The 248,723-nt window shown below is 43.5% G+C and overlaps 14 protein-coding genes and 1 non-coding gene across 26 annotated transcripts in view; 5 read left to right on the forward strand and 10 right to left on the reverse strand.

Annotated features, from left to right (window-relative positions):
• The window catches only part of LOC134065920 (POU domain class 2-associating factor 1), a 16,446-nt gene extending 11,366 nt beyond the window's left edge, over positions 1-5,080 (reverse strand). The window contains exon 1 of one of the 2 annotated variants that reach the window (XM_062521041.1): positions 4,970-5,080. In XM_062521041.1, the coding sequence (XP_062377025.1) occupies positions 4,970-4,985 (16 nt within the window). In that variant the 5' untranslated portion in view covers positions 4,986-5,080. The remainder of the gene's footprint in view (positions 1-4,969) is intronic. The other variant, XM_062521042.1, reaches the window with a different exon arrangement.
• Positions 5,081-47,329: 42,249 nt separating this feature from the next.
• On the forward strand, positions 47,330-56,232 carry zgc:113279 (uncharacterized protein LOC553749 homolog). 2 transcript variants are annotated; one of them, XM_062521773.1, is made up of 10 exons: positions 47,330-47,616; positions 47,727-47,848; positions 47,971-47,995; positions 48,085-48,131; positions 48,235-48,866; positions 49,498-49,603; positions 49,710-49,856; positions 50,111-50,171; positions 51,247-51,413; positions 53,213-56,232. In XM_062521773.1, exons 1-10 carry the CDS (start codon positions 47,544-47,546, stop codon positions 53,228-53,230), a joined length of 1,398 nt encoding a protein of 465 aa, XP_062377757.1. In that variant the 5' UTR covers positions 47,330-47,543; the 3' UTR covers positions 53,231-56,232. The 2 variants fall into 2 exon arrangements, with proteins under 2 accessions (XP_062377757.1, XP_062377758.1); XM_062521774.1 differs by having other exon boundaries at positions 47,330-47,580.
• A 5,961-nt stretch (positions 56,233-62,193) lies between these two features.
• atf5b (activating transcription factor 5b) lies at positions 62,194-65,606 on the reverse strand. Its single transcript, XM_062521948.1, has 4 exons — positions 65,535-65,606; positions 65,197-65,341; positions 63,505-64,669; positions 62,194-63,252 (listed from the first exon to the last, which is right to left on the reverse strand). Exons 1-4 carry the CDS (start codon positions 65,604-65,606, stop codon positions 63,066-63,068), a joined length of 1,569 nt encoding a protein of 522 aa, XP_062377932.1. The 3' UTR covers positions 62,194-63,065.
• A 3,715-nt stretch (positions 65,607-69,321) lies between these two features.
• On the reverse strand, positions 69,322-124,785 carry phldb1b (pleckstrin homology-like domain, family B, member 1b). 2 transcript variants are annotated; one of them, XM_062521265.1, is made up of 22 exons: positions 124,302-124,785; positions 120,652-120,753; positions 120,005-120,128; positions 113,286-113,456; positions 106,728-106,838; positions 101,948-103,572; positions 92,105-92,290; positions 90,750-90,893; positions 90,218-90,355; positions 86,632-86,760; positions 84,971-85,126; positions 82,938-83,048; positions 82,258-82,347; positions 80,973-81,155; positions 79,899-80,015; positions 78,846-78,948; positions 76,419-76,698; positions 75,535-75,625; positions 74,144-74,290; positions 73,042-73,261; positions 72,259-72,344; positions 69,322-71,747 (listed from the first exon to the last, which is right to left on the reverse strand). In XM_062521265.1, the coding sequence occupies exons 2-22, from the start codon at positions 120,742-120,744 to the stop codon at positions 71,607-71,609; spliced, it is 4,446 nt and encodes a 1,481-aa protein (XP_062377249.1). In that variant the 5' UTR covers positions 120,745-120,753; positions 124,302-124,785; the 3' UTR covers positions 69,322-71,606. The 2 variants fall into 2 exon arrangements, with proteins under 2 accessions (XP_062377249.1, XP_062377250.1); XM_062521266.1 differs by lacking the exon at positions 80,973-81,155.
• trnai-uau (transfer RNA isoleucine (anticodon UAU)) lies at positions 114,353-114,445 on the forward strand. The gene is given in 2 exon segments: positions 114,353-114,390; positions 114,410-114,445. It is a non-coding gene; the product is annotated as a tRNA-Ile (tRNA).
• Positions 124,786-128,390: 3,605 nt separating the features above from the next.
• Positions 128,391-136,373, reverse strand: arcn1b (archain 1b). The gene is made up of 10 exons (XM_062520851.1): positions 136,170-136,373; positions 134,845-135,108; positions 134,299-134,478; positions 133,487-133,683; positions 132,852-133,016; positions 131,595-131,760; positions 131,065-131,212; positions 130,844-130,952; positions 129,804-130,008; positions 128,391-129,539 (listed from the first exon to the last, which is right to left on the reverse strand). Exons 1-10 carry the CDS (start codon positions 136,170-136,172, stop codon positions 129,450-129,452), a joined length of 1,527 nt encoding a protein of 508 aa, XP_062376835.1. The 5' UTR covers positions 136,173-136,373; the 3' UTR covers positions 128,391-129,449.
• Positions 136,374-136,766: 393 nt separating this feature from the next.
• Positions 136,767-140,198, forward strand: rnf26 (ring finger protein 26). Of its 2 annotated transcripts, none has more exons than XM_062520853.1 (2): positions 136,767-136,896; positions 137,384-140,198. In XM_062520853.1, exon 2 carries the CDS (start codon positions 137,469-137,471, stop codon positions 138,816-138,818), a length of 1,350 nt encoding a protein of 449 aa, XP_062376837.1. In that variant the 5' UTR covers positions 136,767-136,896; positions 137,384-137,468; the 3' UTR covers positions 138,819-140,198. The 2 variants fall into 2 exon arrangements, with proteins under 2 accessions (XP_062376837.1, XP_062376836.1); XM_062520852.1 differs by having other exon boundaries at positions 136,814-137,028.
• A 2,038-nt stretch (positions 140,199-142,236) lies between these two features.
• On the reverse strand, positions 142,237-148,973 carry c1qtnf5 (C1q and TNF related 5). The gene is made up of 3 exons (XM_062520857.1): positions 148,964-148,973; positions 147,224-147,481; positions 142,237-143,829 (listed from the first exon to the last, which is right to left on the reverse strand). Exons 2-3 carry the CDS (start codon positions 147,447-147,449, stop codon positions 143,309-143,311), a joined length of 747 nt encoding a protein of 248 aa, XP_062376841.1. The 5' UTR covers positions 147,450-147,481; positions 148,964-148,973; the 3' UTR covers positions 142,237-143,308.
• A 1,751-nt stretch (positions 148,974-150,724) lies between these two features.
• kmt2a (lysine (K)-specific methyltransferase 2A) lies at positions 150,725-188,747 on the reverse strand. Of its 3 annotated transcripts, none has more exons than XM_062520855.1 (35): positions 188,502-188,747; positions 179,844-179,916; positions 176,114-179,688; positions 175,208-175,379; positions 174,685-174,910; positions 174,069-174,133; positions 173,382-173,951; positions 173,207-173,280; positions 172,815-173,063; positions 171,517-171,663; positions 170,930-171,025; positions 170,440-170,560; positions 169,938-170,051; positions 169,325-169,503; positions 168,893-169,066; positions 167,959-168,069; positions 167,788-167,858; positions 166,600-166,793; positions 166,099-166,199; positions 165,663-165,800; positions 165,040-165,198; positions 164,660-164,777; positions 164,441-164,519; positions 164,188-164,348; positions 163,841-163,990; positions 158,711-163,256; positions 158,551-158,619; positions 158,315-158,397; positions 157,893-158,066; positions 157,647-157,721; positions 157,319-157,493; positions 156,540-156,647; positions 156,357-156,440; positions 155,871-156,000; positions 150,725-155,756 (listed from the first exon to the last, which is right to left on the reverse strand). In XM_062520855.1, exons 1-35 carry the CDS (start codon positions 188,745-188,747, stop codon positions 155,481-155,483), a joined length of 13,083 nt encoding a protein of 4,360 aa, XP_062376839.1. In that variant the 3' UTR covers positions 150,725-155,480. The 3 variants fall into 3 exon arrangements, with proteins under 3 accessions (XP_062376839.1, XP_062376840.1, XP_062376838.1); XM_062520856.1 differs by having other exon boundaries at positions 170,930-171,022; positions 172,815-173,066; XM_062520854.1 differs by having other exon boundaries at positions 172,815-173,066.
• A 7,728-nt stretch (positions 188,748-196,475) lies between these two features.
• ube4a (ubiquitination factor E4A (UFD2 homolog, yeast)) lies at positions 196,476-216,476 on the reverse strand. The gene is made up of 20 exons (XM_062520877.1): positions 216,364-216,476; positions 215,492-215,651; positions 214,253-214,429; positions 213,502-213,614; positions 213,269-213,421; positions 212,922-213,081; positions 212,281-212,483; positions 211,639-211,830; positions 210,959-211,292; positions 209,800-209,926; positions 208,631-208,938; positions 208,067-208,199; positions 207,461-207,651; positions 206,966-207,066; positions 206,722-206,835; positions 205,707-205,881; positions 204,640-204,820; positions 198,990-199,137; positions 198,735-198,892; positions 196,476-198,088 (listed from the first exon to the last, which is right to left on the reverse strand). Exons 2-20 carry the CDS (start codon positions 215,613-215,615, stop codon positions 197,953-197,955), a joined length of 3,228 nt encoding a protein of 1,075 aa, XP_062376861.1. The 5' UTR covers positions 215,616-215,651; positions 216,364-216,476; the 3' UTR covers positions 196,476-197,952.
• Positions 216,477-216,520: 44 nt separating this feature from the next.
• Positions 216,521-220,107, forward strand: cog4 (component of oligomeric golgi complex 4). Its single transcript, XM_062520878.1, has one exon. The coding sequence runs from the start codon at positions 216,666-216,668 to the stop codon at positions 218,982-218,984; it is 2,319 nt and encodes a 772-aa protein (XP_062376862.1). The 5' UTR covers positions 216,521-216,665; the 3' UTR covers positions 218,985-220,107.
• A 7-nt stretch (positions 220,108-220,114) lies between these two features.
• nherf4a (NHERF family PDZ scaffold protein 4a) lies at positions 220,115-225,827 on the reverse strand. Its single transcript, XM_062520879.1, has 11 exons — positions 225,662-225,827; positions 225,103-225,130; positions 224,878-224,942; positions 224,296-224,501; positions 223,782-223,986; positions 223,451-223,587; positions 223,150-223,354; positions 222,184-222,380; positions 221,859-222,071; positions 221,226-221,447; positions 220,115-221,103 (listed from the first exon to the last, which is right to left on the reverse strand). The coding sequence occupies exons 1-11, from the start codon at positions 225,675-225,677 to the stop codon at positions 221,071-221,073; spliced, it is 1,527 nt and encodes a 508-aa protein (XP_062376863.1). The 5' UTR covers positions 225,678-225,827; the 3' UTR covers positions 220,115-221,070.
• A 238-nt stretch (positions 225,828-226,065) lies between these two features.
• On the reverse strand, positions 226,066-234,292 carry nlrx1 (NLR family member X1). Of its 4 annotated transcripts, none has more exons than XM_062520883.1 (9): positions 234,103-234,292; positions 233,218-233,336; positions 232,985-233,054; positions 232,805-232,893; positions 231,391-232,010; positions 229,860-231,289; positions 228,600-228,686; positions 227,725-227,976; positions 226,066-227,438 (listed from the first exon to the last, which is right to left on the reverse strand). In XM_062520883.1, exons 2-9 carry the CDS (start codon positions 233,312-233,314, stop codon positions 227,090-227,092), a joined length of 2,994 nt encoding a protein of 997 aa, XP_062376867.1. In that variant the 5' UTR covers positions 233,315-233,336; positions 234,103-234,292; the 3' UTR covers positions 226,066-227,089. The 4 variants fall into 4 exon arrangements, with proteins under 4 accessions (XP_062376867.1, XP_062376864.1, XP_062376865.1 ...); XM_062520880.1 differs by having other exon boundaries at positions 232,805-232,896; XM_062520881.1 differs by lacking the exon at positions 234,103-234,292 and adding an exon at positions 233,515-234,051 and having other exon boundaries at positions 232,805-232,896.
• Positions 234,293-235,343: 1,051 nt separating this feature from the next.
• Positions 235,344-242,972, reverse strand: LOC134065799 (cholesterol 24-hydroxylase-like). 3 transcript variants are annotated; one of them, XM_062520887.1, is made up of 15 exons: positions 242,763-242,972; positions 241,893-241,970; positions 241,579-241,663; positions 241,416-241,489; positions 240,512-240,598; positions 239,203-239,341; positions 238,832-238,945; positions 238,590-238,746; positions 238,061-238,123; positions 237,508-237,580; positions 237,329-237,413; positions 236,993-237,103; positions 236,101-236,189; positions 235,912-235,978; positions 235,344-235,732 (listed from the first exon to the last, which is right to left on the reverse strand). In XM_062520887.1, the coding sequence occupies exons 2-15, from the start codon at positions 241,952-241,954 to the stop codon at positions 235,586-235,588; spliced, it is 1,353 nt and encodes a 450-aa protein (XP_062376871.1). In that variant the 5' UTR covers positions 241,955-241,970; positions 242,763-242,972; the 3' UTR covers positions 235,344-235,585. The 3 variants fall into 3 exon arrangements, with proteins under 3 accessions (XP_062376871.1, XP_062376869.1, XP_062376870.1); XM_062520885.1 differs by lacking the exon at positions 242,763-242,972 and adding an exon at positions 242,389-242,612; XM_062520886.1 differs by lacking the exons at positions 241,893-241,970; positions 242,763-242,972 and adding an exon at positions 242,389-242,612.
• A 1,506-nt stretch (positions 242,973-244,478) lies between these two features.
• The window catches only part of LOC134066583 (acetylcholine receptor subunit delta-like), an 8,196-nt gene continuing 3,951 nt past the window's right edge, over positions 244,479-248,723 (forward strand). Inside the window, 7 exon segments of the mRNA XM_062521949.1 lie at positions 244,479-245,048; positions 245,882-246,027; positions 246,634-246,678; positions 247,091-247,200; positions 247,508-247,663; positions 248,210-248,322; positions 248,437-248,637. Coding sequence (XP_062377933.1) covers positions 244,997-245,048; positions 245,882-246,027; positions 246,634-246,678; positions 247,091-247,200; positions 247,508-247,663; positions 248,210-248,322; positions 248,437-248,637 — 823 coding nt within the window. The 5' untranslated portion in view covers positions 244,479-244,996.

The raw sequence follows: 248,723 nt of genomic DNA on the forward strand, positions 1-248,723 counted from the left end.
TTTAGAACAGAAAAGAGGAAGTGTAACAGCTGTGTTAGATTTAGAGGTAAACCAATTGTGCTGCTTTGCATACAAAGATTACAACAAGCAGTCAGGAGTCCAACCTCCAGAGAGACCTTCCTCTTTCCTGTGAGACACACTACATGTGTGGACCTTTATTATTTGGAAGACATTTATTACACTACACTATTTGTCAACAAATTAAGGATTATATACATTAATGAAGAGAGAGAGAAGCTAAATGTTTACATATTTTGGTCGGGACACACCAACATATTCGGCCGTCGGACGTCTTCAGACAGTCGGGGGCGGTCGGGGACTCATGTCTGTTTGGTGTGTCCCGTGCCGTTGTCAGTCGGCGTCCGGGGTTAGTTTTGGCCAACTTGACATGTACAGTCGGCCAGTGGCCGTCGGCCTCAATGACCAATCAGATTGGTGGAGACCTAGCCCTTCGAAACATCTTGGACCATTGCTAGGTAGTATAGGACTTTGTTTAAACTAACCATTAGCCCTAAATTCAGCGATGTAAGTTACAAACCCATTTTGATAATCTATCCCAACATATTTTTGCTAGAACTAGTAGACTAGTTGCTGAACGTGTGTCAATTCAGGTCAGTCAGAGGCACGTTTTTTCTTGATGACCGGGGAGACGAGATTCGACTGATCAGTCCGACTGCTTTTCTGCCGACGGTCCGCCGTCGGGTTGGTGTGTCTTGGCCTTTACACCCTCCTTCTCTAATTCATTTAGAGTTTACATAATACACCCTACTCCTTTAATTAATTTTATATATTTTACCAATACTTCTTCAATTCATCATTAAAAAGAGTATGTTTACATATTACACACTCCTTCAATTCATTAGCAAAAAGAGCATGTCTATTACATCCTATTCCTAAAAAACATCAACTTTGGATGATAACAACAGTTTGCATTGGGTGTATCAAACGGGTAGGGTGTGATGAGATCTCGAGCCACCCGGTCACAATATTTCCCGTCAAGGTAAAAATCTAGTTTATTTTCATGTTTTGTGGTTTAGTAAATGTGACATTTTCTGTGTGACAATCTTTTCCTTTTCCTCGTAGTATACACTTAACTGACTTGATTCAATTCGAAAGATGGTTTACTCAATAAGAATGACTATTTGAACACAATAAGGTTGCGTTTCATTCAAAACTACACTGTTTTAAGCAATTGTAACGTAACATGGTTTGATAAATTGGACAGCCCTGACTTTCCTTCTTTACATCCCATAATTTCCCCACCTTGGGGTCAGGACCCCATGAGCACTGATCTATAAAGAATACCTGGATAGAGCATCTACGTCAAAATTCTGAAGCCTACATGGGGGCGGCCATTATGGGACCACTTGCCATAGGAATGCATAGACAGTAAAAGACAGTAAAAGAATGTTGCCGTTCTGCAACAATGGAATTGGAACACATCGCCGCCATTATGGGACCACTCGGGACAGTTCCATTGGCTTCATTGTTGATGGGTCAGCAACAATGAGATAGTCTATCCAGGTATTCTTTATAGATCAGTGCCCATGAGGTGTCACCTGAAATTCAAATGGGGTCGGCTGGGATACTGGGTATCTTCAAATTAATCAGTACATTACATAAGAATATACAGTACATCAAATAAAACAAATATCAAAAACCTCATCTAATATGGATCCTGCATTACAATATTCATGGGTTTCTTCAGGTCCCTTTCCACAGGTATATTAATCAAGCTCCATGCAGTCTGCATTCATAATCAAGGTGCTTGATTTAATACACCTGTGGAAAAGGACCTGATGAAACCCATGAATAGTTCCGTAAAAATAAACTTCGACAGCCCGCATGAGATCTTTGATTGATGTAATCATGCTTCAAATGTCAAAGTACCGCTTTCAACTGGGTGTTACAGCAAAGATGAGATATGCACTCTGACAGCATGTTGTGAATGATGAGGGTCACCAATGTTTTGGGACAAAAATAGGGTCACCTGACAAAAAAGGTGGGGAACCCCTGCTGTAGCCTGCACTTAAGAGTTGAGGGGAAAGTAAACAAAACAAAACTGTGGGGGGAGTGATCTCAAACGCTTAAAGGAGCCACACTACTTTCACAAGGGTCAACTGACTAGGCAGAGATAACGTGGAGGCAGTGCAAAACAGTCTTGTTGATCATTTGTTGAAATCAAATGAGGTGACAATGAAATGAAATGTGGAGACATTTCAGTTTGAAATAGCCTGCTATTACACATTAGTGATATAGTGATATAGTGTGATATATACTGAATTTATTGTTAGGCTTGTTGGAAAACATGCTCCAATTTACTGTATTACATCTTTATGCCAGCTAGATTTTCAGTCTACAATATCTAGCAATCCAGTAATATATTTCATCGTTGAAGATTTCTTAAAAATATTGTTTTTAAACTGTGTTTTAAATAGCACACTGTCGTGCACTGTTGACATTAAGGGGAGTGTTAATTAATTTTCCTCGTGGGTTATAACTGCGGTTATAGGTTCATAGGTTTTAATTGTGGCCTGAAATGCCTTGTATATATATAAAAAAAACTTCTTCCTGAAGCATATTTTAATTTATTTCCTCAGTATAGGCTACTGGGTTATATTATAGATTGTTATGGCCATTATATGATCAGTGAAAATAATCATAAAAGAGTTTTTGAACTTTAATGTCAGAAATGTTGATTCATCAATGATTCAGTTGAATAGAAATACTTAAAATACTTTCACAGCAAACGTAACATATGTGATTCATTTGAATTAATTAATTACAGAGTATGTAATTAATTAGATTACTTTTTTAATTGATTGACAGCCATAGTTGTAAATAGTGTTTTCTTCAAAATATCGTCTCGTTCTCGTGAACCCAATATTGTGTATCGTCTCATCTCAAGGGCTGAGCGTATCGTCGCACCCCTACAAATGGGTGACATTTTTCTGATAACCTGCATGTATTTGCAAAGCATGCTCAAGCAAGCAAGAAATCCTAAACCACAGCATTGCACCAACACATACCGACTGACACAACAGTACAATCTTGTCTCCATTGTCTCTGACACCCTCAGATTTGAGGGTGAATTCAAGACTGAATGGAATTTTGAAACACTACATGAATCATTTAAAAACAGATACAATTTTATATTCAATATATGCTTACAATATAGCACTCAAGATAATCTAACCAAAGCTAATTTGGTGATAATTAGACTGAATCAATTTGCTAATGTAACACCAAGGATAAAATCTGAGGCACAAACCTTGATGATCCAGCTCAATGCACCCACATGCCACCATTACTACAGTATAGCTCATGCATAACAACGTTGCTTGTTAGTTAACTTTGCACTGTTGTCTGCCATTTCAATTAGGGTCCAGTAATGATAAGCTATTTTTGTGATTACATGTGACCATATAATAACTAGGGAGTTCCTATACAGTAAAGGCAAGATGCCCATGATCTGTGTCTCCTGTATGAAACCCATCACTCTAATTGAGACATTTCTCCTCAGCCTGCGCTCTGTGTGTCTGGGATATCTCAGACCACTCACTCCAGAGCAATAAGCTGAGTGACGGGTCCATAGGAGCGGCTGACAGGAACTCTGGAGCTTCTTCTTCTTCTACGTGCACACAGGGTTTTTTCCCCCTGTGATAAGCGATCTAAACTGCTGTCAGAGCTCAGTGAGAGCGGCCCCTGAGGTCCAGGCCACTGTGCAGCTCGCCCATAAATCACCCCCGCATGGTCAATGTCATCGGTGGGAGAAACGGTATAACTGTTTGCCATAATGTGTCCATTGAGGGTGGGCAGTGATACTCATATTCCTCAGAGCTCTGTGTTGGAATGTGCTATCAAGCCGATTTATTGTTTGACATTTTTTTAGTTCTCTGTAAGTCTACATACATATGAAAGATCAATTCTGGCAGAGGCCCCAGAAATCATCTCAGATGCAATTTTTGGTTGCAACACTACAGTAGATCATCAGATAATACTGAGTGTATTTTTTTGGTAGCTTTCACAGAAACTGTTACAAATTATGGACAATACATCACATCCCCTACACAGAACACTGGTAAAGCAACAAAGTGTCTTCAGTGGGAGATTTCGCCAACTCAATTGTAGTAAGGACAGATATAGAAGGGCTTTCCTACCCACTGCACTAGCACTTTATAATGACTCCCCCATGGGCAGAGAGAGAAGATTAATCTTTTAAGGAAATTGGTTTTTAGTCTTGGTGCAATTGCACTTTAACTTGGGAAGGGTCTTGTTTCTGTTTTCTCTAGGCCATTCTTTTTATCAGACTTGGAGGGTCGTTATGCCTTTGATAACTACTTCTGGCTATGTCTTGTGGGTGAAAATCATGTCTGTTTTGTCTCATATGTGTACTGTATATGATTGTTTATGTGTTTTTTTAAGGCTGCTGAAACAACATAATTTCCCTTTGGCATGATTAGTTATTATTACATATTATATTATTACAAGTATCCTGTATCTATCTATCTATCTATCTATCTATCTATCTAACATAAAAGCAGAAACGGCAGAGGAAATTACAGTTCAGTACTGTACAAACATAACCATCTACAAGCACTTCAGACGGAGCTTTGCAAAGATGCCAGTGCATTACTATATGTACACAATGGTGGAGAGCACTGGCCTAAAATACAGCCTAGCCTCTTGCGTTGCTTCAGAGTCAATGACATCAAGCTCACTCTGGACTCATACAGTGGAGAGCATCATGGCAATTCTATATTTTAGAAACAACTGTAGATGCAATATTCTGCAATTGCAAATATTTGATTACATTGACTATTATGATGTATTCAAATCTCCTTAAAAACGCTGACTTCCTAAAGCACGTGCAACCCACCATAAAAGTCCAGAAAATTAAATAGTCTGACTGATACATCCATAATATATTTGCATGATATGTGTATACAGTATATTCCAATGTACTTACAGTTTCTGAGGAGCATGGTGATGCTGTAAAATGTCTTGCACCCTTAATTTGTTTGTGTTTACAAATATGATGCGCCTTGATCAAATGGCCAGAACAGACAGAATTATGGAGATTAGTAAAGGTTATGAATACTCATGTGGGCTGTACCACTAAGCCCGCTCAAAACTTCAGTGATGTCACTACACTTCAAACCACGAGTTCCTCTGAATCTCAAGTGATGACTCTCTATCTGTCAGTAAATCAATGTATGTTTACACACATCAACATACAAACATGCATACTGTACTTATCAGCATGCATGCATATACATACGTACATACATATAAAGTAGGCTATACTCTGCAGGCATAAGTACATCCATATCAGTCATTAATTAGCCTCTCATAAAATCTTCAAATGGATAGCCATAAAAAAAGAAACTGTTATATGTTGGTTTATTGCTTCTTGAACGTCTGGCTGATCTGAATCATGGTATTTATAATGCGAAGACATTCACACTGAATTATGGCACAATCTGTATTATTAGTTTATGGATAGACTAGACACTAGATAGATACACAGGAGTGTGTAGGTGTGTGTGTGTATGTGGGGGGGGGGGGGGCAACGTGAGTTGTTTATGGAACTGAGAATACTCTTGTGCTCTTGACAACTGTTATAATCATTTCACGTCCAGCTGCTGTCACGCCTCACAGCTCTCCCTGTTCCGTGGGTCTACCAGATTGTGGGAAAACATTGTGTGGCTTTACTGGCCTATTAACTGAGAACACTTCATCAGGAGGGAAGCACTCCAAGTGGATCATCAGTGGATATGAGAGCAATGAAAACACGTTTAGTGCACAGCAATCTGCAAAAGAAAAACAATTACCATCAACTCCCTCTACATGAAAGGGAAATGTATGCAGACATACCTACAGTTGGGTTTTGTCACTGGTTTAAATCGTTGTCTTGTCTGGGTTAATCCAACTGTAACAAATGTCCATAGGCCATGTGAGATGGCCAGGGAATTTCCCTTGATGGCTTTTAAGTCATACAGTATATGAGTAATGTCTGTAGATAGTTTGGCTACACCAAACAAACAGGAATGAAGGGCTTTATGGCGGGAGAAACTTTCAAAAGAATTAGTCAGGATTAACTTATTCTAAAATTCTTGCACTTTCTAACACACTAGCTCAGTTTACATGGACACTTCTATTCCGATTAGAAACGGAACAACAGCTCAATCGGAATAAATATTGTCATATAAACACTTTGATCGGAATGAAAATTCCTGATCCGATCATCATTTTAATCGGAATGGAAGAGGTGGTGTAGTCCGTCCCTATTCCGAATGAACACCATTGTTTACGGTCATTCGAATTGACTGCTATATCTTCCCAATGAAAAGTAGGTGACAACAGCTATTCGACTACTAATAGAATGTGTCGGAATGACAAAAAAACTGTCCATGCAAACGTGGCTAATGATTGAAATAAGTGACATTTAGTATACCAAAATATCCTAAGCTAATTGCTAATCTGTCTGACAACCTTACCACTGATATCATTCAATCTGATTTATTCTTATTGTACTGTATTTAAAATAGACTGCATTTATCTCTTCTTTTGCTTTTTTCTGTATTGGTTCTTTACCACTGTTTTGTTTTCGAAAGCAGATCATTTGAATTTACAAATGATCCAAATGATTTATTCTGTGACGCTAAAGGTGGATTACAGTCTCTCTCTGTGTGTGGGGAGCAGAAGTTTTGGGAGGTTTTCACTGAGATGGAGCCCCCATACCAAGCTGAAGGACTCCAACCCCCTCATGGGCCTGGACTCTGAATCATAGCCTGGGGGACACTGTGGGGCAACTGCATGGCTACAGTGTCCATATCACATTCGTGTCCCAAGTGCCCACGGGGACCCAGGTTCAAGTGCGACTGGGCTGATGATCAAAATGTTCATTCGGGTGGTAGATGGCACAAACCTTGCCTACTCTCCTTTGACCTGTCAAGGACGTATGTAGGAGACAAAGAAATGAAATCTCACATGCTCCCCCATCAACGATTCAGCCTAACTTTCTGTTACCATGTCAGTGCAGACCGTGGCCATTTATGCAGCGCTTGGGGTGGTTCTCGAACAGAGAGGGTCAAAAAGAGAGCTTGTTGCCTCTGCCACTGGGGCATTTCATGGGGCACTTCTCCGTTCTCTTTGACAGTATTGTTGTCTCACAATAGGTAATGCTGTTAATAATGCTAATAACAAATGAGAAATAAGGAAGGAATAATGTGTAGATCGCTGATCATTATCGGAAAATGAGTCCCGACAGGGTTATAGTCTTGCTTTATCCTGAAGGGACTTATTTTCAGATGACTGGCATTCTATACATTATCCATCCATGACCAAAAAAAAAGACTTGACATGATATGACTTTACATTTTGTTACCGTTGCATCGTGGCTTTTGCTGAGATACAAATGATTCACTGCACATGCTTAACTTGAATCAAGCATTCTTTAGTTTAGAACACAACTGATCAACCGTCTGCTTTCACTTCTGAATGAAGTTCCATTGCAAGGAGCGACCGGACTACTTGGGGAGTGATATGAAAGATGTGAATGAGAAGCACAAACCCATTTTTCATGACAGTGGTCTAGTAATGGTGTTATACAAAATTCCAAGATTTCCGAACCTTATGAAGGCCCACTCAAGTGAATGTATTCTGCAGCATTATGAAGAGCCATGCCATAACAAAAAATAACTAAGGCTGTTATATGAATAATGTATTCAATAGTTTTAAACCCAACATCTACAGAATAGAGCAACTCCCTAAAATAGGTTTGTCTGAAACACTGGTTCAAACCTCTGCTATAACTGTACTGCAAGTCTATTAGTTTTGGTTTCCAAAAGGAAACACCTGCAGATGCTATGAGGTCCACTGGCCACCACAGCCCATCCCACTACAACTTGTTCCTTTTCTAGTTAATTGTTTTTCACAGTTAAGGGCTACGGCATCAGCACTGACATATACAGTATATAGCTTTAGTAGCGATTGTTATGGATTAGTTAAACAATGAATATCTTTTTACTTGCACACTGTTAATTGAGGGGAATTGTTTACTTTCTAGGCATCACAGTTGTCTTTCAGTGGTGCCAACATGCCGATTTGCCTTTGAAGATTAAGAATGGCAAGAGAAAAACTACAAAACTACATCCAAAACTAGCAGATGAGCCCTTGATAATCCATCTTACGCCTGGCCCCTCGCCTTGTCTAAACAACAACGTGCAGTGACATAGACTTCTACACTTTACAGTCCTCTTCAGAGAATAAAGGGAGCGTGCAATGGCACATTCAGTTAATAGCATGCTGTGTAAATGTTATAATCACTTGCAGATTGGGTCTTTTAGGCCTAACTGGCTGCATTGTCTATGCATCTTGCCTGAGGTGATGGCTGCAATATATACTTGGGAAAAACCCTGCCGTTCCCGGAGTCTGTCTTGTCAGCAGAAAATGCTGCTTAATGACACATGTTGATGGGATTTAAAACGTGATCTGACAACTGACTTAGACAAAAGGCAATAAAGGATAACGCTATTAACGTTATCAGTTGACAGTCATGACTCTAAACAAATAAATTCATAAAGTAGTATTGCACCTGTACACGTTTAAGGAAGGACAGAATAGCACACAATGTCCAGCAAGCCTACATTTGACGTATACAGTATTTGGGATCACTGTACAGGGGAAGATGTTATCATACTGAAGCTGGAAGTCGAATGTAGGAACTGGTTGCTGGCAAGACACGTGCCAGAGCCTAAGATTGACACTGCTGGGAAAATGGGTTTGTAATTTGAGGACATTGTGGTTGTGAGTTACTCCCAGTACATGACGTGTATGTGTCTCTGTGTGTGTGTGTGTGTGTGTGTGTGGTGTATACATTTCACTGATGAAGTCGAAGTATGCATTACATCAGTGGTGATCTCCAGCCACATTATAAAGATGCTGTGAATATACAGTATAATTTGCTGTTTTGACATCCAACAATCAAACTGCTTTCAAACATCCTATCAGTGCCTCCCTTACCAACCGCCTGCACGTAACCTTTCTTAACATGACTTACAGGCAAGACCATGATCAGAGTGCCTGGGCACCTATGTCCTAACTGGCTGTATGCTCACTGACCACATCCTGTGTTATCTCCTGTCCCAACCGGTGAAGAGAGATAGGGATCGCAATGGAAAAAATGAAGTGGTAACGACAGGGCCTTGGGCAAAGCTCAGACCACAACCATTCAAACCAAGTTCAATCTCATTCCTAAATTATATGAACGATCTACGTGCTGTTGACTAAGCCAAGCCTTCACGGATCTGATTGGTCAAAATACCTGAACAGTGTTCGACTGACATCGCTGAGCGTGTTGATCATGTTCGAAAGTTGAGCCAAGTTCAACACTCAGCTTGTTTGTTGCCGCTCCAACTCTTCGGCTGCTGATCCACAGCGAACAATAGGAAATCTACCACTCCCAGAATGTGACAATCTCACCCAGTATTAAAGTTAAAAAAAGAGTAAAATGGCTGGTATTTGGCAGGCCCTTTAATCCTAAGTGACATGGGTTCGCAATGGTGGATACAGAGATCCAACTTGGGCTCACCAATTGTCATGTGCAATGGTGCTTACGTGAACCGAATCTACTGTAGGTCAACTTGTTGTCAGTCGGTGATATACGGCTCTACTACTGTACTACACGGCATGGAGAGACTCATCTAGTGTGGCTTCTTCTGCCACCCCAAAGTTAAAGATCACTGATGTTCAGCAGACCCTTCTATCCCAACAATCAAAGTTAATCGACCAGTTAGTTGGTGACATTACCTCTGCTCCATCATGCCTGCCAAGACCAATAGCACAGAAAGGCTAACGACAGGCTAACGACATTCTTTTCAACAAGGTAACCTTTAAATGTATAGGCCTACAGGGAGAAAAGAAATAACTTGAAGCTATGTTACTGATCTATAGTTAGATAATTATCATCATGATTAAAGGTCAACTGGCAAAACATAATTGTGTGAATAACCTTTTTTTTTTTTTTTGGCTGCTAAATCAGCCAAAACTTTTTACAGAATTGTAAAGTTTGGTTGGATTTGTTAGACACATTGGATTAACACACAAACACACGCACGCACGCACACACACACACTCACTCACTCACATATACACACACAGAGACTGACACACTCTCTCTCTCTCTCTCTCTCTCACACACATACACACACACACACACACACACACACACACACACAAATACTCACACACCTGCTTCCTGCCTACACCTCATAGCACAACCCTGATCATGCTGTGTGAGAAGTGCCTTGGGCTGGAAGGAGGGAAAACACACACACACACACACACACACACACACACACACACACACACACAGATAAACAAACAAACACACACACACACACAGACACAAACACTTGGGCTGGAGGGAGGAGAAGAAACGCACAAACACACACACACACTTGGGCTGGAGGGAGTGAAAGAAACACACACACACACACACACACACACACACACACACACACACACTTAGGCTGGAGGGAAGAGAGAGCTGAACTGAAGGTTCACGGCCATCACAGTGTGGACAGAAGCACTGAGTTAAAGGATCATTTCTGACCTGTTGCCTCTAGCGCTGCAGGAGGAGAGAAAGTAGATGACAGTAGACAGACACATTCGGGGTCAGTGATAAGGAAAACCACTTGCTCTCTAGCCCCTACAAGTGGAGGTCGGAGTTCACAGAGCAGCACAGTCAGAGCAGCGATGCACAATGGGACACTTCAGGTGACTGAACCTCAAGGGACAAACACAATGAAGCGATTCAGGTTCACTGGAACCAATGACACATTTCAAATGAGGATGGAATGAAGACAGCTGGTGAAACACATGGAGAAATGTTTGAAAAATAAATAAAGTCGTTGAAAAATGATCTGATTCTGACAATCGAAACCACCGTCATCTGTTGAAAGACGAAAACGTGCTGATACAATCATTCCCTATCTACAATCTGGATGTGAGTATACATTTACTCGCACCCTTCATTTGGAAATGTGTAGGACAAACCCTCAGGGGTTGCCTTCTACAGGCCCCAACTTGCTCTATATTCGAGAGAGTCTAAATAATGGAAACAAAAACTCTTGCTGTCCTTATCATCACAGAGGCCCAGCAGGTTGAAGTGTCCTATCTCTGCACAAGTGGATCGGAGGAGGGTCAGGCTGAGATCACAAAGCGCCCTGCCAAACCACTCCTGAGGAGAACCAGACCCCATGGTCAAAGTGCTGGGGGTTCAACAAATAGGCCACTCTGGTTCATGCTCCAGAAATTGAACTGTGGTTCAACAGGTAGGCCCCTTTGGGTTCAGGCTCCAGGGGGCTGAGCTCAGTGGTGACATCGGCCCCTTCTCAACCTCTCTCCTCGATGCTCGGTCCTCCAGGCTCGTTCCCACTGATATACTGTATAAAGAACACTGGATAGAGTATCCCATTGTTTCCGCCCCATCATTCTTTATCTAGATCAGTGGGAACGAAGACCGAGGAAGGAAGGGAGGATGTATAAAAAGACGAATGAGAAGCCCATAGGTAGGTAGCGGGAAGCTATGTCTAGGCGTGCACTCTAAAGTGGGCGACACCTCTCCGGTGAAGTGAAATTGAATAAACCGATCACTTGCAGCAGGGATAAATTCTGATCTACAGTATCTACCTATCTAGCTGTCTATCTTTTATCAATTAACTTTGGCCTGACTCTGCCTGCTTTCGCTCTGGCCTCAGTGTGCATGCATGGTCGGCGAAATATGCTGTCAAACTCACACCCCAGATTTTGGAGCGTTTGGTGTATTTCCACCAAAGATAAATCGGTTAAGAACCTCAAATGGTTGCTCTGAGTTGGAACCGCAAAATTGTAATTTCTTCCTGTGAACCGGCCTGGGCTTGTCATTCTACATTCAACCCTCTCAGTTGATGATGCATCCTTGGTTCAAGGGGTGTGCCTTGAACTCGTGCCTGTCTCCAGTCCTGGACTGCTTGGCATATTCAAGAGCCAGCACCATTCAACTTGAAGGAGAATTCTAATGATTTTTCACATTTTTCCAATACACTCTGGGGTCTTGGTGTTAAAGATGCCACAAAGTGTAGCACTGTAGTTGTCTGGCTGTTCTATCTGTTGGCTGCCGCAACTCAAGCTAGGTGAGTCGGTACGACTTTATGTCGTACCGACAGTACTCAGTGTCCTCGACAAACTGAGATCTAGGTGAAACATCACCGGAATTCTCCTTTAAGCCTACCTTACACTGACAAGATTTGTGAAGGATTTTTGGAAAGATTGTAGTCTTTTAACTTATGCCCCTCATTCAAGCTTTACTCAAAAGACTACAATCTTTCAAGAATATTTCCCAAATCTTGTCAGTGTAGGTAGGCTTTAAGCTAGGAAAGTATTTTTCCTCTACCAAGGAGTGGCAAGCAGTGGCTGTGTTTAGCACATGCACACGTGGTTCTCAGTCTTTCAGGGGAAATAAAATCATAAAAGAAATACCATTTCATTATCAGTATTCAATATTGTATACACTAAATGTTTGCATAACATTTTTGTAAAACATAATTTTAACACTGTTGCCTGTGTTTCTCCCTGTCAGATTGGGGAGGCTCGTCGTCTCCACGTACACTTGACGAGCTGAGAGGGTGCCGAGTGCCGCTGGAGGGAGGGGTCAAAAGGAGTGCAGTGAGAGATCGCTCGGTGGAGTCAGCACCTGCAGCACTTCCCCTCTCCCCTCTAGAGGCTAGAGGCATGAAGAGCTGCAACAGCTCCGATCTACCAACACGGATACAGAGAGAGCCCTTGGGGTGACGCAAACCCCGCGTTGGGTTATCTATTAATTAAACGAAACAGGTTTTTTATGTCAAGGCAGAAATGATGGCAAGACTTTGAGCTTTGTCAGTCAGTAATTTTCCATGTCAGCTGAACAGCATTGTTACAGTAATGTTATGTAATAACTAGGCATATCGGAACATGCCACTCCCTATTCGCTCCCAAAACATTACTAGTACTTCTGAAAGAAACCCTGACAGCACTATAAACAGGTGGTCAAGACATTGCCACAGATACCATAACCTGCCTGCTGTCTTCTTTCCTGTGGTTCCATGAACTCAATTAGTCTTAAGCATAAATTTCTTTCTCATTTCCTGACACTCAGCTGTCAATTAACTGCCTGTGACTTGACAAGAGGAGAGGTGGAAGTTCAGAGCTTGTAGCTGCTAGCCATTTCCAGCTTGTCCTCAGAACATTGGTTACCCAACATTCTTAAATCAATTCCAATGATCAGTCACGCCCAAGCTCAAGGTTTACCTCAGAATTACCATGCAATGAAGCAGCAGTGAGTTGATTTTTTCTCTCCCCTGCTTCTCTGATCTGCCGCTTGTGGCCAAAAGCATTCTAAGGGTTGTTGGGGGTGCCAGGGTGTTCAGGGACCTGTATCCACATGCCAACACTGAATGCAAGGCAACAAGCAGAGGCCTGCTGAACAAACAAACCTGCTCACGAAACTCCATGTCGATACTCAGACAGCAGAACAGTGAAAGACATCAAATACCAACTTTCACTGATTCACTTGATACCTCAGAACAACACACACATGCAAGAAAGCTGTTGAGACAATATGAATACCATGAATAATTTCTATTCAGGTCAGTAGCTATCTTAGAACAAACAGACAAACACATTAATTCATTACTTTGAGAATGAAAAATTTGAAAAATATATATAAAAAAAATGCAGAAAAAAAATGTATGTAACCAAAACCACAAACTGACATGATCTGCATGCAGAGTACCCCTCTTGTCTAACGACAATCTCTTCTCAGGTCATATGAAAGTATTTTGTGAAAATGAGGAGGAGGAGTTTCTCGATAGAAACTTAATAGATAAGGGCCATATAAACATTCCGAAGAAAGGCGACGTAAACTTGATTTATCTTTAGAAAACATGTGAAAGTGATACTCACGCAAGTGGTACTTACTGAGAGTACTTACTGTATCATTTTAAAGGTATTTAGAGTAATTTATTTCCCTATTGTTGACTGGTACATCTTGAGGCATTGAATGATGGAATGTTGAATGTTGAATGTGTGTTGGTCGAGATCCTATGTTTTAGTGAACTATGGGCCCAAAGACTTTTAAGACTTCAATGACCTCTAAATGATAAGAATGTTATGTGAAACCTGAATATGCAGCACCTTGGAATTTAAGTTTTGAAGCTGTATACTTTCAGACTGAATAAATATTAGGATTAATGCATCTCTATCATTTTCATTCACACATCCTATGGCTAGCATAGCACAGCAGTGGCCCAGCATAGTCATATCACAACAAAACGGACAACCTTCCTCATTCACTGTCTAATGCATAAGTGGATTCACTGGCCAATAATATATACAGTATAATCTGCTAACTGATAACTACAGGCAACATGTAAAACAACTGATGGCCCTAATAGATCGTTTAAGAGCAGATCGTCATCTGTGTTGGCCATCACTACATTACATTACAGTCAGAGTAGCCTTCAGCCATGCACTTGCCACATGTCAGGTATTGTAGATTACAAATGGCTGGGCTGATACGGATTTATAAAAGAAATAAATTTGTCTGATAACCGATGCCAGTACTGATATTTGACTTGTTTCTTTACATCATTTTACTTTTCAATTCAACTTCACATTAAGTACATAGTTTGTGTAACTGATTCTGTCAGGCTATAGGCCTAGTGTTTAGAGATTCACATTCCTATTAATCTCAATGGCAATAATTAGCCCAGAGGGAACTTCATGAGGAGATTCTTTTTTTTTTTTTAAGATATTTTTTGGGGCTTTTATGCCTTTAATCAGACAGGACAGTGTAGGGTGACAGGAAATGAGTGGGAGAGAGAGCAGGACGGGATCCGGAAAGGACCACGGGGCGGGAATCGAACCCGGGTCGCCGGCGTGCGGTGCAGGTGCCCCAGCCAGTCGCGCCACGACTGGGGCCTATGAGGAGATTCTATTAAGACTAAAAGTACTTAAAAACTATCTAAACCTAAAAAGTTGACATGATACAGTATGTAGCGCATATCATCACTCTAAGTGACAAAATAAAGCGAGACAGAGAAGAAAAAGGAAAGCCTTGAGGAAATATCCTCTCCTATTCTCTCCAAGGCCAAACAGCTCCTTGCTTTAATGTACCAGCAGTCATGTGTCACCCCATCTGATAAGGAACTCGCTAGAGTGGCTAATTCCATCCACTGCAGGTCATCATCAGTTTAATCATTCAAGTTGGAACACGGTCCTCCTACCACGCCAGTGGTGCGCTCAACAGGCCTGAAAGGATCCGAGGTGTTCAAGGGCAACTAGGGATAAGAGGGAAGGTGTGCGTGTGTGTGTGTGTGTGTGTGTGTGTGTGTGTGTGTGTGTGTGTGCGTAAATATGCACCGCTGCCTTTGAGGAAATCCAACAGTGAAAGAAGACGCCCTTAGGGGGATTCTCTCTTGGTTGGCATTTTTCTACTTCTGTGCAAAGTCCGCTATGATTACAAAGCTTTAATTTTTTAGGTTTCTAATAGGTTTTAGGCTTTGTTGTATTAGGTTTTAAATGAAATCTTACTGTAAACAAAGAATGTCTGTTTCTCTCTCTCTCTCTCTCTCTGTGTGTGTGTGTGTGTGTGTTCTTCTTCGCATATCTCATGAACTGTTCATTCGATCAAATTCACCCTTACATGTAGGCTAGGTGTGGGTGTGATGCAGAGGACCCAAGTGAGTGCAGGTGTCAAGTGTGAAGTTGTTAATAACTATCATTTAAAGCCAGCCAGAGTTTTCTTAAATTAGTTCTTAAGAACGTTTTAGCAGATTCACAAACCTAACAATTGTTTGCTTCATACAGCTTCGTTCTTATCATGCTGAATACCATTTTTCGTAAAGGAACACGCCACCGCTTTTTCATATTAAACTAGGCCTATGTTATTCCCTTAACTAAGACGAGTTGATACATAGGCCTACCTCTCGCGTTTCAATGCGTGCACTCAATGGCTCTGGCATGCGACGCTATTTTGATAGCCTTTAGCTAGCCCAGTTCATTCATTCGGATCCAAACATAGATGAAGTTAGAAGTGACGAAACACCTCCACATTTTCACATTAAATTACAGTTACACGAATAGTTACACGACCAAGTATGGTAAGACAAAATATAATGTGGTGCTTTTCTAAGCGAGTAAGAAAGATAACTATACTGTGTGGCGTATAATAACACTTGAGAGCACTTAATATCATCACTCTTGGATTTTCAGTTTCACTTTCCCTTAACTAACTCGTCTTAGTTAAGTTAAGGGAATAACGTAGTTTAATATGAAAAAACAGTGGCGTGTTCCTTTAAGCTGACAAAGTGTGCCAGTTGTACTAATAGACCTCTGAAGTTTGCCTACAAAAAGGATCCAAAGCTGTCATCTTTGCCTATATTAGGAGATCCGGGTGTTAATTGAGGCTAACTGCCTATGGCAACTTGGCAAGTTGTATTGCAAGTTAGCTCTGAGGTAACAAAGATCAAAGTGTGCCGTCTTCATCTACCGAAGATCACAGTAGCCACTTGAAGACAGAGGACAAAACGTTGTAGAGCAAAACGTCTGCATTTCCAATTTCTTCATCCCCGCGAGAATTTAATGTGCGATAATTTAAACTCACCACGTTATTATCCCATAGAAAAAATCTCAAGATACCGTATAAAAACCTATTTCTGCAATGATATCAGTTATCAAGTTATTCTACACTGATTCTAAACATCAGTTATCAGATATCAAAAACAATACATCTCAGCTGACAATAAACAAACAGCTGACTCAATAATTGACAAACAACAACAACAAACTCAATAATTGACAAACAGCTGACTTATGTTGGGTACATTGGGCCAACCACAGCTGTCTGGCTTAGACTAAGTGGCAGGGCTCTTTTTTCTATTATATTGACACTTATACAGTAAAAGAACGGAGGACTTTGAGGAATGATGTTTTTGGAATCAGAAACAGAAAAAGACAAACATTGTAAGGTCTGGACAAGGAAGAGTAAGAGTAAGAGCAAGGGGCCCAGAGAAGAGCAGGCCCAGAGAGAGATGCAGTGAGAGGTGCAGGAGCAGTGAGAGGAGCAGGTGCAGTGAGAGGAGCAGGGCCAGGGAGAAGAGTAGGCCCAAGGAGAGGGCAAGGTAGAGGTAAGAATATGAAGTGGGGTAATTCCAAGGGCTGCAAGAGCAGTAGTCAGTGATGAAATTTGTGCCACTACCATTGGCCGTGTAATCACCTATGTAGGCCTTTCACTAATAGAGGCTGGTGAGAATAAATAAATATCAGATGCAATGTTGATGAAAACATGTGGCCTAACCCTGAAGATAGCAGAGATTAGATACAGTAATTTTGTGCTTTGTTTTAGTTCCCCCTTTTCATCTGGGCTTTTTGCTGTTGTTTTTTAGTTCATGTTCTTAGCGTTTCATGAACATTTTGTTCACTGTAAGCAATACTGTGAAACTTTTTCGGTTCTGTACCTCCTGTAGTAAACAATAAAGGGGGGGAAATTTGCTCTGTGTTTCTGTTTTACAATTGAAATTAAAATAATTTGCTTTAGTGTCATTAAATATTTGCATTGTCACAAAAATGACTTTAAGAATAAGCTTTTCACAATAAAAGGTTGTGTTCCTCCACAATATGGACCAATGGTGGGATACACAGCTTGCAGGTCTACAATAATATACATTTTTATTAATGTTTCATTTATGTACAAGTTCCTATGATGTGATTGTGATTTACCTTAATGCACTAGAAAGCAGGTTTACAGTTAAACACCATGTATATCACACAAATTGTGAACAGTTTACACAAGTGTGTAGATTCTCTTAGAAACCACCACAAAGGCTGTAACATTCATACAGTACATACAGTATTTTGGATGTATTAAAAAACAGTGTTGGTGTTATCCAATACTCAATGTCACAATAAGTTATTCAGTACAGCACAAGTTACCCAGTAATGTGTCTAATACTAACAAGGAAGATATTGCTGGTTGGCACTGCTTGTTGTTACAGTTGTAACATTGTTAAACAACAGAAAGAGGAAGCACTGTATTTTTTCAGCGTTGCGTTCCGAGACAAGACTTTTTCCAAGACTTTTTCACTGGTAGCTAGTTATTGTGTTACTACAGCACCTGTGTGTGTGTGTGTGTGTGTGTGTGTGTGTGTGTGTGTGTGTGTGAGTGTGTGTGTGTGTGTGTGTGTGTGTATTTAGGGCTGCCATAATGATGCATGCAATTCGGTGATTACAGTTTTTTTCAATCGCTAACAGGTGCTTACCCATACTTCAGATACTTTTTCTAAACTCTTAACACAGACTCACACCTACAAAACTCTCACTCTCATTGAGCTCAATGCAACTCAAACCAGCTAAATAGCTAACAGCTAATAACTGAAATAAAACAATGCCAATCTCTTGGTATGATGAAGGGTGTGTGATGACGTGGGGTTATTTTAATTCCAAAGGCCAATGGGACTTTATCAGGGTGCATAGTGTCCTGGATCCATGAAATAACTGGTCTTTAAAGAGAAACTATGCAGGATTGGCGATTTCATCTCCGGTTTCGGTTTCGTTTTTCATTTAGCTCGTTTTATGCTTGCATATTTCTCTGCAGAGCTTCCCCGACAGGTTTAGCACGTATATTTATACATATATATAGGCTATATATAAATATATAAATTGCAAGTGTGGTTCTTCTTGTTCCTTACGCGTCTTAGACTTCCAGATGTAAACAAGGAGTGATCGCCTCCTGAACAAACTGCAAGGTTGCAATAGCGGATAGGGACACTGGGGGCGGGAGGAAATACTACTGTTTTCGATACAACTGGTTAGTCAAGCAAAACGACGATTTCTAAGCGATTTTATGACTATGAAAAAGTTGCATAGGGTCTCTTTAAAAATAAAAATCTGCCTCCTCTATGGGAATTTAACATAGGCATTCCAATACGTATGACCCCTGTATTTTAAGGAAAACATTTATTCATTTACAATACATTATTCATTCACAAAGAAAATTGATGTCCTTAAAGGTTGAATATTTCCTCATTTTTTTATTTAAGTGTCAATGTAATATCAAAAAATAACCCCTGCCACTAAGTCTAAGCCAGACTGGAATTAGCTGTGGTTGGCCCAATTTACATAAATCAGCCGTGTCATTTATTAAATTGTTTGTTTATTATCAGCTGAGACATATTGTTTTTGAACTGATATTGCAGAAGCAGAGGTTTTTATAGTATCTAAGGTTTGCAATATTGTGTTTGCTATTGTGGGATGTTGTTATTAACATTCGTAAATAATAGAAAAACGATCCATAATTTTGCTGAGAGGTATAGCTTGTCTGTTAAGAATATGTAAGCATTGTGGAAATGTGTTCGCTGACTGCATATTGAGTGAAAACGACATGAAATATCTGAATGGTATGGCCACAAAAGACTGATGCTGTGCTAATAATTAAGAAAGCTTCAATGCTCACTCCCACACATACACTTGTGACTCTCCATTCTGGCCAAACCAATCTACAGTATTTTCTTTTCCACTGAAATCCCTGACCGATATCATAGCACAATGAACTTAATGTTTTTCTTTGGTTTAAGTGTGAGATGTACTTTATCACCTCCTGCCAACAGGAACTCTTTGCTATTGAAGGGAAGTGTTAGTAGCCTGGGTTAGGCCTGCCTGATTCTTTCTTTTTTGAGAGATTGTCTTTGCCTGTTGCTATTTAGCCTACTTTGCGGACCGTCCATTGAGATGCTGAGGTACTCAATATCTGTAAATAAAAAAAACAGTGCCTCTTCTGAGGACGCAAAGAAAATGCTGTCGCTAGAAGCAAGACAGATATCTTCTAAGACCCCGTTTACACATGAAAAGTGCATCTATTTCCATGCAATTTGGCCTTTCATTTATAAGACAACAGAGTTTTTCATCACTGAAAACAATTATTTCTGAAAACTATTTCTGGCCAAAGTGGAATCGGGGAAAACGCTGTTTTTGCATTGTAGCAAAGATCCTTAATTACTGACAAGATAGAGCAACATAATGCATCTCTATGGAAGAAAAATTCAAACAGTTCCTGTCTGCTTAAAGAGGCGTGTCGCAAAGACGTCATAGTGGGATATGGATCTCTGTCAGATTGGCAAGCAGTTCAGTTTGAATGTTAACAGGTCTGCTTAAAGGGGGATTTAGCCCCCCTCCCCTATGCAAAGACAGAACGCGGAAATGATTGAACGTTTGCCACTCAGACATGCCACCACTATGACATGCTTCCATTTAGACATGCCTCTATTTCGACATGCTGCTATTTCGACATGCTGCCAATCCGACACATTTTAGTACCCCCATTCCGACAGTTTACAAATCCTATTTTTTTCCAAGTCAATTTAACGGACCTTATGAGCCCGACGGACGCAAAGTGCATCAAAAAACACACCCATTCTTCTCTGTTACATTGCTCCGCGATTATTAGTCACATCGAGATGAGACCTATATTGCATGAAAAGGCAGAACCGGGGCTTTCCAACGAGACTAGACACGTGTCTGTACGATCAAGTATGAAAATAAAATATAATCATGAATTTAAATCAAAGTATATCATATTTACAGTCTATATTGCTCTGCGTTCACCCACGCAGCCACTGCTCTCGCTTAAATTACTCCGGGACCAGGCATCGTACAGACATGACACGCATATCAAATGAAAGAGGAGAAACAGAGCTTTCCATCGATACCAAACACATCGATCCTTTTGTGTTATACAAACAGACGAAGTGACAAACAAATAAGAATGTCATATAGTTTCGGCTACCGCTACTTTCGTTTGATTTACTCGTGAAACCATGGTCAAAAAGATATGGCTTGCATGTCAGATAAAAGAGGAGAGCTAGAGCTATCCACAGATACCAAATACACCTTCTAGGCCATAAAACAGACGAAGTGACAGCAAAATAATAACTTAATTCAGCTCCACTTAGTCCGCGAATAATGACAACTTGCCATGTACAGAACTGTTTTCACCTCCCCGAGTCGCGCACGCAACAGACACATAACCATATCAAGAAGTCTTCACAATGACATTTTAAATGTGAATGTATATTTTACACAATTGGATATAGTTATGACATTAATAGCCTATTAATGACCTCATGTCGGAATGGCACTGTTGTTTGAAAAAAAAGTTAAATACCGCCACTGCGACCATGAAAAAAAAAAATGTCGGAGTGGTGGGACTTTTTCTCTTAAAGAGACATGCCTCCACTACGACAATTGGACGTCAATGTCGGAGTGCTGGTATGTCGGAATGAACGGCGGATACCCATGTTCCCTCATTTGTTTGTAGTCTCTGATTGACCACCTGTTTGCTTGAGGGGTTTGCAACACCATTCCGCAGCTGTTTGCAGCATCAGAGTGAACAAAATTATTTTTAAAAAACGAAGGAGAGGAAATATCCTTTTTTAAAATAGCATATCCTGCTATGTATACATAAAATGTGGTCTTAGATTTTACACTCACAGCGCAATAACTTAAAAAAAAAAAAAAAAAAAATACCAGAAAACAATGTTAAAGGAATAGTTCGGAATTTTGGACATAGGACCTCATTTCCAACTTTACCGAGGTGATACATGTATAGGTCGGTGGAGACCGTTTTTATCGCGTTTAGCCCCTTCCTTCAGTTGCAGCGTCCCCCTTTGCTAACGCTGGTTTTGAGCTAACACATTTCTACGGTAACATCAGTCTGACATCAACAACAGTCTAACTCACTCCACCGCACACCCGAGACAAGTCAATTAAATCGTCGGACTATCGATATATACATGTCCGTGTTGATAGAATAATTTTAGAAATAAAACTAACCTTGTAACTCAATGATTTATTACATTTTGAGGGACTAGTTTCTCAACATCAACCACTGCCATACAGGGAACAAAGTAGGCTATTGCAATGCGATGCAAGGTTCATGCGAACATGGTTCTATCAACACTAGGCATGTGCATCGATAGTCTGACGTTAAAATGTATTTGTTTGGGGTGTTCTGTGGAGTGTTTTCAGTGGCAGGCTGGATGTTACCGTTGACTTGCGTTATCTTGGCACCAGATTAGCACGAGATGAATGCTGCAACTCATAGGAAGGGCAGAAATTCACTGAAAATGGTCTTCACCGACCTATATCACCCAGACTGAGTTGGAAATAAGGTCCTATGTCCAAAATTCCGAACTATTGCTTTAAGGCATTTTACTTAGAATTGAGTATGGCAACATCAGGCTATGAATTCCCTTTACCCAGGATTAAATTAGATGACTTGAGTGGGGTGAAGGGTTTGGGGTTTAACATGACACCCTTAGCTTGTGTAATGCACTTTCCAGCGGTTGATAAGGCACATTTTTGGACATATACTATAACGACTAACTGGAAAAAACACCATGCCAATCTCAACCTATGGTGAAGGGTATGTGATGATGTGGGGCTATTTTAATTGCAAAGGCCAAGGGAACTTTATCAGGATGCATAGAATCCTGGATCCATGAAATAGTTGGCCTTTATTATTTTGAAAAATTCAGGTTAAAATGTTGAATTTCACATTTTCGCATAATTCGACAGTATACAGTGTACAATTTCATATTGTGAACTCATTTATCGGAAAATAGATGCCTGTCTCTTTGGCTCTGGCTCAGGGTTTGGGGGACGCCACTGACTACTGCGTTGAGAGGGTCGCCACTGCCTGTAATTAGGGCCCGAGCACCGAGGTGCGGCCGCTGTAGCAGCGGCTGCACCATAGGTGCAAGGCCCTATTGTTTTTGCTCAGATTATTATTATTCTTTCATCCTCTTTGCCCGTGCGGCCTTTTTCACCAACTTGGCATGCTCCAAAACTCTTGTAATTTGGCAGCTACATGTGGAATTACAGTTGCTACTCAGAGACAGAGCTCTGGCCTAGGGTGTGGCTCAGGGACTCTATAGCGCAACCTACCGCGCTTTCTGTTGTGGTTGACACATACAGTGCCTATAGAAAGTCATCATACCCTTTTGAAATAGTTACTTTTTTTGTCTTACAGCCTGAAATCAAAACTCATTTTAAAAAAAAAATCTTTTCCAGTTTTATTTACAAATTTAGCTGTACAACATCAAAATAATGAAAAAAAAGTCAACAGTTCTGAAAATTAATAAAAAATTAAAAACTAGAATAACAGGGTTGGAAAAGTCATCATACCCCTGACTTAATACTTTGTAAAGCTTCCTTTTGCTTTCATTACAGCCATCAATCTGTTTGGATATGTCTCTATTATAGCTTTGCACACCTAGATAGGGAATATTTGCCCAATTTTCCGTGCAGAAATGTTCAAATTCAGTCAAATTCTGTAGGGAATGGCGATGGACTGCTCTCTTCAAGTCAATCCACAGATTTTCTATAGGATTTAAGTCAGGGCTCTGACTTTGCCACTCAAGGATATTCACCATCCTATCCTTAAGCCACTGCTTTGTTCTTTTGGCAGTATGTTTAGGATCATTGTCGTGTTGGAAGGCGAATGACCTCCCCATCCTCAGCTGTCTAGGAGAGGGACACAGGTTTTCCTCAAGAATTTGGGTGTGCTTGGCAGCATCCATTTTCCCTTCTATCCTGACCAATTGCCCAGTCCCTGCTGAAGAGAAACATCCCCAAAACATTATGTTGCCCCCACCATGCTTCACAGTAGGTATGGTGTGTTTTGGGTGTGTTTGGGTGTGTATACTGTGTTTGGTTAGCGCCTGGAGCTCAGTCCAAAAACTTCAATCTTAGTCTCCAAAAAGTTCGATCTTAGTCTCATCTGACCATAAAAGCTTTTTCCACATGGTAGCAGAATATTCCAGATGTGTTTTTGCACTGAACTCCAAGTGCAATGTTTGGCGAAAACCAACACAGTACACCACCCAAAACACATCATACCCAGTGTGAAGCATGGTGGGGGCAACATTATGTTGTGGGGATGTTTCTCTTCAGCAGGGACTGGGCAATTGGTCAGGATAGAAGGGAAAATGGATGCTGCCAAGTACACCCACATTCTTAAGGAAAACCTGCGTCCCTCTCCTAGACTACTGAAGATGGGCAGGTCATTCGCCTTCCAAAACGACAATGATCCTAAACATACTGCCAAAAGAACAAAGCAGTGGCTTAAGGATAGGATGGTGAATATCCTTGAGTGGCAAAGTCAGAGCCCTGACTTAAATCCTATAGAAAATCTGTGGATTGACTTGAAGAGAGCAGTCCATCGCCATTCCCTACAGAATTTGACTGAATTTGAACATTTCTGCACAGAAAATTGGGCAAATATTCCCCTATCTAGGTGTGCAAAGCTATAATAGAGACATATCCAAACAGATTGATGGCTGTAATGAAAGCAAAAGGAAGCTTTACAAAGTATTAAGTCAGGGGTATGATGACTTTTCCAACCCTGTTGTTCTAGTTTTTAATTTTTTATTAATTTTCAGAAATGTTGACTTCTTTTTCAGTATGTTGATGTTGTACAGCTAAATTTGTAAATACAACTGGAACAAGATTTTTTTTAAATGGGTTTTGATTTCAGGCTGTAAGACAAAAAAAGTAACCTTTTCAAAAGGGTATGATGACTTTCTATAGGCACTGTACATGCACGAAAATGAACCAAATTTGGTGGGCATGTGTGTTCTATTAATCTGAACAACTTTTACATTGAGACTACATAGTGAATCTTAGACAAATTTGAGTTATGATTATCATTAGGGCCCGAGCACCGAGGTGCGGCCACTGAAAGTGGCTGCACCGTAGGTGCAAGGCCCTATTGTTTTTGCTCAGATTATTATTAGGGCCCGAGCACCGAGGTGCGGCCACTGAAAGTGGCTGCACCGTAGGTGCAAGGCCCTATTGTTTTTGCTCAGATTATTATTATTATTCTTCTTATTATAGTATTTTCCTCTTACCGGACATGTTTTGCCCTTTTTCACCAACTTGGCATGCTCTAAAACTCTTGAAATTTTGCAGCCACCTGTGGAATTGATGCCTCTACTGAGAGACAGACCTCTGGCCTAGGGTGTGGCTCAGGGACTCTATAGCGCCACCTACCGCACTGTCTGTTGTGGTTGACACATACATTCACGGAAATGAACCAAATTTGGTGGACATGTGTGTTGTATGAATCTGAACAAGTTTTACATTTAAACTATATAGTGAATCTTAAAAGAATTTGAGTTATGATTATGATTATGATTTTTGCACATCACGTATTTTGAAACACTTCTCCTAGACGGTTTATCGAAATCATGTCATATAAGCACTAAAATGATCTTGAGGGGTTGCCCGAGAGAAATTGCGACCAGATTTTTGAATATCAAAAGTATATCAAAATGGCGAAGGTTTGAATTATGGCGTTTTATTAAGAAACAGGAAGTTGGTGTTATAGGCAAAAAAAAGGTTATGAATTGGATGTAATTTGGCAGCTACATGTGGAATTGCTTCTGCTAGTCAGAGACAGAGCTCTGGCCTAAGGTGTGGCTTTGGGACTCTATAGCGCCACCTAGCAGCACGTTATCTGTTGTGGTTGACACAAACATTCACGAAAATGAACCAAATTTGGTGGACTTGTGTGTTATTGCTATGGCTAGTCAGAGACAGAGCTTTGGCATAGGGTATGGCATAGGGACTCTAAAGCGCCACCTAGTGCGTTGTCTGTTGTGGTTGACACAAACATTCACGAAAATTAACCAAATTTGGTGGGCTTGTGTGTTATTGCTATCGGTAGTCAGAGAGAGAGCTCTGGCCTACAGTGTGGCTTAGGGACTCTAGAGCGCCACCTAATGCATTGTCTGTTGTGGTTGACACGTACATTCACCAAAATGAACCAAATTTGGTGGGCATGTGTGTTATTGCTAAAGTTATTCAGAGACAGAGCTCTGGCCTCGGGTGTGGCTTAGGGACTCTATAGCGCCACCTAGTGCATTGTCTGTTGTGGTTGACACATACATTCACGAAAATGAACCAAATTTGGTTGGCATATGTGTTATTGCTATAGCTATTCAGAGACAGCGCACTGGCCAAGGGTGTCTTAGGGACTCTATAGCGCCACCTAGCACATTGTCTGTTGTGGGTGACACATACATTGATGAAAATGAACCAAATTTGGTGGGCTTCTGTGTTATTGCTATCGCTAGTCAGAGACAGAGCTCTGGTCTAGGGTGTAGCTTAGGGAATGTATAGCGCCATCTAGTGCATAGTTTGTTGAGGTTGACACATACATTCACGAAAATGAACCAAATTTGGTGGGCTTGTGCGTCATTGCTATCGTTAGTCAGAGACAGAACTGTGGCATACGGTGTGGCTTAGGGACTCTATAGCGCCACGTAGCGTGTTGTCTGATGTGATTGAAATATACATTCACAAAAAATAACCAAATTTAATGGCCATGTGTGTTGCTCATGCACATGCCCACCAACCCACACATGTTGCTTTGTTAGATTCTGAAATGTCACAGGTCCGCACCGCAGGTGCTCGGGCCCGCCATCGCCGCTTGCGGCTATATTTATTATTATTCTTATTATAGTATTTTCCTCTTACCGGACATGTTTTGCCCTTTTTCACCAACTTGGCATGCTCTAAAACTCTTGAAATTTGGCAGCTACCTGTGGAATTGATGCTTCTACTCAAAGACAGAGCTCTGGCCACGGGTGTGGCTCAGGGACTCTATAGCGCCACCTAGCGCGGTTTCTGTTGTGTTTGACACATACATGCACGAAAATGAACCAAATTTGGTGGGCATATGTATTGTATTAATCTGAACAACTGTTACATTGACACTACACAGTGAATCTTAGAAGAATTTGAGTTATGATTATGATTATGATTTTTGCACGTCACGTATTTTGAAATACTTCTCCTAGACGGTTTATCGAAATCATGTCATATAAGCACTAAAATGATCTTGAGGGGTTGCCCGAGAGGAATTGCGACCAGATTTTTGAATTTTTGAAGTATATTGAAATGGCGAAGGTTTGAATTATGGCGTTTTATTAAGAAACAGGAAGTTGGTGTTATAGGCAGAAAAAAGGTTATGAATTGGATGTAATTTGGCAGCTACATGTGGAATTGCTTCTGGTAGTCAGAGACAGAGCTCTGGCCTAAGGTGTGGCTTTGGGACTCTATAGCGCCACCTAGCAGCACGTTATCTGTTGTGGTTGACATAAACATTCACGAAAATGAACCAAATTTGGTGGACTTGTGTGTTATTGCTATGGCTAGTCAGAGACAGAGCTTTGGCCTAGGGTGTGGCGTAGGGACTCTCTAGCGCCACCTAGTGCGTTGTCTGTTGTGGTTGACACATACATTTACGAAAATGAACCAAATTTGGTGGGCTTGTGTGTTATTGCTATCGGTAGTCAAAGACAGAGCTCTGGCCTAGGGTGTGGTTTAGGGACTCTATAGCGCCACCTAGCGCATTGTCTGTTGTGGTTGACACATACATTCACGAAAATTAACCAAATTTGATGGGCTTGTGTGTTATTCCTATTGCTAGTCAGAGACAGAGCTCTGACCTAGGGTGTGGCTTAGGGACTCTATAGCGCCACCTAGCACATTGTCTGTTGTGGTTGACACGTACATTCACGAAATTGAACCAAATTTGGTGGGCATGTGTTTTGCTATAAATATTCAGAGACAGAGCTCTGGCCGAGGGTGTGGCTTAGGGACTCTAATAGCGCCACCTAGTGTGTTACCTGTTGTGGTTGACATACATTCACGAAAATGAATCAAATTTGGTGAGCTTGTGTGTTATTACTGCTGCAAGTCAGAAACAGAGCTCTGGCCTAGGGTGTGGCTTAGGGACTCTATAGCGCCACCTAGCGCATTGTCTGTTGTGGTAGATACATTCACAAAATTAACAAAATTTGGTGGGCACATGTGTTTTTGCCATCGCTATTCAGAGACAGAGCTCTGGCTGAGGGTGTGGCTTAGGGACTCTATAGCGCCACCTAGCGTTCTACCCGTTTTGGGTTGACATTTACATTCACAAAAAAGAATAAAATTGTATGAGCTTGTGTGTTATTACTGCCGCTAGTGAAAAACAGCTCTGGCCTAGGGTGTGGCTTAGGGACTCTTTAGCGCCACCTAGCAGGTTGTCTGTTGTGGTTGGCAAATACATTCAAGAAAATTGACCAAATTTGGTGGCCATGTGTGTTGCTCATGCACATGCCCACCAACACGCCTCATGTTGCTTTGTTAGATTCCGAAATGTCACAGGTGTCCGCACCGCAGGTGCTCGGGCCCGCCATCGCCGCTTGCGGCTATATTTATGAATGTATTTTGAAACACTTCTCCTAGACGGTTTATCAAAATCATGTAATATGGGCAGTAAAATCATCTGGAGGGGTTGCTGAAGAGAAATTGCGAACAGATTTTCGAATTTTTGAAGCATATTGAAATGGCAAAGGTTTGAATTATGGCGACTTATTAAAGAAACAGGAAGTTTGTGTTATAGGCAGAAAAAAGGTAATAATTTGCAGCTACATGTGGAATTGCTACTGCTAGTCAGAGACAGGGCTTTGACCTAAGGTGTGGCTTCGGGACTCTATAGCGCCACCTAGCAGCGAGTTGTCCGTCGTGGTGGACACAAGCATTCACGAAAATTAACCAAATTTGGTGGGCTTGTGTGTTATTGCTATTGCTAGTCAGAGACAGAGCTCTGGCCTATGGTGTGGCTTAGGGACTCTATAGCGCCACCTAGCAGATTGTGTGTTGTGGTTGATGCATACATTCACGAAAATGAACCAAATTTGGTGGTTTTGTGTGTTATTGCTGCCGCTACTGAAAGATAGAGCTCTGGCCTAGGGTGTGGCTTAAGGCGAGACACGGCAGGTGAAAATACTGTTTTTGTGACCTCCGGTCAATTTCGAGATTTTGAGCTAGTTTGCTACTTTAGCATGTATTCTACCACCCTACTACAACAACAAAGTCCGATTTGCCCATTTAAGTGTTTATTTCACGAACTTTTGTCTACTCGCGCCTGTATATTTCTCCTAATTTTACCAAAAGTTCCCATTCTAAAGTGTCATGTACTACCGTGATCGTGATCCAAATCATATCGTGTTTGATACCGTTTGTAAGCCCTGCTTCTCCTACAAGACGCTATGCTATCCAAATATGGGCATTTCCTTTGTATTAGCAACCAATCGCGAAAGTTCAAAGACGAGTCTAAGCTGAGAACGCATTTCATTGGCTGTGTTTCAAGGCTGTTTTCTCAAAACGAGTTTTCCCCCACACGCCATGCAAAGGATCTCCACTTCTGCAGCACCTACATACACCAAACTTTCCAGTCTTATTCCTAACTATATTAGGAAGATATTTACAGAGGGATTTGTTGATATTAGCCTGGGTTTCCCATACTGCCTTGCGCGGTGATTTCTTTCACGCTGCTAAGGCAGCCTGGAAACTAACGCCCCCATTTTCGCCTGATGTTGGTGGCCAATCACAGAACAGGGGAGAAAGCAAGACCGTGATGAGCTATGCAGAGACGCATTTGATTGACATCCGTGGCGCCCAATGAACGGATCTGGGCATTTTTCAAATACGAGAAAATGAATGTCTGGTTGCCAGACCACGTCTCATTTGAGAAGTGGGAGGCGTTAGCCAGGCTATGTTGATATAGCATTCTTGGCATGATTTACATGACTTTTTATGCCTAAAAATAGGGCGAAAATCCACTTTTTAAGCCAATTGGCAGTATTTTCTGATTTACTGGAAAACAAAAGAAGATATTCATAATCCCCTCTGTAAATGTTTTTTTATTTGATATATTAACACAACAAAAAAATAATTTTCAACCTGGCTTTTTCCAATGGTCAGATCCTTCGCATCAAAATATATGCAAATTAGCGCATATTTAATGAGATATAGCCTAATTAGCATATTTAAACATTAAATTAAAGAAAACTTGCAATACATTTTATTCTCCTATTTATGTGAGTATTCAACTGGTAAAGTTTCATGAAGATATCTTTAAGTTTAAAATGTTCCCCTATTCACCTGGGGTGTCTCGCCTTAAAGGACTCTACAGCGCCACCTAGTGTGTTGTCTGTTGTGGTTGACGTGTACATTCACAAAAATGAACCAAATTTAGTGGTCTTCTTTCATATTGCTATCGCTAGTCAGAGACGGAGCTCAGGCCAAGGGTGTGGCTTAGGGACTCTATAGCGCCACCTAGCGTGTTGTCTGTTGTGGCTGACACATACATTCACGAAAATTAACCAAATTTAGTGGGCATGTGTGTTGCTCATGCACATGCACACCAACCCACACATGTTGCTTTGTTAGATTCCGAAATGTCAGGGGTCCGCACCGCAGGTGCTCGGGCCCGCCATTGCCGCTTGCGGCTATATTTAATGGTTGGTCCTACAGTCACAAAACTGGAAGAAAGCCATGCAAATTTGTGGAAGATAAAATCTGAAAAAGAGAAAAGGCTGAGATCTGTGAAAAAATGTTGTGAGAAACTCCAATTTGGCAGCTGTGTAATATAATCTTCCTGGTACTATAACTGTGTAACAAACTTTCCTCCCAACCAAGAGACACTAGCATCCAAGCATTTTAGTCTGTTTGCTAGCACACCCCCTCCCAGTCTGAAGTGCCTCAAGTTTGCAGGTCTTAGCCTGCAGGCTAAAATATCAAATGAAACTGACACAACAATGAATGCACAGAGACTTGATACAAATTCTTCATTGAGTATTGCGTAACACACTGCTGTAGTAGGCTGATGAAACAATGCTTTGAGAAGTCCATCTGATGCATCCTAACCTCAAACACACATTCATTGGACAGCATGTATATAGTACCAGAACTTGCAATACACTTAAATGTATTTAACTGAAGAAATAAGGTTTGCCAGGTGTGGTTCATTTGAAAGTTTGCAGCAAACGTGAAATCCTACGTAACTAGCCATTCCCATTCACTTTCCATTTACTGTGCCAACATTAGTTAGCTAGCTCGGTTAACAGGCTTAATTAAATGATTCATACTGTGTCCGAAAATGTGTTTCATTGGTATCGCACACAAGCAATGACAATAGAGAAAAGTTTATGTTTTGACAGTTATTTAGGAGTCCGTAATGGGGCCATCATCTTGGTAGATTTGCGACGAAATGAGCTGCAACATTTGAAAACCTTGTACTCTCCTGCAACTATTTACACACCGAAGAACAGGAAATATGGGCAAGGTGGAGAGGAAAGGAGAGAGGTGGAGAGGAGAGGAGGGAATGAGTGTGGAGGACAGGAGTGTAGGGGAGGGGGCAGTGATAAAATAAAAATGAGGTTTTGCAAATAGACTTGACCCCAGGCAGTTGAGTTGGCTCCTTGAGCCATGGATCTGCCCAACGTTTCTTCCTGGACAAGGGAGTTTTTCCTTACCCCTGTTGCTCCTGGGTGTCCCTGGGTGTCCCTGGGTGTCCCTGGGTGCCCCCCCCCCCCCCCCCCCCGGAAGCGGATATTCGGTGTGAGTTGGGCATTAGGTTTTTGATGTGCGACTGCTAGCATAGTTCTAATAGGTTGCAATATAATCCTTAACCACTAGATGGGAGAAATTCAAAATGACATTTTGGTCATTTTCTTATGTCTTCATTTCAAGAAATAATCCTCCTCTTATTACAGCCCAAGTTCAATTTAAGTTCAACTTTCAGTAGGTGATTCAAGAACTGTACAGCAATAAATAGGAAAGCTCATGCCCTGGAAACACCACCACACACTCGATGAAAGTTCAACGCAGGCGCAAGTTTAGGCCTGTTCTATTGCTGTCGATGGATAACTCAAAATGTGACTGAACATCAGTTCCTAGATTTATGCGTTGGAACACTTGAACTTTGTCCTGCATTGCCTAGGTTTAAGGTGCAGTGTTTTGATATTTTTATTGATATATGCTAATTATCACGTTAATGTGTGGACCCCCCACATTCAACCCCCCAACCCCCTACACAATACTCATCAAACCAGTTTAACTGTCTGTGTTCCTTTCATGCAGAGGGGACATTTCCTATCAAGATTCCATGATAAGATATGATGATCTGGGGGCAGAGCAACAGAGGAGTTCAAACAGTAAATTTTTCTATTGTATGGGACTGACTTGATATATTCTAGTAGTGCAAAATACTGTACTTCTACCATTTTTATAGTCCGCCCTGTGATAAAGCGTTATTTTTCAAAAGCTTAAATTCCATGGGCTTACCACAGTTGGTGTATTGTGTACTTGATATGTTACAAGTTGTAAGCATAAAAGCATCAAACAAATATGCGTTGCCACATATAATCACATGATATGACCACCGTATGGTGTTGCCACCTGTGGCACGTCCCAACTCTCATCATCCCATACTTCTGCTACCCCTTGTCATCAGTCATGTTTTTTGCAGTGCTCCTCATTCTCTATTCCTGCCACTTTCCCTGCAAATGTGTGTGTGTGTGTGTGTGTGTGTGTGTGTGTGTTTCTGCACGCGCATCTGTTTGTGTGTGTGTGTGTGTGTGTGTGTGTGTGTGTGTGTGTGTGTGAGTGCATCTATGTGTGTATGTTTGCATGCATATCTACATCTTCAATAAAACTAAGCACAGACCAAACAAATTCCAAAAGCACAAGCTGTGATGGAAATGGATTGTTGAGTCACCTTGCATTGTTAGTAGTGTGTCGCAAAAAAGCTAGTTGTCCATGGTCATTTTGAAGCTCAGAGATGTATTTACAAACTGTGTTTCCTGTTTACAAAATGATGGCCACCACTGCTTCAAGATTAGGGCAGGTGCACAATATAGTCCCGGTTATCCTGCCAAAGTGTCTTCCCCTGCTGGCTAGTGCTCACATTGCAATTTAACAATAAACTGTAATACTGCCGTCATAATCTGTAAATCAGGGGTTATTATGACCCCTTAAGTTCTCACTGATGATTCTGATCAGTCATCAATGTTGATACCATAGATATACAGTATAAAGCTTGATATATCTATGGTTGAATATAAAGCTTTATATATCTATGGTTGATCCTTCTTGACTTAATTGCAGCCTTTGACACCATTGATCGTAGTGTACTTCCTGTTTAGAGTTAGCCAAATGGCAGATACTGCACATTCATATTTTACAGATATGTAAAATGTAATCTTGAATGCACCATTCATAGAATAGGCTGGACTTGTGCAGTATATTGCTGGATTCCGTCGGTCACCTACAGCAGTGTTTTTCAACCACTGTGCCGTGGCACACTAGTGTGCCGTGACACATTGTTAGGTGTGCCGTGGGAAATTATCATAAGTTTATCATATTATTATAAGTGGTCTAAAAAAGAGTGAATAGACATCATTTTCTTTGTGTTCATTTGATTCCTATTCAAGACACTTTGACAAGAATGACTTGATATCGTTAATGCGGGCTACAGATTTTTTATTTAATTTCATTTTCCATAAAATTTCATTTTATTTAAAATTTTCGGCTGGTGGTGTGCCTCAGGATTTTTTCAATGACAAAAGTGTGCCTTGGCTCAAAAAAGGTTGAAAAACACTGACCTACAGAGACTTTAGTGAGACTCCTCCCAGCATCTAGCCGGGCTAGCGCCTACCACTTCTCAAATGAGACGTGGTCTGGCAACCAGACGTTCATTTTCTCGTATTTGAAAAAATGCCCAGATCTGTTCATTGGGCGCCACGGATGTCTATCAAATGTGTCTGTGCATAGCTCATCATGGTCTTGCTTTCTCCCCTGTTCTGTGATTGGTCGCCAACATACGGCGAAAATTTGGGTGTTAGTTTCCAGACTGCCTTAGCAGCGTGAATGAAATCACCGCGCAAGGCAGGATGGGAACACCCAGGCTACCCAGCATCTGCAATCTGGTCTGTATATTCTTAATAAAACAAAAGCTTTATTTCCTGTAATTAAGAGAACTCTGCTGGGACATTGAGAACTCAGCATAGGCTCCAACGTTATGCTGATATATTGCAGCATGAAGCCTATCTGTCTGATTTTCTAGGCTTTTGTGAAGGTGCTAATGTTGTGGTCATTCAGCGTCACCTGCTGGACAACATAGTCACTACGCTTTGTAAAATAAATTCACACATTGAAGTAGCCTAAATTGAAACCTACACCACAAAAAAAATCTATCACAATAATATAGTTATTCTACTACTCTGACAATTAACCGAACTGAACTCAATCGATGAAAGTGATTATATACTGTTTATTACATGAGTAATTGCCATAACTCTACATTGGGTAGGTGACAGTAGATTAGTTGATCATTCATCAATTTACCTGTTTGTCAATGTTTAATAAATAGGCAGAAGCTAAATCGTTAATGATTTAATTAACAAATGTATGCATTTAAAAAAAGAGAGCTGTTTTCCTACAGAAGATGAGAGATGATGTAGCAAAAACACAGCATTATCAGTTGAGTTGTTGATCCAAGTTGGCAAAAAGGAAAATATTTAAACGGGTAAGATGGCTCCAATACAGGATAACCTCCCTAACAATGTGAGGGTTATCATTTCTTAATCACAATTTTTGTTTTGTGCGCCGATACACTGATTGCTGCATTCGCGCACTACATTCAGTGCGGATACTGCGTACTGCGGGTGTTTAAGCGCAAGGTGCGCGTCTCATTTTGTAGGGTAGTCCTGGTTAACTCCCCGCACGGACTGTCTGTCTCTCTTGCAATACCACTTTGCACCTCAGCGGCGCTGTATTGAGCGTAATGCCCAGAGCCTTATACAGTGTGTGTCAATGGGAGAGTGCCATTGGTGCAATCGGGACTTAAAAAACTGACATAATTCAACATATCGCTATAGCTGTAGGCCTACATTGCTTAGGACCTTTTAGACCCTCCTCTAATCATTTCAGAGAAATGTGTCACCGCATGATGTCTACATTATTTGTAGGCCTATACTTAGACAGACACACACACACACACACACACACAATACAGTTTATATTAATATATATATGAACTGTTATGCTAGCCAACTCAACATTGCAAATAGTAGGGTAGGCCTACTCCATTCATTATCCATAGTGACCTTCACATTTTGTATCTTAGGTCCAGACAGAAAAATTACTTACTAGCCCACCTCCTACCCGTAGTTACCCTGCTTTGACACAAGATGGCAATGCAGCCTGCTTTCACCTAGTGCCCTATATTGGGCGCTACTTTCACCCATTGACTGAAAATAAACCGTCTTAATTTGTTTGGCTTTAACAAGGAGCAACCTAACATAATATAGTCACTCTCACCCCTTCTCTAGGCTTCATTTTTGCATGTATGACACACTTATGTCTCCTGACTCAAGTCATTACATCTTTAAACATTCGACCACCCAGTGGTTCTTTCTCAGTTTTTCCTCTGAAGCCATCTAAATATCAAAGTACACATAGGGCTACTTTAATATAGTCTGGCTACAGTATTGTAAGCTACTGGATCTTCGATCAATAGACCACCCAGTGGTTCTTTCTCAGTGCACTCACTTTGTGAAGTCATGGCAAGGACATTATCAATTACAGTTTTTGAGTTTACAGTGCCATGCTGTATTTGTTAGTCTGGAGGGCTTTACAGTTCAACAAATGCCTCAAATGAGTCTTTACCCCATTGTCTGGCAGAACTGCTTTGGAATTGCAAGCCTTAATCATTCAGCTAGACCGCAGCTCACTCTTTGAAATTAACCATGCCTGGCTAACCTTAAAGAGGACATAGAATGGATTAATTGAGTATTGCACTGTGTTCTCTAATGTTAAAATAGTATATATTCAACTTTGATTTAAAAAAAATAAACTCAATTGCAGTTTTACAAGACTAATTACTGTAAAACCATATATTTAGGCTGGGTATTTAAATGGTCTGTTTGACAAAATGGCGCCCTCTTTGGCAACCCCAATTGAACCTCAATGGTTTTGCGATGTCTGACATCACAAGCAGGCTCTTTTCTAATTCTCCCAGTTTTTAGTGTCTATTCTAAGTTCAAGATTTGCATATGAAGGAGGGCACAACCATGCCTCATGCTCATGATAGCTCTTTGTTTATGCACAACCTCTCATAATTCATGAAAACCAAGAAAAAAAAAATTCCATTCTATGTCACCTTTACTTTTTCAATTAAATACATTAGTATATCTTATGTTCTTTATCTGGTAATATATAATAGGTAATATACCTGCTGTCCAGTGAATTTGTGATTGGTGTTTGGACACATTAGATGAACTTTTAGTCTCACAGGCTAGCCCAGTAAGTAAAAAGCATTGTTATGTCAGCTCCTCTCATCACCTTTCTTGTGTCAGTGGTGGCATTTTATATTTTAGGTGATTAGTTCCTTAAATAAACACCTGACATTAGGTTACGTCTTGATCTTTGTGTCTTTTTTCAGTGGGCCTGCCCTGCACAGTGACAGTTTATTTTGTTTTGATGATCTATAATAAAAACAAATATTATTGCATTCATTTGCCCAATGAATGCAATGAATTTGGCCTCTGTGCTGTACTGTGGAACTGTGAACTGGTGTTATGTGTTTGTTATTAGCTTAATTTTTAGCCTGCTTTTGTCCAACACCAACACTGTGATATGACTTGGGCTTATTAGTTGAATAGTTGAAGTGTCTTATGTGTTACAATGAAGACTTGACCTATTTACTCACTGAAACAGTTTGCTTTTTGATTATTTGTTTTTTTGTTTGTTTCTATCTATCTATCTATCTATCTATCTATCTATCTATCTATCTGTCTGTCCACTGTATCTATCTATCTACCTACCTACCTATATCTTCATGTCTAAGTTGAAGTGTAGGATAAATCAGGATGGCACATTCACTGAGGAAGACTCAAGATTTAGACTCATTCCCTAAAGCCAAGTCCAAGGATGAGATGCCACTCACATTCTCTTCCATACACCTATGAAGATGGACAATCTGAATCAGTCCCCAAAGTGCATGTGGTGAGGGGAAATCTGGAAATGGAAATAACGCCGGGAGAAGCCCAACTTAAATGACTTGGCTACAGTAAATGTGAAATTTTGAATTTGAGTTTGTATGTTTGTATGTCAATTACATTTAGGAGACCTTAGGTAACACAGTTTTCTACAACAAATACTACTGCAGGATGTGAGAGCAGGAGTTTGCGTACCAGCCAAGTATGACTGATGGCATTTCATAAGGGTGAACAAATCGCAAGTATACGAGTACAAAGAAGAATGCATATTGAGAAAGAAACACCCCAACAGTCAGCCACTTCAATGCTAGCCTATAGAGAGACACCCGAACAACTGTTAGCCACTTCAATCCCTGAATCCTATCGTTCTGTGCCGCTGTAATCAACTGCTAACCTGTGTGTTTCTCAAATGAGGATATACTGCCCCTAGGGGTTTTTTGGAGTCCTGCTGGGGACTTGAGATCCGCTTACATGTTAATAAAAAAATATGCGCTATGAAGCAGCGGTCATATAGGTTCATATATATATGTATATATATAATATATATATATATTATAATTAATTTTTAAATTGAGAAATATAGGTTATAAACACATCAGTACAGTTACATGAGTTTTTTTCTTTTTCTTACACACTAAAACGTGGAAAAACGTGCTTGGAATTGAAGCATGAATACACAAATATGATTTCTGTGAAGGATGGCACGCTTTCAAAACTATAACATGACAACCATCATGGATTACTATATTCAGATGTTTAAAGTGTAGCTTGAATATACTGTAGAGGGGGGCAGTCATTCCTCTGGAGTCAGCCAGGATGTCCACTATACTGTACATCGATAGGGCTTGGAGGTACTAAAGTATGACATTCGTGATCCTCACACTGAGAGGAATTTGTTAGAACCTCTTATTGTGAATTTAATCTTCTGCAGATGTAAAATAATTTAAGTTTGTAGCCAGAAATCTGTCCAAAAGTGTGCATCAGTGCAAGTAAAGAAGCATGGCATCTGCAGAGAGGGATAGCTTATTTTCTACTCCCCATCTGGGAGTACTCCATTATATTGCTATTACAAATAAAAGAGGACTAAGTGGGCAGCCTTGTCTAGTACCTCTAGATAAAGTAAAACTTTGTGAGTGCAGCTGGTTTGTGACCACCGATGCTTGTGGGGAGAAATAAAGAAGTTGGATCCACTGGCTAAACGTTTTGTCAAAACTAAATTGTTTCAAAACAAAAAGATAATCCCATTCCACATGGTCAAGGTTTAGTCAGTTTTGTTTTTCTTTCTGATTTTTCCTGTTTCCTTCCTTCAATACATTTCTGTCAAAGATTCCCGGAACACTGAAAGACCAGGCTGCACAAAAGTTGGTGGGCATGTTGCCCCACAAGGATGACACAGCACTATTGTTTTCAGTCTATTGCCCACCCGTCACACCGGGCCCCCCGAAAGAAGGGAAGACCTGACACAGTTTCTGTGAATATCTCAGGAACCGTACTGCCTACTGTAGGACTGTACTTACCAACTTTTTTTCGTATGTTGGTCTCAAGGGGCCATGTCTGATTCTGGTCGCTGCAACCTTGTGAAGAAAAAGTCAATCACTGAAAGCAGCACAATGCAGGACAATGCAGCACAACGGAGGGGCATGCACAACCCAGGGCCAAAGCTGGATGGGTGCAGGATCCAGCATGAAAGTATCACAAGAGATTGTATTTCAAGATATTGTGTTTCGATTGTGTTTCAGACTGAGGAGGAGCCAAGGGCTCGGAACGTCACACAATATAAAGATTATGAATGGGAGCTAAATGGTGGGAAGATCTCTTTTCCTCTTCTGTAAATCTAGAATGCCATGGACCATTTTTGTCCCAGTCCAGTCATGACTAAGGCAACAAATTGTATGTGTGTCCTCACGATGGAGGAGTCCCCAAGTCCATGCACCACATTTTTCTATGATACTAAAGTGTTGCTGAGATATGACCTTACTTCTTGCTTGCTCGGCTTAAATTGGCTGTGACGGCTGAACGCTTTTGTGACTTTTGTGACGCATGGTCTGAAGATCATGCAGGTCAAGTTTCATGAAAATTGGATCAACTACGGAGTCCGAGAAGGGTCGTGTATTTCTTTAGATAAATAGTTCTGCACATATGCTTAGCCTGGCGATCACCTATAATCTAACAATCTATCAACAATCAACAACAATCTAACAATACCACTAACGTCTATAAAAATGGAATAACACTAGAGTTGGCATTGTTGTTTCATTGTGATGTGAGCACCAGCCGTCAGAGGACACGCACAGCTTATTGCACCTGGACAATATTGTGCACCTGTCCTGATCCTGATGCAGAGGCCACCTCTACAAAATGAAACACAAACATTGCGGAGGAAAGTTCATGTTTTTGCAATAAACTAGTCTACATCGACACAAAGTGTGGTGTGAAACTGAATGGGCCCTACCTCTCTATTTTGCGTCAGTCACTGACAGTATAGAATATATGATCCAAGATGGCGCCGTCCATGGCAGCCGTAGCCTCTCCGTATGTTGTGGTCTGTTTGTTTTCCTTGTTTAGTAACGTCTCTGTGTCCTGTTTGCCGTCTTACACAATGGAGGAATTACTGCACTTTAGGGGTTCAACCCCGCCGGACTTATACCCCGATCTACTCACCCGTTCCACGGATGTTTTGGATATTCTTGTAAGAGGCACCGCGTTCTTCGCCGGTGCTCTCAGGTGGATCAAAAGACGGCGGGGAAAGCGAGCCGGCTCCCTGGTTCGTCTACGCCGGAGGGGAACGAGACCACCTCTTCCGGGAATATTCCTCGCAAATGTGAACTCCATCTGCAATAAAATGGATGAACTCCAGTGCCTTGTTGCACGAAGCAACGACTTTCGCTCATCAGCTGTGTTTGCGTTCGTGGAGACCCATCTGTCACCAGCTACACCTGACGAGGCTGTGGAGTTGGAAGGCTTCTCCTCGTTTCGGGCAGACAGAGACTTTGCGGCAGTGAACAAGTCGAGGGGTGGAGGATTATTGCTCTTCGTCAACAACCGATGGAGTCGTGATGTCACAGTGATCAGCCGGCATTGTTCTACCGAGTTGGAATCCCTCTGTATCCTCTGCCGTCCATTCTATTCCCCCCGTGAGTACAGCTCATTTACTCTCATGTGTGTCTACATTCCACCGTCCGCTGACGTCACTACAGCGGTAGACACACTGGCTGAGCATGTAATGTGTGAAGCATGAGTGTGGAACGCCAGCACCCGGATAGTTTTGTCATAGTTGTGGGCGACTTCAACAAAGCAAATCTCAGCCGGGTGCTCCCAAGGTTCAGGCAACAAGTCACATGCACCACCCGGGGAGACAATATTCTTGACCACTGCTACTGTACTATCCGGCAGGCCTATCACTCTGTCCAGCGTGCTGCACTGGGAAATAGCGACCATGACCTCATCCACCTGATACCCCGCTATAGGCAGAATTTAAAACTCTCGAAACCTGTAGTGAGCCAGTTCAGAGTGTGGTCCGGTGAGGAACAGGAGCATCTCCGCGCCTGCCTTGAGTGGGCAGGCTGCGACCAGGCCTTTGAGTGGGCAGGGCCAGAAGCTAACAACAACCAAGATGAATACACTGACACCGTAGCATCATTCATCGGCTTCTGTGAGGAGGTTTGTGTGCCTCTCCGCTCCAGGAAGACCCACAACAACGACAAGCCCTGGTTCTCCCCCCAGCTCAAGCAGTTAAGGAAGGAGAAGGAGGCGGCCAGGCGTAGTGGGAGCTGTCATCTGTTCAAGCAGGCCAAGTACAGATTCACTAAGGCAGTGAAGGAGGCTAAACACCGGTATGCAGAGAAGCTACAGCAACAGCTGTCTCAAGGCAACCCCTCCTTCGTCTGGAAAGGCCTGAAGAAATTAACAAACTACAGACCCAAGCCTCCACCGACGCCTGACAGCCTCCCCCTTGCCAACGAGCTCAACGAGTTCTACTGCAGGTTCGAGGTAGAGTCCCCCCCCCAGTCCCCCACCACCACTCACAACCCCGCCCCCTTCTCTGTCACCGAGGAGCAGGTGAGACGCCTGTTCAGGAGACAGAACCCCAGAAAAGCCCCGGGCCCGGACTCTGTATCACCATCAGCCCTGAAGCATTGCGCGGACCAGCTAGCCCCGGTGTTCACTCACATCTACAACACCTCCCTGGAGCTGGAGCGCATTCCAGCATGCTTCAAGGCTGCGACCATCATCCCCATCCCCAAGAAGGCCAAAGTATCGGGTCTGAATGACTACAGACCCGTCGCTCTGACCTCAGTGGCCATGAAGGTGATGGAGCGCCTCGTCCTGGCTCACCTGAAGTCCATCACGGATCCTGCACTGGATCCCCTGCAGTTCGCCTACAGAGCCAACAGATCCACAGAGGATGCTGTGAATATGGCTCTGCATTACATCTTACAACACCTGGACACTGCAGCGACCTATGCCAGGATCCTGTTTGTGGACTTCAGCTCGGCTTTTAATACAATCCTGCCTCACATCCTGGAGCGCCAGCTATCCCAGCTGCGGGTTCCGGTCTCCACATGCAAGTGGATAACCGACTTCCTCACCAACAGGACCCAGCGGGTGAAGCTGGGGTCTTACATCTCTGGCTCCAGGTCCACTAGTACGGGCTCTCCTCAGGGCTGTGTCTAGCCTGGCACGCCCTCCCAGTGACGCAACGCCTTCAGGCTTTTGCTGCTGGTCTGGTCAACTGCTCATTGAGAAGGATTTCTGAGTTCCCGAAATCTGCGGAACTGCCCCCTTTGGTCGAGAACCAATCAACTTTGAGCAGCTCCAACGGCTCTGGGTAGAGGCGTGTTCAAGGCAGCGGAAAGAGTGTTGTTATTGGTTTAAACTCGGCAAACAGCTTTCTGACATCTACCAGTAGCAAACCGAGGCACTTAAAGGAGGCGGGTCAACCAGCGCTGGCAAGAAACCGTGTTAGAACAGGCTGTTGGTCAGACTAAAGTCTCGCAGAGCCTTTGAAAGTCGATGGTAATCAGGCTAGGCTGTGTCCTCTCCCCCGCCCTCTTCACCCTCTACACCAACAGCTGCACCTCTCTTGACCCATCAGTCAAGCTCCTGAAATTTGCAGACGACACCACCCTGGTGGGTCTCATATCCAGAGGGGATGAGTCTGCCTACAGGAGGGAGATTGAGCGGCTGCAAAGCTGGTGTAGCCTGAACAATCTGGAGCTGAATGCCCTAAAAACAGTGGAGATGGTGGTGGATTTCAGGAGAAGCGCAGCCCCGCCCCCACCCCTCATGCTGGGGAACACCCCAGTGGCCACTGCAGAACACTGCCGCTTCCTAGGGCTAACCATCTCCCGTGACCTGAAGTGGGGCCTTAACACCTTGGCCCTTCTGAAAAAGGTACATAAGCGGCTGTTCTTCTTGCGACAGCTAAAGAAATTCAGGTTGCCCAAGTCAATACTAACCCAGTTCTACACAACCATCATCGAATCCATCATCACACAGTCCATCATCACATGGTTCCCCGCTGCAGTAGCCAAGGACAAGGCTAAACTGCAGCGTGTGATCCGCACAGCTGAGAGGGTGATTGGCACCACCCTACCCAGCCTGGAGTTACTCCACAACACCAGGGGCCTCATTTATAAAGGTTTGCGTAGATTCCACCCTAAAACATTGCGTACGCACAAACCTTGCAATTTGCGTACGCAAAAAAATATTCTGATTTATAAAACCGTGCGGCGCACAAGTTTACGCAGGCGGCTGTTTATAAATACCAACCTGAGTTGAATTGTGCGTGCGTGCACGAGCACCACACTCCTCCCATTGTCGTCCCACAATATCCCATAAAAGGTCCATGCAAAACAATTCATGAATATTCTTACATTTATACCGATTATTTTATTGGCTATCGTTGACATGATAGAGACGTCACATCAATCTGAAGAAGGAAGTGAAAGTTGGTCGACAGCGATATCACATTTGACAAGTGAAGCCTACCATGAAATAAGGCTACCGAGTGATATAATTCTGTATCAAAATAACTTAATAACCGTATCGTACATTTCACCATTTGGGTTCATCATACTGTGCACCATAGCATAAGGTGCCAAGTATTAATAAACAAATACTCGTATGGCTAATAATAATGTGTGGGACATTATTTTATGTCAGATGAGTTTTTGGTTGTCTCGGAATATCTTGCAGCCTATAATTTGTGGCCCAAATGAAAGAAAAGACGTAAGGTGAGTGTAGATGCTTGAACGGTAGGCGTTAATAGAATACATAAGAGACAATTATGGAAAAGGTTTTATGGCCTCTTATACTATCCACGATATTCCGCAGCCAACAATGGGGGTCGCCATGACACCGAGACGGTTTTCTATTTCCGGCGAAGCTGCATCGTATCTGTTTTAACGTGACGGTTTACGGTGCTTAACATATCATAACGCATATAAAAGTCAACTTTTCTATTTTATATCGGTTATATGTGATGCAGTATATACATGCTGAGGGCAGAATTGTCAACATTTCGAACGAAATCTAAGTTGAGGCATAATCTAGTTTGCTATGGAGAACGCACATGTTAACAGAATGAACGGAAGTTGAAAACAGTATCGTAACCATCGCAACGATACATATTTCCGGGTTAAGGAAAGAGGTGGATAGGCGCTTATATTTGGTTCACGAAAGCAATATCTCCGTACACATCCGTTGGTGTCAATGTCAGCCGAAGTCAACAGAAACCAATTTGCATTCATTCGAATGAATTTCGCGTTAGGGACACTATGAACATGAACTGTTACCTCGGCCAAGGAGGTTATGTTTTCGGTTTGTTATACTTGGCTGTTTGTTGGCAAGATATCGGCGCTCTCGGAGTACTTTTCTAGTCTAGACTAGCAGCGCAAGTAGCCTCGCACTGTCGGGAGAGGCATTTAGGCTATATTACTATTATTAAGGAACATCAATATCAATATTACCAAACGTGACTTACTGAAAACGTGAAAACGTTTGCAGTTTAGTGTTAACTTGGGCCTATTTGTTGGCTGTCTTGGCTACAAACCTCATAGCCTGTGATATGAATGAATGATAGTGATCACGAAGGTAGTAACATAATGAAATATTGAAGTGTTGAGATACTTTTTAATGTCCTCTGAGCTTTATTTTGTGATGTCACCATTAGATGTCACTTATTTTCATGCGTGAAAAACTTTGCGTAAGCTTTACGGACGGTCCAAAGGATGCGTAGAATTGCGCATCTTTTCACGCATAGATTTTCTTTATAAATCCCGACGTTGATGGTGAAAGGTGCGTACGCACATTTCAGCCCCGTTCACGCAACTTTTTTGTGCGTAGCAGTCTTTATAAATGAGGCCCCAGGGCATAGACCTCTGAAGTTCGCCTACAAAAAGGATCCACAGCTGCCATCTTTGCCCATATAAGGAAATCCGGGAGTTAACTGAAGCTAACTGCCTATGGCAAGTTGCATGGTAAGTTAGCTCTGGGGTAGCAAAGATCAAAGTGTGCCGTCTTCACCTACCGAAGATCACAGTATCCACTAGACGGCAGTGGACAAAACTGTGTAGTGAAAAACGTCTGCATTTCCAATGTCATCATCCCCGCGAGAGTTAAACAGGTGCGATGATTGAAAATCCCCATGTTATTTTCCCATAGAAAAAATCTCAAGATACCGGATCTCCTTATTTGGGCAAAGATGGTGGCTTTTTTGTAGGCGAACTTCAGAGGTCTATTGAAGAGGGCAAAAAAGATCATGGAGGACCCTTTACATCCAGGCTCCGCCCTCTTCCAAATGCTCCCCTCTGGGAGAAGGCTACGGCTCCCGAGAGCAGTGAAGTCCAGGCATCGCCTGAGCTTCTTCCCTGCCCTGCCAGGCTTTTCAATCACAGTTCGAACTCTCTCTAGGACTGAATGCACTGACGCACTGTTTTGCACCTTTACTGTTGTCCACTGCACTTTACTTAACTGCTCTCTGCCTGCATATCATCAGCACTTTCAACATTAATACCTCAGCTTCTATTGTCATTATTGTCATGTCTATGTCTATTGTATGTCTGTTGCTGTCAACCATATTCATACGTGAATTGGCTGTAAAACATTCCTATTGTGTATCTTCACTATATGGCAATAAATTTAACCTTGACCTTGACCTTGACCTTGATATATCAGAAATAGCACATAGGGAAAGCACTACACATGCATTATTGCAAACTATTTCAAAACCATGTTTTTTTCACCTCAGAATTTGGCCCTCAATCTGTAAACATTGTTGAGTTGAGATTTTATGGTGCTTAGAATCCCATAAAAATCGATCAAAAAAGAATTACTGTCACAAACGTTAATGGCTCCAAAACATGTCATTGTTCAATTAACATATTGTTTTACTATAGAAATACAAAGAAATAGCAACGATTAGGTGTATTTCAAAGTGTAACATCTGCAAAGTATCAGTGAACAGAAAAAAGGACGTTTGAATGACCCTTTCATGGAGTAGGCTAAACATGTAGGCCTGTAGCCTATTCATGAGTTTCATCAGGTCCCTTTCCACAGGTGTATTAATCAAGCATCGTGCAGTCTGCATTGATAATCAAGGTGCTTGACTTTATACACCTGTGGAAAGGGACCTGGTGAAATCCATGAATATATCACAACTTTTTGGACCAAATAGCCCTTTTCACGGTGATGTCAGACGAAGTGTTGCTGGGTGTCCTCCGGCATGTCCAGCCGCCCAATACTACAGAAGAAGAAGAAGAAGAAGAAGAAGAAGTATTCATGGGTTTCATCAGGTCCCTTTCCACAGGTGTATACAATCAAGCACCATGCAGTCTGCATTGATAATCGAGGTGCTTGATTGTATACACCTGTGGAAAGGGACCTGATGAAACCCATGAATACTTCTTCTTCTTCTTCTGTAGTATTGGGCGGCTGGACATGCCGGAGGACACCCAGCAACGCTTCGTCTGACATCACGTGAAAAGGGCTAATTGCACAGCTTTCAAGTCTATGCCTTTGTGTGAATCAGGTTTGAACTGACAAAGTAGAAAATTGTTACGATTCCCACTGCGCAAAGAGGGGTCTTGAATTTTCGCACCTGTTACACGGACACGAAGAAATCCGAAATGCAGACGTTTAGCTCTACACACTTTTGTCCCCTGCCTTGAAATGAATACTGTAATCAATTCGTACGTGAAGACGGCACCCTCTGATCTATGCTACCCCAGAGCTACTTACAATGCAACTTGACATAGGTAGTTAGCTTCAATTAACACCCGGATCTCCTTGTATGGGCAAAGGCGAAATTGTTGCCAGGTGTAAGTTATTCGGTATGTGTGCGCGTTCTCGTTTCTCCCCCAAATAACTCACGGTTGGAATAAAAAAGACGCGAAAAATAGCGTCTTGCACACAAAGTGAACAACCGCTTTTGATATAGACTAACAACGAGGTAAAGTTGTACTTTTTTGGATGGGAATCATGATTATTTCTGTTACATAGCGGGAGTAGGTGTGGCAGACCAAGTGAATGCAAATGTACGTATGCACCCACGTGTGAGAGCTTCCTTGTCTCGGCACGCAACGTCATTAAGAAAGCGCTTTGCCACCGCAAAGATGCACACAGTATGACTATATATATCTTAATTTGTCGAATTAGTTGAAAACACCTTTGAAAAATGTCCCCTCCACTTCCAATAAACTACTAGGCTATTCATCAAACGTCCGTCAAAAAATAAGCAAACAACGAGTATGTTATTAATTGGCCACCATAATTTAAATAACATCCATATGGTAGGCTATTAGGCAGACATTCTGCTGTGTTTTGCGAGTAAATGCAAGTAGCAAATAATAAATGGAATACAGCTCTTTGAAAAAATCGCATGGAGGTCTGATTTGAATGACAGCTAGCAGAACCAATCAGATAATGTAATTACCATTAGAATTAACTTAGCTTGGCTGTTAGCCTGGTCGGGAGCAGGCTAGCTTCCAAGTATAAATTCCCATGGTAACTTATATGTGATCTCTTCTGTGAAACCAAGTCAAGGCTATGTTCATCCAGGATAACCCAGTAAGCCTGTCTAAATCCCCTATCTTGGTTTTGTGAAATACCCCCCTGAAATGTCTGAAAGTATGTGTTCATAGGCTACGACACGTGCTATTGTTTACTCGAGATTTTCACCTCTAGAGGGGGAACTGTGAAGCTGAAACCTAACACTGCATGATAAACGTGAGAAAGAAAAAAAGGTTTTGCATAACTGAAGAGGTATTGGCTAGTACACGCCCCCAACCGGATCTAGGACAGTTTTCATCTTTCTCAACGTCACTTGTCGTTCATTTGAAGATAGACACCTATACGTGTTGTTGGCGCTTACCTGGAGATGCGCATGTGAAACAACCAAACTATAGGCTAATTTTAAATTTAAACTCACCATAAAGGAATTATGCTTGACCTGTAGGTTAAAACCCAAACGCCGTATCGAAGGAAGATACTTTTGTTGCCAACACATCGTTTTACTTCTACCTGGGAATAACTAGAACCATTGAGTCCACCTGCTACGCTCAAATCATGCGTTCGACAGCCTCATCATTGGAGGTCCGTAACGGTGAGAGTGCCCGACTCTCAGTTCCGCCATTAAATGGTAAACTTATTCTACTTTTATTGCAGTACAATTTGGTGAATCGTTTGGAAAGTGAGACATGAGGTTGACAGTTCTGCCAGCGATTAGTGAACCTACCTTTCTTTACACAGGTTCCAAACGCTCCAGGTGTAAAACTGAGGAAAGTTATCTTGGAGTCAGAGTACGCATGCCTGTCAGGGACTTGTTAAGAAACATACGCATAGCGAAGGGAATGGATCCCAAGGATATCCAGGTAGCCCATGTTGTCATTCTAGAGATCTGTCATTTTTTTCATAATGTTAATCTTGGCTGTGTTGTTGTAGTAGGCTATAATCTGCACATCTCTCTGAAATAATTTGTATTCTTTTATTGTAGAGAATGTCTGGGAAAGCATCAAAAGGTAAATATGACTAAAACGATTGATAAACTAATTTGAAATGTATTTTGCTTTGAGGACACAGTGTGATGTCACTTTTTGTTCCTACTCAGGAGACAAAAAACGAGTCAAGTCTTCAGCAGATCGAAGAAACAGTCAGGTGAATAAAAAAAACGATGATGCCACCAAAAGTTGTGAGCTCATTTTCAAACTATCTTTGGATAAGATTGGGTATATATGTTCTCTGCTTTTTTTACTTCTAGAAAAAACGTAACTCGGTGGCTCAGGAGGAATTGTCCATCATAGTGGAGGTGTTGGAGGAGGACCTCAAAAAGAGCACATCCACACACCAGCCCAATAAATTGCTTGCCTCGGCCAACAGGCCCGAGCACAATCCGCTGCCTGAAGAGTTCTTCCCCCAGACATACTTTTGTGAGCTCAGCCAGAAAACGGAGATGGTCCCATCTCCAGAGCCTCCCTCTCCTCCCGCTCCCTCCTCTCCTGACAGCTTCTTCTCCTTCCCATGTGCAGAATATCGGAAGAGCTATTCCGTCCTTGCTGACAGCTTCAGTGACTACAGTAGTGATGATTCTGAAGACTTCCGAGCAAGTCCACAGCAGTATGTCCCTGATTCCCCCAGCTCAGGGGACTACCAGTTCCCCTCGTATCATGACTCCTGTCAATCCAGCCCAGAATCCGCCTGTGACTTTGGTCTGGACTACGCTGAGGGGTCGGCGACAAGTCAGGGGTTGCACAATTTTTCTCAACAGGGTTCCTATCAGCAGAAGGAGTGGTCCAATGACTTCTTCTTCTGGAACCAACTGGAGAGGGAGGGGAACCTTCTGAAACGGTTCTCTAACAGGGAGCTGCTGGTACCTGACAGAAATGGAAAATTGTAAGTGGGCCAATAAATCATAGCCATCAGTTTTATGGAGCAACAGCTGGTGTTTGGGCTTCAAGGGTTCATTCTGCTGTATTGCAACAGTGCTAGAGCTATGGATGGTGTGTGTCACTTGGCTTATTATTGTTTGAGGGTAATATGTAGCTGACCTGCATGTTTGTGTGTGTGTGTGTGTGTGTGTGTGTGTGTGTGTGTGTTTGTTTGTTCCTCCCTGACACCCTCTTTCATACTCACTCACTCACTTGTCTTTAAAAATGTTGCTTACAGTACCTTAGAACAAAGACATGCACATGAATACATGTATGCACATAATTTACTGACCCCATTTAGAGTGAAAGGCAGGACCACAGGAGACCAATTATACTCATGAATACTACTTGGCCTAGGAGCAGTCTGGTTAGCCAGCATAATCTGACAGTCTGTCGCAAGACATCAGCTAAATGTGTCTGCTAAATGTAATGTTATCTAATATCCCACATATCTAGGAGGTTTTTTTTCTAGAAGTGTGTGTTGCTTTATCATGATATGACATCATATCAGTAGTTCATTATTATTAATTGTTATGATTAATTCATTATTATTATAACAAAAAAATATGGTTGTGCACTTATCTTCACTTCCCCAGGTTGCTTCATCGATTGGTTGAAGAGGGCAAGCGGGCACCTGTGTACATTATTGCCAAAAGAATGGCGGACCTGATGCAACTGAACGCCAAGGATCAGGAGGGGAAGGTAAAACAAGGAATAAGTAGAGAAAAAACCAGGCAAACTGTATGGCATGTAAAAGGACAACATTGACTCATTCCTCTAATGGTGTTGTGTTGTTCTTTCCCCATAGACTGCTCTCCATATGGCTGCAGAGAAAAACCAGCATGTGATGGTGGCTGACCTGATCAGTTTGGGTGCTAACATCAACGAGAGGGACCAGGGTGGAAAAACGTGCCTCCATCTCAGTGCAGAAAACGGCTATGTCAGGGTGCTAGAGGTACGAAACCCTCCTATATCCCTTTAACACCTCTATCAAATGGTCTGTGGTTTCCCATCTTACAAAGGTACACAACTCCATTCTCCTGAGGTGAAGAGTATTAGTGTGTGTGTGTTTTTTTTGTTATTGTTGTTTGTTTTGTTTTAGCCTGTGCTCAGTGAGTACATTCTCCAATGCCAGAACTGTGAAGTCATGCTTCAGTCCATGTGACTTCCTTTGCACCCAACTGACACATTGTATAATTTTCTCAACAGGTGATTAAGTATGCAATGAGAGATGGAGTGCATGTGGATTTGGAGGTTAAAGATATGAATGGTATGTAACAGTATGCTACATCTCTCATTACATCTCTCATTTGCTGGTTGACACACCCTGTGTTATTGAGGTTCTGGCTTGCTTGTGCAACTGTTATGATAAGATGCATATTACTTCCTTTTTAAGGAATTCTCTGCTCAGACTGTGTTCAGTATAGTCTGTAGTCTTATAGAGTCTTAGTAATAGGAGTATAAGTAGTAGCAGATGGTAAATCGTAAGTGGACTGCCTTCATATACTGTAGCGCTTTCCCACTCATGATTTACAATGCCTCACATTCATAAAAAAAGAAAAAAAAAAGGCTTAAATGCTCAACACCTTGATTTATTCACAACTGGTTGCTAAATCCTCCAGAGCATCAAAAACAATGTTAGAAAGGAACTAAAGGATAGCACTCACTGTTATTTTCGAAACTTTGATAATCACCCCGGGGACGTTTCGGGCAAGTCACCCTTCTTCAGCGTGGTATGGAGATCAAATAACCGTGTGCTATGCCTCACATTTACCCATTTACTCACACACTCACACACCAATGGCAGAGGCTGCCGTGCAAGGCACCAACCTGCATATAGTAGTGGTATAGTAGTAGTAGTAGTAGTAGTAGTAGTAGTAGTAGTAGTAGTAGTAATAGTCTTAGTAGTAGTAGTAGGTCTAATAGTAATAGTAGTGGTAGTAGTAGTAATAGTGGTAAAAGTGGAAATAGTCGTAGAAGTAGTAGTAATGGTAGCATAGTAATGGCAGTAGCAGAAGTACTGTAATAGTTGTGGTAATAGTTGTGGTAATAGTAGTGGTAATAGTAGTTGTAGTAGTAGTACTTGTAGTAGTAGTGATAATAGTAATAGCAGTGATGGTATTAGTAGTAGAAGTATAGTAATATAGTGCGAGCAATGATATTAGTAGTAGTAGTAATTAAGTGTTTGTAGTAGTATGTACTTGACCCAATCATTTAGTTTATCCACAGCATATAGGCTGTAAATGGTGTCTCTTGAAGCACGCTCTCTGTGTGTGTGTGTGTGTGTGTGTGTGTTCACTAATGACCTCTGACCTCTGGTGTGTCCGTCTGCTGTTGTGGTGCAGGGCTGAGCATCCTGCAGAGCGCGGTGGTGGCCCTCAGTGGCACGGTGCAGGAGGGCAGCGTTGGCAGGCTCCCGCAAGACCAGGCCCGCCTCAGCGCCCTGCGCAAGGAGCAGATGATGGAGACGCTCGAGTGTCTCCTGCAGATGGAGAGCAACGTGCACAACGTGGTGAGTCCATAGAATATACTGTACTGTACGTCTTTAGCATTGAGTCTGGTTATGGGTCTGTGTCTCGCAATGTGGTGAGTCTATAGAATATACTATACGTCTTTAGCATTCAGTCTGGTTATGGGTCTGTGTCTGAGCGATATGGAGGTGAGTTCTAGAGTAGAGTAGAGTTTGACTTTATTGTCATTGTACTGTACATAGCGTGCAAGGAAACGTGAAAGTGTTTACCAACTTTTACTCTGTGGAAAAGAGAGTTCAGCAAAAGAACTCATGAAAATAGTAAATAATTAATAATTATAAATAATAAACTGAAACTCTAAAAGGGAAAAAAAATGACATACAGTAAAACCACATACACACACACACACACACACACACACACACACAATAGCCTACATTGCACATTCAGTGTAGTTATCACTTCATTATGTAAGATCAGCTTGTGTTTCAGCAGCATTTAGTGTGGTTTACTGTAGCTCGGAGTCTGGCACGATTCCTGTGACGAAGGCCTGGTTCCTCCTAACGTTACCTTCATGGAGTTCTAGCCTTAGACTGAAAGCATAGGTGGAAATCTCCAGTGACAGAAGAATTTACTCATGACTATAGACGCAATCCCTGGACAGGAAACTGGCTAAGCGTGTCATATCAGATATTTAATCATTATCAGATTTATATCTAAGTATCAGGGCAGATTTGTGATTCCGGAAAATGTTGCAAGACCTTTGTAAGAAAGAAACAGTTGAACAATTGAAGATGTAAAGAAATGAGTCAGTTTCTGAAAAAAAAAATGTGAGTCAACAAACTTCCTGTGCAAGAGGTCTGATTGATGGTTTAATGTGAGAAAAAGCCGTGACTTGTACGAGAGATTTCCACTGCCGTTGAAAGACAGAGAGAACAAGTCTGTTCATTCCTGCTGTCACTGATATAGCATCATAGCCTCCAGTGCCACTCTAGCGTGGAGTCCCTCATGTATCATGAGCCGGCTGCACTGAGCACGCACTCGGAGTGTTCAGGCAAACGCTCCGTGAGCTGAACACTTCTGCTGCACACCTGGTGTAGCTTGGCCGTCAGCATGCACTGTATGTAGCTGTCCTCCCAATTAGAGAGAACGTGGTAGGTCTGTCTGTCCTGCAAGCATGACTGTGAACTTCAAAGGCTTCCTCGGAATTCACACACCTCACCTCAAATTTCACTTTTGGCACGCTTTCACCTTTCTGCTTTTCATTTGTTGATTGATACATGGAAACAGAATTCAACTGTCTGTTGATTTTGGAACTAAATCGGCATATATATTAAACATCCGATGTGTGGTTATGAAGTGTCAACATAGCAAACGCATGAAGTTACGTTTGTATAACATTTATTATTCTTGATAGGTTCATTATTGAATTGCCACGCCTCGTAGTACTGTGCCAAAGTCTTCTCAGGTTTTGCAGCAATATTAGAAGGAGCCTTATTTCTCACACTTTCTATTAGAGTACAACTGGTAAAATACAGGAAATGTGTACACAGTAATAAAAACAAGACACACAGGCCATCATTGTAATGGTGGCCTGAGACTTTTGAGCTGCACTGCGTTTACTTGTTTTTCTAGTGCCACGTGCCCTAAAGCATTTTACCTCTTGAGATCTTTGTGAACATTGGCTCCTTGAACCTTTTTGGAGAGCTCCTCAGAAACAGGTGGGGAGCTACAGGTAGCTTGTGAGCTACCTGTTGGAGTGTCCTGCCCTATAGAAAAGCAGTGCTCAGTGGTCCCTGCACCACACCTAGTTGAATTTTGTGTGTTTCTCTTCTTACAGGAGATCTGCATGACCTAGCTGTGGCCTGCCCGCCATCACACACCTTTTAGTTCTTATGAACTTCACATGTGTGTATGTGTGTGTGTATGTGTGAGCATCTGCAGAAAGAATGCAGTCTTGTTAACTGACGGTACATGTTTCTGAGTGAGTACAAGCTTGAACCTGTCTCAGAAGAGAGTTCAGAAGAAGAAGAAGAAGAAAAGCCAACAGTAGTTGGAAGGCCAGTTGTTTAGTTTTGTTTTTTAGAGATAGAGAGAGAGAGAGGAGTATCTTCTTCTGGACTTCATCTGGGCTTAAGGGTCAAAGTTATGTATTATGCAGCCAGAGGGTATTTGCAGAATTCTGCGATTATCACTGAGGCTGCTCATTAGCTGGTTTCTATGGAAACTTTTTCTGTTTGTTACATTTCTGTGGTACATGAAGACACACAGGTCGAGTATACTGTGTGATCTGTCTATGTTTATAAAGTTGTGTATCCCGCGCCTCCCCCCGTGTCACCGCCTTTATTCAGGTAGTGAGGTAATGTGAGGGAGTGCAGCGTGGCATGCTTATGTTTTTTTACATGTTACATTGTATTTTATTATGACTTTGTAAACCATTAATGGTGCAGTCTACAATTCCAATCCCAATATACTTTTCGTCTAAGAGAAAGAAAAGGAAACGATTCCCTAGGTCACTAATTTTTGCCACAGTAAAACTTTGAGTGCTCATTAAAATGGCCTACAGTAGGTCATCAATGGGAAAAAAAGAAAAGAATTAAGGCACTTCTGTCAAAATTGAGGCACTTCTTTATTAGATATTTGTGACACAGCTGCATGTTTCAACTTTTAATCTTCGTCAGGGCATGACTTTTTGTCAAATTGAGAACATTTCTCATCACAGTCTTCTAGTTATTAATTTTGTCTATGCCCAGAGAAGTGACTAGTGACTACATGCCGTCCTTGCTCTGTAAAAGTGACATGGACCAAGCTATAAACTATTTTAGCCAATTAGCACGTCGCTTCGCGAGCATAGAAAGGATATGTGATATGATTTGTATGCTCGTCAGAATTGCAGACTACACCTTTAATGGCGTTATTTATATTTGAATTTGGTGGAGGACCTCTGTAAGAAAGCTTGTTTAATTTTTTGAAGAACTGAGTGATAATCAATTCAGAAAATCTAAAAAAAATAGTTGTGATTTATTTCTAACTTCAGTTTGTTTGGTTTGAAGGTTTCGTGAGGCAAGTTCTAAATCTTAGTGATTTATAAGTTATGCATGTTATGTGCATTGTTTCACCTCTCTGAATACCTATCTGACTGTCTGGAGAGCACAATTTACAATCACTTAAATAGCAGGGATTTAGCACGGCAGCATTAACTTTGGGCAGCTGGTGGGGGAATGAGTAAAATTTCCCCTCTGGCTTTTTAGTTTTTCAAAAAGAAAAACTGCAGTGCTCACTAGTGCTCACGGTAATACGCTAAGCTCCTTACCTCGAGATTTTAACCACTCAACTCTGGTATGATGATGAACCTGAATTAGTTTGGTTTTAGTGGTTGTACTCTTGCATAACTTGCATAAGCAAGTTTGGCGATGAGAACTTCAAATGCAGGTCATTTTTTGTGGTTACATGCAGAACAGAGAGTTCAAGGACACTCATAACTTATATGGCAATACAAATAAAAATATAACCTAAAACAGGTTACCGTTATTTAAATGTTGCCTCTTGTTTTAGTTCATTTGTTTTCTGACTTGGATAGCTTAATACCCATCAGTTCCATAATTTTATACCTCCTGAGCTGATTTATTCCTGTCTTTGTTTATTGAATTATGTTTAAGATAGCATTTTGTACTTGCATGTGTTCCATTTCAGTATGGAGTTATCTTTATTGACTTACAAGCGATCTCACTAACGTTGAATTCCCAGTACAAAATATTATTTGTGTCATCAGAGTCAGATAGGGGAAAAAGAGAAAACGTGTAGTTGAGTTGTAAGGTATAAAATGTTGTGTAATGTAATTGTGTTTTTAAAGCTATGTTTATTAATAATCGTTAATTTTGCATGTCATAGGTCACATTTTGATATTATGATTATTATTATTATGATGATAATGACTGTATTAGTACAGACTATTTTACTTTATTTCTTATAATGTGCATGTAATGCATTTGCAATGTTGTTTAAGTACATTTTGTTTTGTGTAGTAGGTGGTGGGGATTATAGAAAATGTATACATATATGTACTGTACATATTTGACAACTGAGTAGTAGAGGGGATGAAAGTGTACTTCCCATCACACTTAATATGGAAGAAAATAGTGGAGGGAAAAGAGGTGTTCGGTTTCATATCCAATGAATAAGACTGTGAGGTGTTTAATTTTAAACACTTTAAGTTGAGTTGGGTTTAGTTTAAGTTTAAATGGATTTTATTTTTTCACATTATTGTGTCAGGGATATAATCTTATGTACAACATTAAAAGTATGTAACTTTTTGGCACGTGCCAAAAAGTTACATACATTTTTTTTTCCCAAAGAATGGGTTGTATCGCATCTCCTTTTTTATGCAATAATTTGTGACATGTTTATGATTATTTTTGATAATGTATACATAATGTCTTGGGCGTGGTACTGATATGTGATATTTTTGTGAGTGTCTCTCCTGGTCTAACTATTCTAATGGCTGTGGCCAATAGTACACACTAGGTGTGAATGTGCACCTGATCCATTATTGAGAATAGTAACCTATGCGCCCTTTTATGTGCGTATTGCGAGAGTGCACGAGATAACTTGTTTGTTGAAAGCGAAGGACTGGGAGGGGGATTCTGGTGAATTGTGCAGAGCACAAAGGCCTGTGGGACTGAGTCGGGGCAGGAGGGACTCTCTCCGCTCAGGTTGGATTTCACAACCTGCCCTGTGGTGCCTCGACCTCATGCTTGCTGTCAGCACTCTTCACTTATATATTTTGCTCCTACCTTCATCAAAAACTTTCATTATGTTATGCATGTTAAAAAAAAAAAAAATATTACAATAAAATGCATGAAAGAATAATTTCAACTGAGGTGATCATTCTTCTAATACACCAACACAGGCAAAGAAACATAAGCGCTACACGCTCTCATTCATTCAAGTATTCAGCCATCAAAGTGTCAGAGAATGTCAACGGTTTGTTTTAATCCACATTTAATCCAGACAGTGTTGAAATGATCTTATGAAGCGCTAAACGAGATCAGTAAAAGAGGAATGCATTCTGGTCGTCTTTGTGATTACCACACACGTTATGTGTGGGCAATAATTCTCATGGTACCGTGACAGGTGATGATTGTGGCCCTCGGGGCACCACCAACCCCTCTCCTTCTCACGCACAGAAAGAACCCACGGCTTCTCCGTGTCCCAAGAGATCAAAGATTTGTTGATCCCCACAGCTGTTTGCACGCAAATGGTTGTCTGACAGAAAACCGGCTCCGTAAGATTCCTCCAGAATCTTGAAAGCTAAACGCCGGCCTCAGCAGTGTTTTTACAGTCGCCTACTTTTGAGAGTGAGCAAACGATAGCGCGGTAGTAGTCTCTGTGACTAATCATGATATATCAGAAGAGAATGAGTCAGATGACGATTCATCATTTTTTACCATGAGAAAAACAAAGCAAAACAACAAAAAAAACCACTTTGATACCAGTTTCACTCACCACCCTTATCTAAATCTTCATTCTTTTGTCATTAGTGTCTTGAGGGATGAGATCAACTCAAGACTGCAGTTCACGTTCAGCTGGAGCTATTAAGATATACAGTAATTTCCCGCATATAAGCCGCATTGTGTATAAGCCGCAGGACAATGTTTTATGCAAGTTAAAAGAAACAAAACCATATTAACTCCATATTAACTGCCCCCCTGTATTAACCTCATAGCTGAAGACATTTAGCTAAATCAATGTATAAGCCGCGGCTAATAGTCGGGAATTTACGGTAGTTATGTGTTTTGTCTCAATAAACCGTAAAGTTCTGTTCACACACTGACCTTCCCATTGACACAAACACATTTACCAAAGTGATAGTAAATCGTAAAAATATCGTAAATCATAGTAAGTCTGTGAATATTATTTTCTTCTTTTTTTTACATTTTCTATTTCTGAGTTCACAGTACCACACCCAGTACCAGTTCCCAAAGCCATCAATTACCTCGTAACTCTATCACTCCCTATCTGCTTCAAAAACTTGTTTCATAACTTCTTCTTAAATAGTTCAGGCTTAATTATAGCCTCCTGTAGCAAGTAGTTGCCATTGTCAGAAAGCAGGACACTGTGTCTCTCACCCCACTGTCAATGCCCTTGCTGTGATGGCACATCAGCCTTTGGGTGGCATAGACACTACTGTATGCTCTTTTTGGAGGTTTCAATTTTTTCAAACAAGACCCTTTGTCTGTGTCCCATTAAGTCTGTGTTAGTGAGTCTTCACCAAAACAGTCCATTCATCTGACAAATGTGACATATCAAAGGTGGCTGATTAAAACTGATGTCACAAGTTTGGGAGGAGTATGCTATTGGCATGCTGACAGCAGGCTCATCCTCTAGATCAGTTGCCTATGAACTGAACCTAAAGATAAGGCACACTTTTACCACCTCTGTGAACAAATAAACCTGTTCTGTTCATGGAGGTCCTAGATCTTTTACTGAAAATTGGGAGCGAAATGCAACATGTTGCGCAAAAATATTTTTGTTCAGTAGGCTATAGGTATTGCCGATGTTCATATATTTCCTCAAGGCTACAGCCCTTTATACTGTATATATTATCTATATTCTCTATGAAGAAATAAATTGATCGTTTTGTAAGTGAACAGAAAGACAGGCCGATTCTGCACAGAATATTATTTTTACTGTGAAGCCACAGACTCTGATAGTAAGTATGCAATAGGCTACTTTAATACTACTGTGTCTGAATTTACACGTACTTGGACATACTGATATCTCAGCTCTTACTACCCTTTGAGCGCAACTCTGGGAGAGCGTAAGTATAACAGTGACTTTCAGGGAATACTTTACTGTATGATAATGAACATTTACACTATTCCTGTTCTGTAGCCTGAAATTTTGGATTATTGAAGCCATAGCCTAGAGAAACTGCTGTTGGGTTAGACACAAAGTCCTGCTTTTCTCATTGACATTCCATGAACCAGAACATGGACAATGATTGTTGCCCGAATTTCATCGTTTACAGTATTGTAACTCTTGGGACTCTTTGTCTTCCTCTTCATCCTCTTCCTCCTACCTGCCCCCCTCTTCTTGTCCCCTGCATCTCTGTTTTCTGTCCATTGTTGATATGAACATCAAACCAGCCTGTTTCAACTGAACTGACTTACAGTATATTGGTTGTCACATCACTAGACACGTGTTGTCAATTTTGAGTGGTAGTGTTCAAATGGGGACAACTGTGCTTTAATTATGTGCACTTTCTGCCTTGTTTGGTTATCAGTATTATTACACATACATCACAATGGATAATGTGTTAGAGTTGTGCAAAAAGCGTTAATGAGTTTGGTAAAATGCACTTGGGTGAAAGTAGTCTATGGTTTTGTCAAAAAAGAGAGTCATTCAATGTGTTCAGGCATTTGATAATTTGATTCAGAGAATGGGGTTTTGTGTTTTAGCAACTGTGAAAAACTGTAATTTTAAAAAAAATACACTGTACGCAAAATTGATCACACAAATGATGTGACACAATCAATATAAGATACGGTAGTTCAGAGAGTAAACAAGTTGCTGAACAGAGCAGGTCCATATATCATTAATGGACAGAAACCATCAGTGCGGCGTTCAGAGTACAGTACATTGTAGGCTGTAGACATTACTGAAATTCCTGTCTCTCCTTGTATACAGTTTTCCACAATTGCTAAAAATTTTTTTTTAAACTTTCCACCGTTTTCTCTCATCTGCATCACAAACCACCATTCACAATACTTTATGTTTAATTGACCTGGTGTCTGCCCAATAGCCATACCCATCCTGGATTTATAGTAAATGTTAAATCCACAGAGTTACGTTTTTGCTTTGTTTTGTTTTCTCATGCTTTTTAGATCCAAAATGCATTTGCTGTATTGAAATAATGACTATATGAGCCCTGAGCACTGGGCACATATTTTTTATGTAGTTTATAATGACAGTAGTTACTGTTTTCATTTCATTTTGACTGCATGCTTAGTGAGATGATCTGAAGACAATGTTTGGTTTTGAGCACATGGCGCAACTGTTTTGAGGTGATGTGTTGAGGTTTTCAGAGATTTTGTGAATGTAGTTTGCGATTTGGAGTTTGTGTTTACAGTTTTAGAAAAAGGTGGACATTTTCAAAAACTGTTTTTAACAATTGTGAAAAACTGTAATTACTGTTAGACACATTTTCAAATCTCTGTCTATTTTTCAAAACTCTACATTCAAAACCCAAAATTGATCACAGAAAATGCAGAATGCCTCGAATCTCCAACACAATTACACACAACATTAAAAATGTCATAGACAGATCTTTAAAGCAAAACATTCGCCTCACATTATCACACTTGTCATAATGTGACATTTTGGATCATGTAGCCTACAGACTGTTGCTAAAGTTGACCAAAAAGAGAAATAAAAGCATCTTTCGGAAATTGATCTCGCCATTGATATTGACATGGTTTTATTTCAGTTAGCCTAATAGCCTAATTGCATTGAGAAATTATCTTATGGAAAGTACCCCATGCCAATCTCTAGGTATGGTGTGATGATGTGGGGCTATATGCCTGGATCCATTAAATAGCTGGCTTTAAAAAAAAAAAAATCTGCCTACCTCTATGGGAATTTAACATAGGGGTGTGTATACCTATGCCCCGTGTTTTAAGAAAGAACATTTATTTATTTACAATTATTTATTCCCAAAGAAAATTGGTTTCGGGTTTTCTCCTCATTTATTAAATTAAGGCATTAACATTTAATCCTTGTTGTTCCTCTTTTTAGTCAACTTTATTATGGGTTCATAAACTGTGCACAAACTGAGCACAACTGTGTATTTCCATACAAGAGTGAAAGTCATCCATAGAGAGAAGTTGAAATACACAGTAAAAATGCAAGCAATATTCAAGCCAAAAATAGTGTGTTTTTTCTTCTTCAAATAATTGCTGTTGTGAATACAGTATTTTACAGTCAGCAAGGGAAAAAACAAAGCAATATACAGTGACCCCAGATGTACATGGATTTTTGACCGAAATGGCTGTATTTCCAAAGAAAGAAATTACTGACTAGACTACTAGGAGGCACAGAAAAAAAATGATTGATCGAATGGTAACTTGGGGAACACAAAAATACAGTAAAAAAAAAAAAAAAGGTTTTACATAAAGTTGATTTACGTTGAGTTACATTACGCTGAAGTCCGACTCATTTTCATTTCAAAGTGTATGCATTGGCTCTGAACATTTCAACCTGAAATCCTCTAGGAACAGATAGAAATGGTCTATGCCTATAGCCTATAGAGAGTATATCTATAGATAGTACTGTATACTGTATCTATTCGTCGGCCTAGGCAATGATTGAATGGTGTTCAGTAAAGTATGAGTGTTTACACATTTGAGGAGACAGAGAGGGTGAAAAAGGGTGGCATTTTGAATTGTGTTTGAAAAATGAAATCAAGTTACCTCCTGTTAGAATTTTGTGTGATAGTTACAAAATCGTGTGTGGTGTTTTGCAGATGATGTTTTAGGATACTGAAAACTGCAGTGTCAAACACTGAGAATTAATGTATGGTTTTTGCAGATTTTTGGTGTGGGGTTATGGTGTTGGAAAGACATGTCTAGAAAATTGTGTGACAAGCAAATGTTTAGAGTGAACAGTTGACATTAATGATGGACTTAAGGTGAGAGTGGTTTTAGCAAAAAACACACACACAAGTGTTTTTCTTTTCATGTAGGTCGACATGTTGACAATACTGTTTGTGAATCACTGAAGTTGAACTGCATGTTCTTGCCATAAGCTGTAGGGCCATAATTAAAATTCTTGGGTTTGCTCACATGTGCAAACCTGTGAGGCATCTCTCCTGCAGTTCATAACTTGTAGCTTCTTTGTAGGATCTTTCCAGGCTCCACCCTCTGGTCCATTGAGGTACTTCACAAACCACCTTACCAATGTACTTTATATGTACACATTGTCATGGATAAAACATGGCATAAAGAAGTGTCTTGTGCTATGTTTACAGATGCTTTTTTTGTTTGTTTGTAAAATATAAAAAGTTAGGAGGAGGAACATAATGGAAGGTTTTCAATTCTTGTTTAAAACACAAACTACTAAAATCTTTACTCCATGCAGCTTTTTCAATGTATTGTCTTATTCTGTCGCCCTGAGAGGACACATTAAGAACAGCAAATGTTAATTTTGTCTAGCAATCGTGTGAATCTAAAGTTTTCACGTCTGTGCGCTCAATTTCCACAATTTCCTTCACACCTCGTAAATTACTATTGTAATTTCTGGAACAGACTGAGAACCTTTATTTTGAGCACAATATTTTACAGTTGACCTTATATAATAATGATAGTTATTCATCATTGCACTGGAGCACCCTACATAGTGCAATGGAAGGGCTTCTAATGACAGTTGTGGATACAGACTCCAGCTGAAATAAACAGCGCCCTCTATCAATCGCACTTTGTAAATATTGACATCTCTAGTGGCAGTTGTGCACAGGGAGGGAACTGCATAAGTGCACGGGGAGGGAGCTGCATAAACAGGACAGGCTGGTTGTAACAGGTCACTGATATAAAGACACTGTAGATTGCTGATAATTTCTACCTTGTTCGAAGTTGTCTAAGTACCAGCAATTAAGGTAGAAATTCTTAACATTTTAAAGGTGGCTTGCTTGTGAAGAAAGTTAGAGTGAAACACACCTAAATAAATTAAGAGAGAAAATTAAGGTTGTGAAGAACAAATTGGCTTAAGGCTAAATGAACAGAAATAAACTTCTGTTTAAAATGACAAAAGCCAGGCTTGCTGAAGTACCATAAAAATCAACCTCTTTATTCGGCTTTTACATTGTGAACAGATTCTATAGATTATTTCGATTCAATTTTGAAACAGTGCATTAAGATCAAACATGATTGTCCAGTATATTTTAACAGCTGAACTGAAACAAGAGGAAAAGCAATATCATACATTAAACTACGACACCCACACTACTGACAATGCAAATCAAATGGTGGGCATATAATGGTGTGTATTAATTAAAGTAAATAACAAAAATACCAGAGTACAAAAAAGTGTGTCAACTAGCAGAACATGAAATACTCCGCTGCAACCATGGTACATGCTGTGAAATCAAAGCAGACATACAAGTCCGGTCCTACCATGCTCGTCTAGTTTTATCCATGCATTCAATACCTGAGTAAGTGACATTACTCTGAGGATTTAATCCTTGCATTTGCAAATAGGCAAAACATGTCAAAATATCTGTAGTAGTAAAAATAATTGTTTGTAATATTTTGGCACAGTTTTCCATGATGACATCATCTCTTTACTAAAGCACCCCTGCATTGTCCAATGAGCTTCTCTGAGGCATGACCTCGTAAAATTAGCCTCACTCATTCCAACTGATTTCCTTTACTTCCTGTTTCCAATAAGATAAACTGAAGAGTGAATGCATGTGAAAATGCAAAACAATGAAAAACAAGTCACAGTGCACATAATATCAGATCATCAAGATAAATTTCATGTGTTGAGAAGATCATGAGTAATGCACAGCTACATTTATTTTTTTTTGTTTGTTTTGTTTTTTTTAAGCAATGTGACTACATCAATTAAAAAAAAAAGTCATGCAAGTCTCACTTCGTTTTCCACAGTCCCACTGATTACATTGCTGGCTCATGGAGGCTTTAGGCACTGATATCATCTTTAATGCGCTGGCTGCGCGCCTTGTAGACCTCGATGAGAAGATCTTTGACATACTGAATCTCTCGCTCTACCGACTCCGCCTTGTCGCGGAGCGCCCGGTTCTGCCCCTCTAGTCCCTGAAGCTCCGCCTCCAGAGTGTCCAGCTCCGCCCTCTTACGCTGACGATACCTGCCATTTTGAACCATCATATGGTTTTTCAAGTTTACATAACAACTATTGCATCTAAACAGAAGACAAAATGGAAGCATTATATGAAGTATATACTGTATTTAAATATATAATAAACACAAATACCAAAACTCTTTTACTAAGCCGACTAAACACTCTACTGACACTAATCATAATATATCAATAACATATACATTCAAAATATTTTCGATTGTAAAATATCTAACATTTAACATATTGAACTTGAGTTACCTGTGAGCAGCAGTTTTGTTCTGGTCTCGTTTCTTCTGCTTTCGCTCTCCAGGTGGGCCCTCCATGGGGACAGGTTTCAGGTCGCCTTTCAGTGCACAGAGCTTGTCCTTTGGTCTCTGCACTGGCCTGTGCATGGCCGACACCACGCTGTCCCCTCCTAAGACACATTCGAAACCCTCTCCAAGGCATTCGTGGTAGGGCCGGTGGTTCTGCAGCTGGGGCTCCGAGACCACCCCTTTCACCGAGGCGTCCAGGGGGTCCATGAAGCCCGGGCAGGGTTCTGCTGCGCCGACGCCGTGCTGGTAGAAGTACTCCTCAGCGGCCTCTGGCTCCGAGAACTCCAGGTTCCTCCCATTACCGTTGCACTGCAAAAACGGAATATCCATCCTGTCCTGCCAACCAACGTTCTTCATCCCATGCATCAGATGGCTGTCCTTCTTTGAGTGGCCATTCAAGGGTCCACTCACGCAATAGCCCGGGGCCATCTCGACGCTACAAAAAACATCGCCCCGGAAACAATAGTTTTCTTCTTCCTTCAACAATATGGCACATTCTTTGACCTTCTTAACACCTCCTGCGTTCTTCACGAAAGTTCTGTCCACAGAGCTGTGGTCAAGCACCATGCTATCGAAACCTGAGTAGCTCTCTTTGGAAGTCCACGTTTCTTTCTGTAAAGTCCATGTCTGCTTCTGTGAGTCCATGCCTTCCCTGAATGCATTGGGCGCGACCCTTCGGCCGCTGTAGTGTGGGGGAACATTGTTGAATGCCGTGGGTCGCAACATTTTGGGTCTTCCCATTGGACCTCCACAGAAGCCCACTTGATCGAGTTCCCCCAGGCTAACTAGCAGCGGGTTTGTTTCTGATTGGCTTGGGCTGTGGGAAGCATATGGAAATTCGTAGCACAAGGTTGAATCCATTCCTTGTACACCTTTGTGGCTCTTTTGCCATTTCTCCACTTTGGCCGGGCTGAAGTCTGAGAGGAAATAATCCTCAAACTGAGAAAGTTCCTCTTGCAAGAGTGACGTCATGATGTGCAAATCAGAGGGCACCTGAACGTCATGTTCTGGGGGAGAGGCAGGTAGTGAGGAGCCGGTAGACGATTCAGACGAAGGGGAAAATGAGCATAATTCTTCTTTTTCGGTCATCCAGTCTGTGGAATATTCACCTGCGGAAAAGGATAGGTAAAGCACACATCAGAATTGTTTTCGCATGTCTTCGACTTCATCTGACCTAAAATTCGCTCGAAAATTGCATAATAGAAATAGAAATATTGGCCACATACTGTTCTATTTCCCCTAAAGCGGTTTTATTATTATGCAAAGCCTTAAGCGCTGCAGTGTAACGACATCTTTGTCAAAATTGCATCATAACATGGTACCACGCCTCAAAAATCCACACCATTAAATGAAAAAGAAATATTACAATTTATCATAAAAAAAAAAATATTTAAAATTCAATATTAAATTCTCTACGATAACTAGAATTTTTTTTAGAAATTACGTAGACAAAAATATATATCGGCTGCGAAGAACTAGGTCACGGCAACAATCCAGAGCAATACGGTAAAACACATGCCAGCATACAAAACAGATTTAACGTTAGCCTTACTCACTGTACGCCATTTACATGTGTGCTGCAGTGCGGCTCCGACACGGACACTGGAAAAATAGAAATAGTCTAGTACAGACTTACCAATTATTTGTCGTTTCCGCAGTGGCTCCTCCCCTCTCTCCTCCTGTGATTGGCTATCGTTAGCCCGTTGGGGAGGGGGAGTGATGAACCCGACCAAGCAAACGAAGGAAATTCGGAAATTTTCTCGAGAATGACTTCTTCTGGTTCATGTGATGAGCTGCGTTGGAGACGAAGGCGGGCATCATGGAGGACAGTGGTGAAACGTGAGACCTGAGGGATATAAAGAGCCACAGACAAATGGTCAGTTTGACATTCATGGTCATAAAATTTTGTGCATGTGCGCCCCGCCCCCCTTCCTCCCTTCTGCTCCCCACCCATCCGTTTCCACACCCACTCACAGTGGTGAGGCAGTGAAACTGCTTTCCTGGAACTTTTGCCTGTTCAGTCAATGCCTGAAAGTTCTCATACATTTTTGCATGTGGGGTCACCAAGAGAAAGCAGGATTATGGGAACAAACCTCTGTCATTCAAATTATAGTAATTTGCACACACACTTAACAGAGACACATAAAATATATCATAAAATACTTTTTCATACTCCTGCTATACTGATTATCAACTTTAAGAACAACAACTGTTGTTGTCACTGTGCATTTATAATTTATTGTGTGAAGTTATAGATTTCACTGACAATCCACTGATTAAAGCAAAAAAAAGACCATACCAACAATGAATATGACAACAAGAAATGCAGTTTCGAATAGGCTATAACTTGTAGGGTTTGTCCAAGGGACAGTAATAGCAGTTGTTTACTAAATCAATATTCTCATGCCAGTAAAACATAGCCTACTTGAAACAATAGGCTGTACTTAACTCCCACACAAAGAGATACTGTTACAAACCATGCAGAGGAAAGTTTTAGTAGGCTACAAGCAGATTAAATGGAAACTTAAAAATAACTTGACACTTACTCCATTTTTCTGACTTTGCTTGGTATTCTGACTTCGTGGAGAATATTAAAGAACAGCAACGCGGATATAACGTCGACTTCAGATGATCTCAAACATAATTTTGTCAGATCCTGATGAGTCCGATGAGTTTGCAGCTCTTCAATGTATCAAGGAGTTCTGAAAGTTGAAACCGCTGCTGGGATTCTTCATCAGCGACCAGCCGTGTCACACGACACAGTATCCCTCCGCAGATAACGGAATACAGTTGTAGGCTATACTACTAATGGGCCACTAGAGCTGTTCCCGCCGCTCATAATCCCCGTGCCCATGTGTAATGACTATCTTGGCGATACAACTCCATTTAATGCTGAAGTGTCGCTAGCATCTGGCCGAGTTGTACTGGCGCCGATGTGTTTTCTGATAGCGTGACGGCTGTACTTACAAACGAGATGTCTAAAAAAACGTCTCCTTTTACAGTTAAGGACTACTCAATACGCGCGCGTGGAAGGACACAGTTTTCGCTCTGGGCGATGCAACTATTGTTGCAATAGTCTTGCATCAGATTCAGAGGGGTTGTAACTTTCAAACTTTGTAGTTTTTCTATTTGTTACGACATGTCGCCCTCAAACATCATATCGGCCATTTACCAATTGAAATTTCTGTTGATAGTGGAAATAACAGCTTACACATATGCTTACTATAGTGGCCGACGGCAGTACATTTTACGCTTTGTTGCATTATTAATGTGTTATTGCAGTGTTATCAGCAATAGTGGCAATTGCTCTTTGAGCAGCTTTAGCCTATACATCTAATTCTCGGGCTACTAAAACGGTCAGGATCAAGGGCAACGTTTGCATTAGTGGTCAGCCAGTGTCATTATACCTGGTCACATAGATTACACATATTGATGGGTCATCCGTGTTATTGGTCCATTGGGTCCCCGCATCCATGAACGGACTAATAATTCGGAGGTCTCATTAATGCCCAAGTGACACCGCCTCACATCTGGAGGTGTGCCCCACCCCCGCAATCACATCGTCCTGTTGCTATAGTAATAGTGAACACTGCCTGATTCTTAAAATCCTTAGCCTATCTGTTGCCATGGGACATGGCTCTTCTCAACATCCTGATTGCTGGCAGGCTTGGTGAAGGGTTATTCACAATAAATAATTAAATTAATCCCAATTCCCACATTTCAATAAACCTGTGTTGTGTTTATCAACAAAAGAATTCTGGCACAATAACTGGCTGTCTTGGTGGAACCTGTCAGTGGTTGTACAAATAAATGCTCAGTTCAACAAGCCAATTAAATAGACTGTAAATTGATATTACAGCAGCATGGTGAGTCTCAACATGTCAGCCTATGGTGTGAGTTGTAGAATTGTATCTGTGCAGCTTACTGGGAGTGCTGTATGGCACATTAGAAATAGTTACACCATCATTTCATCACCAGCTCTCATCTTCCACTTTTTGCGTGCAATCCAGTGCAACACAAGACAGGGCACATGTGCGATCTGTTCTCCACTCAAATGAAAAGCTATATTTTCTCAAGAATACTGAGCTTTCCACTGCTGGAGTATTTTAATTAATGGATGCAATTAATGATCACAATAGAGGAGTCAACAGGCATGTCAGACAAGTCAATATTTTCTACAAGATATCAATAAACCACTATGCCATGAGCTGGTGTACCTACAAATTGCTATATGCATTTTGCAAATGTGCTCTGACATTTTCGTGTAGAAGGTATTCTGTTTTGTTGACAATTCTGAGGACTGTGACAAGCTACTGGCCTCCTAACAAATCTGAACCCATCCCCATATTTTTTACCAGATGATCACTTAATCTGTTACAAGGTGGGCAATAAGCAATCAATTTTGATGTATAGAATGTTTTTTTAAATCAACATGCACCAAATTATGTACACAAAAATAGTTTAAGTGTGTGTGTGTGAGTGAATGTGTATGCATGCGTGCGAGCATGTGTGCATGCGTGCGTGCGTGTGTGTGTGTGTGTGTGTGTGCGCGTGTGTGTGTGTGTGTGTGTTTTACTGGAAATGCATGTGATAAATGGTGTGTGACTTCCTAAACTCACCTGACACCTCCAAACAGATCAAACCAGATGATCGACATGTTTTTACATTTCAATATGGAAAACAGGTAGCCTATATTCATTAATTTAAATGTTGCATTTATGAATGTATCTGTTTTTACAGTAATATGATTGTCAACATTGTTCACACCACCACTCAAAAGAGCCAAAACAATGTGACATGCTTTCAACACCTTGTTGATTATTGTCCATATGGTGATAGAAGTAGCATGTTCTAGAAATAATATTGTTATTGCATATATGCTCAATCAAACTTTTCTTTTATTCAAAGTCTTAGTGGTTTTGTCCGTCTAAAGGAACACATCTGCGTGGCAATGCAGTATAGACAGAACGTACTATCTTAAGCATGTGTGTTTAAACAGTGTGGTGCCTTACCCTATCTCAACATTTTAGAATTAAACTTTAATGATTTTTCATCAGATATTTATTTTACTGCAAAAATGTGTCTTATTGTTTGATTCAACATGAACATACAATTGATTTTGACCTTGGTTAAGTCAGTGGTTGGACTATTGTCATGTTTTTATATTGCAACTTTAACTTTTGTGGAAAAAAATCTCTAACACTACACTTACAATCAAGGGCTTTACGTTTTGGCTTGACACAATTGGGGAACAGGGTTAAACAAAATAATAATGATGCAATTATCATACATTTACCATATCCACATATCCATCAACACCAACACCACAACACCACAACGCTCTATACAGATTAACCTGGTGTACTCCTAAAACCAAACTGAACTAGTGTCGTGTTTCCAAAGAGACCCATTCCAGTTACACACAACTGAATAGCCCTGGTTGATAAATTAATTTTCTTTCTTTTTAAATCACCCTTTGTGGATGATAATGTACAGCTCCCAACTCTATTTTCTCTGTTTGTAGCACCTGTGTCCAATCACAATCCAAATGTGTCCAATCACAAGTGAAGTCCACAATTCAAGCTTTTGAGCGGTTCTACCTGTTTGATGTAATTTCATAGTTGTATTTGTATTAATCTCAGAGAGAATTATACAATAATTGACTCATGTCATGTCTGTATGTATCTGAGAGCACCGGGGGTTTAATATGGTGCAGAGGGGAAGGTGACGCAAGAATGAGGCATGCAGAGTCTGAGAGTGTGAGAGCACATTTTTAATACAAACCAGTGAATACTTTTGTGTATGTAATATGGCCATTAACATTTTACAACACTTGATTCAACCTTGTGGTGACAATTCATACGGAAATAAAATAATAACAATTAAAAAAAAAACACAAGCAACAAAAGAAAAGGTATAGACAATTAAACAGTTACACAGAGTCAAGATCATGGCGATAGTACAGAACATGGTGGACGTGCATAATATATTTTGATTGGGTGTAAAACAACTCAGAAGCACCTTGGTCTTAACAGTGTTATAATTGATATGTTGGACAAGCTCTTTATAAATACCTAGATTCATCTTTAATTCCCCGCTTTACTCTCTGTTCTGGGATTTTGCGTTTTCTGACTCTTATTATCAAGGATATTCTTTTTTTCATCTTTTATAATCTAAAAAAATGATCAGATATATTAATACACATTTCATGCCTTTGTAAATTCTATAGACTGTACTTCGACATTTCACAGTTTTTTTCCATTTTCTCTTTCAACAATTTTTTTAGGGGGTGGTAAGTCTAACAATAATCCTCACACAGATGTCTTTTTACAACAATTCATTGAAATCAATCCATTAATATTCATCCATCAATTCTCTGGTGTCAGACGGCACAAAGCACTGTTTTAGAAACATTCACTCACTCACTCCCTTTGTATCTGAAAATAACACTATGGCTAGTCCACCACACAGCATACTGTAAAAACAGCTCACAAGAAATCAAAGGTAAGCAGTCATTTTGGTTGGGCCGACCCGCACTACTGGATCTCCTCAGAAAAGACGTCATACGCGTTTCACCTGCCGAGAGAGGTGGCACAGAGCGGACTATTATTTCAGGGTGATTCTTTTTCTGTTTTTGTTTTTGGTGAAACACTCCTTTAAGCTCATACTTTCTCCGTCATGTAATTGTACAGTCCAAAAACAACAGCCATACTCTCTGTCACTCCACACACACTGTGCAAATCTTTGCGATCACATCGATAATTCCACTTTTTTTAAAAACGTAAACATATGACGTACACACAGATCGTAGCTTTTTGTAGTAGCACAGTTTTCAAGAGCTTAACTGTCCCATGTATTCTTTTTTCTTTTGTTTTCTTTTCATGTGTAGTGATAAACGACTATCAAGGCACAAACTGAATTGCATTACTGTTAAAAAAAAAAAAAAAAAAAAAAGAAAGAAAATATCCAGCTCGGTTGTTCCTCCGTTGTCATGGTGCACGACGCAGGCTGGCAGTGATGAACTTAACGGGCTGCCTTCAGAGAGGGTCCAGCCATGGCATCAAGTTATCAGGTCTTGGCAAGTTAACTCTACTTGATATTTCAACGCTCATAATATATAAAATCCATCACTAGTGTTATATTTTACGCACTGTATGTGTGTGTGTGTGTGTGTGTGTGTGTGTGTGTGTGTGTGTGTGAGTGTGTGTGAGCGTGCGTGCGTGGGTTTATGCATGTGTGCATATATATCTATTGTGTGTGTGTATATATGTGTGTGTGTGTGTGTGTGTGTGTGTGTGTGTGTGTGTGTGTGTGTACGTTGCGCCTTAATGATGTATGTACCGGTAACAATACAGACAGATATAATTAGGCCTACTTCAAAAGGAGTCAATGGTGTCAGTGTATCAAACCGCAGCCGATGCCTGAGTACGGATGTGTGCTGCAGCGAACCTCCACCACCACCACCTCCACCCCCTGTGCCACTCAACGTCTATCTCACTCCTCACGCTTCACTGCAGGCATGTCTGTCAGTGTGCCGTCTGTGGACTAAAACATCCCTGCAATCCTCGCCTCGACAATCTCAAATGATATGACAAGCTACTCAGACAAAACAGAAAGAATAAACGTTACAGCACTAGTTTGGCATCGTATGGCAACATGCCATGACAACTGTTTTTCAAAATATAAAGAAGTAAAACTGTCAAAACGTTGATTGAAAAGGTCATCTGTGGCAGACACCAAAGAAGCACCTGACTGCTACACAAAGATCTCTGTTGGCAAAAACAACAACAAACAAAAAAAGGCATTTGAGAGTATGTGTCTTAATGTCTTCAAAATCTCCCTTTTTTAAAATGCAGGCACAAGTAGAAAACAGGTGAATCTAGTGTCTATACAGTGGACTGAATATTCACAATAAACACGGAAAGTTACAAATTAAAAGGCTATTCTCCCCCAACACTGAGAGTTTTGGGACAAGTATGGAGGGGTCATAGGTCTCCTTCTTTGTCCTCAATGGCACAACCTGACCATCGAACTCCGTATACAGGCTCAGTTCAAAAACTGTGTGTATCCTTCGGCCCCTGTTACTATGACGTCCATCCATATCCGCATGGCTTCGGGGGACGGGGCCACCACGTAGTACAGTCTGTCATGAGTCTTCACGCAGAACGTCAACGAATGGTTGGGACTCTACAAAGCAGAGGACAATGTCAGTTAACACAAGGTGTCTTTCATCTTTAGCATCAACCAATGTCAAAACACAGATGTATTTCCTACAGAGTAACTGGTCACTGTGTGACAACTGTAACCTTTTTCTGAACCAAACAAATGCACCATGATTTTGAAAACCTGATAAATGTATGCAGCAAAGACGAGGTTGCGTGCTCGGAAGCTTTAGGCAGTAATACATAAAATATGCTACGCATTTCAGAGGAAGCAATGGAGAGGCAGGCCAAGTGCAAGCATTAGAGATAATAGCAGGGCACCGAGGAGACATTTTTTTCGTCAGTTTGAGAAAATGAAAAATTATAATCTTCTTTTAATAGCCAAAGCAGTGAAACTCCAAATAATTCCATGTGTTTGTCTCTAGACAATTATGCACGTCTTGGAAGGTGCAGCATGCCTTGACAACAGGGACGTGACTGCATTGTACTGTGAAAGCCTTTGATGTTTCTCCTCGCCTGACAAGGTGACACTCTACCTTAGTCGCACTGCGCAAATGGTCATAGTAAACCTCCTCGATCGCCTGGAAGTAGATGATTCCCTTGAGCTTGGACTCGTGTTTATCTGAAAAACAGACCCAACGGTATTCATGAGAGACCAACTCAAAAGTATCACATTTCATCAAAATGCCTTCGCAACGGGAACTGAACTCTCCCATTACAGAACAACAACAAGGCGCCGCTTTCATTTACGGCCATTTTTCAATGAGACATTAATTTACACCAACAATCTCAAATGAATCCAGCAGGAAACAGCAATCCAATGGTAATTGACCACATTAATTGGGCAAAAAGAGAGGGTACGCTCCCATCTCCCTGCCGGCCACTTGAACTGCCCAAGTGCCGTGCGTTCACTACAGAGCGGGAGCCCTTAACGTATGCCCATGAAATTTATTCGGAGCGAGTAGCTTCTTTATGCAGGGGCACAGTCCACACAAGCGTAGCCTGGGTGTGAATTTGTTTGCACTCCTCGATTTTTTTTGCAGCTCCGCTGGTAGTAGGCCTGCTAGCATTGCACCTCATTTCATCATCAGCGGGAAAACACAAGGATGAGCTGCTAGGCAGTTTCCAAAGAGACAGTGAATTGTAAATGAACCTTCGCTCTCCTCTCCCCCCTACAGCCACGACTTCTTTTTTATTTTTTTATTAACGCATTATCTCTCAAAGCTCTGGGGAATCGCCACGAAGCACAACAAGTCACGCAGAAGCCAGCGGTAACACGGTTTCGCTCGGGAGAGAGGGGAGACCTCCGCCATACCTACCTACGTAGTACGAAAACGTCCTTTTCATGCGGTCGAAGACGAACCAGCGTTTCTTCCAGGACTTGATCTTCCCTCCCATCTTGACAAGGTAGCCTTTGCAAATCTTTTCGGTGAGGATAACGTGGTCGCAGGTCTCCACCGTGTGACCCGAGGACTCGATGTGGGAGCGCAGGTCGAACTCTTCTTTGCGGATGGGCAGGTAACGCGTCATGGGCCGAGCCTTTCAAAAAGAGATCAAAAGAGTCTGTCAGAAATGCTCTGTGTTATGTCTGTAACGTAACCCAAAAATAAATTCACTTTTAGTTATACTGAATGACTCGAATGTATTGGATTTTTTTTTGTTGTTGAAACAGATGTAAAATGCAGCTCAATTAAACATTAACAAAAGAAGAAAACAAACTGAAATTATATATGCAGAAATGAATTCCATTTAAATTAAGTGAAATACAATTATAATGAATAGAATCAGAATGAAATGAAATCAAATTAAATTGAGTTTAAATGATTCTGAATTGAAATCTGGGCTTTCAGTAGAGCATCCGTGTGTTTATCTCTGTGCACCTTCCTTCTCACACGCCCACCTGAGAGAAGCTCTTGGTTTTCATCTTGACCTCCTTCAAACACACACACACACATACACACACACTTGAGAAGTTTTTGGCTCTCATCTTGACCTCTTTCACACACACACACACACACACACACACACACACACATACACACACTTTCTATCTCTCTCTTTCTCTCTCTCTCTCTCTCTCTCTCTCTCTCTCTCTCTCACTCACACACTCACACACACACCTGAGAGAAGTTATGAAGTTATTGGCTCTCATCTTGACCTCTTTCACACACACACACACACACACACACACACACACACACACACACACCTGAGAGAGGTTTTTGGCTCTCATCTTGACCTCTTTCACACACATACAAACACACACACTCTCTCTCTCTTTCTCTGACACACACCTAAGAGAAGGGTTTGGCTCTCATCTTGACCTCTTTCTCACACACACACACACACACACACACACACACACACACACACACACACACACACACACACACACACACACACACACACACACACGCCCACCTGAGAGAAGTTCTTGGCCCTTAGCTTGACCTCCTTGTCCACCATGCGCTGCCTGATGGCCGCCTGCTCCTGCAGCTGTCGCTCGGCCGCGGCTCGTCTCTGCCGCTCCTCCTCCAGGAGAAGCTTCCGGGCCTGCTCCTCCCGCTCCTGGACCAGACACACACACACACACACACACACACACACACACACACACACACGACGCTCAGATCAAACGGACGACATGACACAACACAACACACAGTGGTGGGACCGTGAAAGGTGACCAGTGTAGACTGCCAGTAGACTGTGTGTTTGCCTGCACGCTTCTGTGTCACACACAGCACACAGCTCTCAGAGCACACCTTCACAAAATAGAACTGTAGTGACATTGTGATATTTTTACAGTAGTGTAGAATATGTCGGTGGTGTTCTGTAATACCTCTTTAATGTCCTTACCCTAATGTCCTTAGTGTTACTACAGTACAGTCTTACACTATTTCTAATACTAGGCCTATACCAATGAGCTGATTTCATTTCACTTTCAGATTTTTTTTTATTTTTCACCTTTTATTATTGTTCATTTGTTTGTTCCTGTCTTAATGTTTGTGTTTACGGGCACAGTGGTGAATCAAGTCGCTCCGTCCAACGTGTTGTTTCTGTTTATTTAATCTGTCCATTTATTTGTTAATCTGTCTGCTTATGTGTTGATGTGTGTGTGGAGCGCTGTGGATTGAACTCTGTGCATATAAAAACGTGCTATACAAATAAACATACTTTTCCTAATATGTCTTAAAATACTAAAGATTCCTATAACATCTATAGTATCCTATCCCTATTACAATAACATACTCATTTGTCTGAATATACTCATTTGTCTGAAAATACTATACCTATAACTATAATTCTTTTTCATAAGGGACACGGAAAACACAACACATGGAGGTGTGACAGTGCAAACAGACACGTCTACACTGAAACAAATTTTCACTTCCACAGAGCAGACCAGAAGAAACATGCTCGCAAAGAACATAAAAAGTCAGTAAATGTAACTCCTGCTACCAACCAGCACCAGAGTATTGGCAGTGCACAGGAATTTCTGTTAGATACACATTGAGATATTCAATTCTGAGTAAGCTATCAGGTTGTCAGAGCTAACGATAACTACTGAGCTTCTGACTGCTACAAGCTGTGCTTAATGGAGCTACGCTGCTGGAGTAGAAAATTGTTTTACAAGAGGGGAAAAAATGGAAATACTATGGTTTCTAGCAACTTGTATTTTGAACCTATATACGGATTGATAATGAGGTGGATCTTGGTCGTGTGTGAGTAGTGGATAAGTGCGACTGATAATGAGGTGGGTCTTGGTCGTGTGTGAGTTGTGGATACTGTAAGTCTAAGTGTGCACTCACGCGAGACTCGATGAGCCGGGCCCTCTCCAGCTGTGCCTCTCTCAACATGTTCTCCATCTCCGCTATCCTCTGGCTCTCCATCCCACTCGCACTGCAAGAGGGACATACAGTGCACGCGCACACACACACACACACACACACACACACACACACACACACACACACACACACAGACACAGCACAGTCACAAACGCACACACACACACAGACACAGTCACAGACACACACGCACACACATTAGCAAAAAAAAACTGCAAAAGTGCACTGGGGAAAACCCACATAATTTTTAATAAATGCACTAGTAGTATACTTCAAATGTTAATGTTTTTCATGGATCTACTAATAGAAGTAATTTCTACAAATGACATTGGATTTGATGGTAGTCGTAACTCATTAGGATCTTTTCATCAACCACTACCAAATGTAATGTATTTTTCACAATAAAACTGTAAAATGAAATACTGATTAAATATACTAACATTTACTTAAATATTTTAAAAGCCATGCCATGGACTTTTAACTATTGTATTATAACAATCCCTGAGATGCTTTTGCAAAATCTGCGAGTTTTTCTATTGAAAAAAAAAATCGTGTTCTAGCATGCATGAAAACCCTATGGGAAAAGAGGCTGATTTTACAAATTACTTTAATTTGATATTACATTTTACACGCATGATTGGTTTCACTCTGATTGGCTAATGTCTTTAGGCATCTTCCAGGTGTATTGCTAGATTGTTAAAAGGGGAGAGAGCTAAATAAGCTATTTGAAAAGCTTGATACAGTACGTCCCCTCGTCACGTTATTTTCAAAAAACAGAGAAAAAAAATGGTTCCTTACATCATGACCTTTGACATCGGCTAACACGTGACCTGTGTGCGTCTCACCTGGAGATGTTGTCAGGGGAGCAGGCGGAGGAGACGCTGGTGTCCATGCTGTCCGAGCTCTCCAAGCTGAGCGTGTCGTAGGGCTGCTCGCCGGCCGAGGGCGGCTCGTGGTGCAGGATGGAGTGGTGCATGATGGGATGCGCCGGCGCAGCGTAGTGCATCGGGGCGCTCAGGTGCGTCTGCGAGCCGTGCAGCGCCTCCCACTGGCAGTGGGCCTCAGCCTGGGCCTTCTGCTTCAGCTCGGCTAACCGCCGCCGCTGCTCCTCGATCACCATCTGACCTATAGGGGGCAGTAGGAGTGGGGGGAGAGAGAGAGAGAGAGAGACAATGTGTGTGTGTGTGTGTGTGTATGAAAGAGAGAGCGAGGGTGTGTATATTAGAGAGACAGAGAGAGACAGAGTGAGAGAGAGTGTATAAGAGGGAGAGAGAGAGTGTAAAAGTGGTGGAGAGGATAGAGAGAGAGAATGAGAAAGAGAGAGAGAGAGAGAAAGAGACATGAGCACGGGACCATGGAGCTGTTCTCGCTCCTAGGCAGCGGTGTGTGCAGAGACAGTGAGGGCTTTGGTGCTTTGGTGGCCACAGTCTGGGATCAACATAAACATAAGGATGACGAAACAGTGGTAGCGAACAAGTGTGGGGTGGGGTGGGGTGGACACAGACCACTCTTGGGTCACTCAGTCTGTCAGCTGGTGTTCTGGCCACCACCGGTGAAGCAGAACGGCACACATTTTTGACAAAATTGTAATACAAATGCGCAGAGGACCCTCAAAGACAATACAGACAATTCACAGCAAGAATTTTGCATCTACATGTATTGCACAAAAAACATAAATAATTCATTCACTGCTATTCACTAGACTGCTATAGAAATAAGCTGAATATATCCATATATGATACGGATAGATTCTTTATTACTCAGAGGGTATTAGTCTAATTTCTATAGGGTACAGGAACCATCCAGAATCACGTTAATTATTTGTGAGCTTGTACTGTATGCCTCAGTCCGCTTGAACACTCAAATCAAAAAGATATTTGAAGTTCTCTACCACAAAGGGCAGTCTTTGCAGTAAACACAGTGTTTGTAAACAGATTCACCATTTCCATGCACTGACGTTTCCTTCTCTAACAAAAGAGGAGAGAGTGCAAGCGGGCTCCCCATAATAAAAGAAAACCACATGCCGGATCCAATTCTCCCAAGAGCAGCACAACACACACCCACATATGTTCAGGGGACAGACACAAAATAAATATGCTGAAGACTCACATGTGGCAAGAGACAGCTCTGTGAGATCGCAAAGAGGCAAAATGGAATGACAGAGAGAAAGAGCAATTGTTAACTCAGCGGGAGACACTAAAGGTTTGATTATAGGAAGTCTCTTCATTCCTTCTTCCCATTTGTGGATTCTTACATAAGTCAGACTAAATGGCTAAAAACACGGTTTAAACGACACACACATCAGTGATGTAAAGTGCTATCATCAGACCTCTAAGAAAATTAAATGTTCTTTTTATTGGAGAGGCCAAATCACATCACAGGGCCCATAAATAAATTATTTACCATATACAAGCGCAAGTGTGATCTCCTGTTAACGCAACAATTGTATGTTTTTTAATAAAATTGCATCAGTCATTAAACCCTAAAAAGGTGTAATGTTTCTCAGCATTAGGATCCCAGTGCCATAATGGTAACTTTAACAGGTCTGGCAAAAAAAAAAAGAAAAACGGCAGGCAGAGTGAACTGATGTAAAAGCAGGCGAAACGGGCATAACATTTTCAGGAAGTGCACTTGCAGTTCTGTTGCATTTTCTAATGCACCAGTTTCCTCTGGAGTACAACTCAGCCTTAGGTGCCCCACCGACTCACTCACCAGTACCCGCCTTCAGCAAGTCACCTGCTGAGAGGACTGATGCAAAAACTCAGATAATTGGGGGCTTCATTTGAATAGCTTTTTTTTTTTTTTTTTTTTTTTTATCAATGGGCATTATCTCGAAATTGTTTCATAGAAGTCACTGCCTCTTCAGGAATGTTTTCTAGCTAAGACTTTATTAATTTATCTATTATAGATTTATTGTTTGTCTCTACATGAAAAAAAAAAAAAAAAAAAATGTTAATGCAAAAAAAAGATGAAAGATGAAATTGCAATTTTATGTGATCCATGTGGAGCCTAGCAGACTATTCACTTCGGACGGGGATGCTGAATTACTCACTATGGAATTATTTTGACCTAAAAAGGTAATTTATCATCCATAATGCATTAGCCTGGACCAAATAAAAACATGAACTTATCTGCGCTTTCGTTAATAAAAAGCGACGTAGCAAAGGTGGCCAAACTGATTACACCCTGTCTGTAAAAAAAAGGGAAACAGGGAAACTCTGTCCATCCACATGGCTCTTAAACCTGCGGACGGAGTAAGCGGGCAGTTCTACCTTTCTGCTGCAGGGCCAGCTGCCTCTTGGTCTCGATGTCCTGCAGTGTGGCTGCCAGGTTGCGTGGCAGACTGCCAGTTCCCGGGTGGACCATTAGTGGGCTCTGAGAGGAAATTAACAAACACGACCCAGCAGTCAGTGTGTTAGCGCTAACTCAGTTACACACACACACACACACACACACACGCACACAAACGCACACAAACGCACACACTTACCCTGTGGAAAAAAGTGAATACTAGAAGATATTACACTAATAGAAAACGACATTAAGAATTAATTATAAAAAATAATACCTCTCTTAAAGGGCACATTTTGAATAAAATTAAACAGATCTAAGACATTAGCAAACACAGCCCGTCAGTCAGTGTGCTAAGACTAACTCAGTTATACACACATTTACCCTGTGTAAAAGACTAACACTAATTGAATATAATACTAATAGAAAATGCCATTAAGGATTCATTTAAGAATAGCCAACTTTTAGAATAAAATACCCTAAAATCTTTCCCTAACATAGATCTGAAAAATATGTTTGGGTAAAACATATCTCCTGGGCTCTGTAAATGAGTAATCAGCGACTAAAATTTTCAGCATGGTGGAATTCTATCAGCCTATCAGGAGACTTGCAAAAATGTTGCCGTCCTTTCTTGCCAACGTTTTTTGCCGAGGCTACTCACATTGTAGGGAGGGGTTGGATTCCAACAGAGTCAGTATGGCAAAAGCCATCCAGATCCGCACAAAAACGCCTAGGGCAAACTCTACAACCATGCACACTGATAAATATGAAATGAAAACGAAGTGGTAAACTAGCGAAGAGTCCACAAACTGAGCAGGATATTTCTGTCCTTTCCTGACCTTTGCTATCGGTAATCTATGTTTCTGTTTTTCTTTTTTTTCTGGCTCCAAAAAATCATTTGCTTACAGTACAAATCAATCTCTCCCCCATCCACCCCACGGTTGCATCTGCTCATTCCCTTGCATTGCACAATATTTTTGCAACATTGGGGCTTTTTGAAAGTGCAGGCCTGTGTGTTTTTGTGTTTTGGTTACCCTTGATGGTGTGTTGCGACCCAGAGTGGCGGTTCCATATGGAGGTGAAAGCCCAACACTGACTTTAGGCCTCATGACCGTCTGGCCCGCATCACTGTCCAGCTTGGAACGAAACATCTGGACAAAGCCAAGAGGGGAGAGGGGAGAGGGGGAGGTGGGGGGATATTTTAAAAATCGGGCATCATGAGCAATCTTGTTCCTTGACAATGATGTTATTGCTCAGATCTCTTCTCTCTTTGAATGCTGCTTCTTGCTATGCGTAACACATGGAGACATGCACTTTTAGGCACAACTTAGCATTAATGCAGACGTCTTGATACGTGTAGAGATACCATATCAAAGTGATCTACACTCAAGTTTTATGGCAACAAATGATCTTTATAAACCAATTGCCAGTTAAAAACCTGAATTGGTGTCGGAATATTAAACAACCCACTTTTACATAAGAGATGAGCTACAACATTGCAGGGACGCTACCTCATGCTTCTCTATAGTGTGGCAGAAATGCATTCAAACATACAGTATGAATGGAAAAATACTGAGTGGTATGCATATGAGTCTGTAGCGCCCAGCACTTGCTGTATCATCTACTGCACTTGTATGGACCTGCCTGCCTACTGAAACCTATGGGGGAAGTATAGAGGGAGCTGATAAGTGCACTTTTTAAATAACACAGACAAATTTGACATGCGACTGTATTTCATAAGATAATCCCATAATTACATGATTATATACCATGAGAGAACCGCCACCTTATGTAACATCTTCAAAAGAGACACCGACAGCTTTCACATGCACGCTTTTTTTTTAATGGCAGCTGGAATGTCTCACACAACTTTCCACTCGTTGCCTAATGACCAACCAAACGACTGCAGAGCCGCTGCCGAAAAAATATCACTAACTCTTAACTGGCGTCTTTGCAACGTTGCAATAACAGCTGAACACTCAGTTTCCAATCGCGCTTTCCCCCCACTTAGCCAGCGCTCGGAGAGCACTCCCATGCATGTGACGTGAGGACAGTGGGGGAAAAGAGAGGGAGGAAGAAGAAGAAGGAGGTAAAGGAAAGGAACACACCTCAGGAGAGAGAGAGAGGGAGGAACTATACGGAGAGGGGAGACAGGAGAGGAGGATAGAGTCGGCCGCCGCCGCCGCCACGGAGGCAAACGGACTAGCGCGGAGCGGAGAGGTGGGCGAGGACTCCACCTTCGGCATCCCATAGATCTGATTTATCTGGCCGACGGTGACGTACTCTTTCGCCTGAGGAGAGACAGCCAACACGGCACAGAACAGAACAGACAGACAGACAGACAGACAGACAGACAGACAGACAGACAGGCAGAGAGTGAGACAGAGCGGGAATGCAGAGTGAACCAGGAAGTCGGAACAGAGGGGGAAAAAGACAGAGAGAGGAGGCACGGAGAGATTGCGAGACAGGCCTTGAAGGTCTTTGCATAAATCCTTTGTCTCGAAGGACCTCGTATGCATTTGCAATGGAGAGTCTGGCATGTTGGGACCGGTGGGGGGCTGAGGGGGGGGGCACCTCCACAGGGGTAGAGGAATGAGTGTAGGGGAGCAGGGACCAGATGGGAGGAATCAATAATTAAACAGCCCTCTGCACATGGCACTCCACTCTCTCCCACTGTGTGTGTTTAACACTCCCAAAAAAAACCACATCGCGCCAGATGACCTGGGATATAGGAATGCCCTGGGTTACACCCACTGCCAGTACATCAAAGCAGGGGACATCCCTGGTCATACACTTTGGAATCTCTTTAGATTTCAAAGAATCACAACAATGCTTCTCTCTGTCAGAGATTCTGTTAACATCTGAATATTTGCCGGTTAGGATTCACTTCAAATATGCAGATGCTTTTCCTTTTTTCTATATATGTTTGGTTTCTTTTCTCATTCCCTTCCCAGTGCAGCATTATAGCAGGCACTGACCGCTGCTGATGTGCACATACTCCCACTAGAGGGCAGTAATGCACCACGGACAAGGGCACCATTCCTCATAACAGTGAAGTCATTAGTCCGATTTTGTTTTAGCCGTGAAACTCAAAATTAATGGAAACATGTTTTCAAAGATAACGATATCTATCTGTCCAGATATATTAATACTGGGCATACAACCAAATATGTGACCAGCGTTAGTCTGTTCTGAAAGAAAGGGTTTTCTGGGGCCTTACCATTTAAACCTTTACATTCATATAAGTCTATATTCTATATACATTCACATTATTCTATATTTTGTACAAATTCATAGTATTCTATATTCTATACATTCATACTATTCTTACACTGTAGATTAAATGCAAGCTCAGGGAGATAACCTCTTATGTTTGTCCCAGACAAAGCCTACCTCTTTTAAGGTGTTGGAGTTCTTTGGGAAAGTTCGCCCTCCAGTGAGAGTGAGGTACCTCTTCTCCAAACCAGACAGCCTTTCTTTCTCCTTCAAAAATGCAACAACAAAAAAAAATATTTAAAGGTAAACAACCGTAAACTTTATTAGTTCCTGCACTTTAAGAGCAAAACATGGCATTCTTTTAACACCATTTACAACCTTTGGCCTGTTACTTCTCTAGACCAATTATGACTCGGTTTCGACAGAGTGCCTCACTGGTCAGCTGTAACAGGGTCTGTTCTTTGTGAAGAACCAGTCCTTGAACTGTGTACCAGACCACTGCCAAAGGCACACTGTAACCTTTGTTTGTTAAATCATCTGAACCACAGCTGAAGTGGCCTAATATTACACACAAATTATTATTCTTCCTCGTTTGGCAGATAGCTATGTAACAACTGGAAGAACATTTAGCAAATATTTATGCCAATACAAGAGACAAGCAGCTCGAGGGATATACAATTGACCTTTTAACAATATATTGTCTCTAGTGAAGCATCCTCATCATCAAATATGGAATAATATGTTGTAATGTTATTGACAATTACAAGGCTGAACGGCCCAAGAAGGATGTTGATTGGCCTGCAGACCCAATGTGTGTGTGTGTGTGTGTGTGTTCTCAGGTGTGGGGTGGACTGTACCTTCTGCAGGATCTGCAGTGTGTGGAGTCTCTCCTTGGCCAGCCGGTCACACTCCTGACTGGACTGCAGGCCGAGCTGGCTGGCCTGACTCTCCAGCGTGGCCACCTTCTCCTGCAGAGAGGACCACACTCACATTTAGTCCCTTAGCAGACGCTAGCAGACGGTGTGTTTTATTACTGTGATATGTTCTATGTGATATGTGTTATACATTTTATTTGAGGTAATGCCTTAACTGTGTAAAGCACATTGTGTCTACCTGGGGTATGAAATGCACTATATAAATAAATTGCCTTGCCTTGCCTTGCCTTGCCTTCTATCCACAGTATCCAAATGAGCAATGACATTCAAGCTACAAACGCCATTAATAACACCATATCAATCAATAGAACTACCAGAGGATGAGAGAGCAGAAGTTTTCAATACAAGTCAAAGTGTAGTCGAGGGAGAGTGTGGTAGAAGAAGGAGGAGGAGGAGGTAGAGGAGGGAAGATATGATGAAGAAATACATGCTAAGGAAGACATGGGCAGAGGTGAAAAGGTCGAGCTCCAAAAAGTGAAAGCCTGCCGCCACATTTGTGTTCCAACCATTCACTTCATCAGCTGATTCTAATGAGCACAACTCTTAAAGAGACCCTATGCAACTTTCTGCAGGAGACGATCGCTCTTTGTTTACATGTACATCTGGAAGTCTGAGACGAAGAACCACGCTTGCAATTTATATATTTAAATATAGCCTATACATGTATAAATATACACGCTAAAGCTGTCGGGGAAGCTCTGCAGAGAAAATGCAAGCATAAAACGAGCGAAAACGAACAATGAAACCGAAACCAGAGATGAAATCGCCAATCCTGCATAGTTCTTCTTTAAGCCAGGTAGATCAGCTAATTAGTGAAATGGCCTGTGTTAATCACACCGGTAGAACCAATACATGGCATTGACTTTTACATCTCCGGGCATGGGTATCCCTCAGCTCCGAGCACTAGCTTCCAGTGTGATGAATGGGCAATGGATGACTAGCCTTATTGTATCATTCCTGTCAGTCAACAGGCCATGGCTAGGGTCAAGGTGGACTGTTGAATACGTGGAGAGCACAATGTATGCAAACTATTGGACATTTTTCACCTTTCTTCATGAACGTTGGGCCCCCTGCTCAAAAGCTTTAAATAGCTTATAATGGGGGACCCATTCCTACATAGCAAATGAACATTAACTGAACACAAAGCGAACCAAATTGAATCTTTTGACTACAGTGTATGTATGAATAAATAAATAAACTACAAACTAGTACAAACTACAAGCCCATTGTGTAGTCTTAAGTAGCTCTGGATGCACCACAAGCATCTGCTGGTGAGTGGAGGGGCGGGCGGGAGATGTGCTCCAGGGTCTTAGAGCCAGTCAGTCAGTCAGTCAGAGAGAGACACATAAGTTCTGTGTGGACTACAGGTACATGTAAGTGGGCGGGCAGGTGATGTGCTCCAGGGTCATAGTAGAGTCAGTCGGAGGGAGGGAGAGACACGTAGTGTGTTTTCATGCCAGTGTGAAATGTGTGTTTTCACTGTCACCCATCAGTGAGGGAGAGTATTTTTAACCATGCAAGGTGGAGAGGGCAGGCTAGTGCAAATGTATAGGACGGCTACTTCTGTTCATGTTTACTGTGGGCAAAAATGCAGTGTGAATAACAGAGTGCTTAGCCCCTTTGAGAAATCATCAAAAGTGGTCAAATGTGTGTGTGTATGTGTGTGCGTGTTCCTGAGCACACTGTGCTTAGATGTGTGTGTGTGTGTGTGTGTGTGTGTGTGTATAGTGTGTCCTCCTACCTTCCTCCTGAGCACACTGCTGTGGTAGTCCTGGGGCCTGTGTGTGTGTGTGTGTGTGTGTGTGTATAGTGTGTCCTCCTACCTTCCTCCTGAGCACGCTGCTGTGGTAGTCCTGGGGCCTGTGTGTGTGTGTGTGTGTGTGTGTGTGTGTGTGTGTGTGTGTGTGTGTGTGTGTGTGTGTGTGTGTGTGTGTGTGTGTAGTGTGTCCTCCTACCTTCCTCCTGAGCACGCTGCTGTGGTAGTCCTGGCGCTCCTTGAGCAGCTGCTGGCTGATGGTCTCCTTCTCCTCCTCCAGGCTGCTCTCCTTCTCCAGCTGCTGGAACTCCAGGTCCTCGAACTGCTTGGTCTCCGCGTCCAGCGTCTCCGCCTCCTGGGGAGCCCAACGACACACGGGTCACTAGACGCCCGACGCAGTCGCCCCCAGAGCTGACCAGCACCACAGGTCACTGTCATCACCACCAGCCAACTAACATAACCACCAGGCGTATCTCTCAACATACGCGTGCACACACACACACACACACACACACGCACACACGCACACACACACACACACACACACACACACACACACACACACACACACACACACACACACACGCACACACACGCACACACGCACACACACATGCACGCAGACACACACTGTCCAAAAAACAATCACCTTGAAAAAGTTGGACTTCCCCTTGAAAACACCCAATCCACAAGTGAATCCCTGACCCCTGAAACTGTCCCCCTGCTGGACAGCAATCCCTGCAGCCTCTCAGTTCAATGTTTCTGAGGCTGAGACAATGGCAAGGCCTTGGTGCCACATTGGTTTCCCTTACCCCAGAGACTATTGACATTTCAAAACACTCCCACACTACAGCCTCAGGAAGCAGAGAAATAGTAAGCTATCATTTTGTGTTTCCTTGTTGCCTAAACGTACACAACATGAATGAACCCAGCAGAGCCATTTACAAAACGCTCAAACTGTAGAGCACATAACCTTCTGTATATTGAAACGATGAGACAGAGAGAGAGAGAGAAAAAACACCTGTTGCACAGGAAATGTAGTCTACTGTTAGAAGTTGTATTAATAGATTAGTCCTAAGTGTTTAATTGTGAATGAGAGGCAGGTAGATGCAGGCATTACCTACAAAAGCCACATTGTTTGGATGGGGGGGGGGACGGACATGCATGGGATTTTTTTTTTGGAGACCTTGCACATCTGCAGTGCTCTCATGAGGCAAATATCATTTTGTAGCAACTTCTTCTCAAATAACCTCACATTCCCGCTACATTCTCACAGATGCCCCACAGCAATCCGGAATGCCAGCAGAAGAGCATGGGGGGGGGGGGCAGGCAGGGGGAGAGGGGGAGGAATTCCAGCATTCTGTGGCACCAGCCAAAGAATGTAATATTCCACTGGATACATTGTCTCCACTGCCAGCAAACAAGAAAAGCACGCCCTCTTGCAACAGTTGGAAATTATATGCTATGCATCCTCAGAGAGAGGGAGAGAGAGAGAGAGAGAGAGAGAGTGTAAAACGGTATAAGAAAATAACAAACACCGAATTAGATATCTAAAGAAGGTGGTATATTGACTTTCTTTCTGCCGGGATGCTCGTCTGTGTATGTGTGTGTGTGTGTGTGTGTGCGCACGCGTGTGTGTGTGTGTGTGTGTGTGTGCGTGTGTGTGTGTGTGTGTGTGTGTGTGGGTTCATGTGTGTGTGTGTGTGTGTGTGTGTGTGTGTGTGTGTGTGTGTGTGAAGGTCCATGTGTGTGTGTTCATGTGTGTGTGTTCATGTGCGTGTGTGTGCACTTGAGGGTCTCCGAGGTCGTTTGGCACAGGGGCGGCAGCAGCCGCGGCGGCCGGTGGTTGGTGAGACTGACCCTTTTGAGCTGCTCCTGTAGCTGCTCACGCAGCGACTCCGGGCAGTTATGGAGCTGGTTCTGCAGCTCAGTGTAGCCGTCCTGCAGCCTGGCCAGGGCCTCCCGCTCCGCGTCCACGTTGGCTCGCTCCTACAGGAGAGAGAGAGAGAGAAGAGCACGCAGAGGGGGAGTGAGGGGAGGTGAAGAAGAGAGATGAACGAGAGGAAGAGAGAGAGAGAGAGGGAGACTAGGGGTGGCACGGTTCACAAAATCTACGGTTCGGTTCGTATCACGGTTTAGGGTCACGGTTTTCGGTTCGGTGCGGTTCTTGTTGTTATTTGTTCTTTTACTCTTTAACACTCCAGAAACATATTTCAGCACATAGCTTAATCATCCACAATTAGGCTAGAGTATTTAGAGAATAGTTATCATGTAATAATGCACAAACTGAATATGACTTCACATAAAGCACATTATTGTCTGAGGAAACTTTAAGCTTCAGTTGAGATTTTGATCAAGCAAGAGGGAAGACATTGATGATTTCAACAATCTTTTCATTTATTTGGCAAGGATGGTGCACCAGCACAAAATGTAGGTCGTCCACCCATATTTTTCATTGCATCGCCTTTTTATCGCTCTCCTTTCATATAGTGTGAATGATTTTTTAACAAGATGTAAAGCTTGTCTTTATTTGAAACACACACACATTATGTAATTATTTATTCATTCTGACATGTCTGATATTCATAACAGCAAACTTTATGCAGATTATAGCCTATATTCATTATAACTCCACCTCTTAAATTCAGCTGTCTGGCTGAAGCCTCAAAATATTGTAAACAAAGTAGCAGGCTAAACTCATCATACTCTACTGGTTGGACTGTTCAGTTTCCCCACATGTGTTTTAGTTTCAAGGTAAGCTAATACTTTTTCTCCTTGGGACAGGCCCTTTTAAGCATTGGAGTTGAAAACATTGGTATTGAGATGGTCAGTCAACTTGAATGCAAGAGATTTGATCAAATGTCTGATGCTAACCGTTTTAACAGTAATTTAGCTAATCGTCTTCTGTGCGTCATTGCGTTCACGATTGTGAATGTTCTATTTGGATTAATGTGCATGTCGAGGGCGGGTGTCCATTGAGCGCGCACGAGAGCGGGCCAAGGAGAATGAGTTTACTTCTACTGTTTGGTAAAGTTGCACGCATAGTCTACAGTTGCGGAGGAACATGCTTCCACCCGAGCAGGGTCAGGTGCATCAGTTCGACCACGCTAGGGATGATCTCTCGCACTTGCCATTTCTAAATTGCGCGCAGCACTCAAAACTCCATACTACTACTCTCGCACGTAAGGGAAACACGTCGTCACATATGGGAATCAATTGCGCATGCCATAACTAGCCTGAACCGTAGGACCGTACGACGAACACACACTCCGAACCGTGACATTCGAACCGCACGGTTCGGAGCATTTTTCAAAAACCGCGCCACCCCTAAGGGAGACACTGACAAACACACACACCCATACCCATACACACACACACAGGCACACACACACACAGGCACAGGCACAGGCACAGGCACACACACACACACACACACACACACACACACACACACACACACACACACACACACACACACACACACACACACACACACACATTTCTCATCTCATGTCTGCCATGTGTTGGGTCTCTGAAATGACACATCGTGGCCCAGCCTGAGAGCAGCAGCACCAGACCTCCACCTTCACCTCCACCACCACACCTCAAGCACCAGCTCTGCTACTACTCCTGCACAATACCACGCCTGTTCAGCAGAACAGGAGCCGAGTTCTTCACCAGGAAAAGCATGAGTAAAACTAGCAGACAGGAGAAATAAATACCATAAGACTACGGCGACGCACATGCCTACAGCCAAGAATGAATGGAACAGTCAAAATGCATAAATAGTCCCTTTGAGTGAAGGCATATTTTAATTATGCATTACCACCATCATCATCTACCATTAGGGACATAATACTAAATTATTCAGGACCAACAAAGTAGGATTTTACAACGGTATCACCCAGGGGAAGTGCTAATTCTGATATTAAAATATGTGCTTCTTTATAAATAGATGATTTATAAGGCGCAGGCAATAGTGATGGTGAAACACCCGAAAATAACAGTACAGAACACACACACACACACACACACACACACACACACACACGCACACACACACAAACAGGTACGCACACACACCGAACACGAGCCGTAGCCAAGTCCCTGCTGCTTGCTTCAAAAAAAATTGATCCTGTGCCACGTTCATACAGCCTTCACTCTCATGCTCAATTGAGCAATCTCCAGAGAGAAGGGAAACCCAGCTGTGTGTGTGTGTGTGTGTGTGTGTGTGTGTGTGTGTGCTTCAAGGATGGACGGGAGGAGGGGGGTGGGGGGGTGCGTGCAAGGAGAGATGACTGAAGCAATGAGAGGATTAGACGTTAACGAAACATGGTTAGTGGAAACCGAAGGAGATAAGGAGACTCTCTAGTGTTAAAATGGAGGGTGCAGAATAAGAAAGATAATATTCCCCCTCTTAAATAGGTTCCTCGTGAAATCTGAAAAACTGTGCCCTTTTAAAATCCGCAGCGTCTTTCCACAAACCACTCATGCCTGAGAGCAGAGAAGAGGAGACACATATCAACTTGACAAAGAACCTTTCTAGAGAAAAGGGTCGCATCTGAAGAGGTGCAGTCTGTATATACGTCTGTATGTACTGTATGTACTGTATGTAACTTACTGTATGTATGTATGCATGTATGTATGTACTGTCTGCACTGCATTATATATCCTTTCCTGTCTATGCAAATTCCATGTCTTTTTTTGGTATATCACATATTGTACTTTTCTGGGGGTTTTTTTGCACTTCTGGTTAGATGCAAACTGCATTTCATTGTCTTTGTACTTGCACTCTGCACAGTGACAATAAAGTTGAATCTAATCTAAAATGTATGCATGCATCTATGCACCACAACCAAGACTCAAGACGTCAGTCAGGCTTGTTCTGCCCTCAGGAAAGTTGAGCTTTTTCCTTCTGAACATTCCTTCTCACTCTGGAATTGTGTTTCACAGAGCTTAAAGCAAGGAACATGTACTGTATGTACCTGAAGTTCTCACCATCTCACCAAAGCCATTTGATAAAAAGATCTGTTTTCAAAAGTTTAAATGATATGGCCCATGCCTGGATCGCTGCACGGTGCCTTGAGAACTTTAAACCCTGATTGCATGAACATGTTTGTACTGTTTATGAAAATATGTAAAGACACAAGCTTGGAGGGTAAGAAACATCTGTACGAGGCATGACCGTTGTGCTTATGAAAAATACATTTCGCTCTGCTTTGCGTGCAGGAAATGTGAAATTCAAGTGAACAGCAATGCCCCCCTCAGGAGTGTACAAACTGCACCAGTGTCAGTGAGAAGTTAAAAATAATGTCTGTAGGGGGTGTGATCATGTGGGTGTGTGCGAGTGTGTATTAGTGAGAGAGAGAGACAGAGAGAGAGAGAGAGAGAGGGAGAGACAGGGAGAGAGAGAGAGTGTGTGTGTGTGTGTGTGTGTGTGTCCTACCTTGTCCTTCTCCCTTTGGATGGCACTCTCCAGCTGGGTGAGTTTGTGTTGCAGCTGACTGATGATGTCATCCTCTGCTTGGATCTGCTCCAGTTCAGCATCTCGCTCTCCCTGTAGCAAGGCTCTCTCCATCTCAGCCTGCACACACACACACACACACACACACACACACACACACACACACACACACACACACACACACACACACACACACACACACACACACACACACACACACACACACACACACACACACACACACACACACACACACACACACACACACACACAGATTACATACCTGCCAAAAACAACTCACATAGAAGCAAAAGCATACACAGACAACGCATCTGTCTAAACGCCCCTACTCCCCTACCCAACAAAAATAACACACACACACACACACACACACACACACACACACACACACACACACACACACACACACAAGCACACATAAGCGCGCACACCCACACACAAAGAGAATGCACACAGACATGCAAGCCCAGCCGGTCCACTGTCAGTTAGGTACCTCCTGCTTGGACTCCTGCAGCTGTTGCTCCAGCTCTGTGAGTCGGGTCTTGAGCTCGTCGACCCGTTTGAGGGCTCGTACCCGTTCCTCCTCCAGGAAGCCCAGCTCCAGCCCACCGTCCAGGCCCATGCCCGCTGACCCGTTCTGCCCAACAGGAGACACAAGCGCGTCAGCACCGAGCTCAGAAAAGAGCGACGCTCGGCCGTCAGTCGGCCTAAAGCAGCGAGGCAGCTATAGCGCTACAGTCTGGGGGCATGTCTATGAGATCCTACGTATGCTCATGCCCCCAGAGTGAAGCTGCCTGGCTGCTTTAGCTGGAGAAACCAGCAACTTGAGCTAGGTAAAACCGATTGTTTATTTTTTTTTCTACTTTCTTCGTACTGACAGTACTCAGTGACCTTGAGAAATGGAGCTCTATCTGAAAAATCATCTGTCAATCAGAGGATAATCTCTAGAAAAGAACATAGTCCTGAGAGGAGAGCACTGCTCAGCTGTCAGTCTTTAAGAGAGAGTATAGTCTCTAGAAAAGAATAACAGTAATAATTCACTGTTAAAACATATAACAAATTCCACTACAGTGCAATGTCTGCCCCTATTTAACGAGTCTAACGTGTATTTAACATGTCTGGAGTGTTTCTTTTCTTCCATGACCACAAAATGATATGACACAGGCAGTATACTGTACAGTCAGCAATTCGAGCTGAAAGATTAGGACATTTATGGGCAGAAATGCTGGGCTACGTAACTAAGAATGTGCTTAAAAAAAGACAATGTTCCTTCAGCTCTTGCCAAGAGATGGATAGCAGGGGCTAAAAGTCACTTGTTTTCTGTATGCCTGAGGGGGCTGATTTCATAATACTAGTTAGGTAGTGTTTCTACTGTTTATATTGTTATATGGCTGGAAAGGCAAAAAACACTACAATAAGAACACTCCTTACACTCTCAGTGCACTATCTACATTGATTCAATACATCTATCTGCCTAAAATAAGTTTTAAAATGCATCCAAGTGGGCAGAAAAGCAACGATTCACAAGTACCTTAGTTTCCCCTGACCAGCCTAAACTATGACTCAGCATAATTAATGTGATGTGATGGAAAGTACAGTAAGCTACAAGGCTGTGATGGGTTCAAGTGGGGATTGCAGAGCTTAAGTGGGGATTGCAGAGCTTTCCACAATGTAACTAACGCGCTTTTGGGAGCAGCCGATGCATTTGGTTTTGAACACTGCACTCCAGTGGTGCACTCCAATTCCTTGAATTTCCCCTTCGGGATCAATAAAGTATCGATCTATCTATCTATCTATCTATCTATCTATCTATCTATCTATCTATCTATCATCTATCAGTGTGCCTACCTCGTGCTGCGTGACCTCCACGCCGCCCCCGTCCTCCTTGTGGTTCTCGTCCAGGCTGCCCCGGTGCCGGCGGGCCGTGCGGGGGGAGCCCATCCTCAGGGTGTCCATGGAGAGGCCCAGCTCGCCCAGGTCAGGCTTGTTGTACTCCGCACACAGGTTCAGGATGGTCTCCAGCCTCTGCCGCTCCTGTGGACACATGGGACAGAGAAGACCGTCGGAGATTAACAGGAGTCGATACCGCCGCGTGTGATATGGACAACTTTGGCTTCAGAGAGTAAAAAGAACAGGATGAGTATACATTTTAAAGAGACCCTATGCAACTTTCTGCATGAGACGATCGCTCCTTGTTTACATCTGGAAGTCTGAGACGAACCACGCTTGCAATTTATATATTTAAATATAGCCTATACATGTGTATAAATATACACGCTAAAGCTGTCGGGGAAGCTCTGCAGAGAAAATGCAAGCATAAAACGAGCGAAAACAAAAAACGAAACCGAAACCAGAGATGAAATCGCCAATCCTGCATAGTTCCTCTTTAACAGCATGTGCTCCCATAGAATCAACCCCATCTCCTTGGTCTTGTTGGTACCTCACTTTATCCCTTTGCTCCAGCTCTACCCCCTGGTTCAGAATTTCACAAAGTGACCAATGGATAGTTGAGGGAAAACTGTTGAGAGGGGCATTTCCTATCTGTGCCTGTATTTCACATCTCTCAGGATTAGCAGATTTTTTTGTGTCTGGCTATTCTGCTGTTGGGAGCACTATATCGGTGGGGAACCCACCACTTAATATCCATCATAAACTCACTGCAGAGAGGGAGAGAGAGAAAGAGAAAGAGAAAGAGAAAGAGAGAGCGAGAGAGAGAGAGAGAGAAGGCATCATCATTTTTACGTCGCTAAAATGACAATCTGAGCCTGCTCCTGTGTCTGTTAAACAAAAACTTGTGACGTCTGGACAGCTTTATCTGTTTATGTGGGCAGTGTATCTCTATCGCTGAGGCCCGTAACAATGGCAACCGCCGCTGAGCGCTCAAAGCCAGGCCCTGGCAGAGCTGGCGGACCGAGTCTCCCCACTTGCCTTTTGACACCATAAAACCCAAGTGTTCCTGGCAGCCAACAGAACCGTGGCTCGACTCAGCCACTGCATTACCCAAACCTGCAATCTGAAATCCTTACGCTCTTATTCTTGGCTCCAGAAGTTTCCACCACTGTGGAGAAGAGTATGTGTGCAGCGCAAGAAGACCATGGCTCTTCTAGGCTGACAACATCAACTTAATCGTCATCATGTGAACAATTTTCCCCCACTCCAAACTGTTTTTTTTACAGTAGGCTTCCTGTGATCAAGGCAGAGACAGTGGAGCATTTCCACTAATTTGTCGCTGAAAGCATCGTTTGTTCTGAGATAGCACACTGGCCACAAAACAACCCAAGATCAAAACCCATTTTACAGTGATTAACATCAATTGCCCCACTAGGGGCTGAGAGTGCTGCTTGACCGATGTTGACAAATTGAGGTCCATATGTAACGGTAGTCAGCTGTCACATAGCTGTGCAGGATGTACGTTGTATAAACCTCCCTAAAGAAACGTGCAAGCGAGAGAGCTAGCAGTCTGGGCCTTTAGCTCGATTGCTAGCACACTCATCTTCCGATCCGCAGTGCTGCAGTTTGCTGGTTCGGGTCCAGGGTGGAGCTAAAAAAACGAAAAATACTGAAAAACTAAAAATAATGCAGATTACAAATTGGGATCATACACCCAAAAACTGTTCTTTTCAGCTCCACATACAGTACACAACTGGAAAGCCCAAAGTGAGAAGAGTGTCACTTCTTCTTCTCACATTTGTATGCTTGTTTGTTTGTCTGTTTGCTAGCAAGATAACTCAAAAAGTTATGTTATGGATTTCGATGAATGTCCAAAATGACTCAAGGAAGGAACCACTACATTTTGGGAGTGATACGGATCACCGTCTGGATCCAGGAGGTGGTTATGTTTACGCTTGGGGGAGGTCGCTGTGCTCTTGGAGTGCTTTTCTAGTTAGTGATGAATATCCATGACGACCTAATTAGCGATGGCAGTCAGGAACACCAGCGGCGCACACCTCAGCAGATGAGGGAGCCGAAGCTTTGTGACGCTGCTGGCGATCTGCATGGGGCTAATGACCCACCACAGCAGGTAGGAATGGAATATTTTCACACTTGACATGGCAGGTTCTGACACGGTTGCCTGGCACCATAAAACAACACAGATAACACACTTTCTGACCCCCCCCCCCCCCTCCACCCCACCCCCACCCTAAAAAAAAAAGATGAGACAAATTGTTCATTCAGAGGAGAGTCAGGTTTCCATAACCAGCAGGTGACTTCACACACGCTGTCTGCACAAAAGGTGTAATTAGTGTGTTAAGTCGAGGCTTGAAGTGAAAAGTAATGTCTCTTGCCTGCCTCCCTCTTGTTTTCTTTTTTTGGACGAGAGCTGTCTCGAAGAAACACAATGCTTGGCTCAAAAATAGCCAACCATTCATCGTGTCCTCCCCAGGTTGCCAGGGACAGCCAGTGCCTCCATGAAGAGCGATTTGTGCTCTCGTCTCAGATCTGCAACCTGTTCTGACAAACAGCTCTGTGCGCTGCCCTAGGACATGGCCCAGGCTCCGTGCTCTTCCAGATGACATCCATTTGTTCCCTGGGGATAGGAAACTATGGGGCACTATCTCAACGCCTTTCCAAACAAACAGACCTGCAGTGGTCTGTTTTCAACCCTAAATGGTACACAGCGTACCTGTCCAATACCTCTGACATCAGACAACCGTATATTACGTGTAGGAGTGTATAAGTGTAGGACTACCTAATGTAATAATATATCTCACATTCAAAAAAATAGCTATACCATTTAATATAAAGCACTCGCTTCAAGGTGCATTCTAGAGCTTCATCACACACAGTGTCTTGTGTACGTGGTATAAGGCACTTAATGGCTGTGTTCTTAATATACTGTGTTCTACAAGTCTAGCAACCTGTTTATTTTTTAATAAAAATGTAGTGTAGTGTTTACCATACTGAGAAGCAGCACCAGCCCGAGAAGAAGAAAAGAAATATTAAGTAAGTACGTAGCATGAGAGCAGAGAAGAGAGAGGTCACGCACATTTCATCCTGGGAGAGAATGGGACGGCTGCCCTCTGTCAAAAGCTGTCAGGAGACAGATGAACAAACACAAGCTGCCCCTACACACACACATACACACACACACACACACACAAAGAGAAAGAGAAAGAGAGAGAGAGAGAGAGAAACACTACCAGGCTCCATCCAAACTCCTACCCAACTACCTGCGAATTGAGGCTGTTTAGTGAGTCGTGACACTCCCAGCGCTAAGCTCATTCTCTCACTTCCATGTTAATAGCTTACTTAGCACTCGTCAACCATTACTGCAAAACTGGAGATCCCACCCTCTAGTTCACAATGGCCACTTTCATGGTGATTCAGCACAGCTTTGTACAACAGTCTGCCAAATACTACATGATAAAGTAGGCTAAGTAAGTAGGTAAGTCAGTAATTCTGTTGATAAAGCACATTGGAAACATATGAACAGGATTATTCATTATATAATTATTCAGGTTAACAAACATTTCTTGGAAAACATTTCTGGTGCTATTTGCTAGTTTTTCATAGCCGCAGTGCACTATTGTTAGATGCTATTTATTAAAACAGCTGAGTGGCCCTTCCCCTCCACACTACTCCCACCCAGCCACCCAGCCACCACCTTCACACCTCCACCCCCATCATCCACCTACTGCAAGCTGCCGCTGTTGGTCGAGCATAAGGCCCTGGCTACATTGGGTCCGTAATGTTTTTTAACATATTTTTTGAACGTATGTGCATAATCATTGCCTGGTGTTGCCGGTTGCATTGATTATATTGGAAACAAATTGTTGCCGCTGGCGCTCCACGAATGTACCGTTTCAGTTATGCGCCTGATGTAGCATCCCTATAAGGACGACTAGGGAGTCCATTCAGCTAGCGAGTGCTAGTGAACAGCAAACACTGTTTGAGATCGGCCACACGACAGAGCCAAACTGCAGACGGAGCAGACGCGGCTGTTTTCAGGGGTCACTCTGGCAGGGGGCGAGTGTCAGGCCCGGTCCTGCTGCTGTCTGTGTCCAGTGGTGTTGGAGCAGGCTGTGGTTGACGAGGACACAGAGGTAGAGGAGAGGAGAGGAGAGGAGAGGAGAGGAGAGGAGAGGAGGGGAGGGGAGGAGTCCGAGGGAGGGAGGGGGGATGAGAGGGAAGACCAGAGGGCTGCCACAGAGACATTCCTGTGCGCTAATTTTCCCTGAGCTATTGTTTCCAGGCATTCCTTTCCCCCCCTCACACGCACGCTCCACACACCTCCCCCTCACACACACACATGCACTTAGGCGCACACATACACAAATTCACACACAAGCACATATACATGTACACATGCGCAAACCCACACACACACACGTACGCGCACGCAGACGCACACCCACACACTCCCCCCCTCCCATGTCATAAGTCTTTTTTCTTCCTCTCTCTTTTCTCTCTTCTCTCTTCTCCTCTCGTCCCTCCCTCTGTCTCACCTCTGAGCAGAAGCTCGTTTCATCTCCGTCGTAGCTCTAACTACTTCCTGGCTGAAAACTGTTGAGACGCACAACATGACAGTTCGCTGGCGGACGGATGCCGTGCCCAATCATGCGTTCCGTCCTGTCCTCCCCATACTTATTTTTCTGTTAATTATTTCCACAATCTGCTTCACAATCAGTCGAATTTTACTTCAGCTGAAAAGCCCCAGTGAAAGCAGTGCTATCAGGTTGTTTCGTAATTTTAACCACACAAAGGGTTCTTGAAGAACAGCCTGGGGGGAGAGAGAGTCCAATCTCGTCACAACAGAGGCCTATTCATCTTTCTCAATGTTTCACTTCAAAGCCCGAGTTTTTTTCATATTATTATGATCTCTCATCATTACCATATCACAAGGTCCCTCACACACTACATTGGAAGAGCGAAAACAGGATCCCACGAGACACGATTCTCAGTTCAGGAGTTCAGGAGCCCACTTAGAGCCACTGCCATGTTGACTTAGTCGCTCCATTCAAAACCATTATTTACTGCCTTAGCTGAAAATGCAGCGTGGTAATCAGAGTCCTACTATTAGGATTTCCTAATAGTAAAGGGGGCCACCAGGCACTCGGCCAAGAGAACAGATGTGATTAGAGATAGGCTAATGTTTTAAATACCTGATGCCACTTCATTTCCCGAGCAACTGGAGAATCACACGGCGTCGGTGCCAAATGGGAAGTGGGAACAGCTGTGGCCGTGGGTGGCCCGGCACAGACCAGGTAGTTACTGTAAGGGCCATTTTGCTTTTGCTGTAAGCCACAATCACTTTTTTTAACGTCACTTTTTGCTTCCATGTTAATCTCTATCAATCTAGTGGCACACCCTCAAGCAGATTTTTTTTAAAGAGCATCCTATATTATATGTGCAGTTGAGATCATTTAGAGGGAACATTTTCTACCTGGGCAGGTGTTGAATCCGTCAACAATTCAGATGCTGTGTAAACATATTCAACATGTAATAATAACAATTAAAACAAATACACGTGATTGCAAAGCCTCAGTATCAGTTGAGAGAGGAGCCCCATTAACAGAGCCCAGGTCTCCACAGCGAGCCTGACCAAAGATCATGTGATCACTCTGCTTCAGCCCTCTCTGGCCATAACAATTAAAGCACGCTTTGCTTTCGGCTTGGTGCAGCGCAGAACGGATCCAGCCCTGTTACTGAGCAACTGTTGACCACTAATTCCCAGGTCATCGCAGTTCACCTATCCCCGCGGAGACAGACAGCCTTTGGCAGAGTTTTCATGGTCACTTGAATGGAGACACCACTAGGGATACCTACCCGGCTAAATCTGGACTCAGATTTAGGCCAAAATAGAGGGCTTTATTTGGGATAGATTAAAACTCGATTTACATTTCTTGGTATCTATCTGTGGCAAAGGGAATTTATCAAATTGAATCATATCGACTGAATGCTCTATGCGAATAGTACTTATTGCTAGTTTGTTTGCACCAATAAAACACTGCAAGTGAGATCAGTGTGCTCCAGTCTCCTTCCTACTTGATTCTCCTTAAAGTCCTACTGAGAAGCACCTGAAACAGCAGACGATTTTGGATTGATGCGCAGAGTTCTTCATTTTAACAGTACTTATTGCTGCTCTAACACATCCTTGATTATTGTACCTATTATACTGTACCTTGATTATTTCCCTTTTTTGTAAGTCGTTTTGGATAAAACATCAGCTAAACGACTAAATGCAAATGTCAATGCAAACATAGTGCAGCACAAACATCAAAAAAGGTCACAGCTTTTGTTCGTAAAAAACAGGTCACAGCTTTTGTTCTTAAGACAGAGAAAACTGTTTTGAACACTGTAAAACATGGTCCACTCCACTGCCATCTCTCACATATGGTGGTGGGAGCTCTCACAGCCTGAGCGGACACTAGCCTCCACACGCCGGATGACTAACGACCAGGGTCGGAGGGCATCTTAACCATTCAATTCAGCTCAAATAAATTCAATTCAATTCACTTCAATTCCTCTGCTGCTATTAATTGGCCATTACTTCAAAGCGCTTCATAGAAGCCAGGGCCCGTTATTAGGTCCTCTGCACGACGCAGGGATGAGCTGATTAGTTCAATCAGATACTGCTGGCCAGGCTAAGGGCAGAGATCTGACCACATGCAAACGCAGGGGTTCTGTCTGGGTGATTTCTAGGCCTGACCACAGCAGTCTGCCAGGGGGGAGGTAGGATTCTGATGAGCCCAGCTAACCTTGTATGTACTGTTTATTTTGTACTCATTCTAACTAGGTGCTGCCTTGTATGTACTGTTTATTTTGTGCTCATTCTAACTAGGTGCTGCCTTTCTTAGCCAGGACTCACTTGGAAAAGGGACTCAATGTGACTACCCTGGCTAAACAAATGATAAATCAAATCAAATAATAATAATATAAAAAAAACATTACTACCAGGGCAGATCAAAAATGCAAGTTAACAATGTGAGCGTACTGAGATGAGTGTGAGACAGTCAAAGAGTAAATTAAGCACTAAACACAAAAAAAAAAAACCGCTATGTACAAGCACTAGGCTTAAGCTGCTAGATTCCCACAGACATCACAACCAATCAGTGCAAGAATTCAAGAATGTACGGTAGTCGCACCACGTGTAATTCCAAATTCCAAATTCCAAACATAAACATCCATAACATGGATAGGATAAGCAATGTCCATAAGGGTGTGAAGAAAGTAGTAATTTAGTAATCTAAAACATATTCTTCTCTTCAGTCAGAGAAACAGAGTCCACATGGCACATAAGCTGTTTGTAAAAGCAATGGCTAGATTACTGATCTTCCCTTAAAGTTCGGGCAGAACGAGGGATTTGACACTGACCCAGATAATCAGCTGAAGAGGAAAAAAATCTCTCTCTCTCACCAACACACACACACACACACACAACACACACACACACTCTCTCTCTCTCTCTCTCCCTCCCTTTCTTTCTCTCTTTCTCCCATAATAACCTGACCACCAACACAGAAAAACAGATAAGACAGAACCCACCAAAGGCCCACAAATTATCAGCCTTTATCTCTTATCAGCATCAGCTCGAAAGGAGGCTGGAGAAGAGAGGACAGGAGAGGAGGAGAGGAGGGGAGGGGAGGGGAGGGGAGGGGAGGGGAGGGGAGGGGAGGGGAGAGGAGAGGAGAGGAGAGGAGAGGAGAGGAGGGGAGGGGAGAGGAGAGGAGAGGAGAGGAGAGGAGAGGAGGGGAGGGGAGGGGAGGGGAGGGGAGAGGAGAGGAGAGGAGAGGAGAGGAGAGGAGAGGAGAGGAGAGGAGAGGAGAGGAGAGGAGAGCACACAGCTGAAATCAAATTACTCCTAGTCTGTCTGCATGGTTAGAAGACTAAGAGCTAAGCACTGAGGACATGGCAAATACAAAGCCAAGGGGGGGGACACCACGTCAAAGCTGTCTTTCACGTCAACCCCGACGGGGACAACAAAACATTAAAAGAGTGACTAAGACAAAGTAACTAAACTTTGCCAATGACCTCATCTCTGCTCCAAACAGACCTGATTGGCCTGCGCCCGAGCTTTTAGCTGCCTTCGTATTGACTGCGGCAGCAGCAACACGCAGGGGATGGCGCTGGTCTAATGTAATGGAAACATGACTTCACTCCCCGGAGCCCTGCACGGCGAGTTGAGGTCAGCTCCGGGAAGGACTCGCTTTCTACTCGGCATACTGCGAACAGCACTCCAGCGCCAGAGAACATTCATCAGCCCAGTTCTACCCTGAGATATGCACTGAGTGAGCCAGCGTGTGTGTGTGTGTGTGTGTGTCTAAGTGCATGTGTGTGTGTGTGTGTGTGTGTGTGTGTGGTCTGTGAGCGCGCATCTTGTGTGTGTGTGTGTGTGTGTGTGTGTGTGTGTGTGTGTCTAAGTGTATGTTAGTGTGTGTGTGTGTGTGTGTATGTCTAAGTGTGTGTGTATGTGTCCAACCTTGTACCAGGCAGAAGCAGGGTAAACATAAACACAGTACATCAAATCCAGCTCACTGATAAGAACATGTATGTTGGGGCTGTAGGAAGGCATTCATTCCCGCTAGCCACAGACTTTGGTCTGGTAGACTTAGCTAGGGAGCACTTAGAATCCACACTACTTCTGTTCCAGCTTCTCATGGCGCTCTGGCGTTTTTAAGAGCCACCATTTACAGATGAGAATCTACATAGCTAAAGTTAAGCATGTAGTTTATTGAAAGGAATTCTGAGAATGCGCTGCTGTGTTTTGTAAGTATTGCACTGTGACACTGTAATTGACATACAGGCATACAGGAAATTACTTCTTTAAATCATTGAGAATGTCCCTTTTTAAGACACAGTCCCAGGCTCTAAATAGACCCAAGCCAAAATAGAGCTGAATTTGTGGAGACCCTCAATTTCAGAGCTCTACATTTTAAGGATCATATTTGGCAACGGCTGGCATGGATGGTGCTGCAAAATATAGCAGAAAATGACTCTAAGTGTAAAGTCTGTACAGTGAAAGGCAATAAGCTACAGCATAGCAGTCTTTCCCAGTATTGAGAAGCTATATGAGAAACAGTCAGGCACTATCCATGGCCCAAGTCCAGGGAGAGTAATGTTTACACTAGACAAGTCACAGCCTCGCTCTCTGTACACAAAAGGGGGCCCTTCACCTAGGTGCCCCAGGATTTGCCCGACACCTAATTGAGCTCCAAAAGGAGGCTTTTAGAGCCTGCATAAAAAGAAGCACGACACAATGGAATGAATCACCATTCATCGACTTCACCGCAACAAAGCAGCCGCTCGGAGAGAGAATTTTATGGCCGTTCTTCAAGACCTTACGACCCGACCCTTCCCTAAGGTCTAGAATATACCACAGGCGTGAAAGCAGGACAGCCTAACCTCGAGCGAAAAAAAAGGGCTCTGTGTTCTCTCAGTAGCCACACAGCATGGTGCTAGTAAGGCCAAGATCAAGAGGTCATCTCACAAGGTCAGCTCACAGGGGCAAATCAAAAACGCACACCACGCTACATAGGATTCCTTCTCATGTCTTCAGAGTGACAAAAAAATAAGTGCTTCTCCAACAACATAGCTGAGTTTAGATGTTGGTGAGGTTTAGGGGAAGGGCACATAAGACTCTTTCTCAAGTCTTCAAAGTAACAAAATAAATAAGCGCTTCTCCTACAAGTTTGGATTTTGGTGAGATTTAGGGGGAGAGGGGCACAGCGCGGCGAAGGAGGACGAACTCACCAGTCGCTCCATCTCCTGTTCGCGGAGGCGTTCGGTGTGCTGGCGCCGGTGGTACTCCAGCAGCTCGTCCTCGTTGTCGCTGATCTCCGAGATGCTGTTCTTGCGCTGCCTCATGCCCGGGTGCGCCAGCCGCGGGTCGTGCAGCTCGCCGGACATCTTGCGGCGGCTCCGGGGGCTGGCCACGGGCGAGGAGCCCGGCAGCGAGCCCAGGCTGAAGGAGGGCGACAGCGGGTTGGTGGCGAAGCCGGCCTTCCGGCCCCGGCCGCCCTCGCCCGGCCCCCCGAGCAGACCCGAGGTGGGCGAGGGGCTCCGCGCCCGAACCAGCCGCGGGCTGAACTGCTCCTCGGGGGGGGAGAAGGACCCCAGTCCGCCCGCCGGCGCCGCCTTGCGTCCGAGCCGGGGGCTTTCGGGGACCAGCTTGGCCAAGGCACTGTCTGGGGTCCTCAGGGTGGACAGGGCGGGCACCCCTCGGCGGGAGAGGGAGGGGGACAGGGGCGGGAGGTCACGCATGCTACTGGTCAGGCTGCCCAGGCTCCCGCTGTCCATCTCCAGGGTCCGGCGCACCAGCCGGGGACTCTTTGGGGGCTGCAGCGTGGCCGAATGATGATGATGATGCTGCTGCTGCTGCTGCTGCTGCTGTTGCTGCGGCGACTGCTGGATCTGGGCGCTGCCGCCCTGGACGATGTGGACGATGGGGTCCAGGGGCGGCTGGAAGGAGCGGGACGCCGACGACGGGAGCGGGAGCGAGGACATGGAGGTGGGCGAGAAGTCCACCTGGGGCTGCTCGCGGAACAGACACGCCGGGCGCTCCTGAGCAGCGACGCCGGCCCGCTTCATGCGCGGGCTGGAGGGGGAGGAGCCGCCGGGCAGTCTGGGCGAGGACCTGTGGCCGCCGCCGCCGGGCACCCCTATCCGCCCCGCAGACTGGGGGTCGCTGGGGGGCGAGATGGAGACGGTCGGAAACATGTGCACGTGTCTCTGGATGTCCGGATCCTTCCCCGCCGAGCCGTCCTGATTCACGTTGTTGCGGCGGGCCGGCTTGGGGCTCGGGGGCGTCTCCAGCAGGGCCTTCCTCTGGAAGCGGGGGCTCTCCGGAACCCTCTGCCCGCCGGTGAACACGGACAGGGGCGCGAGCGGCTGGGGGACGGGGGGCTGGCTAGTGAAGTTGTAACTGGAGGACCTGAGAGGCACGGGGGGGAGAGGAGAGCCCTGCTCCTGACCGCCTCCACCGCCGCCGTGCAACGGGCTGTTGAAGCTCCCGCTGCTGACCGGCGAGGGAGAGGAGAGCGGGGAGAACGGGGGCGAGGTATTCTCGTAGCTGGAGCCCACCGACATGGCGCCGGGGCTGGTGGGGGGGGACAGGTAGCAGCCTCCTCCGTTCATCACCACCGGGGACAGCTGCTGCTGCTGCGAGCGCGAGGCTGAGGGCTGGCCGTAAGGCTCTTTGGGCTGAGCGGAGGAGGAAGGCTGGGGGTCTTCCATGGCTAACGAGTCCATAATGTCCTGCAGGTCCCTCTCGATGGAGCTGACGATGGCACTGTGCTCGGGATGCACCTTCGTACGGGGGGGCGAGTGCAAGTCCGGTTGACTTGGTGGATAGTTCCCATTGACTAGGCCCTTGGGGTCTGAAAGGAAGAGACACAGTGATGAGACAGGGGATGACCAAATGACCAAATTGACCATCAAAATGACCAAAGACTCCAATTAAATAGCAACACAGTTTGAGTGAGCACCACACCCATCCCCCTTGCACTGGCTATGAATGGAATTAAATATCAACATTCTGAAAAGCACTTACAGAGAACAAGAAATCACTGGGATTGGCAGACCTACCTCACTCTCATAAAGAGCCTGGTTTTATTTATGATTTCATACACACACTTTTACTGCAGCTACCTGCATCCGCTGCTGGACCCTTCTAGAAAAGCCCACCAAGTCATGTGCAACATATGATTGCTTGCAGGAATAGGATCAATTAGCCTGTTAATATTCACTGACTAAATTGAGAAGTACGAGAGGGGAACCCCATATATATATATCCATTACTGGAGGTATGGAAAGCCAAGCAACTCAGTTCAACTCCAAATAATGGATGAAATGCACGAATCAGAAAACTGTAATGACCTGAACATTGCCCAAGCATAACCAGCAGCTATTATATGGGGCGGAATGGGAAATATAAACAGGGATATTTGAAATGGGAATGAAAGGTTTGTCATTGCATCTTTTGCTTGGAGGATTCTACAGGGGTTGAACAGTGTACCCTTATCCACCCCTCCTCCCCATTCTGGTTCTCACGAAAGTCCACACAAATAATGCATAAACACCGTGTGCACTTGAGACAGTTGCATGGCCTTGACTGTTAGACTGAACAGCATGACCCGTCAAAATCTACACACACGACCTTTTTTTTTGTGCTGAGGTTATCTATGTATTTGAATTGCATTCGTGTGTTTGTCAAATAGAAATCAGCCTCGCATGACTGGATACTGGAGTAGGCTATGATCAAACAGCGAACCATCACCGTTCATATGATTTAACACATGAAAAATGTGTTACAAATAAAATCATGAATTCGTTTGTCAGATGTGGTACTGTCAGTCTTGTCGGCGCAACGCAAACGGCATGTTATCAGCCAATCGTTCACACGAATGGGCTTGAAAATGCAAGGCTTCGGTTGCATATGCCTCTGTGTCTTTTCATACGGAGGAAAATTAGCGTCAATAATAATCGATACTTACATATAAGGATAAGCTTACGCCTATGCCATTTTGGGTAGATTATTAGCGGGTTCGACGAAGAAGGGGCGTTTGTTTCAATCTGTTGAAGAAGACTACCCGGTACACGGGGCGCCCGCGGCAAGAAAAGGCAATGCCGACGATTTTCCAGCTGGGCTTCGTATGGTAGACACTGCTGGCCCAGCGTTCGTTTCCCCCTCCCTCCTCTGTCCACGGTGCTGATGTGACGGAGGGAGAGTTTAACGGGGGCGGGAACAATTCCTGCATTCCACTTTTTTATTCTTAAAGAGCCACGGGACATTTTCTTCCCATGACGTAAATGTTACCCAGATTGACAAATGCAATAACGCAAAGCAAGGTGGCGACAAAAGAGAGCGTTGGTGATATCTGAGGTGCGTGAAATTGGTTTCTCATCCTAAATATAACATAATCCATCACTGGAAATAGCTTCTTTGACAAGCAAAAAAGATATTTAGAAATGATAAAGAAATGTACTGTGCATTCAGATTCACTATGAGTGTGACAATGCATGGGTTACTTACAGTCTGCACAGTGCAACAGTTGTCAATGGAAAAGGTATGACATGCAAGACAGAGTTTACATAATGTGTACAGTATGTGTGTGTGTGTGTGTGTGTGTGTGTGTGTGTGCGTGCGCACGCGCTTGTGTGTATACGTGTGCGTTTGGGGGGTTTCACATGTAAAAATAGCGATGGTAAGAGATATCCTTCCTTTAAATAAACTCTGCATGGCCAACAAAGCTGTCTGGACATGGCAGTGTGTGTGCATGACAGGAAGCGCCCTTAGCTGTGAGGGGCGTCTGCCCTGCCGCAAGTGGCAGGCTCCTCTTCCCTAAACAAAAACTCAGAGGAACACAATATGACTTGGAGTCAATGTGCTCACAGCCCCTATTCCTGCTGGTCAGGCCTGCATGCTAAGTCCAAACTAATCTTTTCATTGACTTTGGTGACACCATAGAGTGGTGACAACAGCCTCACCAGCGCCACTGTATTTATTGTAGATAAAAAGTGAAGCACAGGTGAGGCTGACTGGACAGACCGTACGTGTGGACTATTTATAACGCATGCCTTACTGCTTTTGCAATAACACTGCGTCCGATACACAGTATCCACGTGTGGACAATTATAACGCATGTGTTTACTGCTCTGCAATAATGCTGTGCCTATAAATAAAGTGTAGGCGTCGTTCATGGTGAATATTGAATGTTATTTCATCAAAACAAATATACAATTACAATTTTAATCATTTAGATGTTACAACTAAAAACTTTACCTTACCAACAATCATTAATACAATGTGAATACGTTATTTGAAACAATTTGGATAATGCTGTGTTATGCTGTACTATTATTTTTGTATTTCATCTAACTGCTGGCCTAGCTGTCTGGTCTAATCAGAGAATGAGCTGTTTTGCCTGGAGACAGGGGTTTGCCTGGATGGACATCCTGTGCTACCTGTGTGGGGTCAACCTTCAGACCGCCTCTGAGCAGTGTTGCGTTGCATATATGCATTCTTGTGGGTGCCAACGGAAAGAGTCCTGCTTGCCGCTGAACTCGATAACCTCCGCTTCTAAAGCACAGGCTGTGCTGTCCAACCATATGCCTTGACAAAAGAGACCCGGGTGCACAAACAGAATGGGGATAATTAAGGGAAGTGAATTGCGAAAAAAGAGAGTGCTCTCCGTTGAAAAGCGTGCCGTAAACACACGTTTTTTGTCCATTAACAAGCACAACACTGACCAAAAATAGGTCAAAAGTAAAAAGTGGATCTGTGTATGTGTGTATCTTATAAAAGGCCAAACCCACACAAGCAGCTGCTTATGGCATCATGCTAACTGCATGCAAACACCCTAACTGCATGTTAAGACATAAAAGCGCTATTAGCTAGATGTTGCACATACGACATGTGTGGACGCTGTCGTCAGCGTTTCAGTGACTCTCTCTGAGGTGTTATTTAGTGCCCTGTATGTATGTATGTAGATATATGGCCAGTGGTATCTGGTGTTAGTGTATCCGGTGTTACCTGAGTGGAGAGGGGACCGGCTAGCCTCGGGCATCATGCTCTTCATTCCGGAGGCCTCCTCGGGGTGGTTAAAGCGGAAGACGGAGGCCTGGCCCAAACACAGCATGCAGCCTGCGAAGGAGTGGTTGGAGTGAGTTAGTGTTGAAGCCTGCGTAGGGCACATCATGGAGAAGTGTGTCTTCTTGGTCAGTCATACCCAGCACTGTAAAATGAATATCTCTCTGTCTGCCACTGCCTTAATCTCAGTCAACAGAGAAGGGTACATTTGGAGAGGTTAAGGGAGTGACTGAAGCACAGTGACAAGTCATGAATCAAGTAGACTTGTATTGCAAAGACAATCAGGTCTATGGCTATTTTAGCATAACTCTAGGCGTGTCAGATTGATTTAACCTTTCGTTGTAATATTAATTCTCAGAAATCAACTCATGAAAGAATCACAAGGCATCTGAAATCAAGGGTCACCATGTTGTACATGCATATTTGATAAGTAATTACACTGTGGTAATAAGATGTCAGTGAGCATGGGTGTCCAGTCAAGATGCCATATGCTGGCAGGAAGCCCACTGCAGAGGGAGTCTCGGTGGACCAGTGGGGGCACAGACAGGCAATACAGACTTCATGGAAACATTTCAATCCCAGCAGATGTGCAGTGGACAAAGGGTGCCAGATGCTCTTTTGTTCCACACACACATTCACTTGATTACTCGACAGGGCAGGCGCTGACAGGATGTGAGGTAAGCAGAACACTGGGAGCTCAACAGAACTCTATCGCCATGGTAACCGTCACAAGCAAACAGTTTGGCTGTTCCTGATAGTCCGTTCTCTCCTCACTCAACACGCTCTTCTCTGCTAAGCAAACACCTGGGTGCACACAGCAACATTTGACTTTCATCAACCTTTTATACACTTACAAAGTTCTCTATTGTGAGGTGGGATTCTGAAGAGGAAATCCCCTTGAGAATACATCCAAAGACACCATTGTTGCATACGACACACTTTGTTCTTCAATCACGTTTAGCTGTTACTCACTCCTAGCACGCAGAGTGAAAGTGGTCTCATTTAGACCCATGTGAACACAAACTGCTGATATGACAGGGTCGAGACTGTCATTTCTGCACATTCCAACACAGAAGAAGACATGATTGTCAGTGTTGATTGTCACTGCCGCTATCTGTGGAGGATTTTCAATCATGCCTGACAACTAACACACCCCAGTGAAATAACATGCCCAGAGGCAACTGTGACAGTTTCACCGCTTGTTTATTTGCTTGTCAAGACACTACATGTCTGCTCATCTGGCTTGATTGTAACAGAACTTCAATCATTTGCTGTCTTGGGAAACCGCATTTGTCTATACAGAATGGAGTTTATAAAGCACCTTGGCTTGCAATGTTTGCCCCTCGTCCTTGCTCACTGAGACAGAACCATCACGCTGATTGAAAAACAAGGCTCTTAACAGTAATGACCCACACTGTCATCAAGGTCACCATTACCACTAAGGACAGCTTTGCATATTTATCCATTTTGACGCCGCGAGTGCTGCCAGATGACCTGAAGTTCGTCCTTTCTCTGCTTCTGATGTTGGCTGCAGCGCTGCCGCTGTGACTGAGGCTTTGCCAGAGAAGCTCACACAAGGACACGTTCACATCACACAAGGGCACACGCGGCTTCTCCTGCACTCACTGATCCCAGTCCGTGACTACACTTACAAATCCACAAAACATGACGGTGGACTATCTCGCCCTGTCTCAGCTTCAGTTGTTTCCGGCAATACACGCGTCTACTGATAACGTGAAACTCTGCTTTTATGTCATCAAGCTTAAACTTCATTCACCTTGTATTGTATTATGAACTCAAGCATGAATTCCCTTCAGTGCTGCAGAGCTGGGAGCGGCGGGTCCTTTCGAGAAACCTGGCACGCAGCACCTGGATGGGTGCTGAGGCCTTTGTTGTTCCTCAGGCCTGTTATCTCTGCCAGTAATTACAGAGCGTGCAGATCACAGAGCTCCCCTGACCTTTGTTAAAATGAAAACATAGCCACAGGGCACAAGCTTGGCTGGCTCAGTAGCATCTGACTTTCAATGCAGACTCAAGTGGGGTGGGGGGTGGGGGGGTGGGGGGGAGCAGACACACTACTCTGGATATTGTTAAATCTAAGAAAACGGTGCCGGCAAATGCTGACATTTTAAATTGTGCTATTATTTCTCAGAGCACTTGAGGGGGGGGGGGGGGGGGACGACGACAAATAGCCACCTTCCAGTGAGTCTAGTGTAATTAGAATTTGCAAAGTGGTAACTGTACAACAAGAAACCATCCAATCATGAACAACTAAATTATGGTTCTCAAACCTGTGCATGCTTAACAAATAATATGGCTGCATTTATCCAACTCAATACTTAAGTATAACCCAGACAGTTGTCAGATTTCAAACGACTATTTTTTGGGGGGAAAATATCTGTTCATTTGCAAGCTGCAGCGCCAGCATCTTATTAGGTCACTACAGTATCCCGGGGCTTTGCCTGAGGTGCTGCTGCCGATGATGATGCAAGGCCACGAGAGACGCTGCGCCAGTCGGATCGCTTTCCCTCGACAGAAGACTCACACAATCAGCACGCTACCAAGAGCCAATAAGACTCCCTAAGACCATCTGCATTGTGGCCGTGGCTGACGTGTATGCATTAGTATACTCATCTAAGAAGAGCAGTGCCGCATAATCACAGTGTTGATTATTAGTTCATTATTAGTTAATTATTACCAATCAGGTCGGCTAAATAATATCTCAAACATAAACTCTAAGTTGACGTCTGCAGAGATACCGTATGGATGTAAGCTGTGCCTTCCAAGGCAGATAGACTGAAAGACAGACTGCAACAAAATATTTCCGGCTTTGCTTGTAATATGACCAGTCATTCACCTCTGCTCTCTGCCTGACCCTTGAACAAAGACATGCTGGGCAAAAGTCTGACTATGGACATTTTAAGCCAGCCATTTGTCATTCCACATGTACACAACCTCCACTAGGAGCATCCAAAAAGCCGAAACACACACTGTAGGTTAGACTACACACTGCTAGTTAGTCACAGAGAACTTGTAATGTGCAGAGTGCACGTGGCATCCTCTCAAATTAAACCAATGCATGTATGTCAACATACACACAAACACACATACACACACACACACACACACACACGCACGCACACATGCATGCACCCACAGACAAACACACACCCTCACAAAAGACAACAGACATATAAACCATGTTTATTGGCAACATAAATGTAAATGGCAAGAGCTAGGAAATGGCTGAAACTACTAGTGAATAAGCAGAACACTGTCTACTCATTGGACACACATGGGAGTCTCATTGCCCGTTACACTGAATCAGAGCTTTTCTCCATGTGCACTCCATAACAAATGGGGTTACATCACGGCTCCTCTACATAAACGTAATGACTCGCATTTTGGTTTCCATAACAATACATTCCCCCAAAACACAAAGCAAGCACCGCGAATGGGCAGTGGCCAGTCTCCAGAACACTCACACAATGGGATGCCTAAAGATACACAGCACAGTTGCCATGGCATTGTTGTGTTTTACTGCAAGTGGAAAGGGCAAAACTTGCACAGCTCTGCGAATCACTGCCCCCCCCCCCCCCCCCCCACGCAATAGCCACCAGCGGCACAAACAAGCTGCAGACGCCATATCAAGATCCCGCTGTGACTTAAATCTAATAGCTGGCCTCATAAAGAGCCCACAGATTAAAGATACAGAGATTCCTGAGGGGACATAGTGGGGTCGTAACACGAGACCAGCCATTCCCCCCATTGTGTTCGGCCTTTGTTATCCGCTGACCCCGGCCCCTCTATCCCCTATAAGGTGTTGCTGAGACACTTGGCAGCATTCTTTTAAATGAGCTTCCTGAGGATGGCCATACAAACAACTCACAGCAAGCACAGACATGAGGATCTTGGAGTCTCTCTCTCTCTCTCTCTCTCTCTCTCTCTCTCTGTCTCTCTCTCTCTCTCTCTCTCTCTCTCTAGCTGAGGAAGTGATAGGGAGAGGAAGGAAAGGGTAAAGGACGTGGAGTGACAGCAGACCAGCAGGATTAGCCGTGCTCCTGGGTCACATTGGATAAGAATAGAAATGTAACAGTATCCAGAAACGGCGACCCTGCCAACATGAAAAAGGAGTACCATCCTGTGGGGTCTAAACTCAGGCTTGGCTGGGGCTGTATGTTTCGCTTTTCTAAAATGGGGTTTTATGGAATTATCGGCTTAACAATAAAGGATATTTTTATTCACAATGTCAAACTGTCTGGCGTGACATACTGGGTACATTTCACTAGTAAGCTGTGTGAACTTCACTATCTCCTCAGAGGAAGTGATTCAGTGACACCTCATTTCCTTTTCAGATAGAAACATATTAAGTTATATGAACTGACTTCACAGAAAATTCATTGATCCTATTGCAGAAATAAACTTCTGTTTACTATATCATGTAAGTACAAACATTGCAAGTAATAATAAATATAACTACAATATTATACAATAATGTGTAGTCGGTTACAGCACAGCCAACCAACCAACCCATACAAATCTGGGTAGGTGTAGCCAAAACCACATAACATCTCCAAATAACTTATTTTCATAATCAAATGCAGTATTAGAAGTTGTTTTATAGAGTATTATCAATCTCGTATTAGGTCGGAAAAAACACAAACCTGTGGTGAATCTCGCAATAGGTATGAAAAACCTAGGCTACTTCAGGATGCCGGTTTTTCACATTTCTTCCGCTTCCCCGTCTCCGTCAACTTGTAAATAGTGCCTTTAAATGTGACGCCACGTGCTTCCCATACTGTTTCGTTGTTGAGGTACAAGGTATAAATTTCACTCCGATGAGTTTTGGTAGATTTTCTAAATCACTAGCTGGCAGGTCCCTGTCAGCACTCTTTAGAAACAAAATCAAAGCTGGAGGTAAGCCTGATGTATCTTCGGTGCGTTATAAAGTAGCCACTATCAATGGCAAATCCTGATTCGCTGATGCAATAGTGTTGAATAGAAAAGGTAAGCGCAGAGGCAGAGAGCAGACAACACTCTGTCAGACAAGAACTAATTTAAAGCACTTATCCGTGCCGGTCGACTGAGTTACTTTTCCTTGAGTCACCGCTTCCACAAGTAGCCGAGAGAGTGCGCGTCATGGGTGGGGGTCTAAACGCCATCCAATAATTTGCGGACCGTCTACATGCGACTTTGGTCTATTTGAGTGATATAAGTGATATTACAGTGATATTGAAGTGAAAGCACATTTCAGATTGGCATAAAAAAATGTAAGAATATGCTAGAAAATGAGGTAAATAGAAGATATGGTAGGGTTAGGGTCATAATACAGTCACGATTATATCAGCCTTATCTGCTACGCCCGTCCCCCGACTGCAGACACTATGCAAGACAATGGAAACTGATCTTCAGTCGTGACTTTTCAAACAGTGACCTCCCCTCACCGTCATCTGGATTCACTTTTACAAAAGGTGCTATATTTTTAGATAAGAGCAATTGTATTCCCTGTGTTCCAGATTTAATTGTGGGTGGAGGCGTTTGAATTTCTCTAATATGTTAAATGTATAGTGGGTTTTGCTATTTGCTGATACCGTTTTTAATTGGCCTACATTGGGGTAGCTATAGTTTTATTAAGAGCTTTGTAGGAATAAATCCCCCCCCCCTCCCCCCCCCCCCCCCCCCCCCACACACACACACACACATATTAAGTTGATTACAGACCCAGTGGACGTAAAAGATAAGATAGTCGCATCAAAGAATGCTTATTACCTTATTAAAAGAAATTCCCTAAAACATTCAGTAATAGAATGATAATGGCTATTTAGAAGACACTCTTGGTTTGTAATGAAGTGTGAAGTGGTGTGGTCAGCATTGCCATCTCCCTGTGTGCTGGATCATACCCAGCATATGGCTATACCTATTAGTCCAGAAACATCCAGTGCAAGGGGTGAGAAATGCTCTTAAAGCTGGAGTTGGGATTGTGGTTGACAGTCCTCCCACAAATAGAGCCTCTGAGAAGACAAAATGATCTCTGTGTCTCTCGAGGATGCCTGTAATCAGCTCCTAAGATCTCATCCATCAGGGGGAACTGAGGCGAGAAACACCCATGCATGCCAATCATTTTGGGTGTTCACCACACATTTAAGGCTAAGGATAGATTCCACTGTTAGCTAGATGTGGTGGAGGTTGGAAACCAACGCTTACAGTACAACAACAACACATCAAATAATGTGTTGCCAATAGTCTGTTGAGTGTGAACCCAACAGATGGCAACAATAAGAGCAAACACGAAGAACACACATACTATACTTTACAAGTCGACACTGCCTGGTTTGATAGAATATTATTCTGCTAATAACAGTACAGTCTCGAGGATTTATTATTCCGTATCAGGATTCTGTAGCCTAATTTTCACTTGTGATCTTCCTGTGCCCTAAGAACAATAGGGTAACTAATGAATGTCCTCTGTGAAAGATGACATTTGAATCAGAGCAGCCATACCTTGAGAGAGACGAACAGGCTGTGTGACCCGGACACCATCGATGGCACATTCATTCCCACATGGGTAGAGGCTGATGACTCCTGATTTGTTTTCTATGTAGCAATGTAGCTCTGCGATACCTGGACCCTGGATACTGATGTCAACATCTCCATGCCCAAAGCTTGTCCTGCCTGAACAAACAGGGGGAAAAAAACAAGAAATGTTTTAATACCATTGTAATAAAGTTTAAATTACTCACTGCAAGTGGTTTGTGGCCATTTCTCTGTGTTTCTTTTATTCAAACAAACAAATGGCACAAAATAAGTTGCCATTTGGAAATACCACTGAGTTGGGTTTAAAAAAAAAGTGTGAAAAGTGCAAGAAAAAAGTGCATCAATACTGAACACCATTTAGCGCCAAAGCAGTATCCAGTTTGCAAAAAAAGCCTAATTGTATTGCATAGTGATATTAAGTATTCCAGACGCAAAGGCAATGTTGGAGACTTTATTCTCTGTATTGTGTCATCGCATCAAAACTAATTTGAAGCCTTTATCTTAAGGTAAAGTAACTGCATTATGTTGCTTTATTTTACTCTCAGTTGAAACTGTAGCGGTACAATGTTGGCACTGTGTATCATACAACAACTACTTTGACCACTGAAACACTTAGAGTACTTCTCACATTTTGAAGTAGTGTGATACAATGGGTAATAGTAACAATTTCAGGGATCACAAAACCCTGTAGGTATCAGTGCATCATGCCACACTATCTTGGAGTTTAATGGGTGGAACTTCCAGAGGAGAAAGACAGATGGGCTTGTCTAAAAAGGGGCTAATCCACTAATGACCTAAGGTGTCCGACAGATGCAGTGAAGTTTAGCTGAACAGAGAGAGAGAGACTTACGGTACAGCACTGGGCCAAAAGCTCGCTACATTAAAGTTACATTACTGACAGGGAGGTGCTGTAGACAGTATCTGGAGATATGTTGCTTACTCGGAAATGTTGACATACTGCTTAATCAGATTATTTTGCAGTGATAAATGGTGAATGTAGCGTTTTGGTTGTATTGTGATGCAAAGCCAGCAGGGCTCCAGTGGCGCAATCGGTTAGCGCGCGGTACTTATACAGCAGTACAAGCAGAGTGATGCCGAGGTTGTGAGTTCGAGCCTCACATGGAGCAGGTATTCTTTAGGTTGCAACTCCCTCCACCTAATACTGTCCAAATTGTACAGATGTCATAAAAATTGTACTGGAAAAAGTGTGATGTCATCTCAGCGTGGGCCAATAATATGTCATGGTGACAGACTGCGCAAATATATATACACTATAAATTAACTGTATGTACTCTCATATGTCGTTGTCATTGATGAACAGAACGGCTGACTGTTTACTTGAGAATGTTATCTGTTTAATCTGATTTATATTGTACTGGACATTTGTATGCACCAGTAGCACAATTAGTTAATGTACTATATTTACACAGATGTACAAGTACTGTAGAGCAAGTCAGATGAAAGACATAGTTCATAGTTCACAGTTCACATAGTTCTGTCTTATCTTGTACATAAAAAAACATAAATATGTTTTTGTTATTAGTGCCCATCCAAATCATTAATTTCCTTCAAAACCAACAAAGCCACTTCTAACTTAGTTGATGACGGCATCAGTTTTTGTAGAGTTGAAGTAAGTCATTGTAAGACAAAAGCTCAACAGCTGAAATCCCATAGACAGATCACAGATGCGTCTAAGAAGGAAGTGGGGGATGAGCCAATGAAAAGAAGTCAGACAGATGTAGTAATAGTGCTATGGAGCTTATATCAGAATAAGCCCATATCATGTTTATAATGGATTGAGTAGACGATGGGTGTCGCAATTTCTAAATTACAAAAGCATTTGTTTTACCAGTTAATAATGATCATGTAACATCCCAAGACCAACAATGTGTGCTCTAGTGGCGTAGTCAGTTAGTGCTCGGCACCTAGTAAATCAATGTTGAGGTTGTGAGTTCAAGCCTCACTTGGAGCAGGCCTTTTAGATTGGAACTCTTGCAAACCCTCCACCTGATGGTGTCCAGAGCTAGAATTCGAAGAATTATTGGTGCTGTTCACTTCAGAGTGGGTAAATAATGTGTCATACTCATGTGACTGACCTTGGACTGTGCAAATGTTTACTCCATAAACACACACGTCTATATCAGATTGTTTGCATTGTTTATCAACAGAAATGGTTGACTTTAGAATGTTATCTAATTAATCTGATTTCTATTGCACTGGGCATTTGTATGCTCCGGTGGCACAATTGGTTAATGTACTATTGTTACACTACACAGCAGTACAAGCTAGAGCAGCAGTCTCTCCAGTGGCACATTTGGTTAGCATGTTGCACTTGTATGGGAAGGCAGAAAAATGCCAAGGTTGTAAGTTCAAACCTCATCTGGAACATGTCTTTTTCAGGTCAAATCAGTACAGTAGCTTCTGAGATGCCATCAGGAACAATTGTTATACCATTTTGCAGTGGATTTCTACTCCTAGAGTGTTCAGTGAAAAAGATTTTTAACCTAGGACTGGCCTAAAACGAACACAAAGTAGTGCTTTTACCTGAAAACAAAAACTTCAAAAACATTTTCATGCTACACTGACTAGGCTACATTTTCAAAAAAGACACAGATATAAAAACTCCCTAAAACATCTCCGAGGTCATTGTGTTTGCTTTCTAAAGCTGCTCCGACACAGACAGATGGGCTTAAGCAGCCAATGAATGATCCACTATTGAATCGCAGCGTCAGACAGATGTGGCTAGTGTGAGTTGAATAGACTGTCTGTGAGTTCTACATGTATAGAGCATTAAGAACAGCAGAGTGCTCGCAATTCAACTAATCACTCATCAAAAAGCCAAGTGGGGTTGCATTAGACGGTGGAAAATATAATCATATCATAAAAAATAATCATAGCTCGCTATTGTCCCATTTTTCTCTCATATCAACAAGAAATCCCTGACACTGTTACAGCAAATGGTAAAAGCACAGCAACAAAAGCTGAAATGTTTAAAACTAAGCATTGTAAATGATTGTGTGTATGGACCCTCTTGATGTAGTTCAACAAAAAAATGAGTGGCATTAGGTGGGACTTGAACTCATAACCTCCACATTGTGCTGCCCATACAGCATACAAGGACTAGGCACAACCTACGTGTACCACTGGAGCCGACTAACCACCACACACAGTAGTAGTTAGAACACAAAGGGCCCTTCACATTATAAATAAAGAAATAAATGAATGTTTCAGAACTACAAAAGTCTCTGATAATAGTGACCAATTTACAAATATTGTGCTTTCCTGGTCTGGGCCACTTTGAAAGGATATACTTTCATAGATCTTACTCCTACAAGTGCAATGGCACATTATCTCATAGACCTTATTCTTGTACACACAAATACAATGCCACATTATCTTTGAGCATCACATAAAGCCTGCCTGCTCCAGCATACAGTACATTACTGACCCACTCTGTAGTGAGCCACCACACGTCTCAACACTCTGAATTCTACAAGTTCTGGACGGCATCAAGTGAAGGAGGTCACAGTGGTTCCGATCTAAAGAATCAGAGGAGGCTTGAACTCACAGCCTCAGCAACCACAGCATCACTCTGCTTGTGCTGCTCTACCGAGCGCTAACTGTGTGTGCACGATATCTCCTTTGGATTACAAGTGAGAGGCCACATAATAATGGACATCACAAAAATCAATTATTTTGTGTGCCACTGGAGCACAAGAACATCAGAATGTAAATCACCAAAAGCACTAGATTTTATCAGCTGTAACTTATGTTTTACAAAAATCATCAAGTGATGAATAGGCCTCAAGTCTGAAGTCAAACATATCTCCAAGTCTGATTTATGGCGGTGGTCATTCTCCCAAAGCTCTCCTCGTCAAACAGAAGGGCTAAGGAGAACACTGAATAGACCACTTATGAAAGGCCAAAGGTGTGTCCACTACTGAGGCTCTGTATTAAGCCATCTGGGTCAACTTCGTCACTCACACTTTCAACAAGATGGGCATTGATTGGGTAAGGAGACAGGGGCTGTGTCCAAAAGTCAAGGGCGCACGCTGGATGGTACCGTTCTTTCCACAGTAGCGTCTCAGTTAGCTTTCTCCTCAGTATGCGTCCCTGCATTTGGACAGCAGAAACTAGTTGGTGTCACCTGACTCGGGGAGGGGGGTGTGTTGCTTGACGATTTGCATGACGTGTGGAGCTTGACCTGCGCTGCGCAATGCACGCTTTGAAATCTCGCCAAACGAAGTACCCATCTAGTGAGAGCGCTTGACTTTCGGACAGTTTATTCTGACGTAACTTCCGGAAAATGCACACTGCCCAGCGTGTGTACTTATGATTCAGACACAGCCAATGTCTTTGAAGATCTGGATTGCTGAATCATTAATGTTATAGACAGAAGTGCTGCTAAAAGAGACATGAGAAATTTGCCTACCAAGTAAATTCCCAAATCTCCAACTCCCAAGGAATCAAAAGCATCAGAAGCATGAGCACACATTATATGAAAGCAGACGAGGCGAGACAGAGACCCACAGGAAGCGGACAGAGACTCACAGGAAGTAGACACAGACTCACAGGAAGTAGACACAGACTCACAGGAAGCAGACACAGACCCACAGGAAGCATTCACAGACCCACAGGAAGCAGACACAAACCCACAGGAAGTGGACCCTTTATACCCAAGGGAGTTAAGCCATGGAGGTATTATACTGTATAACTGGAGAGCGTGACTAAATCCCGCCCTCCATTCAAATGAATGGCAGAGGCTAGGCTAGTAAATCCGGCCAATTCATAGTCAACGCCATATTGAACACTGGAGCTCCGATCCAGTGCCAGTTGGCTCTGATCATGCGCAAAGTTCCAAAGCTGGAAATGATGCATGGACCTACATTGATTTTTGTTGGACATTCTGTAAAAAGAGAGTCATCCTCCAGTTCAGAGGGTGGCGATAATGCACACACCTTGCTTGCCGCGTAACAACAACAAGAAAAAGTTGCTCGGGAACGCACACCTGAGTCCAGTAGAGTGTCACACTGAGTAATGATTGGCTGTAGGTACTTTCAGTCGCATGTGAAATAAGTGTAGTTTCTGGATAAAGCAGTCTAAAAGGGTACACAGGTAAGCTATTTTGGAAGGGAGGGGAAAGAAACAATTAAGTAATGTTTTGTTGGGTTGACACTACATTGGAACAAATCACCCATCAAAAGCTGCACTTGAACTCGGATCAGTCTACACATTACCAATTTTAGCTCGGCTACCAGACTACAGTACTTACTATGTTTCAGCCTGTTGCTTAACATCACATGTTATTACTCAACTGACACTGAGGATGTGCAGTACAATAAGGCTTCACCTGGAAAAGGGGTTCAAATTCACTTGTCTCTCTCAAAGTCTATGGGGTTGCTGTGTCCATTTATTTTACTGTCGATCTGTATACCCCTTTTTTGACAGCATGCTGATTTAAAAACCCAATCCATGGAATCAATGTCACCTGGTTTCACCAAACACACTGTCAGGACAAATGTAAAACTATATGGCTACAATATTGTGTTTTCTTTCCACACTCTTTTCACACAAGTGTTGTGCGGAGATCCTTTGTAAGTCAGCTGTCAGAAGAGCAGCGTGTGAGAGTGGCCCTGGAGTAGCGTGTTCAAAAATAGGGATTATGACAGGGTCGGGTCATGGCCCTGTCAGCTCCAGCAAAGAGAGAGAGCAGGAGACAATACACACCACTGTCTTTTCTGTTTGCTCACAAGAGAATGTTTGTCGTTGGAGCTTGGAAAAATATGATGGTCGTCGTGAGACATGTCTATAAGGAGGCGTGTTATATTATAAACAGGAACAGACAGAATTGGTGATCCGTTTCTCTATGCACACAAAGTGGACTTCTCCATGACATCTCTTGTTTACAACCATTTTTTTATGAAGAATTCCTGCACCACAAAGAGACGATTTATATAGAAGCAATTAATTTGGCCCTCTGTAACACGTAGAACACAACATCCTTATTTGAGTAATCAAAACAACTCTCAACTCCTCCTCCACCTCAACACTGACTCTACACAAACAATGTCAAGGTTGTGGTATGACTGGATTTTTAATTTCTGTCTAGTTACTGCCCTGAACTATGCTATTTATCTCAGTTTGTGCTAAAGCATCACAAATTAGTGGTGATATTAATTGTGTATATTACATTTTTTTTGTATTACAAAATTGTGCCATTCAATTATGATCTCTCATTCCAGACATTCTAGAACTAAACTAAATCAGAACCGCATAAGGGGGCCGTGGATACATGGGAGTCTGAGGCTATTGTGGTTGTGGTCTGTTTATTTCTATGGCGTCTCTTTTCTTGTTGATGAGATTATTTGCAAAAAAAATAATGTTTGCAGCAGTAGTGTTTAGTCAGCTTTACAGTGTATGTTCCATTAAAGTGTATGTACATTAAAAATGGAACAAAAGAAACAAAATAAGGCTACTGTGTATTTTCTTGAAAAATCAATCAAGCCAAACAGAGAAAGCAGGAGACCAGTGATTGTTTACGGGGAGGGAGGGAGACACACTCATACATAGAGTATGTGCACGCACGCACGCACACGCAAGCAAGCAAGCACACACACACAAACACACACATGCACACACCCTCATTTGTTTTCTTTTGTTATTTTTTTTGCGTTGTCATGTCTTACCCTCTGAAAGTGGCAAAAGAGTGATGGCTGTACTGAAGCGGCCATTTCCTAGGCTGACCAGGTGCGGGCGGTCCGTCTGAAACTTTAGCCCTTTTCCGACCTCAATGAGATCAAGAGGGGTGCTCTGAGGTGAAAAAGAGAGAGGAATTGAGAGACTTTTGGGCAAAAACAAAAATCAGCTCTGTTCACCTCAATTCAGTTCAAAACCATTAGAGATTTTTGTTTTTGTTGTACTATATAATATATAAACAAAAACAGGATTGGTCATTCAGCTAACGTTTCTAAATCATTTAAAGCACCTGACTTCAAAATATAGCCTTAATCTGTCAATTCACATATCGACCAAATACAAACACTGGATCACCAGACAAATCGGCGGAAAAATAACACAACTAAAAATCATTCCTAAACATGCCATGGGATAGAGCATAGCCAAAGGCAAAAAGGTAAAGTGTCATATATTTTATGCACTGCAAGAGGTAATATCTCATGTATTTTATGCACTGCAAAAGGTAATATTTGAAAGTGTTTTCTCTAGCAGTAAAGTTATAAGTCCAAATGAGTGATCATGTGTTTAGGGTGCTAATGAGGCACTGGCTGGGGATAAAACACTTGCCCCTCGGCTACTGCAGCTGACGGAGGCTCACCTGAAACACCTGATGCATGTGTCTGTCTCTCCCTGTCAAGTTCCTGTTGAAAACGTTCATGTCCATGGCGTTACCATTGACATCCCCTGGCATATAAAGATCCTGAAACAGGAGAGGAGAACAGCCTTTAAAATGCATCATCATCAAAATCATCATTATGTGATTAGGCTAGATGTCAAATATATACGTCAATGACTCTATGACCAATTCAGCTCTCCAGAGAGGTTTCTTTAGAGCAAAACAAAAAGGAATGAAAGATATACTTCTAATGTGCTCAAATTACAATTACAACTCCAATATACACACTGCATTAACTCCAGGTAGAAACATATGTACAGGTACAGTAGAAACATTTCAATTTACCATTTTGATATTTCGTTGAGAGAAGCAGAGAGAGCAGAGAAGAGAGACATGCCAGTCTTTGAGAACTGAATGAGTTCAGTCCCCCCTTTCACACACACACACACACACACACACACACACACACACACACACACACACACACACACACACACACACACACACACACACACACACACACACACACACACACACACACACACACACACACACACACACACACACAAAGCCTGGCCCTGTTCGCCACCTCACACACAGAATCCAGGCTGGTGGGGAGGACTCGTCTCTACATGCTGTACGGCAGACAACAAACTAAGCCATGCATTCCTGCCCCAGTAGTCAAAAGCCCCTGAGGACAGATCCTTAACCCAGCCAGGGAGAGAGAGAGAGAGAGAGGGAAGGAGGGAGAGAGGGAGGGAGAGAGAGGGAGAGGAAGAGAAGGGAGAGAAATAGGGAGACAGAATGAAATGGGGAGGAGAGAAAGAAAGAGATGGAGAGAGGGAGCAAGAGAGAGAGAATGAAATAGGGAAAAGAGCATGGTTGTGTGATTGCTACAGGTGCGATTGGAGGCAAACTGAAGCTGAGGCAAGACAGGTTAACGACAGGTACATGTATATTGAGCCCTTAAATCCATACATCCATCAACAATCTAGGTCAATAATTCCCTCTGGCTTGGGCATGTTTGCTCTCTACACCACATTCCTACCCACTCACTTTGGAAAAATGTTGCACTCTGACTGAGATGTTCTCGTACTCATACAATCCATAGTTGGACGTTTTTTTTTGTGATTACTGATCACTTATATTCACTCGGTATTCACACAATATAAAGTGAATTTGTAAGTGATTTGGCCTTGGTCTGGCTATGGTGGAGATTCTGAGTGCAGTTTGGAGCCTTAGAGAGAGAATTTTTACTCTCCACATATCTCTCAGGCCTAACGCCTAACATCCTCCTAGCTCCCCCTGTGAGGAGGTACTGTATGCATAATTCACAGCTAAGCAAGAACTCCACTTCAGGCTTCAAGCATTCACAATGTCTTCGGCAGTGCCATAAAGATGTGCTTTGTGCAAGAGTTGTACCGTGTGTGGGTGTGGATGTGTGTGTGTGTGTGTGTGTGTGTGTGGGGGGAACATTTTAATGACTGCTTCAGAGAAGAGATACAGTACATAAGCTGTCTGTATAAGTTTCAGAACGTCTAAGTATAAGAGAGAGAGGGCCTAATCTCTGACTTATGTGTCCGTCTGTGATTGAAGGTCAAGGCAAAACAAATTATTCTTGTGTCTTTGCACAGGAATTAATGTCACAGTTTAACCACCTGATATCACACCCGCACACACGCCCATACACACACACACACACACACACACACACACACACACGCATCCAGGCACACACACACACACACACACACACACACACACACACACACACACACACACACACACACACACACACACACACACACACACACACACACACACACACACACACAGAGTTAGAGTTATATGTACTCATGTTAATAACATTTTGCCTGTGGTCATCAATACAGCAAAGCAATGATCATCATTAGTGCATTACAAATCTTGAGGTTTGCTTCTGTGTCTTCACCAGAGGCCTGATGATGCTTCGTCTAATGCGTGCCCAGAAGAGCCAACCACAGCGCGGTGACCACAGCCAGCCCAGAGACCAAGGGACCAGGGAGGGAGTGAGACCAAGATCCCACCGCTTGGAAATGACTCATCACTTCTACACTCACATGATATTCCACTCCAGCTCTCGCATCAAATGTTCCATTGCCTTTGACGGTTTGCCTCCCAAAGACACGGCGCTCAACAAGAATTCCAATGGTGTCGGCACAAAGGGGTCTTTTGTGTGTCGATAATCCCAGCGGAGTACTGGGGAAGGGGCTGGACGCCCCAAACCCAATGCTTAGAGACCTGCTGACCACATGGCCCTGGTGCTCTCTGCATGCACAGGGGAAAGCCCCGTGACATCCCCAAAACATCTGGGACAGACAGACTAAGGCAGGGACACGGAGTCAAATAAACCTGGGTCCTTTCATGTCTTTGGATGAAGGCTTAAGGTCAGTGAATGGCAAATATGTCCCAATAGGAAGCGGCTCAGTGAAAAACAAACCAGACTTGCTCAGTGTTTCCCTGTGAGTGGGCCTAAAGGGCATCGGAACACATTTCCTATTGTTCTCCAGTGCCACCTAGTGGACACTTTATGACTGTCAGTCGATTTTCCGGGTAACTTAAAACTCCCGTCGTCATGACAACATGTCGATTGAACAGTCTAATCGCGTGTATGCATGTGGCAGATCCATCCCAATCTGCAATGCATGACCCCTTGATTTTGCTCTAGTATGCACCAAATATGATCATACCCCATGTTTTGTGTTTAGGCAGGTCTTCACTTGTACCTACCTATAAGGTAAACAATTGGCATCAAGTGCAGCCCAGTTTATTCCATTCCCAATTCACCCTAACAATACAGCTGATTTGATCACCTCCTTTGACAGCTAAGTGGGCTAGATCATAAGTAAGGGTGGAGGGTCCAACTCAACCAGGAGCACATGCAATCTTATTGTCCAGACTGAGAGAACACCATTGAATCACCAATATGACACCAACCAGGGCATAGATCCAGAAAGGACCAGAACCATTTTTTATCAGGCTTGTCCATTTCCCCTAACAGCGGAAAACTCTGCCAACCCTTTGGGCTGGCGTAGCCTACAATCTCAGGCAGGCCACATAACATTGTGTTGATTCAAAGCCCAGCTCCAGACACTGTGCAGCTAGTGCCAGGCTACATCTGTTGTTGTGACTGCTCTGAAGATAAGACACCGACTCCCCAGTGGAGGAGAGAAGCCTACAAACAAATGCTTGGCACTACATTGTGGACTGTTGACAAGAGTAAGAACTAACTTTTAACAGCGACCAACACTCTGGGTTGCATTTGACTACATCATTTTGTTGGCAGCATCCCATTTTTCCTGGATAATTACAAACAGCCCCTCTGCCAGTAACAGCAAAGTATGACGATTGATATAGGCACATTTTATTGCAATGCTTTACAGAAGTAGACTACAACAGCATAGCAACATGTTTTGCCTCAAACTGAAGACATCCCAGATGCAGCACTAATTATCCATTGCACATTACTAAAGAATATTTCAGAAAATGCCAAAAGATTCTAATTAAGTGGTTTATTCCTATTTATAAATTGTGACTTGATTCAGAATGTTTACAATACTGAATACAGAAAAAACACAGGAAATGTACCTTACCTGCTAGTGATTCCCTGTGGCATAGGAAATAAACTGCTGAAATGGGCAACTGTCTGGCCTTCTAGACGAGAGCCTCCTCAAAAAATTCCACACAGACAACTGGAAGGAAATGCCAAGAGATGCGGCAGGTGGTTCTCCAGGCTCTGTGGCTCTTGCACTGTCCGGCCCACAGGAGGACGAGCCGTCATGCCGTCAGAGGGGACCGAGACGATGAGGCGACGCGCTCTACGCCTCCGGGAGAGCGACACACACACACACACACACACACTCCATGGTCGTCTGTGACTCTCGCTCCTTCCCTCTCTCGCTCTCGCAGTGGCTTTTTCCTGCGCTGGAGACCCCTCCTATGCGGGACACAAAGCAGGCATTATTCGGACTCAAGAACTCCTCGCTTGTTCAGAGGAGCCCGCGTGGACCTGTGCTGCTGGGCCGGGACGCGCTTTGGCAGCCGAGTGAGCGTTTAGAGAAGTGAAAAAGAAAGAGGTCCAAAAATGGAAGACGGTGAAAAACACGGAGAATTTTCTGTCCGAAGTTCACCTTAAAAGGGGCCTCTGGGCGCCTGGCTCCTGGAGGCTTTGCTTCTAGCAAGTCCAGATGGACGTCTGTTGCCAAAATCTAGCTCGTGCCACCTCAGTCAGACACATAGCTTTCTTTAACACACATTTTGATTTACATCCAGAGAAAGGGGTTGGGGGGTTGGAAAGAACCTTTAATCTACCATTTTCCAAACATGGTGACAGTGAGCACTGTGCTGACTGTGTGTGGAACATTGTGCTTTCCCCATTAAATCTTGCTTTGTATCCATGACAATAAAGCATTTGCTTTGATTTCCCATATATATTTCATGCATTCATTCAAACATCTAAAATATGCTAATTTACCCCCAAGGCTTAGAACAGAAAGGGCTACACTATTCCCTCAGAAACAGCTAAGAACATTGCAGACAATTCAAATGCATAATCTGAGAAACTCTCCTGACAATAGATAAGTCAAATCAACAGCTGCAAAACCACAGGAATGGATGTATGAATTATGACAGCCGACAGCCGGCAGTCAACAGCCCATAATAAGCCCACCAGAACATGTGAAAGTGAGAAAGAGAAAACAGTGTCGCCGAGAATGTGGGGAATTTTGTTTGTTTGAACTTTTGATATGTCACTCAGCCATGGGACCGTGCAGTACCGAGTTCCAGAGAGGAACGCGAAGACTACAGTCTGTCATTAACGCTGCACACAGGCTCATGTTTCGCTGGGCCTTAAACCACACATTAAAGTTTAATTACCATCCCTCCACAGTGGCTACCAGAGGAGTCCACTGGCCTCACCCACAGTGGGAGGGGAGGAAGTGGATGGCCCCAACACTGGGTGTAGTGTGTGCGCAACGGTGAGGCCCATAGCTTGCTGAATGAATAATTGAAATACTGTTCAACTTAAAACCTCTCCTAGACATGTGCGCACACGCACACACACACACACACTCTCTCTCTCTCTCTCTCTCCCTCCCTCACACACACACACACACACACACACACACACACACACACACACACACACATGCACGCACACATGCACACACGCACACAGACAGTTGTAAAAAGTGTTTAAGATGACCCCCCTAAGGGTTTTATGATTAAGAAATGTTCATACCAGAAAGTGCTAATTGGCATGGCCAAGGATGTTAAATTGGATGGCATTTATGTCAACAAGTTAAGTTTAACTTTTCCAACTGCCATTTAGGCCTACTTTCCTTTTATCTGTTAAAAGAGAGTTGCATATAATCATAAAGCAAGCAAATAAGTGGGTCAATCATATGCAAATAGGGTCTGTTCATCTGTTAGAAATAAACAGTTAAACTTAGTACTGACACCTTATAAGGCTAAATATACTGTTTATACATAAATATACATTTTTACTGCAAACTGTGGGCATGCTGATTAAATCTAATTACCAGGACACTTTCAATTATGCTCAATTTGCTCAAGTATTTTTATATCTGCAAGGTTAAACCTGCAAAAGTGCAATTAAAACTCACCTTTTATATCAAAGTGTGGGCTGATACTGGGCTGGTTTTAGTCCTGTGGTCTAGCTGTGACTGTGCTGGTTTGGTTTGTAAGTGCTAGTATGAACCCTCAGTGGTCACTGCACGCCTGATGACTGTTACGCCTCTGGTCATGGTCTGTTGGCACCAGTGAAGGCCTACCCCATAGTTGCCACCCCTCTGTTGTACTGATGTTTATAAACCAACAAATTTCCATCATTACAAACAGGATGCCCCTCCTATGTGCTATCTCAGTTCTATCGCCGAAAACACTTCAATGTCCTTGCAACTAATATGTTTCTACACTAACAAACTCAGCTGAAGAATTTGGGCTGGCAGGAGAGTTCAGTTTATCTCACTTTTCCTCAGACTTCATATTTGTGAAGATTGTAGATATTGCTTGAGACTATGCTCTAGTGCCCCCTTATGGTTCTCAATGGAATTAATGTGATAGCTCTGCCAAAATGATTCACTGAAACAAATATTCTGAGGTATTTCAAACATGTTTAAGGATCAATGAGCCGAGATATTATATTACCATAGGAATGTATTAAAACATCATTGTGAGAATCTGTCCATTGGAAAACAAAGAGGTGTTTTTTTTTAAGTTATTCTTTCCTCTAAAGGATTTCTTGTTACATACTTAGTTTACTCCAACATCAGTGAACGATTTAAATGCTTGCGCAGTTCCAAAACCTTTGCCTTTATGTTGTAGCAAAGTGAAAAAGCCCACCCATTTCATCAACACATTTTAGTAACTGATCTAGTCACCTCTAGGCTTCCAAAGTCATAATGGCAAGATATGGAGCTTACCTTTTCAGCGAGTCCTGTAGTAGTCGTGGAAGCAGAGATCACTCTGCTGTGTTACCTTCCTAAGCCTCAGACGATGGTGAACTGGACTGTCTTTGGGCTGCAACCCAAATATGGTTTGGTGTGTGGCACTCCCTCTCTTTACTTGCCATGGTACGGTGGAGACTTGTGTCCACCCTCCTGACGATGAGGGCCCTCAGTGTCTTACTAGGTTCTCTTAATTCTGCATGTTCTGGAAAAGTTTCAATAGGAAGTCTCTGAAAACAAATTTTCTTCACATTATATTTGACCTTGAAGAGTCGAAGGAAGAGTCAAACAAATAAAAAATGGTTATTCCAAGCTACAATGAATGTTATTTACAAGGCCAAATCTAAGACTGTAGAAGTGTCAAGGTTGGGCCAAGAATTTCACTCTGCCTGTCTGCAGTATACTGTAGAAAGAGAACTGAGAGGAGGTTATGCTACTTTACGGGTAATGTATAAAGATCTGGTTCAAGGGTACATCTTTTCTAACTAATCTACATAAAAGAATCAGAATCGCGCTTGCCCAACTCAAAGTGTATTCACCCTCAGACAAAAACTACATTTCTATAACGCTTCCCCAAATCTAACAAGGTAATGCCAAGAAAACCCTTTAAAAGGTCTGTTTGTACTTTTGTGTGTTGTATTGTTTGTCCGGTCACGCAAAAGGACATTCCTCATATTCCCTCAGAATGCGTGCAATTTCCTGCCTCTCAGTCTGTCACAGCCTTTAAAGACGCGCAGCAAAACAAATGCTGATTTCACTTTGAACTGTTTCATGCCAAGTGGAGCTTTTATTACTTTTTTGTCTGTCTATATTCATAAGATGCTGATTCTTTGATGGCAACTACTTTATGCATGAGCAATCTCAAATCCATAGGATTACCTTGCTTTTTCAAGGTGCTGGGAGTGGGAAGGTTGAGAAGATGCCAAATTCAGATGAAATCACTGAAAACAGTGCGGGAGATAAGATGCTTCATTAAGTATTTTAAAAAATAAATTCTATTTACAGTTGAGCTTCTGTCTTCTGCACTGTATCCAAGCAAATTGTAAAGTTAAAACCAGGATCCATGTACAGGCTCCAGACCACAAATGAAACTGCACTATAATGCTCTGCCATGCAAGCAGTTGCAATTATGCTCTACATTTTGAGTAACACCATATTAAAACAAGGCAAATTATTATAAGCAAATTAAAACAAGGTACACACGTTCAAAATAAATCAGTTAACAATTGCTTTTATTAAAGTTTATATTATATGAATTTGCCGACTGGAATGTCATAACTCCAACATTTGATAATAAAGTTCCATGATTTTACATGTACAGGTACAAAAAAGATACTCTTGTAGCAGAAATGTGAGGCTACATAGTTCACAAATACCATTAACAAAGACAATTCAAGAACTACAGGAACTGAAGCATTGTTATAAATTACCTACATGTCCCTTGGCTGTTATGATCTTAAGTAACAAAAAAAGTGCATTCAGTAAAAAAGAAGGCATTTGTTGAGCTGTTCTCTACAAACGCATGTTCTCATCCTTACTAGGAATATACTGTACACACACACAAAACAAAAGGAAGCACTTTCCTTCAGCTAAAACCACAAGCGTGAGGGAACCTGGACATATATCGATAGTCCACAGAAACCAGAACTGACTTGAAACTGAGTAAATAGTTAATATGGAATAAAGTAAAGCCAAGCACTTAAAACGGCTACAATGTCAGCATTAAATAACATATACCAGCACATATCAATCTATGCGCCTTAAAAAAAAAAAAAATGAAATCAACAGGGAATTTACTGTATGTGCCGTTCATAGCCATTTCCCCAATATATATATATATAGGCAGCTGATATGGAGCTGATACTTCCTCTAACTCTATAGGAGTTCAGTAATGTCGACGCTCTGGGAAAAGTACTGATACACAAAAAGAAGATGGCGTCTAAGCACAACCGTGTCTGAATAATCACAACAGAAAGGGCATGAGGGGATGAGGAAATGTCAAGCCTTTTGGACAGACCTGCGGAGTCCATTTTTAAGAGCACTGTGGGTGATGTCAACCACTCAGGCTGAATCCTTGGCAATCTGGTGCTGTACGTCAATATTTGGTTTATTTTAACTTTTAATACTTTAAACGTATATTTCTTCTTCTTCTCGGTCAACTGTATTATATACACATCAATACCGTCACAAAATAAATTCTATTCTGAAGGGAAAATCCAATTGATGGGTTCAGAACCCGTAAAAATATAAACGATTTCAGTATCACTTTTTTTGTTACAATATTTCATATTTGTCTACCACAAATGATGTTTCAGTGGAGAATTTCACTTGGCTATCTCCATCGACAGCGGTGACTTTGAGAACCTAGAAGGAGAAAAAAAATAAACATCATAAAATTGTAAGGCCAACAAAAGGCTAATGTCTTAAAACAGAGATCTGTATGTTAAAGACTGTTATAGTTATAGATAGATAGATAGATAGATAGATAGATAGATAGGTAGCTAGATAGATAGATACTTTATTGATCCCCAAGGGAAAATTAAAGTATTTTGTAGACGCGTTTGTCCAAAGCAAACCATGTACAGTATGTATCATGTCAACAGTGTGCTGACGTTGGGAAAAACTTGCCTGTATATCACAGAAGTTGTTTGTAGAGACGAAAGATACACTGATTGGGAAGAAGTCGCTGGTTTGGCCAGCAATGCTGAACTCCATGCTGCCGGTCTTGTTATCGGTATCAATGACTGGGAGAGACCACTCCAGATTGTTCCGTCTGCTGTCATGGCGATAGTCACCGTCAACATCTCCAATCACAGGGGCTCCAACGCCCGACCTAAACCAAGGAAAACCCATCAGAACACAGACACTCAACGAGCAACAGCAGCACATCCATATGTATACGTACAGTATGCTATACTATATGTTTAATGTAATGTTGGAACCTGTACCAAGAGCTGTGCTGAAAACAAATTCCACCAGCCTAGTTGTGTGGTCATTAAATCAAATCAAAATCAATCAATCAATCAATCAATCAATGCATGAAAAAAGCAGCCAACTCCCATCCTGCCTGTTCTGGGGTGCTTTTCCCAAAAGCATACAGTAGTTGCTAACTACAATGCATCTTCTGTGGAAGTGTCACAGTATTTGAGTCTCATGTTAGAGATACGTTAACGATAAATGTGCTCTTATTTTTTAATTTTCCAAAATGAAAAACGTGATATGTGATAATATGAAGTGTTTGAGCACGCGTAACTCAGATCTACAGGCTCACAATTGGCAGTGACACTACCAAGGTAAGTGCTATCGTAGTTAGCAACTACACTTTTGGGAAACAAGACCCCTGGTAATTTCTGCGTGCGCCCAGATTATCACTGGCAGTCTCAGTGATCATCAAGTAGGAGGCAGCGGGTATTGTAATTGAACTGGTTTGTCAGAATTTACTTTCCTATTCATAACTGACCAAATATAGGGGCTCGTTAATTAAGCTACACAAAGTTTCTTTACCCAATTAAATTACTCAGTCCAAGGACACACTTCTTATAACACCTCGTTACAGCAATCTATTGTCACACAATAATTGATTCTAAATAAAGCTTTTAAATAAAGTTTGGCTTAAGGGCCAAAACATTGGCGCTTGAAATGGCATTTCATAAACCCAGTGGACTCACGGCAGGGGAATCGTTATGACAACGTCTTTGAGTTCCAGGCCCTCCTCGAGCAGTTCGTACTCAATGTTGACATCACACCCAGTGGAGCTCTCTGAGGGCCAGCAGTTTACTAGCAGACAAGAAGAATACAAGAGTACAAAGCAGAGAGTAGAGGGTTACCAGGAGCACTGCGCAACAGCAAGGAAAGTGAACAGCAGAAGTAGGAAATCAATCAAACGTACTTGTGAGAGGAATGAGGGCCTCGTCAGTAGTTTGGAGTCTCCATTTCAGAACCCCTACGTCATTGTTTATCGGGAAAGACTTCTCTGCATTCTTCAGTGCAATCACACACTCGGAGGAGAAGAGCTTCTTGTCCACGTTGGGGTGAGTCTGACACAGAGAGGTGAACGGCTTCACATTAGAATCAGCAGCAGCACAATCTATTCATACAGTTTCTCTGACTAACAAGCTAATCACAGCTGGCATTTTCATGGATTTCTTAGCCACCGCTCATGATCAGATAGCAGCTGCCCAAATTCACCTTATTCACATGGCAGTCATTGTGAACCAAAACAAGGCTATGGGGTACACGGACTATATCACACTGTACGTCTTCTCCCCACTACTGACAAATGCATAGAACACAACAATCTTCTGGAATGTGTACCTCACAGCCTCGTTTTGGTTTACAATGGTCACCATGTGAATAAGGTGGATGGGGAAGGAAAACAGTCCTTTCTGCAAGCTCTGCGTGACAAGGTTATCTTCCTACCTGTAGCTGAGCTCCTTTTTTGTCATTGTTGGCGAGGTGCAGACGAATGCGGCTGTTCTTGTCGTCGCTGATTCGGAGCGTGACGATGCCAGTGACCTCCATGTTCTGCAAACCCCCGTCGCGGCCGCAGGCAAGGGACACCTTCTCTTCAACCCTCAGATGAACACTGTGAAGGAAGGGAGAACTTCAGCGGGACGATTCTTCGATGCAACTTGTAAGTGTAAGTGTCCGCACTGACTTAAACGGACACTTTGTTTGTATACCCTAAAACTCCAAACAATAGCCCGGGCTTTTATTTTGCCAAATCGCCAAAATGCACCGGCGTGTATTTGAGACAGGCGTCTATATGAGACAGGCGTTGTTAGTTGAGTGTAGGTTTATTGTAGGATTAGAAATAACTACCCACATTATATTACGGTAGGCTACTTTATCTAGCCTATAATTAGCCCTTTTCACGTGATGTCAGACGAAGCGTTGCTGGGTATCCTCCGGCATGTCCAGCCGCCAAATACTACAGAAGAAGAAGAAGAAGTATTCATGGGTTTCATCAGGTCCCTTTGCACAGGTGTATTAATTAAGCTCCATGCAGTCTGCATTGATAATCAAGGTGCTTGATTGTATACACCTGTGGAAAGGGACCTGATGAAACCCATGAATACTTCTTCTTCTTCTTCTGTAGTATTTGGCGGCTGGACATGCCGGAGGATACCCAGCAACGCTTCGTCTGACATCACGTGAAAAGGGCTAATTCGAATGTGTTTCACAAACGCGGAGAAACGAGAGAAAGTGAAACTAAACAAAGAAAGTTTGTGATAAAATATGTTGTCTAGTGCGCAAATTTAACAAAATGGCATTAATTAAATAATGCAGGACATAGGCCAATGTCGAAAAAAGTTAAGAATTTGGAACTCTGGCTTTCACCTCCGCAGTCATGCAATTATAAATTTAGTGTGCGCAATCTGCACCATGCTGGCTTAAACAGACAATCTGACGGGTATAAGAAGAATAAATACAACCCAAAACTAAAAAAACAGACCAGGCTTCTGTTGGAGACCAGCCTTTAACCCAAATCTGTAGCCACACCGGGGGTTTAAAAGAGACATGCGTCTATTTGGGACTCGGCTATTGTTTGAAGTTTTACGGTACATATCCACTAGTACTAACACATAAATATATCAATTTCCCATAGTGACATTTTTTTCCTGCGGACTTGCGTTCCAGGTGTGTATGAGACACTTGAGGAAGGATGTGCAGTACCTCTCGGTGTTGATTGGTGGAGGTAAGGCTTTGCTGGCGTCTGATTGCTTCCTTCCTGTAACAGGCATGATGATGCTCTCCCCTTCAGACTTCAGTTTATCCACAAAGTTCTCCACCTCCTTCCCCCGCGAGCCCAGCTTCAGGGCCTTGTTTGGACCACTCGCTCTGTAGGGGCACACGACACATACAACAAAATAAATCCACCTGATTTCAGTGTCATACCACTGCGTTCTTCCTTACTGTTCCTCTTACTTTAAGTTCAAGTTTAAGTTTATTGGCATTTCAATAACGCAGTTGACAAAAAAGCACCTCGGGTGTGCTCACAATACAGTACAACACAATACAACACATAATACATGAACAGTTGTAACTGTTGCAAAATATTTTAAAAAATTGAAGTGCATTTCCTTACGGTTGAATAAAGTCACGCAATTCTGTCCAACAAGTGAGCTCATGTTCATAAGCAACTTTAGACCTGGCCGTATCATAGTACTTTAAGCCATAAATCCAATTAATACATTTAAAAAATACTGATAGAAGACAAAAGCTGTCTGCTAAATACTATAACAATAAAAAAATAACAGACGAACTACACCAAACTAAATAAATAAAGCACAGAGCAGATTTTGTGATACCTGGCGGGTGCTGGAGTCATCCTGGGCTTCTCCGGTTCAAACGTGTCTTTGATGATGCCTGCTGAGGGGGCTGTGCTGGCCCCACCAAAGCCTCCGTAGGATGGAGCCTTCCTGCCGCTGCGCTCGGCGTCCCTCCGGACCTGCTGCAGCTCTTTGGCCTTCCTCCTCATCTCTGCCTTGGCCTCCCGCTCCTGGGTCTGTGGTCACGGGACAACGCACACAGGGGTTTAATATACTAGAGCAGACTGACAGCCCAGAGTTAAGCAATTGGTAGTAGCAACAGGTATGTCAGAAACACACATTCTTAGCAGATTAGATATACTGTAGGGCAAAAACATAAAACGAGTACTTCTTTTACTTTTGTTTGTGCCAGCCCAAACCTATGTCTATATTTGGGCTGCAACTAACAATTATATAGTCAATTAATCTGTGGGTCATTTTCTCAATAGTTGTTTGATCAATGAAATGTCATAAAGTTTTGTAATGTTATCAGTGTTTCATTATGCCTTCAAATGCCTTGCTTTCAGAAGCAAATTTAAGGTGATTATAGAATTTAAAGGTATTTTCCAAAAATACAAATAGCTGAACTCATTACCAAAACAGTTCCCGATTAATGTAATAATCGACAACTTATCTACAGTATAACATGTTGCAGTCCAAATTTGCATGAACTTGACATTCAAAAAAAGCAGACACTCTATCAGAAAGAAAAATATTCTATTACACCGGTACAATGTTAAATGTACCATCATTTCCTAAAGAAAAAAATATTGCTTTTAGCAGTGTTGAGTCTCACACAAAGCAAAACTGACCTCTCTGACAGCGCGGAACACCCTCTCCTCATGGGAGTCCATCTCAGTGAAGGTGCGGATCTGGGTGAGGTTGACACTCTCTCGGTAGCCCAGGGCCACGATCTCATCAAAGGCAAACAGGAGCTCAAAGCAGTGGTCCGAGATCTCCCCCTCATCCATTGTGCGACAGTACTCCGGGATCTAACAGGAGAGGTGAGATTGAAAAGTCAACAAACCTGCGGTACGTACACTAACTCAAAGGTCCTCAACCGTTTGGGGTCTAAGACACACCAGAAGTCAAACCAAAATGCCAAGGCACACGGACATATGGTTACAGATTATGATGCATGTCACAAATTCTTATGCCCACAAATGTTCTTTACAGTGTTCATGAGCTGACACTATAGACAGGCGTATGCTGACTGGGATGAATAATAAATCGCCTATTAGGCTGCTTTATAACAACTACCTCATGACTACAAGCCTGTATAAAATATGCAGCACACCTCACAGCACACTAACTCACAATGATCCAGCACCACCACACACACACACTCTCTGACATACCACACGTGAGAAGAGCCGCAAGGTCTCCAAGTCCTCTAAGATGTTGCTGTTCTTGGTGGTGAGGAGGACCATGTACAACCTCTCCAGGGGCTGGTAGACATAGCGAACACTGTCTGTCTCCACAAATGTGTGCTGCTTGCCCACGTTCATCAGCTTTGGGAAGGCAGCCAGGAGGCACTCGATACGTGTCCTTGTCATCTCCACAAACTGTCGGGACAAAAGGGGCTTCCCTGACTTGGTACACACTGCAGCCGCTAAAAGCACCTAGAAACAAAAGGGGAGCACTCAGTCTGAATAAGCACAACTACTGTACAGTGTAGAGTAGACACTCACTGGCCTAACTGATCATTACAAGTATAGCGTTTTAGTTTCTTCATCCAAAGTGCCTCTAGGGTAGGCTGGGTGAACCAGTGCGTATTATGTTGATTTCTGAAGACTTTTAAGCTGAATTGATAATATGTCTTATCTTGATTTTATCTTGTTTTATCTTGATGACTACTTTTAAGCTGATTTGATAAGATGATTCATCAGATTACAGTACAGTTAGTAAGACATGTATGGATAAAGATGTGCAGTTATTTCAGAACATCCAAAACAAAGCTTTCCACAGTACACTTTTTCCATATAACTAGATGAGTGCTGGCTGAAAGATTTCAAAAGCAATGCATTGTATTGTATTATTACAGTTGTCAGTTGTGCATGATCTCACAGTGTAAATATCATATTATTACACCACCACATTTAAGACAAGCACGTTGTAAAACATCATAAGCTCACAGCAAAAAAGCTAACGTAACGTCAGACGGACAGGAACACCAAATAGGACCTTTCATTCGATATGCTACTGTCGAGACCGCTAGCGTAAAGTTAGCTTATCCTATTTTAACAGAGAAATGGACTATTAGTAAACTCTACAACTTATAATATGTATCTATCTAGTGGCCTACTATGTACTGAACTATGGCCACGTTGACCACTATAATCACATACAAACAACTCCCAAACATCACTCAATATTAGACTAGTCAAAACACAACTTGGATCAAACTCTTGTCTGAATGGAATGACAGCGGCTAACTTATCGTTAGCTTACATGGGGATTGGGATATCAAGAATCGTTACAAACAATTACCAAAAACAGCTAGCGATATCGCTTGGTGGTTAACGTGATAAATTGTTTCATTGTTCAAAATCTAGCAAGTCAATTATTGCAGGCTGGCCAACTCACTCAAAACTATTTTCTGTCTTAGAAGAGGCTCGCTAGCTAGTTAAACAAGCTACAAGCTGCTAACGTTACGGCTAGCTACCTTGGCCTTATCACTTACCATTTTGAGTTTCCTGTGATATTTCCTGGTATAATCTCTGACCGCGACTGTCCTATCTTTTCCACGTTTGTCAAGAAGTTACTTTGAATGCTGTCGCCGTTGATGTGCTCATCTGTCAAGGCTAGCTAGAGTTGAGATAACTTGGCAATATGGCAGAAGGACATAGCCACGTCTCCGGTGGTGACTGAAGTGGTGACGAATGAATCTTGGCTAATGCGGCTGAGTCAGTGCCAGCTACAACTTTCTCTGACCATCACACAACCAGTCAGTCTGGGTCCAACCCCTCAACTTTGTATTGGCTATCAAAAATGAAGCATTCATTCTTCGAACACTTCAATAAATATCGACCATGTGTTCCAAATGCAAACGACATTTTTGCGCATTTTTTTGGAGACAGGGTATTATTTTGATTGTACTGTGTATGACTGCTAATGATGATACAATAGGGCCTGCGTCTTTTGGCTTCAGAAAAAAGTCTACTGTAACCAATAATCATTTAAAACACTCTGCAATCTCTCTGCTGCAACGTTATTTTAGCTAATGGTAACGCTAGATCTGAGGAAGAAGAAAAGAGAGACAAGAAGCAGGCATCCCTCTACTGCAGTTCGTCTTCCAGTCCAGGTGGAGGCTGCCATGATGACATGCCACTGGTACGGCTGATTACGTTGTTAGCTGTCAGTGAGGAAGAGTGTGCAACAACCGAGCATAAACAACGCGGTGATGGCAGGTATCTGTCCGGGCATGTTGCTAGTTGTTCACATTGGCAATTAATAATAGATCACATAACACAACAACTGTATACTAGTTGGAATTGTATCGCCGTTGAGCAGGAATGTGGATTTTATCGTTCGCTAGATTGGTAAGCAAGCTGTCGTAGCTGGCTAGCGTTAGTGAGCTAGCAGCTAACTTTTTGAATGCAAACATCCGCCCAGACTGGGCTATTGCTAACATCTTATCATGATTTCTTTTGACCAGTTATGCATGTGTCACTATGCTGTGAAACTTTATAGTTGAAGTTGTAGTGCTAGCCACTTTTTGTGTAAGTTAAAGGTGGCATATGATATCTTCGTGGACTTTTGGACGCTGCCTGTGATATTAGGCAATACAACATTTCTAGACAGATGGCTAGCTGTACAGTCGACCTCGACTTTCAATAGATACCGTGGCTTGCCTGTTATGACTTGTAAGTGTATCTTCATTCTCTTTTTTTCCAGATCCGTGGTCTTAAACGCCTCCACTCTCCAGTCCCATGGGTGTCTGAATTCAGTTGACCATTGAGGTGGACAGGATAAAACAGGCATGGGCGTCGTTAACTTCTTATTTTGTACCATTGGAAAATGTTTCGAAATAGCCTGCTTCCTGCTGGATTTAAATTTTGTCATTGTGCATTCCCTGATCCGGCTTTTGGTTGGCTTCATTTCCTTCATACATCACCTACCAATGGTGCTCACAAACTCTGTGATAGAATGCTGGAACCTCACCCTGGTCTGCCTGTTCACCATGTCGGAAGGGGTGTCAGTATTGACTCACAACCTGGCTGGGGGTGGACAGCAGCTCATAGGAGGGGTGGTGGAAAGTTGTAAGATGGTAGGCTACCTTGCCTCCCATGTACTCCTGCGAACCAGGGACCTTCTACACCGTGGGCTGCTTTCTGGACACAGCGTGTTGAAGCATGTATGGGAGGGCTGTGGCATTGCCCTTAGCCTGGTAGTCTATTTGGCCAACACTATTGTGAACTTGCTGCTGATCAGTACGCAGAATCTCTACACTGTGCTCGTCAGCCTGTGGGAGACAGTCCTCTGTCCCTTACAGAACATCTTGGAACTGACCTTGGCGGTGTTCAGCTTCGTCTATAGCACTCTGGTCGGGGCCTCGGCCTTCCTGTGGACGCCATGCCTGTCGGCTGTGGAGTTTCTGGCCTCCCTCGGCCACATCTTTGTCAGCATTTTCCTGTTGAATTTCTACGGACTGTTGTTCACTGTGGGCGTTGTGGCGAGCACCACGATATACCTGAACCCTGAGCTGTCGAGACGGCAAGCCAACCGCCTCACCCACTACATCAGCACAGTGCCCTCCCTTCGCCATCTGCAGGTGCCTCTCCATCGCGTGTATGTGCTAGAGAGGAACCTGCGGCAGAGGATGGCCGCGTGGCACGGCAGCCGGCACCAAGTTGGCCGACGTGCAGTGCGGACAGATGGGGACGGGGATGCAGGGCAGCCGGAGATATTACCGGAGCAGAGGGTGCCCGCAGGGAACGCCGCCGGTGGTGACGGACAGCCCGCGCGGGACCTCGCACGCCAACCTCTCGCACGCCAGCCACCGCCGGCGCCGGCCGGGCACTCCTCCGAGCGCCTCCTGCCGAGCTCCAGCACGAGCAGGCCACTGCAGACGGCAGACGAGGGCAGCGGCCTCAAGCCGAGTCTGTCTCCAGAGGTCGACTCCGGCCTCCTCAACCTGCTGCAGGAGCAGGAGGAGCGCAAGAAGTGCGTCATCTGCCAGGACAGCTTCAAGACGGTGGTGCTGCTGCCCTGCCGCCACCTCTGCCTGTGTCGCAGCTGTACGGACATTTTGCTCGCCCAGCCGGTGTACCACCGCAACTGCCCGCTCTGCCGACACATGATCTTCCAGACCATGGACGTGTATCTCTGATGGACCAGTGGCCTCGGCCAGCTTTGCTTTGCGTCTTAATGCCAAGCGAGATATCGCTGTTGTTGAGAGCTTTCTAGGGTGTGGAGTAGCAATCTCAGGCTAATAGCTGATAGTGCAGGGGCTTGATGAAGATGGATCACACACTGTGGATTGTTGGCCTGCCATTCTTGGCCTTTCAGCACTGTCAGTATGAACACTTTCTTATTTGAAACCAAACCGTAAACAAACAAGCAAAAGAAAACCTATGGCCAACTTTGTAAGATGTGAATCTAGCCTACATATTTTGTACCCATAGTAATGCTTGCAATAGTTTTATACTCCTTGTGTGGTGGAGGACTGCATGAATGAGGGTCAGTATGAGTGAGAACTAATTCGGTGCATATGCACTTCCAAACACATATGCACCGATGATTTATTTCTTAATTTGTGCTTCTTTCTTACAATGGTATCATTTATTTTTGATATTATGATGTGTTAAGGTATTCCACTGTTATGTATTTGTTTTTCTCAACAATCAGATTTTTGTGTCTCATGAACAGGTTGACACCATGTTGGAAGGGGTTCTGTACCTTTGATCAGTGTTGTGTTTTTGTTTCATATTCACACACTAGGGAACACGGTGACTGTAGATCATGAAATGCTTTGTTTTTCATGTAATTTCTCTCAGTGCTTAATAGTATCCCTACATTATTTGAAAAAATAATCAGAAATGTGAAAAACAGAATATGAAACGGATTGTTGATATATGAACGTGAGCGTGAACAATTTTCATTTGCCTTAAGAAGCATATGCTACTTGACGAGTAGACAAAACAAAACATGCCACCATGGCCTAGCAGTAGTCTTTGGTAGTTTTCACTGCTTTGGTCAATTTCAGAAATGTAAGTTTATGGTTCTGACTCAAACATCACTGGTAATTCAGAGTGGGCAGCCCTCGTTTACATTCCGTTGCAAGAGGAGAGGAAGAAGATGCATTTTTATTTGACTTGTTTACCTATCCTGTGTACTATAGAAAAAAAGATGGACATATTTTTAAGTTGATCAAAACATTTTAAAGTGAGAGAAATCCATGCTTCCAAACACTTGTGTAAACACTATCTATACTATAATCTCTCCTTGAGGTATGGTTTTGTATAGTTAAAACATGTTGTTAATTTCTTGCACAGTGCCTTGACATTGTCAAATATTTGAGGGATCATAATGTTATCTGGTGATGATAACAAGGACGGATTCAACAAAAGCAAACTTCAGAAGTTTATCTGGGATCAGGGACCTTAAATACAGCTTTGAGCCGTTTATGTATTACTTTGTATTCAGAAGGTGTGAAGGTGATGAGAATGTACGTGATGTGAAAACACTCAATAAAAGATATCTAGATTTACTGTTTGTTATGGTTATGGTAATTTTAAAGTTGGTAATACTACACTAAGGATAATAGAATGTCATGGTCAATAGTACAGACAGAAAAGGTATTCTAATAGAGGGAGTCACATGCTTACTTGACGAGTACTTTCTTTAAAACCTTTGACAAGATGGGAAGAAGGGAGACAGGTCTGTAGTTCTCCACATCTGTTGGATTAAGTGTACTTTTCTACATTTGCTCTCCCAGGGCTCCCTTGAAGAAGAGATTAAAATCTCAGCGGAACACTGGTAAAATGAGAGTTGAGAGTTGAGGGTGTTGAGAGTCCTCGACAACATTCCAAAGAAAACATTAATATTAACAGTTATGAATGCTAACATATGTGTTAAAAGCACATGTACTGTACAAGAGCTGACTACGCAGCCCGAACAGGGAGGCCCATCCAAAAGAGATTGAGAAAAAGCAGTGGCAATAAGGAATCCTGAAAGCACTGAAGAAAACCAAAAGTAGTTGTACGGAGCAAATTACGCTGTAAGCATTTTCTTACGAGTGATTGCACGAAAGAAACAGGCAGAAGTCGGTGGATGAGGGTCGGCCAAATCAGCTCATACTTTGTATGTGTGATGTATGTGGAACTATGAACTAGAGATGCACCGATCGACCGGCCGCCGATTGGAATCGGCCGATTTTCACGTGATCGGCCACGACCGGCGACCGGCCGGTCAGTCTGAGACATGCCGATTTTATGCCGGTCAAATGCACTCGCACGTACTTGTAACAACATCACACTCACACAGCTGAGTTTGCAAAGTTTGATGAAGCTAGGCCAACAGTCAGGGCTGGATAAAGCGCTAATACTGAGTTTTTCTATGCAGCGAACGCTGTGCTTTGCCATATTGCGTGGAATTTACTATACTAAGCTGTCACTTCAGGTTACAGCGCTCATCAAAGCCCGTCCTTGCCGCTAATTGCATGCCCACAGCTGAACCACAAGCGCTATCAATAAGCAGCGACATAGCCTTTACTCAACTTAAGGCGAGACACGGCAGGAATAGTTTTGCTTCGGTTTGCCAACTTATCATGTATTCTTTCACACTACTACAACAACAACTAAGTCCGATTTGCACATTTAGAGGTTTATTTCATTACCTTTTGTCTGATCACGCCTGTATATTTCTTCTAAATTCGCCAAAAGTTAGCATTCTAACGTGTCATAAACTAGCCTACCGCGACCGTGATACAAAACATATCATGCGTGGTGTCGTTGGAAAGCTGTGTTTCGATCTCCTGCATGACGTTATGCCATCCAAATATGGACACTTCCTTAGTATCCGCAAGCAATCGCGAAAGTTCAAAGAAGAGTGTGGACTGAGAATGTATGTCATTTGCTGTGTTCATTTCAAGGCTTCTCAAAATTAGGTTTTTTTTGTTGTCATTTTCCAACATCTCAGCCTATGTAGCACTAACTTCAGTTATCAGTAGGCTATTCTGAAGATATTTACAGTTGGATATTGCATATGGATGTGAGAAGAAAGAAAGTGTTCCTAGTGCATTTCTACATGTGTGAAATGAATGTCCCACACTGGGATTAGGCCTACTGCAGCTGAAGAAGACTTGAAGAAGAATCTGTCTATTCACATTTTTCTACCAGCCATTGATAAGTTGATTACATTTCTAACATGTTGTATTAAAGAAAATATAGGCTAGAAAATAACTCTTTGTTTGTGCTGTAAAGTGGTTAGAAGAAATTAAATCGGAATCGGCTAAAATCGGTATCGGCCGGTCAAACTCGATGAAAAATCGGAAATCGGAATCGGCCAAAAAATTGCAATCGGTGCATCTCTACTATGAACAGCCATATAATTAAAACCCTCCAGCTTATTTTGTTATGGAGTTCTGGGACCCCCCCTCAGACCCTCAAAAATCAAACAATTCATGGCTGAAGATAACTGAAATTGCAATGGCATTTCACTATCTAACACATGTAGTGTAATGATGGATCTAGTGAGCAGGCCTAGGAAAGGGAATATCTGGGTAAATGCATAGACATTACATGATGTCATAACATAAAAGTTTTAATCTGATGTATATTACAGTGGAATACAGCTGCTTAACAAGTTAGACACAATAACTTGTCCAATCATTGCACCATTGAGAGTGCCCCCTAAACACTCATCTTTTCCATGTACCATTTTCTAACAGTATCACAATAAATGGGTAATAATGGTAAAACAGACCACAATAGTCCAACAAAGTCTAAAGAACATTGTCTAATGGTATTTCTAGAATACACTGTGTTGCAGCATCTTCTCAATTACTGTAGATCAAAACATCTTCTCATTAAAGTAATATGGGACTGTTGAAGGCAATGATGCTGCACTTCAATAGTTCTTATGACAAGTCATTTGTAAACAGTTTGTAAAAACTGTATCTTACTAAGTGAATTCATAAACAAGATCAGGCAACAGGCTAGAATATGGTTTGACAGAAGAACACAATTTTCAGGTTGAATGAGAGAGAGAAGCCCGAGTCAGGATGGTGCATTTGGTACTGATGTGTCTTTGCCAAGTATTTGAATTACAGACATTGTTAAGGTTTTACTGCTGGCAATTATATATCCTCCTTCGTTTGCTTTATTGGATCGATTTCAAGAGTGCAGCCAAACAGAGCAGTATTTCAATGTCTCTTCTTGCATAATAACTGTTAGCGGGATGGAACCGAGCCATCTTCAGCTTGCATGTCTAACTGACCACCAGCGACCCTCTCAAGATGTCTTTCTGCATGATCATAACAGGAAGTGAGTGAATAAAACTATTCAAACATGACCTTGGGCCCTGCACTGAACTGTATGTTTTGGCCTTGATGTAAACAAAAAAGCTGTACAGTACAAAGATAATGAGGCAATCGAAGCATTTCATGGATTAAATTGAAGAGCTGTTGAGTGTTTAAATCACTCAAGAGTTATCTCAAGATAATGTTTATTCTGACCTGACTTTGCTTTCTGCAGTCTCATGGTTTGTGCCTTTCAAGTATCTTTGAAACAGAACCCAAAGAAGTATGATCACACTCAGTGCCACAGTATAGGCTATTACATAAATGGACACAAAAATGCATAATTCTCAGCTAAGAAGCTATGCAAACACAGCCGAGTTTTTCCAGTCTGAGTACACCAAGAATCCTGTGAATGTGCTGTCTGTTTTGGGACTGGAATAGAAGCCGTTGTATTCTCCCAGGGCCATCTGAACCCAGACTTTATCGCCAGGAATCAGGTGCGTCAGCGTTCCCCCCGACAGTGAGGCCGGCTTGGACCAGTTCCCAAAGAACTGAAAATAGGAGGCCAGCGCGAAGCCGTTCTTCATCAGGTCAAACTGCAGGCTGGCGCGGTACACCGTGGCGTGGACGCTGAAGTAGTACACGCCCGGCACTCGGCAGGTGAACACGCCCGTCTCGGCGTTGTAGTCACCCTGCTCGTTTAGCACGATCCGATCGAATCGGATGGCGTCGCTCCCTGCGACCGGCACCGCCCTGGCTTCTGACAGCTTGGCGCTGAAGGCGGACTTAGGGGCCACAGCGCACTCCCCATCTTTTCCCTGTTCACCTTTGGGCCCCGGGTCGCCATGGTCCCCAGTGAGGCCCCTGGAACCAGTCTGGCCTGGAGGACAAAGGAGACAGTACAGTCTCAAACGAGTTGGCATGAGAGTACCTGTAATAGCCTACTGTCAAGCACAGATACTAGAAGATACACCTGCAGTCTGTTACGACCCCCTGTGCCCCTTCAGGCCTGGAGTGGCCAGTGCATGGGAAATGCTGGCCTAGCTGGCCTAATTAGCCAATCATGCACACCTGGTGAAGGTGTGGGTATTTAAGGTATTTAATCTCTCTCCCACTGGCACCTTCTCTTTCTAACTTTTGAACATCATACTGACTTATTGGCATACATGCACCCACATGAACACTTGCATACATACCTTTAGTTTCCCCTAGACATCTTTTGGTAATGGTTATGCTTTTGGTTCATTTTAATAAATGCTTGCTCTGGTGTGGTGAAAAATACCAACCCCTGAAGGCCAACTCTGGAGCTTCTTATGCACACCTTCAGGTGTACACAATTAGGCTGATTTGCCCATTCACCACCCAAAGGCTGCTGCACTGTCACTGCAGGGCCAGTGGGGGTGCAGAGGGGCGTAACAAGTCATAATGAGAAGGTTTATGAGTACACAAAAGACTACTGTCAATCACAGATACTACAGACCTGCAGTCATTATGGGATGGCACGAGAGTAACCTATAATAGCCTATACTATCAATCACAAATACTAGAAAACAGACCTGCAGTCATTATGGGATGGCACAAGAGTAACACAAAGACTACTTAGCACAGATACTAGATACACCTGCAGTCATAATGGGAAGGTTTGAGAGTAACACACAAATAGACTGTCAGTCGATACTAGAAAACAGACCTGCAGTCATTAAGGGAAGATTTGAGAGTAGCACACAAATAGACTGTCAGTCGATACTAGAAAACAGACCTGCAGTCATTATGGGATGGCACGAGAGTAATAGACCAGGAGCCCAGAGGGGTCAGCCTAGTTGGGAAGGTTACCAATTTTTATTGATACTACGATGTCTGGCATGGTCCCCAGATAGAGGAACGGCACGTCTGCCGGGTTCCCTCTGGTGGGTGTGGCCAGGGGGGGTGTAAAACTAGCACCCCAAAAATGGGCTAGATTAGTTGGTGAGGTTACCACTTGAAACCTGTTGCAAATTGTTTGCCATGGTCCCCTGATTGAGGAATGGCCACTGCCAGATGTTTTTAGTGGTGGGCGGGGCTTGCCAGACATCATTAAGTGAGGGGTGGAAAATGGGCTAGATCAGTTGGTGAGGTTACCACTTGAAACCTGTTACAAATTGTTCATCATAGTCCCCTGATAGAGAAATGACCATTGCCAGACATTTTTAGTGGTGGGTTACCCCCGGCAGACGCCCCCGAATGATGACACCCCCAAAAATGGGCTAGATCAGTTGGTGAGGTTACCACTTGAAACCTGTTGTAAATTGTTCATCATAGTCCCCTGATAGAGAAATGACCATTGTCAGACATTTTTTGTGGTGGGTTACCCCCGGCAGACACCCCCATATGATGACACCCCCAAAAATGGGCTGGATCAGTTGGTGAGGTTACCTATTCAAACCTGTTTAAAAAAATGTCAATATGGTCCTCTGACAGAAAAATTACCACAGCCAGACATTTTTGTTGGTGGGTTACACCAGCAGATGCCCCTATGATGGCACCTCAAAAATGGACTAGATCAGCTGGTGAGGCTGAAATGCACTATACAAATAAAATTGCCTTGCCTTGCCTTCCACACCATCACGATGGTAGACAGGCGGCAGCGGCGCGGGAGCTGCTCTGCATTTGGAAAATAGAGCTTGAGCAGAATTTTGACGGCAGTGGCAGGTAGTGTCCTGTTGAAATGAATGGCAAAGTAGCAAACTAGCATTGTATATGGGGAGATTTTGAACAGGACTGGCTGTTCATACATACATAAATGTAGAGCTCAACAATAAGGGGCAAAGAAAGATAGGACTATATAATGATATAAAATTATATTAAATGATAATAGAAAATGTTTGAACCAACCTTCAGCAGTCTTCAGCTCGATCCAAATGACAGTCCAATCCCATCAATTGACCACTTTAGATTTGAAAAAAAAAAATCTGGAGTGGTGATCTGAGGCCTTCAGATGATGGGATATTACTGTACATGTGGCAAGGATCAGCTCCTTTATCCCGTACAGTGTGTTAGAAAAAAAGTGACATGGATCTTTTTGATTGAAATTATTATTTTTTGCTGGCCACTCAGAAAGGTATTTTGTGTAAATGCTTTACCTTTTGAAAGAGTGGACAGATTTGCACCAAATTTTGTGTGCTAATGGTCTATAATTGGTACATAAAAATATTTGATTTCGGAGGCCAAGGCTTCTACAATGACCGACTTTTAATACAGGCGACTTTATGTTTTGCTCATTAAATTTAAAGAAGTGCTCGAATTTTCACCAGTCCTTGAGACCTTCACTGTCTAGATGGTCAACCTTTTTTGCAATAAATCTTGTGAGTTTGTACTCTATAATACATGAAGTCGCTTTGTGTGGCAAGCCAAAGTTTTTGGGCAAGCTTTGTGGCCCGTTTTTGGGATATAGGGCCAGATACACACAAGAGCGTGGCGTGTCAGCAGCGAGAAGACAGCCGGGTATCAGGCGGTGTGTTCTACTCGGCCTTTCGCACCGACAGTGTTGGCGAGTTGGTGGGTTGTCATCATTCGGGGGCGTCTGCCGGGGGTAACCCACCACTAAAAATGTCTGGCAATGGTCATTTCTCTATCAGGGGACTATGATGAACAATTTGTAACAGGTTTCAAGTGGTAACCTCACCAACTGATCTAGCCCATTTTCCACCCCTCACTTAATGATGTCTGGCAAGCCCCGCCCACCACTAAAAACATCTGGCAGTGGCCATTCCTCAATCAGGGCACCATGGCAAACAATTTGCAACAGGTTTCAAGTGGTAACCTCACCAACTAATCTAGCCCATTTTTGGGGTGCTAGTTTTACACCCCCCCTGGCCACACCCACCAGAGGGAACCCGGCAGACGTGCCGTTCCTCTATCTGGGGACCATGCCAGACATCGTAGTATCAATAAAAATTGGTAACCTTCCCAACTAGGCTGACCCCTCTGGGCTCCTGGTCTATAACCTTTAATAGCCGACTATCAATCACAGACACTAGAAAACAGACCAGCAGTAGTGAACGTTCACTACTGCCATTCGCAGATGCAAGAGGAGGTCACACCTGCAGTTATGTGTGAGCCTGAGATGCTGTGTGCTTCTGCCATTACAGTGATATATTTATGCTTGACATCTGTGTCACAGTGCCAATTTCTCCTCAGTACACACAGGCTTTTGCTTTTAAATGACTTTGCCATCTGTCTTGCTTGGATGCTGCAGTATTATGTGTTATTATGTTGGCAATGCAGCGGCACTTCACCTGTTTCCCCCCGGTCTCCTTTCTCCCCTGGTGCCCCGGCTTGGGCGTCGCGCCCGTCTCTGCCATCCCTCCCTGGCGCCCCGGGGCTGCCGTGCATCCCGGGGGATCCTGGGATACCTGGACTACCAGAGCACAGGCTGGGGATCTTGTTGTCATCGAGCTCGTGCGAAACACTTGCGAGCAGCAAGATGAGCAGAGAGAGTGACCATTTCTCGGAGGGTGACATCACTTGTGAGCTCCAGGCGTTGTCTGTATAGACTCTGAAGGAGAAGAGACAAAGAGCGTGCGGAGAGAACGGAGAGAAACACATGAATCATATGCAGCTGTTTTAACGTGTGTGTAAGGAGCCTGATGAGTTCAGTGTTCATGAGTGCGCTTGGGTTGAACCGAAACAGACTTCAGTCAGTCTGGGAGTTAATTCTCGTGCAAAGCAGTGGTATGCAGTCAGCTGATGATGGGGAAAGCACTCAGGATGTTGCATAAGCTCATATCTATCCTATTAGTAAGACCAAACCACAGGGGAATTCAACAGCCAATAACAACAATCAAATATATAAACTGTGAGAGCTGTGGCAACGATCCCTCTCTTTTCATGATCATTCCGTCTTGATTAACTTTGCAGAAGGAGATTATTAACTCTGCCACACACACACTCAGCCTGGAAGAGGCACTGGAGGAGAAAGGGCCTGGACCGTCCACATGTAAAAGTAAACACATCTGTCCTGAATGATTTTTAGATGAGAGAGAGAGAGCGCGCGCGCACACCTTTGGCCTGAGGCAACGCATTTCTCTGAAGTTTATGCCTCCAGGAAAATCAGCGTTCCTTTTAAGCTACATTTATACTTTGAAAAACAGCTGTCTCATCCCCCCAAAGCTCCTCTAACCGTCCGACCAAAACCACTTCACTCCCCTCACAAGGAAGGACCGGGATTTGGTGCCCTTGTTTACTGCAATAGCTTTAACATGATGCTGTCACCTGGCTCCAGAAGCACTAGACTCCTTCAGCGTCTGCATCTCCGCCTGAAAATGTCTGACTGGGGAATTAACGGAACCGCTCCCGTGGGGAATGTGTGCAGCACGCAGACTAAATACCAGTCCAGCACAGGGCCATCTGTCTGCTGCCGGTCTGCCTGCAGACTAGTCAGTAATGCCTCATCATATCTCACTCAGCTCTTCTCCTGTCTACACTTACATGTAACCCTCACATTACCATCCTCACCTTTGTCACTTGAAGGAATTGCTGTCTGTCTTTTCTGATGACAGTAACCTTTTTCTATACTGTAAAGGGCTACAAAGAAATACATCCAAGGTTATGACACACTCAAAATGACAGAAATTCATCTTCAAGAAGTCGCAAACTAACTCAGTTTCGGTGTTCTTTTAGTCTCTAGTGTAGTCTCTTTGTAGTGAGCCCCATCAGTCTTATTAAGAACATAGGGGGCAGTAAACATAAACATGGAGTCTAGTCTTTGTTCTTATTTGCACTGTTCACCCAATCAACTATTTCAGACATTTTCTTCTTACTGATAATGATTGAGCCATGCACTGAACAATAGACAGATAGATTCTGAGCGCAATAAACATAGTAAAATCAGACAGTAAAACTAGAAACAGTAAACTAGATGTGAAAAAGTAAGCTAGACATGTGGGTTTTAAAACCCCATTGTTTCCATCACTGCCACTTATGCTTGAAAGCAGCTGGAGAGGTTAGATTTAGCAAAGCTGGAATGTAAAACCTACCAGTAGCAGTTCTGAGCTTCACTGAGGAAACAGCTCGGGTCCGTCCAGGGCAGAAAATAAGTGTAATGCTGAACTTTTCTCGCTTGTTCAGAGAGTCTGGGAAAAAGTGATACTCCCCGTTTGGAAGGAAATGGCAATGAAAGCCAATTAGGGAGCAAGAGAGGGGGAGAGAAAGGAGGGAGGAGAGGAGGGGCTGAGGAGAGAGAGAAAGAAGGGAGGAGAGGAGGGGCAGAGCAGAGATGGAGAGAAAGGAGGGAGGAAAAGAGGGAGAGAAAGGAGGGAGGACAGGAGGGGGCAGTGGAGGGAAGGAGAGATGGGGAGGCAATAGAGACGGAGGACCAGGAATATTTGATGCTTGTCCAAAGAGGACAAAAGGTGAAAGACGAGCCTGAGAACAAATAACAAGCGATACTGGTGGAAAAGGAACAAATAGGAGAGCTTCAGTAGTACAAATATGTGGGGACTGGAGTGGTGGCGCTCGGGGAGCAAACAGCTGCTGAAGCAGACGAGGAAGCTCCTGACAGGGAGGGCTGGACGACAACTCCTGCTGTGAGGGAGGGGGCACAACAACTGCGGTCAGTGCCGGTCCCAAACTCACAACCCAACATCAAGGAGAAGCAGCTCTGTGCAACCATAGCCTTAGCTTCAAAGCCAACTGATACAAACCATTCGAGTACAATAAACACTGTCTTTTGGACAAGACCATTTAATTGCCCTCTTTCTCTTGTGGGGGAAAGAAAAGCCTTAGTCATCAATATTGCTGCTCGGGTGGATATTCTTTTGAATAGTGCCACTGAAATAGATCCAGCTCGGTTTTTCACACAGTCCCACATACAGTATTGCTCAATTTACTTTAATGGCTCTACAGTAGATGTCCTTAGGCTGCAAAGTAGTTGTACCACTAACTATGGACAGCTGGGGTTTCAAACAAGAGACGTCTTTCGGAGATGTGGACTACAGCATCTGCATTAAATGAAATAATAATAATAATAAAAGAACAATTGATTGCAAACTGTTAATAGTAATTTGCACAAAATGCACATTCACAACTTGAAAACGTTCAGAAAACGTAAGCTTTGCTTTCACTTTGTGGTTTTAAAGAGCGCTATTTGTCTGGTGGGGGGTCCATAACCCCACTATAAAATTCCCTCATCTCTACTTTTACTTCTCATTACTGGGCTGCCAAGCGGCCTATTAGCACACCACCAAAGGAGAGCTGTGGGCCTCCTGCCGACTTTCAAACCCTAGAGGGCCACTGAACATGTGGACACATCCCTGGCAAATATTAACACATTGTATCCTGTTCACTGTAATTCAGGGCAATCAGGCCAGCCACTTGTGCAGGCAACAGCTCTACTCGTCTGAGATTCAAGATTGATGTAAAAGCTCTTTAAAAATCGAATGCCTCAGCTCAACCCAGTTAAGTGTAAATATATTAGGACAAACACTGAAACAGTGACAGAACAATGTGACGGAGGGAAATGGAATGGGTGGGGAGGATGGAAGGAAATTGGGCCTTTCTGTTGAACTTTAAAATACAGATTGTAAGTATAGCTACTGTAATCCACTGGAGTCCACCATACACACACACACACACACACACACACACACACACACACACACACACACACACACACACACACACACACACACACACACACACACACACACACACACACACACACACACACACACACACACACACACACACACACACACACACACACACACACACACACAAATGATGCACCTGAGTCACTGTGAGGAGTAAAGGAGACATGTTTATTACTTAAACTATCACTTAAATAAAAAAGGTGCATAGAAAATAAACATGATTAGAAACTTTCCTTTTTACACTTATGTACAATTGTATTTTTTTTCTCATTATACATTCATCCTTAGTAGTTTGTGGTTTGCGATTGTAATTTAACTTTTTGTTTTCCTTCATTTCTGTGATATTGGTGAATACTGGTGGGCAACTCAGACCGGAGAAAAAAGAAAAAAGAAAATAGACTTTCTTTTTTCTTTTTATCGTCAGTATTAAAATGGTCATTACTGTCTGTGGCTGTTTCGGTTAAGTGCAGTACACGTGTCTGTGTCCATATCCTCCCAGCATCATCATCTACAAGTCAGTGGAGCTCACGCCAGGCTCCTCCTATAACAAATACACTCCCTTGAAAAAGGGAAAAAAGGCTTCCAAATGCTGAAGAGGCATTATTCCCACCATCTTGACTTGCGCTAGAGAGGATGAGGATGTGGACATGCAGATAATTATTTTTTACGGATATGCCAAAGTTACATACAAAATAAATAAATAAAAAGGATTAAAAAATCACTATCACTTATTAAAAAAAAAAAAAAAAAAAAAGTCAGAACAAGAACAACTCAAGCTTCAAAATGTTAGAGAGAACAGTACAGGACACTTGGGTGGGTGAAGAATAAGAGCATTACTCTTTTCCTGGCCTTGACAAACCTACTTATACCACATCAGTCCAAATCCTGCTTCAGAATGTACAGAGCAAAAACAAAACACTTTCACTACAACGATAAAAACACAGGAAAATAAAACATTTGACCTCAAGAAGTTTACAACTACAGAATACATTTACATTTCGCATGATTATTAATATTGTTCCTTTCTAGAGAAGAACAAAAAAGAAAAGAAAAAGAAAAAACGGCAATGCACGGGCACAAATTAACAGATACTGGATGCACATTTACAAAATGAAGGTTAGTTACTCTGAAAGGATTCTGAAACTCAAAAGTTATTATTGAGTACATCAAACATGATTATTAACCATTAAGAATCTGTTGCTGCTATTGTAACTAAGTTTGTCTGTCCATTCCATATAGTGAAGATATTGACTTACAAAATGTACTATTTATACATTATGCTCCTGTATGCATGTACGCGTGTATGTATATATTGGATACTGTAATTACATGTAGAGTTGTAATACCACTGAGAAATGATGTCACGGTACGAAGTCCAAGGAACAACTGAATTGGTCTGCCTCTTTTGAGTTTTGACCAACTAACTAACTGACTGACTGACTGACTGACTGACTGCATTCACCTGTTTCGGAAGCGTCTCAATCTAAGCTGACGTGAAAAATGGGAAAAAGCTGCAAAGCCCTTGGGATCGTTATTCCTCATGTCCTTGTTTCGATCTCTGCGTCAACGTTCCAACATATTCTTTTTCCGTGACAAGACTTTCCCTAAACAACTCATCCCAGCCTTTCTTAAAATACTAAAATGAACATTAAACAAATGCGATAAGAGTCAATACAATTCATATTCATATATATATATATATGAATACATTCAATAAGGGCCAAACTGTGGCGGAACTCCGGGAGTCGGCCCAAACGTAATCTATCCCTGAATTAGACTAGAAGCCTTGACGAACGCTTGACAGGGCACGGCGATGTGTGTTCTGCAGCCGACCCCCACCTGAGTTCTGTCCGTACTGACCGCTATCTGTGTGGGGGGGAAGGGTCAGAGGGCACAGTAGAACTCTACAACCTAGAGCTAGAACTCTTGGATGAAAGAGGAAAGAAATAAGTGAGATGTGTGCTCAAGGTGCCTGTGCTGACCTTTGCTGGCAAGCAGGTTCCTTCCGAAGGATAAACTGTTCTAGTCTTCCTCCCCACTACCCTAAGAATGTGTTGGTAAAGTTATTGTTTTCACTGACCAGCCAATGGATGGGGGGCCAGGGCTCAACTGCATACTGTTAGACAGCGAAATAAACAAACAAACAAAGAAACAAACAAAAAACTCAACATACAAAACGTACAGAATATGAATTAAAAAGTACTGGCCAAAGCGGTCTGTCTCTGCAAAGAGTAAATTCAAGCCAGAATTGCATACAGCAGCAATCTAGAGTTTTTTGTTCAGAAAGATATGCATAGTACCCATGTCTCTTACAAATCATCCAATTGCTCTCAAACCAACCCATCTCCTTACAGCCACGAGAAGGAAAAATAATATATATTTTTGCCTGTTTACTTTGGGGGAAAGGGAATTGAGAGGGTCAACAACCGGGAAGCCAATTGAAGGACCGTTGATCAAAAAGAACCCAGCAGACCCATTGCCATTTGAACACACACCCCTGTATGCTACAATCTGTTAAGGCCGTCACATCACAAAGATGAGAAGGTACACCACTGGTAGCCACTTGACCATTTCTTCAACAGCAAGTGGGTGTGGGCAACTGCAGAGGCCTCGGTCCATTTGTGAAGTTAACTCTGAAATATCTCAATGTCAGATAAGGCACCTTACTCCTACTAACAAGGACCAAAGAGCATACAATGGGATATTGTATGGGATCTTCAATGGGGTGTCTTGTAAGTTCAAGCTCGATATTTCTCTGTGTTTGATAAGATCTGGTGGAGTGAAACTATCCAGAGCACAATAAGCATGGGGTGGTGAAATGGAAGCAGGTAGGCTGTTCAGTGCCTGGGTAGTTAGGAGGTCTTGGAGCAGTAGTGCTTCATGAAAACTCTTGGACTGGGCTAGCCTTCATAGCCCTGGGGTTTTACAGTTACTTTACGAAAATAATTCTTCGTGATAAAAAAATACACAGAACACTGGGGAATTTGCTTCTTCAAAACTTTGGAAATCTTTCGGATATAATAATAGTCTTGGGTTTTAAAAAATAGAATCGAACGAGACCAACTAATACAAGAGAACAAAGACGGAACTATGCCTTATGTCTATGAAAATAGAGTCAATGAGAGACCGGATACTCTGAGGGAATTGGCGAAGGGGCTGGCTAAGGGTGAAATAAGCGCATATTCACTCCCGACCCTTTACAGCTGACCAGCGCTACAAGTGGTCACAAATACAAAAGACGCTTGCTTCAGAGTGGCAAATAGGAGCTACTGGTGGACTGCACTCTCTTGAGACAGTAACTGCTTCAGTCTGAAGTCTTACAAATAAAAAATAAACCGAAAGGAAGGCAGCTCTACAAATGTCAGACCAAGCATTAGTGTTGTAAACCTCTTATTTCCTACAAATATGTTGTTAAAATAAATACAATGTTTTATTAAAAATATAAATACCATCATTAGGTGCTATTCACTAGTGAGTGCTTTTCAGTCTTTCGTATATAAAAATATACATATTATTTACATATTGAAAGAAAACGCCTGATATCGTAAAAAGATACAACTTCCAACGCAAAGCAGACATCATATTTTTTTACTCAATTGCCAACATTAATTATTAAAAGCAGCAACGGGAGGATTTTTCTCATATTGGTCTAAAACAAGCATAAAATAGATCAACGTATCACGTTTGCTCAGCTCAAGTCAATTATTTGTCCTTAAATCCAGTCATCATGGACAAAGCCATACCATGCACACACGTTTGACTCTTTCTTAAGAAAGGATGGCTCTGCAATCTTTTGTCCTCCAACGACCACTTCAAAACAGTTACCAGACCTACTCTTTCTTTCCACGGACTCAAGACAACCAACCGCTCGACCACTCTACTGCTCTGCAGTCCCTCAAGTTGCCAGGCTGTCAGTCCACCAGGATCTCAGCCCTAGCCAATCATAGACCGTCTCTCCACTCCACTCTGGACCAACTCAGTATAAGAACACGAAGCATAGGAACGCTCACAGATATCGACATTACTGCAATCAAGTTTTGAAAAAAAAAGAGGAAAAAAGTCAACAACTGATGAACATAATCTAGTCATCCCTACTGAGTCAACACAAGATTGCAGGATATTTACAGTGTCTCGAACATGGACAGACAGGCTTCGCCTCAGTAAAAACTAATACGGCCGTCTGAAGGCTTCAGTATACATTCAGTGATGGAAAAGATGTGTTGAAGAATGCCATGCTTAGAAACAAAAATACATAATATTAATATTAATAATAATAAGGGCTTTCATTGATCGGTTTCGTTATTTCAGTTTGAGCCCGATTTTTTTTGAACCCCTCCCCTGAAAGAATTGCACTTTGGTGTAAAATGGATCTAACTACGTGGCTCTTCTTGCTTATAGAGATCCATCACATTCTGGAAGCAGGGGCAAATGGGATTGAGCATTATCAAACAAACAGTATCAGTTTCTTACAGGCCATATCCTGAAAAATTAAGGTAAAAGTGGTGATGTACAGATTTAAAACGTATGGGGAGGATATACACAAATGTCTTGGGCACTGATTTCAACCATTGAGAAAAATCAACAACAAAAGATCAACCTTACATTAAAAAAAAAAAAAAGATGTTTCTGAAGGCCTGAATTTCCCCAATTGCTCTCAGATTATGACACTGAAAACCAGTCAACGAAATGTAACGAAAACCAAAGAGGCACAGTAATGTCATCCTTCCGGAAAACACAAGCATACACTGAACAGCTCTGACGAACAACAGAAGCCCACTTCAACGCATGCTACCTCTTCAGCCCTGTAAGTGTCCCCCACGACAAGACACGTGGAACTGCTGTGGGCCGCCCACAACAAGGTGCTGCCGACATCGCCCTGAAAAGTGCTAGAATGCCAGAGACTTTAGTTCAGGAACTTGCGGCACTTTTTGGCTCCGCAGTTGCAGGGCAGCTTATTCCCGGGTTCCTCGATGGGGAACTTGTAGTCGTAGGTGAGCTCTTCTCCTCGGTAGACCTTGCGCAAGGCGAAGATGACGATGTGCTTCTGACTGTCAACGATGATGACACGAGAGTAGCAGTTGGGCTCGCAGGAATGGTTTATGAAACGCGCTGCGTTGCCATGCATCGTGGCGTCCACCACCTCGTAATCATCAATGCGAAACATGTAACAGCCAATCCCCTGGAAAAGATGAAAACCAAGCTAAACTAAAGCTCAGTGGTAGGGAATGTACACACACAAACGTAGCATATCTTTCTACAAAACTACAAATTATTCATCATGACACATCCTCACCTTCTCGTCATAATACTTTTCCCGTTTGTCAGTGAGGACAGAGCGGACGATGGTGCCAGAGTACTCGATGATCATCTCTCCTGCGTCAATGTTTCGCTTGCAGAACAGACCTCGCCCGTGAATGGCTGACCTGGAGGGAACAAAACAGAAGATGATGAAATCCTTTTCTCTCTCAGAAGAATTAAATTCAACCCCACTTAATGTTAATTATTATTGATGAACAATTAATAATAGGTATTTTATGCTCTATTTTAAATATGTTTTTAAATATTTTTCCTTTGGCTGCAAGCGTAAAACACAGAATTCCCTCAGTGTTTGATATGTGCCGTATAGATTCCTGCCTATGTGAAAAGTATATGCAACATACACTGAAATAAAGCTACAGTACATCGTATTCATTAACAAATAAGTAGGAATAGAGTATCAAAGGACAGTAATAACGTCTTTAATTTTGCCCTCTGTTCAGAAGTATCTTCGCTCAAGTACCTATACACGCCTACTGTTTCCCAGGAGGTTTTCTTCAGGTGTCGGAGTCTCTTGGACATGGGCAGGTCCACGCTGATGGCACGACTGTGAAAGAAATCAGGACAGGGTGTGTGTGAGAGCCTGCAGGCACACGGGTGATGAGACACACATGCGTGCCACATATGCGGAGACAGCTTGTCCTACCGAGCGCACTTCAGCAGCACCTCCTCTTCCTCCTCCTCCTGGGGGTTGTGCTCCGGAGGCTGGCGGTGTTTGGAGGCCAGGAAGTTGAACATGTCGAAAACTGACCTCCTGCAGGGGGGTGGGTGGGGCAAACCGCATGTAAAAACAGGATTCGTGTCCAAGGGTGAGTTAGTCACAACAAATTCCTGATATCAGATTATAAGAGATGTCTGGTAATCCTGTCCATAAATTGGACTCAATATGTTCAGTGCTTAAAGGTCAACAGCAATAACAAATACAAAAGTGAGAGGCCAAAAATATTTATTCAAGAATACTTCCCGTTTAAAACAATAGTCAATATTAACCTAGTGATTGAAACAAAGATACTGGGGAAAAAATACTATTTTTGAGAGCTGTCCTTTACCCCTTTACAGGCTATTTCAAACTGTGTTAACTTGAGTATTATGTTACTATAACTCTGTGTCTATGGCTGCGGACAATGTGAAATGATGGGCTAGTGTAAATATATGAAAGCATCATATTCAATCTTCTATCCCCCTACAGAAGAGTTTCAGTGATAATATAATTCAATATAACTCACTATAATATAAAGTATATAAAAAAATATATATATAACTCACTAAAGGAAAAGCCGTTATACCATCAAGTGTCTAATAATCTGCATTAATAAACACTCATGCAGATATGTATATTTAAATAGCACAGTATTCGGAATACTTGTCATTTAGAGAACTAGATGCTTGACAGGGGTTCCTTGTTCACTGGTCATTATTCCATACCTGTGGTGCAGCTCCACTCGGGCGGAGCCGTGAGGGTTGATGGGGGGCTCGTCGCACTCCTTGGGCTTGTGGAAGCGGAAACGGTAGTTCCGGCAGTATTTGGCACCACACAGCTGCTCCAGCAGAAACACCACGGTATGGTGAAGAACACCGAGCATCCTGAGCCCGTTAACTCCTGAGGAGCCAGACATAACGACGACGAGGAGGAGGAGGAGGGCAAGAGACACACAAACATATTAACAAACAAGTTAACAGGGGTTTCTGTGTGTGTGTGTGTGAGAGAGAGACAGAGATGGGTATGTACTGGACAACTAGATGTGATTCTCACCCTCGAATGAAAGTTCCTTGAGTTTGGCGTTCGACCGTGCCTCCTTGACCTTATCTGTCAAAGATTTCCAGGCCTCTGTGGAAGAGACAGTTGTAGGGATTTAATCAATGATGCTTGTCAAAATGTCAGCCTTTAAGGCAAAGGTGTGTCCCTTGTTGGATGATTAAACATAGGGAGTAACTCTAATAGCTGCCAAAGCATGCAGTGGATGGGGAGCAGAATTCAGATTTCCCCCGCCTTTCGTACCTTCAATGCTCTCACAACGGATCTGAAAGCCATCATCACTGGATATTTCAAACATGAGGCCTTTCTTAGGCTTGTAGTGGGAGAGGAAGTCCCTGCTTCCCTTGTCGTCCTCCTGCTCTGACGACGCCACCAGTACAGTGCCAGATCCTTTCCCACTGTTCTGAGTAGTCGGACCTGGATAAAAAATGTTAGATTAAAAATCCTTAAAGGAACCACTTTTAGCTATAAAAGCTAGTGAATTGTGCTAAACTAGGCTAATGGTGTCAGACTGGGATATAGCACATACAAAGATATGTACTGTATCCTCTTATCTAACTCCAGGGTAGATGGCAAATAAATCAATTTCCCAGAAAGGTGCCATGTTCCTTTAACGTTATTTAGTGCATGAGACAGGAGGTTTCACCCTGGTCCCGGACACTCACTTGTGGCTTTAGACTCCTCATCACAGAACTCTACTGACACCTGGTTGATGGGGGATGCTTTGGTCACAGGGGCATCGCTGCAACTACATCAGGAAAAAGAAAACACATCAAGTGCGGATCAACATGATTTATTCAGCCCTTCATGAGATGACAGACCACACCGGACATCACCCAAATACAAAAGAGTACAAGTCATAAATAAGAGGTGATCTTCAACTAACAACTTCGTCTGTTACCTTTTATTTGAATCTTTTTCCATTGGTTTGCCTGTGTCCATTGGCTCAGGTTTGACTGCCTGTTTAGTCCTGTACAAAAACAAACATAAAACTGAATGTAACAAAAAGCAATGCATTACTAATACAAGTCTGGGTTCACAAATGTTAAACAAGTTCTTACCCTGAGGATGACTGCTGACCAGCAGAGCTCACATCTCCCTTGGATGATAACGGAGACTCTGCCTGCAGTCCCTTCGGTTTCTTCCCGCTGGCCTTCTCAGGAGTCGGCCGAACCCTTTTGGCCTTCTGTTTCCCCTTCCCGCCTGCTGTGGGTGGTGCGGCCGACTTGAAAACGTGCTGTTGATTTGTGTGGAGGGTGATAGGTGTTGTCCATGAACCTTGGGTAAATACCCCAACCATTGGCTTGCTTGGGTCCTGGGCCATCAAGCTCGGGGCAGGACCCACGGATCCCGCAACATTCCCACTCTGATCGAGTGCTTGTGGTTTGTCTGCCATGATTCGACTGACTTGCTGGCGATGCAGGGCGCTCTCTTGGTCCACTTGCTTGCTCACAGACATGCTGAGTGTTTGCTGTGGTGGAAGAACGCATATACTACTGGCAATCGACGTCTGCACAGGGTGAGCTAGCTGAGGCATCATGGGCCCTCCGGAGTGTAGAACCATCTGTTGGTCTGGAATGGTCAGATTATGTGGGCCGGTTTTGAAGAGCAGATTACTGAAGGGCCCCGTAATCTCAGTGGAGCTCAGGAGTCCAGGTGTGCTCAGAGAAACTGTACTCGCGCCGAGAATGCTACCAGCTCCACTAGGTGCCACTGAGACAACATTCAACACCTGTTGGTTTGGATTGAGCCCTGAAACAGTACACGGCAACAAGTGGGTGGACGTGTCCTGCCCCAAGATGCCAGGCTGACCGCTGGATGTAATGGGCATAGGCTGTGGCACCAGCACTACCCCTGATTTTGGTCGTTTAATGATATTGGGGATTTTTCGGTGGGACGTGGTTGTGGCTGTGGTTAGGGTGCCAAGTTCAACTAAACCAGACTGAGTGGAAATTCCAGCTGTGATTTGAGGGGATGACAAGTTTATAAGGGTCATGTTGGGTGCCACTTCTGATGGCGCTAATGGTGGGTGGCTTCGGGAGCGAGGAGGTTTTTTGTTTTTGCGTGGCAGAAGCCGTGTTATGGGGCGTTTCTTGCCATGACCTGAGGAAAGCACAGATGAAGAGGGAGACAGGGATGGTGCACTGGAGACCATCGCGACGGTGGGTGCCAAATCAGGCCTGTGCCCTGCTTCAGACACAATAATCTGGGAGTCATGAGAGGGGATGCCTATGAGGAGGCCTGATGTGGTGTTGGGAATGACGGGTTGGAAACTGGCCTGAGTTGTATTAGTAAGAGTATGAATTTGAGGGTGGTGAGACATAGGTAATAAGCCCTTTCCACCCGCAGGAAATATGGGCTGATTGGGGAGACCTGCAGTAAGAGTCATGGAGCTCAACACAGAGGGACTAGTGCTCATGACCCCTGTCGTACCAACGGAAGGTGCGATTTGTATCTTCTGTGTCACTCCGTTAGGTAGAGTCTGCAAGACATAGAGTGGCTGCATTCGCTGATTCACAACAATCAATTTTTCCGGGGCTGGTTTGAGATGAGAGGAAGGGGTTTGAACAGCAGTGCTAGCAACCTGAGAAGGTCCAGGGCTTACAGCAGTGACAGGTATGTATTTCTGACTTTGTAGAGGGAGCGTAGGAGAACTAGGTAATCCTGGTGTCCCAGAGGTCCTGGCAACATCCTGGTTCTCTGGTTCAATCACCTGATTGACTTGATTGGAAATGTGTTCGCCCTCGATGCCAGTTATGAAATGCTTGGGTGTCAGCTGGTCATCAGCCACCTGTGAGTCTCCACCTCCTTCTTCAGACACCTCGCTCGTCCTGACCCCTGGCTTATCTCCGGCTTTCTCCACAGTTTCATCAGTAGTCAATGACAGCATTGTGCTCTCCGAAGCTTCCGGAATGAGAGTGTTGTGATTCTGGTTGCTAACGGAAGCTTCCGGAATGAGAGTGTTGTGATTCTGGCTGCTAACGGAAGGGCTCCGCGTGGTGAGCACTGAGAGGTCAGAGGGAAGACCCAGCTGCAGGCTGTAGGACTCTTCAACAGAAATAGTCGAGTTGACACCACTCTCCCCAGGCTCAGTGCTGGGCAGTGGTATGTCAAAGAGCAGAGCAGAGTCTTTCCTCCGGTTGACGTCGACCCCATACCCTTCACCTAACAAAAGTTCTGGAGAAGATGACTCCGGCTGTTGGCCCAAGGCCTGCATTGATGGCGTGTTCAACACAAAATCCATGATGTCAGATGGCAGGATGTTGCCACAGTCATCACTATAGTTGTTGTCAGAATCAGACTTGAGTAGGTCTGTGGTGAGAGACAATTGTGCCTCCAGGGGGTCTTGTCCCTGTGACTTGACGTTCCCCATAGACAGACAAGACTCCTTCTGGTTCTTCCTGCTCTCTCGACTGCTGCCATTCCCCCCTCCAGCACTGCTGTCGGAGTCTTTCCCTGAGCCTGCTGCCATCCTCTCCGCTCGACTCTCGCGGCTCTTCCTCTTCCCAGAGGTTTTGTGGGTAGTGGACGTTGTGGCAGTTGTGGTGCTGCTGGTACTCAAGCTGGCGTCGCTCTCGGAGCCGTCATCGACGCCATCCAGCTGGCCAATTTGGGGACGGCCCAGACTCAATGGTATGGCTCCTGATTCTTCCATGTGATCTGTACTTTCTCCAGTGTCTTCGTTTAGAAACCTGCCAAACTGTGACCCTCTTCCCACGCCCTCTACAGGGTGTAACCTGACGTTACGGTTGATGATGGTGCGTGTAAAGTTATAGTAATAGGAGTCTTTGTTTGGACACGGCCCCAGACCGCCCTCCTCGTCTTCCCCACTATCCTCTGACAAAGAAGTGCTCATATCATCTGCCCCATCGACTTGCCCCTCAGCAGAACGCCTGCTCATTCCGGACCGCTTTTTCCCAATGACCTCTCCGCCGCCATAGAAGTCGATGTCTTCCTCACCATAGGAACGCACTCCATAGAATGGAGTCAAACCGAAGATCATATTGGCACGAGCCCGTGTGCTACGCCGCGGGTACCTTCGTTTGGCTGACCCCGAACCGTCGCTGTCTTCCTCGTTGTGCTTGTCGATGCTGCCTTCGTCTTCCATGGAGGGATCTTCTCCGTCCTCAGGCCCCTCTCCCTCTCGCAGATGTTCTTCACAGTCCTCTGGGTGAGCTTGGCTCTCGGACTCTGAGCTTTCTGAGCTTGCAGATGGAGAAGAGAAGAGAACAGGTGGACAGGTGGACCTCCTCTGTGGACCCTGACTGACCGGGGTAACTGCAGTTGACAGATTTGTATCCGAGCCTGTACTGATCACTTTGGTCCCATTAGGATCTATTTTTGGAGATATTAAAGATGCTTTTCCTGTAGGCTTCTTTTCCCTTTTGATCAGCTCCTTGCTTGCTTTGGTTTGATTGAGTGCAGCCCTCATACCAGCATCTGAGCCTGTCTCTGGCTGCATTCCCTCTAAACTAGAGCTGGTCTTGCTCTCAGCACTGAATCTCTCCCTGGACTTAAGTGGTCTATTCCCTCCTTGACCATCATGTTTATCAACTGCATTTGTTCCGGCTGCTTTGGTGTTGCTGCTGTGTACTGCAGATTTGTTGTTACTGTTTTGAAAGTTTTGGTCTTGGCAAAGCGTTTTGATATCACTGCCCTTTTTCTGAAAGGGGGTCTTGATCTTTTTAGCAGTTTTCTCCCTCTCCTTCGATGCCTCGATGCTTCCACTGAATCCCATTTTGGAGCATGTCTCTTTGGTGCTGGATGTCCTGCAGCTCGCAGTTACTGCTGGTGTTGCCTGAGACCCGCGTTTAATGTCCTCCTCTCCCACGGTAGCCCCAGACGACCAGCGGGGTTTCATGGCAGCAGCAGGGGCAGGCCCCGCCACATAGTCATGTGACTTCCTCCCTCCACTTTTGTGGTATGGTGACTTTGGGGATCCCGGCATCCCTGTGTCTTTTGCGGCTGGTGTGCCTTCCTGGATGGGGTTGCCTCCATCTTTGGGCAGAGCAGCTTGGGGCTGGCAAGACAGGAGAGTTGATTCGGCTGGAAGGTCTGACGTGTCTTTCATTCCTTGCTGCTTCCCCTTCTCGCCCTTGCTGCTACTGCTGCTGCTCCTCTGGTGACTCGTAAGGACGGCCGTTCCCAAAGGTGGCGACACCTGGTTCATCCCTATCATCAGCGGAGCAGACAGATGCACCGCCTCTCCCTCGGACTGCTTTCCAGGTGGTTCTCGGCTGCTGCCGTCACCTTTTTCATTGACACCTGACTGTCTTTGCTGAGATCCTGGACTCGAGGTGCTAACCTGACAGTTCTGGGACCTCGCGGAAGCAAAGGGCCGACCCTTTGTGCCTGAGTCCCTCTGTGCACGGTCCCATGTGTAGGAAGAGAGCGACGAGGGAGTAGTTGTAATGGAGGAACTAGAGGATGCTGTGCTTTGCGGACTGAACGGATAACTGCTCTGCGCTGTGAGTACAATCGTATTTCTGGATGACTGAGATGAGAGAGAGGAAGTGCTGTGACGCCGGGATCCAATTCTTCCAAGACAGGAACTCAGCAGAGGGTCACCCACAGTCACAATTTCATGTGCTGAACTGGTGAAGCCTCCTAAAAAAGAAAAAGCAGAACAAAAACATGCTCACTTATTTCAAATGAGTTAATGATCTCCATTTGTAAACAGTAACCCACATTACATCATGACGGGGGAAAAGGGTGCACAGCTGAGACACATTGCTTAACTTCGAAATCTAAGAATGTTTTTTGAATAACACTCATGTACTGCTGCAAAGCTTAACAGCCTACAGGCATTAGTTACAGCACATACATGTTATACTTAGCTACAGTTAGAGTATGAATGCTTTGTACAGGTATAATTCATAAATGTTTGAATTCACTACACATGATAGCATTTATTTTCAAAACACAAACAATCCTCCACATGCCTCCATTCTGGCACAGTGCCTGAGATCAAGCCATGAGCATTGAAGACAGTAGATACATGTTTATTACTGTTCATTTTTATTTATTTGGATGACCCTTTTATCCTGAGCAACTTCCAGATGTTAATGAATTGTCAATTAACTCCCTTTAGCAACTTGAGTTACCTTTTTCAACAGCCTTTTTACTTTTTAGGCTACTGCATGCAAACTCTTATCCATTATACTACAAATTGAAAAGCCTTCCAATAGTACCTGGAGAGGGAAGTGGTCTGGAGATGGGAGACTTCTGGCATGGTGGATAGCTGGGGTGCCTGTTTCGGAAGAGCATCTTTGGCCTGGAAGCTGCAGCCACTGGCTTGGATGCTGAATCCACCAGCTGAGAGGCTGTGGTCATCTCCATTTCTGTTTGAATAATAACTCTCATCAGGAAAACGTTTTCACTTAGACACTACTTCTTCTTCATGCAATATTTTCCTGAATATCATCGAGAAGGTTATTATATTAGATCATATATATCAAGAAGGTTCAAAATAACATTTAAAAGATTGAGCAAAAAGTATATGAAGACGGTAAAAAAGTCAGAGAAGTTGGTGGTTTACCTGAGACTGTGGAGGGGCTGTGAGCAATGGTGAAGTTCTTCTCACAGGAGACTGTGCTGTCAGTGACCGTTTCTACCACTTGAGGGCGATAAACTAAGATCCTACATGTGTAAACACAACGCTTGCGAGCATCAGTGGTGCTCCAGTAGACTCTCGAACACCTGCAAGAGTGAGGAGTCACAGCATTATAGCAGATGTCATTGCATTTTGATTCCATTCACAAAGTTGTTGCATTAACATAGGTCTCACTTACTGGTAACCAATTGGGAAAAGATTCCTCTCACAATCTGACAGGTCCGTCAGCATTCCAAGACAGTCTATGGTCATTGAACCTATGAAAAGTTAAAGGACAAGACTCATCTTTCCAAATTCCAAATAAATTTATTTATATTTAGAAATAAATAAATCAGCAGTAAATCAAATGGATTCACAGTACAAAACTGAAATGATATGAAAGGTCATGAACTCTGACCTATCATCATGTGGATGTTGTCAGCAGGAAGCCCATTGATGAACTTCCGCCTAAGGCTGATACCCTCTAGGTCCACCAGAATCCTGCGTGTTACCTCAAACCCAGAGTCTGATATCACCTGGTTAGCAAAAAAAGAACAAGAATATGTACGTATGTGATATAAAGCCACACAGAAGCTACACATTGAACAAGAACAGCTTTTTTAAAAGTTTCAGGTTCAAAAGCGTTTGACCTCTGAATGCATCAGTTCTGTCCATAAAGGCATAAGGCAAGATCAGTAATGAAAGTCATGGCTTCACTCTACGGACCTGACCTTTCCTTACTTCTGGTTGGCAGTGCCCAGAACAATACTAATGTGCTGACTTTACACGCGATCTTACCTCGCCCTTGATCAGGTCCTTGTGTCTCTGGCAGTAGACCTTCTTGTCCTCCAGGAAGACGCAGCGGCGCTGGCGGGCGCACATGAAGTGGTAGTTGCTGTTGCAGGTGGTCAGGCAGCAGCCCACGGTTGCGCCGGGTCTCTGGCAGTTCTCACATCGCTGCGGAGGGGGCACAGAAACAACAGGGGCTAGTCAACAACCAGGTTAGAAGATACTGTAGATATAGATAGATAGATATACACTTTAAAATCCCCATAGGGAAATTTGTCTCTGACTTCTCAAAGTATTGTTGTATAGAAAACAACAACAACAACAACAACAACAACCCGTTTCTGACTGTTGTGAAAATGAATTTGCATGAAAAATACCAAGATAACCTCTCTAACCTGTTAACCTAATGGAATTTACTTCAAAAGAAGCATCATATTTTCATGACCAAGTTAGCACTCTGTGCTCTATGCTTGAAAGTGCTATATAAATTAATTCTATAATTATCAATGGAATTCATACAACAGCAAAACTACCCACACACACACGCCATATACAGATTACACAGACCATGTGCATGAAGCATAATTGTGTCCATCATATATATGATTTGCAAGTCTTACTAAAGTACTTACCAACTGTTTGCCTCTTATCACTGCCATGTGCACATTCTTCAGTGAGCCGTCGACATCCTCAAACACTTCAGCCGACCACAGGGCACAGTTCACATGAGTCCACTCATTCTGGCCAATATATAGGAGCCGGCCGCCCTCCTGTGAGATGGATAGATAAAAGACCACCAGTTTAAATCAATCATTTCCTCAATAAACTGAGTTAAACGGCAGAGAATGGAGTTTCCCCTTAGCACTAAATGGGCATCCATTACCTTGACACTTGACAAAAAGGGCAATTCCTACACTTTGTCACTGATGAAGTCTTGGCTAAATAGACATCTATAAATACATCTAAACAAACAAAATAAATCGTGTCTACTGTATCGCCTGCCTAAGTTCCTTATAACTGAAAGTGTGAAAATATTCTGCCTTTGATACATGCCATGTGTTGACTTACGTTTGTATTCTCATCCCCATACTCGAGACACAGCACACACTGCCTGTTGTCTCCCAAGCCAGGTGGAGAGAGATGCTCAGGACTGCCCTCGGGAGAGAGGTCTGAGAGGAGATAAACAACAGTCAACAAACAACAAACAAACAAGTATGAGGCCCAAGGATCTGAAACCATCAATCAGGTAAAAGCACAAGAGATACCCAACAGGCGACAACCCCTGTATTCACTGCTCTTTGTTTGGAGAACCTTCTATCACAAATACCTTCTGATCACCACTCACAGACACTATTCATTTATTAATTCAAGTAGTTTTGCACAGTCTGAAATACACTCTGCAGATTAGGGAAGCATGTTATACTGTAATTACAGAGGCGTTCACACAAACCTTAATCCTCCCACATCCCACCCCACCACACACACACACACACACACACAAAGTGCAAAAACCTCTTGTCATTCTGGCAGGGTACTGAGGAGTAAAAGGCATCTCCTTAGTGTGCTCACCGTGGATGACGTGGGGGGGCTGGGAAGGAGGAGTAGCGGGGAAGTCCGGCTCCCCTGGGGGCTTGTGGGTCGGGGCGGGGATGATCTTCACCAGCGGAGGCCGCGCGGCACTGCTCTGCTCCATGCGGTCCTGCCACTGCGCATAATTATGATCCAGGAACGGGGGAAGCACTGCGTTGGGGAGAAGCCCGCTACTGCAAAGTGAAGCATGAAAACTCGCAGTTAGTCGATTAGAGGGCACTTTCATGGTCGGGTGAAGTTGGATATCCTCCATTTTCTATCCAGTTCCCTCTAATTTCAGGCTTCCACCTCAGCATAATTAATGCCATGATCTCCCTGTTTCAGACTGACAGTGTAACTTCACCATTTTAAGCTTCCAAAAGACAACACATACTGTAATAAATACAAAGATGTACAGTCAGGATGGTAATGTGAGACAGGAGGACAGACTTTTCACTTTCTTTTTAAACACAGCGATGACACCTGCGGCCCTCCTTCCTTATCATGTTTGTAGCATCACCACAAAACCGATCCTCCACACAGCCGCCGGGTTTGACCCTATGAATATTTCACACTAACAAATTATGCGGACCCAACAGTCCCGACCGCAAGCCAACCACACGAGCTGTCAACGTTACGCTTGGGAAACACGACACCGCTCGTGCGGCTGCAAACAGCCCAACGGCGTTGAGCCTGCCCTGTCTTTTCCATTGGAAATCTGATCCTGTGCCACACAAAGGGCCGGGGGCAGATGTCCAGCAGCTGAGGGTAAATCCGCATAATGCCCCCTGTCATTCGCTCGCGCTGTTGGGTTGGCGTGTGGCTAAGTCGGTCGGTGAGCAAAACAAACAAACACTCCACACTAATGGTTGATAAGGAGATAAGGGGCCCTTAAAGGGTGGTGGTGTGAAGGGTTCTGTAGGATTGGAGTTGTCCTGAATGTCTCTTCTATTATATAGGGCTGCATCAAATTTGACGAAGGATGAAAAGTAAAGTGCCAAGTGGTATAACAAGAAAGACGGCTGGTCTCAGGCTAGTCATCACATTGACCTGTGGTGGCTATATAGGCAGCACTGAGCATGGGCATATTTGATGATCTCCTCAAAATGGCTATTTTTAATGTTTTACTCTAAACTAAATCAAAAATAGATATAAATAAAACCCCTTTTTAAAGCCGATGTTACTCACTTTGAGCCCTTCTGTGTCTCCCAGAATCTCGACTCCTTCACCTTGAACCAGGGGAACATGCGCTCCATTTTCTGGGCGGGGACAACAGAGAAAGGTACAGTTAGCAGCTGTGCTAGAAAGCTCTGGGGAGGACATCAGGGAATAGTACGCAGGCCTTCTAATTCCACCCACCCGGATGAAAAAGGCCTTGACCATGCTGTTGGCCCTCTTGCTCTCTGGCTGCCCACCGTCGGAGTTCATAGCGGTCTGTATGATCTTGACAATGTCATCACTGAACTCCAGCTGAAACAAAAGAGCAAAGGTGAATGCTTAAAGAGGAACGAACGGCAAGGCCATACACGCATAATTAAGATATATAAACAAAAGCAACGAATAGTAAATGAAAGTATAAATATGAACCCTGTTTTTTTTTTAAATTCGTTTATTATGTATTTTCTTTTTTCTTTAACAGTTTAGCTGAAACTTTTATCCAGAGTGATTTACAGACACAGTCTGAACAGTCACCCTGCAGCAACAAGGGGTTCGGTGCATTGGCCAGGGGCACAACCGTGTAGCCAGGAATCAAACCCACAACCTGCGGCTAATGCATGCTGCCCGGTTCCTTAACACCACGACTACCCCTACTAACTGGTCAGACTAGAGTTGTCCCCACCAGCGTGTATTGAGGCGTTATAATCCAATATAATAATGTAAGTATAATATAAACTGTGTATTAAGGCGTTATAATCTGACATTATGTAAGTATAATATAAGATGTACAGTATACTAAGGCTCTGTAATCTAATATAATGTATGTATAATATGAACTGTGTATTGAGTGTGTATTAAAACCTAATATAATTTAAAGGCCCCAGCCGTGGCGCAACTGGCTGGGGCACCTGCACCGCACGCCGGCGACCCGGGTTCGATTCCCGCCCCGTGGTCCTTTCCGGATCCCACCCCTACTCTCTCTCCTGCTTGTTTCCTGTCATACTCTCTACTGTCCTGTCAAATTAAAGGCATAAAAAGCCCAAAAAAATAATCTAAAAAAAAAAAAAAAAAACTAATATAATTTAAATATACTGTAAGCGTGTACTGTGATGAAGCATAAGCACTACAGTCTCACCACTGATTTGTAGCGACCCAAGTCCATCTTCTTCTCCACGGACTCAAGGTCTGGTGGGGAGTCAGCGTGTGGTGGCACCTCGGTCAGGACCGGAGGGTCGGGGCCTTCAGGAGAGCGGCGAGAGGGCAGGCTCTCCTCCGTCTCCGGGTTCAGCTCTGGGGGCTTCATCACAGGCTGAGCGAGAGAAAGAGGGAGGGAGAGAGAGAGAGAGAGATGGAGGGAGGGAGAAAGGGAGAGAGAGACAGAGAGGGAGGGAGGGAGGGAGAATGGGAGAGAAGGAGGGAGGGAGGGAGAGAGTGAGAGAGAAAGAGATAGAAAAAGAGAGGGAGAGAGAGAAATAGTTTTAAAACCACTAAAAACTATCGAGAAATATCCAAAGTGTTTCCAGACCTTCCCCATCACTTCTCTTGAGCCCTGCACAGGTGGGCTTACCTGTCTGTAGCGGAGCAGGTGCGTGGAGGTGCGGGAGTTGAGCAGGGCGGTGAGGACCTGGTGCACGGAGCTCTGGAGCTTGTTCTTCAGCGCCGTCCTCCACTCCGCAGGCTGCTTCTCCGTGCACTTGGTGCAGGTGTAGGCCACCGGCAGGTGGGGCAGGACTTCATACATCTCATCTTCACGGAGGGGAAAGACAGAAAGCTCCCTGTTAAAATGCTCTGTCACATCTGCAGCTACTGTACCTACACGTCAGAATAGCCTTGTTTAAAATAAACATGTTGTGTAGGAGGAAACTCACTTACGCACCTCTATTTAAAGAATTCCGCTAACTAGTCTTATTTATAGCTTGTTAGATAGAACACACATACAAACACATAAACACACAAGCACACATTCAGTACATACACACGCACACAGACAGACAGACAGACAGACAGACAGACAGACAGACAGACAGACAGACAGACACACACACACACACACACACACCTACTAGTGGAGATTTTGATCACAAGAGTGCTCCCTGAGGCCTCTATATGATATTGCAGTGATTATCTGAACCCGAAGGCTGTGATTCCAGATTTAAGCGCTGAAGGACTTCCTGTATTACCTGTGAGGCTTTCACATTTGGCATGCACCCAGCGCCTGCAGCTCCTGCACTTCATCATCTTGCTCTCGTAGTCCTCGTCATCATAGCATTTATCACAGAGGGGGCAGGAATTCCCTGCAAGGAAGCACAATTCAGAGTCAGTCTATTCATTCACACTCACTCAAACTCTCTCCCTCTCTCTCTTACTCTCCTCCAACATCTCTGTATCTGTCTCCCCACATTTCTACTCTCTCTCCTGCTTTAATTCTCTCATTGTCCTTCTCTTGTTCTCTCTCTCCATCCCATTTATCTTTCTCCACCTCCTCCTGTCTCACACAGTCTTTCTTCTCCTTTTCTCTATTTCTCCACCTCCCCATTCTGATTCTGTGCACTCTCTCTCTCTCTCTCTCTCTCTCTCTCTCTCTCTTTCTCTCTCTCTAATTCACTCTCCCTGGCTCGCTGTCTCGCTCCCTCACGTCTTTGAACAGCACGTCCAGTCCAGTGAAATGAGATCCACACTGACCTTTAGCGACGAGTTTGGCACAATCGTGACACAGCGAGAAGTCGTGCGACCACTGGGCGTCCCAGGCCTTGCCCGGTTTGGTGGCTCCGCAGCTCTGACAGCGGACACATTTAGTGCAAATCTGAGGAGAGAGAAAAAAAACAGAAGGGATGATGACCACAGCTTCTGGTTTGAACTGCATTCATGGTCTACTACCCAGAGGTACATAATATATCAAGACTTTAATCACATTTCACACACAGCTTAGCAGCGGGTTAGCAGATGTGAATCTGAGGGGAGACTAAATTGAGACCATGAATTGGCTGATTGGTCTGATTTCTCACCCAGTTGTATACAATACACCTATACATTTAATCACACTCACAAGACATTTCTCTGAATGGAGATTGTTTATATCAATCTCCAAAATGATCTATGGATGATCTCCGATCGCATGGCAACAAGACACACAGACGACAAAAGGCCTGCAAGTGGCGGAGACCATACGCACCCAGACTCTCTTCTTCTTTGTGGGTCTGGTGGGGTGATTAGGGCCCAGGCATTCGGGGTGATAACTGTTCCGGCATTTGTCACACTCTAGCAGCTGCTACGGGGGGAAGGGTTGGGACAAACAGTGCAAAAAGACATAAGCTCGGTGAGAGAGTGACATAAGCCCAAAGTCCTGTTGGGCCACCTTTTGAGTACCTCTGCAGGCCCTTTCTTACGGCAACGCGGGGAGACCAGACTTCTGTGAGGGCCGTTCAAAGAGGATTAGTCACAGTAGTTTTTCCATTCAGAGCTGTCTAGATATGGCCACTTTAAGATGACGGGGGAGAAACAAACGCTACCACAAAAATGTTTTTGCAGAAGGAGTGGACAGCTGACTCACTCCAGAAACATGACTTTCCCATTAACTTTTGTTGTGATTACAAGCACAGTTTTCTGGAGGTATCGAATGCTTTTGATTAAAATCCTGCTTATTCTGCACACTTGCTGTGTTACTCATTCGCATGTGAGGCGTACTGTACTTGGTGACTCTTAGCCACAACACAGATGGTTTCCTTTACCAAAAGGCGGCGTGCTGAGAGTGCCTCTTACTTTGGTGTTTTGATGCGGGTGTCCGCAGATGTGGCAGAAGCGACACCTCCGGCAACACCAGTTCTCCAGCTGCGCCTCTAGGGGGCGCTCCGACTCCCCCAGGCAGAAGAGATGGAAGGCCTCACAGCAAACCTGGCAGAACACAAACTGGGATGGGGGGGGGGGGCAAAGGGATATCAGTGAGGGACTCTTCACTTCATGGGTTCCTTATTATACCAATGCTGACAGCCTGCAGTCTTCTTAGGCATTTCAGCACTGACAGCTGATTTGGACAGAGCCACGCCTTAACAGTCTGCCGCAGCACAGACGAGTCTGAAGCAGTGACAAATTATACAAACGTCGAGAGAAATTCACATTACCATTTACCTCAAGAATAATTGCCTGAGCTCTGAGTGAGTGGGTAGCGTTTTGCAGGCCTTTTTTTGAAAATACAACAGCTCAAATATTGATCAAGGCCCCCGGATGTCACAGAGAAGGCATAAATCCAGTCTGGGACGGGAGGCTGCGAGACAGACATGCCATCAGAGGCCCTTATGATTTTATGCAGCAGTCGACAGAATATTCAAGCACTTTCCAGGGCTCTTGATAAATGCCACGGACACGAGTCCTTGAATTTGTTTATCTAAATTTCAAGTACTTTCCACACTACTTTCAAGGAGCGCAGAAAACCACTGGTCTGTTTATATTAACTCATTTCGGTCTCTTAGGTTTTTGAGCTGGATCTAATGTGATAAACTGTGAAGACTGTTTGAAGGCTTCCACCAATTCCTGATTCCGCATAGGTGCCAATCCACTAACAGCTGAGCGGCTGACAAATAATACCCGAAGAACACCTATTTGACTGTTCCTGAAATAACAGCACGTCAATATATGGAGTATCATATTTCTTACAAAGCTCTGATATTGACAACCGGTACACAGGGCCAGAGGCCGTGACCAAAGGCCCATTCAGGTCAAAGATTCGTGACAAGACAAGTAAACAAAACTAAATCTGGGGAGTTCACGCCACTGGGACTTACTTACAACAGCACCAATGCTGCCTTGACAACGCCTTTGTTACACCACTCTTTGTAACTAGGAGGAGCCATAAGAATGACAAAGGTTTCAAAATAAAAGTGATAGTTCTCTACCACTTGTGCCTGAAGAGACACATATTTTTCCTAGGAGCTAGGAAATCTACAACGATATCATGGCTAGACATCAACTGACGGACACCCGTTGTAGCGTCGGACAGCTTGAAGTCGCTGCCCTGACTGCCCAGTGGCTGGCTAAGTGACACGAGCGGCGGCCGGCCTCACCTCCACGTTCCCGCTGCTGGCGCAGAGGAAGCACAGCACACGCGGCGTGATAGGCACAGATGTGAGGACGCTCAGGCCGCCCATCTCCCACACGTTCTCGATGTCATGGCTCTCCTTGAAATCCACTCTGATGCGTTGCACTCCGTCGCAGGGCGCGGTCTGCTGCTGCTGCTCGGTCTGAACCCCAGTCGAGGGAGTGCTCAAGGAGTTTAAAGTACCGCCGTCCGGTTTAATGGCTACCTGCTTCTCCTGCTGGGGAGGGGGGGGGGGTGGGGGGTGGCAAACACAGGACACTCAATACAGCGGAAAAGTCAATAGAAGCTTCCTCTTGACACAACAACATGGTGGCTCTACGAGAGGCCGGCGGAAAGAAAGCAAGAACTCAAACCCACCTTCTCCTTTAGTTTGGGCTTGGGCGCTGGAGCACAGCGTGCAGCGAGTTTCTTCAAGTGTTTTGTGTCGGGCCCTGAGCAGGTAAAAAAAAGGCAGAGAAAAGTGTAAGAGATACTAAACCAAAGATTGTAATTCAACTTGACTTGATTCAAGGGCACAGAAGCCAGTACTGACCTGTGTCAGGCACAGGAGGCTGTGACGTTAGCTGCTGCTGGAGCTTTTTGCCATCAGAGGGGGGTTTGGCGAGCGGCTCCTTCTTGGTGAGGGGGGGATTCTGAGGGGACCTCTGGGGGGGCGTCTGGCCTGGGGATTGTGACGGGGTGGGAGGCGATGGAGAAGGGTCTTTATGGCCAGACTGGGGACAGACTGCGGTGGCCTGCTGCTGCTGCAGTTTCCGCTCCTTCCTGGAGGGAGCGCTGCTGAGCGGCGGGGGTTGTTTGGACTCCTCGGGTGTAGGGGTGGAGGGCGGCGACGAGGGATCCTCCTCTTCTTCGGGTGGAGGACTTGGCTCAGGGGCCGGGGAGCAGTCCTCTTCCTCCTCCTCCTCCTCCTCCTCGTCCTCCTCCTCCAGCTGCTGCTGCTGCTGCTTCAGCTTCTCCTCTGCTGCCTTGGAGGACAGAGCATCACTCTTCTTCTGAGAAGGGCCCTCTCTCAGCGCAGGCTTGGCCTCTGGGGCAGGGGTGCCCATCGAGTAATGCAACTCTTTTTTTTCTGACATTCTGTTCTTCTTCTTGTCCTTTTTACCTACGAACAGAGGACATTTGAGGGAACAAGACAGGGTTAAGACATGAGAATGGCTTGATGTATCCAATCTTTGGATAAGAAATGTAAGAATTGAGGTGTTTTTCCCCCTACACAGACCTTTCACTTGCTTTTGGATAAACATTTTTGAAGGCATCCACTGCAAGTTCTGGCACTTCCTCACTCTGCAATGACAGAAGAAACAACAACAATGACTTTCCAACAACAATCATAACTGCAATCAACAACAACAACAACAACACATTGCATCTATATAGCGCTTTTCAAGGCAACAAAAGCACTTTACAGTAAAAGCAAGACCTCACAAACCACCACCCATCATACACACACAGAAAATCAATCCATCATCTGAACAAAACACAATCATTCATTCTGCTCCATATCAAAGTTAATGTCTGCCCTTCTACAATTCCAGACACAGTAAGACATTTACTGAAGGCCTGAAATAAGAAAGAAAACTCGATTTAAGATGTTAGAAGACTTTCTCCTTCGAGTACACTTTGACTAGCGCTTCAAACTTCTGCACTCTCATCCTCTGGTAATAGTATTGATTGATGTAGTATCATTTGCTACCTAAGGTCTCCTCTGCAGTGTAGCTTGAATTAAATTCCTCATTTGGATAAAAGGGACTTACAAAAAAAGCGTCTGCTAAATGAATAGATGTAAATGTTTATAAGGATCTGCAGGTCCAGGGGACCCTGGCGTAGAGACTCACTTGCAGCACTGCTTCTTGATGTTGCGTCCACCAAACTTGGGCTTGTCCAGGCAGTTGGTGCAGACGCCGCAGTCCTCGGGGACCTGGCATCCAGGACACTGCCCGCAGCGCCTGGACCGCCGGCCCTTCTTGGGCAGGGCCTCGTTCATCGGCTTTTGCCTCGTCACCGGCTTAAGGGGAGGGGTCTGTGGCTCAGCCTCCTCCGAGCCTGCCACTGACGATTTGTCTGATAGCAAACAGACAAACAAACATACAAAAATAAACAATGTTGCCATGGACTGAATGGTGGCATATAGTGATATGTGTGGAGGTATGTGCACTGTCGGTGAAATGGTGTATGTGTGTGTGTGTGTGAGTATGTGTGTGTGTGTGTGTGTGTGTGTGTGTGTGTGTGTGTGTGTGTGTGTGTGTGTCTGTGTGTGTGTGTGTGTGTGTGTGTGTGTGTGTGAGTGAGTTCTAGTGAGTTGGGGTTGGGTTGGGTGGGGTAAGGTGAGAGAAACAGCACTCCTCTCCCATGTCTCACCATCGTTCCCCATGGAAGACAGGATCTTCTCCCTCTCCTCCCAGGGCAAGGCACTGAGGGTGGGCATGTCGTCTGGGAACACGGCCCGGTGTCGGCCCAGAGCGACCGCGGCACGCCGACACACATGCTTGATGCGGGGACCGCGCACAGACGTCTCCGACGAGTCACTCTCCTGACCCTTCCGGAAATAGCAATCGCACAAACAAACACACAAACAAACAAACAAACACACAAACAAACATGGTCAGGGTCAGAGATCAACACATGCACTTTGACCTTCCAAGCACACAGCAAGAGAGTTGCACGACAAGATACAACAAGTACTTTCACTTCATATTTGTAAAAGCAAGCAGCATTCAATAACCCTCCCCCATTCTGAACTAACATCAAAGACTGAGAATTCCCCTAGGTGCTGTGACACCCAACTCTGGACTTTCCCAAATGTTTCATTTTGATCTTGAGAATGTATTTTACGGTGATGGTGACTCATTTCATGCCTTTCACTAACGACACCCTTATCCTTGCACTAAGAAACAAAAGACCAATCAGAGGAGGTGGCAGGATTTCTGCAGGTTTCATCAAGTGCTACACTCTGAGGGCATGAACGTGGGGGCTCATGAACATGCCCCCAAAATGTAGCACTGTAGCTGCGGCAACTCAAGCTAAGTAGAACCGATTGTTTTAGCTATTTTTTGTACAGTGCTCCTTTTAGACTTAGGACTATTATGAATGACATTTAAGACTGATCTCACGGCGATACTGGTAAGTAAGTAACAAGCCCTAGAATCATTAGCAGAGTAAAAAAAAAGTAACTTTTTACGGCCAAACTTCATATTATTCTAGAATTTTTAGGCTCTTTAGGACCATGCAGACACCCTGGGGAGATGTGTTCCACTTCCACCTCACCTGCACTTTGGGTTGCTCTACTGGCTTTAAGGACTTCTCGATATTATGCAGCTGTGCTTTCGCCTTCTTCAGCAGCCCGGCCAGTTGCTTGTCGGCCACCGGTTGTTTCTCTGCACGGTTCAACACAGACTCCAGTGTAGGGTTGGCGGTGGGGGTTTTGCCCGTTTGCCCTGGCGGTAACGGCGTACTCGTCTTCTCTTGGTCCTCCTTTTCTCCTCCTCTGTCCGCGTCCGCTTCCCAGTCAGGCGGCCGGTCTTTCTTGGAAGGCCGGCCGTTGGATGAGGGAGTGTTGCTGACAGTGTTGCTATCAGCTGGGGAGGCCTCAGCCCCGGAGTCGACCGACACGGATTTCTTCCTCCCTGGGGTCTTTCTGTGGGCGAGCGTCGGGACCGACTTTTCCGAGTCCTTCCCGTCGTGGCCGAACATGCCGGCCGCCGAGTGGGAAGACGCGTCCTTCACTTTCCGCTCCTTGTCTTTCCTCCCCTCGCGCTTGTTCTCCTTCTCTCGCTCGCGGCTCCTCTCGGACTCCCGGTCCTTCTCCTTGGTGGACGCCTCGTGGCCGGCCGAGAGGTTCCTCTCGCGGGTCGTCTTCCCGCCGCCACCGCCACCGCCGCCGGGGCCGAAGAGGGGAAAGAGCTGAGACGGGGAGGACGACGACGAGCCGGCCGAGTTGCCGCCGCCGACGCCGCCCAGCGCGGCTGCCGAGGGAGCTTTGCGCCCGTCGGTGCCACCGTGGCCGGAGAGACCCGCAGTGCCTGGGGACAAGGTGCTGAAGGGGGGCTGGGTTAAGGCACTTGGGGCGAGTGGGCCAACGGCCACCCCCGCCAGGGACGCGGAGTTACTGGCGTTGCCGCTCGAGCTGCCCCTGATCTTGAAGCTCGGCTGGCTGCTCCTCCTGGTCATGGAGTGCGAGGGCGAGCGGGGTCCGCTCACCGGTCCTCCGAAGGTGCGCCTCTTCCTGTGGCGCAGGGTCCTACCGGACGGAGAGGAGCCCTGCAAGGGGGACAGCGAGCCGGGACTGCTGCCGGAGGACGTGGGGAGGGTGACCGACTCGAAGATGCGCGAGTGGGCCTCGCTGGGGGTGAAGCGCGGGGCGCGGAGCAGCGGACTCCGTTTGGGGTACGAGCCCTCGAAGCGGGAGGAGGCGTGCTGATGGTGGTGGTGGTGCAGCGGAGAGAAGAGCCGGCCGCTCGACCCGCTGCTGCCGCTGGGAGACGCCGTGAACCCCGAGGGCGGTCCGCCTCCGGAGACCGAGCCGGGGTGCAGGCCCACGTCCTCGGCGGTCAGCGGCGGGGGCCGGAAGTTGTCGAAGACGGGCTTGCGGATGAGGCCCTCCTTGGCGTACTTGGCCGAGGAGAAGCACTCGGGCTTGTGGGAGGGCGCCGACGACCAGCGGAAGGTGGGCTCGCGCAGGATGGAGCGCCGCTTGTCGTGGCACGCCGCGTGCATGGCGGAGCCGGAGAGGAACGGGGCGATGCCGCGCGGCATGATCCACGAGGAGTGGGGGTGGTGGTCCCCGACGCCCGCCGCGTTGGCCGCGGAGCCCGGCGGCGGGTGCAGCTGCTGGGGGGGAGGAGGGGACGAGCCCGAGGTGGCCTGGTGCGCGCCCACCTGCGAGGACGACATCAGGATGCCCGTGGCCGGGCTGATGATGGTTTTCTTCCGCGGCCCCATCAGGGCGCTTCTGCCTCTGCCCACCAGGGCGGCGCCGCTCCTCACGCCCTGACCGCGCCGTCCGCGCCGCCCTCTCTCCAGCAGCCTCGTGTGCTCTCGCTCGTGCTCGGACGGCGGCGAGGAAGGGCGAGAGGGGTGCATCCGCACGGCCTCTTCCTCCTCCTCCTCCTCCTCTTCCTCCTCCTCCTCCTCCTCTTCCTCCTCGCGCTCGTGGTCGCCCTGGGACGAGCCCGGCGAGCGGTCGGGCTCCTCGGACAGCGCCTGCGTGCCCTCCGAGGCCTGCGAGTCGCAGGACGAGTCGTCCAGGCTGGGGCTGCTGGAGCGCGAGGACTCGCCGGACGAGAGCTGCGAGGAGTGCTGCGAGACGGCGCTGGAGCCGCACGAGGCCGCGCTGCTGCTGAAGCGCCCGCCGTTGCTGGTGCTGTTGTTGCAGCTGCCGCTCGCCGCCGCTGCCGCTGCCGCCGCCGCCATGGCCGCGTTGTTGAGGAGGCTCGGGGGGATGCTGCCGCCGCTGTTGCTGGGGGCGGCGGACGCCGCGGGGGGAGGCGGAGGGGGGAGACTGTCCGCGGCGGAGGCGGCGGCGGTCGCGGGGCCCGTGGACGCGGAGGAGGACGCCGGGGAGGACGTGGCCGCCCGCGTGGGGGAAGGCGCCGCCGCGGCGCTGGGCTGCGGGGTAGCGCTCGCCGCGGTCGCCGCCGCCGCCGCGCTCGCCGAGACGTACGCCGGCGTCTCCAGGCGGGACACCTTCTGCGGGGGCGGGGCGCTGAAGCTGCTCTCGTCCTCGATGAAGCGCTTGGGCGTCTTGATGATGCGCCGCGACACGGTGCTCACCACGGGCATGATGAACTGGCGGATGTTCTTGAGCGGGGCCCTCCGCCGGCGCCGGATGCCCGCGTCCATGCCCGGCGGGCCGCCGCCGCCGCCGCTGCCCACGCTGCTCTCCTTCTCCAGGAGCTTCTTCTTCTGGGCGCCCTTCTTGGCACGCTGCAGGAGCTGCTTGGCAATGGTGGCGTCCGTGCGCTTGGAGGGGGGCACGATGCGCACGGGCTTGACGTGGCGCGGGCTCTGGCGCCGCCCCAGGGGCCGGCCGAACTTCGACGAGGGCGGGCTGTGGGGTTCCGTGGGGCTGGCGGCCGGCGAGTCGGCGTGGGGAGCCCTGAGCTTGGCATGCTGTTGCTGCTGCTGCTGCTGCTGCTGGGCAGCCTGGAGGTCCAGCTCTCTGTCCCGGCCGCGCACCCTGAAGGCCTTCTGTTTGACGGTGCGCGCGTCCGGGAGGGACAGCTCGGTGAACGCGGTGGCAGCCGACGAGCCCGAACGGGCGGCAGCGACCGCGGCTGCTGCTGCTGCTGCTGCGGCGGCCTCCGCTTTCAGGCGCTCCGCTGAGGGCGGCCTCCCCCGCCGCCGCCTTGGCACGACGGGCACCGGCACGCCCTTCCGCGCCACCGGCTTGAGCCGAGACTTGAGCGGGCCCATCTTGGCGTCCTGCAGCCTCTTCAGCTTTGGCACTCTGCCCAGCTTGGACACCTTACCCCCTTCCCGGTCGTCCTCTGCGTGCTTGTTGTGTTGGGCCGCCGTCGAGCCGTGCTCGTTGCCGCCGCCGCCGATGCCGCCTGCGGCCGACGCCTCGTCCGATGACGCGTGGCCGCTCTGGTGCCAGGCCCGGTGGCTGGCGGAGGCCGGCGGGCGGCCTCTCCTCTTCTCGCCCGACCCGGGAGGCCTTCCCGGCGGCCGCTTGACCTTCTCTGTGTGCGAGACTGTGGCATCTCTGTGGGGGAGGGAGGATGGGACAGAAGGTGCGGGCGGGGGGCCAGTGCCGCCGCTGCCCACTCTGTGTGTGGCCTGTGCCCTGGGCGGACGCCCCCTGGGCTTCTTCTCTGGAGTTGCAGGAGCTGATGGTGGGACTAGGGAAAAAAACAAACAAACAAAAACAAAAACAACATAAACCAAATGAAGAAAAAAATATGTGGATTAGTCATCATCAGTATTCCAAGGGAATGATCTGTGCTGATTTTTTTTTTAATGGTTAATTAGGTAATATCACTATCGTTTGGCTCACCTGAAAAGGTCCTTGCAGGACTCTGTATTCTTCTGCCTTCACTGACTGTACAAAAGCCGCCAAACGCCTCTTCCTGTAAACAGAACAAACGTGCTCATAAAAACCATCTCGTTGAACGACAACAGACATTACAGCAGTATGTGACAGCTTTTAGAGTCTCTTGTTCCTCCCCAAACAGTCATTCTCTGACTGAAAGGCACTCAGGACAGAACCCTTTAGTCATTTAGTATGATCATGATGTGCCTCATAAAGGTGCTTGACACTCTGGGAGTCCCAATGTGTTTCACAGCCTCTCAAATCGAAACCATAATTAGTCACTGAATACATTAAGTGCAAATGCAGAAGATAATGAGGCTATTGCACTTCTATTCCAAAAGCCTAGCTGACTCCTCTGCTGAAGAGGGTGTCAACACTTTCAAGTGAGTGGCATAGTGATTTAGAGAGCATGACAAAAAAAGGTGTGACAGAGAAAAGAGGAAAGGGAGCAAGAGAGAGAGAGAGAGGGAGGAGAGAGAGGAGAGAGAGAGGAGAGAGAGGGAGGAGAGAGAGGGAGGAGAGAGAGAGGAGAGAGAGGAGAAAGAGGGGGGAGAGAGAAGAGAGAGAGAGATGAGAGAGAGAGAGAGGAGAGAGAGAGAGGAGAGAGGAGAAAGAGGGAGGAGAGAGGAGAGAGAGAGAGAATGATGACAGAAGATAGAGGTCATGAGCAAAGTGTTGTATTGTGCTGACAGCTTTTTGTGTGCCATTTACAACAGCGCACTGATTTTCTCTTCCTCTGCCACCACATCCATTAGCCGCATGAAATCACCACACTCACTGCCTGCTACTATGCAGCTTGCCTGCTGTGCTGGGCTCCAGGTACAGACACAGAGCACATTGCCTTGAAGGTTTCGGGAAGAGGTGAGTCACTCGTATATAACGTGACCACAAGTCCACTTAGTAGCAGCTGCTCCTGTGTTGTGTGACACGAGCAGAGTATTGATGCTATCGTGTATATGTGTGTGTGTGTGTGTTTGTGTTAGAGAGAGGGTGTGTGTGTGTGTGAATGTGTAAGTGTGTGTGTGTGTTGGGGGGGGGGGGGGGGGGGGGGATTCAAGAAAGGTGTTCTGACTCATTTGACCCTGTGGGCTTGACTGATTGCTTCACGTCAAAGTGAGGCTGACTGGGACCCCCGAGGTGACATTACAGAGAGAAGAGACATTACCACTTCCCATCAGAGGTCAAAGCCATCAGGGGCATTATGGGAAATTCACTTGTGACACATTATGTCACTTTGAGCCCCTGTGCTTTTCCCCTGGTGAAGTGACTCCTAGCCACAATTCACAAGTTTCTTCTCAGCAGTAACATGATGCCTCAGTGTTCCCTTCAGTAGATGCTGTATGAAGCATTTTATGTTGAAACATACTGTCAGTATCAGAGAACAGAAATGGGCTGGCAACACACTAAAAGGTACACATTTCAAGGGTATAGGCACTGACGTAGTTAAACAACATGCAATTGATATTGCAAACTGTCAACTTCAAGAGAAGACCAATTACTGTTGACAGCTTATTCATTTCCATTCACGAGATCCAGCAGCATGATTGCCCAAGCATATTCCTCTAACCTATGGCAAAGACAACAGATATCAGACCACACAATCGATGGAAATTACAACACAGGCGGGGAAAGCGGTTATTGAGACAACCAAGAGGCTGTTTCTGAAACATCAATTTACATTTCATGTTTCTCTAATGCCATTGCCACATCTGCTCATGCATCTAAGGAGATGACTAATATCTATCCCAGTTACAGTATTGCATACGTGTCTAGATGGAGCGTTGTGTGCTCTAATGAACTGCACTTAACGCAGCCTCACAGGCAGTGTGTTTGTGTATGTGTGCAATATGTGTGTTTGTGTGTGTGTGTGTGTGTGTGTGTGTGTGTGTGTGTGTGTGTGTGTGTGTGTGCATGTGTGTGTGTGTGTGTGTGTGTGTATGTTTGCGTGTGTGTGTGTGTGTGTACAGTATATGTGCACGCGCCTGGGAAGCAAGAGAGCTGGCTGGCTGGCGCCAGAGAGTTCCCCCGGTAACGACACGCCCAGGGGCAGATCCGATGAGAGTGAACGCTGTGTAGGTAGGTGTTCTCTGAGCTACTCGGATTTGGCACGAGGGACTGGAGGATGAAACTTCACTAAAGGAGTGTGTTCTTTGAGTGTTTCTCTGTTTCTCCCAACGTTCTATTGTTACATACAGTACAGGTCAGGACCCAGGTTGAATAAGAGGCCCCAAGCTTGAGAGTTAAGGCTGGATGAGTGTCATTTGAATCAGGCTGCACTGAAATGAGGGCTAAATGCAGGATGTTCCAACTCTCCTAAAACCTATACAGCACTGACATGCACCCTAGGACCACAGCAAAGTTACCGGTATCAACCAATGGTATCATCAACAAGCGTCATTCTTTCAAATCTTTACAACCAATCAAAAGTGTAATCAAACTGAGATATCATCTATGCAGTGAGGAGTAAGTGATGGGCCCATCAGCTGACATCAGCTGTGCTCCATGGAGCAGTGTGCTCCCAACTGGACAGGGACGGACGATGAAAAGCATGAACAGGATGCGTGAAGGGCAGCACTTCCTTTGCCTCTAAATAGGTCAGGTGACCCACCTGGACAGCCCCCCCCCCGCCACCCACACACCCACACACTGAATAGGGGGGAGGGGGACACTACTTCAACACTGCTTTCAGCTTTCTGTTTTTAGAGATGCATTCTAGCAGTTTATTACACCTATAAATCTCTTCTCTTTTCCCCCAAAGTATGCATTCAGAAGTTTGTGGACCAACCAGGATTGGTTCTGTAACCTTATGATGCGGGGCGCAGGTAGTGTAGTGTTTAAGGAGCTGGGCTGGCATGCTGTAGCCAGAAAAGTTGTGGGTTCAATTCCACCGTTATGCCCTTGAGCAAGGCACTTAACACCGAGTTGCTCCAGGGACAATGTAACAATGCCCTTGTACTATAATTGACATATGTAAGTCACTTTGGAAAAAGCGTCTGCTAAATGAATGAAGGTAAATGTAATGATGCCTGAATTGGCCCACCTTGGCTGTGACTGTGGTTGAAACACAGACCCAAAGTAGAAATCCTCAGTAATGACATTGACTGCTTATTTCACAATATGTCTTCTAAAACATAGTAGACACCTAAACAAGTTTTAACTGTTTATATGTCAATATTATCTTCCACATTCAGTATTAGGTGCTTGGCTGGATAGCTAATGAATAATATTTCTATCCCAAGAGGAGGTATAACCTGGTCCAGCAAAACTCCATAAAAAGGCCAATCGTTTCTCTCCGAAGTCATGTGTGGATAACTGCACAGTGGAACTCAACACCCCAGCTCTGAGGAGCACTCTCGTTCACACACTCCTCTTATTTGCATGCGTGGGTGACACTCACACCCCACCATGCAGGTCAGGACTCTACAGCAGGCTCGCTTCTGACATGTAAACAGCATCCTGCTAACGTCAGAGATCAAGGCAAAAAAAAAAAAAAAAATGCAAATCCTAACATTCAACTCCATGTTGTTCTGCGAGGGGCAAACGTTGGGGTGTGATTAACGTTCAGCAAGCCTTCAAAGTTGGGGCTGCCTGCCTCCGTGAATGGTTCTTCTTCCACCCAACTGTGAAACACATGAACACATCCCACGTCACCAGGCAGGCAGTGAGGCATGCAAACCCCAGGTCGTTAAAACCACATCCTGCACTAGTTCAGAGCCCCGGGCCGTGTGCATCATGTAAATAACATCCCACAGCCATGTCGAATAGGGAGTCCCTTGCACACGAGAAGAACACCAAGAAACCACAGAGAGGGAGACACTCCCACATTCAAACACACAACAGCAGGTCAAAGAGAGAGAGAGCGAGAGGGAGAGAGAGAGAGAGCGAGAGGGAGAGAGAGAGAGAGAAAGAGATAGAGAGAGAGAGGGAGGGAGAAAAGGAGGGAGGGAGAGAGGGAGGAAGACCCTGCAGCATGTAAACATCAACATCTTGTGACGCCTCGGAACAGTGTGGGGCGCACCAAAATGTAAACAACCAACTGCTGCTGATCCGAGGCTGTGATCATCCCCATAAAACGGAAGGGGAAAAAAAACACATCAGTGAAACAGCGCTCACCTAACATGTCAGAAAGAACCGACTTAATGCAAACCGCATCCGGCACGGCGCCACAGAGGGAGCCGCCAAGACATGTAAACAACACCATCAACTTGTGCTTAGTCACAGAGAACAGTGCTGCATCGACATGCTAGCGCTGCATAGTCTTACTACATTTGAGGCCACGAAGATGCGATGTGTACTGTGATGTGAGAAAGCAGTGGTGAGAGAGTATATACTACATAGCTATGCAGTGAGACTGAAGGGAGTACAGTGCAAAGTGTAAAACAAAAGTAAGTTGGGGGACGTAAGCACTGAAAAAAAGGTCAAAAGTCTGACTGTGTCTATGCATGTGTGCAATGTCTGTTACAGCCCTGAGTCATTCATGAAAGCTTGAAGGCAACCGGAGTGGGGAAAAGAGCAGACACAATTATTAAAAAAAAGACAAACGGGGAAAAACTCTGCTCAGATGACGGAAAGACTCCTCTCTCCTCTCTGCATCACAAAGGGCCGGCCAGCTCTACATGCCTTGGCCAAGCACATGGCCAGCCACAGCACCTGGGTCACCAAACAGCCTACCACTCAGAAAAAAGGACAGGAAGGGATGGGGAGAGAAACAAAGCTTTCTATCAGGGTCAGTCATCCATGCGGCTCGTAAAACAGCAGCATAGTCTACTGCAGAATGGGAGGGCAAGCTTTTCTCACACTTTTCCTCCAGTAAACTAAATGAGTCCTTCCACTGAGCAGATTCAAACGCAGCAAAGTTGGTGGTTTTAGCAATAAATCTAGTTTATTTTTGCTTCATTTAGTCCGTTTTGTTATGGTTTAGCTACTTAATGTGTAGTAACAGGCTTTAATTTGTGTTTTGTTTTCTTCCACTGGACCAAACAGCTATTATTCCATCAGTGACCTTTGTGTAGACTGTTTGAGTGCGCCTTTAAGAAGCATGTGTACAAACAAATCCAGGATAAAAGCAAACAACTGCTCTACACAAACATGGCCATTTGCTGGGATGCTGGGCTGGGCGTCTGGCGTGAAGCGGCGGCGTGCGCCTCAGAGAGCTCCAAAAGAGAGACCACCCCTTAACCCTATCAAAGAAAGCCCCACGGCTGCCTCGGCTCGGCTCGGCATGGTTTCATAAAGCCATAATAAAGCCCTGTGGATGGGAGGGCCCCGCGAGTGAGCCAGCCTCCCAGGGGAGAGGGGTGTGTGTGTGTGTGTATGTGTGTGTGTTGGGGGGGTTGTGAAAGTTGCCTTGCACCCTTTGATATCCGCATCTGCGCCGGGATAGCCAGCTCGTGCCTCACAAGCTGAGGAATAAAAGCAGACACAAAGCTTCCTGCTCCTACTCCGTGTGCCGTCTGGGAAGGGGAGGAGTGGAGTGGGGGGAAGTGGGGGGGTAGGGGCTGGAGCTTCTTTAGAGAAACGGGGCAAACACCTGCTGGACTCTTCTCTGCCGGCTGAAATCAGTGGGGCAGAGCAAGCATGTGCTCCATCTATTCAGCGTCTCTGCCCCCCCACCCCCATTTGCATTTGCTACTGATTATGATCCTTTGAAGAGAAGGGAGATCCTTTTAAGATGTGCAAGCAGATGCCATATTGTAACAGTAGCCTAAGCCGCAGGCAGACTCCATACATTTCCTTGCATTTGAACATGCAACAGCTACCAAACAAATACAGCTGTATTTGTAGCTGTAGCTTATGGATTTTAGAATCTAAACACTCAAGTTGGTCATTAGTATACCAAAGTGTTCAAACTGAATCATTCAATCTTTTACTTAAACTGAGAGATAAAGCTGTATGGATAAAGCTGTTTAATCAAGTAATAAACAGCTAATCATTTAATAAAGTGTTGTCTGGGCAGCGCTTCCAGGACTGAGCCTAGCAACCACAAGTTCAGATTTCCCAGCCTCGGCGCAGGATGCTCAACTGTAAAAACCATCTGCGAGACCAGACCAGACCACACAACACACAAGTTCAGTCAGCTTTGTGCTTTCCATGCGCGTCAGCCACTAAGGAGGGGCGCTGCACACACTGGCCTCAGGTTGCTCCCTGAGCTCAGCAGGCTACGATGAGCCACACAATCCGACCCAGGCGCAACAACCCCCTCTGAATGAAATCACAAAGCTGCGTCGGCAACTTTTTACAAGCTGCAAGTTCCATGAGGATTTTGGACTGTCTGTGCCCTTGCGTTGCAGTAGTATTCATATATTTCGGGTGGCAAACTTATTTTAGATTAGGGACCGAGGTTTTTTTTTTATTTCAGACCACAACTGTAAAAGTGAAACTTAGCCCTCAGAATCAGCTTGTTTCCCTCTACTACAACCTGGCTTATCCATTAAGTCTCTTTTCACAATGTCATAACACATGACTGTTCAGTGTTACGGATGCTTTACATCTTACTACACATGAACAAATCCATAAGCATTCAACGGCATGCTAAGACAGCCCTTACTTAAAACGTAGCAACAATGATTTATAAACTTCTCCTCTGCAGTAAAATAAGCCACACATACTGGTAGTGACAGGTCAGCACAGTAACTGTTGCGCACACGTGCTTGTTGGATTTATTTTATTAGAAAACAAAACACGTTTAAAAAATGTAAGAGGGAAACCTTCAGAATAGGAGCCTTTCAAAAAAATACAGCATATTTCGTTTCACTATTTACCCATTAACATCCCCTAAAGGTTTGGATAACCTCCTAGTGTATCCTCATAACAGATACAATGTCAAACAGCACCGCCTTGTGCTCCTACTACAGCGTATGATGGCGAGAAGGGAAGATGGTTGTAAGCTCAGCCGTAACACACCCCCACATAATTGTGTCACTCAAACGGCGCGGTGTTATTGTAACATTGACTGTCAGACCGCTTGCTTTCAAACTACTGCTTCCATTTGTCACAATTCAAAGCGATTTCATTATAATTTCACGTATATAGTAATAGTTTACATGTCTGTAAAACGATTGCTCATTCACATTCTCCTGTGTGGCCGTCTCTGAAATTATTTTGGTACTACGCACTGAGTGAGGACGAAAAAAACATGTCCACCTCCCATTTTCCTATGCATCAGCAATAGCATGGTAGCTAACAGTTGCTACGACACTTGGCGTGATACATAACGGTCCTTAACAATGAGCCAAGTCTAAGGAAGAAACCGCGGAGGAAGCTTATTAATCATACTCGAAATATTCACACTTACAAATACTCGCTATGTATAAGAAAACCGCAGCGAGAGTATTTCATAGTAGCAGATCGCTAGCTAATGATGCCAGCTAGCGCTCTGCCCGTAACTCAGAAGTCATTCTGTCGAACGAACTAGCTATCCCATGATAGTAAAAACACATTCGCTTGAATTGGTGCGTGGTGGTGCTATTAAAGCTTTACAAACATTGTGGAATAAACACCCGTGATAAATATATATAGATACTCCAGGCTACTCCGATAAAACCAAGTTAAATGTGACATCAGCTCTCTATCCTTGAACACTAAATCCCATACAGTTTGGCACGCGCATATAAACATCATGCAACTGTCACGGACCTATTTCTTAATTACACAATTTTCATGTTCGGAAACCTAGCATTCAGTTATCTGGAATGTTTTGCGTTGAGTGACTTCATCTGACTGGGGACACTTCTCTGAAGCATACTGTAGCTAGCTGTGAAACTGAACACGCAGTATGTGTAGCTTGTTAGCCAACTTAGCTTACGCACATCAGGTAACACTTCAAGCTAAATCACATTTCAGAGGGTAACGTTAGGCTTCTCTTATCAGTTTATTACTCAAAGCAATGGATGCCGTTTACACAACGATGGCATATCATATACCACAAACTAAGTAGTCAGTTAGCTAACTTTGTTGATGCATAAGCATGATTAGCTAACGACAATGCTGTCAAAATCAAAGCACTGACAAATACAGCTTTTCCTAATAATGCTCTATCGCGTACACGCCAGAGAATGTGAGTGTGTCTAGACAAAGTTTTCATGTTATGGTATGTTGACTTGGACGTACATGTGTCAGTCTACAACCAACTTATATGTTATTTTAACTTACAATAATATTAGTGAACCTGAGGGTAATTGACTGTTCTTTGAAGAGAGCAGACCTGTCCTTCATCAACGTTAGTTAAGCTAACGTTACACGATAGCGTTGGTATCATGTTATGCACTGACTGTTAACCCTCATTGCTATCATAAACGCTAACATTATCACCAGTGTTAGCCAATATTAGCTAGCCAGAGAGACATCTCTTGCTCAGTAGCAAATCAGCCAACGTTGCTCTGCAAACAGTCCCAGTCCTCACTGAGCAGAAAAACAGCACATGGATGAGCGCATGTTACTACATTTATGGTTACGCTAGGAAGGTGAAGCCGCAGAAGTTGTTACAAGGTAATAACGCGTTACTGTTGACAAAACTGCGTCCTAGTACGCCATGTATCTGAAAAGCTATGTGAAATAAAAATCACAAGTCAGCTAACGTCGGCTAGAGCTGTAGCTAGCTTAGTTAGCTGGGGTCTTGCTTACCTCCCCGCTGCTGGACCCGCTTGACTCCCCCAAAACATCCCGAAATTTCTGCAGGTTGCTCTCGATTGCAGCGGAGACTTGCACCGCCGCATCGAAACCGGCCTTTGGCCCAAGTGAGTTCGTATGAGCCCCAGTATCATTTCGGAGGGACGCGGTGACCCGGATTCGGCCCGCTCTCTTCCCGGTGCCCGAGTTGGTGCTCCCTCCGGGCCGAGCAGGGAACCGCCACCGACAGCTGTGCGCCATTTTACACTCTGCCTGCCTGTCCGAGGATCAGGGAACTCAGTGGGCGTTACCCGAAACCTGCACTTTCAAAAATCTGACACAACACTCAATACAAAATTATGATCTATTCATGTTCTGGGGTGGAAAAAGTGTAAGCCCCGACTACGAGTTTCTTCACGCTCTTGTTCCAAAGTACTCTTGCTAATATCATATACATGTTCCAGGGCAAGGCCCGGGAACAAAGATAGAAGTGGCAATATTGTAATTTATAAGTGCGAAATGATTTGCGTGTAACAAAGTAACGTTTAGATCAAATGTATCATCCCCACTGCTACTTATTAATAAAGTATCTGAAACACCATTCATGAAAACATCATTTATTCTTAATGTTTTCTTCTATATGCAAAAATGTTTTTTTTATTATTATTATTGAAATAGATAAGTGTCAGAATAATTTGCTGTTTACAGCAGATCACAGCACCTAGATCACCTAAGCCAGGGTTTCTCAAACTTCTTTGCTCTGGGCCCCTGTGATGTTAGGCCTTGGTGTTCCAAGGCCCTGCATAGGCGTCTGCACACCCTCTGAACACCCGCCCATGCCCCCAACTTCCACCGCCCGCCACCATGTACGCCTTTAGATAGCAGGCTTGTGCACAATTCCGAATTTTAGAATTCAATTCATGAATTGGAATTTGAATTGAATTGGCCCCACCCAACAGGAAGTTGAATTTTAACTTGAATTGGAATGACAGGAAGTGGAATTCAATTCATGGAAATTCAAGACAATTCCACAGTCACATAACAGGAAGAATGTGTTGAATCTGCATTCAGTTTTGGGAAGGTTACTTTGGAAATGTAATTGATTACTGTTTTCAATAAATTGTGTGTTTGTTGCGATCATATCTGACATTTTGTGAAACTTAATTGTTCAACACTACCCTTAAATTATGTATATGAATTTCTTTGAATTTCAGTTCTTCTTTAATTCAAATTTGAATTGTAATTCTACATCCTGTTTTTGACCTCAATTCAATTAAATCCAAACCCTAGAATTGAATTGGAATTTAGGAGTCATTCTCAATTCAATTCTGAATTTTGCACAAGCCTGATAGATAGATAGATAATTTATCATTATTATTAGGCTATTATTATTAGTAGGCCTACGTATAACATTTCAATCTATTGCCACGTTGGGTCCTGAAATGGCATATCAAGCATCTGCCATATCATAAACAGGGGTCTGAAAACTTCTGTTATGAAAAATACATTATTTTGAAGTGGGGGAAATGGGGAGGTATGAAAAAAGGCAGAAATTTAATGTGATTACGTAATTATACAGATACATTCTATAGGGTGATATCAGCTAAATTGGGCCACTTTTTGGTAAATCGCTTGGGACAGTAATACAATGTTATCTATGCCTTTTCCAAGTGTTTTTAAAATTAATAATGACTGTTTTTCATACTTTTGTGTTGAAAGTATGTAAAAAAATATAAGTATTTAGGCCCTACAGTTCTTGAAACATCAGCTGTGCCAACTTTTTTCGCATGAACAGTTTCAGGTAAAATGGGCCAGCAGCTTCAGGTAAAATGGGCCAGTCTAATTTCAAAGGGAAATTATAAATAATTATCCATTTTAATTTTTAAAATACAATTGCTAATACAGCCACATAACATTTAGACTGCATTAAACAAACATATTCATATGTGGCATTAATAAAAACACATATTGGGTGCAAACCCATGAGCACTTAAAAAAGTCAATTTTGGAACCTGACTGATGCCAGTGGTGTGTGTGTGTGTGTGTGTGTGTGGGTGTGTGTGTGTTTAGAACAAATGTGTAAATTACAAAAATTCACATTCAAAATTGATAATCGATATATTCAAAATACTAATATTACTAACTAATATTACTAGTGCGTGTGTGTGTGTGTGTGATAAAAAAATTTTTCCTTCTTGTTTGCCATACTGGTGGTGGGGGGAGGGGGGGTCATGGTAAGTGTGTGTGTGTGTGTGTGTGTGTGTGTGTGTGTGTGTGTGTGTGTGTGTGTGTGTGTGTGTGTGTGTGAGACTGTGTGCGTGCACGTGTGTGTGTGTGTGTCAGTCGGTGTGTGGGTGCATGTGTGGGTGTGTGTGTGTGTGTGTGTACACACCTACATAGGCTACACACACACAGAGAGAGAGATACACCGTGACACACACACACACACACACACACACACACACACACACACACACACACACACACACTCACACACACATGTGTATGTGGCCCATTAGAATGGGCCCATAGGATGGCCCATTTTAGCTGAAACCATATGGCCCATTTTACCTGAATGGGTTAAGGTAAATTGGGCCGCCAAGAAAATCATGATTTTTCCAAAAAATATGTTCATATACCAAGCTAACAACATTAAGTCTGATGGATGCCATCAAGACAGATATTTTGCATAGTTTTTTTATGGGCATGTTTGGTTTTTTTATAGATTTATCATCCTTATAATAGTTTAGTCAGATTCGCTATGCCAGGCTACTTACCACACAGTTTTCTGGTGCAGTCTTGATTAGCATTATTGCCCTGCCCACCATAGCAACCATAAACCAATCAAATCACCTGTTACTTGTCAAGCACAGTTATGACAACAGTTTAACATCCTTTGCAGTCATTGGCTCTAAATTCCAGAGGGGCTGGGACCCCCAAACCTTAAACGGCCCATTTTACCTGATGGCCCATTTTACCTGATATCACCCTATGCCATTGGAATCAGTAGGATCTCCTGTTTATTTTGATATGCAGTTTGCCATAGGGCAGTTCCGAAATCATGAGATATTTCACAGAGAAGAATCTGTATGACGCAGAACTGAGTGTGACATTTTATTTTTGTATGTAATTTTCAACGCTAATTATCTCGCGAACCGTTCGTCGTAGAAACTAGTGGCTAGCGTCATTAGAAAGGTCAGGTTATGCTGTTTCATATGATATGCCTGTTATTTCTGTGTGAAAATATCTCGCACCAATATGACCGAGAAGAACGGGTGCGGCCGCGGCCGCATGGTGCGTCTTGAAGGCGGCAGAGAGGGTCGGCCGGCGGCCCGATGGTAATCTTCTCGCGGCCCGGTACCGGTCCGCGGCCCATAGTTTGAGAAACACTGACCTAAGCCATAAAAACAAACAAAAAAGGTGTCTACTTGATGGAGTCCGAAAATAAATGGCTAAACTAAATCCAGTTGACTTATATCTGTAGCCTAAACAATCTTACAGTCTAATCTGTAGAGTTTCCAAAAATAAACAGAAACGTGTGTATCTTTGTGTGGATGTTTTTTTCCTGCATCTTTGGTTAGTTGCAATGATGCGTCATGACCGGGATTGTGTTAGTGAAAGTGCATGAGATCATAGGTGTTAGTCATACTCCATTGTCCCTGGGACTGACGCAGTTGCATAGCTATAATATAAGCCCATGTTCAAAACTGCCAGTGCCTTGGTCCATTTGTCAGTTCCAGTTTGGTCTTCCACCAAATAATTACAACATAGTAATATTTTATTAACTGTATTGTGATTTACATAGGCCTAATAACATATTTTGACAGATGTATCTTTCTCTCCCTCCCGCTTCACTAATGGTATCCTGACTCACAACCCAAAAATGGATTCATGAGGATGAAATTGGCATTATAATTTACCTGTACATAATGACTTAAGCCTAGTTCTCTCTCATTTCTGACCTTACTGCCTGGTGCAAGTAACTAAACGTACATGTTAAACTATTATTCATTTAAATCACTCTCATGTTAGCAGCTCAAGTGTGAAAGGCTGTGGCACAGGTGATGATGTCAGCAATTTTCCAGGAGGTTTCTAGTTTGTTTGTTGGTAAATGTGATTTTACTTTAACCCATCCTGTTATAAAGACATTGAACTTTTGGAGTCTCTACCTGTTCCATTTGTTGGTTTATTAAAATGCAATTACAAAATATATTCATATGTCATTACAATTTATTTGTACTGAGAACCTTAATGTAAGATCTCTGAATGAGAATTTGATTTGAATTTATACTAACAAGAGAGAAATGGTCTGAATCCTCAGCTGCAGATGACATGCTACACATTAAATGTTGAGGGATTCTGTTCAAATCTTAGTTTTGTGAAGTGCAGCGCACAGGGCAGTCACTGTAGTGTGATACCCACAGAGATGGACAGCATTTATGATACATGTGATATGTTTTTCAGATTTTGTCATTTCTACTGAATTTGGTTGAAGAAATTGAATCAAAATACTTAGGTGTGTATGTTTGGAGTTTAAAAGTACTGCCAAATATTTTTGGTAAAAACAATGCTTTTGGTGATGTGATAACATCATTAAGTGCCAAACAGTGAATGTAGCCTCGGACTGGTGCTGACTTTAAGAACTTTAATCATCAGTTCTTGAGAGATCAATTCTGGTCATGTGGTTGCCCTGAAATATTGCTCACAAAGTCACTCCATGTATCACCTTTAAGGCAACACAATGAAAAATTGACCCATAGTGCTTACAAAGTACCCAACTAAAAGGGTCATGATCTCTCCTGATCAAAAGTGTTACATTGTGTAATATCAAACTGTTTGGGCATGCATGTATTGGTTCAGTTGTGACTTTTTGAGTGCACCTCTGATAAAATATAGGAGATGGGGGCAGCCGTGGTGTACTGGTTAGCGCACCGGGCTTGTAACCGGAGGGTTGCCGGTTCGATCCCCGACCAGTCCACCATGGCTGAAGTGCCCTTGAGCAAGGCACCTAACCCCTCACTGCTCCCCGAGCACCGCTGGTTGGGGAGGCAGCTCACTGCTCTGGGTTGTGTGATTCACCTCACTGTGTGTTCACTGTGTGCTGTGTGTTCACTAATTCGGTTAAATTGGGTTAAATGCAGAGAACTGAATTTCCCTCACGGGATCAAAAAAGTATATATTCTATTCTATTCTATTCTAGATGTAACAGGCCAAGCAGGTAGGCAGAGACAAGCTGTTGCTCCCCTTAATCAACAGAGTCAGTGTACTGATACAGAAATAGACTGCAACCCGGATTCCCAAAAACTTGGGACAATGTACAAATTGTAAATAAAAACAGAGTGCAATGATTTAGAAATGTCAAAAGTCCATATTCTATTCAGAATAGAACATAGATGACATGCCAAATGTTTAAACTGAAGAAATGTATAATTTAAAGAAAAACACATGGGTGATTTTAAATTTCATGGCAACAACACACAACACAATTCTAGTTGCTCAACTGTCTTAAGTCTTCTTTGTTGTATCTTCCGTTTTATGATGCGCCAAATTTTTTCTAAGGGTGAAAGATCTGGACTGCAGGCTGACCAATTCAGTACCCGGACCCCTCTTCTACGCAGCCATGATGTTGTAATTGATGTAGTATGTCGTTTGGCATCGTCATGTTAGAAAATGCAAGGTCTTCCCTGAAAGAGACGTTGATAGGAGCATGTTGCTGTAGAACCTGGATATACCTTTCAGCATTGATGGTGTCATGCCACATGCCACATGTACTAACTAATGCAACCCCATACCATCAGAGATGCAGGCTACTGAACTGAGCACTTGGGTCGTCCTTCTTCTCCAGATGACACGGCGTCCCTGAGGAACTTCACATTTTGATTCGTTTGATCACAAAACAGTTTTCCACTTTCCACACAGTCCATTTTAAATGAGCCTTGGCCCAGAGAAGACGCACACGCTTCTGGATCATGTCTAGATTCGGCTTCTTCTAAAACTGCACTCTTTCAGCTGACAACGGTGCATGGATGGCACGGTGGATTGTGTTCACAGACAATGCTTTCTGAAAATATTCCTGAGCCCTTTTGTGATTTCCAACCATATAGAAGCATGCCTGTATTTGAGTGTTGTTTAAGGGCCCGATCACAGGCATCCAGTATGGTTTTCCGGTCTTGACCCTTAATACGTACAGAGATTTTTCCAGATTCTCTGAATCTTTGGATGATGATATGTTCAAGCTCTTATTTAACGCTGTGGAACTCCTTTCTGATATTGCTTCAGAATTTGTCGGCGTAGCATTAGGGGAATCGGTGATCCTCTGCCCATCTTTACTTCTGAGTGCCGCTGCCACTTCAAGATGCTCTTTTTATGCCCAATCATGTAATGACCTATTGCCAACTGACCTAATAAGTTGCCATTTTGTCAAGCTGTTCTTTTCTGTACCTTTCCCAGCCTCTTATTGCCCTTGTCCCAACGTTTTGGTGTTCATGTGTCAAAATGAGCCTATATTTGATAAGCTCAATCTTTTAAGATTAGTATGGGGATGCTGCACTTTGTTTCTACTGAACAAGAGACGTGATCAATGAGCATCGTTCAAATTACTCCGTAGGCTTGGATAGTCCTTCAACCAATCAGACCAATGATCCGATGCATCTTTTGGATGAGATAGTTTCTGATTGGAGCCAAAGGTTCTGGCAGGGAACAGGGGAGAGATGTGCAGGTTTCCAGCCTGAGCTTCCGAGTGAAATCCAAATTCGCCGGAAGTCAGGGTTCACCCAGCCGCTACACCCCCATCATCATGGTGGGGGTATAGGCATCGAGAGTGCATCGAGAGACTGGTCCTGGCTCACCACCCTCACTGGACCACTTGCAATTCACCTACCGACAGAACAGGAGTACGGTGGATGCCACCTCAACGGTACTTCACTCCACACTGTCCCACCTTGACAATATCAACCCTTACTATACAGCATATTGCCAGAAGTATTGGGTCACTTGCCTTGCCTCGCATATGAACGTAAATTACATTGTTCCACCCTTTGCAGCTATAACAGCTTGGGAATGCTTTCCACAAGGTTTAGGAGTTTAACTTTAGGCCATTCTTCCAGAAGCGCATTTGTGAGGTCACACACTGATGTTGGACGAGGAGCCTGGCTCTCAGTCTTTGCTCTAATTAATCCCAAAGGTGTTCTATCCGGTTGAAGTCAGGACTCTGAGCAGCCTAGTCAAGTTCATCCACACCAAACTGTCATCCATGTCTTTACGGACCTTGCTTGTTCATGTTGGAACAGGAAGGGGCCATCCCCAAACTGTTCCCACAAAGTTGGGAGCATGGAATTGGTCATTGGTCTCCTCAGCAAAAGCGATGAGAGCGCTTAAAGGGAAGTCCAGCACCTAACAACGTGGTGCATCGACAACAACCTGGCTCTCAACACCAAAAAAGACCAAAGAGCTCATTGTGGACTACAGGAAGTCAAAAAGCTGGCATACACACACCACCATTCTCATTAACTGAAGTGGAGCGCGTCACCAGCTTTAAGTTTCTGGGTGTCTACATGTCTGAGGACCTCTCTTGGACCCTTACCACCTTCACCATGATCAAGAGGGCTCACCATCACCTCTTCCTGAGGAGACTAAAGAAAGTCCACCTGTTTCCTCAGACCCTGGTGAACTTCTACCGCTGCACCAGACGAGAGCTTACTCACCAAGTGTGTCACAATATGGTGCGGTAACTGCTCTGCCTCTGACCAGAAAGCACTGTAGAGGGTGGTAAAAACTGCCCGACACATCCCCGGTTCATCACTCCCCTCTATCCAGTGCAAGCTTCTGCCCTGCAGTTGTCACTCTACTGAACCAACTCTGCACCTCAGTGACAACCAACACCCCTCACCCCCTTGTGAGGGGAAAATGAAAACGTTTGGACTTCATGATTGCAGAAATGGTCCAGTATAGTGAGTATATTTGTGAATTGAAAAACATAGACAACCAAAGTATATTATACATATCTTTATTCCACTTAATTCATGAACAGTTACTTTTTTTACACAACACAATTGAGACAGTTTAAAAGGGATGCCCAGAATCAATCAACCAATAACCTTAAGAGCAGAAATGTAAAAGAACTGCAAGAGAATTGCACAGGTTAAAATAATTAGATCATAAGTAAAAGGGCAAATTGTATCATTTTCAATACAGTGGACTTCATTTTAGACAAGTAAATGCTGTTATGGTCTTGCTGTGTTACTCTGCCTATAGCCAGTAGACTCCAAGAGATTAAATGAAAAAGAAATAAAGAAAAAAAAACATACTCAATGGATCTTCAAGCAAACGTACCCATCCTTCTGCTAAAAGGACATTTTTTTGCTAAAATCAATGTTGTGTGGTAACTAATGTCCCTCTTGTGCTTTGAAGAAAAGTCATATTTCACATTCAAAGCCACAATCCAAATGTTTTTGAGAGAGCAACAAAGCACAAAATGTCCAGTTTCCAAAATACATCAAAAGAGACCATTCAAAACTTCCGGATAGCTTGGGCATTCAAGGAGAGACCTAAAATCAATTAAACTGCCATTTACAAGTGTAATCAAACAGCTCTTGATGGGCAGAGTAACCGATTTCAATCAGTTCATTACAAATTAATTTCCATGAGCATTCCAAGAGCATATTGCTAATAAAAAAACCCTAAACCAAACTAGTTCTGTGAGTTATAGTTCTCCCAAGTTCTCAACATAGTCACTGGGAGGTGGAATAACCAGCCATTTGTCCTGTCCATGGTTCAATAAATTTTTTTCTACATTTGTACAGATAAATTAGCCAAAGAACACCCCTATTTTATTGCATGTGTAACAGCATGTGTAAGAGTTGCATGTTAAAGTGGTGCAGAAGTAATTACACATTTTAATGTACAGAAAAGGGTAGCTGGCAACTGCCCTAGAAATATATGCCATTTCATCTTTTTCCTCTTCTTCTTCTTCATATGTTCAGTGTATGATCAACACAACTGCTATTCATAACGGGGAAAGAAAACTCCAAAGGCAAGAAGTAACTCTTCAAATGCTACTTTCTCCAGTAGCACTTGTAGAGGCTTGACCAGGCAGACGGTGTTTTTCCATGGCAAAAAAAAAAAGAAAAAAGAAAAAAGAAGAACATTCAGGCAGTTGAAAGTTGGTGTGATTCCTTGTATTCTCCTTACACCTCCTCGTGGAGGCGGGTCTCCATTTCATAAAAATCTGCATATGAAACCAACATACAAACCTTGGGCTCGTTTTTTTTGTATTGTTTTGTTTCGCTTTTGTTTGAGCACATTTTCAATCTGCATGGCAAGATGTTGTCAAATATTGTTGCCAATCTGAACCAGAGGGCGCATAGTCAAGTGGAGCATGCATGCCAAGGAAGGGAAAGAGAGAGAGCGAGAGAGCGAGAGAGCGAGAGCACGGGGGCGGTAGTGTTCAGTTTGGAATACTTTTCACCTATCCACTGGGCCCCATCTGTTGCGGTTCTCGCTTGTGTTCAGCCAGCCACTGTAAGATCCGTTGTTTGAGCTCCTCGTTGGGCCGAATCTGGTCCATAGTCAGATGAGTCCGATTGAAGGGGTCGGTTTGATCACTGTGTGAACACAAGAGTTTGAATGGTCAGTTTGGTTCAGCACTCCATTAGGGTGGTTATGGATTACATATGTATAAAACATATTGTGTATCTACTGTAGGTTAACCTCACAATTCCAGATTTGCTTAAACGGGCAGATCAATTTCCAGGTTACATTAATGTATTGATAGATATGGCCCTATAGTCATCTCTATAGTCACTGTCTTCAAGACCTACTTTGTCTCAGTAATGTATAACGACTTGTGAAAATGATGTGCCACTCCCTCCAGCAAACATGAAATAGGACTTAAACTGTGCATTGCCAGATACACTGACTATGAAGGTAAATAGCTATCGTTAACATGTTACGTCTTGACCAAGCAACTGATGTTACTGAACTGGTTAGATAAGCTATTTTGTCTGACTAGCAATACTCTATTAAAACCAATAGACCAGTAATCTATTTTCTGTCAAACAGTGTACAGAGTAACCAGGAAGTTGATCTGCCAGTTTAAGTGAATGAAGTGCACAGAGCTCATTATAAAATGGAAAGCTGCAATTTGGTTAAACAGTGAGGTATTGAATAACGGAAATTGTGTGTGTACCTATTAGATAAGACTATACCATCAAACCCTCCTGTGAGGGACACTTGAAAGAGGCGAGTTACCTGAGGAGATGCCGTGCTATTGTGGAGCGATCCACTGTGACGTTTGAAGAGGGAAGTACCACTGGGTCAACCATAACAGTGGACATGATTGGGTCTAAAAACTCGTCCGGAGCATCCGAGTATGTCTCCTCCTCCTGTTGATGACGGTCTGCCAGGGACTACAAATAAATCCACAGAAAAACCCGATGAGCCAATCAAAGAGATAAGCAAATGTATGCACGACGGATGATGAGGCTTCTTTGTTTTGGACAGTACCTTAATTTTGTCTGCTAGAAGACTGAAAGACACAATCATGTCCCCAGGCTTGTTTATCTTCTTAAGGACTCTGACTGTTTGGCAAAAGAGTGTTGGGGAATAGGAACGTCCATCCTTTGGGACACTTGCACAAAAGTTTTCCTCGTTTCTGAAAAAAAGAAAGAAAAAAAAAAAAACACAGCAAAGGAAAGTTCCATTATAAAACCACAGCACTATTTTCTGTGTCCTGATGTCAGACGTTTGAAATGCACCAGGGAGAGGACATGATTTGTGGTATTCACTCAACTGAGTTGTTTTAAAATCAGATACTGCACTTTTCAACAAAGGACCAAAATGACTACATGTGGAAGAGATATAGACCAGGAGCCCAGAGGGGTCAGCCTAGTTGGGAAGGTTACCAATTTTTATTGATACTACGATGTCTGGCATGGTCCCCAGATAGAGGACCGGCACGTCTGCCGGGTTCCCTCTGGTGGGTGTGGCCAGGGGGGGTGTAAAACTAGCACCCCAAAAATGGGCTAGATTAGTTGGTGAGGTTACCACTTGAAACCTGTTGCAAATTGTTTGCCATGGTCCCCTGATTGAGGAATGGCCACTGCCAGATGTTTTTAGTGGTGGGCGGGGCTTGCCAGACATCATTAAGTGAGGGGTGGAAAATGGGCTAGATCAGTTGGTGAGGTTACCACTTGAAACCTGTTACAAATTGTTCATCATAGTCCCCTGATAGAGAAATGACCACTGCCAGACATTTTTAGTGGTGGGTTACCCCCGGCAGACGCCCCCGAATGATGACACCCCCAAAAATGGGCTAGATCAGTTGGTGAGGTTACCACTTGAAACCTGTTGTAAATTGTTCATCATAGTCCCCTGATAGAGAAATGACCATTGCCAGACATTTTTTGTGGTGGGTTACCCCCGGCAGACACCCCCATATGATGACACCCCCAAAAATGGGCTGGATCAGTTGGTGAGGTTACCTATTCAAACCTGTTTAAAAAAAATGTCAATATGGTCCTCTGACAGAAAAATTACCACAGCCAGACATTTTTGTTGGTGGGTTACACCAGCAGATGCCCCTGTATGATGGCACCTCAAAAATGGACTAGATCAGCTGGTGAGGCTACCAATTGTTAAACGCCTGCAACTGCCAGAGTTAGGCCTATTTCAGACCAGAATGGGGAATTGGGACGAGACGAAAGCGATTTTTACCGGCGGTGGCGAAAATGGAAACAGAACTTTGCTTTTATTTTTATTTTATTTCAAGTTATTTTATTTTACATCATGTTTATCTTACTTTACTGTACAGCACATTGAATTGCATTTATGTATGAAATGCACTATACAAATAAAATTGCCTTGCCTTGCCTTCCACACCAACACGATGGTAGACAGGCGGCAGCGGCGCGGGAGCTGCTCTGCATTTGGAAAATAGAGCTTGAGCAGAATTTTGACGGCAGTGGCAGGTAGTGTCCTGTTGAAATGAATGGCAAAGTAGCAAACTAGCATTGTATATGGGGAGATTTTGAACAGGACTGGCTGTGCTCGCCAACACTGTCGGTGCGAAAGGCCGAGTAGAACACGCCGCCTGATACCCGGCTGTCTTCTCGCTGCTGACACGCCACGCTCTTGTGTGTATCTGGCCCTATATCCCAAAAACGGGCCACAAAGCTTGCCCAAAAACTTTGGCTTGCCACACAAAGCGACTTCATGTATTATAGAGTACAAACTCACAAGATTTATTGCAAAAAAGGTTGACCATCTAGACAGTGAAGGTCTCAAGGACTGGTGAAAATTCGAGCACTTCTTTAAATTTAATGAGCAAAACATAAAGTCGCCTGTATTAAAAGTCGGTCATTGTAGAAGCCTTGGCCTCCGAAATCAAATCTTTTTATGTACCAATTATAGACCATTAGCACACAAAATTTGGTGCAAATCTGTCCACTCTTTCGAAAGGTAAAGCATTTACACAAAATACCTTTCTGAGTGGCCAGCAAAAAATAATAATTTCAATCAAAAAGATCCATGTCACTTTTTTTCTAACACACTGTACGGGATAAAGGAGCTGATCCTTGCCACATGTACAGTAATATCCCATCATCTGAAGGCCTCAGATCACCACTCCAGATTTTTTTTTTTCAAATCTAAAGTGGTCAATTGATGGGATTGGACTGTCATTTGGATCGAGCTGAAGACTGCTGAAGGTTGGTTCAAACATTTTCTATTATCATTTAATATAATTTTATATCATTATATAGTCCTATCTTTCTTTGCCCCTTATTGTTGAGCTCTACATTTATGTATGTATGTATGTATGTATGTATACATGTATGTATGTACGTGTGTACTAGGGCCGTAATGATATTGTATCGAACCGAGAAATTGTGATACACAGATTCACAATACTGTATCGCGATACAAGGAGGCAGTATCATGATACGCCCTTTTAACGTTTTGATACCGATCAGGCCAGAAAACTACATGATATGAAGTGATAGTGCTTCCAAACAATCATTATTATATAGAAACTTTTAAAAAGTAACAGTAGCCTCTTGTAACCTGTTCTACCTATAAACTATCATAGTTTTTATTCATAAAGTTTATAATGTTGGCAAATGTGAAATAGTGTGGTGTATCGAACTGTAGCTCATGAATAGTGATTCAAACCGAATCGTGAGTTGAGTGTATCGTTACACTTCTAGTGTGTACATATCTCTGTATATCAGAAGGTTACAAAATCACTGCCTGAAAACCCATTCTTCCAGATGGCTTAGGATCTAAGAGACTAAGTATTTGAATTGATAGGCCTGAATATTTAATTGATAGGCCTAAGAATTATGTAAGTCTATAGCCTCCTACAATGAATTCTGTTCGTCATTTGATCATTATCTTATCATCATCATCAAGAATGGGTTTTCAGGCAGTGATTTTGTAACCTTCTGATATACAGAGATATGTACACACTAGAAGTGTAACGATACACTCAACTCACGATTTGGTTTGAATCACTATTCATGAGCTACAGTTCGATACACCACACTATTTCACATTTGCCAACATTATAAACTTTATGAATAAAAACTATGATAGTTTATAGGTAGAACAGGTTACAAGAGGCTACTGTTACTTTTTAAAAGTTTCTATATAATAATGATTGTTTGGAAGCACTATCACTTCATATCATGTAGTTTTCTGGCCTGATCGGTATCAAAACGTTAAAAGGGCGTATCATGATACTGCCTCCTTGTATCGCGATACAGTATTGTGAATCTGTGTATCACAATTTCTCGGTTCGATACAATATCATTACGGCCCTAGTACACACGTACATACATACATGTATACATACATACATACATACATACATGTACATACATACATACATGTACCTACATATATAAATGTAGAGCTCAACAATAAGGGGCAAAGAAAGATAGGACTATATAATGATATAAAATTATATTAAATGATAATAGAAAATGTTTGAACCAACCTTCAGCAGTCTTCTGCTCGATCCAAATGACAGTCCAATCCCATCAATTGACCACTTTAGATTTGAAAAAAAAAAAATCTGGAGTGGTGATCTGAGGCCTTCAGATGATGGGATATTACTGTACATGTGGCAAGGATCAGCTCCTTTATCCCGTACAGTGTGTTAGAAAAAAAGTGACATGGATCTTTTTGATTGAAATTGTTATTTTTTGCTGGCCACTCAGAAAGGTATTTTGTGTAAATGCTTTACCTTTCGAAAGAGTGGACAGATTTGCACCAAATTTTGTGTGCTAATGGTCTATAATTGGTACATAAAAAGATTTGATTTCGGAGGCCAAGGCTTCTACAATGACCGACTTTTAATACAGGCGACTTTATGTTTTGCTCATTAAATTTAAAGAAGTGCTCGAATTTTCACCAGTCCTTGAGACCTTCACTGTCTGGATGGTCAACCTTTTTTGCAATAAATCTTGTGAGTTTGTACTCTATAATACATGAAGTCGCTTTGTGTGGCAAGCCAAAGTTTTTGGGCAAGCTTTGTGGCCCGTTTTTGGGATATAGGGCCAGATACACACAAGAGCGTGGCGTGTCAGCAGCGAGAAGACAGCCGGGTATCAGGCGGCGTGTTCTACTCGGCCTTTCGCACCGACAGTGTTGGCGAGCACAGCCAGTCCTGTTCAAAATCTCCCCATATACAATGCTAGTTTGCTACTTTGCCATTCATTTCAACAGGACACTACCTGCCACTGCCGTCAAAATTCTGCTCAAGCTCTATTTTCCAAATGCAGAGCAGCTCCCGCGCCGCTGCCGCCTGTCTACCATCGTGTTGGTGTGGAAGGCAAGGCAAGGCAATTTTATTTGTATAGTGCATTTCATACATAAATGCAATTCAATGTGCTGTACAGTAAAGTAAGATAAACATGATGTAAAATAAAATAACTTGAAATAAAATAAAAATAAAAGCAAAGTTCTGTTTCCATTTTCGCCACCGCCGGTAAAAATCGCTTTCGTCTCGTCCCAATTCCCCATTCTGGTCTGAAATAGGCCTAACTCTGGCAGTTGCAGGCGTTTAACAATTGGTAGCCTCACCAGCTGATCTAGTCCATTTTTGAGGTGCCATCATACAGGGGCATCTGCTGGTGTAACCCACCAACAAAAATGTCTGGCTGTGGTAATTTATCTGTCAGAGGACCATATTGACATTTTTTTAAACAGGTTTGAATAGGTAACCTCACCAACTGATCCAGCCCATTTTTGGGGGTGTCATCATATGGGGGTGTCTGCCGGGGGTAACCCACCACAAAAAATGTCTGGCAATGGTCATTTCTCTATCAGGGGACTATGATGAACAATTTACAACAGGTTTCAAGTGGTAACCTCACCAACTGATCTAGCCCATTTTTGGGGGTGTCATCATTCGGGGGCGTCTGCCGGGGGTAACCCACTACTAAAAATGTCTGGCAGTGGTCATTTCTCTATCAGGGGACTATGATGAACAATTTGTAACAGGTTTCAAGTGGTAACCTCACCAACTGATCTAGCCCATTTTTGGGGGTGTCATCATTCGGGGGCGTCTGCCGGGGGTAACCCACCACTAAAAATGTCTGGCAGTGGTCATTTCTCTATCAGGGGACTATGATGAACAATTTGTAACAGGTTTCAAGTGGTAACCTCACCAACTGATCTAGCCCATTTTCCACCCCTCACTTAATGATGTCTGGCAAGCCCCGCCCACCACTAAAAACATCTGGCAGTGGCCATTCCTCAATCAGGGGACCATGGCAAACAATTTGCAACAGGTTTCAAGTGGTAACCTCACCAACTAATCTAGCCCATTTTTGGGGTGCTAGTTTTACACCCCCCCTGGCCACACCCACCAGAGGGAACCCGGCAGACGTGCCGGTCCTCTATCTGGGGACCATGCCAGACATCGTAGTATCAATAAAAATTGGTAACCTTCCCAACTAGGCTGACCCCTCTGGGCTCCTGGTCTAATATGTTACAATCAGTGAAGTGCTGCAAATCACAAAACTTGGAAAATGCAGACATGGCTGCTGTAGAGAAACGACCAACGGTATGTGCATGTTCCCTCCGTTCAAAGTACACCTATAAACACTCTAATTCACTCTGAAACAGCTGATTAAATCTTGTGAGAACTCACCCCAGATTGAGGTAGATGGTGCAGATGTCGGAGACCAATTGGTCAGGTTTGAAGTCAAACTCACTGAAGTCTTTCACCTTGAGGGCGCCCATCTTAGGTCCTACTAAGTGCTGAAGGAAGTAGTTGAGCATGGAGATGATCCTCTCAGCCAAAAAGGGGTGAACAAAAATACCCTTTATTTCTGAGACACACACAAAAAAAGAAACAATGGTTTAACTTCTGGCATCGTTGAACTGACAATAGAAAAATAAATATTTTCCTCATATCCAATCCTGTGAGCACAGTTATCGTCTGTAACATGGTATATACTCTTTGATCCAGTGAGGGAAATTTGGTCTCTGCATTTAACCCAATTTGTGAATTAGTGAAATATACACACACAGCACAAAGTGAGGTGAAGCACACACTAACATGTGTTACTACAAACTATAACCTGTATTATTTTAAGGTATAACTAGTGTTATAAAACAACCTAAAGATAACTTGGATTGGACATGACTTGAGAGCAGCCAGACAACATTGCCTAGTATGTCTACAAATGCTGAGATGGTTCCAGTCCTGATTATGATTGCCTGAAACACATTCAATGCCATTGTAAAACCCAACTCAACCGTTCACATTGACCACATTTCATTCTGCATTACTGTGCCACCAAGAAGTGATATAAGTTAGAGTTGCTGTGTCTTGGCACTGCTGGGAAACCATTCCAATAGAAGAAATATAGTTATTTGGCAGAGGAATGATTATCTGTGAATCATTACATTTCTCATTGCTGTGCCTTTATTATAAGAAAAGCAACAGAACCTTCAAGGCTGTGGGTTCCAATGATATCAGAACAGCTAAGGAACATTTTTAGGCCTAGAACCTAGAACTTTTAACTGTTCTAAAAAACACTGGAATCTACAGTCTTGAGGGGCTTATTCCTTTTCTAAATGGTTAGCACATTTACAGTACCTAAGAAGACTCCTTGTGGGGTTTATTGCTTAAACCATCACTAAATACTCCCAACAAAAATGTCTAACCCCAATAAAGCATATATCGCTCTCCACATCCCTCATCTCTCTCACCTGACGTGAGGAAAGCCAAAGTGCCGATGGTCTCGTTGGACATGATATTATGGAAGCGGCCCAGCTGGCCAAACATCTGCAGGCTGGACTCCTTCTCTCGCCGGGCGTCGGGCGAGAGTTCGTCCCAGGCACCGCGGTCTCGCTCCAGCTGCAGCACCTTGATTTTGCTCAGGAACTGAGAGTGGGCCAGAGGAGAGCAGACATCATCACGGCGTCGTTAGCTGACATGTTCATCACCTTGTTAGCTGACGAAACGTGAATGCAGGCACATTGTTTCCATTATACAGTATGTTTCTAATGTTTGCGTTTTTAATGAATGTTTTTTCTAATGTCTAAAGTGTTTGTTTTTTTTTGTCTAGCCAAAATCATCAATGTTTCTATAAACTGAGACACTTTCATTATGTTCACTGTCTCATCAGCCGGCCATGATACAATGAATGTGGTGATGAAAAAACTATGTGAAGAGGTGAGAAACTCTGTAAACTATTTATCTATAAGAATAAAAATCTGATATAATATGGAGATTTATGACAAAAGAAAATGTATGGCCAACACACAATGAGAACAGAGGGCTAGGTTATTATTTTCCAAAGAATTCAAAATACCTTCAGGTCTAGTTCAAGTCAGGCTACAAACAATGGAAAGACATGTTTTTTTGAGGAAATACCTTCCTATCTATAAAAGAGGAGAAGGAGGCTGCGAGACCATCACTGCCATTTCTCCGTGGTGGTTGTTAAGGCTGCACAAGGAGAGTAAGTGCTTGTTTTGACAGTTTCGGGCACTTTTGCAAATGACGGGAATGATTGGAATGGCTGGAATGTTTACGGCTTCCACAGAACTCAATAAACCATCTGTGGAAACAATTGCTCACTAACTAATGGCCCAAGGGCTAATGTTTGTTCAGACGGCCTTTTGAGACACCACCACTTCATCCATACTGTAGGTGTTGGATGCTGAAACTCCCTGAGATCTGTAAAAGACAGCCAAGGGCAAACGCTCCTCTTGGTTCCCCTACCTGGATGGCCTCATCAAGCAGGAAGATGGCATCGTTCATCAGGAGATTCAGGAACCGCAGGAAGAGAGGGGGATTCATGGCCTCCAGGTTTTCAGATGCATATGTGGCAAGATGCTGTAATCACATCATCATCATGATGAATCTAACAGAGCTGTAATTCACTCTCAGGGCATTAATTCAGGCTGGGCCTGGGAAGGCCTAAACTACAGGATCTCACAGTAGGAACACGTGTGGCATCTCTCACCTTGATACTCTCTCTGTAGCTCTCCGTGTTCCACATGTACTTCAGAATAGAGTACATCGGCCTTCTGTAATTGAACTTCTGTTCAAACTGGTGTGGGTCACCTGGAGGGTTAGGAAGTAAACAAATAATAAAACCATAATTCTATAAAACTATGACAAATGAAGAGGTTACCCTAATAAATATGTCTGCTATCAATACCGTAATTTACTATTTACTAACTATTAGCCGCGGCTTATACATTGATTTTGCAAAATTTCTACAGCTATGAGGTTAATACACAGGGACAGTTAATATGGTATTAATATGGTTTTGTTTCTTTTAACTTACATAAAGCACTGCCCTGCAGCTTATACACAATGTGGCTAATACATGGGAAATTACTGTAGACATCAATACAAATAAAACAGATATTCATTGATAAAACTGGACAATGATAAACATTGATAAACCTCTACAATGAGTAAGCCTCACTAATAATTGTGGACGGCCACTCACCTGTAAATTCAATATCTACAAACACAGTGATAAGAGCCTCAGCCAGACGGGGTGCGTGGCAGTACGAGCAGAAGACCCGCTGCCGTTGGAACATGATGGGCAGGGTGGTGCCCGCTGCGGCAGTCTCCATGTGTGGCATGACTGCCTCAAGAACCTCTGCGAGCTTGGCGCGCAGGTGTGGATTGGACATTCTGGAAAACAGAAGGGCAGTCAGTGTTACAACAAATGGCCACAAGAGGGCAGAGGGCATGCTGAGCCAGAGACGTTCTAATGAAGAGACACAGCAAGCACAGAATCCTCCATGGAAATGCGAGGGGTTATTTCTTAACGCCAATATGGCAGTTGTCTACACATATCCCATCTCTTCCTGTATGCCTCCCCATTCACTTGAATAGGAAAATAGCTGCCGATAACTGCCCAGAGTGTGTTACCAAGATGGTCGTCTAGTGGGGGCCTTGCCTTTAAGGACTTTGGTTGAACTTAGCTTGTGTCAACAACGTTGCTCTGTATTGTCTGTGGTATACAACATCTTTGCTACTTAAGCGGCTATAGTGGTTATGAAGAACACAGTTTAGAGGGAAACAACTCAGTGTCCTAGTCCCTTACCTCTCCACGGTGCCCATGAACATGGTGATGAAGTTGAGCACCTGCTCTAGACTCTCGGCTGACGTCTCAAGAACCTCATCAGCAAACCGCCTCAGGAAGATGAAGAAGTCTCCCAGGTTGTCCACAAAGAATTCTTCACAGACAAGAAATACAGAGATCATGTGATGACAGACTGCAACGTGTCAAATAGTAGTATATATCTTTAATTCTTAAACGATCCATTACACATGTACAAACTGTTCATGAGCTATGAAAATGTGCAAGAACAATTCTGCTAAACCTCTGACCATTTGATACACTTTGAAACACGATCCCCTTCACACAATTCAGTCCAGTTCTAGTATTCTTTGACACTACTCAGTTCATCCTTATGTTTAATGTAGATCAGTGACCTAGTACAGATACCTAGTGGGCGAAACCTTCTGATATCCCTTGTCACTAAAACAAAAGTTCCTGGAGTGCAACCTTTTATGATTTCATGATCAGTGACAAACAGCCTGTCTGACTCCACTTACAGTGCTGTCGTGTCAGAGGAGTGTACAGGTGTGAGGGTGTGTGCTGTACCTGGTACGTGGCACAGCTGGTTGTTGTTGAGTGGGGGCAGGGGGAAGCGCAGGGGCATGTGCTCGGAGCCCTGGTTGTTGAGGCCCAGCTGCACGAGCAGCGAGGCGCAGGAGGCCTGCAGGTTGAGGCAGTTCTGCAGCATGGCGGGCTGCGTGGCCGCCGCCTTGGTGGACAGGTAGACGGTCATCAGGTGCTCGAACTGCTCGCGGAGCTGCTCGGCGGCGGGGCCCCCGCTGAGCTGCGCGTCGCGCCAGGAGCCCTGCAGCCGGTGCAGAGACTGGTTCATCTTCACCATCTGATCGTGGAGCCTGCACAACGACACAGGGACAGCGCTGGAGTGGACATGGAATAGGACAGCACTATATCTAGGGTGCCTCTCATTTGGTCTTTTATACACCCTCCCTTCCTTCCTCGGTCCTCGTCCTCACTGATCTAGATAAAGAATGATGGGGCGGCAACAATGGGATAGTCTATCCAGTGTTAGTTATAGATCAGTGGGAATGAGCCTCGAGCATCGAGGATCGAGGAGAGATGTTGAGAGGCACCCCTAGACTTGCACATGGCCAGATGCCTCTCTTCAACATGCACTGGCCAATTCACCCCTAACAAGACATTAGTATCACATCACTAACAAGCCAGATCCTAATGTTTAGATGGCATGTGGCTGCAGGGGGCATAGGCTAATACTGGCACACAAGTATTGATTCATTTACATTTAGTCTCTTGGCTGACGCTTTTATCCGCAGCGACTTATCCACAGTGAGGATAAACATTCCAAACAAAGAGAACGCACAATAACAAAGTTGCATTCACAAGTTCTGTAACAGTGCAGTAAGGAGAGCAATTAAATTGAGTGGCTTAGAAAGGGTAATTCCTTCGAACTTCTGCAGACACCTGGTGCGTCTACGGGAAGGGACAGTCTCGTACTAGTAAAGGAGGAACATTGGGGCAACATACATGTAGATGGACACAGTGGACTCTGACGAAGATGTAGTAAACATCGAAATGATAAGTCACTTATTACTGTGCACCTCTGCATTAGCCCCAACTTAGAAATAGGCAGACATCTGTGTTGCTCCAGCGTTCCACCTTTATTCCTTTAAGAGAGAGGCTTTTTTGAACAGATAGGTCTTCCAGACTGATGAGAAACAGACTGAAGAAGCACTCACCTGTGAAAGCCTATGTGTAGAGTGAGCTGTGTGAGGATAAGGTTCTCTGTGAGCAGACTGTAAGACTGGGCAAAGCCCACGCTCTGTTGAGGGGGCAGAGGGATCAGACACGTCTCTTTGTCCAGACCTGAAGAGGAGGGAGGGAGAGAGAGATAGAGAGAGAGAGAGAGTTGGCAAACCAGTAAAAAACATGCATCATCCGCAGAGTCAACATCCGGCCAAAGTATTTGTACTCCTACTGATTCCACAAAATACCAGAACGAGGATTAAGAGCTAACGTCAATCTGTGGTCTAAAGGTTTAATGTAACGTTCATGAGACCCACGTTCATGCCCCCAGAGTCTGGCTCTGCAGATGCCTGGCAGCTCTAGCTAGGTAGAAGCGAGCTTGATAGAACCGATTGCTTTTGTTTATATTGATAGATCTGATTGCTTTTGTTTATATTCATACAGACATTACTTGGTAACCTCGAGAAACAGGGATTTCTGTGAAAAATGGCCAGAATTCTCCTTTAAAGCATCACTATGCTTTTCTAAGAGCAAATGCTTGCCATCCCATCACCTTCAAATGAATTTAGATGGTAACTGATCATGTGAAGGACAGACAAACACACATGCTATGTATTCTCACTATCCACCCAGCCTACCAACTACGTAGCCTACTAACTACGCAACCTACTAACTGTGTAGCCAACTAACTATGTAGTTCAATGGTCTGGTTCCTTACAAGATGTACATTAGCAAGATTTGATCTGTGCCACTTGAGTTGCAGATTCTATTTTGGCTTGCTTTTTCATAGCTTGCTAATATAAACTTAAACTACATAATGCTGCTTTAAAGGAGGAACTGGCAAGAACAAGATGATGACACATGGGTCAACTTTTTGAGCAATGAAACTGGGCAACCACATAACCAGTTCCATGTTTTGTGATGATCATGAAATGTTGCCTTCTGTTCATGAAATGTTTTTTTGGGGAAATAAACATTGGTCATCATCAATGGGAACATGCCAGAACCACAATGCTCAGGAACATTGCTCAAAACGTTGTGAATCATCAGCTCTAGACTCTCAGTACTCACTGATTCATCTAGCAAAAATGTTTCGCACAGTATGTGGCACATAACAAAGAGAGTGGACGGATAGTGGAGACGTCTGGGCACCTCTGGCATGGACGTTCCTGTTCCGCCTCTCCTCCTCGCTCAGCTCGCCCAGGGCGCAGTAGGTGGGGTTAAAGGTCAGCAGCTTGGGCGAGTTGGGCCGACAGAAGGGCTGGCACAGCTTGAGCAAGGCCGCCCCCAGGTTGAGGAAGAAGGCATCGGAGGCGTACATCTGGAAGAAGATCTCGGGCATCTGGTTGGCCCAGATCTTGGTGCGGCCCGTGTTGGCCTGCAGGCAGCCGCCCAGCCAGGAGAGCAGGAGGTGCCGAGTCTCGCTGGACTGCTGCAGCAGGTTCTTCAGGATGAGGTGCAGCTTGTCATGAAACTGACCCATGAACTACAGGGGGAAAGAATGGAGGTAGGAAGTATGGATAATGGAGTGCAGAAGTACAACAAGCTGGCAAATAACTTGAAAATGGCATAGTTTAAGTTAAAGATTCGGTAAGCTATCCTGGATGATGTCATATTTGTTTCTATTTCAACCAAACACTTAACAAAACACCAGAGTCAGAACTAAGCCCTCCCCAAACTCCCCATGCCTTCCCCCAACCATCTAAAATGTATGTTTGTTTTTTTGTTTTGTTTTTACCAACTCACTCATATAAAGTCTACTACAGGTTTGGTTGCGCTTTACGTATTTGCATGTTCATTTGTGTAGTACCAGTACCAACGAGTGCACTTACTTGGTGGATGTTGGACTCCTGAACCTTCATTTCCTGTGGGCTGGAGCGCGAGGGGTTGAGGAAGTAGCCGTGGCTCTCCACCACGCCGGGCGTTTTGAGGAGACAGGAAATATTCAGGATGGTGCCTAGCAGTGTCTTCTGGTACTGCAGCCCATTGCTGGGGTCTTTTGGCTGAATGTACTCTACCAGGACCTGATTAAGATCCAAAACAAAAAAGTAAACAAAAAACACATTGTGGTGCAAGACAACTACTAACATTATCAGGTTTGGAATAATTGTGCTACAGTAATTTCCCGCATATAAGACGCATTGTGTATAAGCCGCAGGACAGTGTTTTATGCAAGTTCAAAGAAGCAAAACCATATTAACGCCATATTAACTGCCCCCCTGTATTAACCTCATAGCTGAAGAAATTTTGCAAAATCAATGTATAAGCCGTGGCTAATAGTTGGGAAATTACAGGTATATCACATTTGAAACAATTTCATCAATTATATGATCCAAATGAGGGCACGCCATGTAATATTCCACATGCCACGCTACATCATCCGTTTCACACATTCCCTCCATAAAGACAGTCTGAAATAACCAGGCTTAAATTTGCTACTGTTCTACACTATTATACAAGTGTCTCTCTCTCACCTTTGCGATGTCCTTCTGTTGGCTGAAGTAGAGGAGAACTTCCAGGTAGGAGTACAACAGCAGCTGGCACAGGTCCAAGTCTTTGACACGGCCTTGAAAGATATCAAAAACTGGCACCATCACCTCCCCAAAGGTACGCACCTCCTGGTCAGCCAGCAGGCCAGCAATCACCTCCTCTACAAACTCTGCTACCAGCTCAAGCTCTGTTGAGAAGCACATTAAACAGCAAACACAGTTACCACAAGGCAAGGATGTGATCTCATCAAACACAGAGGATAACAAATAAGTTATGTTTTGAAACAGATGTTACTATGACAATATGACCAAGAATAAGAATAAAGGGGAGAATAAAACTGAAGTAAATCTCGATAAGGCCATCTTCTAGTGTGGTACTGGGTGAACCCAGACAAACCTGTTGGCTAATTTGAATTAGTGCTACAGGTTGGTCTGGAAACGAGCCCAATGACATCCATTTCCAAATCACTGAAAAATCAGGAGATTCAGTCTCCTGAATTTTAGGACCTAGATGAACCTATACAGTAAATACATTTGAATTTTCTGATTCTAGGTTCATCCAGGCTAATATTATAATCTAATAATAACAAAATAATACTGAGGTGGTGAGGCGGTAGTTGACTCACGTGCACTGCTGACTCCCTCCAGGAAGAGGTCAAGCAGCTGCTCGTAAACATTCTGATTGACGTAGATCTCCGGGGTGAGGAGGACCGTGCGAGCGTTGGACACGGTGAGGTTCTTGCAGCGTACGGCGAAGGGCAACAGTTTCTCTGGCACTTTAGTGACCTGTAGGGAGTGCACGCACCCGTTATTTTGCCTCAAACTTCTTTTAAGCCAAAAAAACGTTTGACGAGAAACTTTAGCTTAAGGTTTTACCTGGTAAGTCTAAACCACTTTATTTTAATAGTCACTTAAAATAAAATAAAAAAAGATCAATGGCAAAGCAACAGATGTGTTACTTTAAAATGCAAACCTCTTCTTTGGCTCTTTGGTAACAAGCGTAAAGGTATGGTACGGCGCTCTTCTCGCCAGCATCACGGTCTGCGGACAGGTTCACCGCACTGCAGGAGGTCATGTTGATGAGGTGGTTCCCAGGCTCCAACAGCAACAGTCTGTTGAATAAAGCCTGCGGAGAGGACAGACCATCACTGTCAGAGCCCTCACCAGTTCCAGTGGTTCATTAATGTCCTCCGGAAGAACAGCTACCTGCTCAATACTGTCCATGTCAAGCCAATCCTGTCCATCAAGATCGGCAGCCATCTCCTCCAGGAACACACAACGAGTGGGGATGCCATTGCCTCCTCTGAGACTTGGGTCACCTTGAATCAAATACAGATGCAGGGTTTATCTACCAGCAAATTCTTTTTTTCACACAGTTTTTCCACATTGAAGTTAATAAGTTAAAATGAACTGATATTTACAAATGCAACATTAACTGCCTTACAATTTGATGTAAAATAACTAAATAACTTACTTCTCACTACAAGGCCACAATATTTTGGCAGATGCTAGCAAAGCATAGCCCACATAAGAACAATTCATGTGTATAAACTCTCACACACTTTTGTGCGCAGACTGACATGTAATCCTCCCCATCCCATCTGGTGATATTGAGCCTCTGCCTCTCCTTTATTTAGTCACCTCCATTGTCTGATCATTGTTGTAAGTGCCGCTAGTAATGTTTGGCTAACCTAGCTAGGACTCCCTTGCTCCCATTGACTCATGCTTTCTCTAGATGAGCCATGTTGTGTAAACAGAACATCTTGGTCACTGCCTATTATGACTCTACACAAAAACCTGATAGCTGCACAGCACTGCACACTATACAAATGGCCTGCATTTATTCTCACCCAAAGAGTTAAAAATTAGGGATGAAGTCCAATTATTTAAGACATGCAATGCATGTTAGTCACAACACCACAACCCCAATGGAAGGAGGACACATAGTGGGACTCACTGTTGTCGAGTGTGATGAGGAAGATCCTCTGGATCATATGATTGACATTGAGCTGCTCGCAGAGCTCCTGCCTGGAGCGGAACGACCTGCTTATCTCTGCCACTGAGTCATCGTTGTCCTCGATGCTGTCCGATACAGAATTCTCTGATTCTGATTGGCTATCCCCTGAGTCTTCCGCTAAAACATAGGATGAAAACCCACTCAGTAAACCATCCACATGAAGGTCAATGCAAGTCAAGGGAAGTTAACATAGAATAGAGTTACACATGAATAAACAGTTGAGTAATAACACAGATGTTATTACTCAACTGTCTACTGATCTCAGAGAAGTTGATTTGAATAACGCTGCTGCTGCTCTTCAAACAAAACAAAACTCTGCTATCTGATTAGCTGCCCTGCATTCTTCAAACTGAGAGGACGTTTAAGGACTGTAAATAGGGTTGCACATTTTCAAACTTCTGGGCCAATACCAATTGGTTTTAAAATAACCACTTGAACGATAAGCGATGCCGATATTTGTTTTGGTTTGTTCACTTCATTTTTTGTTGTTGATCACACAATTAAGTGGCAAATAAACAAATCTATTTATAAAAAGAAAAATAACAGTATTGTATTTTTTTTTAACTATCAGGCCTTCATAGCAGCTTCTCTGAATGCCCCAGTCCATGTGTAACACAACATATAGCTAGTGCAGACTCTGCAACATAACAGGTAAATATCAGGCCAACATCAGTCAACCAAGCCGATATCAGGCTCATACCAATGTTGGGCAAAGTGCATCTCTAACTGCAAATAGAGGGGACAGTAGGCTGAAAGTTGGTTGAATGAACAAATCATACCAAATCATATAAGGCATTATAAGCTGTGACAAAGACTCTAATTCTTTTCAATATATTGCAATTGTGAACTGTTCTGGGGCAGAGTCGACAAGAAAGTCCTTACATTCTTAACAAGCTTATACAATAGTCCGCTTACAGTTATTGGACTGGTTTTGAAATATCACCATCTTTTCACTAACTGTTGTTCAGGCTGTCTTTTTATGAATTGCACATTGCCATAGAAAATAACACAGTAAAATACAGGATCTCAGCAGGATAGAGCTGGTTAAGATTCTTGATTCAAGAGTTATTCAAATTTCAGAATTGCAAGTACACAGCAGCACTAACATCAGCTATGTGCATAACAGCACATCACGTTCTTCGAAAAAATATGACATCGTGGCAGAGGGTTGAAACTCACATGGTGGTTTGCTGTTTTCTGGTTTCTGACCCAATGCAAACTGCTTTGCATCTGCAAGGGAACTGAAGAGGGCTGCAAATGGGTTTCTGGAGATGTTCTGGTTATTATTGCCCTGGTCAGTCATCTCATTGGAGCATATACTCCATCCACAAACAACAACCTGGACAAAGATAACAACATTGAGTTAACTGTGCGATCCTACCACTTCCTTCCGCCTAAATATAACGCAAGTGTGTAATTGTCAAGCCATCAGTTCGTTCTCTAGGATTGATGTGACAGCTAACTTACAACTGCTTTTTGTCCATGCAAACTTGAAGAAACAAACACTCAGACAACTTAAGGTTACTTGACCAGCTACTGTGAAGTAACATTAAAAGATAAGTTGCATGTCTGTAGGAAGTTATATGGGGAAACAGCGTATTGGGACGCTTATGCTGTGTAATGTCACTAGCTTGCTATGCTAAGCAATGACTTCCTTGCTAACGTAACAGCAAGGCATTAAAGGGATCTGCCATATGGGTCGGTGCGATCAAGGCAGGATTTCCCAATCTATAACCACGTTTTCGGCAATGTACCGCACTCATTCCCAAGGTACTTGATTGGCAAGGTATAACACATAAGACACCACCGATGGCACATATTTAAGTCTTTCTGATGCCTCGAAAATAAGGTTACACAAACCACTACGTTTTCGAGCTAGCTACCTAGCTGGAGAGTTAGCTAAGTAGCTAGCTAGCTATCATATCAATCTAGCTAGTGGGCTATTTCTTTACGCAGTTGCTGTAAAAACTGTATATTAACACAGACACCATGTCTGTGTATATAGAGACAGGGATGACATCAAGTGAAAAAAATAATTCACGTTAACTCACCTCGCCTCAGTCAACAGTGCTAGCTAAAGATCCTATCAAATCGGGAATATTCCTCAGCTACTGCAGTTTCTCATAAACATAGGTGCACAAAACGTCATCAGTAGAGGACGAGGTTACGGGAAGAGCGAAGGACATGCGCAAATAAACCAGGAACTAGGAAGAGCTCCACGTAGCGAAGAGGCTATCTGAGCTACTGGCGTTAAGTTAGTCTATCTAACACTGCGATCATCATAGTTGTGTAACACTATCTGAAAATAAGCATTTAATGATAGTGAGCATTTGCTACGTACCCGAAGAAAACAATGGCGGATTTAGGAGTCGTTTGTAAACACACGAACGTGTCTGCTGTCCTAGATGAAACAATTGCAGATTTGACGGAGCTCGAAGATCTGGAGAAGGTGTATTTAAATCTGTGTAATGAAGAGAAACAGGTCCAGGCATATCTACAGGTACTGGGTGAACAGCAAGGAACAATTGAAAACAAAATGCAGTTGCTTCAGCGGATGAGACCAAAGCTGCAGTTGATTGAAGGAGATGCCTCTCAACTTGGTGGAATGATCAACTTCACCTGTAGTCTGGCTGAAAATGTCAGCAGCAAAGTCAGACAACTGGACCTCACCAAGAAACGATTGTATCAGGCCATACAACGTGCGGATGATATTCTGGATTTGAAGTTCTGCACAGATGGTGTTCAGACTGCCTTACACAGCCACGACTACGAGCAAGCAGCTGCCCATATCCATCGCTACCTTTCACTTGACCAGTCAGTCATAGAGCTCAGTCGACAGGGAGGAGAAGGCAGTAGTGTGGAGACGAGCCTGGCTTTACTGAAGGATGCAGAAGTGGAACTCAAAGCTCTGGTGACCAAGCGCCTTGAAGAAGCAGTAGCTGTAGATGACATCACTCAGGTGGAGCGCTTCTTCAAGATCCTTCCCTTGCTACGCCTGCATGATGAGGGCCTTGCACTATTTGCTAATTACCTCAGCAAACAGCTGGCCAGTAAAGCGCAGGACAATCTGACACTGGCAGTCACATCGGATGTAGGAGAAAGGAGAGCACCCATGATCTTTGTAGACACTCTGACACTACTGTTAGAAGGAATTGCTCGTGTTATTGAGACGCATCAGCCTATTGTGGAAACATACTATGGCCCTGGACGATTGCATACGCTTATCAGTCACCTTCAAGGAGAGTGTGACAAGCAGGCACAAAGTATTGTGGACAAATTCATCCAGAATAGAGACTATCACAATAAGTTTCAGGTGGTACAGACAAGCATGCTGAAGGGGGTGTCTACAGATAAGATCGTGGTCAGGGAATTAGATGCAGTCCTCTCCGAAGTAACTCTTATGAACTCAAGAGCGGAGCTTTACCTGCGTTTCCTAAGGAGACGCATGACGGCTGATTTTGAAGTTGCAGACGCCAATGCGCCTGATGGTGTGTCTCAGGAGCATCAGCAGTGTGCGGAGCGCCTGTTGAAGGAGTGCGAGTTGAGCTGTCGTATGCAAGAGCTGATTGGCTGCTACATACCCATGGAGGAGTACTACATGAGGGAAACTGTCAACAAAGCTGTTGACATGGACACGTGGGAAGTGGGGCAGATGACGTCCAGCATGGTGGACGACGTTTTCTACATTGTGAAGAAGTGCATAGGCCGCGCTCTGAGCAGCCAGTCCTCTGACTGCGTGTGTGCCATGATCAACCACGCCACGAGCCTACTGGAGCAGGAGTTCAGAGAGGTGCTCGTGGGCAGGTTGCGGATGGGCTATCCCGGCAGCGCGCTAGCAGACTTGCAAAGAGGTGTGAGCAGTGCCGTCAGCCTCATGCAGAGCAGTCTTCAGCACGGTAAAATACACACACACATCGAGAGCCAGGAGCAGGCCAAGAATGCCTTCCTCATGACCCTCAACAACGTGGACGTGTGTAGCGAGAACATCAGCACCCTGAAGAAGAGCCTGGAGAGTGATTACGCAAAGCTTTTGAGCCAAGGGGCAGCATCTGAGCATGCACAGGCCAAGATTGACAGCTGTTTAATGGACATGGTGAATACATCCAGCAAGTTCAAAGACCTGCTCCAGGAAGGTTTGTTGGAGTTGAATAACTCTGCCATCAAGCCTCAGGTAAAGCCCTGGATCACCAGTTTCCTGTCTTTCTCGCACAACATTGAAGAGGAGGAGTTTGGGGAGTTCGAGGCCAATGACCCGTGGGTGCAGCAACTCATCGTCCAATTAGAGCAGCTCATGGCGGAGTTTAAGACCTCTCTATCAGCGGCGATCTTTGACACTCTCACCAGCTTGATGATGAATTTCATCTCCATGGAAATGGAGAAGACCGTGTTCAAATGCACCTTCAGCAGGCTAGGCGGCCTGCAGTTTGATAAAGAACTGCGCTCTCTTGTTGCATACCTCTCGTCTGTCACGTCCTGGACCATCAGAGACAAATTTGCTCGGCTGACGCAGATGGCCACCATACTTAATTTGGAAAGGGTGTCCGAAATCCTGGACTATTGGGGTCCCAACTCCGCTCCACTGACATGGCGTCTGACCCCCGCTGAGGTGCGACAGGTGCTGTCCCTCCGCGTGGACTTCCGCAGTGAGGATATAAAGAGACTACGTCTGTAACCGCCTGTCTCAAAATAGGCATTGCTCCATTATGTTGTTGTACATAGAACCGTTGGTGAACTATATATAGAGAGCAGTCTGTGTTTTTTGCTCCATTACAATGTGTTGATATTTATTGTTATTTTTTGCCAACAGTTCAGTTAGAAAAATAGAGCAGGGAAGGTTAATGTTGAGCTGTTCCTTTTACAAAACAACAAACAAGGCAGGGGTCGAAGAGTCAAGTGTTAATATCAAATCTGTTTTGTCCACTTTACATAATATTGTAAATGTTTGTGATTCTGGTTTTCTACTCGGGAAATAAATAATATTGTATTTGCATGGTTAATTGCCCACCTGTCCTATTTACATTTTTTTTCTTATTTTTGCTAAAACACTAAATGCCATTCTTTGACCAAGTGCTCAGTGGCCTGAAGCCATCTCATGCTCTTTCTATGTCTATCATAAACAAGCTTCACAATTTGCAGATGTCACTGACCCTTTTTTGCTAATTCAGATTCAAAAGTATTGATCATACTTGATAATTGTTTCAAATTATGTGAAAACCCATAAGCCGGTTCAGAATGTGAACAGGTTATTGAATATTACAGTCCTACAGATGTCCCATATTAGGCTGTAGATTGTAGCACTTCTCATTTACCGAACTGAACATTTAGTCTTTTCCAATACTTTATTTTTACTGAATGTACAGTACACGCTGATTCATGGAGTAAAAAAAACTTTTATTTTTGGAGATGCAAAATGCATTTCCTGTAATCAATAAGCACTATGTTCTTCTTTTAACTGTACAGGAAGCTGTTGTAAATGTTGTTTGGGAATGAGGTTTTGTGTTAACAATTTTCAGAAAATGGTAGAAGGTTCCAAAAAATGGTTTTAACCATTGTGAAAAAAGTTATCCATGAGGCTTTCAGGGTGTCTGAAAAACACCGGGCTGCATTAGGGGTGGGTTACCTGTAGGCTACTGTACAGTTCATGATTTACCTGTACTGTATGGTGTGGTATTTTATAACACAAATGTAAACAAATAAAACAAAATCATACTGATTTTTGGGATTGGACAAAGTCATTAACACAACACACCATAATTATAACCACCACTTTAATAACTGAACATTTGATCTTCAAATGTATTTATTTATTCACACCATATTTCATCAAACAATATATTATATGTACATACAGTTCGAATAATTCCTGTGGGGCCACAGTGTTTGCCCATTGTACGCATCTCTGACATGCTGTGTGTAACATAAAAAAGCAGGATCACAGTGCATTATCAGGGCAGTGAAAGTGTGGTCTACTAGTTTATAGCAACTCATTACAGACTCTTAATGCTCTATGTTTGTTTCTACAAAACATTATGCAACATAATTTGTAGAAGTGTGAATAGTTGCTTGCTTAATCATCATTACGTCTACTCACATAACCTGCAATATAATAATATGACTCCATTCATCTTAATCTTAACCTTTGTACCCCTGTCTCATAGTTTTATACATTATATACATTTCCTCTAGGTTCTTTCAAAATCCAGATGAGAAAACCATCATAGTGAACATTGTAATCCTTCAACCTCAGTGTATACAGTCCTGTCATGTTCTTGTCATGTTGTGTTTTTAGCAACTTTGCTGAGTAAATGGGAGGAATGTACTATGTGATTTTTGCCATTACTTCTCAGCTCCTGTTGTTACATTTATTTGGTTGGGCTTTTTTGATACTATAATCACTTCCTGTTTACTGTTAAAATGTAATTCCAAGAAACCAAACGGGAGCGAATCTACCCACAGTTCTGCTGTGAATGGTGGTTTGATCTGTGGTCATTATCAAATATGTTAGGCCCTTAACCTTTATGCCATAGCAAAGTGCAAGTGGCAGCTGATAAAACTGCATAAAAAATAAATTAATTATAACGCTGGCATTCTACATTTTTCTTTAGAAAAGTGCACACATTTCATTGAATGTTTTACACAACATGGAACTGGAGGACACAAGCTACATTAATACACATGAAATGATATAGGCCTACCAAACGATTTTTTTTTTTTAGGTACTGTTCACATATTGCAATGGCCAAGGCTTTATCATCTTCTTACACGAAAGAGTTGTGCATTGGTTCTGAAACCTGCAATAGAATAATTGATGCACACATTGACTATGATACCCGACACATACATCATTTTGATTAACACACTGATTTTGTGTGCTTGAATGAGAGTGGACTGTATGTGCGTTCTTATCTCTTACCTTCTTGTTGCAAGGGACCATAGCAGTGTAAGGGAGACCACTCTGTCTCACATTCTTATATCCAGACTTGTCCATGACCAGCATCCTGACGGACGATCCACCACACATTATGATCCTCACCACTTCCTTCAGATGTTCCCTCTCCACCATCTGTCCATTCACTTCGACCACCACATCGCCCTCAAAGAGTCCAGCTCTCTCAGCTCCACTGCCCGCAGTCACCTACAGAGGGGGACAGGTCAGGACAAATAAGGGAACAATCGTGATAGGACAAGTTAGTGCATTAATAAATAGTACTCACTTTAAATAGAATGCCAGTTAGTAAGGAAGTAAAATGTATTTCTAAGGCACATATAAAATACAGTTTACACTGACCACAGTGCTGTGCAGGTGCAAATTAACAGACAGCAATGTAAGATAAAAAAAAATCAATAAATACAACAAATCATAAACTGACAGGGAGAAGAGTGTGTTTTGAGTCTAGATGGTTCAAGCGAAACCTAGCCACTTAACAAGAGCTTAATAAAATCTGGTGCCAAACCCAGTTGTGTTTCAAGGTCACATCAGTGATAACAAAAAGAGATTTCAATGCCACAGGTCCTATCGCTATCTAAGGTGGGATGAGTGTCCTACCTGGCTGATGAACGTCCCTGGTTCATTTTCGACACATCCTAAACTGAAGCCGAAGCCCGAAGCTTCTTTGTTCAGAACACAGAGCCGAGGGCAGGGTGGCACTGAACGGTCACTCTTCAGGGGCTGGCCTCCCCGAGTAACGTAGTCCTGTCTGTTTTCTTCACTTCTGTCCACAATATCTTCCTCATAGAAGAGGAGGGGAGACAGTGCTATCTGTGGCACAATACAGCTATTGTTTAAGGAGGAATCAGGCAGTGATAAGTGATCATAATAATAAAAAATAAATAGACAGATACACTCTGACAAATGTATGACCATGACACACCTTCTCGTAAAACGCTCTCCCAGTGAGCGAGATACAGGTGAGCGTGACCTGTCGGCCGCTCTGTCGCACTAAGCTGACTATGTCCTCGTGCTCGGCCGCCTCGATTGGCTCGCTGTTCACCGCCAGCAGCAGGTCCCCATCCTTCATGCCTGCCTTTTCTGCTGGACTGTCAGGGTCCACTTCACGCAGCAAATGAGCTGAAGGGTATTTTGGAATCATATAGTTTTATTAAGGTGTTTTGCGCTTGATGGTCATTTGTACTTCAAGGCAGTGTTACAACCGTCCACTTCAAGGCACCTGACCCTAACCCTAACCTTAACCCTTGCCTAACCCTATAGCATCTTCCAGGCATTGCTGCCTTGAAGTCGACAGTGGGGGCCCAAAAGGCCATATAACCTAATTTGCACAATTCCCAACAAACACCAACAATATCCAACAAGCACCAACATTTGGGTCAGTGTGCACCATCAGTCTGTGTTTGTTAGATGAAGCTGTTGACATGTCCAAATGGTACTCCTTTCAATTACTGTCTGAGCAGTGTGGAGGTAAAAGTTGTTTCTCTGAATATATTAGTCTATCAACAGATACTGAGGTAACCAGGGAAATAATTTCACTATAGCTCCATACACTACTGCAATGCAATTTGTGCACATGTGCTAGATAAGATAAAATATACAAAATTAGTTTACAATAAAACTAAATGCTGGTTTCTTGGAGTTACAGTAATTTCCTGTGTATTAGCCGCATTGAGTATAAGCCGTAGGGCACTTTTTAAATGCAAATTAAAAGAAATGAAACCATATTAATACCATATCAACTGCTCCTGTGTATTACTGTAACCTCATAGCTGAAGATATTTCGCAAAATCAATGTATAAGCCACAGTTAATAGCTGGGAAATTACGGTAGGCATATTGCACAATTTTAGAATTCATTCCAAAAGAAAAATTGCGGATGTGATACTGACCAAGTTGTCTTGTTGGCAGTTTCTCTTGTCGCAGTAGAAAGCCATAGCCATGCGGGCCCTGGGCAAGATGCATTGTTTTGGGCCTGTGCGGTAGATTGTGGGAACCGGCCATAGTGGGCAATATGGGTATGTTCCGCTGGCGGAAGTGCTGCTCACTTTGTGCGTCAATCACCAGAACTGTTAAATGATCCCCACATTTCTTGACCTGTAGAGGAAAAAAATAAACATTGTGAACAAAACAAATCAAAGAGCAAGGATGAGGTAGTTATGTAATGTTTCACGACCGATAAGAGGGACTCACTATCTTGGAGACTGCTGAATGTGTGAGGGTGGAGACCAGGCTCCCATTGATCCACACCAGACGATCCCCAGTGCAGACTCCTGCTCTCTCAGCAGGCCCCTCAGCCACCACACTCACACGGTAACTACTCTTCATGCCTGAAAACATTCATTTTACTGTCATGCATTCATACCACAAAGCTGTGACATTGAAGTGTGTTGTGTTGTGTTGTGTTGTGTTGTGTTGTGTTGTGTTGTGTTGTGTTGTGTTGTGTTGTGTTGTGTTGTGTTGTGTTGTGTTGTGTTGTGTTGTGTTATTATGTACAGTTCAACAGGCCTATTATAACTTATACCTTCAATGGGTGTTATGGTAAGACCCATGTCATGGTCTGGTTCTCTGATAATGTGGCAAAGCCTAGGTTGGGCAGAGAGGCCGCCATGATGAGCACTGACGAGAGATTTCAGGTCCAGATTTTTGGACACAGCCCTCTCATAGTCTTCACTGTTCACCACAAGCAGATAGAGCAGCAGCCCTGACTCCTGGATCTGTCGAACCACCTGTCAATCAAACCCAGTGATAGCCAAAGTTAGAAAGAAATATCACTAAAATGAAACATTCCTTGGTAAATATTTTCTAGATCATTCATGGATATCAACCTTAGAAAAACATGTTACATGCTACACTGAAACCTTGCACTCTACAACTATAATTCCACATAACATGTACACTTACACTACAAATTTCATTTCAGTTCTCTTTTTTTGCTGTGGAATTACCATCGAACACAAGAAAAAGAGGAAAACGAAAGCCGAGAAAAAGCAGGGAAAAAAAATGGCAGAGCTGTAAAGTATAGTGGGGCTGGTCACCTGGGCATGTGCCTTGGTGTGCACAAACTCTCCGTTGACCTCCACCACATGATGCCCTTCCCTGAGCCCGCTCTGCGAGGCCGCGCTCCAAGGCTCCACCAGTCCGATGCGGTGACCCTGGACGTCATCCCGCCGCTGCAGGTGGAGGCCGAAGCCCTGGCCCTTCTCCCTTTTCAGCCTGCACAGCTGGAGGGGCACGTCTGTCTCTGGGGCAACGACAGCGGAGGCATTTAGAGAACGTAGAAGACAAAGGTTACCATAGCCACACATCTGTCTCTGGGGCAACCACAGAGGATGAGTCCAGAACACTTAGGTTACCATAGCCACACATCTGTCTCTGGGGCAACCACAGAGGATGCATCCAGAACACTTAGGTTACCACAGCCATACTGTAAAGGTATCTCTTGCAATTGCATAGACAACATTCCTAAGAGGATGATGTAAGTAAGGCTAATCTATTTTACTATTTACTTGTCCTCTCTCCTTGGAGCATTTACTGTATACTCGATGATATCGGAATTCGCTCTGATAGTATGGTGCGCTAAGGATGGTTGTTATCTATGTTTATGGGTTGAAACCTACCTGTGTCATCTGAAATGACCAAGGCTGGGTTATCGATTCCAAGTTTTGGGTTAAAAGTAAATTTCCTAAACATGAAAGGAAATCAAATTAGGGAGGTGTACATGGATAAATACAAGACAATGAAACTGTTGTTTTAGTTTTTGCTGGATATTTCAGAACTTTATGGACAAGAAGGAAAGACAAGAAACAAAACATGTGAACCACCACAAAGGCTGTGAGACTTACAGAGGAATGTCATGGCTTTTCTCTAGTTCTGGGAATAAAAAAACAACATCCATATGCTGGTTACAATCTGCCTGCCAGTTTAAAAGATTTCCCATGAATGTGTGAACCAGGCTGCAGCCTTCAGACGTAAACATTAACTGAGACTCCTCATAAGGCTCAAACTGGTCTGTTTAGAACGTAAGCTCTATGTTACCCATTGGCAACCTGCAGTTAATATCACTGTGATAGTACAATACCAACACCATAAGCCCAGAATCAGCAATAATAGTAATCGTTTGAGCAGTTTTGTCATTGTCATTTGTTTGTCATTAGGTTGCCTAGTGGTACAATAACATGTCAAACTGGTTTCAATCTACAGGTATAAAAATTGTACATTCTTTTTGCACACTCCAGTAAATACAGCATCCAGCATTTAAAACAACACAATTTAGCCTTAACTGCTACACTCTTGTGTCCAGTATTGTAAATTGCACGTACTGTATACTCCCAATCCCCACCCTTATCCCAAGCAGCTCAATGTTAACAAAAGTATGCGCAGAACACAAACAAAATCACTCACCTGTTATGTATCTCATGTTGACGTTTTGCTATTCTGGGTCTCTAGCCCTACAAAAGCACTGTATGAATCAATAAATAAATATTTCATGTGAGTTTCTATTGCAATGTCCCGACCAGAATTCCACCTGTCTTGGTTTGTGTTGATGTGAAAGTGCAAGGTACACAGCTTGGTAGAGCATTAAGAATGTACCGTCAGCAACTCACCTGTCCAAGAGAGCTGCTCCTCCTCCACAAAACATTTACCAGCTCAATGGTTAATCAGTATGCAGATGCAGTCATGCCACAGCCCATCAATGGCCCACAGTCACCTCGGGAAAGGGTGTTGTTTACATTACATGTTGCTTAAGAAGTAAAACAAACAAACAAACACGCTATAATAAAAAAGTAAAAAAAACTACACTAATATTATTATTTGATCTTTTGGCTTTATTCTTCAAAGCACTGGTAAGGCACTCTCATTTCAGCACACTTGAAATGTTACATATTTCCCTTTATCGTTGTAACACTTATGAGATTTGTAATCTCGTATTGGCCTGTCAAACAGTTTCTTCAACAACACAACACTACATCAAACACTAAAACAACAATTTTAAATGTCAGTGATTCAACAAATATGATTTGATGATTCAACAAACATCCACCTAAATGTAACATCATGTTTACCATCTAGGGACCTACGGGATTAAACAGAGCATGAATGAAAGTCTATCACAAGAGGTCTATCACAATGCCATTGAGAATACCAGTGGTTGGTTGGTTAACCACAACTTAAATGCAACCACTCTTAGGAAAGCATTCTGTTTGCTGGTTGGTCTGTACTGTAGGGAAAATAAATTGAGTGGAAGTACGTACTACGTAGACAGGCGGAGCGAGGCTAAATTCTGGCTAGTACCATGGAATTTCATACAGACTTGGTGCTTTCTGCAATGGAAGACTATGTCACATCTGACCCTACAATGGCATGGCTTTGAGTTAATTGTTAATACATTAACTAATATCCTGCGTAGAGGATAAAGGACAAAGAAAAGGGATAATGATATGCATATGAACATGCATTGTCATACATGTTGGAAGTACAGTAACAGCAACAGCCTAGCAGCTGGGCTACACTAGGCATGCAACTGGTTCATGGAGAATATAAACAGTTTTGGAAGACCAGTCTAATCTCTTTGACGGTGCAAAGAAACAGCGCTCTCACATTAGGTGTAGTCAGCTCCATTGATAAACGTGGAAGCTAATTCATTATTATAATCATTATAATAGTATAACTATTTGAAACTGTTATCCTTAATTGTAACTGTAACTGTAATTATTGCAGCTCGTTTCAGTTGCATGCCCCTGGTTGTCTCCCCGCTGTGGAAACCACACCGCTGTGTGAAGAGATTCCACCACGTCTGTGCGTCCCGCGTCATTCCCCCAAGCGAGTGGTTTAGCGGCCGCTATTCCCAGAGCCGATGGAGCTGGCCTTCTCCAGCAGGAGCAGGGTCTGCCTCACGCCGCTCTCCACGCGCCGAAAGTGCAGCCTCTTCCACAGGCTCTGCTGCTGTTGCCGGCCCCACTCCAGGTCGCGCAGGAAGACCAGCAGCTGCTCGCGCACGCGCTCCCGCTCCCACGACACCGAGTTCTTCCCGATGACGCTCAGGATGGGGTGCCAGTCCTCGGAGATGTCCGAGCCCTCCATCACCGACGCCAGCACCCTCACGTGCCGCCCTGAGCCGCCCTGCTGCAGGTTGTAGAGGGACTGCTTCCCTACGTCGGTCAGCTGGTTCAAGTACAGGCTGCGAATAACATAAGACAAAAACATAGCAAATTAGCAAAACAGTTTTACACTGATATGAAGTACAGTTCAGAGGTCTCTGGCTGTTTCACGTACTGTAAGTGTAATGCAGATATATAAGCGCTTGTGACATGTACAAGCATGTGACTTCAATGCATACAGAACATGCAATGGAACAATCCAAACACAAATATGACGCCTATGCATTCATGGACACATAAATACACGTTCTTGAATGTTCGATGTGTAACCCATCAACAGCTCTGCCCAAGTGCGCGGACACCTACTGTACTGTGTGGATGGTTGGATGCTCTCTGCAGGCGTCCACCAGGGTGACCGCTGCGCTGTCCCCGATGCTGTTATAGGCCACGTTGAGCTCCAGAAGCCCCGTCTGCTTGCCCAGCCCCTCAGCAAGCTGCAGCGCAGCCGAGTCCCCGAGACCGGTGTGCATCAGGGACAGGTTCTGCAGGCTCTGGTTCTCTGGGAGGCTGTCTAGCAGGGTTCCGACCCCTGTGTCCAGCAGGTTGTTATCACATAACCTGTGTAGGGTGAGGGTGAGGGTATACCCCAGTTATCACACCTGCTTTTTGGCAGTAATTAGTAATTATGTTACAGAAAAGGTTGAGCAGGCATAGAGGTTAGCAAAGATGAACATCTCAGTGAGGTCATCCAGGTTAAATACACAAAAAAAACAACAGCACTTAGAATTTAGTCTATTGACTAGACCAAACTCTGACTGAATTAAGTCTTCTCAGCTAGGTATCCAAATCAAATCAAATAAATAAAATAAAGTAAAAAACATACTGGTAAATAAAGTTACATACTCACATGTCCATGTGATATCTAGTCTTCATTAATGTACCACCACTACTTACCTTATCAACTAGTCACAGGGAGGGAGGTACATGATGGCAGTTTTACATCTTAAATAAAGAAACTACAGTAATTTCCTGCATATAAGCCGCATTGTGTATAAGCCACGGGACAGTGTTTTATGTGAGTTAAAAGAAACAAAACCATATTGATTCCATATTAACTGTCCCCGTGTATCAACCTCATAGCTGAAGAAATTTAGAAAAATCAATATATAAGCTGCGGCTAATAGTCGGGAAATTACGGGTAATCAGGACTAATATAAGTGTGGAGTAAAACAGTATCTTACTGTAACGATCTAATGGTACAGTTGGGTTCAAGCAGGAGATCTCTCAGAAGTGTGCAGGACTCTGGACCGAGGAGGTTAAACTGTAGACTGAAGATAACAAAAACACACGGCACGCACACGCTTGCAGTTAGTTTGTCAACTTTAAATTGAAAAACTAATCTTAGACATTAGTACATGTCATTAGGATAACTGCCACCCAATTCCAATTCTAAACCATCAATATGTGCAATTATACAATACACAATATACAATTATATGCAATTATGTGTAAAATAATACTTAAAGCAATATTTAGAATTACTGGTATGAATATGAATAAGCATCACGTAACACTATAGTTTACCATGTTAGTTCACCATGCATGGAAAATGTTACCGCATTTGTAATGGCAGATAGTGACTGCTAAATGGTGGAGTGATAGAATGGAATTGAGTAGCTATTTATGGCCAAGCATTCTGCTGATGCTGGTGGCATAGATTACTGATTGGTTAATGATTAGCAATCTGATCGTGACTGCCCAATTCAGAATTGTTATGTAATTCTGTCAAAGCACATTCTCACACAATAAGTCATGACACACGTCCACTTCAACCAAAGACACAATCCATTAGACTTGCTGTTGAGCACCTACCTTTTCAAATCCTAAAAAAGCAATGTAATAGTCCCACATTTCTGATGGAAGGTGGTTATCATATAAGACCTCTAGGAAGTTTTCTTTTGCAGCTAATTTCAAATATAGCCTACATAGAGGTGTTAAGTTCCTTGTGCTACACGTAGGGAATTTATCACAGTGGCCTATCAACAGCCGAGGCTTAACATTACAAAACAACAACTTGACTCAAAGTATTAATCGAATTAAAAATGATCATTAATATAACGTCTAAAACAGATGGCAAGTTCATGATATGACAGCTTGCATTTACATTGACAGTAACTTGATGGAGATTTCCTCCATGTTCGTTTATACTGGCAGAGAAAACATTCCAAGTTCATCCTAGGTTTAAAATGACTGGTGCAACAGACTTGCATTTAATCTAGGTTTAAATTGGGAATTAAACTGAGATAACCTGAAGTTTAAATTTAACCTGAGTTTAATTTAAACTGAATTTAAACTAGGTTTAAGGTTGGTGCAACATAATTAGCCAGTAAACCATGATATAAACTAGTTTAAAAGTTAAACCAGGTTGGTGCAACCCACCCTAAATGTCTAACTCTGTTACCAATTACTAGACCACCTGAAAGAAGAGCAAGCTCTCTCACTTGAGGCCGCGTGTGTGTCGGAAGGCAGGCCAGAGTAGGTGCAGCAGGTCTTGTGTGAGGTGGCAGGAGGAGAGGATCAGGTCGTTGAGCAGGAACCCTGGGGCACAGCAGCTCAATACGGCGCTGAGGACGAAGCACTTGAGCGGCGTCATGCGCACGGTCGACAGGTCGATCGCCTGGATGGACTGCAGCACCTCCGCCGTCACCCTGGGGTTCTGGAACTCGTAGAGCAGCGTCAGCAGGTCCATCATCTCCTCCGGAGGCTGCTTCTTCCCGCTCTCCCTGATCAGCTGCTTCTTGAGCGAGCGGGTGATCTGCGACACCGACTCGCTCTTGATGCTGCAGCCCAGCTGATCCAGGAGCCGCCGGTTGCCGTAGTGCAGGAGTCCTCCCATGAAGATGGGGTAGAGCTCGAAGGACCTCTTGTCCAGGGGTCGCTCCGGCAAGGGTCCGTGGACTCCCAGCAGGCTCTGCTCCACCTGGTCCAGCACGTCCTCGTTGTAACTGTCCTCCGAGCGGAACATTTCCGCGGCCATCGTGCGCGCGATGTGCCCTTTGCTGTGTCGACTGATCTTCTCTAGAAAGCTGGGGAAGAGCTTCAAGAGGTTGAACACGGCAAAGATCTTGAAAGGTATGAACTTGGAGAGGATGCTGAAGAGGGTGGTGACGTCCTCGTCAGGTTTACCGATGGAGTCCGACACCTGCTTGGTAAGTTTCTCCAAGGCGGTCTTGTTTTCACCAAGAACGACATAGAGCGCGGCGAGGTACTCCTGCATGGCAGGGACAGCAAAGACGTAGCGCTTTGCGTCGATTTGAGCACTGTCATACAGGCGCTTGCTTTCCACACAGGGCACCAGGAAGAAATCCAGCACATCCGTGCGGAACATGGCCAGCTTTTGCAACTCCTCGTCTGTCTTCGTTTTCCCACCGATCCACTGCTCGAGTTCGTCCTCGGAGAAGGATGCTCGTTTCTTCGTGACCCCGTCAAAGGCCAGTTTCCCGACGGTCTGTACAACATATAGCATCAAGGATGTCTTCTGCGGGTCCTGGGAAGACAGACCACCTCCAGTGTCAAGCACTTCACCTCCAAAATTAAGTCGCAGGAAGCTTGTGTAGATACCGGTGAGGGTGCGAATGGGTGCTTTGTCATCTGTGAAATGCAGGAAGTGCAGAGTGGCACAGGTGAGCCAGCAGTATGAGGGCAGGTAGCAGGCGGCTGCCAGCTGACTCTCCTGCCGCAGGTTGAGGTAAAAAAGCTCAATCAGCTCGTCCTTGCGGGACTCCCTTCCAGTCTGTTGCAGGAGCCTGCTTGTGAAGTACGCTCGCTGGCGTGCAGGGTCATTGAAGCCACAGATTTGTGCATACCGGGCCACATACTTCTGGGGAACCCGCTCAAGAGCAGACAGCCTTGTGGTGACCAAAATGCTTGCCTGGGAGGAATAGAACAGATAAAATCAATAAACAACACCGAATTAATGATGGTATTATTACAAACAGGAAGTGTAACAAATGTTTTGAATTATCTTTTTACTTCAGGCAGAAGATAATTCCTCAGCAGATTTACAACAATGGCTCCTGGTGGAAGAGCTTCATTTGGATCGCTGCACAATTCGGTGGAAGCCATGCGGAAGTCCAGCTTCATCCTCTCCATGCCGTTGAAAACGAAAAGCACATTTTTTGCCTGGTGAAGCTCTCCGCTCAGCAACGGAGTCTTGCGGAGGTGCACATACTTCCTGGCCACAAGATCTCGCAAGGAGATGCTCTTGGACATCTGTGAGAGGTCCTCACAGGAGAAAGGCACTAGCAACTGGAACTGAGAGAGCGAGGACCCAGAGCACCAGTCCAGTACCAGCTTCCGCACGACTGTGCTCTTGCCGGAGCCCACTGCCCCGTAAAGCAGAATGTTGACCCCTTGGTCTCCGGTGTTGAGGGTTGTCTGGAAAAGCTCTTCGACTGTGGTGGATACACCTTTGTTCTGGTGAGTGTAAAAGGGACCTGGCTTATCCTCAGCTGGGTGCCTCTCCAGAATGAGAGGATCGATATGCATAGTTTCTGGGGAGAAGCTGCCTCCAAATTGCTTCTCTTCTTGAGGTAGATGGCTGAACCATAATTTCAGTTTCTGTTTGTGAACGTCAAGTGGATCTATGGGGGCTAAATATAAATCATTATTATTATACCACTGCCATCATGATTATCTGATTACACAGGGACACATGGTTAAAATATGACATTTAGTTTCAATCTATTTTCATTCATCTATTTTTTCAAAGTTATAAAGCCCACTTTCACTGTCATTGAATAAAGCCCACTTTGTCTTTTGCCCATAACAAAATTGATTATGGGGATGTATGTAAGAGTATTTAAGCTAGACATGCATTCACTTGAGTGCAGTGCACTGAAGAAGGCACGTCTGTACAATAAACAGTGTATAATAAACACCTAAGTGTGGCCTTTATTCTTCTTTCTCACTATAATCAAATTCCCCCATTATCCATAACACCTTCTACTGATGGAGAAAATAAGACAAAACCAGTGGCACACTGGCAAACAAACATAACAGTAGTATTTGTTTATTTTCAATGTTTATTTTAATTAGGTTATTGATCGTAGGCCTATTTAATCTATTTCATTCTATCCATCTGCATTATTGATATTCTCCTCCATATAGTCTTAACAACTTTTTAAAGCTGTTCACTGTTAATTTAACTGTTGCATTGTTTTATCAATGAGTCGCTTTGGACAAAAGTGTCTGCCAAATCCTATAACCATCACCATACCATGGCATTAGTGCATAAGAATGCCAAAAATAGCTTCATAGTCTAAATGGTGTCTGTCTCCAGAGGGTCTGTTAACCATCTACACATCAAGCTATGCACATCATTGCAACAATATAAAATACAAAAAGACCAATTAAATGATCAAGGTAGGAGTCAGCACTTCTTTACCTGTATGACATTCTCTCTTGCACGTCTTCAAGTTGCAAGCAACTGATGGATGAGCAGTAGACAGTCCAACTATTGACACTTTATACCATCTGCTGAGGAATTAGGGAGGCTGTTAGGGATCTGTTCAGCTCAGTGAAGACATAAAATTGGCTACCTTTACACAGCCCTTGACTACCTCACCTTGAAAATGTGGACACACCCAAATTTCTAACACTGGTCATATCAGTTGACATGAGCTTGAGGTCAACATCTAAAGAAAGGCAAAAACAAAACATCTACTTAATCTTATTTTGGATATGCTGTATGAGCAGGGATTGTTCATAACACACAATGTGAACACCTGACAGCAGGTGAGTGTAGCATGATCATGTGCACTGTACACTATATAGGTGAGGTGAGAGTTACCAACTTACTTTGTCCGTAGAGAGGAAGGAGCTGCCTACTAGCCTGACTCCTCCTCCTCCTCCAAACTATCCTTGCCCCGGGGCTACATCTTCCACAACGCCACATCTTGATGTCCCATTAATGCATTCTGAAAAAAAGTCCTCCTTACTTTATTTAATCTGCACCATTCCCTGCATAACATTAGTGAGTTTTTATTAATTAACAACCACCCCTCACAACGTAAAACTAAACGTTAGACTATACCTAATTCCAAATAATATGATGATGAATGCCTATGTTGAGGTGCAGTTTCTGATTCTGCACACCTGTATCAGTGGAGTGTGAAAGTCTGTAAGGAGTTGATCTTGTCAGAAAATGACATGCACCACCCCGATTTGCATTTTGGAACTACAGGCACAAGGCTGAAAGGCTAAACAATAATGGGGCATAATCTAGGCTAGGCTATATTAAGCCAAAGCACTGGACAGCTGCGTTTGCTGTGCCGTGCGTGACAGCAATTAAAATACACATTCTGCTCCTACGGAAAAACATTTGTCTCATTCATCATGGGTCTTATGCCAAGGTCGTGCTCTTGCAATGTTAACTCTTCTACGTTTAATTCGTTAATAGCGTTACAGTTCCCACTCATCACACTGATTACAATGTCAAAGTTAACTGTCATGTAGCCCAACATGCATGCATGCATGCCTAGGCAGGTCTATATTCCCTGTGAAAACGTCATATTTGATTTCAGACAGGGCGACTACATTTCAGTATCACGATGTAGCCTGCCTACTCCACCAGAAAACCATCAAGCCATATGTCAGATTAATAGTAGACATTTCCTGACTACTGACACATAGACCAACAATCACCGTGCCGATCGATCATGCAATTGAAATAGCCTACCCTACCCTACCGGTCTTCTCTCCCGAATCCAACCCAGCGCGCTGTGTACTAATGTTACGCTAGTTAGACACCATTGCTTAAATTGCATTATATCTGGACGATACGAAACCGAAATGTATGGTTTAACGACATTTCAACTGCGAAAGTATCAGATCCCTAAGAACTCTGATTGTGCTTTCCCTGAATAACACTCAGTACCCGTTACACTTCCTGCTTGAACTCAGCTTACGTGATGTCACGTTGAGGGAGTTGCACATTTTGTACAGTCGGCGAATCTGAAGGAATGGCAAGAATGAGTAGACTATTTGGAGAACGAATTCACAGCTAGATATGCACCGTGTAGGCCTATAGACTAGGCTATTACAAACAAGGTTAGGTTATTGTGATTATCTCAATAGAATAACGTTACGGGAGCCTATTCACAGGTCATTTTTTAACAACGGGAATTATTATTATTATTATTATTATTATTAGCCTACTAGTATAACAATAAGGGGAAAGGTGAGTAGCCTAAAAGTCGCTTTCTGCATGAATTTTGCAGCAGTCAAACTGCAATGCAGTGATTGACCACTGTGGGTCCTCAGTTGTTCAGTAATTACAGCCACACTGTTTTAGGGGTCGTCATGCCTCATGTGCATACTACACATAATTGGTTCACCTAGTACATAATGAAGTTGTATGACCTGCTTGTGAAACATGCAATTATTTTCTTAAAAGAATATAGCTATTTGAATGTGTTTACTAAACTTAACTATGTTATTGTAAAATGTATTGTAGCCTAATCCACTTTTCCAGCAACTGTGAGTATGACTAGGCCTACAGCTAGGATATCTGTGCCATACTGTGGCTGTCTCAGGAGTCACTGTAAGAGACTTTAATCCTTTTTCTGATGTTTCCCAGCAAGACCACACCCTCAGCCTCTCCCAGATTTTGAAGTTTTGAAGTTCCTTGAACCATTGCCAGGCCTGTCTACTGAAGGTTCTCAGAGGACAATCTAATCTACTCCCCCCAGCGCTGTGAATGGTTCTCCTCCAACAACCCCCACCACTCCCTGCCCTGTTGAAGACAATTCCAGGGTTTTTGATGACTCTTTTTGGACCATCACCCCATCCACTCCCACTGTTTTTGAAAAGTCTGTATGTGCAATCCTATCCATTCCCAGCTTTATAAAACATTATTCTAGGACAACCCCATCCACCTCAAGGCCTCGACATTCCCAGTGCAGCACTGATACACACAGTTTTCTTTCATCTGTATTTATTATCTTCATGTCCACAGAACAAAATACATGATCTTCAACCAAAACAAAATATTGAACCGAAATCATGGTAATACAGTTACACAGGATATAAAGGGCTACACAGTCGTGTAGTATAACCTGATAATAATTTGATTATATGGTTAATGCATGACTTGGTTGACATATTGTGTGTTCATAGCAGTGATGTAGCCTGTTAAAGTAGGCCTAGAGGGCTCTGACTCTGAGGGTTAGGCATTGTCCCGCTGTTTGACCGTGCATTTGACCCCATTCTGTGGCCTCAGTGTGCCCATGTCCTGAATCTCAAAAGACTGTCCCGGCACCAGGCTGAAGTCGAACCTCTGCACCAGTTTAGCCAGTGCAACCTTTGCCTCCAGCTGTAAACAAACATGGCATTTATGACCAGATGCAAAAGTCCTTAGATAATTCTGATCTCATTATGTAATGTGTGACTTTGGCAAGGGTTAGGTTATTGTTACTGGTTATCTTTAATCTCAAATACAAATGGCAGTGTCTTGTGTTTGTATGTGTGTTTGTATGGATGTGTGCTTTTTACCTGGGAAAAGTTTTGCCCAATGCAAGACCGTGGGCCCAAGGAGAAGGGATAGTAGCAAAAATAAGGCCTTAGGGAATAAAGCATAAAAAACGACATTTTCAAGCCTGGCCTTACACTTTGTGCATATTACCATATGTACAATATCATTGTTGCAAACAAATGACAACACAATGTAAATCGTTGTCTTACTTAGGAGCACTCAAATTAAATCTCTCTGGATCAAACGTCAGTGGATCTTTGAAGAATATTTCCATCCTTGAACACACGTATGAATTGAACTAAAAAATAGAAAATCAAAATGTCAAATGTTGTCAAAATGTTAAAATGGTCCATGCAATTGAAATATCAATTTTGTCCTTCAACCGATACTCAACTGTCTTTATAGGCCTACAAACATATATAACAAGGATGTAGTGGTAAAATAAGAGGTGAGTAATCTATGAATTCTGTGATTTCGGTGAGGTGGACTGTGACTGTGGACTGTGCCATGTGATAGCAGATTTTAAAAAAAGGCATTCAAAACATGGTTGGTGATGGTGGAGGTTATTGGCCAACCATTGATATCAAATGGTTCCAGAGTGTTGATGACTGTACATATTGTGAATGTGGATAATACAGCATGATTTTTGAATGTTAAAAGTTTTAATTGGTGGATAAACTCTTTTGAAAGAGATAAACTCAATTTCTGAAATTTCAGCAGTGGATGAACTGTGTTTATTTGAGTTTAGCCTCCACTACATCCATACACACACACACACACACACACACACGCACACACACACACACACACACACACACACACACACACACACACACACACACACACACACACACACACACACACACACACACACACACACACACACACACACACACACACACACACACACACACACACACACACACACACACACACACACACACACCTGATTGTACAGGTAAATGCAACCCTCCACGTTAGCAGCAGCGGTAGCATGCTGTCTGTAAACAGACCTGGCCCTGACTGACTACAAGATCGGATCCATGTCAGAACAGTCAGGCCTGTTTCTGGAAGGAGCTGCTTATTGAGCATGACACTTACAAGAGTCAGACATCCTCCTGGGATCTTCACTCCATTGATGATGGTGTCATGCGGAACATAGCGAGATGTACCTGGAGCAGTAGGGTATAACCGCAGAGTCTCTTTCAGCACCTTCAGACAGAGACAAGATTCAGAGACATCAAGAAGATTATGAGCGGGGGTTCTCCTCAAGCTTCCTTCCTTCAAGCTTCCTAAAGGGTTGTGTTTTCATTGCCACCTTCCCCTAAGCGTTCCCTCTTGGGAGTTCTATAAAGTTCATTGAGACCATTTGTTCATTGAGAGCATATAAATGATTATAAATAAGCAAACTGAATTCGTTAACACAGTGTACACAACCTGTGTTAGGTAGGTGAGGTTCCCCAAGTCTTCATATCTGATCTCCTGCTTCATCCCAATAACTTCATCCACTTCCTCCTTTAGCCTGGGATTTAATTTCATTAATTTGTCTCCGTTTGTCAATGCAACATTTCAAAACATTGCTGGTACTGTACATCAACACATGGCATACTCCATACCTGTTTAGTATCTCTGGATGTCTTCCAAGTTCCATGATAGCAAATGAAAGCTGGTTAGCGGTTGTTTCTTGACCTGGATATGCGATCAGCTGGTTAATGAAAAACAGAAGAGCCTATCTACAGAGAGCTTGTTCACTACCTATTAAACCCCACTGTGTTGATTTTGGTTGCAGTTCCCCCAAAATTCCACTGGGTTCGATCGCTGGTTTTGTAGCCTGGCTATCACTAGACCAAGCTCAATCTTTTAAGATTGAACAGTAGTCTGGGATGTCTGCTCTGTATTTTCCACGTGATCAATGGGCATAGCCTCTATGCATTTGGATAGCCCTTCGACCAATCAGATGGTCCGGGTGCGCCAGGTGGATAAGCCAGTTTGCCCCCTCAAATTTGTAACGAAAGCAGGAAACATTTGGAGGTTTCCAGCCTGAGCTGCAGGGCAAAATCAAATCACCGGCAGATCGGGCTGGGCCTTATTAGACATTAGACAGACTCTGATAACAGTATAAATAACATTGATCAAGTAAATTTATTTTCAATGTCATAAGATAGTCACCTGCTATAAAAAATGTGACAAAGTTGTCCAGAATGGTTTCTTCATCTTCATCATTGTTTTCCTCTGTGAAGATAAAACAACATAAAAATAAGATTTTGATAAGATGTCAATCCTTAAAGATGATGATTTTTAGATCCCTGTAAGTGAAGGTGACAATCCTCTGGAATAGCCATTCTAATTGAGGGGGTTTCTTACAGTCCAGTAAAGTGATATTTTTCTAATCTCAGGGATGCAGCAATGGAAGGTGTAAAAATGTATGGAAAGATAACACTAGATATCACGCTAGTGCAGTTTGAGATCATGCTCTTCTGAGAAAATCTCCTGAAACATAGACGTTTCTATCCCTGTTATCTTCTCTTTACCCTTTCTCTACTCAGATAAACCGACAAAAAAACAACCAGTCTTTTCAACAACAGTCTTTCAGATGCCTATATCCTCCTACAGCCTACATACTTCTAATCTACAAATTGAATACAGTATATGGTATGCTGCTCCATCTGTCTTTACCGACAGTTGAAGCAACGTATACCTGCACTTTTAAGGATCTGTGTAAGAATGTCCTTGGGCACATTCTCCCCATTCCGGACAGCTCTTTTCCTCTCGTTGATCCAGGTCTTTCCAGTTTCTCGGAGAAGCAGTAGGGCCTCCTTTATCTGCTGCACAACTTCTTTATTCTCAGACCGAGACTGGAAAAGGGGAACAATGATCAATCTTAACGAGGACTTTTCTACTCATTTCACTTTCTCAGTCTGTGCATCTGGGTCACCTCACCTCAAATTGTTGGTCTCGGATATAATGGATCGAGCCCTTGAGACAGAGTTCAATGGCTCGAGGGAATGGAGAGTCACCACCATTGAATAAATCTAAATCTACTCCAAAGGCCACCTGGATAGAAACACAACCGTCACAATACAACAAAACATAGGTTACTTCAAACATAAGCCTCACAGGCAGAGTCCTATCTACATGTAAAATAAAACTCTTGTCTAGTTTCTATCACTAGATTGTCATTGTCTGAATATATTTTGTGTAATGCATTTGGGTAAATATGGACTAATCTACAGATTCAAACTCCCCAAATTCTTGAAACAGTATAGGCCAAAGTTCGTCACTCTTTTCTATAGGACTTGTGCGGCAGTGACCTTTGTAATCACATCCAGGGTGAAAGTGTTAATTAGCTTGTCCATTTGAAAAGGAGTCTGTCTCTCAGCGTACTCCTCCAGTTTTTCCATCAGGCACTCTGCTCTCTCATTGAAGACACCCATGAGACCCCGTAAGTATCTGATTGAAAATCAGAACAGCAGAGGCAGAGAAAGCAGTCATTAGATCAACAATAGCACAAACAGTGAAAAACACTGCAGTGTCGGTCTAGAGGCTGTTGCAAAGCTCTATCTCCCAAAGAGGCTTCTTTACCGCTGTACTTTCATTACGGTTTCAAACGATATACAGTATGTGTCAACACCAACCTGCTCATTTGTATGTATCATTTCACTTTGAATGATCTGTATGAACTTGCCTTCTCTCAGAGTAAGTTTAGGCTGTAATTAAAATGGCAGGCAAAGTACAAAGTCTGTCAAGAAACAAAGTTCTCATGGATGAACTAGCTATTGTGTGGCATGCGAAAATATTGAGCTGACTCATAAATGTTTGTGACTAAGGTTGTTCTCATGGTTACCATGTTAATTGATTGCTAATACAGTAGCTGCAGCTGCAGCTATAATTAGGCTTGGCACTTTACCCATCATTCAAATTAGGGCCCCACGTGTTACAGTGAGTTTCTTTAACCCTCATGTTGTCCTCAAATCTTACCGACGTTCGTTGTCCTTGGGGTCAATTTGACCCCAGCTAAAAAAACTCTCAAAATATGATTAAAATATTTTTTTTTACCCAATTTTTTTTGTGGTAGGTACTTAACAAGAGTGTAATAACCACCATTTAAAGCCCTACAAAACAATCCCACCCCCCCACACCCCTTTATGAACCCTGGAACCCTGACTGGCAATATGGCCAATCCAGTGTCAACAGCCCAAAGGCTGACTTTTTGGACTTTTTCAGACCTGCCAAAATAACTTATATGTAATATGTACTTGTATATGCAACAATGATAATAACTACATGTTCTCATACTATTACAATAATAATATCCATAATTTGTCAAATATTCATTTTCATCATGTTTCATAAAAATGGGGTCAAATTGACCCCAATACCACCAACGTAACTATTTTTTTTACAGGACATTGGAAACATATTTTTGTGCAAATTTCATGTTTACTCTGTTGTACCCTTCAAATGAGGAAAAGTCATGAAACTTGAAGCAAAACAAAAAAAGTGAACCATATATTTTATGATGTTAAACATGGCTTGGGGTCAAATTGACCCCAAGGACAACATAAGGGTTAAATAAAATTGTATGTTAAACAAATAAAAGGAAAGTAGTGTGTTACTCACAAACTGCTAAAAGCAGGATCCATAATTCTGCGCTGTTTGTGCCACTGATTGTGATCCAGAGCAGTCAGTAGGCCATTTCCAAGAAATCTGACCAATATCAAATACAGAGGCTGAAAGTCTATAAGTGGTCTAAGTATCATACATTTATCTGTTCGTTTATGAGTCTCCTATAACTCATAGCATGGGTTTACACAGTGCAAAAGGTGAATACAGATGTGACTCAAGTAATGTGTGGAGTTTGGTATGCCTTTTCTGCCGACTTCCCCATGGATTGAATAATTTAACATTTTCCTTTGGCGGTATGATAGAGTAAGTCAAGCAAGTCACTTGTATAAATTAATATAAATTGTGACTCCAATCTCCAGCTTGGGAAAGTTAAGTAGGCCTATCATTCATGTGTTATTTAAAGGCAGATAAGAAAAAGGGAAAAAAGCCACTCAGGCTCTCCATGCAAAATTTAATTTCACCCCTTATAAATGCCTACTTTTGACCTTAAAACCCTTCTAAAGTGAAGTTTTTAAGTAGACATGTGCATAGATTAAGATTGATTGAGGAGAAATACCTATTGAATCAAGGAATCCCTGAATTAACACCTTAAAATAAAATTAAGATACAGTATTTAAAGTGTCCTAAATTACCCCTTAATCACAACATAATAAAGAGAACCCCTGGCCTGACACCTTAAATGTAAATTAAGGGGTCACACCTCAAAATGGCCTTTTTAGGTAAAATTAAGGGCCTGTTTTCCAAATTAAGGACCACTTATTAGAACTTGGTTTTTGGTATGTTTTCAGGGGTAATTTAGGGTAAATTTGACTACATTTGTAGTGAATGGAACTTCTGTTAATGTGAGAGAGGCTTTTCAAATGGGCAAGTATATCTGTATATTAACATAGGATATTACCTGACACCAAACATGCTGGACAAACACTTGACCACGTATGGATCTTTACTATACTTTGGTGACATCAGAATCTCCTATAAGAGCAAGTAAACCATTTAAGGTCTGATTACAGGAGACAAGAGAGCCATAAATTAGCTAAGTGAATTCAGGGGCTTTTATTTACCTTGGTCACCTCAGGGCAAGTCACAAGGAGAACTACAACATTGTAGAAGTTGAGTCTGCAGATAGGCCCACTTGCTTCAGTAGCCCTTGAAAACATTAAAGCAAAGAACAAAACTGACAATGAGAACAAAACACACATAATGTGTATTTCAGACTTATAATGGTGCTAACCTCCTTGTCCCACGATGGCCAATCAACAACTAGCCTATGTCTATTTCATATTACATAGCATGACTTGAGTAGCCTAGGCCTACTTGTCACAGTCCTACAGTATATAGTTAGAATAGAATAGAATAACTGTCACAGTCAATTTACCATTTCAGAAATGTGTCATTAAGATTACGGCCAGATCTTGTGTCTGCCAAAAAAGGTGACATATGTCCAGACAGGAAGCTGTGGATAAGCCAGCAACAAAAACATTGAGACAGATTAGAATAAGAGTTCAAAGACAAAGCAAAACCAGTGGCTACATATACTGTAGGCCAACTGCTTTACCCACCTGCACACTTTAATCCAAAGCGATTTATGACAGTAAGGCACATCATCAAATGTAATGTAACAATTTAAAGTTAAACTAAGTTGAATAATTAGCCTGGGTGTCCCATCCTGCCTTGCGGAAGGCTCTAGCCAGGCTATCGAATAATATTAGTAGGCTAATAGACAATTAATATGGTAATCATAACAACGATAAACATAAACATGTACAAATATGACTATTTTAATTAGTCTATTTTAGGCAATTTTAATTAGTTAAAATAGATGATTTTTAGCTTCCTTCTCAAAACTGTAAAAGTAAAATTGTATAGCCTACTGGTTTCTTGGTGGTCCTGGGATATGATCAAACTTTCGATGCACATATTTTACGTGAAGAAAGAAGCCAACAAACAATAGGAAAGCCACCGCAACTCCAGTAAACACCAGATATCCAGTCCACACTGCAATCTGATAAATCAGTGCCATTTCTTCTTTGACTTGAGGAGCTGATATTTGTATTATCCTGAGCAGTCTGGTCTATTGACGTAAGTTTACCCTAAACAACACTGGAGAAGGAAGTATGAAAGTTCATAGCCTGGCGCACCCTCCCATGTGACGTAACAGCTTCGGCAAAGTCTCACAGAGCTCTGAAAGTCGATGACAATCAGGCTAGAAAGTTCAGCTTTTGACATCAAGCTCAGGCTGACTCACGTCAACGAGATCCGCCTCTTTTCCACCAGGATCCATCTGAAACGTGTGATATGACCTCCAGCGTTCAACTTAAAGAATTATATGTATTTACAAAGACGTTATTGGCTTCCGGTGTTACGATCTTAATGGGATAAACGGTGCGTTTGTCCGCCTGGGAAAACAAGAGGCGCTTTCATGCACCAAAAATGCTTCATGCTTTGAGGGAAACAACTTGGATTTGGCGCACGTCAACAAGTTGGTGACAGATGATGCTTAAAAACGAAGGACTTGCGCCTTCCTTCGTTTTTACGCATCATCGCATCATCTGTCACCAACTTGTTGACGTGCGCCAAATCCAAGTTGTTTCACACCGGTAAGGTACTTCTCCGGTCCAAGCAGATCCTCGCGAAAACATCGGAGTCGGTTTAAAAGTTGAAGTTGCAGAGAGAGGCGCGATCAAACTCTAAAGATCTCTTTGCTTCTTCGGTGCGAATTAAAAGTTTAACCATGGTGGCGTGGGATGGTGGTGGTGGCATCTGTTCTCTTGCATGCTGTCGCTTGCACTGATATTCTGCAGCAACTGCACCTCAGCCAATTGCAGGTAACGTTTTTAACGAGTTGAACATTAGCTTAGCTTCAACGTAAATTGGCACTACGTTGGGGTACTAACATTTTGGGTTTGCTCCGAGCAAATAGTTTCATTGTGAAACTAGGCTACAGATGTCAAGTCCACTGTAACATTGATTTGTGAACACGTTCATCTCATTTAAATGGTACATAGAAGACAAAGGGACATCACCAAATATTGATTTGATTTTTTCTTCTTTTTTTGCCTCACTTCAATTATATTGTTCAAAACCATTGTAAACAAGCATTCCTGCCATTCATCAACAATTCACACCGTTTTAGACTTTAAGATATGTGCAACAATATTAGCACATACAGTTTTAGACCCTAAAATGGGTGGATTACAAGGTGTGTGCATTGCCACTGATCAAGTCTCAAGTCTGTTACTCTTTTTTATTTATTTATTTTTTCCCCCTCAAGTGTTACTCATTTAGTTGGAAAAACAACACAATAGCAGTAATAATGAACGAGTACGCTGAGAAAAGCACTCCAATTGTTTCTCCCTTGAGTCATTTCAGACCTTTCCTGAAAATTTCATCAAAACCCATCCATAGCTTTTTGAGTTATCTTGCTTAACAGACAGACAAACAAACAAACCCCGATGAAAATTTAACCTCCTTGGTGGAGGTAACAAAGGTCTCTCTCTCTCTCTCTCTCTCTCTCTCTCTCTCTGATATGTGTAAGGAATTATTGGAGAAATACACGCTCTCTAAACTCAATGCAGGTGTGGCGTTGAAATGCCTCCTTGCTGACATTTCATTCAATAAAAAAAACAAAAAAAACCTGTGAATCCCTTACAATAAAATAATTACAGTTATCTGAAGTACAATACCCTAAGCTACAATCACATCCAAAATACTGCTTTTCAGCAGTTATTGTAGGTGCAGTCTTTCATGTCCAAAATATTGCATTTTCTGAATATGAACTGTAATCACTTCCTCCAAAACTGCAGTTTTGGCACTTTAAATAGTGAAGTTATTTTTGTAAGGGAAGTTAAAATGAAAAATACAAATGTGAGGAAACATTGATCATGGTGGTATAGACTATGCAACACCACCGCAGCACTTGAAGACCTAGATGGCAGCATGAGGTTAGAGAAAAGGAAAACGAATAAAAGGTAACAGTTTCTGGAACAACAAATAAATGTGTGTGTGTGTGTGTGTGTGTGTTTGTGTGTGTGTAAAAATTAAATTAACAAGAGAAAACACATAGGCCTGCTGCACATAGGCTGTATAAGTTAAGCACTCTGTCCTGCTTAGGCTTTTTTTGCAATGACAGGGACAGCTGCTGTCAGCTCAGCTGTCTGTGGCAAATACTTTCAAAGACATATTAACCCCTATCTTAGGCCTACTTGGCCAAATCCATTGCAAGTCATTGGCTGCCTAATTAGTTAAAGGGAATAATACAAAAAAACTTGAAACGTGATTCTTGTCTCTTTGCTGCGCCCTTTCTAGACAGTCATTCTGTGAGCCAGGTTACTGTAACCCTGGAGCGGAAGTCGAGGATCGCATGTCTATTTTCTCCCGGTTAGTCAGCCCGAGTTAGCCACCTGCTCCCATCAATCACAGTAGAGGACGTCTGAGTTTTTGCCATTCCTCCAGCATGGTAGCTGAAGAAAACGACTAACCATGAAGCTCCTAGTTTCTCTGTTTGCTGTGTTTGTTCTTGGCTTGGCTCCAGGTAGGCTTACTGTCAATCCACGGATACACGTCATGCATGATTTTATGACTGTTGAATGAAAAAAAACAACAACCATTTGGTGTGTATTTTGAACACAATGAAAATGTTTAACAACCAAGTCGGCTATATGCAGCAGGAAGGCGTTTTTGTGATATTGGGTCGAATGCTAGAATATTTTGCAGATAAACTAGTGACTTGAGTTAGCAGGCAATTTAATATGTTATGGTGTTCTCAGAGAATCTGTGTGTACCTTTTGTCTTGTGTTGTTTGTGTATGGGTCTAGGCTAGGCTATGTCACGGGGACAACATAACAGGTTTGACCAAGAGGCTGCAATTTGCCCAAATGATGGCAACTGCATTGTCAGTGTTTTTTGTATTTCATTTTGTATTTCTGATGACACGTCAGGTTTATTAAGATATGGTCTTGTTTTTCTTTACTTTTGCTTATGTGACTATTTTGCTATCAGTTTAACTATTTTTTTCATTGGAAAATTGCCAGTCTGCCATGGGCAGTTTTATTGCATTTAATGACAGTGAATTCATGAGTCATCAGTTGTTCATGAGAAAAGTAAGAATAATTTTCTTTGGTTTGTTAAGTGATGGCAGGCTTTGTCTCAGCAGAAAGAAAGTCTATAGGACAGCCATAACCCCCCAAAATTTAGAAATGTGTGAATGACCCTCAGGGGTCAGACCGGACCTTCATATTAGCCACATTGTGTCTGACTTAGCATCCATGCTCAGAGATGCAAACTCTACCCATTCCATTGTCTGCTTTTGTGACTATTTTTGACTCAATTGCTGTTATGTGTGTGTGTCTCCATCTTGTGTTTCAGAGTGCCAGGGGCGGAATGAAGAGGAGCGCCTCATTAACTATCTGTTCAAGGAGCGCCGCTATAACAAGGAGCTCCGCCCAGTGCAGAAAAAAGACGATGTGGTGCCAATTTACCTGAGCATGACACTCTCAAACCTTATCTCCCTGGTGGGTCAAAATAGGCATGGTTTAAACATAAGGAGTCCTGTACTTCCTCTATTAAGACAATTATTTGACATGACAGACCGAACTTAACACTATTAGTACATCAGTTAGGTTCATTCAAACTATTAGTTTCTGATTGGACGATGGGCCTTCCATGAGTCATAATGAGTGGTAACATAGACATATGAGTGGTAATACATCAGAACCTCCCTACATGGACGCTTTCCCCCTAGTACTCAATCCATATTTTGCATTGAATTGTCTGACATGAATGTTCCACTCTTTCAACATGAAAGCTGTGATTTCATAACATCACATCTAACAGTTACTGAGTTGAGTATATTGAGTGGAGTAGGGGGAATTTTCAGACTACATGTAACGTGACAAACGGGTATACAAATTAAATTGTAATTGTGCATACAGCCAAGCCACTGCTGTGAAAATATTCCTTACCAGCCCCACTCTCATTCGTGCCATATTAGTATACTATGCAGCACTAATAGAGAGAGAGAGAGAGAGAGAGAGAGAGAGAGAGAGAGAGAGAGAGAGAGAGAGAGAGAGAGTGAGGTCTTAATGTCTGAATAGCGTAACCTATGTGTGTTTTTACAGAAAGAAGTAGATGAAACACTCCTGTCAAATGTATGGATGGAACATGTAAGTAAATGCACATTGTGTTTTATGTACTTATTCAGTGGAATGTTGTGATACTTACCACCTGCTGTTTAGTGTTAGTCAGTAATATACAGTATAATGAATAGCAGTGTAATATTTAGCATTATACCATTATTTGTCAGCTAGCTAGCTGATGAATGTGGAGAAATGTTTGAGTCAGTCAACGTTGTGATGTGATGCATAATCCATATTTGACAAAATATCAATTTACACCCCTGCCATAAAACGTGGGATTGTGAACTTGGTCACAACTTCAGAGAAAATAAATGGCATTTGCGTAATTGTTACAATTATGAGGGGGACCTCAGAAAATGTTCTTCTCCACAGGGATCCATGGAACCAAAACATGAGAATCCCTGCCAGACCATTCACATATCGTTTTCCTCATGTACAGGGATGGGATGATCTAAGGCTTTCATGGAATGCATCAGAGTTTGATGGGATAGCTGAGCTGCGTTTGCCTGCTAGTATGGTCTGGCTGCCAGACATTGTTTTGGAGAACAAGTAAGGCATTCTCCACATCGTTTCCCACTTTGAGATTTGAATGGGCAGTTGCTTCATACATTGAAACATCCAACACAAATAGTTATTTTAATCTAAATAAATTAAGTCTTTGTTAGTAGGTCTCTGTAGGCACTCTATGGTATTGACAGATGCAGTTATGCTTAGCTAAGTTCTCCTCTGCACTGGAGCTTGAATGGTATCTTCTTACTGTAAGTCACTTTGGATACTGTAAAAGCCTCTGATAAATGAATAAACGTAAATGTAAATGCAGGTATCTGAGTTGTTCTCTTCATCTTCCTCCCTGCAGCAATGATGCTCAGTTCCAGGTGGCCTACTACTCCAATGTGGTGTTATATGAAGCAGGGTTCATATACTGGCTGCCCCCTGCTATATTCCGAAGCTCATGCACAATCAACGTCAACTACTTTCCCTTCGACTGGCAGAACTGCTCACTTAAGTTCAGGTATGAGAGCTTCGACTGGCAGAGCTGCTCATTTAAGTTCAGGTATGAGAGCTTTGATTGGCAGAACTGCTCATTTTCTGTAAGTTCAGGTGTGAGAACATTGACAGAACAGCTCACTTAAGTTCAGGTATGAGAGCTTCGACTGGCAGAACTGCTCATTTAAGTTCAGGTGTGAGAACATTGACAGAACTGCTCACTTAAGTTCAGGTATGAGAGCTTTGATTGGCAGAACTGCTCATTTTCTGTAAGTTCAGGTGTGAGAACATTGACAGAACAGCTCACTTAAGTTCAGGTATGAGAGCTTCGACTGGCAGAACTGCTCATTTAAGTTCAGGTGTGAGAACATTGACAGAACTGCTCACTTAAGTTCAGGTATGAGAGCTTTGACTGGCAGAACTGCTCATTTAAATTCAGGTGTGAGAGCTTTGACTGGCAGAAATGCTCACTCAAGTTCAGGTATGAGATTCAAGTCTTTCTATTCCACTGTCCTATGAGAGACATACTCAGGGTAAGCATCAGACTTATTATACTCAGTTTCCCCCCCAGCTCTTTGACCTACAATGCCAGGGAGATCAGCATGCATCTGAAATCGGACGCAGATGAAAATGGCAACGCTTACACTGTAGAATGGATCGTTATCGACCCTGCCAGTTTTACAGGTAAAGTCGGCTATGCAATTGCTCACTCCTGTAACAAAGTCAACTTTGTCTTAGCTCGTCTACTTGTCTCGTAGCTCATTCAAACTCTTCCTACTGTCCTTTCTATCTCTACAGAGAATGGAGAGTGGGAGATCATTCACAAACCAGCCAGGCGAAATATCTACAGCAGCATCCCAAAGGAAAGCAATAAGCACCAGGATATTACTTTTTATCTGATCATCAAACGCAAGCCGTTGTTCTACATCGTCAACATCATCATTCCCTGTGTGCTCATCTCTTTCATGGCCTCGCTGGTTTATTTCCTGCCTGCAGACAGTGAGCGACTTGTTCCGTTAATTTAGAACTTGCAGACTGACACATTAGTAATGTGATGGGGTCATGGGGAGCGTGATGTGTCTATA

This window comes from Sardina pilchardus, chromosome 19 (genome assembly GCF_963854185.1).
Source record: "Sardina pilchardus chromosome 19, fSarPil1.1, whole genome shotgun sequence".
NCBI classification, from domain to species: domain Eukaryota; kingdom Metazoa; phylum Chordata; class Actinopteri; order Clupeiformes; family Clupeidae; genus Sardina; species Sardina pilchardus.

Excerpts from the sequence above, each read along its gene's own strand:
- zgc:113279 (XM_062521773.1), top strand. The coding sequence starts at position 47,544 with ATGCGTTCGACAGCCTCATCATTGGAGGTCCGTAACGGTGAGAGTGCC. Across the intron at positions 47,996-48,084 it reads GTCTGGGAAAGCATCAAAAG|GAGACAAAAAACGAGTCAAG; the intron begins GTAAATATGACT and ends GTTCCTACTCAG. Across the intron at positions 48,132-48,234 it reads CAGATCGAAGAAACAGTCAG|AAAAAACGTAACTCGGTGGC; the intron begins GTGAATAAAAAA and ends TTTTACTTCTAG.
- atf5b (XM_062521948.1), bottom strand. The coding sequence starts at position 65,606 with ATGTATGAGAACTTTCAGGCATTGACTGAACAGGCAAAAGTTCCAGGA. Across the intron at positions 65,342-65,534 it reads AGTTTCACTGCCTCACCACT|ACCAGAAGAAGTCATTCTCG; the intron begins GTGAGTGGGTGT and ends CTCATCACATGA. Across the intron at positions 63,253-63,504 it reads AACAAAACTGCTGCTCACAG|GTATCGTCAGCGTAAGAGGG; the intron begins GTAACTCAAGTT and ends TCAAAATGGCAG.
- phldb1b (XM_062521265.1), bottom strand. The coding sequence starts at position 120,744 with ATGCCAGGGGATGTCAATGGTAACGCCATGGACATGAACGTTTTCAAC. Across the intron at positions 120,129-120,651 it reads ACATGCATCAGGTGTTTCAG|AGCACCCCTCTTGATCTCAT; the intron begins GTGAGCCTCCGT and ends TTTTCACCTCAG. Across the intron at positions 92,291-101,947 it reads AACAGGAGATGGAGCGACTG|GAGCGGCAGAGGCTGGAGAC; the intron begins GTGAGTTCGTCC and ends ATGTGTCCACAG.
- arcn1b (XM_062520851.1), bottom strand. Across the intron at positions 134,479-134,844 it reads TGCGGCTCTTCTCACGTGTG|ATCCCGGAGTACTGTCGCAC; the intron begins GTATGTCAGAGA and ends CTCTCCTGTTAG. Across the intron at positions 131,761-132,851 it reads CCACCAATCAACACCGAGAG|TGTTCATCTGAGGGTTGAAG; the intron begins GTACTGCACATC and ends CTTCCTTCACAG.
- rnf26 (XM_062520853.1), top strand. The coding sequence starts at position 137,469 with ATGGGCGTCGTTAACTTCTTATTTTGTACCATTGGAAAATGTTTCGAA.
- c1qtnf5 (XM_062520857.1), bottom strand. The coding sequence starts at position 147,449 with ATGTCACCCTCCGAGAAATGGTCACTCTCTCTGCTCATCTTGCTGCTC. Across the intron at positions 143,830-147,223 it reads AGGAGACCGGGGGGAAACAG|GCCAGACTGGTTCCAGGGGC; the intron begins GTGAAGTGCCGC and ends TTTGTCCTCCAG.
- kmt2a (XM_062520854.1), bottom strand. The coding sequence starts at position 188,747 with ATGGCGCACAGCTGTCGGTGGCGGTTCCCTGCTCGGCCCGGAGGGAGC. Across the intron at positions 166,200-166,599 it reads GCCCCCCCACGTCATCCACG|ACCTCTCTCCCGAGGGCAGT; the intron begins GTGAGCACACTA and ends ATCTCCTCTCAG. Across the intron at positions 156,001-156,356 it reads GAAACAGTAGGCGTGTATAG|GTCAGCCATTCACGGGCGAG; the intron begins GTACTTGAGCGA and ends TGTTCCCTCCAG.
- ube4a (XM_062520877.1), bottom strand. The coding sequence starts at position 215,615 with ATGACTGACCAGGGCAATAATAACCAGAACATCTCCAGAAACCCATTT. Across the intron at positions 213,615-214,252 it reads CCTCATCACACTCGACAACA|GTGACCCAAGTCTCAGAGGA; the intron begins GTGAGTCCCACT and ends ATTTGATTCAAG. Across the intron at positions 211,831-212,280 it reads AACAGAAGGACATCGCAAAG|GTCCTGGTAGAGTACATTCA; the intron begins GTGAGAGAGAGA and ends GATCTTAATCAG.
- cog4 (XM_062520878.1), top strand. The coding sequence starts at position 216,666 with ATGGCGGATTTAGGAGTCGTTTGTAAACACACGAACGTGTCTGCTGTC.
- nherf4a (XM_062520879.1), bottom strand. Across the intron at positions 223,987-224,295 it reads ACACCAAGGCACATGCCCAG|GTGGTTCGACAGATCCAGGA; the intron begins GTGACCAGCCCC and ends TTTGATTGACAG. Across the intron at positions 221,448-221,858 it reads CAGGGACGTTCATCAGCCAG|GTGACTGCGGGCAGTGGAGC; the intron begins GTAGGACACTCA and ends CCCCCTCTGTAG.
- nlrx1 (XM_062520880.1), bottom strand. The coding sequence starts at position 233,314 with ATGTGGCGTTGTGGAAGATGTAGCCCCGGGGCAAGGATAGTTTGGAGG. Across the intron at positions 233,055-233,217 it reads CCTTCCTCTCTACGGACAAA|ATGTTGACCTCAAGCTCATG; the intron begins GTAAGTTGGTAA and ends GCCTTTCTTTAG. Across the intron at positions 232,897-232,984 it reads GGTGTGTCCACATTTTCAAG|CAGATGGTATAAAGTGTCAA; the intron begins GTGAGGTAGTCA and ends CTAATTCCTCAG.
- LOC134065799 (XM_062520885.1), bottom strand. The coding sequence starts at position 242,537 with ATGGCACTGATTTATCAGATTGCAGTGTGGACTGGATATCTGGTGTTT. Across the intron at positions 241,664-241,892 it reads AATGACACATTTCTGAAATG|GGCTACTGAAGCAAGTGGGC; the intron begins GTAAATTGACTG and ends AATGTTTTCAAG. Across the intron at positions 238,946-239,202 it reads CCCTGGATGTGATTACAAAG|GTGGCCTTTGGAGTAGATTT; the intron begins GTCACTGCCGCA and ends GTTTCTATCCAG.